At 38.2% G+C, this 241,695-nt stretch overlaps 10 protein-coding genes and 2 long non-coding RNA genes across 18 annotated transcripts; 10 read left to right on the plus strand and 2 right to left on the minus strand.

The window, feature by feature from the left end:
• Window positions 1–6,497: 6,497 nt before the first annotated feature.
• tmigd1 (transmembrane and immunoglobulin domain containing 1) lies at window positions 6,498–9,774 on the plus strand. Of its 2 annotated transcripts, none has more exons than XM_051876622.1 (6): window positions 6,498–6,659; window positions 7,028–7,107; window positions 7,249–7,533; window positions 8,495–8,779; window positions 8,902–9,005; window positions 9,164–9,774. In XM_051876622.1, the coding sequence occupies exons 2-6, from the start codon at window positions 7,050–7,052 to the stop codon at window positions 9,179–9,181; spliced, it is 750 nt and encodes a 249-aa protein (XP_051732582.1). In that variant the 5' UTR covers window positions 6,498–6,659; window positions 7,028–7,049; the 3' UTR covers window positions 9,182–9,774. The 2 variants fall into 2 exon arrangements, with proteins under 2 accessions (XP_051732582.1, XP_051732583.1); XM_051876623.1 differs by having other exon boundaries at window positions 6,510–6,659; window positions 7,033–7,107.
• A 266-nt stretch (window positions 9,775–10,040) lies between these two features.
• Window positions 10,041–19,421, plus strand: LOC127503172 (uncharacterized). Its single transcript, XR_007927033.1, has 5 exons — window positions 10,041–10,200; window positions 10,833–11,128; window positions 11,221–11,528; window positions 13,817–13,912; window positions 18,329–19,421. It is a non-coding gene; the product is annotated as an uncharacterized LOC127503172 (long non-coding RNA).
• Window positions 19,422–26,055: 6,634 nt separating this feature from the next.
• plrdgb (PITP-less RdgB-like protein) lies at window positions 26,056–128,621 on the minus strand. Of its 2 annotated transcripts, none has more exons than XR_007927028.1 (20): window positions 128,256–128,621; window positions 98,327–98,422; window positions 87,026–87,130; window positions 80,902–80,972; window positions 80,598–80,818; window positions 75,471–75,660; window positions 72,526–72,648; window positions 67,946–68,133; window positions 63,518–63,660; window positions 63,187–63,357; window positions 52,390–52,575; window positions 52,072–52,220; window positions 44,836–44,952; window positions 43,699–43,815; window positions 43,366–43,514; window positions 43,078–43,227; window positions 37,494–37,677; window positions 36,770–36,898; window positions 36,230–36,642; window positions 26,056–27,200 (listed from the first exon to the last, which is right to left on the minus strand). XR_007927028.1 is itself a non-coding variant. In XM_051876601.1 (20 exons), exons 1-19 carry the CDS (start codon window positions 128,272–128,274, stop codon window positions 36,289–36,291), a joined length of 2,862 nt encoding a protein of 953 aa, XP_051732561.1. In that variant the 5' UTR covers window positions 128,275–128,621; the 3' UTR covers window positions 26,056–27,200; window positions 36,262–36,288. The 2 variants fall into 2 exon arrangements, 1 of the variants encoding a protein (XP_051732561.1); XM_051876601.1 differs by having other exon boundaries at window positions 36,262–36,642.
• LOC127503173 (uncharacterized) lies at window positions 62,963–80,755 on the plus strand. Its single transcript, XR_007927034.1, has 4 exons — window positions 62,963–63,028; window positions 63,151–63,391; window positions 63,530–65,107; window positions 80,609–80,755. It is a non-coding gene; the product is annotated as an uncharacterized LOC127503173 (long non-coding RNA).
• An 11,046-nt stretch (window positions 128,622–139,667) lies between the features above and the next one.
• mrm3b (mitochondrial rRNA methyltransferase 3b) lies at window positions 139,668–143,104 on the minus strand. Its single transcript, XM_051876615.1, has 4 exons — window positions 142,669–143,104; window positions 141,717–141,961; window positions 141,431–141,598; window positions 139,668–140,352 (listed from the first exon to the last, which is right to left on the minus strand). The coding sequence occupies exons 1-4, from the start codon at window positions 143,088–143,090 to the stop codon at window positions 139,814–139,816; spliced, it is 1,374 nt and encodes a 457-aa protein (XP_051732575.1). The 5' UTR covers window positions 143,091–143,104; the 3' UTR covers window positions 139,668–139,813.
• Window positions 143,105–145,303: 2,199 nt separating this feature from the next.
• rskrb (ribosomal protein S6 kinase related b) lies at window positions 145,304–158,396 on the plus strand. Its single transcript, XM_051876617.1, has 12 exons — window positions 145,304–145,610; window positions 146,491–146,769; window positions 146,882–146,965; window positions 147,778–147,846; window positions 148,149–148,218; window positions 153,303–153,410; window positions 154,861–154,901; window positions 155,006–155,033; window positions 155,445–155,534; window positions 155,729–155,817; window positions 155,961–156,071; window positions 157,010–158,396. Exons 1-12 carry the CDS (start codon window positions 145,581–145,583, stop codon window positions 157,346–157,348), a joined length of 1,338 nt encoding a protein of 445 aa, XP_051732577.1. The 5' UTR covers window positions 145,304–145,580; the 3' UTR covers window positions 157,349–158,396.
• A 415-nt stretch (window positions 158,397–158,811) lies between these two features.
• aldocb (aldolase C, fructose-bisphosphate, b) lies at window positions 158,812–170,168 on the plus strand. The gene is made up of 9 exons (XM_051876619.1): window positions 158,812–158,968; window positions 164,320–164,453; window positions 164,641–164,852; window positions 166,040–166,094; window positions 166,182–166,342; window positions 167,623–167,706; window positions 167,821–167,995; window positions 168,203–168,402; window positions 169,181–170,168. The coding sequence occupies exons 2-9, from the start codon at window positions 164,342–164,344 to the stop codon at window positions 169,271–169,273; spliced, it is 1,092 nt and encodes a 363-aa protein (XP_051732579.1). The 5' UTR covers window positions 158,812–158,968; window positions 164,320–164,341; the 3' UTR covers window positions 169,274–170,168.
• Window positions 170,169–179,600: 9,432 nt separating this feature from the next.
• On the plus strand, window positions 179,601–186,099 carry pigs (phosphatidylinositol glycan anchor biosynthesis, class S; the record flags this gene model as incomplete). The annotated part of the gene is made up of 12 exons (XM_051878890.1): window positions 179,601–179,610; window positions 179,883–180,022; window positions 180,110–180,221; window positions 180,335–180,424; window positions 181,204–181,295; window positions 181,381–181,618; window positions 181,704–181,846; window positions 182,727–182,841; window positions 182,937–183,082; window positions 184,483–184,583; window positions 184,699–184,909; window positions 185,035–186,099. Coding segments are annotated over 12 exons (1,677 nt in total), but the record flags the coding sequence as incomplete, so codon positions are not given.
• A 637-nt stretch (window positions 186,100–186,736) lies between these two features.
• Window positions 186,737–195,085, plus strand: srsf1b (serine and arginine rich splicing factor 1b). 2 transcript variants are annotated; one of them, XR_007927032.1, is made up of 5 exons: window positions 186,737–187,178; window positions 187,607–187,785; window positions 192,428–192,600; window positions 192,933–193,744; window positions 194,423–195,085. XR_007927032.1 is itself a non-coding variant. In XM_051876624.1 (4 exons), exons 1-4 carry the CDS (start codon window positions 186,988–186,990, stop codon window positions 193,119–193,121), a joined length of 732 nt encoding a protein of 243 aa, XP_051732584.1. In that variant the 5' UTR covers window positions 186,737–186,987; the 3' UTR covers window positions 193,122–195,085. The 2 variants fall into 2 exon arrangements, 1 of the variants encoding a protein (XP_051732584.1); XM_051876624.1 differs by having other exon boundaries at window positions 192,933–195,085.
• Window positions 195,086–195,724: 639 nt separating this feature from the next.
• Window positions 195,725–201,101, plus strand: dynll2b (dynein, light chain, LC8-type 2b). Its single transcript, XM_051876628.1, has 3 exons — window positions 195,725–195,892; window positions 198,823–198,959; window positions 200,587–201,101. The coding sequence occupies exons 1-3, from the start codon at window positions 195,787–195,789 to the stop codon at window positions 200,722–200,724; spliced, it is 381 nt and encodes a 126-aa protein (XP_051732588.1). The 5' UTR covers window positions 195,725–195,786; the 3' UTR covers window positions 200,725–201,101.
• Window positions 201,102–202,943: 1,842 nt separating this feature from the next.
• On the plus strand, window positions 202,944–225,172 carry heatr6 (HEAT repeat containing 6). Of its 2 annotated transcripts, none has more exons than XM_051876594.1 (20): window positions 202,944–203,267; window positions 204,282–204,389; window positions 204,468–204,608; window positions 204,693–204,808; window positions 206,855–206,969; window positions 207,353–207,454; window positions 208,003–208,146; window positions 209,676–209,935; window positions 210,687–210,864; window positions 210,957–211,163; window positions 212,646–212,745; window positions 213,258–213,613; window positions 213,705–213,827; window positions 215,600–215,689; window positions 215,792–215,926; window positions 216,039–216,161; window positions 216,357–216,481; window positions 216,575–216,671; window positions 217,893–218,097; window positions 224,317–225,172. In XM_051876594.1, the coding sequence occupies exons 1-20, from the start codon at window positions 202,974–202,976 to the stop codon at window positions 224,937–224,939; spliced, it is 3,642 nt and encodes a 1,213-aa protein (XP_051732554.1). In that variant the 5' UTR covers window positions 202,944–202,973; the 3' UTR covers window positions 224,940–225,172. The 2 variants fall into 2 exon arrangements, with proteins under 2 accessions (XP_051732554.1, XP_051732556.1); XM_051876596.1 differs by having other exon boundaries at window positions 209,685–209,935.
• Window positions 225,173–230,954: 5,782 nt separating this feature from the next.
• hnf1bb (HNF1 homeobox Bb) lies at window positions 230,955–240,303 on the plus strand. Of its 3 annotated transcripts, none has more exons than XM_051876608.1 (9): window positions 230,955–231,467; window positions 232,821–233,020; window positions 233,832–234,108; window positions 234,557–234,777; window positions 236,095–236,240; window positions 236,639–236,768; window positions 238,913–239,062; window positions 239,150–239,265; window positions 239,583–240,303. In XM_051876608.1, exons 1-9 carry the CDS (start codon window positions 231,100–231,102, stop codon window positions 239,601–239,603), a joined length of 1,629 nt encoding a protein of 542 aa, XP_051732568.1. In that variant the 5' UTR covers window positions 230,955–231,099; the 3' UTR covers window positions 239,604–240,303. The 3 variants fall into 3 exon arrangements, with proteins under 3 accessions (XP_051732568.1, XP_051732570.1, XP_051732569.1); XM_051876610.1 differs by having other exon boundaries at window positions 233,904–234,108; XM_051876609.1 differs by having other exon boundaries at window positions 230,957–231,467; window positions 239,150–239,247.
• The last annotated feature ends 1,392 nt before the right edge of the window (window positions 240,304–241,695 follow it).

Raw genomic sequence — 241,695 nt, forward strand, 5'->3', positions numbered from 1 at the left:
CACCGAGCTCGCCACCCATTGTTCCGGCACTCCTCCACTAACTCAGCGTATTTTGCCCTTTTCCTCTCATTGGCCTCCTCGATACGGTCCTCCCAGGGTGCGGTGAGTTCCAGGAGAACGATCTGCTTGGAGGTCTCTGAAATGAGTAGCATGTTAGGCCGCAGTGTTGAGGTGGCGACAGCTTCTGGGAATTTCAGTTGCTTCCCCAGGTCAACTTTCAACTCCCAGTCTCGTGCTGTTGCTAGCAGGCCAGATGAGGTGGCCCTGGCAGCTAATGGTGGCTTCTCCCCAGCCCGGACGAAAGCAATGGTGTTCTTCACTGGGCGGAGGCGCTTACAGTGGCCAATTCCACAGCTGATGGTATTCGCTATAGCCTTCAGAACTTGGTCATGGCGTCAACGGTAGCGCCCCTCGCCCAGGGCCTTCGGACAGCAGCTGAGGATGTGCTCCAGGGTCCCCCTCTTTAGACAGAGGCTGCAGGCTGGTGACTCCACCAATCCCCAGCTGAACAGGTTGGATGGGCTTGGCAGTACATCGTAGACAGCCTGGATCAGGAACCGTATGCGATGGGGGTCTGCTTTCCACAGCTCTGCCCATGAGATTTTACAGTCCACTGCATGCTCCCATCTTGTCCAGGCTCCCTGCTGCCACATTCCAACCATCCTGCTGGCCCGCTCCTCCTCTACTGCTACCCGCACCTCTTGCTGCACCTGCACCTTGTTGTAGCAAGATGTTGTGCCACTACCCAGGCCAGCTCTTCCACGAGTCACTGCTCCTATCAGTGCCCTGTGCCTGTAGCCGTGACTCAGCCACATCCACCGCCTCTGCTGCCCTCCACTTCCGCCCTGTCCTCACCTCGATCCCAGCCTGGGAGACCTTCGGGTCTTGTGACTCTCTGTATTGCAGCACCTCCCTAGCACGGCCTACCTTGAACTCCTCATTCAGACTGCTGATGGGGAGCTTCAGCTTGTTGTTCTGGCCATACAGAGCAATGCTGCTCAGGCTTCGAGGTAGGCCCAGCCACTTCCGTAGAAACCTGCTGACTCTCCTCTCAAAGCCCTCGATGGTGGAGATTGGAACCTCGTAAATCAGGAGGGGCCAGAGAATCCGTGGGAGGATGCCGTGTTGGTAAATCCAGGCCTTGAACTTACCAGGTAGGCCTGACTTATCCACTACAGATAGCCAGCCTTCCAGTTCGAGGTTGGTTGCATGGATGGCTGCTGTATCTCTCAGGCTGCAGTCGAACACCTTTCCCAAGCTCTTCACTGGTTTCTCAGTGATTGATGGTATCTGGGTCGTGCCAAGTGTGAAGCGGAACTTGATGGTAACCTTTCCTTTCTTCAACACCAGAGATCTAGACTTTGCTGGCTTGAAGCACATACGAGCCCAGGTGATCATCTCTTCCAAGCCCTTCAGGATCCACCTGCCCCCTGGGACGTGTGGTGTTGTCACCGTCAGGTCATCCATAAAAGCCCTAATGGGCGGCTGGCGAATACCGGACTTGGTGAGGGGACCTCTGCACTGGACCTCTGCAGACTTTACCAGCATGTTCATGGCGAGTGCGAATAATATCACTGAAATTGTACATCCAGTAATGATACCCTTCTCAAGCCTATGCCAGTCTGATGTTATAGACCCCACAGAGACTCTCAGACTGAAACTGTCGTAGTAGTCCAGAATGAGGTCTCTAAACTTGCCTGGGATGTGGTGCCGGCGCAGGGCCTCCTCAACCAATTTGTGGGGCATGGATCCATAGGCGTTTGTGATGTCCAACCACAGCACCACCAGGTCCCCCTTATTCTCCCGGGCTTCCCTGATCAGCTGTGTGACCACGCCTGTGTGCTCCAGACACCCCGGCACCTTCGGGATCCCTCCTTTCTGAACAGAGGTGTCAATGTACGAGTTCCTCAGGAGGTAGTCGGTCAGCCGCCTAGCAACAATGCTGAAGAATATCTTTCCCTCAACACTGAGCAACGAGATGTTTCTGAACTGGTCGATGGTCTTTGACTCTTCCTCCTTTGGAATCCACACCCCTTCTGCAAACCGCCACTGCTGAGCAACCTTTCCCCTCCTCCATATGACCTTCAGGATCTTCCAGAGCCTGTGGAGTAGCTTCAGGCAGTTCTTATAAACCTTGTAAGGTACCCCACTAGGTCCTGGGGCTGAGCTTGCTCAGAACTAGGAAACTACAATCTCCTGACAGAGGTAGTAATACATATGGTGAAATGCTTCAATATATCACCTAAACCCTAGTTCTAGTCTAGGCCAGCTATAGCTGTGGGCCTATCTGACCACACAAAAGCATAGATCTGCCTGGGGCTAAAAACTCAGCCTCTTAAACTCTCAGTAGAGAGGAGGCAACTCTGAAAAACTCTAAAAACAAGAGCTCAGAGGAGCGAAGCTCAACCCAAGCCAAACAATGTCAGGCGGCCCCAAAGGCCAACGCTTAACATAGATCTATCTGAAGTAAAGAGTGCCAGTCTCGAATAGAAACTCTAGCTATGACCAGAGGAGAAAGCTACTCTACCATATGGTGGCTGTAAAGGTAGCCATATAACAAACACAAAGATAACCAACCTAATGGGAACTTCAGGGCCCTAAATTCCCCTTACTTTTTACACACCCAGGAAAAAATTATACAGGAAGACTAAGATCGACACATTATAATATAAAATAGACCAAGCTTACTCCCTGCGGCTCGAAGAACAAAGACTTACCATCATAGAAGGATGCAATCTATGGTTCTTTCAAGCCTGAAAGAGCCCCTTCACTATCAAGCCAGAAGGCGAGCCATCAGAAATATATTCATCATGGGCCCAGCCTTCAGCCTGAATGTAAGAAGCGCCTGGGACAAATTAACCATTACTCAGGAGGTGGAAGAAGAGAAGAGAGGGTAGATGTAACTACCCTCATGTAGAGGAAATCAATAACTAACGCTGCTGGCGTCTGCGATTGATCACCTCCCTCAAATCCTGCTTCTTCTTCCTGGAGTCCCGCCTTCTCTGGGACCTGCTCTGAGGAGGAGGAGGTGCCAGAAAGGCAACACTGGACTTCTGGCCTTGTCTCCGATCCTCGAATCGGGATGGACCAGGACCTCCTGTCTGTCTGGGCCCAGGATCAGATCTGAGCGGTATGCAGGTTTTAAACGCTGCAGAGCATGCCTTCGCCTCTCTGAACTTTCCCACCACCGCCTCGACGGAGGTACCAATAAGTTCAGAGGTCGAAACTGGCGCATCGAGAAGAAAGCCCTTTTCTTTCTCCCCGATGTCAGCCATGTTCAACCTTGGCCACCATTGCTACCATCGATCTTCCAAACGAGGCAGCATTCTGTTTAGTGGCCCGGAGAGCTAGATCTGTGGTGCGGCGCAGCTCTTCTACTGCCACAGGGGACAAACCCTGCCCCTGATCCAGATCCTTCAGCAGATCAGCCTGGTAAGCTTGTAACACTGCCATCGTGTGTAAAGCAGCACCAGCCTGACCCGCTGCTGCGTATGCCCTGCCATTCAAACTAGAAGTCATTTTAAGGGGCTTGGAAGGCAGGGCCAGAGCTTTCAGTGTCGGAGCCCGCCCTGTGACGAGATAGTTTGCAAACGTCTCATCAATAGGGGGCATCGAAACATACCCATGCTGGCTCAATCCCTCAACATCAGCGAAGCTAGCCTGCTGATGCCGGTGAATACAAGCCAAGTATGGGTTCTTCCATGCCTTCTCGATCTCAACATGTAGATCAGGAAGGAATGGAAGGCTCACGGGGGCTGTCGGGTTATGGCCAGAAAGGAACCGCTGGTCGAACCGTCCGCGTGCAGCCCCTTTCTTAACATGCTCCCAAGGCAGCTGCAGCCTGCCAGAAGCACGCTCCATAACCTCGAGCAGCTTCACATACACAGGGCAGGGAGGCTCTGAAGGCTCTGCTTCCTCTTCAACTGCCATCTCCTGCTCTTAACGCCAGAAGAGCACTCGCTGCTGGATCTGATGATGACAACGAGAGGACATCATCATCATCCAGCAGCTCACCCTCATCAGCCACTGGGGGTTGCGAGAGACTTACACCTCTCTCAAACTCCTCAATGAGCTCCATTATTTCAGCCGCTGCTCTGCCTCAGCACGGGCAGAATCAGAACCACCAGGCACAGATGCCGGCCCCTCTTCCCTCGAGAAGAGAGCCCCATTATTTCAGCCGCTGCTCTGCCTCAGCACGGGCGGAATCAGAACCACCAGGCACAGATGCCGGCCCCTCTTCCCTCGAGAAGAGGGCCAGACGAGAGCGGAGCGTCCTAATAGGCAGACGCTTACAGTTTACACAGACAGCGCCCTCGAGCACTGTAGTGCACGCTCTTCTCCCAGACAGAAAACGCACAGATTGTGTGTGTCATCGGGTGTCAAAAACCTGGGACATGGATCCACACACTTCCTGAAAGTTTGTTAGACATAGTAATATTCTTACCAGATTCGAAGAATCGCAATCAGACAAAACAGTCCCTGAAGACGAAAAGATACTGACTGCTTCTCTAGGCGCTCCTTTTATAATTCCGGGTCGTGTCTATGATGACATCATAGGCTGTCGCCGGCCAGTAGGATTGGTGGGATTTGATATTGCTTTCAGACACTGGTTCACGTGATGACGTTCCCCATATGCGTTTCAAACGCAGTGTAGAGTTCCCTTTCGAAAGAGAAGCAGGATTTAGGCAATGGACTACTGAAGACCGGAAAGACTTGGGAGAAAGAATTACGCAAGGATGGATCCTAGTTGGAAAGGCCTTAGAAAAAACAGCAACTACAATTATAGATGCAGGGCAAGGAGTGTTGACAACAGCAATGAGAGTGGTTAAATGGTGTTTTTTTTCTAGAAAGTGGTTAAGAGTGGTTAAATTTTCTTGAGAGTGGTTAAATTATTGATAATTGGTATGTACTAATTCAGCAGTTTATTGAATGATTCACTGTTTTTGAATAAATCGATTAAATCAATGACCCATTCATAAAAGTTGAATGAATGATAAATTGTAAGATGGATTTTGTTGATACTGATTTCATTTAATTGGCATAACAGCCCTATAGTGTATAGTGTCAAATAGTTTAATTAATTAAAAGATGATCAACAATATGTAATGTTACTTTTTATAAATAATTATAAGAGGGGTGCCCTTTTTCACTTGAGCACCTGTCCCCTAAAATGTCTGTGCATGGCCCTGATACACAATGTAAAAAATGAAATAAAAATAAATAAATAAATTGCTGCTTAAATATTTAATACAATCAGCTTGGCTGTACAAGTCATTTTAACTTAAATTAAACTAAACTGACTTAAAAAATGAGTTGAATCTTGTATAACTCTTTTTAAAAATGAAAATTGCCTAAATTATTTTGATGAGTTGCTGTCAAAACATGTTGTCATGACTTAGTGATCATATTTTTTAAAGTAGGGCCGCACTGAAAATCTGAAATTCTAAATCGAATTCAAAACTTAAGAATTATTTAGGAATCTGAACTATTTCTAGATAACTAATCAAATAAGCAAACTATTGACACTGATCATGTGACCATTTGTATACAAAGGGTCATATGTTCTTGATCAGTCTCAAATCACGATGAATAACTTGGTTTAACACAAGCTTGTAGACCTTGAGTGTTCCTGACATTTTTTTTTTTTTTCAATTAAAATTGTATTAATTAATTTGTATAATACATTACATATTTCATATATCCTGTATAATATATATATATATATATATATATATATATATATATATACAGGCCTAATCAAAAACACTGAAGACAAAAGGCTTGATTTTCATGGTTAAAATTCACATCTGAACCTGTGATATCTGTTAGTTTTAGTTACAATTTTACTGATCATTAACAAGTTTCAAGTTTCAAGTTTTTTATATTTATAAAGCACATTTAAAACAACCTTGGTTGACATCTCACTGTGGTCAAACTGAGCCCCCTGGTGGATAATAATCGAGACCACATCCTATATTATGTAAACAGCATAATACATCTTTTGTTTTAGAACCGGGGTGAAAACAAAGCTAAATGCATGTGTTCAATTTGCACTAGAAAACAGAACTGTTACATAATTTCATAATAACTATTAGTTCAATTTACTATTAGATCAAGATATGCCATTATATAGATAAACATAATAGTATAACAAGGTGACGTTATGCATATAACAATGTATTTGTATCAAATTTGTATAACTGTATCATTTTCCAGCTGCATAAGTGTATAATGTCATTGCCCTGCACCACAGTCACTGAACTCAGATATCATATATAAACACTAAAAGAATGCATGATTCATTTTGGGTTGGGACATGTATTTTTATATGTAATGTGTTTGGCATTGACATTTTATAGAACATCAAATTTCTCTTATCGCAAAAGTTTTTATGACTGTAAGACTATATCTTTATGAGATTTCTCTCTTTTCATCCTTGCTATTCCACCTGGAGAGATTGAGATGACACGTAAAAGCCATCCAGCCTATTTTTGCACAACACTAAAAGGTCTGTGACCGTGAGGGGAGGTGGTTTCAATTCCTGTTAAGTGCTGTAAAGGAACAGAATATAAACCACTGGTGTGAAGACACAGGCCTCTCCAGACCTCACGCAACCTTTGGATTTGGCATTTTCCAGAGAACCGTCACACATAGCTTTGGTGAGTAAGCAAACTCGAAAAGGGGCTCTGAATTTCTGAGAATCCAATTAAGATTTCATACATTCTGTTGATAAAATCAAGTGATTCAAGGTCTTTGGAACTGACTGGAATTGTTAAATAGTACACTTAAATTAAAATTTTGTCATAATGTCATTCCAAACATTTATAACTTTTTGTATCTATTGATATTCTGAAAAATGTCTTTTGTTTTTCTATACAATAAAAGTCAATGGGATCAAATGTTGTTTTGGATCCTACTAACATTGATAAGTTAATGCCATTTTCTAACAAAAATATGAATTCATTTGAAGAAAGTTTCCTAAAAACATTCCACAAATCATATCTTTTAACGTCTTTTTATCATTAAGGACAGCTGACACACTCACAAAGATGAAAGTATCGGTTAGTGTCGTTCTGCTCCTGCTTTGCTGTGTCAGTCGTATAAAAGGTAATCTATCACTGTACGAAGTCTGGTGCATTCAAACAGATCCAAATGCTAACTGTAACATATTGCACTTGAATAATTTGAATAAATTATGCCTGAACTAATTGCTTAATATTTAATTTTCTCTAAACATATTCTGACCAGCGGTCACCATTCAGTCATGTCCGGAGGCCACCGGGAGTTTGCTCCTGACAGAGGTTGAGAAAACCGTCACTCTAACTTGTACCACTGATGGAAGTATTGACCCATCCAACCAAGAACTGCAGTGGTTCCGCAATGGTGCCAGGGTGAATCTGGCAGAAGAAAACAGCATGTACCGGAGTAGTCTTTGTGTACAGCCTGTCACTAAACAGGACAACGGAGTCGTCTTTACCTGTCAGCTGAAGGGTGACGCAAGTGTGAACAGCTCAATCGAGTTTGACGTCCAGTGTAAGTTTAATGTTCAGAATACTTGAGCAAAGAGGAATCTTGAAGGCTGAACTGACAGGTTTGGAATCAGTTTCATTCCAGTTAAACTATTACAGAATTATCACCTTATTAAACTCATTAACCCCTGGTTTCACAGACAAGGCTTAAGCTAGTCTCAGACTAAAATGCATGTTTGAGCTGTTTTAACTGAAAGTAACTTATGTCAGTGCCATTGTTTTGTCTCAAGATGTACACCAGTAATGTTTTTATAAAAGCTACCTAAAAGCCCTAATTGAACTAAGGCCTAATCCTGGCTTAGGCTAAGTAACTCTTTTAATGTAGCCTACATCCAATTTTGACTCGGTTATTGTGTGTTAATTTGTAAACATTAAAACATCAGTTTCAATATTATAGCCACACGACGTAAACAACATGCGTGTTACATTACATGATTTTAGCGTTAAGAAAGTCACTAACCATTTCTGTGTAATGTTATATCTATTCCAATTTTTCTTCCAACCTGTAAAACCCTAAAACGACAAATCCTTAAAATGATGACAGTTTTATAGCTCAAAAAATAGGCTACCAGTTTTAACTGAAGAATTAATGTAAATGCTTTTATAACACTTCCACATATTTATAAAATTACCATTACCATTTTTTTATAAAATAACATGACCAAAAATCGACTCCATTTTACTTCCATTGTGCAAGTGGGGTTGGGCAAAATGAAATTAATAACATTATGCTGCAAATGCTGTCTATTGAGCTTAAGTTGTTTTGAATCTAGATTATTTCTTTAAATGAACTGGAATAGAATTGAGCCAAACTGATTAATATGCTGCTACAATTTGTAAGTGTCTATGGTTTTTTTTTATTTATTTATTTTTTTTTTTTTTATGCATGTTAGTAAAACAAAATAGTTAAGCTGATATTGTCAGGTATTGTTTCATTCTCAGATTTGATTGTCATTATATAACAGATCCTCCAGACCTTAATGACACTAAAGAAGTGTTTGTTGAGGAAACAAGTGATGTTGTTCTGTCCTGTGATGTACAAGCCAACCCTACTGTAACACTTGTTTGGAAAAAGGATGGTGTAGTTCTGGATCTGACCACAGGTAGTTACAAAACGACCAATAATGGCATTGCCGCTGAGTTGTCAATCCCAAAAGCTAATCGTGATGTACATCAAGGAACATACATCTGTGAGGTAACCTCACCCGTCTATGGAATTATAAACAGGACTTTTACAGTTATCGTTGAAGGTTTGTGATATTTTTTTATCCCTAATTTTTCTTTGACATTCTGCTTTACTTTTATAATTTATGTTCTTTCTTTTGTTGTTGTTGTTTTTTAATTTATGCTTCATTTTTTCCTTCTCCCTTAGATAAAGTGCTAAAGTTCCCTCTAGGACCCACGATTGCTGGATTGGTGGTGGTTTTATGCACAATTGTATTAGCACTCATCTCTAGGAGGGATAAAATAATTAAGGTATGTCAGCTTAATTTTGTTATCATCATGACTAATAAAATAAAGACAATAGCAATGCCTAATATAACAGTAGTCACAAATTACACAGATCTTTGAATCTAAAACCTTCTGAAACATCAGAGAAAAAAAAAAAAAGGCTTTGTCTTTTTGTGTCCTAGTGCTGCAAACGAAATTGAACATCTCCACATGGAATTTCATCTCAAGCAATCAAACCACAGCTATTTGAGACATTGAGCATTGAGGAGATCAGACTGGAATTCAAGTAGTCATTACTGTACTGGCAAATGGGACACCAGGATCGGACTAAATTAAAAATATCTTCTTTGTTTCCTGCCTAGCCTGTTTGTTTCTTTTGTATTATTAAATTATAAAGTGAAAAGATGTCTGTCAAACAACTCTTTATACTTGTGATTTTTTTTACTATCCCCATATTCTAATGTTGTTGAGCAAGTGCACTAAAAAGCATTAGGTCTCTGAGCCAGCAAAGTCACTACCACTCCTAGAACATTGATGGTTGTGTTTGCAGGAGATACAGTAAAATAAAGTCATTAAAGTGAATTGCAAGATATTTTACATTCTCAAGGACACAATATTTCTTGTGTAAATTGGCCCTGTTAAATGTTCCTAAAGTCATTAACCTTTAACCAAGCCAGAACATATACGATTATTGTAAGTATATTACCCTAATAAGATTTGGATACTTTCATTGTTTTTCTTTGTATGTTGTCATATTATATTCTGAGACAAATAAAAATGTAATTATATTTCAGATTTGTTGGACAATTTAGTTTGATTTTTTTTAGTTGACTAGATAAGCACGCACTTTAGAACGTTAAACAATAACTTAATGATCACAGCTGCATTTTAGACATTTCATAAGCTTCCTATAAACCGTTCGAGGTGGTTTATTCATTGATAAGCTTTGGTATTTATGGATTTAACAGTTTAAAAGTGGACTCCGTGAATATAGACAGTTTATCATAACAATACAAGAGTTCCAAAACAAAGAACTGCGGGTTACGTCACATTACGATTGCGACGTAACGGCATGTTCGGCAAATCAGTGTGGAGGAACTGGACCTAGTGGGCGGAGTCTGACTTCCACAGGGAGCGGTCCGCCAAATTCAAATAGCCACTTGAAACAAAGCAAAGGATAGATAGACTTCACCAAGCTCTGCGATTTGGGAAAATAAGGGTAAGTTTCCACTTTAAAGTCATAGTGAATGCAGTTTCACGTTATAGACCTATTTGTGGTTTAAGCATTTGTCTTTGCACGATTTTGCGTTGGATCGCTAACTTTTCAAATGATCTATGTTTTGCTCTTCTGCTCTATTCTTCTCTGCGTTACTAACATCTTGGAGAGTAATCGTTAGTTTCATTTTATTATCACCACGATTTACTATTGTATCATTACTAAGCTTGTTATTGGTTTATTTATCATTTCAAACAGAAAGGAAGCACTTCACATTGAACGCAACAGGTTTCCCACAGTCGTGGAAAACCTGGAAAAGTAATAGAGAATAAAATTGGTAAAAGTCACAGAAATGTATTAAGTGAATATTATTTGTTCTACACTGTGAAATTATAATAGTGCAAATTTTAACAGCAAAGAAAAAATGTTTTGTATAGAGTGAAAAACTATTTAACAGATTAGCTATTATGCAATGATACTGTTACTGTAAATGCTGAAAAATTAAAGAATTAGTTTATTGTTTACATATAAAGTCAATGTTCTATTTAACAAGACAACACGCACTTTTACCATAAAGTATTTTTAAAGTCATGTTTTTGCAAACAGTTTTTTTTTTTTTTTCCCATCTCCCTAAGATCTCATGATGACGTCCACTATTGTGAGCGGGGTCTGGAGGTCACATTCTGTCCTCGATGAGTCAGAGCCTGACAGCTCACCCGAAGCAGCACAGCAGTTTAAGAAGATGCGATCCTCCAGCTCGCTAAACTCACTGAGAATGTCTCTGCGCAAGCGGCTCCCCTTGAAACCAGTGCAGTCTAACGTCAACATCTCTGAGAACCCCACCTGGGAGTCACTACAGATGAACCAAAAAGCCAGTGTTGTCCGCAAAATGACCCGGAGTGCAAAAAACTCCATTGGAAACGTCTGTCAGGTGTGCTTCATGCAGATTAATTCAATCATTTGTTAGTTATTCATGTAAAACAAATGTTTATTTACCAACCCCCCCCCTAATTTTCTAATCAGAAACTTCAAAGGAGCAGACAGCCACGTCAGGAGTGTCTGGTCATGACACCACGTAGAACGTCAGATGGAGAGGAATGTGATTGCATTGGAACATCACAAACCCCAAAACGATCTGCTGTCCGCACTACCATCACCCCCAGGCAAACTCCAAGGTCAACCAGCAAGCGGACTCCTCGAGGGGCCTGTACCCTAGATGCCAGTGACTCTGCTGTTAGGACAGTGAAGACCAGGGGCACCAGGAGGCAGCTGGTGCGAATGGCTGCACTCAGAAGCCCTTTTGCATCACCCAACACAATGAACAGCAGGAGGTGAGACTTGCACAGCTGCACTCAGACATTGCATTTTGCTAATTTTAAATTGTCTAGTTTCCCCATGAAATCATTTGATGACAGCTTTTTTCTTCCTTGTGGTGACATTTCCTAGTGAAACAGGAAGTTGCGTGAGACATATTGAAAGGATCAACCTTTTTTTGGAAATTTTGGCAATTATGTCACTGATGTGAACTGTGATTTGGTACTTGCAGGTGGTATATTAGGGTGAAGGACATTCTCATTCTAGATAGCATTTGATTGGGCAGGAATCTGTGTAGTGCAGGATGAGTCATCAGTATTTTTGTTCTTTTTTTTCTAGAAGAGAATGACTGTTCAGAATGTCACACCACCATACTACTCCTGCTTTTACTGCAGTATTGTATGTATACTGTGCAGAGTATTAAAATTTGCTGCATGTATGGAATACCCAAACTACATTTGCCAAAATATGTTGTATAACATTAACAGCAGAGCTCACTGTGTAGAATACTGGATCCCACAATTCTCTTTTCTTTAATAATTATTATAATTAGATTAGACAGCCAAATATGTAATCTAATTATACACAGAATTGACATTTTATACAAAATTGAACAGAAATGCAAAATAACAGTAACTATTTCAAAGATGTTGGACGCTGGATTCAGTGTTATTTTGTTATCATTGATATACTTATAGTTCTTGTTATTCCTTGGAAATAGTTTTTTTTTTTTACTTTAATATTAGTTAAAGGATTAGTTCACTTTCAAATGAAAATTACCCCAAACTTTACTCACCCTAAAACTATCCTAGGTGTATATGACTTTCTTCTTTATGATGAACACAATCGGAGAAATATTAATAAATTTCATGACGCATCCGAGCTTTATAATGGCGGGGGTCACGAGTATGAGCTGAAGAAAGTGTCTCCATCCACATCCATCAATCATAAAGGCCTTCTGAAGAACACAACGCATTTGTGTAAAAAAAAACAAAAATCCATATAAAGTTATAAAGTAAAATATCTAGCTTCAGCCAGACTGCCTTCCGTATTCAAGTTACGAGGAAAGTGTAAACTGGTGTCGCGTCAGTTACACATTTTCCGTAAGTTGAATAGGGAAGGCGTAGGACATAGCGTAAGCTTTTTGAACTGCGAGAGTTTTACACCTTCTTTATAAGTAGAATAAAGAAGGCGGTCTGGCAGAAGCTAGATATTTTACTTCGTAACTTGTTAAATATGGATATTTTTTTTACACAAACGCATCGCTTCGCTTCAGAAGGCCTTTATTAACCCCCCGGAGCTGTGTGGAATATGTTTATGATGGATGGATGTGGATGGAGACACTTTCTTCAGCTCATACTCATTTGGTAATGCTTACTGCCATTATAAAGCTCGGATGTGTCAGGATATTTATTAATATTTCTTGTTCATCAGAAAAAAGAAAGTCATATACACCTAGGATGGCTTAAGGGGGAGTAAAGCTTGGGGTAATTTTAATTTGAAAGTGAACTAATCCTTTAAAGTTTTAGCAATTTTGTTGTGTGTTTTTGTCATTTTTATTCATTCTTTATATGTCTATATAGTTTTTACTGATTTTTATTCCAGTTTTAGTTATTTTAGAATATCGTTAAACTAAGTGAAAATGAGAAATGTTTCCACGGGAACTAGCTGCTTTTTATTTATTTATTTATTTTTATTTCAGTTTAAGTTTATTTTATTTCAAGTAACACAATTTTTTATGGTTTTAGTTCCAATTAGCTAACTAAAATAACCCTGAACTGGATATTTGCCATCATATTTGCCATCATCTGACACTCACTAAAAGTTTATTAAATTATTAGAGTTTTTAAAGATTAATTAAATGTAATCTTTGGCAAATTTCAAAATGAATATCTATTTTCATACTGTACATAATAATGTTTTGATGCCTGAATTCACTTATAGCATACTAAAAAAATTACTGATTTTAGTTCATTTAGTACTTCAACATAATAGTATTGAATTTTATCAGTTATTGTCCATAACATGAAAATAATTATCGGCCAGAATTTTAATATTGGTGCCTGTTTCTTCCTATACTGTGCAGTATTCAATAAGTAGTATGCTTATATTCTATTTCAAACATAGCCCATGCCTGTAGATTTTAAATTACCATGTCTGCTGACAGCTAATTTTGTCAACGCTTAGAAATACATTAGCATATAGATGACCTTAACACCACAAACATTAGGGATGACAAGAACAGTTTTGCAGATATGAACAGAACACATGACATCACATAATGGTCTTCTCCATCCCGTGACAGGCAGTTTGATGAGGATCTGGATTGTGTGTCCAAAGGCCTCCGGAGGCTAAAGCGTCTCTCTCAAGCCTTTGATGATGCGATTGGGAAAGATGATCGGTGAGTACAACAAATCCCAGTTCAATTCTCATTCTGTAAAAAAAGAGCAATGACTCCACTTTTGCTTTAATCTTCACCTTTTATCCGTTTTATTTCTGTCAGTTCTTGGGATAGGGTGAAAGGGTGCACTCACTCATGCATAATGTGGTCCCAGTTCCCACTCATGACATCTGGCTGTTTCCTGTTTGTAGTTTGGGAGGGTGGACCCCTTTTTTCCAACGGTTGACTAGACAGCAGCTGCTTTGTAACAAAACCTCCTTAAAAAGCCTTTATGTTGTGCTGCTTAAAAGTAGACAAGTCTTTACTGCAGTTAGAGGGGTTTGCTTTTGGGAATTGATGTCTGTTGCTGGAACAACTGTGTGATTTAATTGTTTTAATCTAAGGATTATTTTTCTAAGACATTTGGGTTGTTACAGTTGGACTTTTTGATGTTTTTTTTTTTTTTTTTTTCTCTGGGATGTGAGACAGACTGTTTTTATCATGCCTTGTTAGTGTTAATATCTTCCAGCCCTTCCTCCTTATCTGAGGGTCCCTGTTCCCACCCCTTTTTGAATTCCACGCATAACTTTCCTCCCGCCAAGATTTTCAAATGGCTCAAAAGTCTCATTCCTTGGTGGGCAGTCACTCTTAATCAATCCAGCTAAAGGGGTGATGATGGGATTTTTGGGCTGATTTAAATCTGCTATATTGCAGTCAACAAATTCAAGGCTTTCAGGCATGTTCACTTGTAATATTTTTCTGAATTAAGTCCATTTATAATTTCTCTCCTATTCTGCAAGCGACAGGTTCAGGGAGTGTCTTATGGATTAAAGCTAAGGTAAATGTTTTTTAAGTATCTTTCTGAAGTTTTGCTTGAAGCCATAATTGTGCAAAAATATGATATTTATTCCATTATGTATGTTTGTCCAGTCTTGGAAGTTAACTTTAGCTCTGATAGATGCAGTCAGTGCTACAGTAAAGCTTTTTTGTATTGCATTAGTTATTAACCTGCACCAAATAAGGACCTTTACTTTCTAATATAAAGCACTAAAAAGCATCTTAAAACACAATTTACAATGGCTGCTGCTTGTTTGCCCATTTCCTTCCTTTTTTATTTTATTTTTTTAACAATTATTTTACTACTATATTGTGATTAATTATGCCACTTGTACATTTTTGTAAATTTTAGCTTGTTTTATTTAAAAATAATTAGTGCTGTCAAATCGATTAATTGCAATTAATTGCATCTAACATAAAAGTTTATAAATATATATATATCATTAATTACTCACCCTCATGTCATTCCAAACCTGTAAGACTTTCGTTCATCTTCAGAACACAAATGAAGATCTTTTTGATGACAGAATGCTGTCAGATTTCCTTTTGTCTTTGCAACTGAAAATTTGAAGCTTCAAAAAGTTCATAAAAAGATTGGGAAACAAATTCATATGAAATGAGCGGTTTAGTCCACATTTTCTGATGAGAATCGATCGTTTCTTATGATGAACTGAATTTAATTAATTTAGGCTTTTACTCACATGTAAACATTGATCAGCGAACATAAACAGAAACTCAACCGAACCTGAATAACTAACGCACAAGAACAAACCTCTTCTGGAAGCTCAAACGTGCTGCGTAACACACGAGAATGAGCCTCATGCAGCACGTTTGAGCTTCCGGAAGAGGTTTGTTCTTGTGTGTAATTCAGGTTAGGTCTCAAAGGCAGTCTATGGAAATGGAAAAAAAATAAAAACAATCATAGTATCTCAATTATACTAAAATAACACACGCAAGCTATCAAAATAAGAATACTTTGAAAAGCTACATGTTCGACTGTAAACATGCTAGCAAAAGAGTCTTTTGTAACCAGTTAGCACAAAGGTCATAGGCTTAAGCCTAAAGTATACTGCAGTTTTTACGTGTACACTAGAGGATAAATAACTGTTTAAACTTAATTTTAAAGTTACACTATGTAACTTTTGACCCTCTAGCAGTTTAAAAAACAAAACTGCATGCATTTTGCAAAACACTATTATTTTGGTTGTGCTTTGGCTCTGCGTGACTGTGGATTAATGTGCTTATCCTACTGCTCATAAAACATTCACTAGGCTCAAGAGATATAACCAGTTTAGATGGAAAGGATTTCAAGCTGACTAGCTGCAGACATTACTGTAGCTATACCCATTAATAGACATGGTACTTCCTTGAAAATAAATTCCAGCAAAGCGCTACAACAAACATAATGAAATGAGCCTTCACAATAGATAATGCTTTACAATGAACTCTGTGAAGCCTGGGATACACTGCACGATTTTAGCAATCCTATAAGATTATTACTTTATCACACTGTGCGACATGGATCTACTAAACTTGGGTACGACATGCATGTAGACTGTACGATGATGACACCTGTTGACTCGTACGCTACGATGCAAGTTTCTATAGAAGAATAATACATCATCAGCATGCGCTTATTGTAAACCAAACACCATGTTGAATCACACTTTGGCAGTTGTAGATTTTATGTATGCTGAAAATAAAAAGGAAGTGGCGAAAGAAGGGAAAAGAGCTTGAGGTAAGCAGTTTTAAGTTTTAGCGCCGTCGCGTTGATTTCCTGTCACATTTTTATTGGCTGGTCAGTAGACGTAGGTCGTAGCAGCAAACACACTGTGCGTTGATCATGCTGAATTTCTGACACTGTCAGAAAATGATCGTAGGCTATCTTTGGTCGCAAGACCAGGAAAACGGCCGTCTTTGAGCCTCTCTCACTGTACGACATAGGACCACCGATTAAGAGCCATGATCACAGAAATCGGCACGATTGTTTCACGATGGCAATCTTTCGTCTGGAACAGCCAAAAATCGTGCAGTGTATCCCGGGCTTTAGAGAGCTACATATGGCAATTTATCTGTTCAATAAAATACCTTACTCACCTGTTGAGTAATAAAAACGCCATCTCCGCGTCGCTTTCACAGCATTTCAAATCACTCAGTTCTCGCCATCTCCAAAAAGTTAATCCAATGTTGATTCTCGTTTTAGCCCCACCCTCCGCCAAGACACGCGTCTTGAAGAAAACAGATGCCGTTTCGAGGGGGAGGGGAGGTTAACATTTTCGATTAAAGATTACAAGGGCATATAAATTTTAAGAAAATAATGTGCACGGATAAATCACTGCAACATTCTATAAAAAAAATAATTGCCTAATTTGATAAGTGAAAGATGTCTGTTTGCTAACTGAAAACATAAAGACAGGAAATGTTTTAATTTGATCATCTTTAGTATTGGAAATATAATGTGATGTGTATTTTAAAGTGCCCCTATTATGCTATTTTAAAGGTTCCCAGTTTTGTTTTGGAGGTCTCCTATAACAGGTTTACATGCATCAAAGTTCAAAAAACGCTTTAATTTTCTCATAATATACACTGCACATACGTACGCATACGTTAGCCAAGCAATAACGTCAATGACTGATGTAACATTAAAGTTTTATAAAACAAATCTTGCTCCATCCTTTATCATTACTCAGGGTAGTAAGAATGACAGACAATCTGCATTAATGGACACAATTTTAGGTAATAGTGGGCCACAGCTGATTAGCAGAAGTAAGACAGTAATAATGTGAGTTAGCCAGTTAGCCGGAGACATACACAATGTAAAACACAAAACTACGTATTTCAAACACCCGGTAGAAAATATATACATCAGTAATTAATCATACTTACAGGTTGTGATTCTGAGGAGCAAGTTGGTTCAAATAAAGTGGGTACTGCCCCATCTTTAATGGCATTTTGTAAATCTCATTTAGACCTCACAAAGATTTGAGAAGCAATCGTCAAAAGGTTAAACTGCTGTTGTATCGCTGTGGTAATTTTAACCACTGATTCTTCACATCGTCATCCTTTGGAAGTGTTTACAAAGAGAATTTGCTGCAGAGCAGAAAACAACGTCTCCTCGAGATGTATACACAACACGAACCAGCTACAGTGTTTGTGGGTCGGTCAGAGTAGACGTTGTCAGCGGGCAGCTAATGAAGAACATCGGCAGGCATTAGGCAAATGTGTTACTTAGTGATGTGTAGCCGTCACGGAAGTGGGATTCGAATTCCTAACGACTCGTTTAGGCTGTTCAGAGTCAATTCTTTCTTTTGAGTGACAATTACTTTATCGTGCGCTTTCGGCTTCACGACTTTGCAGATTGTTTACATTCACAGACAGCTACATTCCACATTGCATGAAAGGTAAAATGCGAAAAAGCATAATTGGGACACTTTAAAATACATTTTATTTAACATATTTTCAATAAAGTACACATGAAAAGTATAATTAAAATAGAATTATTTTGGAGAGGATGAGGGATAGAATCTCCAAACGCACCTTACTTCATCTCATAATTTACTCTATACAAAACTATAACCATTGATAATGATGTGCCTGCAGGGTCCAGGCCTTGGAGCACTACAAAGCGGTCATGAGCAAGGGCTACAGCTCCACCAAGATCAACATTTCCAGAGGACTGAACAGGGCTTCCATCCAAAAACAGACGCAGCGCATACAGCAGACTGTAAGCAGCTGGACTGATGTGGCCATGTCAAACATCCGCAACGCCACTTAAAAGAGGCAACTGTTTTCCTTATGCTATCAAACATGTATGTTGTCTTGTGTTTCTCAGTATATGCCAAAAGAGGCCTTGTCTAGTATTTAGAAGGGACACTTTTCTTATCTGTCTGTAGCTTTTAAGTGTTTAAAGGGCAACTGAATATACTGTATCACTATATGGGAACATTTGCATTTATAGTTGCTGATTTTCAGATTTATGTGCATGATTGTAATTCATGCACATTCATGGCTCAGCATGCATGACATACTGAAGCATTTAGTAATGTTAAACTATTTCTGCTGTGAAAAGCCACCAAAAGATGTGAATACTAAATGTAAGCATATTAAAATGTGTGGAGAGGTCAAGGAATTAGGAAAAAATGCTAAATGTTATTCACCAAAGACAAACCATATTCAGGTTTTTTGTGAAAATATCTAATACCACTACCGAACGCTAAACTGACATGGTCATATACTGTCTTGACTGTGGGAGATGTTACTAACATTACTATGTTTACTAACTGTTTTAACCTATTTAGTTGAAGTTTATTAACAGTATTTTACTACTTTGGTACTTAACTGAGTGTAATGCAAAGCATTAGTATTTGTGTATAGGGAGGATAAAATGCAAAGTATTCAATAATTTCACTATTTCATCAAGCAAATATCTTGCTATTGTTGATATTATGAAAGACACCATAATCAAAAATTGTACTCACAATATAGTGATCAATATGTAAACATTACCAAAGGAGAATAAGAGAATTCAAGTGTGATAATAAATTGTTTGAGTTTCAAAGTTGAGTTGTTTGAGTTTCAAAGTTGAAATGTTTACAGTTGTATCACTGCATTATGATTTGTTTAAAAAAAAAGGACATAAACAGCAGAATTGTTTGCTTTTTTTATATTTAATAAAAAATGTTTCCATAATTAATACATTTAAATGGTTTTTCTTTTTGCCATAATTTTGTAAGTATCAGTGGGATTTTTCTTCACATCTCTTAGCATGTAAAGGACTAAAAGCTGCAAAGTAGCTCAAAGTTCAGAGCAGTTCAGTCCTATTACTTGGATTTCCTTTATCTTGTGCTTTTTTGATTGACTAAAATGCACTGCAAAAATAACAGCGATCTAATGTGCTTTTAAAAATGCAGTCTGTCTCAGCACTGACCCATCAATTTAAAAATGCTGCTTTATGAGTCTATTTTAAGGATGGTAAATGTTTGAAGCTCCAGAGGGAGCAGCTGTAAAACCACCTGAAGGTTTTCAGCTCATTATAACAATTTTATCGTAAGCATTTTCAGTGATGGTATGCAAAGAATGAGTTTTGTCATCTCACTGTGTTGAGGGGAAGTTCAAGTTGCTTTCTAGAACAGCATTTTCAACATGGAATATGTTGAGTATATATATATACAGGAGACTGGAGGGAGACAAGGAACTGGAGACTGGAAACAGGGACGAGGTGGTAAGTAAGCTTCAGGTAAATGAAACTTGCAATGTTTAGATGCGGTTACCTCAACATGACAGAAAGTAGGCTACTAATTTGTTTCATTTAGTATTAGTTTTATTAGTTTTTTTTTTTTTTCTCCGAAATTAATTATTTTAATATATTAAAAGCACTAATATTTTTTAAAGTCTGTTTTATGTTAAAGGGGTCATATAATGGTACATGCACTTTTACAAGTTGATTGTACTGAAATGTGTGTTGGCAGTGCCTGTACACAACCATCCTATAATGATAAAAATCCATCCAGTGGGTTTTTTTTTTTCATCTCCTTATATGTTTTCCCCTGTCTCAAATCGAGCCGTCTGACCGCGTGACATCACACGGTCGGCCACCCCTCCCACGATTGTTAATTGACAGCAGCGTTTCAACACAGACCTGCCCTGAGCGAGCTGTCATCATAGTCCGCCATTGTTGATACGCTGGAGCAGAATGGCGTCTAAGCGATTGTGGTGTTCTGTTCTTGGGTGTAATAACGAACACAGCAGTCATTTTGATGTTCCTAAATCCGAACCGCTGAAGACGCAGTGGCTGAGTTTTGTTTTAGAAGGGAATATTCCCCCCGATCAACGTCAATGCTTTCATGTTTGCGCGAATCATTTCTCACCAGACTGCTTCATAAACGAGGGTCAGTACAGGTGCTGGTCATATAATTGGAATATCATCAAAAAGTTGATTTATTTCACTAATTCCATTCAAAAAGTGAAACTTGTATATTATATTCATTCATTACACACAGACTGATATATTTCAAATGTTTATTTCTTTTAATTTTGATGATTATAACTGACAACTAAGGAAAATCCCAAATTCAGTATCTCAGAAAATTAGAATATTGTGAAAAGGTTCAATATTGAAGAAACCTGGTGCCACACTCCAATCAGCTAATTAACTCAAAACACCTGCAAAGGCCTTTAAATGGTCTCTCAGTCTAGTTCTGTAGGCTACACAATCATGGGGAAGACTGCTGACTTGACAGTTGTCCAAAAGACGAACATTGACACCTTGCACAAGGAGGGCAAGACACAAAAGGTCATTGCAAAAGAGGCTGACTGTTCACAGAGCTCTGTGTCCAAGCACATTAATAGAGAGGCGAAGGGAAGGAAAAGATGTGGTAGAAAAAAGTGTACAAGCAATAGGGATAACCGCACCCTGGAGAGGATTGTGAAACAAAACCCATTCAAAAATGTGGGGGAGATTCACAAAGAGTGGACTGCAGCTGGAGCCAGTGCTTCAAGAACCACTACGCACAGACGTATGCAAGACATGGGTTTCAGCTGTCGCATTCCTTGTGTCAAGCCACTCTTGAACAACAGACAGCGTCAGAAGCGTCTCTCCTGGGCTAAAGACAAAAAGGACTGGACTGCTGCTGAGTGGTCCAAAGTTATGTTCTCTGATGAAAGTAAATTTTGCATTTCCTTTGGAAATCAGGGTCCCAGAGTCTGGAGGAAGAGAGGAGAGGCACACAATCCTCGTTGCTTGAGGTCCAGTGTAAAGTTTCCACAGTCAGTGATGGTTTGGGGTGCCATGTCAACTGCTGGTGTTGGTCCACTGTGTTTTCTGAGGTCCAAGGTCAACGCAGCCGTATACCAGGAAGTTTTAGTCATGCTTCCTGCTGCTGACCAACTTTATGGAGATGCAGATTTCATTTTCCAACAGGACTTGGCACCTGCACACAGTGCCAAAGCTACCAGTACCTGGTTTAAGGACCATGGTATCCCTGTTCTTAATTGGCCAGTAAACTCGCCTTAAGTTAACCCCGTAGAAAATCGATATGCCAGACCCAACAATGCAGAAGAGCTGAAGGCCACTATCAGAGCAACCTGGGCTCTTATAACACCTGAGCAGTGCCACAGACTGATCGACTCCATGCCACGCCGCATTGCTGCAGTAATTCAGGCAAAAGGAGCCCCAAGTATTGAGTGCTGTACATGCTCATACTTTTCATGTTCATACTTTTCAGTTTGCCAAGATTTCTAAAAATCCTTTCTTTGTATTGGTCTTAAGTAATATTCAAATTTTCTGAGATACTGAATTTGGGATTTTCCTTAGTTGTCAATTATAATCATCAAAATGAAAAGAAATAAACATTGGAAATATATCAGTCTGTGTAATGAATGAATATGATATACAAGTTTCACTTTTTGAATGGAATTAGTAAAATAAATCAACTTTTTGATGATCTTCTAATTATATGACCAGCACCTGTATAAAGCAGGTTTTGCTAAGAAGCTGCTCCTGAAAAAAGGATCGGCACCAACTATTCGTGTTCCTGCTGCACCTCCAGAAGAAGTGAGTGTAACATTTTATTAACCTTTATATTAATCTTTGCAAATCGCTTGCACGCTTCACGATGAATGCGGCTAAAGTTTACACTCAAGGGTACATTACGGCATGCTTTCTATGTACGACGTTCTCAATATAATTCATAATCCCACGTTTATAATGAACAACGCGTTATGGTTATTGTGTTATTACAAACCGTGTACGCAGGTGGTAAAGTTAACGTGGTAACACTACACTAAGCTTACTTTTGTAGATGGTTTATAACGGTGTCTGTTACTGATTAAGAAGTAATGTCAACAAAAAATAATCGTGTTGTAACAGTTATTACTGCATGAAGATGAATGGTAACACAATACCTGCAAAATACTGTTATATCCTGCAAGACTCCCGCTGCCATTCTTTCTCCAAAATATACCCTCACTCCACGTGTGTTGTCAAAACGCCCTACAGAACAGAGGGGCGGGGTGAGCAAAGCTCATTATCATTTAAAGACACATGCACTGAAATGGCTTGCTGAAAACAGAGCTGTTTTTGACCAGGTAAAATGAGTGTTTTCTTACAATACTAATGAGAATTTTTAATTGAAGTATATTACAAACTTTTCATTTAGACCCTAAAGAATCATATTAACTTGTACAAAAATGGCATTATATGACCCCTTTAAAAGAAAAACAGAAAAGTCCCCTGGAATCTGCTAACTTGTGTACCCCTGGTTGGGAATTGCTGGAACACTTTACAATAAGGTCTCATTTGTTAACATTAGTTAATGCATTAAAGGCACAATATGTAAGTTTTTATTATTATTATTATTATTATTATTATTATTATTAAAATATCCAAAAAAAAAAAAAAAACATTAGACCAATGTTATATATTTCGTTAACTTGTGTTACTTACCTTATCCCAAATATTTCCAACAATGTTAAAGTCCCCCTGAAATCAAAACTTAAGTTTTTTAGCTTTTAATATGAATATGTTAGCCTTAATGTGATGAATAAGCTGGTGTGTTCCAAAACAATGACAAAATTCGCATTTAGGAGATATAAGCATTCAAAACTTACAGTCTCTCACTTCTGCTAAAATGGATCACGGATTTTCATGACATCACATCGCAGTTCAGCTTCTCATCAAATCTTCTGTCCAATCAAATGCTCTCTAGAATCTAAAGTCTCGCCCCCTCCTACACTATCAACAGACAAGCTGCAGCTGAAATCGGTCATTTGTTCACACATTTACTAGTTTCTACAAGGTGAATGGCACATAGTGCACTATATAGAGAATAGGGAACGATTCAGACAGTGTAAATATGCTTTCCATTGACACGAATGAAGTCCGTTTTCGCATTAGTATAACGTGAACCGCTGCAGCGCAAGCACTGTCTGCTCTGGCCCAGGGACAAGTCTTCCTGTTTCAGTTGAAATCACGTCAACACATTGAAAAATGCTGCGCGTTCCAAGACACTTCAGCTGGCCTTTAAAATCCAAAGATATCAGCTATTTTAACCAGTGTAACGCCCCTGTCATTATGTCGCCTTTCAATTAAGTCATATCCGTGTTACTCTCATTTTACTTCCGTAGAAACACCAAAGATGCTTTAATATCTTATATGTTTTATTAGACAGGTGAGCAACTGTTTGCATACCTTTATCAACAGAAAACGAATCATTGTTTTATAGCTCAAAACGGTTACTCTTACTGTTGCAATATCTCATTTTCTTGATTTACCGTGAGTAACATGTTTGTACCCAAAAAGTAATTCAGACAACACTATTTTGTCAAGTGGCTAACGTTGCATAATCAGAAAGATCTTTATTTGTAATAACAGTGATACAGCATTTTTTCCACCATACGTTTTTAAACGAACTGCATGCCATTTAGCAACACAAGTCATCTAGCTTTTATTAATATGATATTCTAATATCGATCTAGCTTACTGCAGTTTGCAACAAGAGTCTCACACCAGTCACCAAGCTAACGCGCAGAGTAACGTTAACAACTTTCAACACACTCAAATGTATTTTTACCATGATTGTTTTGACCAAGTAAAACAGCGCTGCGTTACCCCACAATTTTCATTCATCAAGTGACCTGTATGAGTAGTAATTCAGCACTTGCGGCTGTTTCATTAGAATGAAATAAAATGTGAATTTATGTGATTAAACATAACTAAAAAATTTCAAGTTGAGGGAAGAAGGGGATAAACTTTAATCGTAACCTTAATCGTAACTTTAATTGTAAAACACATGCATAACAACAAAACGATTGGAGTGGCAGCGGACAACTTTTGTGTATATGCATGATAAAAACAGCAACATAAAACTCTCAGCCCCGTCCTGCTTCATACCACAGCAACACTAATAAAACTTTAATACATTAGCTCATCCATGAACACAATTTCTTCCTGACGGATTGCTTTCCATCAACTGTGGTGGTGAAGACAATACCTCCCATAATTCCACGTTCATTCACGCCATCATCAAGCAACGCCTTTGTTCTTGTTTTGAATAAGTGACCTCTAGTGTGGAAACTTACATACTGTTCCTTTAACTTACATGAACTAACAATGAGCAATATATTATTACAGTATTTATTAACCTTTGTTAATGTTAGTTGATAAAAATAGAGAATTTAAGAAATTTGAAAATGTAAAAAAAGTGTAATAGGACCCATTTAACAAATGAAACCTTATTGTAAAGTGTTACCAGAATTACTGTTCTAAAAACTGAAAAGTGAGATTAAAGGATTAGTCCACTTTCAAATAAAAATTTCCTGATAATTTACTCACCCCCATGTCATCCAAGATGTCCATGTCCTTCTTTCTTCAGTCGAAAAGAAATTAAGGTTTTTGATAAAAACATTCCAGGATTTTTCTCCTTCAATTGGCCCCAAATGGTTGAAGGTCAAAATTGCAGTTTCAGTGCAGCTTCAAAGGGCTTTAAACGATACCAGACGAGGAATAAGGGTCTTATCTAGCAAAACAATCTGTCTTTTTCTAAAAAAAAAAAAAAAAAAAAAATTATATACATTTTAACCATAGACGCTCATCTTGAACTAGCTCTCTTCATCTTCTCTTTTAGAATTCCGGCAATGTAGACGCTGCTAAGTGTATTACTGCCCTCCACAGGTCAAAGTTTGAAGTAAATTGTCATATACAATATGCTAGTGCAAATATATAACAATTAGTTCAAACTTTGACCTGTGGAGAGCAGTGATACACTTAGCAGGAATGCCGGAATTCTAATAGTGAAGATGAAGAAGAATGCTAGTTCAAGACAAGCGTCTATAGTTAAAACGTATATAATTTTTTTTAGAAAATGACAGATCGTTTTGCTAGATAAGACCCTTATTCCTCATCTGGTATCGTTTAAAGCCCTTTGAAGCTGCACTGAAACTGTAATTTTGACCTTCAACCATTTGGGGCCAATTGAAGGAGAAAAATCCTGGAATGTTTTTATCAAAAACCTTAATTTCTTTTCGACTGAAGAAAGAAGGACATGGACATCTTGGATGACATGGGGGTGAGTAAATTATCAGGAAATTTTTATTTGAAAGTGGACTAATCCTTTAATCTCACTTTTCAGTTTTTAGAACAGTAATTCTGGTAACACTTTACAATAAGGTTTCATTTGTTAAATGGGTCCTATTACACTTTTTTTACATTTTCAAATTTCTTAAATTTGGGGCCAATTGAAGTCCACTATAAGGAGAATAATCCTGGAATGTTTTCATCAAAAACCTTAATTTCTTTTCGACTGAAGAAAGAAGGACATGGACATCTTGGATGACATGGAGGTGAGTAAATTATCAGGAAATTTTTATTTGAAAGTGGACTAATCCTTTAATCTCAATTTTCAGTTTTTAGATCAATAATTCTGGTAACACTTTACAATAAGGTTTCATTTGTTAAGAATAAATTATCAGGAAATCTTTATTTGAAAGTGAACTAATCCTTTAGTGCTTTACGTTCTGAAATAAGTTGTCAACACATTTCAACAGATAAATACAGTTTTATAACATCCAATAACACTGTCTATGAAATACAATTATACAATTATATACAGTTTTGTGCAGTACAGCCAAATTCACAGAACAGATTCTCTCTGAAAAAGTCACAGATATCAAACCACAGCAGGACGTTTTAAAGACTCTGTCAGCACATGATCTATTAGAACATACTGCACCCTAGATGAACATTAGAACTATAGTCTTTACATAATGCATGAGTATAAAGCAACATTTTGACAAAAAGAATCTGGGTTCAGCAAAACATGCAGGCAGGAGTCCAAAAAACTATGTATAAAACATGGCATTTGGAATTCTCCTGGAGACATCCATTTTTCTTCTAAGCTCCTTTTACTTTACGGCTGATTAAAACACAAGAAAACAGAGGGGCTTCTGAGAAATGTGTGGGTCACCAAAGAGTCATAAAGAACACAATGCCTCAGGTTGCAGGACTGCTATAAATAGATGCGGTTCAGGTGCTCATGTGCATGGTTACCTTCACAAAGACCATTACAGGAGTCTGCAGAAAATATTCACCACACATAAAACAAGTCTCCCGGCAAAGCAGAAAACTCAATAAAAGATGACCCTGACACTACTTTCTATAGCTACTCTCTATCATACTTCTGTCCTTGTCTCAATTATGACACTTCCATGTTCCTCTTTCTTTCAGTCTTCTGTAAGTCACATGGGGTTTGTTAAAGTGTTCAGTGACCAATCTTCGCATCTGTTCTAGGGCTGTTTCTAACAGCATACATTTTAATGTTGCTTGTCTCAGTACGGTGGGATTGTTGTTTTGGAGAGAATTTCCTCACAGCTCACTCACAAAGCCGTTCTTGTCTACCATGGAGCCCATCTATAGTTGAGCAGTTCTGGTTTGAGATGAGATCTTGATGTGTTTGATAATTAAATTTGTCTGTATGTGCTGTGGATGGAGAAAACATGAGATTAGTAAGAGGTTGGAGAAATTTTCTAGTTTTAGATGGTCTAAAAGTCTTACCAGCTGAAGTCAATGCCCAAGCTGTTAAACCCTCTTAACTGTGGTAGAATCACTGTATAACACGCAGTAGCAATTTGGTGCATTAATATAGAATTCAATTTAAAATCAGCTGCTTTACAGTGGCTTTGAATGTAGCTAATCCAATCAGATTTTAGAGCCAGAATTATTCTTTTTATAATTCTTAATTCTGTATGTCTTTCAACTTGACTCCATAAGCTCCATATGGGATCTTTAAAAATATATCTAAATCAGAATAAACATTTGAATCATTTTAGGCATTTCAATCTCACAAGTCCAGTTTTTTTCTGTAGGCTATAACCAGTTATAAACACATTTTATTTATATCTATGGAATCTGCAGCTGCTGTTTCCAAAGAAACTAAATCTTGCATCCTCAGAGACAGAGGCATTGTGGAAAAGTTCAATATAAAAATGAATAATAATAATAAATAATTATAATAATAATAATAATAATAATAATAATAATAAATATGTTCAAATTGACCAAATATGGCATTTGAGAGTAAACAATTTCCAAAAATATATATTTGGAAAATAATTATTTTAGGAGACCGTAGCATTCAAAAATTTACAACCCCTGTTCATAATTCAAAGAGTAATTTATAATAATAAAAAAGACAAAGAGAAACTAAAATATGTAGGCCTAAATTTAAGATTTATGCATTTGAATGACATATAAAATTTCATTTGGCTTACACAGTTTTAACATAAACTAATAAACCTAATGTGATGCATATTTGTCAGCCATACATAAATGAAACGGGTAAGAAATAGATAAGATTTCTGCACTCAAAAATTGTGGCATTGACCATTATTAACTATTTGCATCTATTTGATTTTATTTTATTTAAATAATCATTTTCAAAATATATTTATTCAAATTGCTTAGAATCAGCATAAATCTGTTCATTTGAATTATATTTAGTTAAAAAGTATGAACAGTCAAAATATGGCTACGGTATAGTGGAACAATCAATATTCAGTGATGACAACTGATTAATACAGATTAATATTAGCACATAACTTGGTGTGAATAGTTTTGTATTGTAAATTGTCTATTAAAGGGTTAGTTCATCCAAAAATGAAAATTATGTCATTAATTACTCACCCTCATGTTGTTCCACACCTGCAAGACCTTTGTTCATCTTCGGAACACAATTTAGATATTTTTGATAAAATCCGATGGCTCAGTGAGGCCTGCATCGCCAGCAATAACGCTCCCTTTTTCAATGCCCATAAAGCTACTAAAAACATATTTAAAACAGTTCATGTGACTACAGTGGTTCAACCTTAATATTATAAAGCGACGAGAATACTTTTTGTGCACCAAAAATAACAAAATAGCGACTTTATTCCACAATATCTAGTCATGGGCGATTTCAAAACACTACTTCATGAAGCTTCAAAGCTTTACGAATCAGTTGTTTTGAATCAGTGGTTCAGAGCGCCAAAATCCCGTGATTTCAATAAACAAGGCTTCGTTTGTCATAAGTGTTTTGAAACTTCAATAGTTCACATGACTCTGGCAGTTTGATACGCGCCCCGAACCACTGATTCGAAACAAATGATTCGTTAAGCTTCGAAGCTTCATGAAGCAGTGTTTTGAAATCGCCCATCACTAGATATTGTTGAATAAAGTCGCTATTTTGTTATTTTTGGCACACAAAAAGTATTCTAGTTGCTTTATAATATTAAGGTCGAACCACTGTAGTCACATGAACTGTTTTAAAAAGGGAGTATTATTGTTGGTGATGCAGGCCTTACTGAGCCATCGGATTTTATCAAAAAATATCTTAATTTGTGTTCCGAAGATGAACGAAGGTTTTACGGGTGTGGAACGACATGAGGGTAAGTAATTAATGACATAATTTTCATTTTTGGGTGAACTAACCCTTTAATGGCCCATTATTAACACAAAGATCATTTATTTTCTTTACCCTTGTGTTATTCAGGGTCATTCAGAAAAGATTTGCACATCTATAACTGCCCCTGCTCAGAGCACTGGTTCAGAGCAGTTCTACCACAATTACTTGCTCCAATAGACTGTGAAAGAGTAACACAACTCAAACCTCAGCCAAGGGGAACATTATCTAACAGTGTCCATCACTCTTTCTAGAAGCCAATTAAGCCTCTCCCTAAAAGATCAAGACAGAGCTGTCAGTCACAGCTGACAATAAGGCAGCTGTTCCCCGGGCCTCTGGATTGTCGTGTACAGACACATGACAGAGAGTGGAGACCTGGGCGATTCAGAGCAACTCAAGTGCGTCACAGCAACCCAGATGGGAGGCAGTGGTCTTCTGTGAGCCAGTGAGCTGCTCTGGCTCTAAGCGATCCAATACAAATGAGGTCCTGTTTCCAAATGACAATCTGGAAACACTAAAGGAGTGTTTGTCAGTGCACTACATCAAATATCAGTGAATCTCTGCAGGTTTGTGAAATGAATGGAGATCTATATTGGAGCGCTTTCAAATCAATCACAAAACAGGTGTCTCCATGACAACAGCTGAGAAACATCTCTAGTGAATATGTCAGCATGTTGTCACTGCTAAACCATGTAGGGTATAAAGATGAGTTGCGCACAGCTTATGTCAGAGCCATTTGGGTAACACTTCAGTATGGGGAACACATATGCACTATTAACTAAAACTTTTGCCTCAGTAAACTCCTAATTACTGCTTATTAATAGTTGGTAAGGTAGTTGTTAAGTTTAGGTATTGGGTAGGATTAAGGAATGTAGAATATGGTTATAAGTACTAATAAACAGCCAATATCCTAGTAATATGCATGCTAATAAGCAACTATTTAATAGTGAGAATTGAACCCTAAAATAAAGTGTTACCTTTTAAAGTAATGTTAACTAGTGACAGTTAACTACTGACTATGTTATATAATGTGATACTGATCACAAATTAAATAACTGGGATCAGTAAAACAATCATATATTTTGCATTTGATCTTAATTTTTCCATGAGACGCAACCATTTAATCATCAAGTGTCAAATATTTTTCTACAACTAAGTAGACGATCCTGGAAATGAAATTGACCACATAGTCACAGTCTCTACAATGTCTATGATGATAAAGTTGTAGCCTCCCTCTCGAGTGTGAGACACTCATTTTGGAAGTTCTCTATCGCTGACAGACAGAGCTATTTCAGCCTGATTGAGTCCCTTCCCTAATCAAAGTAGAAGTGAATTCTCTCATCCATGATGCAGTAACATATACTGCAATTCAAATGTATTTTGTTACCCCCAAACTAGAAAAAAGAAGAGAAAATATCCCAAGATCTTGAGAGAACGGCTTTTATGTTGTGATCATGGCAAAAAAAGACAAAAAATAAATAAATAAAAATAATGCATGGCCGTCCTTCCATAGCCTACTTTTGGATTCATTTTAATCTAGTTCATTTGGCATCACATTCAAGAATAATCTTCATGTCACGATTGGTTTTGGGGTTTTTTTTGTGTTCATGTCTTTTATTTTTTATTCTTGCCCATTGTCATGGTTTCTGTTGTCATGTGATTTCCTTGTTCCTCATGTGATCTTGCCATGTGCTCCCCTTGTGAATGTGTCATGATGTCATTGGTTGATTTAGTCATGTTGTTTCTCAATTCTGTTTTGTGATTGGGTCATTACACTTGTTGGACTTCATGCGGCACCGCAAAGATCAGCTGCCGCCTGACAAAAGCAATGCATTCTGGTTAGAATATTTGTCCGACTGTGATCGGCACTGCAGCCGCCTTACAATCACATGTGCCATCAAAGTATCGCGAGAGCAAAACGAGACCAGCCATCTAGGTCAGGCGCTGCAGTTGCTCAAAATCGGCTGCGAAAGCTTTGATGACGACACACTTTATGCTCATTGGTCAGATTCTGTGATGACAAGGATGACGTATGTTGCATGTTTTTTCTTAGACAAGTTCCTGTATTTAACCAATCTTAATATTGAATATCTGATATTCAAAACATGTGAATTTCAATCACATCCACTTCTTCGGCTACAATCAACGCAAAAATCATGTGGTGTGCCATGAATGACGTTGGTTCAGCACACTACGGAAAGCATGAAGTGTTCGACCAGCTGTCTCTGTACTCCTCTCCTGCCTGCAACTGGCAGATTGAATAAGCCCAATGTCTTGATTGTTCACAGGTGTTCCTTGTTTGTCATTAGTCTCTCTGTATAAATATCCCTCATGTTTCATTGTTATCTTGTCTAGCTTTGAGTGTTTCCATGTCCCGACCGTCATGTCTGGAGTTATCCACGCCACAACTGCCACGCCAAGGCCTGTTCACATCATGCCTGCCAGGTTAGTACCTGTTCACGTCATGTCTGCCAAGCCAGAGCCTGTTTACGTCATGCCTGCCAAGCCAGAGCCTGTTCACGTCATATCTGCCAAGCCTGAGTTTGTTCACGTCATGTCTGCCAAGCCAGAGCCTGTTCACATCATGTCTGCCAAGCCAGAGCCTGTTCATGTCATGGCTGCCAAGCCTGAGTTTCTTCACTTCATGCCTGCCATGCCAGGGCCTGTTCATGTCATGCCTGCAAAGCCAGAGCTAGTTCACATAATGCCTGCCAGGTCAGTACCTGTTCACATCATGTCTGCCAAGCCAGAGCCTGTTTACGTCTTGCCTGCCAAGCCTGAGTTTCTTCACTTCATGCCTGCCATGCCAGGGCCTGTTCATATCATGCCTGCAAAGCCAGAGCCTGTTCACATCATGCCTGCCAGGCCAGGGCCTGTTCACATCATGCCTGCCAAGCCTGAGTTTCTTCACATCATGCCTACCATGCCAGAGTCACTAGCCAAGATGGCCGCTATGTCTTTATCTTTATTTAAGATGGCTGCCACGCCTGCGCCTTCTGCCAAGATGGTTGCCCTGCCTGAGCCCTCAGCTAAGATGGCCACCATGACAGAGTCTCCAACCCCAAGGTTTTCTTCAGAGTGTGCAGCACTGACAATTGTGGCCACGGCTATCTTGTGTGTGGGGGCCACACACACATCCACTCCAGCCCCTGACCAGCATCCAGTGACCACTCCAGCCCGTGAGCCTGCTCCAAAGCCTGATTCAGTCCATGAGTCTGCTTCCAAATCTGCTTCAGCACAAGAGTCTGTTCCCAAGCCTGATTCAAGGTCTGATTCAGTCCACGAGTATGCTTCAAGGATTGTTTCATCTCATCAGTCTGCTCCAGAGCCTGTTTCAAGTCTTGAGTTTCACATCTGCAATGATGCAACCACGGAGGTCGTTCCTGAGTTTCACGTCTGCCATGATAGGACCACGGAGACCGTTCCTGAGTTTCACATCAGCCATAATGCGACCATAGAGACCGTTTATGAGTTTCACATTATGGCTACCACTCAACAGTCTCTTCACGACATGGTCACCACGCCAGTGCCTCTCCATGTCATGGACACTATGCCAGAGTCAAGTCACGCCATGACAACTCATGTTTCCCCTAAATATTTTTTGGGGGGGACTTTGGGTATTAAGCTCCAGCGGATGCAGAGCTTGGCCCACCACTTCTCCATGATCCAGGCCTACCACTACTCCACGCTCCAGGCCCACCAATGCTTCACAGTCTGCCACTGCACCACGACCCATGTCTGCCACTGCACCATGGTCCAGGCCCACCACTGCTCCATGATCCAGGCCTACCACTGCTCCAAGGTCCAGGTCCACCAATGATCCACAGTCTGCCATTGCACCACGACCCATGTCTGCCACTGCACCACGATCCAGTCCTGCTGTTGTTGGCCCATGGTCTTGCCCACCGCTCCACGATGTCACGGTTGGTTTTGGGTTTTGTTTGCGTTCATGTCTTTTTGTATTCTTGCTCATTGTCATGATTTCTGTTGTCATGTGATTCCCTTGCTCATGTGATCTTGCCATGTGCTCCCCTTGTGAATGTGTCATGTTGTCATTGATTTAGTCATGTGGTTACTCAGTTCTGTTTTGTTATTGGGTCATTGTCTCAATTGTTCACAGGTGTTCCTTGTTTGTCACTAGTCCCTCTGTATAAATAGCCCATTGTCATGTTTCATTGTTCTCTTGTCTAGCTTTGATATTGTAACCCATTGTGTGGTGAGTTTCATGTTCTATGTTTTATGTCAAGCCAAGTCTATGTTTGGTATTTTGATTAAGTTTGGACTATTGAAAATAAACTGCACTTGGGTTCTGCAAATCTCCAGTGGATACACTTCAACTATTTTGGCTGTTTTTCTTTATTTATTTTCTAATCACTAATTTCATGTACATTAAAACTCTTTTCATTAAACACTAGTAAAACTCTGTTACTAGTGTGTGCTAGTGCTGTATGTCTTTAAATTGTCATTAAGTCAGATATTCCTAACTAATCAACTAGCAACCTAGTCAGTAGTTAACTGGTAACTCGTTAATTTGTAACTAGTTAATGGTTACACTACTAACCACTACACTGTAAACCCGAACAGTACTACTAACTTATAAAGATTGAGTCCGCTGCAATTAAAGTCTGTTAAATCATTGATAATTGATAATTTATTACATTTAACAATTACTTAAAACAACTACATTTTCTGAATGAGGAGTTTAGTTTTATTTTTGTGTAGCTCAACATTTTTGAGTAAACCCTTATACCTAAATTATTATTTTTAAGTTTACTGAACGATATAAAGTGGCGTCATCCATGTAACGTTGTTGCTGACGAAGAATCCGTTCAACTTTAAGCTGAATTGCAGCAGATTTCAACTTCCCAGCATGCTTTGTGTCACACTCTGTAAGGGAGAATAAATGTTGAAGTGTTTTTGCACAAGATTAATACAGGAGAAGATATTATTGTATTATTATAAGTTATTGTTTAATGTTCTATTATTTTGGTATTTAAATGTGTTTCTGTGATGTTGAAGTTTTATAGGGTTACCATCGTGGTGAAGAGTAGTGCCTGTGGTTAGGTCAGGAATGGGCTAAAAAACTTCAAGGGTATAAATAGTGCATGTTGATAAACAGTTCATGCAAGTAAATAGCAATAGTCTCTTTGATGATTACATTTGTGCATACTGGTGTGCTGTTGCTAACTAACACTTAACCATAAAGATTAGGTATTAGTTTATTCAATATTTCAATTAAATTTTAATTACCGAATTTGTGTAGTATAAAATATTTTTTTTTAAGTTATACTAAAATAATCTTTGAGTTGTTTTGAGTATTCTGAACTTACTGGGTTTTACAACCACTGCATCAAAATAACTGAAAAATAAGAACATTACATATGGTAAACAATAGTTTTAAGTACAGTGGGGGGGGGGGGGGGGGTTATTTTTTGTTTTTTTTGTTGAGGTAATCATGTCTACAATAATTTTAAGTACTCTGAACTTATCGGGTTTTACAGTGTAGTAACTACTAGTTCACAATATAATGAAAATGTACTTAAATAGTAAGAGAAGTTAACTAGTACTAGTAATAGATGCAATACTAGTTAATTTTTCATTAATATCACTTAACAATTTTTATAGTTAAAGGGTTAGTTCACCCAAAAATTAAATTTCTGTCATTAAGTACTCACCCTCATGTCGTCCCAAACCCGTAAGGCCTTCGTTCATCTTCGGAACACAAATTAAGATATTTTTGATGAAAATTTCTGAAAGTTTCTGAACTACACATTGGCAGCAACGTCAATAATACCTTTCTGGACCTCAAAAGGTGCAAAGACATTGTTAAAATAGTCAACGTGACTACAGTGGACTACTATGACTTTATTTAACAATTTTAACTGTTGTCATACGCAGTTGACGTAGTGAATGCAGTGCAGGCTTCTGAGTTCTACGTCCAAACGCCAACTCTGTGTGTCTCACATCACACGCATGCATCGTGCTGCTCACATGTACAGCTTCAACCAATACTGAGCCGGTGTTCAGAAGTAAACACGGAAGCTTGCACTGCATTCACTACGTCAACTGCGTATGACAACAGTTCAAATTGTTAAATAAAGTTGTTATTTTAGTTTTGTTTTTGCACACAAAAAGTATTCTCATCGCTTCATAACATAAAGGTTGAACCACTGTAGTCATGTTGACTATTTTTACAATGTCTTTAATACCTTTCTGGACCTCAAAAGGTGCAATGACGTTGCTGCCTATGTGTAGTTCAGAAACCCTCGGATTTCATCTTAATTTGTGTTCCGAAGATAAACAAAGGCCTTACGGGTTTGGGACAACAAGTAAGTACTTAATGACAGAAATTTCATTTTTGGGTAAACTAACCCTTTAATTAATATTGCTTGTTTTCTAATGGCTTATGCAATCAATATGTAATCATGTCATTCATATTCATCCAGATTTTGTAATGTAGTAAAAAAGACAAATTAGTTAAAAGTACTAAAGACAAATTAATACTCATTTAATTAAACATTAGTAAACTAGTAACTAGATAACTAACAAGTTTATCTTATTGTCACATGCAAAAATAATCATGTGCTGCTAATTTGATAAAGAATACAAATATTCCTAAGTAGTTAACAGATAACTTTGTTACTAATTTCTAGTGTGTGCCTGTGCTGTATTTAAATTATCATTGTTTGATATTCCTAACTAGTTAACTAGTAAGTAGTTCACAACTTAAAGACAATCTGGTTAACTAGTAAGAGATGTTAACTACTACTAGTACTACTAGTAGTTACTAGTTAATTAGTATCTTACTTGATTAGAACATTAATATCACGTATACTTAATTAGTAAATGACATCACTTAACTAGCATTATGCTTAACTAGTACATTAATTTCACTTGTTGTTACCTTGTGGCTAATGTAATCAATATGTAATACATATAATTCAGATGTTGTAATGTAATGTAGTATGATAAAAAGACTTGATTTTTGTAATCATGCAATCCAAAGCATATGTAATCCATTACCGCCCATCACGGATGGTCATGAAGTATAATGTGTTTAATGTGCGCTTACTGTATTAGATAGGATGTGGTTCCTCAACACACCTTTTCCACACAACTCATGGAGTTCCTTTATAGTACAACATCCTGTAATCTCCCTTCTTCTTCCTCCTCCTGTTCCTCTTGATCATCGGTCTGGATACGAATCTCTGGTCCATCTTTATGAGATTCAGGCTGGCTCTGAGCACGCTCAGGTTTGGGGGTGGAGACAGATGATGAGGGTGGAGACGGCTGCTGAACAGACATGGCTCGACGTAGCAGTGGAGTGCGCTTGCAGGACAGGAAGTCCGGGGATGGAGACAGGAAGTCTGTTTTGGATGAAAGGCCAAAAGATCCCTGACGAAGCACCATGCGGTTCTTTTTGGAGCGTGAGCCGTGCTCAAATTCAAGAGTGGAGAGGTGAGCTGCGTAGCCTTCACTCAAAAACTAAGACACATGAGAAAGAGACAAAGGGAAGAAAAATTGTTCATGAAGAGATACAGTACTGTTAATTAATATAACAGACTAAAGGGAAAACACCTTAACATGGTAAACTAAAGCAACTGAGCTTTACCTGGCACTGGTGCTGATGTTTCTTGGATGGCCTGCCCACAATGTATATCTGATTAGGTGCAAGTCCCAATGTGCTGTACACAGACATGTCCTTCATAGAGCCATATGCTGCACTGATCTTAATGTGACACTATGTGGAAACACAAATGTATATGGCATTTTTTAGTTTTGTTTTTACAGCCCAGTTACCTTATTTTCTGCACTCTTCCAGGTGTAATTTAATAGCGGTGCTATCTGAAAGTAATCCAGTAAAATAATTCATAAATGCAACTTTCATTTCCATTACTTCCAGCCCAACAAACAACTGAGGCATGCAAAAATATCAGGAGTTTTAAACATTGATTAATTAACTAAAAGTTTATGAGATGACAGGTAATTAATAAATGAATAGTTCAGCCATGAAACTCTATTCACGTTCTGATTGGTTGTTTAAATGTAATTTCCGCAGCCAATCAATTTCACATATCCATTACTACTTCCCTTTATAACCACTCATACACTAACTCTGTCGTCCACCAAGACCAAACCTATGTACATTCCATTTACATTAATAAAATTGTTTACAAACTATCCTGAGAGTTGTCATGACTGAAATGTTACAAAATGAAGCTAATCATTACTCCCCAATATGCTACTTGAAAAACAAATTCAAAACCTACAAAATCATCTTCTAATGTAACATGTTGTATAATATAAAAGTTCTGCTGCTATGTGTAGAGACAGACCTCTTTCACAAGACTCTTTAGAAAAATGGTTTTCTGACGTAAGGGGTCATGAACGAGTCCTTCCGAGAAGAAGACCATGCCCTGAGGGAAGTTGTGCTGAGAGAGCCAGGAAACCACCCTCTGCTTCTGCATGTCAGGACGGCCAGTAATGTAGATGATCAGATACCCAAGATCCTGCCAATGTCTAGAAAATAATCAAAACACATACAGTAGTTATACAGAGGCTAACAATGTCTATAGGGTACAATATAGGGCCTGAAACTTAATCAGTGAAAGGAGGTGCTTACCCTTCAGAAAATGTAATCTCTAAATAATAAAATATATACAATATAAATATATGCTCTATTTTATTTTCTAGTAATAAGAGGTTTGTGATTTTTGGTAATATTTTCTATAATTTAGGACATGACAAAATACAGACTGTAATTTCTTTTCAATAAACTTTTAATATCATTTTGAAAATGATACAATTGATTAAAAAAGTTAAAACACTACATCAGAATGGGTAACATTGTTGCAGAACTAAAATTATTACTCAGTAGGAGCTAACTAGTTTGGGGACAAACTTATATTTTTGTAAATTAAAGAAAAATATTTGTTTTATTCTACTCCTGTTGACTTGTCTTCTTGAGGGAAGAAAGTCTTATTCAATGAAGAATCTAGTGGCTCGTTTGCTGAGGCAATGCATAGATTATGGGTCCGCAAAAAAATATAGGTACAGGCAACACTTTATTTTAAGATGACGTAGTTACATTCTATTTACTCAAATAAGTAGTAATATTAATTAACTACATGTACTTACTATAGAGTTACGGTCAGGGTTAGGGTTTGGTTTAGGATTAGTTACTTGTAATTATGCAGAAAGTACTGTTTTTACTATAGTAAGTACATGTAGTAATGAGTAACTAAGTCACCTTAAAATAAAGTGTTACCAAAATATATAATGTGGAGGGAACTGAGCAGACGGGAGATTCCCTTTCTTTGTAGTTCCTATTATTGTGTGCAAACTAATTATGTGTGTTCGCAAAATATGATTTTATTATTCTTTTATTGAATATTGAAACTATTCTAATATGAATATTCCAACCTGATCTCATGGAAAAACATACTGTACCTGTGGAAACATTTTTGCAAAATGCAAAATACATACCAATACGTACATTTCACTGCAGTTTCCAAAAGAAATGAACACAAAAGGCAGTAAAACAGCAAGCAATTTTATTCGTTATGATTTTCCATGATTTGTAAACAAATATATTTTGGACATTGCATTACTTAACCAGCTCCACAAGTTTCGCTTTCTAACGTAACAAGCTTGCTCAGTAGCTCAGCTGGTACAGAATTGTACTTAGGCTGCAGAAGCTTTGGGTACGAATCCCATGAAACATGACTAACGATAAAAGAGCTCAAAGATGAGAGATCAAAAACAAGCAAAAATGGCATGATTACGAATGCTTTTTATGTCACATTTGCTTTTGTGAACACTATCGGGTAGGTTTAGGTGTAGTGCTGGTGGTATGTTATTTTAAAACGTAATGGAGCATTAAGCTTAGTGCCAATCACCAGACATTTCAAATCAGAACTGCGGTAAAACTTATAAAACCAAGGTAATAAAAACGTACCATATTCACGCTCTGTTTCGGAAAAAAAAAAACATGCTTTTAGCGCCACTCAGTGGACATTTCACATTGAAACTGTCATGAAACATACATGGCGCTACATATTTTCATTTTGCAAAAATGTTACCACAGGTACTTTTTTCTAATGAGCCTGGGCTGGAATATTCAGCCTTTGATCCAGACCTTGATTATTTGTCTGGTTGATCTTTGGCTGCATTTAATTTTGAGGAGTTAAATGATAAATACTTATTTGACTTTCAGAAGTTAGATGTCTGTATTAATATACTATATTCAGCCTTTCATCCAGACTATGTTATCTTGTCTGGTTGTTCTTTGGCTGCACTTAATTCTGAGGAATTAAATGGTGAAATAGCCATCTGGCTTTGAAAAGGCTAGATGTCTATTTAAGAGCTGAATGTCACTACTTGAGCCCCCCTCATAGAGACTGGGGGTCGAGGCGGCACTTGGCTCAGGAATTCAAGGGCTGACCCCTCCGCAAGGAAGTGGTTTACACCTTATCATATGGTGCCAATTTCTCCTCTGTGCCCTCAGAGAACCGTTCTTTATATACAGAGGGTTTTGGAGAAGTTTATTCTGTCTTCCCCTGTCGGCGAACAGTTTAATGGCACCGGGCATATTACTTCATCCACACTAGAGGTCAGTCTCGAGAGGCTGATATCTCTTTAGACCATTTGGCAGCAATTTCTGCCAATTTTGTCTCTGTGGATTTTGTAATTTAAAGAGGGCCTGATGCCAAGGTGCTCAGGCCTCTGAGGGCAGGCCCCTCCAGGGGGAATTGGCTCACACCTCATCATACGGTACCCACTTCTTCTCTGTGCCCTCAGGGGACCGTTCTGCCAACCTCTGGTGCTTTGGGGCATAGCGGTTTCCAGCGAGTTCAGGTCTCAGTGTCCGCCCGGAGACGTTGCAGCACTGGAAGACTCACCCTCTCAGAGGAGGACTCTAGAGAAGCCAGTTTAGGCTGTTCCCATCTGCTTCAGGGTGCCGAGCTGACTACATGAAATACACCAGAGACCAGTCTCGAGAGGCTGGTTCCCTTAGTAGACCATATGGCAGCATGGGAACTTCTGCCAAACGTGTCTTAGTGGGACAGAGAGGTACAGAATTCAGTTACAGATCTTCTGCTCCCCGGCTGAGTGTGAATCTCAGACATTGTCTCTCCTCGACGGCTCGCCAATGGAGTTTCCGGTAAGGAGGGACCTTCTGTCTCAGGCAGAGGGCTCAATCCTTCACCCCTGCCCAGAGTTATGGAAGCTGTGGGTTTGGCCTCTGAGGGGACCCAACTCATAGACTCAGGCCTCTCGAACTGAGGTTGTTGAGACCATATTTCACTACAGAGCTCCCTCCACCACAAACTGGCGGAAATCATCAGATGGATCCTGTTAACTGCCTGGTTGGTACAGTGCTGGAATTCCTGCATTGGCAGATTGGTCCTCTAAGGGCACCAAGGAGAAGCTGGCACCATATGATGAGGTGTGAACCACTTCCTTGCAGAAGGGCCAGCCTTTGAAGTCCTGAGCCAAGTGCCGCCTCAACCCCCAGTCTCTATGAGGGGGGGCTCGAGTAGTGACATTCATGGATCAATTCTCCACAGGGTTATCCCCCTCCACTCTAAAGGTTTACATGGGGGGCAAAGCTGCTTACCACACACCTGTGTGTGGTGTCATTGGGGAGAAACCTGTTTGTAACTTGTTTCCTCCATGGTGCGTCGGACCAGGAGAAGGAGTATGGCAGCTTCTAAAGCCTTATTATCAGGGGTATCCCTACAAGATGTCTGTGATGTGGTGGGCTGGTCCTCTCCACACACATTTGTGAGGTTTTACAACCTATACTTGGGCTCCACACCAGGGGCCCAGGTGCTGATGTCTTAGTTGTGCTTGCTATGATTTCACACAAGACAGGCAGTTATCAGTACGGCAGAGTGGGTATTGACCTCTCCATAGCGTTGTAACATCTGACGCAGCATGAGTTCCCTTAAAAAGGGAATGTCTCAGGCTACAACTGTGACCGTGGTTTCCTGAAAAGGGAATGAGAGGCTGCATCGCCCTGCCATACTTCCTGCATGCCTGTGATTGACTAACATTGTTTGGTTCGGGAGTGCTTTTTATGACATTACCCACCTATGACATTCTGTCATGCCATTGGACTGATTTCACGCATGCGTCACAGCACAATCATGTAGAGGCTTTCCCATAGTGTCATAACTTCCGACGCAGCAACTTATTCCTTTTTCAGGGAACCATGGTTACAGTCGTAAACTGGACGTATGTTTACATGCGCTAATTTCCATCAATCCAAATCAATCAAATTCAATTTCAGATGCTGAAAGTTATGTTTATATGAACCCTAAATTTTGAAATCTGATTCACATATTTGTGTACATGTGCATTACATGTGTACAAAACTTCAGTGCATATACAGCGTTCAGAACCAGAGATAACCAGTCGCTGTGATAATGTCACAGGACCTACTGTGTGTCACATGTCTGTCTGTTTTTCAGTATGTTCTTTTGTCACGTCTCCCTTTGTTCAGTTTCCCGCCACTTGTCTGTATCCATGGTTACCTTCATTAGTTCATTTGTACCAGCTGTCTTGTTAATTAGTCTTGTTTGCTCCTTTTTCCTTTGTATATAAGCACTCAGTTTCAGTTCAGTCTTCGTCCTGTATTGATTATGTTGATTATATTATGTGGTGTTTGCAGGTATTTTTTCCTGGTATTTCCCGTTTCTTGTTCCTAGTGTTCCATTAACCCTCTGGAGTCTGAGGCTGATTTGGGGCCCTGGAGAAGTTTTGACATGCCCTGACATTTGTGCTTTTTTCAGTTGTTCATAAACATATTAATGGAAAAGGTGTCATTACACTGTATTAAGCACGAACTAGGCTACCATAATATGTGAGCAACATGTATGTACGTTTGTATTTTTGAAGGAATAACGTTTATGCGTGGTTATTGAAAAAACAAAAAACTTAAATCACTGAAATAAGGCCAAAAAAACAAATATTAAATATTTGTTCACAAGACTTCTGGGTATTGGAGGTTGTAGACTAGAATTTTTGCTTCAAAATGATGTAAAAATTATCCTGCCAACTCGTTCATATAAAACAATATATTGTTTTAAATTTTGTAAGACACTTTTTGTCAAGACACACAGTATGCATGGAGGCGTGAATCTTCATGAATAATGCTGTGATTCACACCTGAGAAGACAAAGACCCGCATAATGACCCACATAATGAGCCCTTTCAGTCAGGTAGGCTATGTGAGAAAACCCTTTGATAACAGGATCATATCAGCTGTATTAACGTTAATATAATGTCCACTCTTGACAGAAAACATGATTTTTGTGATCTCATGCATGCACGTATTATTTCACATCATGTGAAGGAAATTTTGTATAGGCCTATCATAGTTTAAATTATAGTACCAGTCAAAAGATTGGACGCATTACTATTATAATGTTTTTAAAAGAAGTCTCATGCTCATCATGCTCTATATCAAAAATATAGAAAAAAAAACAGCAATACTGTGAAATATTATTACAATTTAAAATAATGGTTTTCTATTTTAATGTACTTTAAAATATAACGTATTTCTGTGATGCAGAGCGTCTGAACATTTATGTTACCTCTAAGGCATTTCATATAGGCTTTTAGCTTAAAAGCATGCACATTTGGAGAAATATTGATGGATTCTCATATGTTTATGTCAATTTTTTTTGTCAAGCAGTAAATGCTGTGGTCAGATTAGCAAAATATTGTGTGGGGGGAAAAGGGTATATTGTCTATTATCAATAGTGATGTATGAAACACAACTAGCTTTCTGGTGGTCAACACAGTGAATTCCTATAATGACTACATTTCGCACACAAGAAATTCACCAAACAACTGTAAATGTGGCCGCACATTAAGACTTATCTGAGTATTTGTCATCAGTCACACGTTTACCTGACCACATCCACAGCTCCAGGGCGGACTTTGGGATCACTGCCCATAAGGGAGACACTGGCAGCAAAGGAGCCATCAATACTAAACACTACACACTCCATTCCCCGTGGCAACACTGTGAGGAATGCTTCTGCACTCGTCTGATCACCTCTGTAAAGAAAAATATAGAGATACAACCAGCTGTGATATTCTTCCATTCTTTAAATAGTTTTGTAAAAACCCATTCCATGGTCTATATATAGATAGTAAGGTGATTCACAGTTTCATGATGAGAATGTGAATACTTACTTGACCACCATTTTGATAGGGTAAACACCCACCCCAAGTCTTTTATTATCAGGGATGGTGTAGGAAACGCGTCCGCTGCTGCTGGTCACCACAGTGTCAAACAGCACCCAACGGCCAGAGGCAGGCTGGGTCTTTAAAAACACATCCACCTGAGAAACAGACAGGAACTCATAAACACACATGAAAGATCATAATTTTAGATTCAATTGTTTTGTACGAAAGGCTGTTTTGTGTCAGCTATCCATTAGAATGGGAATCTAACATTGTTTTCTCCAAACCTCTTTGGTTTTGTAGCATTGGTCATGATGCTTGTTGTTATGACATCAACAATACCTTCTCTCCTGTTAGGGTCACCATGTCAAGAGGGCCATACATAAATCGCCCCACCAGCATCTGCGGACCATCCTCTGTCACGATGACATCATGAACTCTGTGATTTGCCGTTACATTCTGTTAATGAATAATAATATGATTCATGTTCATAAGCTTACTATTAAAATATGTTTCATTCCCAGTTAAGCTACCAGATGTTGTCTTTATGAAAGGATGTTAAATATTACTTCCATCAGAAAAGTTTTAATAATTCTCTAACAGAGTGATGCATTTGCAACTACATATATTGTGAGACTTAGTAACTCGCAGCTGCCTTGTACTTCACAGTCTTTCTAATTCTTTAGGGAATGCGGAAATACTTAACAAGAACTCTCAAAGGAATTCATGTTGACAGTATAATGTTTAACACCCAAAGTGGGTAAACATGGAAAAGGATCCATAAGCTACACTGGCAGGCTAAATATTGCAATACATGAGCATCAACATGATAAAACTTTAATTAGCATCAGTTATATAAAAACGCCTACATTTTGAGCCTGGTGAGTTTAAAATGTGCTTTTAAAATTTGATTGACATCAACAAGAATTTGATCTGTAAGTCACTTTCTTGTTTTTTATATATATAACATACACTAACATTCAAAAGTTTGGGGTCAGTAAGATTTGAATACTTTTCTTGCTATTTAAAATTAAAGCTTTTACTTTTACTATTAATCAAAGAAATCTGAAAAAAAAAAAAAAAAATCACAGTTTCCACATCAATATTAAGCAGAAAATATTTAATTATAAGAAATGTTTTCAAATGATCATGTGAAACTGAGTACTGGAGTAATGGCTGCTGAGAATTCAGCTTTGACATCACAGGAATAAATTACATTTTACAATATATTCAAATATAAAACAGTTATTTTAAATTGTAATAATATTTCACAATATTACTGTTTTTTTTTTCTGTATTTTTGAACAAATAAATGCAGCCTTGGTGAGCACAAGTGGCTTGCTTTAAAATGTTTAAAATTGTTATGGACCCCAACCTTATGAATGGTAATTTAATGGTTTTACAGTATTATAAAAACATCCACACTGTACAACATTGTTTCATCAAAAGTAATTGCATTTAATTTCTTGTGATATTAACCCGTAGTTTGACATGCGTCCGCCTGCGAAGCCACTTCTCACGGGGGCTGGATGGAGAGATGGGAATAGCGTCTGAACAATCAGCCTCCCCAGCCTTCAGACAGTCACACCGCATTACCTGACAAGGAAAGTGGCAGAAAAACTGCTGTAAATTTCCAGTCCTATGAATGGAAGTCTTTGTCTGAATGAATCTCAAATGTAGTAAGGGTCCGAATGTGTGCACATGAAAATGCTTCTATTTTATTTTATTTTTTTCTAACTGAATACAACATTTTTATGAAAATATTTTCTTTAAAAAAATTTTGTTTAAATGAAAAAAATTATATTTAAATTTAAATTAAATAAAATCAATTTAAATAAAAACAAAATGTTTATTTCCAGATTTAAACTAAAAAACATACACAGACCGTACTCTAAATTTTTCTTATAAAATGTTTAATAATAATTTGATTTAGTATATGCGTATGAGAACAAATTTTTGCATTTAATGTTAGTTCTTTCTTTGTTTACCTCTCTGTCTGTTTATTTGCTTCTTTCTACTACATAATTCTCAGTAACGTGTTGTTAAAACTGCTCCCATAAGTCTGTGTCCTCTCCGGCATGACATTAGACAACATTTGCTGAACACATTAAACTTAAAGAGCTGCAATTCTTTTTATCTTTTCACCGGATCAATGCACTTCTACAAGTTTCCAAATATAGTCACAGGATGACGCTTTTCGGCATTATTACATAGTCTGTGCTGTTTGGCCTTCTCTTTTTCACCCTGTTTGCTCAAAAGAAAGCTCATTGTTTGACACAGCATCTCTGTAATGATCGAGGACTGAGTCACTATAGTTCATTTGAGTCTTAACCAAGGATGTCTATAATAGCTGTAGAAATTTCCGTTATCCGTTAGCATTCCCATTCATCTCAATGGCAGTTGCTTGACTGGTGCTGCATTTCCTGAAAGAATGTGATTTGAATTCTGCCATATTTGCTCATGGGCATTAGGGCGTTAACCCTAGCAAAATATTACTAAAAAATACTTGTCTGATGATGAAGAGATAACTGCGTAGAATCATTTTCCGTGAAATATTTCAGTAATCACGTGTGTAGTTACAGCACTAACTAGGCCAGGTTAACCAGACTTTGAATCCTTGGTCTCAGCCAGTTTCAGAGTGATATAAAGATCTGATCCACTGTGCATTGGGCTCCCTTGTCTTGGAAACACTGGCTGTTCAAGGCTGACCTTCATATTTCAAGAACCAAGCTATAAAAATCCTTTTCTACTGTGTATTCTTAGTCTGACACTGTGCTGTATTTATTTACTGATTCTGTTCAAATCTGAGGAAGCCCTTGAGCCTTCAACACATAAAGAAGAACAGATGTCTTTTATGAAAATGTTTTCTAGTTCACAAGGGTGTAGTGATTGATTTGTTTGCAGGTAGCTACTAACAATACAAGTCTTGAACAAACTGTCTACAGCTGACCTTAAAGAAGCCAGGAACAACAGCCCTACTTCATTCAGTTTTGATTCCTATCTGCATTATTGTCTGATCCAATGGAAGAAATGGCTGAAATGTAGGTTTTTTAGTACTCTTTGTCATACTGCAAGGAAAAGCAGCAGTCATGCGAGAATAAAAAATCAAATCTATGGACAACACAGAAATTTTGGGACAACACAGCATTTATCTTGCCATCCATCAGAACTCCAGCTTGTATGCGCTGTATATAAAACCTTAAAGTAGCATTAAATTAAAATTCACCATATCTATTTTCTAAAAGCATTTTATTGTGAATTTTATTGAGAAATTGACCTGACTTAAGTTAAACCACAAAATGATACCCTACGAATGGCACTTCCAATCCAAAATTATCCTCAGATGACACCCTACTCTGACTACGTCGATAACCTCTCACGCCTAAGAATAGCCACTCTGACTACATCGGTAAATCCAGATACCTAAGACTAGTAAGACTAGTATTCTGACCGCATAAGATGCATAAGAATAATAGCTACTCTGACTATGTAGTCACTCTGAGTCGGACGACATCTTGAGCCCTATGAACACTATCACTTGGGAATAAGGTATCTAGTCTTCCATTTAAAGGCACAATATGTAAGGTTTTTGGATTAAAATATGCAAAAACCACTAGAACAGTGTTATATATTTTGTTGACTTGTGTACTTACATTATCCCAGATGTTTCCAAGAATGTTTAAATCCAGAGAAATAAGCAATTTTAACCAGGACACGGACCGTGTCCATGTGTCGCCTATCAGTGACGTCATACCTGAGTTACCCTCGATTTCCAGTTTTATTTTGAAGAAACCATGGAAACATCAGAGACGCTATAATATATTACATGTTTTATTAGACAAGGGAACAACTGTTTGGTTACATTTATAGACAGAAAACAAATTATTGTTATATAGCTCAACACGTTTAGTTTCATTGTTTGAATCATTGTTTGAATCTTATTTTCTTGAATATGTTTGTACCATACCTCAGAGAAAAACACTATTTTGTCAAGTGGCTAAGGCTAACATGGTACAATCAGATGCAGCTTTATTTTTAGTAACAGTAATACAGCATTTTCTATGTCATACAATATGTTTTAAAATTAATTGCATGCCATTTATCAACACAAGCCATCCAGCATTTATTAATATGATATTTTAATATCAATCTAATTTACTGCAGCGTGCAACAAGTGTCTCATAGCAGCCACCGCGTGAACGCTCAGAGTAAGGTTATAACATCATTTTCAACACACTCAAAAGTATCTAATATGATAAAACTGTGCTGCGTTACCCCACATACACTTGACTGGAAGAAGCAGAAGCAGCGACTGTGGCATAATAAAAGTTCCACTGCTCTTGAGCCGTGGGTCGTGCTCATCTCTCATTAGCAATCGGTCCAGCGGCCTAATTCAGCTCCAACATCACTCGGCCCTGCTCTGCTTCATACTACAGTAACGTTAATAATCTCATCCATGAACATAATTTCTTCCTGAGTCCAGTCCCGATCCTTTTTACCGGCTGTGAGGTGAAGACGACAACTCCCGAGATTCCGCACTCGAACATCAAGCTATGCCTTTGTTTTGAATAGGCGACCTCTAGCGGCGAAAATTTACATAGTGTGCCTTTAAACACTATCACATGGGGACTGAATAAAGAACTCTAGTGTTTAGCCTAACTAGACAGACTCCAGACAATGCCTTTGAAATGCTTTAATCACGGCCAGGAGGATCTCAGACCAATCTCAGAGACAATCCTCACGTAGTCTTAGCTTCAGATGTCATGCCTACGCTGAATATCTGATGCATATGGCACACTTAACTGGAAACAAGTTTTCTAAGTCGTCATCTGGTTGGTGGAATGCTACAGGATGTCCGGGAGAAGTGTGTCGCATTCTCTAACGGTCTGCCTGAAAAAAAAATGCTGTGACGCCAAACCCACTCGTGGAAGAAGAAAGCCGTCGTGTTAATAACTGTGACAGTAAGAGCTTACCAGGATCAACTAAACGCTGGATTTTCAAAAGTATGTGTAGTTTGCGGCTTCATTGTTCCAGTAAACTTGCACAACCTTCTTGAATTAATAATTTATTAATTGCATGCCGGTCTGTTATTGTAGGGACATCGACTTTACATTTTCATGCCCCTAAACATGACACGGAATAAATCTGTGATTGTTTGCATTACATGTCAGTCAAACGTCCTCTTGGGAGGTCCTTGGCCAATGAAAGCTGTAATAGAGTCCAGACCTTCTGCCGTCTGAAGGTCTGGCTAAGCGAGACTAATCCTCACGACAAAAATATTACAACAGTTTATATAGAATATACTATATATATTGGCACCTTGGAATTATAAGGTTCTATCTGCATTCTGAGCAGTTTTGAGATATTGAGCTTTTTGCATTCCGTTCGACTTTGTGTATAGTATGTATATATATACACACACACTATATTGGCAAAAGTATTGGGACACCCCTCCAAATCATTGAATTCAGGTGTTCCAATCACTTCCATGGCCACAGGTGTATAAAATCAAGCACCTAGGCATGCAGACTGCTTCTACAAACATTTGTGAAAGAATGGGTCACTCTCAGGAGCTCAGTGAATTCAAGCGTGGTACCGTGATAGGTTGTCCATTCGTGAAATTTCCTCACTACTAAATATTCCACGGTCAACTGTTAGTGGTATCATAACAAAGTGGAAGCAAGTGGGAACAACAGCATCTCAGCCACGAAGTGGTAGGCCACGTAAAATCACTGAGCAGGGTCAGCGCATGCTGAGGCGCACAGTGCACAGAAGTCGGCAACTTTCTGCAGAGTCAATAGCTACAGACCTCCAAACTTCGAGTGGCCTTCAGATTAGCTCAAGAACAGTGTGTAGAGAGCTTCATGGAATGGGTTTCCATGGCCGAGCAGCTGCATCCAAGCCTTACATCACCAAGTGCAATGCAAAGCATCGGATGCAGTGGTGTAAAGCATGCCGCCACTGGACTCTAGAGTGGAGTGACGAATCACGCTTCTCTGTCTGGCAATCCGATGGACAAGTCTGGGTTTGGCGGTTGCCAGGAGAACGGTACTTGCCTGACTGCATTGTGCCAAGTGTAAAGTTTGGTGGAGGGGGGATTATGGTGTAGGGTTGTTTTTCAGGGGTTGGGCTTGGTTCCTTAGTTCCAGTGAAAGGAACTCTTAATGCTTCAGCATACCAAGACATTTTGGACAATTTCATGCTCCCAACTTTGTGGGAACAGTTTGGGGATGGCCCCTTCCTGTTCCAACATGACTGCGCACCAGTGCACAAAGCAAGGTCCGTAAAGACATGGATGACCGAGTTTGGTGTGGAGGAACTTGACTGGCCTGCACAGAGTCCTGAACTCAACCCAATATAACACCTTTGGGATGGATTAGAGCGGAGACTGCGAGCCAGGCCTTCTCGCCAACATCACTGCCTGACCTCACAAATGCGCTTCTAGAAGAATGGTCAAAGGTTCCCATAAACACACTCCTAAACCTTGTGGAAAGCCTTCCCAGAAGAGTTGAAGCTGTTATAGCTGCAAAGGGTGGGCCAACTCCATATTAAACCCTACGGATTAAGAATGGGATGTCATTAAAGTTCATGCGCACGTAAAGGCAGGTGTCCCAAAACTTTTGACAATATAGTGTGTGTGTATATATATATATATATATATATAGCCTTGTCCATATGCATCCATTATTTTAACACACACTAATTTTGGCCTTGACTTTAGAGACATTTCTTTTCAAAAGCATATATGCATATATATATAATGTTAATCCTGCAAAAAAGTAATATTAGCTATGATTAATAAAAACATTTCCTTCACAATCTCTAACTTTTAAAGTTTAAAACAATTCATGACTGACAGGTGAGAAGGCTTTTACACTGTCCCAGATACATCACGATGAATTATGGTTTACACTACATACTGTATGCAATGTAGGCTGAATGTGGTTTTGGACCACATTTACACTTGTATTTCCTGCTGCCCACTTCAGATAACCCAAGATGGATGTTAATACTTGGTGTAAACAGAGACTTTTCTAGGGGTGACCCTGAATAGTCGACAATTCGATGCTTCGATAGGAGGAGCCTGATTCGACTACCAATCTCACAGTCGAATCTTCGCAGAGGTGTTAAGATGAGATATGGGGGTGCTCAATATCTCATTTTACATAGACTTACCGGTTCTCTCCCAATAGGTTAATATACAGCCTATTATGATAATGCTGTAAATAAAAATGTGAAAAGAAAGAAGCTTTTAAGAAATATTTTTAATGTGCGTGAATAAATCCAACCACCCCATGTGACATATTTAAGTTTCACTTTCCATGATCCATGACCGACAGAGGAGCATCTTGGCGGCAGGGATTAAATCTTTAACAATGTCTGGGATAAGAAAATTTAAAGTGTAGAATTGGATCACTTTGAAATGGTAAAAGATGATCCAAAAAAGTAAGATGTAAGTTGTGCCAACAGCTCATATCCTACCACTCAACAACGACAAACACTGAGCGCTTCTGCCGGCCACGGCAACAACGACAAACACTGAGCGCTTCTGCCGCGCTTCTGCCGGCCAACGTTAACGAGTTGACTAGTGCGCTATTTGAAAAGACTCAAACGGACACGGGCAGATCGCGTGAAAGTCTGGATTTTTTTCTCTCAATCAGGTAGGGTACAAGTGATTTCAAAACATTTCAGCCAGTTCTAATTTGATTTTTGGATGCTGTGAATGTTTAGCTAAAAAGACTGCCACTCCAGTTTAGCGTTTAAAGTCTCCTGCAGTTAAAAAGACAATTCTGGCTATACTTTTGTTATTTTAATAATTTCTTTAATTTTAATTTATTTACTGATCACTCTGGGTTTCTAATTTAGCTATTTGAGGCTTGTGTTTTGAATATATGTTCCCCTGCACTTTAAGCATTTTGCACTTGACTTGATTATGACTATTTCATTTTTATTAATTATTTTTATTTATTAGAAAGGTATATTCTGTTCTAATTTAATTCTGTAAATTAATTTTTGATTGCTTGCTCGCACAGGCAATTTAGCCGATTTAATTTGATTTGCCGACATGTGAAATGCATATCTATCTGCAGTGTGGCCTTTCTGCAGTTATTTATATATATATATTTTAAGGTTTATTGATCCAAAATGTTTTTAATCATTTTCTTCTATATCTTTGTGTGGTGTGCTGTACATCGTGGCTGTGAATGTTTATCCACATTGCCTTTCATTTGTTTAAAAAAGATAAAATCATTGTCAGTTTCATCTATCACTTGACAAGCAGTTTGGTCGCTTTATTAGAAAGTTGTTTCTCTGTGCTGTATGTGAGAGAAAATAAAAGTTGTCTTAAGCCATGGGTACAGGCCTTACCTCATTTTCCGCGTCCCGCTCCATCTCCTGCACAGTTGAGCGCGCGAGCCTGTCAAAGTAGCCAATACTCCTTTGGCCTTAAACGCGGAAAGAGTTTGTGCGCACTATCTAGTGGACTGTTGTTTTTCAAGCACCCCCTGCTCCCCCATATATGATTCGACTATCAGTCGAATATAGGCAATCTGATTCGAATCTGATTCGACTATGTAAATCCGTAGTCGGGGACACCCCTAGACTTTTTGTCTAGGGGTGTCCCCGACTGTGGTATTATTGTGGTATTATATGTTATATTATATGTTATACAACCCTTGTAGTAGAGCCAAGCACTGTCAGAAGAGGTGCACTTACCTGTCTAAGAATAAAAGCCACAGCATCTGTGGACTCCCAGTATGAAGTGTGGAACAGGTGAGGCAGTGCAATAGTGGGAAAGGTGGTGAGCACATCTGGACAGTATAGCACGTAATCTAACCGCTTCGACCCCCACCACCTACTACATACTAAGACAGAGAAAAGAGGGGATTTATGTTATACATGCCTGAACTACACACATATGTAGCCTATATCTTCTTAAACATCAAAGCCTCTGTTTCCTTGTGGTCATGAATAAAACATATGAACATCCTGAAAGCACCAGATTCAAGGACATGAAGTGCTCTTGAGACTCACTGTGTGAGATGCTAACAGGCTCGCTCGGGGCAGTTTTAGACCCTTCGGCGTCAGTGGCACAGTGGGCGAGTCTGAGTGGAACAACTCGATCGCTGCCCCTGCGAGACACACTTCCTCCACAGCACTGCTCTGTGGGTCCGTCTACAGATAAACTGCTGTCTGACAAGTGTCTGAGCATGGTGTCCACTTTGAGGAGAAATAAATAAAAGAAGACAACATAAAAATTACCCACAAATGTGAAAATTCAAAGAAAAACAGTACAAAATTCAATGACACATTAGAGTGTAAACAAAAGGACAAATATTTTATCTTAATTTCATCCTAAATATCTAGTTTCAAACACATGCCAGGATTTTAAAAATGTACTCTGTATTCACGTTGGTTTCATTTGATTAAAAAAAAAATAAAATTAAGATCCAATTTATTTACTTTAAAGGGATTTTTTTTTTTTTTTTTTTAAAGGGATAGTTCACCCAAAACTGAAAATTTGATGTTTATCTGCTTATCCAAGATGTAGGTGACTTTGTTTCTTCAGTAGAACACAAATGATGATTTTTAACTCCAACCGTTGCCATCTGTCAGTCGTATAATACATGTCAGTGGCAACACAATCTATAAGAGTCAAAAAAACATGCACAGACAAATCCAAATTAAACCTGCGGCTCGTGACGACACATTGATGTCCTAAGACACGAACCGATCGGTTTGTGCAAGAAACCGAACAGTATTTATATCATTTTTTACCTCTAAAACACCACTATGTCCAACTGCGTTGCGCATCCGGTTAGTGAGGTCTGAACGCGCTCTGACCACGGAAGTGACGTCTCGCACTCATTGAAGTATAAGCGCGAGACATCACATCCGTCATCAGAACGCGTTCAGACCACCCGCAAAAACCGATCGTTAAATAAAGCAAATACTAGTCTCGGTTACGTATGTAACCTTCGTTCCCTGAAGGAGGGAACAGAGACGTACGTCAGTAGTGACCGACGAATTGGGATATCGCTAGAGAGCCCTATCAGCTTCGAGTGAACTAAAACAAGCCAATGGAGTTGGCGTGCGATATTTGCATAATGCACACCGCCCCCGCCAGGTAGTATAAATAGGGGAGCAGATGCAATCGCACTCTGTTTTTCACTGAGGAGACAACCTAGTCTGCACTGCAGCAAGGGTACAGAAACTGTGGCGACGGGACGTACGTCTCCGTTCCCTCCTTCAGGGAACGAGGGTTACATATGTAACCGAGACGTTCCCTTTCAGTCAGTCACGTTCGACGTACGTCAGTAGTGACCGACGAATTGGGATCCCAAATAAAGCGCCACAGTTATGAACCCCTTCCAGTGCCCAGGGCAAGCTCTAGCCACCCAGCGCACCAATGGGACGGGGAAGTGGGCGAGCTTACGCCGAGAGAGTCTACTGCTGTTCCGAAATACCCACATTGCAAGCCGACACTAGAACGGGCTCTTCGCGTCTACCGGCTGCTGGAAGCGAGTACACGGGAAGATACCGGTTCTACACGAAGGCTATAGAATCTAGCGAACGTGTCGCCCAGCCCGCAGCTCTACAGATATCTGTCAGCGAGGCGCCGTGCGCCAGCACCCAGGAAGAGGCCACTCCTCTGGTGGAGTGGGCTCTCAACCCGAGCGGGCAAGGCACGCCCTGGGATTCACACGCCAGGGCGATGGCATCCACTATCCAGTGGGCCATCCTCTGCTTGGAGACAGCCTTTCCCTTCTGCTGGCCTCCGTAACAGACAAAGAGCTGATCTGAGGTCCTGAAACTTTGCGTTCTGTCCACGTACAGGCGCAGAGCGCGGATGGGACAGAGCAAAGCTAGGGCTGGGTCTGCCTCCTCCGAAGGCAGCGCTTGCAGGTTCACTACCTGATCTCTGAAGGGAGTGGTAGGAACCTTGGGCACGTATCCAGGCCGGGGTCTCAGGATAACGTGAGAGTCACTGGGCCTGATTTCCAGGCACGATTCGTCGACCGAAAATGCGTGCAGGTCTCCTACCCTCTTGAGCGAGGCCAATGCAACCATGGATGTACTGTCTTATGGGACAGTACTTTTAACTCGACTGATTGCAAAGGCTCGAAGGGATGACCCCAGAGAGATGTAAGAGATGTAAGAACCAGGGTGAGATCCCAAGAGGGTACAGAGGGAGGGCGAGGCGGATTTAGTCTCCTCGCCCCCCTCAGGAACCTGATGATCAGATCGTGCTTCCCCAGCGATTTACCATCAACTGCATAGTGATGTGCGGCAATAGCGGCAACATACACCTTGAGGGTGGAGGGAGACAGCCTTCGCTCCAGGCCCTCTTGCAGGAAGGAAAGCACAGATTTGACCGAACAAGATCAGGGGTCCTCTCGGTGAGGAGCACCATTCGACGAACAGGTTCCACTTCAACGCATAGAGGTTCCTCGTAGAAGGAGCTCTGGTGGAAGTGATAGTGTCTACGACCGCTTGCGGGAGATCACTCAGAACCTCCGCGTCCCGTCCAGGGACCACACATGGAGTTTCCACAGGTCGGGACACGGGTGCCAGAGGGGGTCCTTCCTCAGAGGAATGGGCCAGGGAGGTGCTGTCGCGAGGAGTGTGAGGTCCGAGAACCAGGTCCGAGTGGGCCAATATGGTACCACTAGCAAGATCTGCTCCTCGTCCTCCCTGACTTTGCACAGGAGCTGTGCGAGAAGGCTCACTGGAGGAAACGCATACTTGCGTAGGCCCCGGGGCCAGCTGAGTGCCAGGGCATCCGTGCCGAGCGTGCCGCCGGTCAGGGAATAGAACCACTGGCAGTGGGCAGTCTCCGGGGAGGCGAACAGATCTATCTGTGCCTCGCCGAAACGCTGCCAGATCAGCTGGACCACCTGGGGATGGAGTCTCAATTCGCCCGGAAGCGGAGCCTGCCGTGAGAGCTCGTCGGCTGCACGGTTGAGCACGCCTGGGACATGAATGGCACGAAGCGACCTCAGATGCTTCTGACTCCATAACAAGAGATGACGGGCGAGTTGCGACATGCGGCGGGAGCGTAGACCACCCTGATGGTTGATGTACGCAATGGCCGCAGTGCTGTCCAAACGGACCAGTACGTGCTTGTCTGTCAACAGCTCCTGGAAGCGGCCCAGTGCAAGACGTACTGCTAGTAACTCGAGGCAATTGATATGCCACTGTAGTTGAGGCCCCGTCCACAGACCCGACACTGCATGCTCATTGTACGTTGTACGTTGGAGCCAGTGTTGAAGCGGCCTCATATGAAGCAATCCGAGCGGCGTGACTGCGGATGCCATATGCCCCAGGAGCCTCTGAAAGAGTTTCAGTGGGGCTGCTGTCCTGCGCTTGAGCGTACTCAGGCAGTTCAACACTGACTGGACGCTCTCCTCGGTGAGGCACGCTGTCTGGGCGACCGAGTCCAGTTCCATACCGAGATAAGAGATCCTCTGCCCGGGGGCGAGTTTGCTCTTGTCCCAGCTGACCCAAAGACCCAACCGGCTGAGGTGAGCTAACACTATGTCCCTGTGTTCGCACAACTGCTCTCGCGAGCTGGCCAGGATGAGCCAGTCGTCGAGATAGTTGAGAATGCGAACGACCTGTTCCTTGAGCGGAACAATGGCCGCCTCCGCAACCTTCGTGAAGACGCGGGGTGACAGGGCCAGCCCGAAGGGTAGGACTTTGTACTGATATGCCCGACCCTCGAACGCAAACCGTAGAAAGGGTCTGTGACGAGGCAGAATCGAGACATGAAAGTACATGTCCTTCAGGTCGATCGCTGCAAACCAATGCTAGGGACGGATGCATTTGAAAATGCGCTTCTGCGTAAGCATCTTGAACGGCAGCCTGTGAAGGGACCGATTCAGGACACACAGATCCAGGATTGGCCGTAGCCCACCGCCCTTCTTGGGTACAATGAAGTAGGGGCTGTAGAACCCTGACTTCATATCGGCTGGAGGGACCGGCTCGATTGCATCCTTCGCCAGGAGGACAGCAAACTGCGAACTGAATCGCATAGCCGAGTCTGATAGTGCGAATGAGCCAGCGGGACGGGCTGGGGAGCGCTATCCAGGCTTCCAGACACAGAGCCAGTGAGACCAAAGGCACCACAGACATACCGGGGGTGGGGCAGCGAAGAAGAGTGCTGGGACCCAACTCGGCCGGCATAGCAGCCTGAAGTAGGGTCAGACTCTGCGAGGTGACAGTGTGTATGGGAGACGGCTGGGAGGCGGCCTCGACCATCACACTGGGACCTGCTGGCGAAGTGAGAGGGCACTGTGAGTGGCAAGGCGGGGCCTCGCACACTGACAGCTGCGCCCTCTTGTGACCCGGAGGATTGGGAAACTGCTCTTTTTGTGTAGAAGTGGGTACCGCTGGACTCTGGAGAGCCAGCGGCAGGACAGACAGAGACACAAATTCCCCCCGGCCCTCCTCCGGGGGTGGGAGAGATGCTGGAATCCTCTCCCGAAGAGCAGAAACCTTCCCCTCCAGGTTGCCCGTCTCAGGATCGCGTCTTCCTCGATCTCTTGCCACCTGGCTTGGCCTGAGCGGGCTGGGCGCCGCGTCCATGACCGGCTCCCTGCTGTTTGGCGGCTGTAGGCTGCTGCTTCTCCGACTTAGCAGGGGCGGAGGACGACGCAGGCGGGCGCCCTTGGCGACGAGCGGGCTGAGGCTGTGTGGCCGGCGGTTGGTTTAGGCAGCAGCAGACTGCCGGGGCAGGACATGTTTGATAGCCTCAGCCTGCTTCTGGGCGGCAGAGAACTGCTGGGCGAAGCTCTCTACCGTGTCGCCGAAAAGGCCGACCTGAGATACGGGGAGTCCAGGAACCGATATTTATCAGTTTCCCTCATATCAGCCAGGGTCAGCCATAGGTGGCGCTGCTGGACCACAAGTGTGGCGATCGCTTGACCAACAGAACGTGCCGTTACTTTCAGGTCAGTGGCGGCACGCAGCTCCCCAAGCAGCTGCTGGTCAAGACCTCCCTGGGGCATTTCCATCAACGCTTTTGCCTGATATACTTGCAAAAGGGCCATGGCATGCAGGGCGGAGGCAGCCTGTCCACAGGCTCTGTAAGCTTTCTCTGTCAGTCCTGACGAGAATTTACAGGCCCGGGATGAGAGACGCGGCCGCCCCAAGGTACCAATCATCAAGCCGAGACGGGCCGGGACACGGTGGAGGATTCCAGACGAGCCCGACCTTCTCGGCAGCCCGGGAAAGCATGGCCGTCACCCCAGGATCGGCCTCGGGCAACGCTACTGTCCCGGAGGGAGGTAACACAGCCGAGTCTTTATCTCTTGAGGACTCTTGCTCACCTTCCGATGCCGCGATCGACATACGGTCATCCGCGGGTGTGCCAAAGGAAACAGATGGCCACTCCGTTGAGGGACCAGCACGCTCCAACGGAAGCACCACCGGCTGCAGTAATGTAGAGGGGGCAGGGGCCCTGACCGTGATCCTCAGATCACCCTGCCTACACGCCAACGCACCGTCACCCCGGCCGAAGCCAGAGAAAACGGCGGAACGGGGCATAGGGGAGGGGACCCCCGCTCCCTGAGAACCAAGGAACGAGAGTCTCGATCTCAACAATGCAATAGTCATGTTCCCACAATGAGAACATGAGCTATCCACAAAAGCAGCTTCAGCGTGCTGAATGCCCAGGCACGTGATGCAGCGATTGTGACTGTCAGCGGGGACCAATGAGCGACCGCATCCAGTAACGCACAGACGAAATGAGATCTTGAAAAAGATGCAGGATTCATCTGTGAAGTTCTTTTAGAAGGGAAATGCTCAGCTCACTTGTGCTGAAGCACACAGGGAGTGTCACGATGTGGAGGAACCGGCCCAAATCGCAACAGACAAAAAGCTGGGAAGCTTGGGAAATTTTGCTGTAAAAACAGCAGTTGAGAGCTTATAGCTCAGGCTCCTTGGGAAGCTCGCGACCTCGCTGAAGTGCCTTGACACCAACACAAGACGCTGTCACTTCACAAAGGCTTGTAGTTACACTCTCAGTCTGAAAGCTGGAACACAAATGGTTGGCTCCAAAGCGAAAGACTGGCTCCCCTATTTATACTACCTGGCGGGGGCGGTGCGCATTATGCAAATATCGCACGCCAACTCCATTGGCTTGTTTTAGTTCACTCAAAGCTGATAGGGCTCTCTAGCGATATCCCAATTCGTCGGTCACAACTGACATACGTCAAACGTGACCGACTGAAAGGGAACTGACTACCGCAAACCTTAGCAATCCTGTTGCATAGTTCTTTTAAATACTCTCCTCCCATAAATTTTGCTTCTGAAAGTGAAACTCCTACAAATGCATATGTAATAAAGCTCTCTTCTTCGTGAGCATTTGAGTGTGCAGTTAGCCTAGAGTGCCATCTGCTGTTAAAAACTAAGCTCAGAAGCGATTCAAGAGAGAATCGCAATGCATTCAGAAAATCTCGGAATCGATCCACGAATCGAGATGAATCAATTTATTATCCCAGCCCTAAAAAAACTCATCTACACACCAGTCCGCTTTCACAGCCTTGTTGTGTTTATAATCTCACTCTTGCAAACTATTATAATGCAAACGTTCAGGGAAAAAATGTTTTTAAACAAAGGCTGAAAGAGTTGTCGGAAGCTTAGGGATGGTGACGTTGAGGTCATGCAACTGTGGTGTTGTTCGTTTATAGCCTATGCTTAGCTTCTGACTTATGCCGATTGTATTTATGCTTCAAAATTCAGTTGGGAACAAGGGTGGCATTAACTTCCGGGTTGGCCTACAAAAACATGTCACTCTGCATCACTCTATAAGGTCAGCCACAAGATAACTGTCCAGTAAATCTTTAGTAGCAATCAGTGTTTTTTTTCTTTTCTTTTTTTTCCTGCATGTTTCCACATGTTGGTCGCACCACATGTCTGATTTGGCAAACAAAAATGCTTTCAAATATTACTTAGTAAAGCGGTTTTGTGATTTAAATAAAGTAGAAGTAATAAGTAAAAATAATTATTAAAACAAAAGATTTCGGTAATCGATTTTGGCTTTTTTTTTCATCATCACGATATTAGGACAGCTGTATAACAATGACAATTAAATTTAATTCAAAAATTAATTTATGATAGAAGTGTATTCAAGTCAGTGTACGCAAGAAATGCCTTTTAATGTTTGTTTTTTTTCCCATTTCATTGATGCTTAAAAAATCCTGTTTCAGCATTTAGAAAGTTATTCTTCTGCAAGCAATTTATATGCCCTTGAAAGTAACCTAAATCAGGCTTTGTGAGGCAATGTTACATTTTCATGGTGCTTAAATGTATAATAATGGTGAGAAAGGATTTAATTTGATTTCTCCTGAAACCCAGCTGCTCCGTGAGTGTTTTCTCTCCTGGCATTCAGTAACTGCAATGCATTAGATGCTCTGTTCAGCTAGCTGTGACCTCAGCTTGGCTGCATAATGGCACTAATTGGAGCACATTTTCTGACACAGAGTGATTCTGACTAATACCACAGAATAATGATGATCTTAAAGAGCTCTAGTAGAGCATGTCATTAACAATGGCAAGGTTATTCGTTTCTAGATCACTGTTAAAAAGTATGCCTTGAGTGTACTGTAACTTTGGATAAAGGGTCTGCATAAAGTGTAAACTGATCAATGTGCTAAAATGACCATAACATGTCAGGTTTAAAAACTGCAAGTAAACTCTAAAATAAATCACAGAACATAGATTATCTTAATGAATTCAGAGACAATTTATATCAGGGGTTCTCAACTCTGGCTCTCCAGGTCCAATTTCCTGCAGAGTTTACTTCCAACCTTGATCAAACACACCTGAAAAAGCTAATGAAGAATTCAGAATTACTAGAAAGTTACATGCAGGTGAGTCTGATCAAGGTTAGAGCTAGAAAGCGGATCTCGAGGGCCAGAGTTGAGAACCCCTGATCTATATGAACAAAGTTTTTGGATTAAATGATCTCATTGTTTAACTAATGGGAAGTTTAAAATGCAGTACTCACCACTTCAATGTCTAATACAACTGCAATATTAGCAGTTTCTCTTGACTTACTATTTATATACGTTTTTTAAGTAAAATTAACCTATATACTATAAACTACTGACAACATTTCGTTTATGAGCATTTATGAGCAGAAAATGATAACTGAAAATAACAAATAGATCCCATGTTTCTAGTCCTTGAATACTGAAAAGAAAACAAGTTTATATTCATTTTTAAACAACACAATGCTAATGTTTAACTTAGGAAGAGTTAAATCAATATTTGGTGGAATAACCCTGATTTCCAATCACAGATTTCATGCATCTTGGCATGCTCTCTACCAGTCAGAGAGTTTTTAAGTCTGGAGTTTGGGCTGGCCATGACAGGGTCTTGATCTGGTGGTCCTCCATCGTTCTGTTGCCTCTGGCTTGCTTAGTCGGGACACCTAATATTCAACAATATTACTGATCTGCCTGCATTGACACCATTGTATGCGAACTGAACTGAGCTGGACAATGACATCAGTGTTTTCTGTTTCACTGATGATATCACTGTTTTGAGAGCTGCTGTATAGATAAATAAACTAAATTGATAACTAATAATTTTTACAATGGAAATGAATCAATACTGAACTAACTTAAGCTGGACAATGACACTATTTTCTTCTAGAGCTGCTATACAGCCAAAATTATGTTTCCTGCTATCACTCAAAAGCTGATTTGAAACCATCTGCAGAGTAAAAAGCGCTATATAAATAAAAGATGACTTGACTCCATCCACACCTTTATTGGCCTGGCTGTGTGAAATGGAGCAATGTCCTGCCGGAAAAACCAATCCTTCGAGTTGGGGAACATTGTCGAAGCAGAAGGAAGCAATTTTTCTTCCAGGATAACCTTGTACATGGCTTGAGTCATGCATCTGTCACGATCACTGTCTGTTCCTGGACTCCATTTCCCATAATCCTCCCTTCCAATCACATGCACACTCCACACCAATCACCAAGTGCCACACACACCTGCAAATCATTACCTGGACTATAAAGGACTTACACACACACCACCTCACCGCGAAGTCTTGATTTGCCCCGGTGATCACTTCTGAGCGTTTTCTTGTGGATTGTATTTCTGTTGCCATTGGACTGTTTATTGGACTGTGTTTGTTTGCCGCCTGCCCTGATCCTTGCCTGTTATTTGGACTGTGTTTGTTTGCCGCCTGCCCTGACCATTGCCTGTGACTTTACTCTGCTTGTCTGCCGCCTGCCTCGACCATTGCCTGTCCCTGTTTGTGTCTCTGCCTTTGCCCCTGTCTGCTTTGGTGTTTATCGTAATAAAGCTGCAAATGGATCCTCACGCATTCGACCCATCATTACAGCATCCTTCACAAAGACGCTCTAAATTACTATATTTTTGTTTGAAATTTTGAAGACAATGCCACTAGTTTATAGAATAAAACAAAAAATTTTACTCATCACATACAAATGAATAGTAAATCAAGAGAAACTGCTCATTAATTTTTTAATTAATTATAACTAACATTCCTTTTTCTTGCTGGATATACATTTATATGCTTTTGAGAACAAAATGTTCAAGCACTTGGCCATAGTGTAATAACGAAAGAAGAAACGAGTACTAGACAGCTATATTTAATCTCATGACTTGAGCAACAAGCTGAAGTAACCAAAAAGTCAAATTTGCTTTGCCCAGTAACAGAGAAGGGGGTTTACTGAATTGCACATATGAAGAACCAATCATATTAGAGAAAAATTATGTAATGAATCATGTTACCTTTGCCATGAACCTATTCTATATAAACTGTTGTAATCTTTTTGCTGGTGGTATTCTCTCTGAGATCCTCCCGGCGATGATTAAAGAATTTCAAAGGTATTGTCTGGAGTCTGCCTGTTTACTGCTGTGCAGCAGGCTAAACACTATAGTTCTTTATTCAATTCCCAAGTGATAGTGTTTAAATGGAACACTAGAGACCTTATTCCCAAGTGATAGTGTTCATAGGGAGAGAGACGTCATCCGACCAATCGTATGTGTCATCATGGGAGACGCCTAGTTTAACTTAAGTCAGGTGTGCATACTGTAGGGGAATATCTACCACATTTTGTAATGGCCTCTTAATTTTTTCTAGAGCTATATATATTCATAAGGTATCTGCATTTTTTCCCATTAGAATATGCATGCATAATTTACACAAAAAAGTCTTAGTCAGGGTTCATAACTTTAACAAAAATGAGGGCAACATTTGGTTGATTTTATTTATTTGGTTGAATTACTTTATTCAAATATGTCTTAAAGGTAGGGTAGGCAATTTGTTTTATAAACACTTTTTGTTATAGGGTTAGGGAGCGCTTTGTGTTTGAAACTCTCTTCACATCCTGATAGCAATCAATAACAGAAGTGGTCTAAATATTAAAACATGTACATATCTTCTGTGGAAGTCTCAGGACCAAAAAATGTTTGTCCAATCATTGCATTTAAAGCTGTTTTGTCTCATGACGCTTTGCAGAATCTGCTGTGTGAGTTCATGTCTTTTGGAGGAGGCGTGGCTTTGGAGAGCACTCTGAACGGAGGGTGGTATCTTATGTTTTTACTATTGCTAGCCACTCCAAAATTGCCTACCCTACCTTTAATTAATGTCTTAAAATATCAAATTGCCAAGTATTGCAAATCTGGTAAGTATTACAACTTAGATTAAGTTATCATAAATCTTTGTACATTGTTCTCTTTATTTACATGTTTAACTTTTTACAGACCTATTTACTTGATCTAAGGCTCATTTTATTCATTAATTCAGTGATGCGAGCTGGGGAACCTCAGAGAAAGCTCTTACCAATGAGAGTTGAGCGGCCATCACCCAGAGGGTACCGCTGGTAACGGGAAACAGGAAAAGGGGGCAGGTGGGTGAGAACTGGGTGCAGCAAAGGTTCCAGACGTGAGGCAGAGGGGTCCGAAGGGTAGAACATATTAAAAATCTGAGAACAAGCTGGCCGGAGCTGAGCCACTAATAAAGATGGAAGAGAGTAACCATTCATCAGGTAATTACTTTGAGCACAAAATGTAAAAAATCGCTATAAATCACATTTATTATTTGGGTAAAATGGAATATTTCTTTAAAAATTGACCATTTGAGTGTTTGCATGTGAAAAGGAAGCTGTTTTTACCATCAACGGCAGGTAACACAGTTCTTCTCATGGCTAGCACCAGACCCAGTGGGCATCCCAGCAGAAAGCAGTCTGACACTTCAAACTCAAAGCAGCCTGGATTGAGGGCCTGCCTGGAGCCACACTGATCATCCTGAGACAAACTGTGAGGCAACACTTAATTAATGATTAATCCGAATTAATGATTTAATTTTATGCTGATGTCATCATGTGCTCCCATGACCAGTCTGTTAAGACTTTAGAACCAAGCAAGATCTTTATCCTTGACACATTCCATTGCAAACATCCATTTCAGGATAATTTCTTTAACATGGAGGCTTTCTTTAGAACCTAAAAATCCAAACCAATTTATCTGAATCTTATCAATTACAAATCAATTACGTTCAACACAACATTTTGTTTGTTTGTTTGTTTGGCTCCCAACTGTTACTCTCATGACTGTGATATACTACAGTGATTTTTTTCTGCATTCTTTTTATTTCAGACAACAGTTTATCTGTAAACTGAACAATGCAACTGAATGAGTCATTAGCATTCAAAACATTCCAAGCATGCTTTGATACACTATCTAAGTGTATTTATACAATGCTGTAGAAAAATGTATGATCTGCATAAAACTGTCTCAATGTTTATTCTGTCTCATGTTTATTACTGGCTTATTCTTTTTTGAATTTTGTAACTTTTAAAAAAATAAATATGTAATATAATGAAGTGTTTCTATAAAAATGTAAATGAGACTTTTGACACAAGTCTTTGAAATGATTTCTGTGATTTTATTAAACAGGATGGAATGTTTTAAAGTGAGACAAACCAACTAAATCCACAAGAAAGAAAAAAAAATCAGAATTCATCATGTTTGTGCAGTTTTTCCATACATCAATTTCTGCAGAATTATTAAAATCATTAAAACCCTGGTATTTGCTAGTTAAAGGTGGGGTATGTATTTTTTCAACAACATTGTTTGAAAGTTAGTCGGGCTGACACCAACAACAAACGTCTAAACAATCAGCATTAGGGGCCGTATGACGGTCGAGGAGACAGAATGAGCAAGAGGGAAATTTGAAGAAGAAAAAAAAACAACGCAGAAAGAGAGATAATAAGACACAATACAAAACAGCTCAAAAGAATATCACTGGAATGAAGATTATGACTGGGCAAGCACTTTAGGACCAGTGTTAATATTAGAAAAGCTTTCCAGCCCTGGAGAGAGCTAAGCAGGAAGGCCTGAAAACAGACGTGGAGGCTGCTTTGATTCCGCTTTGATTTTCCATGTGAGTAAAATTGGGTTTGAGTGTCATTGATTGTCTGGGGCTGCTGTGCTGTTGGCGAATAACAACAAACACTTGTTTGTATTTACTCTTATAACGGATGTCTAAATATGGTCATGGGACACCGTTGTTTAAGCGGAACTAATTATGGTGGAAATGTTTTACCGGGAGCCATAAACAGACGCACATTGCACACAATAGACAAAGGGGTTTCACTTGTTGTCGCGATTAGCACACAACCGAAGCTAAAGGGAATGTGAAGCACAAATTGAAGAGTCCTGATGTTTTCTTTGAATCCTCCCTTCTCTATGCAGTTTATGAGGTATGTTTGTTTCTATTGTGAGTGAAGTGTGTTGCATTAAGGATCGATTGCATAATGTACAAATGTGTTTAATGTTTGTTGCTGTTAAATTACTTTACTCTAAATGTGATTGTATTTTTATGTAATGTGTGCTTGTTTTGTTTGTTTAATTAATTTGAGTAATAGCAGTTGGGATGGTATTTATAGTAATAACACTTGTGTTTTGTTAGTACAGTAGTTAAAGTTGAGTCATACAAGAAACAAGACGATTGTTTATAATTTCTTTATTTATTTATTTGTTTGTTTTCAGTTCTTACGTCTGGTGTTGTTTGACATCATCGTGTCTGTCATCCGTGTAAATGGTGAATGAGGAATTGATGTTTTGAATAAACCATCAGTCAGTTTAAAAGAACTTTTTCTTGTGTGTTACTGGAGGGAGCGACAACTCTTGTGTACTGTACGTTCATTTTTTGTGCTTCCTTGTCATTCGTTCATTGTGCTTTATTTTTTGTGAAGCATTTTGTTGCGCGTCAGCTGTGATAAACAGATATCCACTCTCGCATTGCATGTGTAACAGTGGCCAGATAGTGAGAGTTGAGCAGGTAATGGGTAAGCTTTGCTGAAAATGTACATACCCCACCTTTGAAGTATATTTCAAAAGACTAACAGGGTGGTAAGTGAAAGTGAAGACAAAGGAAACATCTTGGTTACTAATGTAACCCCCGTTCCCTGAAGGAGGGAATGGAAACATTATGTCAGAACGACTGACAAAATGGGATCTCGCCTGAGAGCCCAATCACCTTCAAGTATATACAAAACAAGCCAATGGACAGTGGCGGGTGAAATTTGCATCGCAAACCACACCCTGCAAAGTGGGTATGAATGGAAGTGTGCTGAACTCACCCATTCAAGTTTTGTGCTGAGGAGTTGAGACGGTGTCCCGGCCATTTCAGCGGTGGTACAGCAATTGTGGCGACGAGACGTAACATCTCCATTCCCTCCTTCAGGGAACAAGGGTTACATTCGTAACCCAGACGTTCCCTATCAGACTCCATGCAGTGTTCGCCAGGTGGGGAACTCACCTGTTTAGCAGATAAGCGCTCATATCCCATCCTAGGAGGGGGGTGGTGCAGCAAGCAAGACACTGAGTGGGTCCCCCTACATACTAGCTACTTGTAGCCAGTACACAGGAGGACACAAGCTCTACACGGAGATTGTAAAACCTGGCAAATGTGTTGGGTGTCACACAGCCCTGTCTGTCAGCAGTGCGCCGTGCACCAAGGCCCAGGGGACAACACTCCGAGTGGACTGAGCCCTCACCCCAAGGGGGCATGGCTGGTCTTGAGCCTGATACACCAAAACTATGCCATCAACTATCCAGTGGGCCAACCTCTTCTTGGAGACAGCCTTTCCCTTTTGCTGGCCTCTGTAACAGACAAAGAGCTGGTCTGAGGTCCTGAAGCTCTGGGTGCAGTCCATGTACAAACACAAAGCGCAAACGGGACAGAGCAGAGCAAGGGCTGGGTCTGCCTCCTCCGGGGGCAGCACTTGCAGGTTCACCACCTGATCCCTGAAGGGGGTGGTAGGAACCTTGGGCACATATCCAGGCTGGGGTCTCAGGATCATGTGAGAGTTGGCTGGCATGAATTCCAAGCATGATTCGTTGACCAATGCCTGCAGGTCCCCTACCCCCTTAACAGAAGTGAGCGCAGTCAGAAGCGTTGCCTTGAGAGACAGGAACTTAAGCTCCACCAACTGCAGCAGCTCAAAGGGCGCTCTCCAGAAGGCTGACAAGTCCAAGGAGAGGTCCCATGAGCACTGTCCAGCAGCACTGTAAGCCTTAGCAGCCAGAGCTGCTGTTATGTCACAGGTGCTGGGCGGGAGTTGGTGCTGGATGAGATGACCCCACCAGGTGGCTGTATGTTGCTGGCATGCACCGCAAATGCACACTCCACCTGGGGAATGAACCCGCCATGAACCCCCTGAACACTCAAGAATGCTGTCTCAGCATGCTTATGTCCAGGCATGTTAGACAGCAGTTGTGGCCATCAGATGAGGACAGAAAACGACCACATTCAGAAATGCACGGACAGAGAGGTGTCTTTAAAAAGACGCTTGCTGTTTGCTTGCTCTTTTAGGGAAAAAGCTCTTTTAGTGCTGAGGTGCACAGGGGAACAGTTGCTGTACAGCGTGCAGGACTGTTTTAATAAGCCTGCAGCACAAGTGCTCTTTTAGATGAACTGCAATGAACTGCAAATGCAGAGGAAAGCTTTTTCAGTAGCGTCCACCGCTGACATGCCGTCACACCAGCACTCTCCGGAAAGCTTCTTCCTAGTTCATTGTACACACTCAAAGAATGATTGCAGAGAAAAATTGTGAGAAATGCTCAGCTCCTAAGCGAAAACTTGAATGGGTGAGTTCAGCACGTTTTCATTCATACCCTCTTCGTGGGGTGTGGTTCGCGATGCAAATCTCACCCGCCAATGTCCATTGGCTTGTTTTCTTTACACTCGAAGGTGATTGGCCTCTCAGGTGAGATCCCAATTCATCAGTTGTACTGACGTAACGTTGAACATGACTGACTGATAGGGAACTAAAAATTCATTACCAATTACAAAAATATTTCTAAGAAAATGCTTTGCTTCAAGCATTTAATGAGACCTGAAAAAATATCTATAATTTTTCTGTAATATAATTGCCAATTTTTAAAATGTAGAAATGTTCCTTATATGCACTTCAGTTCATCTATGTTTACTCATAGACATATGATGGGGGTAGATTGCTTTTCAGTAAGCAGTAACTATTCTATAAAATGAAAAAACACATTTCAGTGAAGCAATGATCAAACCTAAATCTCACCTGCTGATAAAGACCTCACGCTGACCACTGGCCACGTCTGCATCACACGAGTCACTTTGCTTACGGATGAGTGGATGGCGGACTCCAGACAGCACATCACACGGGGTTGACACATCAATGTTGCTCTTACTCAGGCGCTTGCTGCCTCGGAGAGTGGGGCTCAGGGAGTTCACCGCACATGGCTTCTCCTGGAACATAAAGACAACCGTAACCAAGTTTACAAATGAAGACCTCTAGAATCACTATAGAGTCAAACAACCCTGCCAAACACAAAGTTATGATAAACTGTAAATGAAATACAGTGCAGCAGCAGTATAAACCCCATTAATTTTCTCCAAATTGAAACTGATTTTAACTAAATCCTATAAACCTTTCAAGATAGATCTACCATGAGCTCTGAGTTCATCAAGTGAGGATATATGCTTCTGTAGGGTGGGGGTGAATTTTATACCTTCACAAAATGAGCAGTTTCCTCTTTCCCTGTGTCATACATTCACTTATGGTGTTCGTGGCTCTCGTTTTCTCGGTGGTCACACACCAATACACAGCATCAGAACCTCAGTGTTGCGACACTTTCACCTTCCCACGTTCTGCTGCACCAGGGCTTGCACTCAGGTAAGTGGTCTGAACCACACCTCTGCCACTGCAGACTTTCGGGCCATGGTCGGTGTTCATTTTTGTCACGGGTTCTCAGGGACGCGAAGCCTTCCAACGTGATAGGCCTTGCTCCACCTCGCCACAGACTCTCCGCAATGGGTACTCTGACTATTGTCCCTTTAGTACTGTTCGTGCAGAGTCTGGGCGTGTGGCTAACGCTTCCCAATCTGTTATGTTGGCTGGCCAGGACATTCCGGCTCGGCTACGTGATTCAATTTGCCAGGCGCCCGCCCAGATACAACTGTGTTCTCTTCACCTCTGTGTGAGGCGAAGGCGCTGCTGTCCTGAGGCAGGAGATCGTGAACATTCTAACGAAGGATGCGACAGTCTGTCACACTGGCCAAGATGAAGAAGGGTTTTTACAGCCCTTACTTCACTGTACCAAAAAAGGGTGGTGGTTTGAGACAAATCCTAGAACTGAATATCATGATTGGTTTGTGGCGATAGACCTTAAGGAAGCATACTTTCATGTTTTGATCCTTCCTTGGTAACAGACCTTTTCTTTGGTTTGCCTTCAAAGGACAATCATACCAAGGTCCTCCCTTTTGGGCTGTCCCTGTCTCCTCTTGTCTTCACGAAGGTTGCGGAGACTGGTCTTGCTCCTTTAAGGGAGCAGGGCATTCGCATTCTCAACTTCCTCGATGACTGGCTTATTTAGCTCAGTCGCAGGAGTTGGTCTGCGAACACAGGGACTAGGTCCTTCGGCACCTAGCCCGACTGGGACTTTGGGTCAAATGGGAGAAGAGCAAGCTCTCCGCTGTGCAGAGCAACTCTTTTCTTGGTGTGGAGTTGGTCACCATGACTGTGCAGCTCTCTCTGGACCGCGCTCAGTCAATGCTGCATTGCTTAAACCTATTCAAGCACAAAACAGCGGTTCCACTGAAATACTTTCAGAGGCTCCTGGGGCATATGGCATCCGCAGCCGCAGTCACGCTGATCAGATTGTTACATATGAGAACGCTGCAGCATTGGCTTCAGACTCAAGTCCCAAGATAGGCATGGCACCACGGCACACATCGTGTGGCCATCACGTCGATCTGCTGCCACCTTTTCAGCCCTTGGTTGGACCTTGTGTTCCCCTAGGCCAAGTGTCCAGGCTTGTTATCACAACAGATGCCTCCAAGACAGGCTGGGGTGCCGTGTGCAACGATATGGAGTCAATTCGTCAAGGCACAGGTGGACCTCTTTGCCTCCCATTAATCCTCACATTGTGCTCTGTGGTACTCTCTGACCAAGGTACTCTCTGACCAAGTTGTGTCCAGTGCATGTTTTGCACATATACCTGGACTGCACACAGAGTTTCAGACGATCTGAACAGCTCTTTGTCTGCCTCAGAGGTCAGTAGAAGGGGAAGCCTGTCTCCAAATAGAGAATGGCCCACTGGATTGTGGATGCCATTCTCCGGGCGTATCAGGCCCAAGGTGTGCCGTGCCCACTTGGAGTGAGAGCTCACTCCATTCACGGTGTCATTGCCACTTCGGCTCTGGCACACAGGGCTTCGCTAGCAGACATATGTAGAGCTGTGGGCTGGGCTACACATAACACCTTCGTGAGATTCTATAATCTCCAAATGAAGTCAGTTTCATCTTGAGTTTTCAGTAATATCAGGTAAATCTCAACAAACTGGCTGGGTGTAGAGCTTGCATTAGCACCTTTCCACTCCCTAAGGTGATAACTTGCGCTCTTAGGTCTATTTCAGTTCCCCTGGGATGGTGAACCCTAGGCCACCTCTCTTCATCATTTTAGCACCTTCTGGTAGATGAGTTCGGCGGAGGAACACGTTACCAGTCCCATTACTCGTGAAGCTGCTCCTTTTCAGATGAGCCCTTGAAATGTGGCTCGTGCTCCATATGTAATGGTTCCCTTCAGTGACCCCATACAATTTTTCCACTGTTCAGTTTCCCTCTCGGCGAACCCAGTGTCTTTCCCTCGACAGAGCTAGCTCTGTCTCCAGTCACTGTGGGTTAGGTAGCCTCCCCCCTTGGTGGAGCCCACCACAGAGGCTTTTCCCTACGTAGCACTCCCCTCCTGTGAGTCTTTAGGATGTATTTCTACATGGGCACCTCCCCTTTGGGTAGGACGTGGTCTCCGTAGCTGTGCATCTCTAAGCTTACGCTTACTGCCTTAAAAGAATCAGAAGATGCCCTACAGCTGCAGTGACCTCTTGTGAGGTGAGTAATGCTCCTTGCAGGAGGCCTGAGGTCATTTACCCTGGGCACTGGAAGGTTACGAGTGAGCGTTGCTGCACTTGTCGTTGGCAGGCTTAGGCCTGCCCACATTTGCACCACACTTGCACCACACTATCTCGTGACACGGTACAGTTGTTGTGCCATTTAGTATAGGGACCCTATATGTTGGTTTCGACACACATCAGAAAGGAATGTATTGGTTACATATGGTAACCCTCATTCCCTGATGGAGGGAACACAACTCTGTACTGACCACTGAAGTGGCCGAGACGCTACCTCGGCTCCTCAGAACAAAACTAAAGTGCAGCTTGCATGCTGCCGGCCTTATATACCAGTATGAACGGGCGTGGCCTGGCATGCAAATTCTGCACGCCAGTTTCATTGGCCTTTTCTGATACTCTCAGTGGTGATTGGGGCTCTCAAGAGCAAATCCCATATGTCGGGACCGTTATGTCAAGGCAGAAATTGCTCGCAAAGTCTGCCAAAAGTGATCTCTTTCCTCAATCGCACCACCAACCTAGATCTCAATCTGTCTGTCTATAACTTCCCACACTCCTAAATTGATATGCGATATGGCGTTTCCTTGGTTACCCCTGTGCACAAAGCAGCACTGCACTTATTAATACTACATTTATAGCATTATACAGAGACAAGATTAAAAGAAAATACCATCTAAACTTTTGTGAAGTTCCCCTCAGAGATACACGAACAGTGAGCTTGATCTGCCTGGTACAGGATTTTCTCTGCTCTCCTCTTTGCATCAGTCTTCAGCGTGTCTCGTCTCTGGCTTCTGTTTATGGCCATTTACAGACTATTTCCACGCAAATGATGTTTTGGGAAATAATTGTAATGCAGTTTGTGCGCAAGTCCGGAACAAAGATCGGCCAAAAAAAAAAAAATTCACTATTTTTTTCATAGCATGTTCGATATATACAGTATACACTGTACAGCCCTGAAATAAACTGCAAGAGATCCTTGCCTCCACTCCAGCATTGTTACACCTGTATTGTTTTTGTTTTATTTTTCCCTCCAAATTTTAATTCATCTCAGAGCTGGTTGGTTTGGTTCATGACTTATAATTATTTGTTTGTTTGTTTGTTTTTTGCTGTAAAAGTAACTGTGTAATATGTTGGAGTTGTGGGATATTAACTCTTCGATCAAGCAACACTTAATAGCCACGTGTAACAGAGTGACTCATTGAGCCCTGTACTGTTTTTTTTTTTTTTTTTTTGCCTCCTTTCCACTGTTTCTAAGGCATCTGCTCATCAGCTGACGTGCCATGCGCTGTCCTTTTATCACACACTGGCACTGCACAGGTGATTGCACTTTTATTAAACCATCAGCACCAAGAACAGACAGATAGGGTCACTGGGTATCTGATAATACTGTTGCAAACAGTAGACAAGTAGACAAATTGGGGAAAAGTCTGGACAGAATGTAAAAATAATATGGTGTCACAATAACATGAAGGATGACACATTTATATTTCTGGGTGAACTAATCCTTAAAGACAGGGAGAGAGCTGAGGAGGAGACAAATGGGAACAGGAAAATGTCCTATGACATTTAGATATGAGAACAGACAAAAAAAGCTTTGAAGGGCAGAAATGTGAAGGATTCAGTTGAACAGACATGGATTTATGTCTAACAAAGACAAAATGACAGTCAACTTCAAACAGAAGTGAAAGGCAAGAGTTCAGGGTGGTTTTGTGTGTGTGCGCATGTTCATCTGTACCCTTAGACTCTCTGTACTGTTGTTCGTGCTGCCACCCTCAGGGCTTCTGTGTTGCTCATCACCACTGAAACACAAGGCGTCAAAACAAAGGACACCACCAACACAGTCTGCAACCAGGCACACCTGAAACAAGCATACAACACAGTATGTGCAAGAGACAGAAAACTTGTATTCCCATTTGAAGATTATTTGAGTTATATATTACATACAGAGTTCTTAAAGGGTTAGTTCACCCCAAAATGAAAATTCTGTCATCATTTACTCACCCTCATGTTGTTCCAAATCCATAAGACTTTCATTCATCTTCAGAAAACAAATGAAATCTGAAAGATTTCTGTACCTCCATTGAAGGTTTATTCACCCAAAATGCAAAACGTTCATAAAGAGATCGTAAAATAAATCCATATGAACAGCTTCATCCAAGTCTTCTGAAGAGACACAATCACTTTTTATGATGAACAGATTTAATTTAGGATTTTATTCACATATAATTACTACATTCACTATACTTTTTTAAACTGTCAGAGATTTGGGTGAATGGACTTTTCAATGAAATCTCTCAGATTTATGTTTATGTTTCAAAGATGAACAAAAGTCTAGTGGGTTTGGAATGACATGAGGGTGAGTAAATGATGACAGAATTTTTATTGTGGATCAGCTATCAATTTAATTTTGCTCATTGACATTTCATATAATTCCATAAAATCTTGAAAAAATAAATGTATAAGTAAACACTTAAAACTAAAATAATTTGTTTTAAATGCTACAATTTAATTTACACATCACAACATTATAATGCACGGTATGAAAACGGATATTAATTTTGAGATTTCCTGAAGATTAACTTTAAGTGAGTGTAAGGACCACAAATTGGCCCAACAACGGAATCCAAAGGTTTTCTGCGTGTAGGTCTTTTACTTGTGATTTTGCAAAGTTCACTTAATTCGTAATTAATTTGTTTCAATTTGACTCTAGCTCCCTGTTTAATCTGACTACAATTTCAGATCACTCTAAAATTTGAGAATATTATTAATTTTAGTTTTGTTACTAATTTAGATAATTGATTATTCTAGGATTCTCTTACTCTTCAATTATACGTTTATTAGGGACCCGATGTTGCATAGAGTCTCACGCCGGCCCGGTCGTGGATCTCACGGACACAAAATTGCCAGTTCTGATCTTGGACAGAGTGTGCAGGGTTAACTAATACCTTTAAGTCAGCAGATACATGCTTGCTCATAACAAAAAGTGCAGTTTTCTTAGTCACATTCATACAACTTGCTAAGTCAGTCATAGACAATAATCAAAAGGTCCAAGATGATGTGCCCCATGCTCCATTCATTTGTGGGCCTTCAGTTTGACCATCCTGGACAATATTTGTGGAAACACCAGACTCCACTTTAATCTACTAATCATAAATGATTTCAGAAGAATACAGAATTAAATATTTTTATATATTTTATATTTTATTTGCCAGGTGAAAATGTATCATGCCAGTTACGGTAACTCTTTAGTTTAGTGTCCAATTCTCACTATTAACTAGCTGCTTATTAGCATGCATATTACTAGGATATTGGCCGTTTATTATAATAAAGCACATATTAATGCCTTATTCTGTATAACAATATTCTACATCCCTTAATCCTACCCAAAACCTAAACTTAACAACTACCTTAATGACTATTAATACGCAGTAATTAAGAGTTTATTGAGGCAAAAGTCGCTATTAACTAACTATTAAAGTTAGTTAATAGTGGGAATTGGACCCTAATCTAAAGTGTGACTCCAACTACATAATAAACAACAAGAAGCCAATTAAGAAATTATAAATACACAACATCAATTGCTCAAAGGTAATACTTTTGTGAGAGTTCTGAGTGCGGGACTCAGGAGACTCAACACTGCACAGGGGTTTTCTGGCTACAGAACCCCAATGACTCTTTTGCCACTTTCCCTTCAATACCCAGACCAGAACAAAGCGGAGACATTTAAATGAAACCAAATATTAAAGGGAAAAAGCAATAGATTCACAAGATGCATTATATGTGGTATATAGACATTCTTAGGCTACGTTCACACTGTCAGTCCAAATCCGATTATTTGTGTATCCGATTGGAATCTGATCTAAATTATTGACTGTCCACATTGTGTATCGCAACTGTTCAGATTCAATTTGTGTGTCCCCATGCTGCTTCTTCGTTTTCCGGAATATCTGCATTGGTTTCTATGGCAATGACGTTGCGATACAAATGTTGTTTTATTTACAACATGACAATGTGCAGCCGCCGTGATGGACTACTGCGTTTTATGAGGCAGCAGCATAAACGAAGGAGGCTGGTATGTGTGGCTTTATTCTGTGCTGTCGTCTCCGTTGGTTTCAAAACATGTCTCCGTTATATTGTCATTTTCTGCTCGTCCAGCACTTTACAACAACACAACTTTGTTTCCGCAGTGACTTTCAGCATGTTTTCTATAACGGAGTCTGATGTTTACGTTTTACGTGGCGTGAGAAAGTCACAAAAACCATGCAAAATCCTATCAGAGCAGTCAGACTGAAACAGATTTCCAGTAATGCGGTTTGAATAGGATTTCAAACAACATATGAATGTAGCTCGAAAGGGATTTCATGTGATTTTTTGCTGTTCACACTTGCTAAATCTGATTTCAATCAGATATGCACAAAACTCGTATTTGGACTGACAGTATGAATGTAGCCTTAGTGAACTTTCAGCCTTTCAGGGTGAAAGGAAAAGGAGTGGGGAGAGGGGGGTTCAGGATGGGTGAGCAGAGAAGATTAGGCAAATGTGTTTATGTTCAGTCTTATGCGGAATTTTGGTCTTACATGAGTGTATACCAAAATGAGTCCAATCACATGTTGAACAATGCACACCAATACCAATAATACATAAAAAATAATAATAATGGCCAATAACCAATATGTTTACCTGTCCTGTGAAGCCCACACCCTCTGGGGACTGAAGAAAGTTTCGGTAAACCTGATTGGCCTGAGCAATGACTGCTGCTACAGCATTCTGGTAAAGAGGAGCAGCGATAGCAAGGATGGGAAGAGCGGCCAGCGGCAAATGATCCACACTGCTGGACACACAGGTTTCATCGTAGCTGTATGGATTCAAACTACAGGAAGACAAAAGCGAAAATTTGTTATAGGACAAAATTATGTTTGAATATCTAACCTGTCCACTGTGCACATTTTTTTGTATTGTGTCACTAAGGACGTTCTTTAGCACCCCTTTTGATTTTTTTTTTTTTTTTTTTTTTTGGCAAATCTCATTGTTTTAGACTGTATAATTTACAAACAAACTTCACAAACAAACTTTACAAAGTTTACAAACAAACATTACAAACAAATTTGCAATCAAACTTCACAAACAAGTTTTACAAACAAACTTTACAAAGTTCACAATCAAATTTTACAAACAAACTTCAAGAAACTTCAAAAAACAAACAATTGTCATTCATGTAGGAAATACTTGCACTACACTGGTCATAATGTATGGTTTTGATTCACTAACATCTCATAACAGTCATACGTTCAGGAATCGTTTACACTACACTGGAGTGTGTAGAATGGAGTTCAATTCACTAAAAAGAACTGGCTCATTTGTTCGGGAATTGATTGGTTGTATGTTTGTGATGGATAACACTTTATATCTTGTAACTGACTAAAAAACACTGATACAAGTAAATTGCAAAAATGTCAGAAAAGCTATAACTTGTTGGTCTTAATTTGTTTATAACAAATTAATTTGTTATAATTTGTAGCATATTTTGTTTGCAGATGCCACTTGATTTGATTTTTTTTATTATTTAATGCAATACAATTCATACTATTCAACAGTGGTTAAGGTGAATATATACAGGCTACTATTTGGGGCTGTTGTATATAGTTTTACTGTTGTTCAAAGCCTATACATCTTGTACATTGTCTGATGTTAATGTCATATTCAGATACCAAATGTTGCCTATTAATTTGATATGCAAATTTGATATGCAGACTGATTTAGATGTATTTTTTAGCTAAATGTGCTTTAAAGGATAGTTCAGAGGTAGAGATCAGGTCATCCCTTAGGAAACAGGAGTCTCTTTATCTGAAAGAGCTGAATGTCTAATTAGCATACTAAAGCTCCTCTATCTTTAATCAGGCCAGTTTCCTGTCACAGAATGTGGCGGTTTGATTAATAGCTTGGAGCTGTTAAAATGCTTTCAATGTTTTCCTTTTTGCCTACATCAACAGCGACAGTTATTCCTATGAGACAATGATGGAAGTTGTGTCTGTAATCAGACACAGCTAAACAGGTGACTTCTTCAAAATAGAGGGAACATATATTTGAATAAAGGAGAAAAAATCATGGGAAAATGTTGAATGTCTCGCGCATGATAATCGAGCCCTTTATATGAACAATGAGGCTTATTCTCTGTATATTTGATGACCAAAATTATTATAATTCTTGTCTGGATGTTTCCTTCAGCTCAGAAATGAAAACTATAGCAAGAGGCTACAAAGAAAATGTCCAAATGTCATCATGTAAAATTAATTGTGCTTTGACTGGGCATGTGGCCTTATGTGCTCCTGCTTCAGTGTTTCTGACAGAGACACGCGATTCTGACACATTTCAACCTCTCTGTATGATGTTTTATGAGGAGCTCTGGGTATTGCCTGGAGTGGGCCTGCTTTATTTCATCATTTAATGGAAGTAAATTAACCTTTGTGGTTTTCTGGGAACAACTGAACGTTTTACATAGAAATGGTAATTTTCCCCTAGGTTTTTTAAAGTCTTTAAAAGACATTTCATTTTCAAGTCTCTCTGATCTAAAATGTTCATGCTGGCAGCTTAGCATGACTCCAGAGGGCAGATCAATATGTTCATTTAAATGTCAGTTAGAGTTGAGAATATAATGTGAGAATTGAAATGGTCAGGTAAGAGCTTGCGATTCTAAAATCCTGGCATCTGACACAGTCAATAAAGGTTTATTGGTTCATGGATTGGGATGGGCATCTTAAGGAATTTAACAAACATGGTTCCATTAAATTCTATTTTGTAATTTTGAGTAAGAATTTGGGGGGAAAAAAGAAATGCAATTCCATTGCCAAACATTTTAATAGAAAATTCTGACAAATTCTTTTTACTTTTATAATATACTGACAAAATAAATAATGTGTATCTTTCTGCAAAGTATCATATGAACAGCCAGACTGCAAAAATATTAGTCTTAAGCTGTAAATGTTTGATTCACTTAAAAGAACCACTATTTGTTTGGGAATCTACAGTACAGTACTACAGGTTTTGATTGACTAAAAAGAACAGACTCATGAGAGTCACTTTTTCAAGAATCGGTTGGACTACAGTGGTCATTCTGCATGGATCTGATTCACTAAAAAGAACAAGCTCATTAGAGTAATTTGTATGTGATTTGGTAGGACTACACTGGCTGTGCTGTATGAGATAGATTCACTAAAAAGAGCCAGCTCATTAGAGTAATTTATTTGATAATTGGCTGGACTAAACTGGTCATGCTGTATAAGATCGATTCACTAAAAAGAATTGGCTCATTAAAGTAATTTGTTCTGGAATCATTTGGACTACACTGGTCATGCCACATGGTTAATTCACTAAAAAACTACCAGCTCTTTGTTTGGGAATCAGTTTGGACAACACTGGTCATGCTGTATGGTTTTTACTCACTAAGAAGGATCGTCTCATTAGAGTCATTTATTTGGGAATTGGTTTAAATGCACTCGTTATGTGTACGAGATCGATTCACTGAAAAGAACCAGCTCATTAGAGTCATTTGTTTAGGAATTGGTTGGACTACACTGGTCATGCTGTATGGTTTTGATTCACGAAGATGAACCGTCTCATTTGAGTCATTTGTTTTGGAATTGGTTCGACAACACTGGTCATGCTGTATGAGATTGATCCACTAAAAAGAGCTGGCTCATTAGTGTAATGCTCAGGTTCAATGACAAAGAAGAGGAAGATGAGGAAATATGCACACAAGGTTTAATAGAATCATCTAAAGCCAACATGCAAGACAGCGTGTAACCATTAATACGAACAGTACCGGAAATCGAACTGAACACAAGAAGGAACTTTACCTTAATGTAAATTCACAACCTTAATGTTATGAAGCGACGAGAATACTTTTTGTGAACGAAAAGATCAAAATAATGACTTTATTCAACAATATCTAGTGATGGGCGATTTCAAAACACAGCTTCATGAAGCTTCGAAGCTTTTCGAGTCTTTTGTTTCGAATCAGTGCTTCGGAGCACGTATCAAACTGCCAAAATCACGCCCCCCAGTGGTGAACCATTGAAATTTAGAAACGCGTTTACTGAAATCACGTGACTTTGGCAGTTTGATACATGCTCCGAACCACTGATTCGAAACAAAAGATTTGTAAAGCTTCAAAGCTTCATGAAGCGGTGTTTTAAAGTCGCCCATCACTAGATATTGTTGAATAAAGTCATTACTTTGTTTTTCTGGCACAAAAAGTATTCTCGTCACTTCATAACATTAAGGTTGAACCACTGTAGTCACATGAACTGTTTTAAATACATCTTTAGTAGCTTTCTGGGCATTGAAAGTGTTAATTGTCTTGCTGGCAATGCAGGCCTCACTGAGCCATCGGATTTTATGAAAAATATCTTAATTTGTGTTCCGAAGATGAACGAAGGTCTTACGGGTGTGGAACAACATGAGGGTGAGCAATTAATGACAGAATTTTCATTTTTGGGTGAACTAACCCTTTAAATACACAGTGATGATGAACTAAATGATGATCAGCTGGTGAATGATGAGCGGCGGGAAGCTAGAACAAAGAAACACATGTGATGAATGAAAACAAACAGAAAGTCCATAAGACAAACTGATCGTGATTGTGACAATTAGAGTAATTTGTTTGGGAATTGGTTGGACTACATTGGTTGTTCTGTATGGTTTTGATTCACCAAAAACAACCGTCTCATAAGAGTCATAAAAAAGCTACTGATATGACTGAAAACATCTCATGTGAGTGTACATGAATTTTAAACAATTTTCAAAAGTACTGTACATTTCTTTAGGTGTAAAGTTTTTTAAAAGGGTCATGAAACCCTAAAACACATTTTTTTAGATGTTAACAGATATGTACAGGTTGCACATCAATGTAAACAAGCACTCATTATGCTTATTATTAAGGGAAAAAAAATATTTTTTCGTTTTTCTGAGCCATTTCAGTTGAACCAAGATCGCAAAAAGTGAGGTATACGCGTTAATTCAGAGTGGTTATTGGCTGCCATAGCTGGAGATTATGCATCTACATCATCAGTTTCTGAGCTTTTCTCCACGTTATTTATGAAAATAAACTCTTTTGATCCAATCACTGTGCTGTATTATGCATGAGATTATGCATTAAATTCAAATGTCATGAAAGACTGTTTCAGCGTTTTGTTTACCTCTGCCAGTTCAACTTTGCGCTGTTGTCCTTTAGACACACGTGTTGTAAGTGTATGTTTCCTCAGTATAGTAACACAAAAGTGTTGTTTGCATTTTCCCCACAATGCAGTCAGAGCTGGAGTTTGACTACCAACACATGGAAAATATTTGGAGTTTGATGTCTTTATATTTTTAAAATGCATAAAAGTGCCCCCAACTCTGTTGTTTGAATGTTTATTCTCCGCTCGTATTTTAATACTCATTTGTTTGCATAATGAGTGTATTGTAGATCTTTGTTTTATTGGTTGTTGTCTCCTCTCTTCCCACCTTCTACACTCCCACTTTTCCACAGCTTTATACACCCTTTTCTTGAGTCTTTTTCAAATCTGAGGTGTGAATGACCAGTGCTAAAACGGGGTTTTATGACACTTTAAATGAGTAAAAATAAAAAGTAGACCCTATAATTTGTCAGGTGAAAGTTTGCAATTCTTAAGTCTTGACGCTGAAAACCCATACAAGGCTAAACTTTAACTGAGATAATAGTTACCGAGCTAGCATGAGTGTTTCAGCATGAACATAATCATTACAAAGTATTAGCATATTTGGCTTTACATTTTTGTTTCAACATCTTACTTTGAAACCAGGGAGAAGGCATCAGCACACACAGGCGGGCAGGGTACCAGTCTGACCAGCATGCTGTCTGCTGCTGCTTGGAAGTGCGCCCGAGCCACACGCTCCAACACGGACGCCAGAGTGGCAGCATCACCCGCCTTCCCTCCAGGGTCGCCACCTCCAGAATCCAAGATATGACCTCCATGAATCACCAGGATGAGTAATTGCGTCCTGCACTTCCTCTGCAGGAGGGTGAAAGAAATGAAATGAGTAAAAACTGAAAGAATAATTCAATGTGATTAGAAGTGGGATGATAAGGACTAACCTCCATGTCTTCCAAGCCATCCACACTGCTCTGTGGCGCGCATCGAGGGTGCCGCAGCCTGTACAGGCTCTCTAGTGGTCAATGAGAGACAGACAGAAATAGCGAGGGATAGAACTGACTTAATGGTGCTCTGCAGTGAGGCTGCAGTTTCCACCTCAAACCATCCATCTAATTGATGACTGATGGGACAGTCATACTTCTCTAAGAAGAACCTTGTTCTCTCTTCCCCAAATTAGCAAAGGTCTACTAGTTATTGCACTCTCAAACTCTTTATTTACACGCAAAGCTGCATACAATAGCATTGTGTATAAAGAAATAAAGAAGTACTTGTTTTCTTTATTATTATCATTAGCTTTTAGTGTACTTTATAGCTAATTTAAAACTATTTCTTTTTTTGACCATTGTGAAGGCTATTCAGGATTTAAGTAGAGAATAGTGCTTTTAAATGATGGAGAATGGTATGAAAAATGTATAATAATAAGCACAGAAAATAAACAAAATAAAATCAGCAATGTCCTAGTAAAACATTCAAAGTTTATTTAGGATTATATTATAATTTGGTTGATTCTTTAACTTGGGTTTGAAAAAAAAAAAAAAAGCATACATTTTTGCTTATCAATTTATGAAGTATTGTGTGAAATGTAGGGTAATTATTCTCTTTAATTGTCACTTCACATCTGTGGCTTTTAGAAACATTGTGTAATGTTGCAGGAAGGAGTAGTTAAGGTGATAATCTGTATGCGGCAGCATTTTATTTATAGAACCACAGGGCTAGACAGGTATAGGGGTAAATGAGGAACTAAACAAGACACAGGTCAACATAGAAAGCACAGCAAAATCCCCAGAGTTAAATCAACTCTGCTCAGAGAACATAAGTTCCCTCTCTACATAGAGTTAAAATAACACTGAAGCAGAGTTAAAGTTAATGAGATAATGTGCTGTTTGTGGAGTTGTTTAATCAGATCTTGAGAGATTTAATGTCTTTTATCTTCAGTTGAGTTCATCTTAGGTTGTGGCTGGAAGTCAGTTGTAGTTCTCTTTGTTTCTCTTCAGTGATTCTGCTTGTTAACAGCAGGTGTTCATCACTAATGCTCAATCATCACTTAATCACTTAATTATCTCATTAAATTTAACTCCGCTTCATTGTTACTTTAACACTATTTAGAGAGGGGTCATATGTACCCTAGGCAGAGTTGATTTAACTAGGGGATTTTGCTGTGAAAACAATTAGTACCTCAACAAACTCAAAAACAGAAGCAAAGAAATAGAAATAGCTTTCAAAATAAAAGTTTTAAATAGGTATGACACATTATTTCATAGATTCATAAAAGGTGGTATGGAATAAGAATAGCCCCTTTCACAATACAGTCTTTACTGGTAAATTCCCTGAAGTTACTGGGATTACTTTGTGAAAGGGGCTAATGATGATGTGCTATCCTAATGAAATATGCATATTACATATATTTTACATATATTTTAATTTATGAATTGAAATGATATTGTGTAAAATTTTATTTTATTCTTATTTTACATTGAATTGACCTTTTGTATCAAATGTTAATTTACAATATAAATATTCATATAAAATTTAAATTTGTGTATGAAAATACAAAAAATCTTAATTGTACAGTCCCACTTTTTACACATGCATAAAGCTATATTGCACATTGTTACTGTCATGTTTGGTTGCAAGGAAGGCAGACAAGGAAGATGAGTACAATCCGAAACGTATTTTAATATGTAAAGATACAACAGAACAGACAAGCAGGCAGCAACACTAACACATAGCATAGACGAGACTGAACGTGAGGGTACAACTTAAGTAGTGCACATAATGATAATGACAAGACACAGCTGACATATATAAACTAATAACGATGGTAACCGGGGAGACAGACGAGTGGCAGAAAACAGAACAAAGGAACATGTGACAGATACAAACAAACTGAAAGTCCAATCAAACTGAACATAATGGTGACAGTAATGTTACATAAAATTGGAATAAAAAAGCAAGTGTGTGCATTAAAAACATCCAGCATTTCAAGAAAATACACTACGTCACCATACTATAGTTTGCAATGTAAGTTCTCTCAATTTGTTTCCCACTAGTCCTTGCTGGTAAATGCCATAACTACAATCTGTTGGCAAAAGGCATCTTTCTCCACTGACAGACATTCAAATATATCTGTGTATTTTGATTAATTAAAAAATTGTTTTGATTTTAACTGAAAATCAGCACAAATATGCATTCTGTGTGGGCAGGTTCATAATAATGCTTGTCTTGTTAAACACTCTACTGAATTTATTTCTTGCAATAACTGAAGGAATATTTTCACCATCCTCATATGGAGGCAGTTTTCACACCACGATTAACCTACCTAAAAAATGTCCCTTCCGAGGACAATATTTCATTTGAACTGGTGCAGAACTGCAGGTAAATGGCCTTTTATAATTCTTTTAACTAATATTGTGATTGGCCCATTATTTAGCCTTTTTAAAGAGCACTAAAGGTTTTCTGTCAGAACTCAACTGCTCTTTGCCAGTCATTGTCAACCTCACAAGGAATCATAGCTCACACTGCAAGAGGCTGTGCCCTAACAGCTGCAGAATTATAACAGCAAGACAGTCTGCATCTGTTTGTGGCTCTGTGTGAGGCTAGGGAAAATGGGTATTAATGAATAATGCAAGAAACCTCCAGACAAACAGGAGAGGGAGAATAGAAAGAGACAAATAGGAGTTAGAAAGTATTTTCCCTTTAAAATCTGAATGGCACTCAAAACAACAATTCAGCAATTTACATTATCAAATCTTGTTCTGATTTAAATTAGAGTTTATATCCACAGAAATGGGAGTTGTTTGCCATTTCTTTATAGGTCTTTCCTTTGTTTGTAAACAATGTGAATGTGAAGTCTTTCCTTAAGCTCCAACTCCATCATTTCACTGAATAACACTATTAAAAACTCATGTCAGCTCACCACTGAAACTGTATGTGCACAAAGGCTGAAGAAAGCAGGAGAATCAGGGTTTTCAAATAACTCTAAAGGTTTAATAACAACTCAAAAGGTAGGCAAACACAACAGTGACAAGACAAAGAGTGAACAAATCAAGGAGTACTTATACAGGAACTAATGAGGGAACTAATGAGATAATTGATGAGAGGAGAGAGTGAGCAAGAGGGAGATTTGAAGAAAGACTGTAGAAAGAGAGAAGACTGAGAGACATTACAAAAGAGAAAAGTTCAGAGGAATATCACTGGAAAAACAAGGGTTATGTTAAGGCAAGAGCTTGAGGACCCGCGATAATATGGAGAGACCTAAGTGAGAAGGCCTGAAAACGGACGCCGAGGGTTTCTGCTCCATACATGAGTAACATTGGTTTTGTTATATTTCATAGAACCAAGATATGCTGTTGCTGTAATGTTAGCTATAGTAACAGGACAGTTTTGAGTGTCATTGTTTGCCTGGAGCTAGCGTGTTGTTGGTGACTAACAACAAACTCTTGCTTGTATATACTCGTGTGTACTATATGTTCATATTTTGTTCTTCCTTGTCATTCATTCGTCATCTTCACTTTATTTTTCACAAAGCATCATTTCACTTAGCTTCAGCTATGATAAAGAGACATCCACTCTTGCATTGAGAGTTGATTTCAAATATCAAGTGTTTCTCAGAAATTGTGTACTGCACCTTTAAGCTTCTCTATTTGAATTGGGAAAGACCAAAACTTATATAACTATTTATCAAAATTGGACAATTATATAATATATTATGTTTTTTAAGCTCAACTCACACCAAAATTAGAGAATATTTTTCAGACTGGTTCAGCCAATGCGCAGCCATGGTAATATTCAGGCCAAAGATTGTGAGTGAGATATTGCTTGTTTACAATAATTTAATATACAAGAAGGTTATGTTAACTAATTTACCCTTGAGACACAACATTGCTAGTTCCTTTACCTAGTTCTGCTCCACCAACGAATACAACAAAACCAAACCAAAATAGTGCTGCACGAGCAACATATCGTAGTGGTGTTTCATTCCTAAATGAATCAGTGTTTATGGATGAATCGGTTAAGTGAGTGATTCAAATGACTCACTCATAATGGTCACCACCTACTGGCGTCACTATGTAAACTGCAGAAATGCTGAATAAACTCTCCACCCCAATAGACTAACTACTGTTGCATAACAGAACATATAATTCAGCTAAACATAAATACAATATAAATAGCAAATTTAATATCAACACGAGTCAATAATCAAAGTAAACTTTACTCTAATTTGTGCATTTTTATCTGCTTGCTTGTGTGGTATATCATAAATTACAATCACTGTTCATTTGTAAAATTAGTTATAATTACATTTATTCTAGCTCTGGAGGACTCAGTTTAACTCTGTAGGAGATGATTTCACATTTATGATTTTACATTTTACCAGCAGTGATGGCCTGATGAAGACTACTGGAGATGTAAATTAACTTGTTTAATAAGAACAGTATAACAGCACTGGAGAAATCAGGATCAACACAACTGCCTGAGCACACACATAAATTCAGCAAGCATAATGAAGATATTAGATATTTTCCATCAGGGAAAACTACACAGATGGTTACTAAATGTCTGTGCTATTATGGGACTGTGGGGTATGCAAAAAGGGGGTTTGCAACATATCCAATGCATGGGCCAACACAAAGAGGTGTACCAAAATTTTGTCCATGTCACTGTATTGTGTCTGTGGGTTTAGTGGGTCTAAAGTTTGTGTCACAAAACCCTAAACAATTGGGTAGTTGTTGACATAATCAAGTCTCATTCTTTTTATTTTTCACAGTGATTCAGAGCACTTTTTTACATCTTGCACATCTCGTTCATTAGTGAGAGGTCACCAGTGTTTTCTTAAGCCTACTGTGCTCAGGTGTGTTTGAATTCACAGTTTAATTGAATGGAAATGTGGGTTTGTCATGCCAGAAGACTCAGCATGTATCCTATCTATTTACATTTTCTTTTAAACTGGAAATTCATAAATTGGGTCATGCTTAAATCCTCTGGTGTGGAAATAAATAAATAAATAAATAAATAAATAAATAAATAAATAAATAAATAAAAGGTTTAGTTAAGTGGTGGGATTCATCCCCTGCTCTCTTTAAATCTGAAATATGTTCCAGATTTCTTAACTGTGAAATGAAAACGGATAATTGTTAGTGGTAATCCTCTCTCGCTCTGTCTGTCTCCATCCTTTCTCTTTCACTTTATAATCTGTGACCTTACCATCATGAAAACCAAAATAACCAAATCCACATGATATTAAGTTTCTGCATTGCTCTAAGCCATCCATAAATCCCTGCACAAATAACAGACCTGTATGGACTGAGACCTTCTTCCACAAGCGAGAATAAAGATGAATCTCTCAAGACCCAGATTACGAAAAGGGTTTTCTCAAAACATACATCTCAACAAAACTAAAGCAAACACTGCTGATGGACTCATTTGTGGCTAAGAAACCTTGGATGGTCGCTTGATCATGCTGCCACATTTATGAGGTCTTATAGCTCTTTCAGTAGAACTGTTTCGCAGTCTGATGAAACATATTTTTCTTAAATGAGTGTCAAAAAGTGAGCTGCCTATATTTCTCCTCATTAAAAAGCTGTCGTGTGGCATTACAGAAACTCTAATTCTCCCATGCAGCATTAGGGTGCCTCTCTAAAGGGAGTTAAATGTGTGTGAGAGTTATATAGTGCTGTAGAGTCACTGTGTGTCCTGAAGTATTAATACGGCTTAGAGAAGCAAAACAGTGATTACGCTGCATCTGTAGCATTAGTCACTGTTGATTCTCCTTTCACTGAACTTCCCCACTTTAAGATAGATGCCAAACAAGCTGAGTACCATAGAAAACTGCTGTTTAGGGTAAACTAATTAGGGATGTGCAGCATTGAGATTATCCATGGTTTTCACAGCAATTTTGCTTGTCAGATGAAATTTATTAAAATGAATGTGCCGTTAAATCACATCATCAAGCAACTCCTGGTAAATTCAGCTTTACTTTGTTGATTAAAGTGATTATTATACCAACCTATTCATGATACAAAAACATGTAGGAGAAATGTCTTCAGGAGACCCTGGTGCTTTTACCTCTGGAGTGCTCCAGGTGTCCCAGTGTTTCAATCTGCTCCACCAGGTCATTGGAGTTCCACTGGCTCATTTCCAGGAGTAAGGCCGTCTTCCCCTCCATAACATCTGCGGATCAGCAGGACATAAGAAGCCATTCATTACAATGAAGGAAATTAGGTCTAAAGCTGGTAGCTTTTTTACAAATTAGTTTTTATTAAAGCATAAGTCACAAATCCAATGTTTTTACTCTTAATCAGTTTCAGCTGCTTTGGTATTAATGAAATTAACAACAGGTGCACTAGATGGGCAACAATGAGATGACCCCCAAAACAGGAATGGTTTTACAGGTGGAGGCCACTGACATTTTTTCCCTACTCATCTTTTCTGAATGTTTTTCACTAGTTTTGCATTTGGCTAGGGTCAGTGTCACTACTGGTAGCATGAGGCGATACCTGGACCCTACAGAGGTTGTGCAGGCAGTCCAACTCCTCCAGGATGGCACATCAATACGTGCCATTGCCAGAAGGTTTGCTGTGTCTCCCAGCACAGTCTCAAGAGCATGGAGGAGATTCCAGGAGACAGGCAGTTACTCTAGGAGAGCTGGACAGGGCCGTAGAAGGTCCTTAACCCATCAGCAGGACCGGTATCTGCTCCTTTGTGCAAGAAGGAACAGGATGAGCACTGCCAAAGCCCTACAAAATGACCTTCAGCAGGCCACTGGTGTGAATGTCTCTGACCAAACAATCAGAAACAGAGGGTGGCCTGAGGGCTCGACGTCCTCTAGTGTCCCATGTGCTCACTGCCCGGCACCGTGGAGCTCGATTGGCATTTGCCATTGAATACCAGAATTGGCAGGTCAGCCACTGGCGCCCTATGCTTTTCACAGATGAGAGCAGGTTCACCCTGAGCATGTGACAGACGTGAAAAGGTCTGGAGAAGCCGTAGGAGAACATTATGCTGCCTGTGACATCGTTCAGCATGACCAGTTTGGTGGTGGGTCAGTGATGGTCTGGGAAGGCATTTCCATGGAGGGACGCACAGACTTCTACAGGCTAGACAATGGCACCCTGACTGCCATTAGGTATCGGGATGAAATCCTTGGGCCCATTGTCAGACCCTACGCTGGTGCAGTGGGTCCTGGGTTCCTCCTGGTGCACGACAATGCCCGGCCTCATGTGGCGAGAGTATGCAGGCAGCTCCTAGAGGATGAAGGAATTGATACCATTGAATGGCCCCCACGCTCGCCTGACCTAAATCCAATAGAACACCTCTGGGACATTATGTTCCAGGTTGCACCTCAGACTGTCCAGGAGCTCAGTGATGCCCTGGTCCAGATCTGGGAGGAAATACCCCAGGACACCATCCGTCGTCTCATTAGGAGCATGCTCTGACGTTGTCAGGCATGCATACAAGCACATGGGGGTCATACAAACTACTGAGTCCCATTTTGAGTGTCTGCAGTGAAATTTCAGCAAAATGGACTGGCCTGCTGCATCATTTTTTCACTTTGATTTTCGGGGTGTCTTTGAATTCAGTCCTCTGTAGATTGATGATTTTCATTTCCATCAAACGATGTTGCATCCTTTCGTTCCTAACACATTACCCAGTCCATATCAGTATAGATATCCAGCATGATATTTTTCCCCAATGGGATCTGATGTGTTTTCAAAATGTTTCCTTTAGTTTTTTTTTAGCAGTGTATATATACACAAAAACTGTGAGGACTTTGCCTCCTCATTTCAGAACACGACTGCATGCCACTGATAGTTTCTGACCCTATTTTGTGTAAAGTACTTTAAGCTTCACATTTGAAAATAGCCATTCACACACACAGACTTCACTATAGGATTTTGCTTTCTGTAGCCATTTTTAGAAGTGTATAGGTCTAAAAAAAGACCAGAATTTTGTTTAAAATCATCCATTATACAAAAATAGGGGCTTCTTTTGTTAAATAAGGACTATTTCTAGGTCATGTCTTCATGAAGTGCCCTTAACATGGAGGTAAGAGAAAAATGCTCTTGAGGAATCATTTAAAAGAGGTTTGGTACAACACACAGAGACAAAAGGGCAAAAAATCCTTATGGAGCTAAAAATAGACTACTGAGATAGTGAGGAGCAGGCAGCAAAGAAGGAGAGGCTGTGGAATAAGATGATAAGAAACTAATGAAGATGGATCACTCTCTCCATGTTTTCCTCCGGTTGTAAATTAGCCAGTTTTTGAGGATGAACTCTGTCTCCTATAATAATCTGGGGGAAAAAAAAAATAAGTCTACAAACTTTATTTTGCTCATATAAGTCAGTCATTAGTATACCACTGAAGGCCATGGTGTCATTCTCTTACCATCTGCGACTACAGCATTAGCCAATTTCATAACAGCCAATTAGAGGATTATTCATGTTTGAATGAATATAAGATTTTGCTTCCAAGGCACCAAAATGTGCTGAAAAAGAGGGGATATGTGGAGTATATGGAATAAAATGCCACTGAAAACTAACTGCAATATGGAGCAATATGACCATGCTGATATTCAAATAATGATTATTTGAATGATTATTTTGATAATCAATTAATTAATTATCCATAAATTATTCCATTATCCACAAATTATTATTACAAAATTTTCATTTTAATTTAAAAATCCATCACTTTTAATCCACACATTCTGCCCAATGTTGTCATCCAAACAATGCGCACTCTTAGTTATATTACATTTATAGGCCTACTCCATTACAATAGTGCCTTTACACTTACACTCTACACTCTAAATTTAATAGCTTACAAGAAGTATTTGGCAAAAAATTTAGTCCGAATTATTGTGCACATGCGTGCCGGCACTTGTTCACTGAAGTCTGTGAAGTTTAGTGGACAATACTTACTTTCAGAACAAGGCTTGTATGCAAAATGGAATAATTGTGTGACTGTCTAATATTTACAGATAAGGATACAACTGTAAAATGTGAGTTATGTGCTGGGGAAATGCATTTAAAGCACAGGTATCCGTCAAAGCACCTGAAAGGACCAGACACGTTAAAATATATGCTTTTGTTTGAAGGGCTTAATGTTTGTTTGAAGCATTCCTTATATTTAGGAAAACTTCCCATAGCAGTGTTGTAGCGAATTAGATCAAAAGGGAAATATGAATAATTAATCATAACTCGTTATAATTATAAATATTTGAATCAGTTAATCGAATTAACTTGATGTAGCTGAATAAATATTACAATCAATTAATCTGTTCGGCCAGCGAACACTCAGTATTGATCGTCTATGAACTATTTAGAAAGGATATTTTCCGTGGCCCCAGAAAAATAACGCTTTCTTAGCGTGCAACTGTGATCGTAATCGTTATCGGTTTATAAGCAGATCAGAATCAACTCGCAAGAATGTGCACAAAGTTTTATTTAACTAAATCACGAACACATAGCTAGACTAAACACACACACAGACATACAATTCACATATACATAGGAAATGAGAGAGTGGAAATAAAATTAAACCATAGCATAACAGGGGAATGGAGCTATGAAAAGAGTCATTTAACAAGCTGGAAGAGCCATCAGTTTCTCGCTATAAAGCACCTTTGTTAACAAAGGGGTTAACAACTTAATACTAAGTCGCCGTTTAGTGTTCAAATGTACGATACTTGCAAATGCCTTAGCTGTTGAGGAACATCCGGATATGCAGTCTTGGAAGAAATTCTTGATGGTTCGGTCCGATGGTACTGAAGTTGTAATCAATATCTTCTCCACTGAATGAAGAAATGACGACGAACTTGCGCTGTTAATTTGACCCTGTTGTTGAGGAAGCTGCGCATGGCTTGAAGTGAGTGAGGCCTGTCGGCACGACAACGCCGGCGCAGCTGTCCGGGTGAGTTGACCAGCAATCAGTAGAATCAGCAAGATCAAAAGGCAGAAGACCAAAAGAGAGAGCGCAATCTGCGTGGGGGCTTTTTAACCTCTAGAGAAGTCACACCTTTGAGTTTTGGCTTGACCAATGAGAAAGGTGCAATTTCCAAGCGCAATTTTTTGTTTTAAAGTGGGCTCATTTGCATGAGAGGAGTGAGCTGGCAGTTTGTGTCCATTTATACTCTGATAAATATGACAAACATACAATGCATTCTATGAGATGGTGATGTCCACCAAAGTGTGAGTCATTAAACAAGGAGTAATTTGATATGAAACACCACCATTATGGAGTCTGCGTGGGTGAAGGGTTGGAAGAGGAAGAGTAACTTTTACAATTTTGTGTTTGATCGATTCAGATGCTACAGTGTACTCTGTTTTCTTCCAGAAGTGTTTTGTCCCTAAAAATGCTACTAGAAATACTACACACTTCTGTAAAGTTACGTGATGGCGAATGTCAGCACAACGTCTGGAATAGTTTAAAGCTAAGTGACAGCAATTTCTAAACAGTGGAGCATCCCAGTGCTGTTGGACTCTGTCAGCAGCAGCTCAGCCAATCAAATTCGAGGACCAGAACCAATGTTATGTATTGTTTCAGTGTTTTAATGTACAATTAATTAAGAAAGACTGAGCTGTAATGCACTGAGGCTGTGGGAAGAAGCATGGCTATTTAACCAGAAAAGCATCAGTAGAAATGCTCTTCCCTCCAGAAGAGTGTGTGGAAAAAGCCATTTCGAAGAAGGCAAGCCTACTTGAGTCAGATACAACATGCATATGGCTGAGTTTGTGAAGTCTGTGTTTAAAATGCAAGAAATAATTGGGCCTACATCATGATTTGTGGCATTAGTTATATTCAAAACCATGCAATTATGGACAACATACAGTCACCTATACATTTAGACTAACAAACATTGCAATATCTACGAAAAAAGGTTTTGTATGTTGCTACCATTTTCATACTGAACAATATTGCTGATTTGTCAAGGGTTTGTGAGTTCCCCACATGAATAAATTATATGGTTACTGTTACAGGATTATTTTTTCCCCTTTTTGCTTTCTTCTTCATTTTGTGTCCTTGAAAAAGAAAAAAAAGAGCTTAAATATCATTTTGTTGCAATGAAATATTTTTATGTTGCAGTATCTTCTCTAGACCTGGAACCCTTTTTTGACAAACAGTCATTTTAATAGGTAGTAAAATCTGTAGTTGCTATGACGAGATTATTTTTTAACATTTATTGAACAAACAAATCCATGTTGGCTACGGTTGTTAAATTTAAACTCAAATATAATTGTGTTGCCTTGAATTTAGTGTGAAGCTAAACACTGTATTCGTGTGAGGTCAAAAATCTCCTGCATCACATTGCTATGATATTTTTTACAGTGCATGTGTTTGCATCTTAATAAAGGACAAGGGAGGGATGTGGAAAGAAATAGATACAGAGAGATACAGATGGATAGACAGAAAAAAAAAATGGAGTGATGACGTGTAGGTGGGTACAAGGAGAAAATTAATGCAGAAAGGCCATAAGAATATTAGAGCATCACAAACCTGTTGCATAAAATAGAGAAGCTCTGTTATCATGTCAAGTCTTTTCTACAGATTTAGTCTTAAAAATTTGAAGGGTAGCTCAAGAACATTTTGCCAACAACTTGTTCAGAAAATCAATATTTTGAGAAAAATGACAGTCAAAACTACAGGCAAGAACGTCAAAAGAAAGGATGAGACAGAAAACAAAACAAGAAAAGGAAATGAGACAAGCTCTGGCAAGAAACTGAGAAAGCAAAACAAACCTCTGGACAGACACGCACTGAAGCAGCATACTAATGTGAAAATATAATGATATCAGGATTACTTTTGGCATGTTTTGTCATTCACTGAGTGCCAAATCATTAATTATGTATTTGACAAAAACAAACTGAATAATATGAAGTATCATTAGATGATTTTTTTCTTCAGTTATGATTTTCACATTCTGCGCCACGTTGTTTAAATAGCAAATGCATTTGTGCCCATTTGTGCGCCCATGGGCGTGCTGGTCTGAAAACGAGGTGTGTTCAGGCGTATTGTTGGCACGTTACTATTTTGAGGCAACTGAAATAGACAGTGCCATTGACCAACTGAAACCTGGTCTAAAGTCAATGGCGCAATATTTGTTTTGTTTTTTAAAGAGCGCGTTAGTAATATGCGCCTATATGCGGGTGCACAACGCGTGTACATTCTGCTTATTACACGCAGGGAAAAATTATTACACGCATGCCAAATATGAAAAATAAAAGGATTACAATGTAAAAGATTATTATTGTGTGCATAAAGATAAAAATGCTTTGGTGGAATCCTGCTTTTCCCGTAGATGGTCTGCTCGCGCGCTTAACCTCGTGCATGAGCAGTTCCGTTTCCTCATTAGAGAAGCGTTCAATTTTTCCGCTTTTCATGAGCACAACTGGCTTTTAAAGGGAATGGGAGATGAGACTCTGATTGGTTTATTGCACGTTACGCCCAAAACACACCCATTACTTATTAAGAGAATAGGGACAACCCTTTTAGACCATGTGCCGGGCGCGACCATTTTTCCCATCGTTAAACTAGCAAAAGTGGATAGGGCCCTTTGCATTTGACCACTTATCTACTCACATGATGGATTTCCTGTATTTGGCCCAAGAGTTCAAGTGGGCATGAAGACCACAACTGTATGTAGAACTTGTGAATACCTGATGGAAAACACTTACAACACAGTAGTGTAAAATTGCATGTTTTTTACTCACTTTGGGCCCTATCTTAACGATCTAAGCGCATGGTTTGAAGTGCACGGTGCAGGTGTCTTTAACCTCGTGCACGAGCAGACCATCTATGGGAAAAGCAGGATTCCACCAAAGCATTTTTATTTTTATGCACACAATAGTAATCTTTTACATTGTAATCCTTTTATTTTTAATATTTGGCATGTTTGTGTGCTGCTGCGCTTCCCTGTGTGTGTAATAAGTAAAATGTATGCGCGTTGTGCACCTGCATATAGGTGCATATCACTAAAGCGCTTTTTAAATAACAAAACAAAGGTGTGTTCAGGCGCATTGTTGGTGCGTCACTATTTTGAAGCAACTGAAATAGACTGCGCCATTGACTTTAGACCAGGTTTTTGTTGGTCAATGGTGCAGTCTATTTCAGTTGCCTCAAAATAGTGACGCACCAACAACGCGCCTGAACACCCCTCGTATTCAGACCAGAATGCCCATGGGCAAATGGTTACATTTGCTATTTAAACAACGTAGCACAAGACGTAAAAATGATAACTGCGTCAGGCTGAAACTAGCAAAAAACACTTGCATCATGCCTGGCATTGCATTGCGCTGGGTGTATGATAGGGCCCTTTGATTTTCAATACTTTGCACTTTAAAATTCACTTTTAAATGTCTGGCCTATAGGCCTATGTAAAAGACGACAAATTATTTAGTAATTGCGATGCTTCTAATTAAGTGATAAAAGTTGCAAATATTTTTTTTTAAAATCCACATACTTATCTTTACATCAATAAAATGTGCAACACTTTGTTTTACTACCAAAATATATATAATATCTAATTAATTTAAGTTAAAGTGTAAAGTTTTTCTCAACATCTCAGGCACACGAGTTCCTGAACATGAATGATGGGAACCTCTTAGCCAAAAATACCACTCTGATGCAGTATTAGAGATGGTGTGGATTTAGTGTGCCCACAAGTGTGGGTATTGGGGCAGGCCCATTTTGTTCAAACTGATTTTGTAAAGTGGATCAACCAATTCATTGTAAAAAATTTATTCTGACTGGTTAACCACAACCAAATCATTTAGTTAGTGAGTTTGAACCGGCTCATTGAAATTAATCATTACAATTTGTAAACAAATCATTCAAACTGGTTTTATGAAGCAGATCAACCATTTCACCATAAAGATCTGACTCAAAATAATAATTTGATTACAAATCAGTTATTCCATGAATAACAACTTAAATTTTCTTCTGTTTCTTACACAAAGCTCTCATCTTCAGAGGTCTTTTTAAAGTAGTGTACAATTCATGTGGACCACTTTTATGGTTCTTTTTTATACGTTTTGAAGCTGATAGTCTCCATTCATTGTAAGTGTATGGAAAATAGCAACTAGTACAGACCTCAAAACATCTTCTTTTATGTTCCACAGAAGAAATTAAGTCATGCAGGTTTGGAACGACATGATGGTGGTGAGTAAATATATTCTTTTGTGGGTAATCTAATCCTTCAACGTTCCTATCAAACACTACAATCACTGTTCTCTCAGCAAATTGGGCCCAAATCATGATCATACAGAGATGCAACTTGATTACTGACCGGGGAGCGGAAGCTAATTAGCATGCGATATCATCCTTATTTAACTTAATACCTGCTGGCAGCGTGCAGCACGGTCTGACAAGTGTTGCAGTAATAAATGGGCACAGCTTCAAGGGCTGTGTGCCCATAGGAGCCTATCTAGATAACAGAATGATGCAGCCCTTAACTGATGGGTTCATTAAATATTTGGGCCAACTTCCACATTAGCACCGGAATGCTGTAGGATGTGAAATCAAAAGCAGAAAAAAATACATGTATAACCTTCTACTCTATACAGATGTAAAAATGTAATGTATTACATTCTGCTGCTACTCAAGACAATACCGTGCGCATGAAATATTAAAATGGCTACCCTGTACGTGACCTTGTCATGTATTATTTCTATTCACAATCTTCAACTTGCTAAAATCAAAAAGAATGTGGAATGTGTAAAGTTATCCGAGGCTCCAAATGCTTCATATCCACAAACATTTTACATATGCTACGATTCTGAACTCCCCAACTGATTCTGTAGAGAGACTACAGCCATAATCACTCACAGGTACTCCACCGCCGGCAGCAATCTAGCCTAACACATGTAAGATAAGACATTGAAACGAACAAAATATTGCAGTGCCTTCAGTGCACTTCCAGACATATTACTACTGGGATTAACAAAAGAACCATTTGTCCATAAAAATTCACACAAACGCTACTTGAGAGTGCTCGATGCTTAAAAAAATACCACTGGGCAATTTGCACCTCATGAATAACTGAATTGAACCAATTATAATCCTGCTGGTTGCTACCCAACAGACACAACAAATGACATCAACATATGCAAGCGAGTCATTAATAAGTTGTCCGGCATTACTTCAGCATTTCGTTGTGAAATGGTTTTAAAGAACCTGAGGGAATATCTCTTATTTTTACAAATGGAAATCTGAGCCTGAATATCATGCTCAGATTTTTGCATAAGTACAACTGATTTAAATGTGTTTCACATTTGTTTGCCCTTGAGGACCGTAAAACACCAGTCTGCGTGTGTGTTGTTTGTGATATATTACTTTAGCCTTTTCTTTAACCTGTGTTGTGACTGGCTGTCAAGCCGAAGAAAGATGGCTATGGATCAGATGTCCCTAATTTCTTTGCAAATGAAATTCAGTTTCTAAAACCTCAGGTACTTCCACATGGTGATGCCATATCCATCTTATAATAAAGGACATGGAATTTAATGCATTAAAAATGCTATGTGAGTGACTCTCATTCCATTTATGTTTGAATTATGGTGTCTGTATACAGTTTTCATTTGAAGTCTGGCTCCTCCAGAATATCCCCTCTGTTCAATGTTTGTAAGTCACAGCCTTCAGAAATAGCTCGATAGTCTCTTCAGTCTAGTTTTGTTTGAGCTGTGTGCTGTCTTAATTCCATAAGGGATTTCAGCTACTTTTTAAGGGTATTTTGTGTACAATGCACACTTCAAACAAACCCTGCTGAATGCTCCAAATGCTGTTTGCACTTCACACACAGTTTATGATTTGCAGACATATTATTCAAATACACCAAAAGCTTTGAGTTTGAATGAAAATCCCTGTAATTCAACTGACTGACAGGTGATTTAAGTAGCTGTCTGGATTTTAATAGGCAAATACTTATCTATGGATGGATGATTATTACAGTGATTATTATTTTTCTAGCATGTTATATGTTTGGCAACAGTTCTTTTAACCCTAAAAGATGGAGTGTGTAGCTTTTCATTTCTTAAACAATCACGTATTAAGATGTATTGTGGCCATATTCCAGGATGACAATGTCAAGATTCATCAGGCTCAAATTGTGAAAGAATTGTTGGGAGGGCACATGAAGAATCATTTTCACACATGAATTGGCACTGACCTTAACCTCAGTGTAAGTAATGTGCTGGAGGAGACTTTACAGAGTGCTCACCTCTTGCATTGTCAATACAAGATCTTGACCAAAAAATGATGCACCTCTCAATGGAAATAAATGTTGTGATGTGGTGAGCACTCTGTAAAGTCTACTCCAGCACATCCCAAAGACTTTCAATGAAATTAAGGTCTGGACTCGGAGGTGCCAATTCATGTGTGAAAATGATTCTTCATGATCTCTGAACCATTCTTTCACAATTTTAACCCTGGTGAATCTTGACATTGTCATCCTGGAATATGGCCATGATGTGTCTTTCTACATGGTTGTTTAAGAAATGAAAAGCTACACACTCCATCTTTAAGGGTTAAAAGAACCATTGCCAAACATATAACTTGCTAGAAACATAATAATCACTGTAATAATGATCCATTCATAGATTCTTAAGTATTTGCATATTAAAAAAAAAAAAAACAGCAACTTTTTTTTTGGCAGGGCAGTGTATGTTTGAACCAGAAACTGATTCAGAAGAAGAAGAAGAGGAAGAGCAAATTATTCAGGGTTGTATACAAGTCAATGTATCAGAATGGTAATGCGTTTTGTGTATCGCTCTTTATAATTTCGGACACACAACAGCTATTGATACTGATACACATAACAGCTACATTATCAAACAGCTAATAATGTGATGCTAATGTTACACAAACCATGTTCCTTTTCACCATCTCAGAATCAGACAGCTGCCTTAACGCTTTGAACATCATAGAAAGTCAGTGGAGAAAGGCTATATTTCATCTTTCATAACATCGTAATATATATAATTCACCCGGTATATTGCGATATGTACCCATTTTTTTCTGTCTATTCTTAGAGGTGTTAACAGAGCAAGAAAGCATTTGCTGCAGGCAAAAGTCCTGACCCGCACGTTGTTTGTTTATGACAGCAGGAAACAGTGGACTGTCCATACCAGACTGTCTTTGGTACACTGCAGTTTTAAGGAAAAATCATTCAGCAATGGTGTTGACTGATGAATTTGCACATGGTTTGCTTTAAAGCATATTAAAAACACCACATAGACATATAAATAACATTAAAAACTTGACTTTCACCACAGGGGGTCTTTAAAATGCCTTCCAAGTGAGTTTTTAAAATTCAAGTCCTTGAAAGACCAGCACTTTCCACTAATAAATAACAATCAAGAACAAGATCAACTCACCCCTGGCATCAAAAAACTCCTCGTCAGAGCTTTCAACAGATTCCTGGGCAATGTTCTGGAGTCTCCAGTGGGAGGCGCTATGTTTTCGAGAGGGCACTAGAAAACAAAAGAGAGCAGCATTTACCACAAATCACAGAAACTGACAAACACTAGGGCTGCGTCTGAAAACTTAGGCAGCTGACTTGTTGCCTCGCTGCCTTATCAGGCAATGATTTTGCAGGCATCACTTGCACACAAAGAGACCTCACAAAACTGATTTTGGACAGACAGCAAAATAGAGTGAGCTTTAGTGATAAATAAGCAAATATTTAATTACTACAATAGTAATTTCTCTCTAGAATTGACATCAGAAGTGGAAAACGTTGGCCAAAAACTTACACACAAACTGACCACCAACCGTAACTTTTAGATGCCTTTATTTTTTAGCTCAACTGTCGTTAACGTCATTAATACACACCATAAGCATTAACGTGACCAGACACAGAAACTAAAACTGTGTCAATTAATATATTTATATGTCCCAGTGGTTGATTATCATTATACGTTTTTTAGTTCGCTTAACTAAAAGATTTCACCATTCTTCTTTTATGTTATATAAAGGTCACATAAAAAAAATAAATAAATAAAGCTATACCAGTTAGGGCATCATTTCCAAGCCATATTAACACTTTTGCTCCTAATAAAGTTAGTGTATTTGGTTACCAAGAAGACCACAGTGCCCATGAAGCACATTGAGATAAATGTGATGTGTGAAGAAAACTCTTCAAATATGAATTGTGAAAAATTTTGTCAAATTATGTGTGAAAATATGATTTAATTGTGTATTTAGGATACATAAAACACCAGCTATGAAATAAGACATAGCAAGACAAAAGAGTTTAAAATATCTTTAACTGATATAAAATCACAAAATTCTTCTGTGATGCATGTGTGTTGGACATTGTTAATGGACAAATGAAATAAACTAGTGAGAGTTTGAAAGGTGTGTTTTAAGAGTTTATTTTTAAGTTCCCAGGGCCAAAAGTCCTGACAGTTAAATGAACATCCGTTCATTAATAATATCAGTATATTATTAATACAGGCCTACTGTTATTAATGATTTCAAGTTAAAGGATTAGTTCACTTCATAATTAAAATTTCCTGATAATTTACTCACGCCCATGTCATCCAAGATGTTTATGTCTTTTTCTTTTGTTCAGTCAAAAAGAAATTAAGGTTTTGGAAAAAAACATTCCAGGATTTTTCTCCATATAGTGGACTTCAGTGGGGTACAACGGGTTCCAAATCGCAGTTTCAGTGCAGCTTCAAAAGTCTCTACATGATCCCAGCCGAGGAATAAGGGTCTTATCTAGCGAAATGATTGGTAATTTTATAAAAACATAAATAAAAAATCTATACTTTTTAACCACAAATGCTCATCTTGCACTGCTCTGCAATGTGCCACGCATTACGTAATCATGTTGGAAAGGTCACGCATGACGTAGGCGGAAGTACCGTGGTAGGGCGAAAAACTCCATCTCACTTCAAAATCATCTGACGTTGTTTTTTTTTTTTTTTTTTTTTTTGTAAAGGGCGTTTGACTTAGTCTTTGCACGTTCGCTTTGTAAATACTTGCTCGGTACTTCCACCCACTCTCCAATGTGATTATGTACTGCGTGGCGCATCACAAAGCTAGTGCAAGACAAGCATTTGTGGTTAAAAAGTATATATATATATATATATATATATATATATTTTTTTTTTTTTTTTTTTTTTTTAGAAAATTACAGACCATTTCACTATAAGACCTTTATTTCTCAACTGGGATCATGTAGAGCCCTTTGAAGCTGCAATGAAACTGCAATTTGGACCTTCAATCCGTTGTATCCTGTTGAAGTCCACTATATGGAGAAAAATTCTGGAATGTTTTCCTCAAAAACTATAATTTCCTTTCAACTGAAGAAAGAAAGACATAAACATCTTGTATAACATGGGGGTGAGTAAATTATCAGGACATTTTAATTCTGTAGTGAACTAATCCTTTAAGTGTTATTTCTGATTAACCCAATCCATGCTGTCCCACTTCTGCTTTTGCACAGCGGCAAAAAATGTGTCATTAAATTGTGTCTCCTGTCAATTAAGAGGAGCAATAAAGACCTCAGAAAACATTGGTGCATAGCCTGAAAAAAATATTCCCTCTGCTAAAGTTTCCCCTTGTAGCTGATACAGTTGCACAAAACCTCTCCCTCAGGGAGAACCACTTTAAAGCCAAGTGTGACTAATTAAAAAGGAATAGCACGCCTACGCTACTAGAGTTGCAAATAGCGAGAAAGGGATGGATTTTGCTGAGCACTGATAAGACTGCAAAGAACTTGCATTGTTCCTGAGTGCTTTGTAGATTTGGCACATTTTCTCTCTTTACAACTCAATCTGGTTGTCTCTATTTGAGACGTTAGCAGTGCTGTGAGATGACAGGAGACTCCATCTTGCACTCTCTCTTTAACAAAACATTTAAAGAATATATGTGAGGCATACAGGGCGCTTATGGATGAGTGAATAATCCAATCCTTAAACATTGGAAGAAAAAAAAAAAAAAAAACTTGTGAGGTCTTTATGTGGCTGTTATCAGGTCCAATTAATTGAATAAAAATGCACCCAGTCTAATATTTTAATAGACCTGGAATACATGTAAAAACCAATGTTAATGTGCAATCCAGTTGTGATTCCAGGGCTTCGACTACTGTTTTAAGTTAAAGTCCCCCTGAAAGTTTTTTAGCTTTTAGTATGAATATGTTAGCCTTAATGTTATGAATAAGCTGGTGTGTTCCAAAACAATGACAAAATTTGCATTTCGGAAATATAAGCATTCAAAACTTACAGTCTCACATCCGCTAAAATGGATCACGGATTTTCATGACATCACATCACACTTCAGCTTCTCATCAAATCTTCGGTCCAATCAAATGCTCTCTAGAATCTGAAGTCCCGCCTCCTCCTACACTCTTACAGACGCTGAAGCTGTGTCTGAAATCGGTCACTTGCTCACACATTTACTAGTTTCTACATGGTGAATGGCACATAGTGCACTATATAGAAAATAGGGAACTAGGAAACAGGTCTTACAGAGTCTAACGGCTCTGGCTGAGCTTTAACCTAAACGAAACGCTATGGGCTATTTTTTTTTAAAAAGGGGCGGGGCTGTTCAATATATCGCCCTGTCTTCCTGTTTCAGTTGAAATTACGTCAACACATTGAATAATGCTACGCGTTCCAACACTCTTCAGTGGGCCTTTAAATGCTGAGCAAAGAAATCTTAACTATTTTCTCTAAAATACTTACTTTCACTTCTTTCTTTCTTTTTCAAATGCAGCAAATTCAAGAAAATGAACAAAAAAGTTGGTCATGCTCACTTTTCTATACATTACTTAAAGGGATAGTTCAGCCAAAACTGACAATTCTGTCATCATTTCTTTTTTAGAACATAAAAGATGTTTTGAAGAACATTTAAAAAAAAAAAAAAAAAATTCCAAAACAACACTTGAACCCCTCTTCACATTTTCTGTATTTTCATTGAAATAACTGTTTCTTCTTGTTTTAATAATTTATGTACATTAGGGTTTTATGTTACATGTATTGTTGTTTGTTATGTTCCATGTATGTTTTGTATTGTATTTTGTTTCCTCCCTCATGTTATCTATCCATCGAGTTGTTTTAGGTGGATCTTATTGGACCGGAAGACCAGCAATCATCGTGATGTCATGACGCTCTGACGTCACGACCAGCGTTCTGCCAATCTGCGGGTTGCTGATTGTTTAAAGGGCTTTTGGCGGCGTTCCATCTGCAGTGAGCGTTTGGGCTTCGGACCTCACTCACCTTTGTCGAGCCAGAAGCACTCAGCCAATCTACGTGTCTTTGAGCCGTTCACTTAGTCTGTGGTTTACTGAGACAGTACTCTGTGAGTTGTTTGATGCATTCGTGTAATAGTGAATCTGATGAAGTTAGAGCGTGATACAAGTTTCACGTATTCATTGTATGTGCGCATTCGTATGCTGGTGTGAAGTTAACCACTTGATTCGGTCTTGATTGGGAAATAATGATCCCTTTGTTATGTACAGCCCTACTCGGTGTTAATCTCAACCTTCTTGACATTTGTAGTGAATGACGGCTCGATTTGTTAGTTAGTGATTTATGTTAGTTAGTGTGGGGGGTGTTCGCCTCCATTGTACTTTTGGTTATTTATGTAGTAAGTTTGGTTAAGGCGTCGTATACGCCGAAGTTTTCGGTTTTGTTTCTACATTTTATTTTTGGTAGTTAGTTTAGGGGTGTGGGCGCTAGTTAATGGGGTTTTGTTTTGATTATTTCTTTTGTTTGGCGACACCCTCGTTTCTTTTCTTTCTTTTGAGTTTGTTTCTCTTGTATTGTCCATTTGCCCACCCGTGTCAATAAAGATCGGGTTATTTTTGCAACCCTTGTTGTCTGGCCTGTTCTTCCTCACACCGCAACAGTTGCATCTCACCTAAATGTTGCGTTCATTCCATTTAACATCTGTAAACTCGTAACATGTTAAATAATGTTTATTGCATTACTTGTCGTGTGTTACCATGATGGTGTTTTGTGTTTGTGTGAATGACACTGTGCACCATTTATATATTAGTATTTACCGTTGTAAGAAACTGTAGTCTGCCTCAACCCAGATTCCACTCCAAAGTATACAAACCCGATTCCAAAAAAGTTGGGACACTGTACAAATTGTGAATAAAAAAGGAATGCAATGATGTGGAAGTTTCAAATTTCAATATTTTATTTAGAATACAACATAGATGACATATCAAATGTTTAAACTGAGAAAATGTATCATTTTAAAGGAAAAATATGTTGATTTTAAATTTCATGGCATCAACACATCTCAAAAAAGTTGGGACAAGGCCATGTTTACCACTGTGTGGCATCCCCTCTTTTTATAACAGTCTGCAAACGTCTGGGGACTGAGGAGACAAGTTGTTAAAGTTTAGGAATTGGAATGTTGTCCCATTCTTGTCTAATACAGGCTTCTAGTTGCTCAACTGTCTTAGGTCTTCTTTGTCGCATCTTCCTCTTTATGATGCGCCAAATGTTTTCTATGGGTGAAAGATCTGGACTGCAGGCTGGCCATTTCAGTACCCGGATCCTTCTTCTACGCAGCCATGATGTTGTAATTGATGCAGTATGTGGTCTGGCATCGTCATGTTGGAAAATGCAAGGTCTTCCCTGAAAGAGACGACGTCTGGATGGGAGCATATGTTGTTCTAGAACTTGGATATACCTTTCAGCATTGATGGTGCCTTTCCAGATGTGTAAGCTGCCCATGCCACACGCACTCATGCAACCCCATACCATCAGAGATGCAGGCTTCTGAACTGAGCGCTGATAACAACTTGGGTTGTCCTTGTCCTCTTTAGTCCGGATGACATGGCGTCCCAGTTTTCCAAAAAGAACTTCAAATTTTGATTCGTCTGACCACAGAACAGTTTTCCACTTTGCCACAGTCCATTTTAAATGAGCCTTGGCCCAGAGAAAATGCCTGTGCTTCTGGATCATGTTTAGATATGGCTTATTTTTTGACCTATAGAGTTTTAGCCGGCAACGGCGAATGGCACGGTGGATTGTTCACCGACAAAATTTTCTGGAAGTATTCCTGAGCCCATGTTGTGATTTCCATTACAGTAGCATTCCTGTATGTGATGCAGAGCCGTCTAAGGGCCCGAAGATCACGGGCATCCAGTATGGTTTTCCGGCCTTGACCCTTACGCACAGAGATTGTTCCAGATTCTCTGAATCTTTGGATGATATTATGCACTGTAGATGATGATAACTTCAAACTCTTTGCAATTTTTTCTCTGAGAAACTCCTTTCTGATATTGCTCCACTATTTTTCGCCGCAGCATTGGGGGAATTGGTGATCCTCTGCCCATCTTGACTTCTGAGATACACTGCCACTCTGAGAGGCTATTTTTATACCCAATCATGTTGCCAATTGACCTAATAAGTTGCAAATTGGTCCTCCAGCTGTTCCTTATATGTACATTTAACTTTTCCGGCCTCTTATTGCTACCTGTCCCAACTTTTTTGGAATGTGTAGCTCTCATGAAATCCAAAATGAGCCAATATTTGGCATGACATTTCAAAACGTCTCACTTTCAACATTTGATATGTTATCTATATTCTATTGTGAATAAAATATAAGTTTAAGAGATTTGTAAATTATTGCATTCCTTTTTTATTCACAATTTGTACAGTGTCCCAACTTTTTTGGAATCGGGTTTGTATTTTAGAATGAGCTCATCCCCAAAATGGCTTAATTATCATAGAGAATAAGAAAGTCAACTGGAATATTGTTTATGTACCATTTGGGTTGATCACATCCTGAGCAAATGGTCATCAATTGTAGAATGGGAATGGGTGTGGGAATGAGTGTGGGACACAGAGAACCATCTCAGAAAATGAGGTGTCACAACTTAATAACATACAGACCACAGCTGGTAAAACATGAGAAACTACATTTACATGAAGAGTGGTAACCTGTAAACAGGATAAAAGCCTGATGAACCCAAGGTGCTACATGTACTTTGCCACTGCTACACTGCAATAAACTTTTTCATCAAGATCTTCAACGTCCTCATCATTTTTCTTACACCGTCTTAGCTTGTGAAAAAGCTGCTTGTAATGAGCTTTGATTCATCATGTGACTTTCTCATCACCACCTGTTATTGGTGGTTTTCAGTGTATTACAAAGATACAAAACAGATATTAGTAGGTTGGTATGTTAACATTATATCAGTTAATGAAATACGTTTTTTTTTTTTTACTGTAAATTTAACTGTGAAGCGCTTGGTTCATTTGGTCCGGACCAAAAAAAAAAAAAAAAAGTCATTTAGTCCTGTGAAAGATTATGTGTATTTTCATTATCTTTAGTTAGATGCATTTACACTGTGACTGTGCCTCAGATGCAATCAACTCTGTGTCTGTAAAGGTGTGAACCAAATGGCCCATACAGATGTATGCCCCACAGAAACTGATGGGTGTGAATGACAAAGAAACAGCATTGCTCAGAGTAGATTGCAGGGTAGATCAATCTCTTGTGGGAGGTCCTAACAGTTTTTTATTGTTTGTAGCCCTTTTGTCTTCATGTATAAAGTTCTGTCCCACAGACAGAACTTTGGGTTAAGATCTTTTGAAGGCCGACACGTTGACATCGATGCTGAAGAACTGTGCTACACTACTACCTTCAATAAATTCTTCTCCCCACAAGAACTCTGGTCAAGCTTAGTTATTTTATGTATTAGAGAAATCTAATACATTGGCGAGCCACCCAAACGACTGCTCGACCAAATACAGCAAAATCTAACACCAGTTCCTCTTAGCATTCACATTGGCTTTTTTAACACTGAACCTAAAGATACCGAACTTAAAGTCATAGGGATATGTTCACAACCTGATTGGTAGGCTTTTATGAAGTATATTTCACAACAGAACTTACCGAACTTCCAAAACAATGCTGCATGCTGGGCTAAATGCGCTCGTTTATGTGCATAGCATAGCCTACATATGATGGTATTTTGACCAGCTACTGTAAGAACTCGTGAAGAGCTTATAAAATGTGTAAAGGATTCAAAACAGTGGCAAGAATCCCTCCCTTACACACACAAACTAAGATCTGCTGTGAGGTTCTGATGCCTGTACCCAACTGTGATGAGCAACATTGCAACTATGACAAGAAAAAACAGGTATGCTTGAGAATTCTGTCCTTTTTACGGTCGCATCTTGTGACATCATGTCTTGTTTTTGATTCATTTACATTTTTTTGGTCCATGTTGTGTTCATATTTCATTCGAATCGCACAAGGTTCGGATGGTACTATAGCATTCACACATATTCAAATTAACCGCACTAACAGGGCAATCCCACCAGAGTTCATTTTAGGGTGTGTTCACACTTGGTATGTTTGGTTTGATTAAAACAGTTCATTTGAATAACATAAGGTGGAACATAAGGTTTTAGGTTCGCTAAAAATGATCCTGCCCAATTAGATCCCACTGTAGTCTCAAAGCAGCCTGTTATGTGTTTTATATTGTTGAGAAGTGATAGGTTTAGGATAAGGGTGGGTTTAGGTGCTCAAAAATATCTATGAAAGTGCAAATATTTATAAAAATGTCTACTTTTACAAATGCATGTAAATATTTAAACGTGTCTTGCTCTGATGTATAAGGGAAACAACTGAAAGCAATAGAGTACCCTGCACATTTGCTAAAGGGGTACGCTGTGTGTTAAAAAGTGATGCCAAGGGGTCCTAACCAAGGGTCTATATGTGACGAGTTGGGCATAAGAATGTGTTGAATTAGCCCCAGTAAAGACAAACACATTTAGGGCCCATACTGGGGCTAATTCAAATTTATAATTCAGACCCATTCTTTTGTGTTCTGCAGAAAAAATAATGTCATGCAGGTTTGGAATGACATTAGGCTGAGTAAATGGCCTCACTTTCCTCCATCCAGTCTTTCTATCTCTTCAAATATTGACCCGTCCACTCTGAATTCCACCCTCTTATCAACACTTGATGTGAACCTCTGCCCTGTAGTCTCAAAGCAATCCTGTCACGTTTCTTCCAGCCTTTTGCTTTCTGACATCCTCTATTGTGACAGAACAAAACTACATGTGGGAAAAAACCAATTCGCCCAAAGTGCTACATCCTGAGCTGTGATTTTTTTTCCAGACAATTGAAGACATTGGCCTTCCATTACACAACACTTTCAATATCTTCAATCTGTGCAAACTGTTTTATGCCTTTTCATTCCATCTCTAGTCTTCTCCACCATTTACACTTACCACTGAGTATTTCATGACCCACTTTGAAAACAAAGTGGCCATCTGCAGCTCATTCTCATTCAGGTCTGACACAACCCACCACCTATAGTCTCATTAAGAACTTTACTGCTGACCTCAGTTGAAATGGTGTGCGATGAGAACATACTCAAACTCTTCACCAAGCACTGCACAACTACATGCCCCATTAATCCCCTCTCGTCTGGAAACTGTATTGAATTGTACATTTTTGGAGTTTTACAAAAATGTAGGTAGAGCAGTCATTTTATTCCAATAATGTTCAAAATGTCATTTCCATCACCATCTTTTCCACCACAGAATTCTATTAAACATAATATATCTTTTGACATTTGGAGAAAATGTTCGCAACTACATGCCCCTTTAATCTACTCTCCTCTTAGACATTTTCTGTAATTTTTTTTACCTTTCTTGTTTTCCACATATCATCATCTAGTGGAGATATCCCATCAGAATTAATATTGATCTATTAGGGGTGTAATGATATTCAAACCGAACTGAAAAACCACGATACACCACCCACGGTACGAACCGCGATACTCTCATGGAACACGTCCCGCCCCCTGTTGCCCCACCCAGCCCTGGCCCATTGGATCTACACAACGAATACAGCGTTGTAGCCTAACCACCATTAATCGCAATAAGCTCTGCGTTTTGTTACTTTCGATAAGAATCAAAGTGTCATCTTTCAAATTCTGTCAATTTAATCATGAAATTCAAATAATAAATGCCGTTTTGACTTTCTTTAATGTGACGTGACAGATCGTTCTTTGATGTGGCATGACAGATCTCTGTTTAGATGGCTCATTTTAGCGGCAGTGTGGAGTGGAAAGGAAACAAAACCCACAACGACACTGACCAAGCAAATAAATATAGTAAACAATAGGATAAAAATGACAAATTATTGTCATGGTTTTTGCCACAAAATACGTTTTATTGTATCTTGGAAGTGCATACTCTTTCCCGCTCTCTCTCTCTCTCTTTCAAACATACACACGTACTGTATAGTATGGACACACACTCGTACGGAAACATTTTACAGTAAAATAGTTTAGCAACTTAAAAGCTACATGACATTTCTCACCAGCAAGGTAATAACTGTGCAGTTCTTGAGGTACTTATAACTTATAGTTTCGCTATTAGTAGAGACACAACTGCCGTGAGAGACGCACAGACTCAGGTAGGCTAATTCACATATGCTTATTCTCTCTCTCTCTCTCTCTCTCTCTCTCTCTCTCTCTCTCTCAGCTGCATTAGTAACTGTATCAACTGTATTATTCTGCTATCAAGGCTGTTACTAGTTCTGAAATTATGTTTTGGAATTACTAATGGAGGCTTGGGATGAGATGCGTAGTCCCACACACAAGAGTGTTTTAAAGACAAAAACCTGACAAATGTCTTGAAATACAACATCGGAACAGTGTATTGGGGTGTGGTAACTGTAGTATAAGTGGAATAATTGACTCCAGGCCGTTGAATTCATAGAAAATTATGCACAGCCGAGGTGTAACGGTATTACCACCTTGGGTGTGCATTATTTTCTAAGAATTCAACGGCCCGTCGTCAATTATTCCTTACTTAACTTGTTAGTGATGTCTTGATGAGATGTATGTTTAAATAAATCTGTCATGAAAATGACAGCCACTGTGTAAATAATTACATTATATTTCAACAACTAATTGGAGTAAAAACAATTTTTTTAATTAGATTTAAAAGTTAATGCAAAAACTGTCTTATGTGCAGTTTACAATTTGCATACAATTTGTTATTTGAGTGTTGATTATTATATATAAAAATAAATAGCAACTGAATTTAGGCTAATAGTTTGGGCTCTGAACCTTTATTATTATAGTAATGTGCAAGTAAGTGCTCCCTATATAATTTACAGCATTAGCAGAGATTTTTTTTATCCTTAAGAAACTTTTAATTATAATTGAATTCATTTAAAGACAGAGACACAATTTGTTCAGTAAACTACTGTTTATTAAAAAAAGCAAGCTTAGTTCCTATAAGGATTCTGTGTTCAATGTACACTGTGTGGCTTATTAGATAATCAAGTTTGTACACAGCAAGAGTAAATTGCATCTTATATTGTACCTGTTTGGAAGTATTTTTTGTTAAGTTAGTTTGTAGCACACAATTGGCTGAGCACAAGGCATTTTCAAGACTGACATTTACATGGATTTATAATAAACATCTCATCTTCAGTGGTCTTGTGGTGACAAATTAATCATTTGTAATGTTCTACGCATCACATCATGCTGCCTGAACTATTGAATTGTGCTGAATAGCAGCACATCGTCGTCTGGGTCAGGTACTTTTTTGTATCTGATGCAATAATGTCTACTTATCACATGATGTTTAATGGTGACTGACTAAGCTTTTCTTCTTCCAAATGTTTCTAGCCAAATCTCTCTTATTGTTTGAAGGTCACAAAAGCTGCCTTCAGCCCAATTAAAACATTGTCGTCATCCTAGATGACCATCTCTCCTCTGTAGACCACATTACGACAGCAGCCTTGTCCTGCTGCATCAAGCTCGGCAAAACAAAGAAAACAACAATAACAGCAAGACGACAGCGACTATTTCCTCGTCAGCCTTACAGCATCTGCCATACATCCCCTCAAGCACATCCAAGCGTTTCCGCTATTTCTGTTTTCATCTTCTGGGAATTATTTTGCATGACACTTCAGATCAGGACTCCAGTGCACACTGGTCCAGAATGCTGTCAGTATATACTAGACCAGAACTGGTTCTGGTTGCCTAGATCCGGTTTTAATTATAAAAGAACAGATTATAATTATAAAAGGGTTTATACATGAAAATACATAGGTTCCTTTATGTTGTTGGAAGGGGGTCCCTCACAAGGAAATCATAGTATTTGGGGATGATGTTAGTAGAACCATCATGAGATTACCTGTACTTTATAACAGGCATTTCAATGGTGACCATTTTCCAACATTTTGGTAAGTCTGTGTCCCCTCAGTTTCCTGTTCTTAGCTGACAGAAGTTGAACCCAGCATGATCTTTTGCTGTTGTAGCCCATCCAATTCAAGGTTTGACATATTCAGTGTTTAAAGGTCTTCATATTCATAGCACTATTGTGGTGCATGTTTATGTCAGTTACTGTCGCCTTCCTGTCTGCTTGAACAAGTCTGGTCATTTTCCTCTGACCTCTCTCATTAATTTGGCCATTTACATCCAGAGAACTGCCGCTCAATAAATGTTTTTTTTTTTTCTGTTTTCTCACAATTTTCTCTAAACTTTGAGATCCTGAAACCCAACCTTTTGATCATATTTTATGCATTACTTACTGCCACCTTTACATTTATGCATTGGGCAGATACTTTTAGCCAAAATGATTTACATGGCATTCAAGTTCATGCATTTCCTGGGAATCGAACCCATAACCTTGGTGCTGCTATACAGTACTGTAACACTTTTATTTAGTTTTAGTTTAGTAATTTTACAAAGTTTGGTAAGAAAGTATCCACTAAGAGAGGAAAAATAAACCTTATGGTAGTCAACTACATTATTTTCAGCCCTAAAAGTCAACTTTTTACAAGTTGGCCATTTCGTATGAATCCATACAATTTGATTTAAACAAATGTGTATGATTTTTAAGAAAAAAAAATAACATGATGGTCCAACCCTTAGTGGGGCATAAGCAGATCATACGAAAATGTATGAATGAGATTGTACGAACTTATACGAATTTGCCACCAATTTGGCAAAACATAATAGTTATGAATTGCCATGAGAGTGTGCTGAAATAGTAGTTTGTGGCACTAGAATAATATAATAAATATTGGAGCCTAAATTTATATTCTTGACACATTCTTACCACAGCAATTGTATTTGTGATAATTACCTAAGCAATTATCTAACCTTTTGGAAATTAGACTATTGGGATTTTGATGTGGATAATAGTTCAATAAGTCTAGATTGCCATTTCTGTCTTTTAGAAACATTATACCCTTCCTACAGGCCGTTTGCTCCAGATGTGGCTTAATGAAGATTATGAGACCTTAATGAGAGGCTCATTGAGGTACATTCATTAAAGTGGTGGATTTCCAAAGGGGCCTCCATCCTGTCTGATGAGGAGTCATTTTCTTTGCTCCCACCTGATGTAATGTACTCGGTAAGGATGAGCAGAAGAAAGTATTAACTATAGTCCTTTAATCAAATGAAACACAATTATCCAGGAATCATAGGAGTAAACAGCGCAAGGCAGCGTAACAGCTTGTATAAATAAACACAAGACAATACCGGACGAGGAACAGAACAAAACTCAGAACTTAAATACTAAGAAGATCACAGCTGATCATTATAAATAACCATAGAAACAAATGTGACATAATCAGAAACCAAGGAAAACTAAACTAAACAGAGCAGGGAAACAGGAACTAAGGGTAACAAAACAAAACATCAAAATAAGAGTCCATAACTGTGACTGTACTCCCTCTCCCAGAAGGCGTGTCCTCACACCATAATTTGAGTGTGGAAGGAGGGTGCTTTGGAGGAGGGCGTGGACCTGGTGATGGACAGGGATGAGGAGGAGTCGGTGGAAAGAGACACCACGGTGGAACTGACGGCTGGAGGAGCCAGGGTGAAGCTTTGGCTAAATGCCCAGGTAGAACCCTGGGACAGACTGACGAAGTTGGAACCAGGGTGTGTGGAGAAACAGGTGCAGCAGAGAGGCCATTTGCAGGGAGACATCCATGGCCCGGAAGCCCAAGGTGGAGCTTTTGACTCATGCACTCTCTGAAAAAAAGGTATGGCGCTGTCTCTGGGGCAGTATAAGGTACAAAAGTGAAAAGGTACATCTTTGTACCTTACTTACCCCTAAATGGTACATATCAGTACCTTAAAGGTACATATTAGTTTTTTTAAAGTACATATTAGTACCTTTTTACTTTTGTACCTTAGGGTACTGCCTCATTGACAAACGATATACCTTTTTTCTGAGTGTGGGACCGAGGAGGGCTTGGCAGACCGGGGAGACAATGGAGGGGGTGATGACAATGTGGAAGCCGGAGGGAAGAATAAGCCTGGTAGAGCCGAAGGGGTGGAGGGTCGAGGCGCAGCCGGAGACTTGGAAGTCTGTAGTGGAGGCAGAGCGACAAATGACTGAGGCTGAGCCGGAGGGACGAGGGAGCCTGGAGGAGTCCTAAGGCTGATGGACTATGGCGGAGATGAGGGAACAGAAAGCCAAGCTGACAGGTCATGGTGAAGACATGGGCATGGAGGTACGAAGTGAAGCCAGGGACTCAACCTCATGCCAAGCTGGTGGTCGGGAAGCCACAGACGGAGCCGAAGAGCCATACGGGGTTAGCGGCGGGGGCAGATTAGAGGAGCAGGACGACACCAGTTGAGCTGATAAATCCAGGGGACTGGACATAACCAGTGGAAGAGATGTGACCAGAAAGTTGGGTAGGAACATCAGAAGAGGAAGGTCTCCGGACAGATCCAGAGCATCTAGACAGCCGGACGAGACCAGCAGAGAGGGCATTGCCTCGAGGGTGGGGACTCGGGAAGGAACTGGATCCATGGACCACAGATCTATGAGGCAATGGTCCGCTCCTGGCTTTGGGATGAGCTGGGCAATGCAGTTCAACTCCAAGACAACCCAGGTGGCAGGCTCAGGCTCATGATGTGTGGCAGACATGGCGCTGACAGGAATTCGGGTACTCCACCACCCAGGTGAAAAAAGTACACTTCCATAATGTACTTAAAGTGCTCTATTTTCGCACACTAATTTTGTACTTAATATACTACAAATTCTTCTTTAGTACTAGTAGCTAAGTGTACTCAACTGTGCTATTTTGAGAGACTGTGAATATGAACTAAAATGTGCTTTTAACATACTATATCTGTATTAAAAATGTATTTAGTTACCACTTGTAGTACACTTGAACCTGTATATGAAAAGAAAGTGTATGAAAGATACTGTAGGTTTAAGTGTACTACAAGTGGTAACTAAATACATTTTTTAATACAGAGATAGTATGTTAATAGCACATTTAAGTTCACATTTATGTTGTCTCAAAATAGCACAGTTGAGTACACTTAGATGTTCTTAAGATCATCTAAAGAAGTACTAAAGAAGAATTTGTGGTAGCACTTTAGAATACTGATCCTTCATTAATGAATAACTACACAGGAACAAATGAGTAATGCATTATTAACACTCTAGTAACTACTATTAACTAACAAGAAACTCTGATTAATGAACTAATAAGTAATAGTGCTCAGTTGAATGTGGTAGTTCACTATTAGCTAATCAGTAACTACTGTTTTTTCATACCTCCCAGAGAGCTACTAAGAACTACTATATACAGGCATAATTAACATGAATGATGCATAATGCATAATTAATTCTTAAGTAAAGGTAATGGTAACCCACTAGTAATGACTGAAGTTTTACCGAATACTTAAGAAGGAATTACTAATTATTTGGATCAGTATTCTAAAGTGAAAAACATAATAACTCTCTAATAACTACTGAAGTCATTGTAAACTTTTGAGGTTTTTGTACATTTTTGTACAGTAATTTCTTCTGATGTATTTGGTAACACTTAAGTAATTACTAGTGGGTTACCATGATCTTCACTTTAGAATACTGATCCAAATAAGTAGTAGTTCCTTTAGAATTATGTAGTAACTCTTGAGTTATTACTATCCAATACTTTACAAAAACCTCAAAAGTTTACAATGACTTCAGTAGTTACTAGAGAGTTATCACGTTTCTCACTTTAGAATACTGATCCAAATTTTTAGTAATTCCTTCTGAAGGATTTGGTAATACTTCAGTCATTACTAGTGGGTTACCATGATCTTCAGTTTAGAATTAATTATACATTATGCATTATTCACATTAATTATGAACCTGTATATAGTAGTTCTTAGTAGTTCTCTAGGAGGTATGAAAGAAAAGGTAGTTACTGATTAGCTAATAGTGAACTACCACATTCAACTGAGCACTATTACTTACTAATTCATTAATCAGAGTTTCTTGTTAGTTAATAGTAGTTACTAGAGTGTTAATAATGCATTACTCATTTATTCCTGTGTAGTTAATCATTAATGAAGGATCAGTATTCTAAAGTGTTACCGAATTTGTAGTATATTAAGTACAAAATTAGTGCACAAAAATAGAGTACTTTAAGTACATTATGGAAGTGTACATTTTTTCACCTGGGCAACGTCCTCAGCTCGAGGAGAATGAGATGCACTGCTGGTGAGTCCACCACTTAACTATACTCGTTTTGAGGGTCCAGTATTCTGTAATGTACTCAGCAAGAATGAGCAGAAGAAGGGATTAGCTATATTAGCTATAGTCCTTTAATCAAACTAAACTCAGGAATCACAGGAGTAAACGAAGGCAGTGTAACAAATAAACACAAGATATTACCGGATAAGGAACAGAACCAATATTAGGACTTAAGAAGATAACAATGAACTAAATAAGAAACAGCTGATAATTATAAGTAACCAAATGAAAACCAAAGCTAAACAGAGCAGGGAAACAGGAACTAAGGGAAACAAAATAGAACATCAAAATAAGAGTCCATAACATGACACCTAAAGCAGTACTACTAATTTATTATTTTTTGTCTTTGAGTTTAAAAATCTTTCAGTCCTTTCAATGTTATGTACATTGTATACTTTTTTTAATACAATTAAACATTTTTAGAGTTTTGAGATCATACACGATACACAACTTGTGCTGAATTCACTCTTTATCGCTGTAGTTTACATAATCAGTGAAAATTTTGAGCTCTCTAACTTGAGGAGCAATTACTTGCATGATCTTACCAATGTCAAGCAATCAAATCAGCTAATTGCATCTTTTTTGATTTAAAGATTTAATTAGTATTTTTTCGTGGTATACAAGCGGCACAGTTTTAATTGGAGCTTCTACTGCTGAAACATTATTATCTCACTTTACCTTATCTGCTCTCTTCCTCTTGTCTTATTAAAAAAGGTATTACAGTGTACAGTCTGATGTCTCTAAGCCCCTTTATACAAACACTCATTCCCCTTCCCCTGTGGGGTTATAATGAAGCTATTCATCTTCTGGTTTGTTTCTCGTAAATATACCCAGGAATAGATGCAAACATAAACAAAAGCCTGGATTTTAATAAGTCTGGGAGTTTTGGTGCTTGCAGCAATAATGTGTTTTCATACACTGGGTCTAAAAGTACAACAGAGACTGGGCTTCTAAAGTAAAGAACTACAGTTCCTCAAAGACTTTTGGCCGAGAGAGTATAAAAGACACGTCTTCAAAGCAGACGACTTCACAGAGCTGCAAACAGGGCTTTGAAAAGGTTTATTTTAATAGGTATTGATGGTTATATTGCATAACGTCTTTCATTCATTGGTTACGGTAGCGGCATCATGCAGAATAGAGCAACTAATAGAACAGCGACTCTTAACATCACAACAACTGTCAACGTTGCTAGAATATTAATAGTTTATGGAAACGCAGAGCTTTGATAACTGATCTCTCAATGAAGTGTTTATACTTTTCAGGGAATTTCATCTTGTCTGGATTGAAGAAAATCAAAAACAATTACATACTTTATTTAATGATTAATGATGTGCTTTTTGCTAAGTACCTCGGACACACCTGTGATTCATTTAATGGCTCTTTGATATACTTGCAGTTGCCTTGAAATCTTCACTGGCACAGACACGAGCTGAAAACTAAACTGCCTTTGAACACAGCCAATTTTAAAGACTAGGTTGAGGAAAGAGAATGTTAGGAATGCATTTCCTCTGCTAAATGATCATTCCATGCGTTAATTTGGATTACATTCCAGGGCGGATAAAAAGGTGAATGCTAAATTGATCTTTAGAATCAATAGTTATTTCACCAGCTTTGTCTGAAAACAAATGGAATTCAAAAATTGATTGGAATACATCTGAGCCTGTGCAATTAAACATAACCTTTCAAAGCAAATAGGAAAATTATTAATTCACACCTACCATTATCAAATACATAATTTACCTACCAACTCTCTACCACTTTTCTTTGATTTTGAGGAAAATATCAACTTTTTCTACAGGGAAGACAAGAAAATTATTTCTTTTCTGCAGAGCATGCAGATGGTCAAATAAAGTAAAATAATAATAATACTTTTGGTCAATTAAATGTGTCCATGCTGAATAAAAGTATGTATTTCTTTAAAAAAAAAAAAAAAACTGACCCTAAACTTTTGAATGGTAGTGTATTCAAATAACAACTTGTATTTTTGATAATTGATAACTATGTTTTTATGTCATGAAATACAAAGAAATTTCCATATAAAGAAAGTTTATTGTGATCCCTGGCTGTCAATCTAAACTTTATTTATTTATTTATTTTTATTAAAATTGTACATTAGGATTTGAAAGCCTGTCCTCTCATACTCTAAACGAAGACCTGAATGCAATAATTCTTATATTATATTGGACAGTTCCATTTTATTATCATTTTTCGCATATGTGTGTTATGTTTCTGTTTATATTTGTTATGTCTTAACTTGCCTAGGGCACCAAGTGAGCCAGCACTGCCAGTACCTCCTCTAACAAAATAGGTGCATGATACCCCTGCATCTGACCGTATTTAAAACTGACAGAACGTGAAAAGCATAGGTGTTGACAACAAGCTGTCATGGCAACTCAAGCAGAATTAAGGTTGATAATGTTGGAGAGAGGGCCGAACAATTGGTCACAACAAGTGTAAAATGAAAGGTCCATCTCTTCTCAAAAAACAATCACTCAAAGAACCGTGGGGAGGAGGGAGATTAGATTTCTATACAACATAAATCATCCCTAAACCTTGTCTTCTCACAAAATGCCTTATTTTGTATTCAGCTACAAGAAATGATGACAGAGTCTGTTGCCACAAAGCTGATAACTACATACAGTATATCAGGTAAAATAAGATCATTGTTTTTGAGATTTCTGGATTGGAATACATTAAGTGTGATTTTGCACTAACTGTCATTTATATATGAAAACAGGTTAATTTTGTGCGTTGAATGAATATCATATATGAAAGGTTTATTATACAATTCCATGTGACGCATCTAAATATATGCCTCACTGCATTTTTGAGTACAAACATGTCATCTATGATTTATCAGGATATAAAACGTGGTAATTCATTTCAGCATGTAGGCTAAAATATGACGCCTGAACAAATTGTGTTACAAAACCCCTAAATATACAAATAATGTGTGTGTGTGTGTGTGTGTGTGTGTGTGTGTGTGTGTGTGTGTGTGTGTGTGTGTGTGTGTTATTGTTGTTAAGGACTTTAGGGCAGCTCTGAAAGAATTAATCAAACAGTGGGCATGAATGAATCCATAATTAACCAGATAACATAATTTTAAAACATAAATTCATTAGAAAGTCATTTGGTATGTTTATTTTGTAGAAAGCTACATTTTTGTGTCACATTTTTCATATCATTAAGCCCACTAATGGATCCACTCTAGATGGATACCTGTGTTCAGATAAGCAGATGGTTTCACACCTGGCAAGGGTATCTTGCCACTTTTCAAATGAGGCTTGTAATCGGTGAGCAAGACCTCCGCACTTCACAAAATATCCAGCCAGACATATATTCAATACAGTAACACTTCCTTTGACTCTGAGTCCTGTGATGGCCATATTTGAACCTTCAACTTTATCTGACCTCCCTAGTGCTGTTCCGCTTTCTTTCCAGTCCTTTAACCGCCCTGATTCACATTTTTTTTCCCCCTTTTAAATCTCTTTTCTCAAGGACTCTCAGGAGCTCCTGCAGCAGAGGGCTTTTAGATACTTGAGGAAAACATTTTCCTGATACCCTTTGACCATGTAGCACAATCTACACTCTACCCCAATCCAATACTTCTGGAGAAAAAAAAAAAAAAAAACAGAGCAAAACCACCACAAAAAAAAGACTAGACAGAAAAAGGCAAAGTGACAGCGCATTTTGTAAAAACATGCTGTAGGCCTACATGTTTTACTCTCTGTGTTGATGTTACATAAATGAGTGTTGAAATAAATAAATAAATAAAAAACAACTGCTCATCCTGCCTGTTTTAATTAACAAACTTTCTTTTTTTTCCCCGGTGTTAATAAGAGACCCCTTAATTTGTTCCTACTTTTCCCCAGTTGAGGTGCTGGTTGCCTTAGTGATAAAATAAAGATTTATTAAATTATGTGCCAACATTAGCACTTGATAATAAAGGCATCAACCGCATCATAGTATTAGATTAAAAAGAATGTGCGTACAACGGGGAATAACAAGGTGACTGTGATTTTGCTTTTATTCAGCAGTTTGTTAAAAAAAACGTACATTTTAGACACAACATTTCCAGTTACTGTGTCTGTGTTTGCTGCTCCACCAACACAAGGAGTTCCAAACAAAGCCAAAGTTTAAGTGTTGCAACACACATCACTGTCACAGTCACGTCATGTTCTGTTTGTTTTGGTTTTCATTCTGTCACATGTGCTCCTTTGTTCTGTTTTCCCGCCACAATCAGTCACCATGGACACTGCATCCTAAAAGTGTGCGTACGCATAAAAGAAAATCGAAAATTTCCATATATCGAAATCACCATATATGGAGCTTACAATGCCTAGTTTTACTAGGAATTACTTCATCTGCATATCATTTCCATGCATATTCCCATCCACGTGACAGCATGTTTAACAGTACAAGACATCAGAAAAATATCACATTACATTGCTAAAAAATCATTCACTATCCTTGTCTTGTTTCAGAAAAAAATAAATCAAACTTGTAAAAAATACTGTTCAGAATATTTTCAGTTAAGATTTATTCTCATTCTTTTCCACTGTCCAAATAGTAATTTTAATTGTTTTAAATCAAATTTATGCAATTTTCACTATAAGGTAAACATAGCCTATATTTTAGGATGTTTATATATTTTTAATTGAAACATTGTAAATTATTGTATGACTCGGCGCGTCACTAACAAAACATTTTAAAAATAAAACATGCTTAACTTACTGTTTCCTTCAATATCTATCCCAAATACAATGACATTTTTCATGTAATATTGGGAAGACCATGAAATGGGTTATCTTTAGGCTACTGTCTTTCTGTGTATGACACCAACAGCACATCTGCGTTCAGCAGAGGTTGTAGTACAGTGTGAGTATAGCTACCCATTTGCTTAGACGAAGTGCACATCATTGATCATTATTCGTGAGTATTCGTGAAAGTGTTCAAAAGCAGCGCGCCTACTACAAATATTTATATTTAAATTAATATAAAAATGTTGTAACTTCTGGATAATGATTTCATGTAACTTCGGTGCTTAACTCAATTAAGGAGAGTGACATTTAATTTAAATGTGGAAATTGAAATATTTAAATGGAAAACAGAGTTTAAAATCATTCTGTTTACTTCATTACTTCACTCATTCCAGTGCGTACGCATGGTCTAGAGCTCCCGTATGGTGCACACATATTTACGCTAAGTTTATTTTTTATAAATCCCGATATGTGTGTGGAAAATTGAGTATGCACATTTTAGTGCCTTTTTTGTCGTTTATACATCAGACCCCAGGTGTTGTTTTGTTTCTGAATGATTGAGTGCTTTTGAGCAAATCGGTTGAGTACATGGTTCAATGATTCATTAATGAAGACCATTTAGTTCCTGAATGAATCACCTTTTTAAACAAATCAATTCAGTGTGTCAAATGACTCACCCTTAAACATAGCCACTTGTCACCAACTACTGGTGTAACCATGTAACCTGCAGAAATAGTCACTGAAAAATACCTACCACTATTGACAATCTGTCTAAAACAAGCAAGAACAGACAGAAGGAGCAGTGTTGGGGGTAATGCATTACAAGTAATGCAAGTTACGCATTAAGATTACTTTTTTCAAGTAACTAGTAAAGTAGCGCGTTTTAAATTTACAACAAAATATCTGAGTTACTTTTAAATTTGCATTTCCTTTCGCCTGAGGCTTATTCATTTCACTATTGGTGTGAAAGGGCCTTTACATTTGCCAAAAATAGATTTTTTTTGTTGTTGTTGTTGTTGTTGTTATTCAAAAAACAAACAAGCAAGCCCAGCCCAAATTAGAAAAAGTAATGCAAAAGTAACGTAACTCATTACTTTCCATAAAAAGTAACTAACGTAATTAGTTACTTTTTAAGGGAGTAACACAATATTGTAAGGCTTTACTTTTAAAAGTAACTTTCTCCAACACTAAAAAGGAGTGATACAAAAAGGTGAAAACTCTAAGTTGGACTGTATAAAATCACTCTTGGAACACTGCTTGATATATTTGAACTGTTGTAAATATTTCTACACTACTACAAACCCGATTCCAAAAAAGTTGGCACACTGTACAAATTGTGAATAAAAAAGGAATGCAATGATGTGGAAGTTTCAAATTTCAATATTTTATTCAGAATACAACATAGATGACATATCAAATGTTTAAACTGAGAAAATGTATCATTTTAAGGGAAAAATAAGTTGATTTTAAATTTCATGGCATCAACACATCTCAAAAAAGTTGGGACAAGGCCATGTTTACCACTGTGTGGCATCCCCTCTTCTTTTTATAACAGTCTGCAAACGTCTGGGGACTGAGGAGACAAGTTGCTCAAGTTTAGGAATTGGAATGTTGTCCCATTATTGTCTAATACAGGCTTCTAGTTGCTCAACTGTCTTAGGTCTTCTTTGTCGCATCTTCCTCTTTATGATGCGCCAAATGTTTTCTATGGGTGAAAGATCTGGACTGCAGGCTGGCCATTTCAGTACCCGGATCCTTCTTCTACGCAGCCATGACGTTGTAATTGATGCAGTATGTGGTCTGGCATTGTCATGTTGGAAAATGCAAGGTCTTCCCTGAAAGAGACGACGTCTGGATGGGAGCATATGTTGTTCTAGAACTTGGATATACCTTTCAGCATTGATGGTGCCTTTCCAGATGTGTAAGCTGCCCATGCCACACGCACTCATGCAACCCCATACCATCAGAGATACAGGCTTCTGAACTGAGCGCTGATAACAACTTGGGTTGTCCTTGTCCTCTTTAGTCCGGATGACATGGCGTCCCAGTTTTCCAAAAAGAACTTCAAATTTTGATTCGTCTGACCACAGAACAGTTTTCCACTTTGCCACAGTCCATTTTAAATGAGCCTTGGCCCAGAGAAAATGCCTGCACTTCTGGATCATGTTTAGATATGGCTTCTTTTTTGACCTATAGAGTTTTAGCCGGCAACGGCGAATGGCACGGTGGATTGTGTTCACCGACAATGTTTTCTGGAAGTATTCCTGAGCCCATGTTGTGATTTCCATTACAGTGGCATTCCTGTATGTGATGCAGTGCCGTCTAAGGGCCCGAAGATCACGACCATCCAGTATGGTTTTCCGCCCTTGACCCTTACGCACAGAGATTGTTCCAGATTCTCTGAATCTTTGGATGATATTATGCACTGTATATGATGTTAACTTCAAACTCTTTGCAATTTTTCTCTGAGAAACTCCTTTCTGATATTGCTCCACTATTTTTCACCGCAGCATTGGGGGAATTGGTGATCCTCTGCCCATCTTGACTTCTGAGAGACACTGCCACTCTGAGAGGCTCTTTTTATACCCAATCATGTTGCCAATTGACCTAATAAGTTGCAAATTGGTCCTCCAGCTGTTCCTTATATGTACATTTAACTTTTCCGGCCTCTTATTGCTACCTGTCCCAACTTTTTTGGAATGTGTAGCTCTCATGAAATCCAAAATGAGCCAATATTTGGCATGACATTTCAAAATGTCTCACTTTCAACATTTGATATGTTATCCATATTCTATTGTGAATAAAATATAAGTTTATGAGATTTGTAAATTATTGCATTCCTTTTTTATTCACAATTTGTACAGTGTCCCAACTTTTTTGGAATTAGGTTTGTAAACTGTCACACCTGTAACCAACACTACTACTACCTATTTTCCTTTTGACACCTCTTGTCTACAGTGGTCTAATAGTAATAGTAATAATAATTTATATGATAAATGTATTACCACAACTTACAATCAACAACTCATATCAGGTTGTCACAAGCTTCTCATGTTTCATCTTTATAGGCAGTTTTCATTCAGTCATTGGATTCCAAGAGTGTTTATTCAAGTTCTAACACACCTGTCCCTTCAAAATAACATTTCAAACTATGTTGACTCCATACTCCTGCCAAGTTTCTTTTTGTCTCAAGCTTTGATTGTGACTCTCAAGCATCTTTTGCTGTTCGTACTACAGGAGTTCCTCAAGGCTCGTTGTTGAGGCCTTTTATTTTTATTCCTTTGATGGTCAATACTTTTATTTCTCTCGCAGCTTCTAACCAAGACAGAATTCTTTAAATTATTTGAAAACCTGTCAACCATGGAACTATGACTTGAAGTAGTATCTTCCCTTTTTTTCTTTAATTCATACACACTAGTTGTTTTTCACCATATGCCGGCTTCAAGACGGAAGTCTATCTCACATTGAGCTGAAACACTAAAACTGAGTTCATTTCACTAGACATCTCCTTATTAAAATGCATCCTACAGAGCCAATGGCAGAATCTGTACTACAGAGAACAACTCTCCTCTACTGTTTGCATTTTTTTAACTATATTGACTTGTTTACACAGCTGGACAAGGGCAGTGCTTGACATTGAGACAACACTGCAAACTGAAATTTGTATTTCAGATGTGAGGACATGCCACTAAAACATTCAAAATATACTACAATACATCAGCAACTGACAAAAATTTGAGATATTTGGCATAAAATAATATTGTAATAGTAGAGAGATGTAGTCTGGCAGAATAAATGAACCAGAAAGGATGAATTTAGAAGAAATCCATTTTATCTCTGCAGTGTTTGACCTCTCAGTCTTGGACTATATATCTGTCACTTTCTCTCTTGCATTCAAGCTTTCTGTTTGTTTCTGCCACTGTTGTCTTCAGCTTTTTTATTTTTTTATTTTTGGCAGATGTGTCCTTGCTTTTATGTCTACCTGCTGTCTGCCACATGCAGTCCTGACACAATGGATCAGTCTCTGATCAGACAGATAGAAGTCTGGATGCGCTGCTTGTCTGGAACCTGCAGTGGACAGGGGTGACTAAATCTATATCACTATATCAGTAACACTCAGCCCTGCTGGCGCTCTGAGAAACCGGCTGCCACTGAGGGCTTCTCATAAACTGATGCCCTAAGGCTTCCACTAAGAACCAAGTAATCCTACAAAAAAAAAATAGACTTTTAACAGCCCATGCAGTGTACAGAATTTTGTGAGTTAAGGCTTTAAGAGAGGAAAGGCAAGAAACCATATCACACACACTCATAAGAAAGCATCAATCTATCAACTTTTTCCTTGTCATTCACACAGAATGCATTTTTGCATTCCACTGCACTGCTTTCCATAAGTACAAAGGCTCTAATGGAGTTGCGTTCACTTCTTGCGTCTTTTTGCAGAATAACAGTGCACTAAAAAGTCCACACAACAACTACCATGATAACGGCAGAGGGAACGAATCCATCGTACTTCACAGTGCATACTTATAATAAAAAGAACGTTGTCGTGCATTGGTCTGGACGCTATCGTGAATATTTTCTTAGCAATAGATGCTATTTACATTAAGTGCAAATAGCTGTAGATGCTATTTGCACTAAGCGGAAATAGCAATATATTTGTATTTACACTAAGTGAAAATAGCAATATATTCTATTTACACTAAGTGACAATAGCAGCATTTTCTAAGCGATATGCTATTTACACTAGGTGAAATTAGCGATAGATTCTATTTACACCACGTAAAAGTATCAGTTATTTTCAATAGGAGTAAACAGTAATTAGATGCTATCTATCCTTTATATTGGCAGATACTATTTGCACCTCAGTATTTTTGTACATTAACAGGATGCAATAATATCAGAGTGTGAATGATTATATTTTTTTAAATTATTAAATGGATGCTGCCTTTTTGGGAGAATAAAAACCCTCCCTACACCTTCCCCTAAACCTACCCAATAAACACTTTTAATATTATTAAACACTCATTCGCAGATTATTTCAAGTTTTGGAAAATTATTTTCATCTTTGTTGAAAATAAATGCAGGCTCGGCAAAAGGCGGATTCGAACTCGTGTCGATCGCATTAAAAGCCAGGTCTGCCAGCCTTACTCTCTACTGCTGCACCACTGAAGACACTGAAATCTGTGTGTCTTTCCTAAAACTTGAGTGGCCCAAACAGACATTATTGGGCAAAGCTAATTTAAATAGCATTTGCAAACAAGGGACACTATTTGCACTTAGTGTAAATAGACACTCCGGATCTTGTGTTTTTAAAATGTGGCATTGGCTGTTTGAGAATTTAATTTTAAATTTAAGGTGCATTCACGTCATGTTGTAAACACCGTGATTGTCATAATTACAAGATTCCAACTTGTAAAAAGCGTTCATGTCCTCGTAGAACTCATAATTTCAACTTGTAACCTGGGAATTTGTGACCACTGTACCACCTGACTGGAGCAGATTCATTTAGGCATTGATAGTGTTGGCACAGAAAGGCATAATTTCCAGTCCGAGGATGTGAACAGCTTTGAGTAGAACATCACGTTGTCATCTTGCAATCATGGTAATTACGACATGACGTGAACGTAGCATTAAATTTCACTCTGTTTCTCACACAAAACCAGCTTTAAAAGATTTGTAATGCATGAGTCAGTCATATTAACTTTTATGGTGGTATGGAGTGGTTAGGGTTATGAATTTAACAGACAGAAATGTTTTCTGTAATTCAAACGCCTGAAAGAACTTTTGTACGACCATTTTCCCAGTCTGTGCGACTACAAAATTGCAAAATTGTAATTTTACATGATGTGTTGCCATTTTCTTTTGCACATGGAAAATAACAAAGCCATTGACTCCAGAAGCGGACAAAACAGCATGACTTATTTACTTGCAGGACCCGCTGGACAGAGCAGGGCAGGCCGGTTTCGACCGCATGGCCCAGTCCAATTTGAACAGCGCTGTGTGAAACGTGTTGTGAGCTTGTACTGGAACCTCAAATGACTCTGTGCTTAAGTTGGTTCAAATCATATTAAACCTTACATTTACTGGTGAGGAAAAACATACTTATGGACTACCAAAAATTAGAAAGTTTATGTATATATGTCACCATAACCCAAAACATGCCATAAATTTACTGTAGTAACAATATTATTTTGGCAGAAATGTTGTATATTCATAGTAAATATCATTATATTCAGTACCATATCGGTATCTGCAAAGAGATGTTTTAAATTATTTCCCCTATTTTTCAGTTAGATTACCATTACCATCATCTAACACTCAAAGGTTGTTCTTTAAACAGTAAATATTTAATAAGAAAATCTCAAAGCATTTTCATACTGTACATTATAATGTGATCCCTATATTCACTTGAAGCATTTAAAATGAGTAATTTTATTTATATTTGTTTTTATTTTTAATAAAGAGAAAATAGGACAGAATTGTAATATTGGACATTTATTGGTTGTCAGCATAACATAAAATAATTATTGGCTTATATGACCTAGAATTTTATTATCAGTGCATCCTTATAGATTTTCATAAGACAAGTACAAAGCAGAATCAAGGGCTTTAAATCTGGACCCCATTAATTATGGAAAATAATATGTTTGGTTCTAATGATCATTAATTACAAGACAAGCCTTTGTTTGGCTTCAAAACTTCCAAACCATACAAGACACCATCCTCATATGGTATTCTGGAGCCCTGGATAATATCCAAAGTTTGCTGAGGCTTTGACAGAATCCTCAGAACTGAGGCTACAATGTCGCTGTAATGCCAGACTTTCCCCCATTGACTCTTTCTCCATTTATCTTTTAATCACATCACATTATCTTTGTGTCAGAGTCATTTACATGTTATTTTACCAACAATTACAACTAAACTACAACTAAAATATGCATAAACCATTTTTTTCTCTATGTATTAAGTGATATGGTATAACTGTGTGGATAGTAAAGTGAGAGTGAGGAAAAAAAGATGGACAAGTTGCTTTAACACCTGAAAATCAAGAAAAGATGTAAAGTAAACTTCAACTGTGAATATAAACTAAAATAAACTGTGAAGGTGTTTTACTTTCAGAAAGGTGGCTTTTGTTTTTCAGTATCACATTTCTGTCAATGCTTCTCCCACAAAACAGAACAAAAACATCAGACCGCACAGCTGTCCAATCCAGTGTCTGTGGCTGAGCCAGTGCCACCATAACCGGAGAAACAAGAGCATCACTCACAGGGCACAACGGTGCCTTTGTGTTTGTAATTACTGTATGTCTGATCAGACATGTACTGAGTGAGGCTCAATAAGACAGAGACACAGGTTAATTGAGGCTATTGAAACACATCAGATGAGATAGTGAGCGCTGTTTGATGTACTTGAAACATGCATCTTGAGACAAAGTATCGCATAGTTAGCTGACGGAAACTGGATTGAAATTTCCTTTTGCACTCTGCTGTCAACCAAATCAAACAACATTATATGATCTCAGAATGTCAGAAGCAATAATTGTCCCTAAATAGATCAAGATTTCCTCATTTTCTGTCATTAGTGTATTAGATGGATTATAAAATATGGTGTAGATGGGGCCACACACTTTTCTTTGTGAAATTATGGCCACACAAAGTTGGGTTTAATAGCATACTGTGCATGGTAGAATTTAATGAACGCATTTTCCTGGTAACCATGTTAACAGCGTTCTATTTATGTCATTGGATGGGTAAAAGTATAAAATGAGAAACAGCATGCAATGAACAAAAAGCATTGTCCATGTGACACATGATCTTTAAAAACACACATGCCTCACTATTGGGAAACTTTTTTTTGTGGAAGAATTTGAAAATATCCACAAATAAGTATTTGCACATTGTAAAAAGATTCTATTAATGTACAGTAAACAAAAAACAGGCAGATGACAAAAAATATTAATAGAATCAGACTCTTAAAATTTGCTTTGCTTAAAATATACTGATGACCAGAATAATACAGATGGTGCAATAAAGAAGGGCACATAATAAATACAGGTACACATAATTGTGCACACAAAGATGATGTAAAAATAAAGTATTAAAATATTTAAATAAAATATTATCAAATGTGATGCAGGAACCTCCTATCACTGTTTTTTACAGTACATTATAAGGTGATTTTAACAATACTTCAATGTAAAACTACATTTTTGTTGTTGTTGAATATAATTTGTCACCTTAAATTATTGGTAATTCATAATTTTCCATTAATTTTTCCATAAACCACCATTTCCACTCTATTTAATATTACATCTATTACAAGTAATATTACATCTATTTTCTTCTTAATATGACATTTTCCATACCATATATAGTATCTTTCTCACTGTAGCTTTTTTTTTTTCTTTTTTTTTTTTCTTCTTCTTTCTTTTACAGTGAATGTGTATTATTTAAAAAAGCCACTTATGATATGATGTAAATTATATTTAGGATGTAAATGCACAATGACAGTGTGGACTATGATTAAATTAAAAACAAACATGGGATTTCACTCATCACTCTCATAACAGACAGAACCCAACCACATACACCCATGATACATGAACATTTCAATGGATTCTCATAAACTTTTGAGAAGCTTATTTGGTAGCCTGTCTCCAAATGATAGCTAGACAGTGGGCGTGAGCAGATTCGCCGGAAACATGCACGTATCAAAAATAATGATGAAAGCATAGTCATATAAACTAATTCATTTCATTATAAAGAGTCCATAACCTGGATACATTTAGCTTTAATTAGAAATAGCCTAACCTAAATCATATTTACAAATAAACCACATGTGTAACATGTTTACAATAAATGAACACTTAATTTTGGCTCTTATTCACAGAGATCTCATAAATGCCCTGCTGTGTTCGTGAGTCAAAGAGCGCGTGCTGGCACGTCCATGACCGTCTGAGATGACATGCATTTCAACAGTAATTTTCTATCAGCGTCGTGGAGGCATTCGCACGAGAAGATGAATGAATGAGTCGAACTTACCTCGCGTCTCTTTTGCCATCCTGTCCCTCTTTGTAAGCGTGTGTGGTAGTTTTGAGTCAATTGCTTTTCTCAAACCGACTAACTGTCTACGTGTATTCTCTGAGACCACCTGCCTGCTCGCACAGGTGACCTAACATGAGTTACCAGCTACGCCAAATAGATGCCAATAAAGTGCAGTCCATTGTTCTTAACTGGACGCTTCAATCAGTCTCCGATGTCAGAATTAAATCTCCAGAATCGCGCCAAAAATGATACGGCTGAAAACTACTATGACGCATCAATCGGAAAGTAGCCTATCCTGTCACACGAACGCATCTCTGACGAGGGTACACGAGCCTCGCACTATGACGAGCATCATGAATGATGCTGTCTGGGAAGGTATCTGCCGTATATGTGCGTGTATGTTCACTGTGCATGTTATTATTAACACAGGGGAAACAGTCCGCACGGATTCCAGGATGCTCATGGCAGTTAATTATGAATCAGTTAAAGGTTTCATAAGTTCCCTAAAATCATCTCACGAAACCCCCAGCGTCTCATGCCAGCTGTATGGAATCTAATTAGACTAACTGGGAACACATACGAATAGAATTGTTAAAATAATCTATTACACAAACGTGCAAATTATGCCATGATTTTCAGGAGGGACCCAAACGTTAGTTATCTAAATGTTAAACCCTAACGTTTTTGTAATATGTAAACTTAATGAATCTATAATAAATAGGCCTATAGCTATATATATTAATGAGACATACAAGGCAAACATTTGACATCATTGATTTCTAACCTGGCACAACATTTCTTTAAGAAAGTCATACGAGTTTGAAACAACAATAGGATGAGAAAATTATGAAAAAATTACATTTTTCAGAACTTTCCCTTTTAGGTTTACGTGATAAGACATTTTAAATATAGTTGCTCAAACACATTTCATATTCTTCCATGTTCTTGGGTTTCTGAAGAACTAAGTGGCTCTTTTAGCACTATTTTCCAGCACATAGATGGACAGCAGTGGCACAACAAGAGAGAAAATGCAAGAAAAAACTCCATGGCAACAGTAGTTCCACAAATGCCTCTCGCCAGTGTGAAATACTGACATAAACAGGTCAGTTTTGGTGCTTTGGGGAAATACGCAGCATGTCAAATGTAGGACAAATCTAAATTAACCCCAGCTAAGCGTTGATATGAATAATAATTGATGCTTGTGTTCCAAGAAGGCAGCAGTTACACCTGCCTTGTCAAGTATGTGTAAATGATGAAGCTAAGTACTACCTGAGTATCTGTTTCGAACTCACAGCTGCAGTTTTTCTTGGTGAGCTGCTGTAAATCTATAATCTTATAATCCCAAGTAAACTAACAGTATTTTCACTAAATCGAGTCCCTTGAAAGTCTTGTGAAACCTTGCATCCAGACCTGCATGCTGCCATGACTTCTTCTATTGTATTATCGATGAGCAATAAAAGCAAAAACTTTTTACAGCTGGGTTGCAGAACGGATTATAACTTTGTGCTTTGCTGTTATGGTTATTTCTAGTGGGTAATTTTTTCATGCTGTCAAGGTAAATGTGAGTATCTGGGCCATCTTCCCTCCTGTGCAACAGCCAATTTGAATGGGGAGGTTTGGTTGAAAGAGTTTTAACAGCCAGCGGGTCAGATGATGGTGTTTCATCTGCTTCTGTGAGTCAGCCAGGCTGAAATTTCAAAAATGAGTTTTTATCACATAAAGTGACCAACCTTCAATTGTATTCTTACGTTCAGCATTCTCATTAATTCATCTGATCTGCTCCTGCTTTTCCACTCTCTGATTTGCCACCGTTTGTAACACAATTGTCTATTGACTCTATTGAGCTGCTGTAAAGCCAGAAAATACTGTATGAAATAATAATCAGAAAATTCAATTGTCTTGAAATCAGCTGTATATATATATATATATATATATATATATATACTATATTGCCAAAAGTATTGGGACACCCCTCCAAATCATTAAATTCAGGTGTTCCAAACACTTCCATGGCAACAGGTATATAAAATCAAGCACCTAGGCATGCAGACTGCTTCTACAAACATTTGTAAAAGAATGGATCGCTCTCAGGAGCTCAGTGACTTCAAGCGTGGTACTATGATAGGTTGCCACCTGTGCAATAAGTCCATTCGTGAAATTTCCTCACTACTAAATATTCCACGGTCAACTGTTAGTGTTATCATAATAAAGTGGAAGCAATTGGGAACAGCAATTCAGCCACAAAGTGGTAGGCCACGTAAAATCACAGAGCGGGGTCAGCGCATGTTGAGGCGCACAGTGCGCAGAAGTCGCCAACTTTCTGCAGAGTCAATAGCTACCGACCTCCAAACTTCATATGGCCTTCAGATTAGCTCAAAAACAGTGCGTAGAAAGCTTCATGGAATGGGTTTCCATGGCCGAGCAGCTGCATCCAAGCCTTACATCACCAAGTGCTATGCAAAGCGTCAGATGTAGTGGTGTAAAACACGCCGCCACTGGACTCTAGAGCAGTGGAGAAGTGTTTTCTGGAGTGACGACTCACACTTCTCTGTCTGGCAATCCGATGGACGAGTCTAGGTTTGGCAGTTGCCAGGAGAACGGTACTTGCCTGACTGCATTGTGCCAAGTGTAAAGTTTGGTGGAGGGGGGATTATGGTGTGAGGTTGTTTTTCAGGGGTTGGGGTTGGCCCCTTAGTTCTAGTGTAAGGAACTCTTAATGCTTCAGCATACCAAGACATTTTGGACAATTTCATGCTCCCAACTTTGTGGGAACAGTTTGGGAATGGCCCTTTCCTGTTCCAACATGACTGCGCACCAGCGCACAAAGCAAGGTCCATAAAGACATGGATGAGCGAGTTTGGTGTGGAGGAACTTGACTGGCCTGCACAGAGTCCTGACCTCAACCTGATAGAACACCTTTGGGATGAATTAGAGCGGAGACTGCGAGCCAGGCCTTCTCGCCAACATCACTGTCTGACCTCACAAATGTGCTTCTAGAAGAATGGTCAAAAATTCCCATAAACACACTCCTAAACCTTGTGGAAAACCTTCCCAGAAGAGTTGAGGCTGTTATAGCTGCAAAGGGTGGGCCAACTCCATATTAAACCCCTACGGATTAAAATATTGCACGTAAAAATAGTGCACGTAAAGGCAGGCATCCCAAAACATTTGGCAATATAGTGTATATATATATATATATATGTACACACACACACACACACACCATGGAGCAGAAGCCATGTAATAAATAGATTGTTTACAATCTTCAGGAAATTATTGGTCATGTTAATGATGTCAAGGCTATCAAGTATGAAACTTTTGGCTCAACTGATGGTATAGTATGAGCTTGGATGGGACTATATGTTTGTAGTGACACAAAAATTATATACTTCACTATTGGTTGCGAATTGAATCCTGATTCTTGTCTTCCTCCCTCACATGCATGTGAGAAACAGGAGAAGTTGACAAAGGCAATCGAGTTGCCTAATCCTCAATGGAAAAGACACTCAAGAATGATATATTCTTTATTTATTATTTCTATGTTCTTTATTCTTTACACTCCTAAAAGCAGGGCTAGTGTAAGTATTGTGAGCCTCAGGATGTTACTGGGAGTTGTTTTCTTTCTCTCAACATGCACTAACCACTTGTTAATGGTTCAGAGAATATGCATAATCAAATGGATCATCCTGTTCCTTGTGGCAACAAGAATTTTAAAATATTTATTCTGAAAGACACCCATAAACACATACATGTCCATACACTCACACAGTCCTGAATTATTTGTAAAGGAAGTGTTGCCTAGTATTAAGCTCTAACATTTATATCACTGTACTTTAAAACTGAAAAGCTCAAATTGCTGCTTTTGCAAGGTTGCAGACTTTTATATAGATGCATATGCCTATACATTTCTCATACACAAAATCCTATTTAATATGACATTCATCAAATAATCAGTTCAATATTGTTTAGAAGACTGGTTAATTTAATACATGAATCATCTCACTGTTTCAGGAGGCGTTGTGCCCCTCTCCATTGCCATAGTCTGGAAACAGAAGCCTGCAATGTCTTTTAATCATCCTCATTTTCACACCCAGTTTGTTTCTCCATATACCACTTATCAGTGCCAATTTAGATAAATATCACAAATCAACAGTGAAGGTATTGGTTGCTGAAACAAATTTCCAACCTTCAGCCAAGTAGCAGAACCCACTCGATTTAAAAAAAAACCGAAGACACAACTCTTTCATAAAAAAAATTATATATATATATATATATAGTTTTTGTATTATTAGATTATTTTATTATACATTTTATCATTGTTTTATTATTTTTTTTTAAATATAGCTTATTTCTACATATTTATTTATTTTTATAGTTTGTATAAAATATATACATTTGTAAAAATGTAAAATCTGCACTCATCATTCTGTTTCCATGCAATTTTCAAAAGGCGACTGAAGATATGCCTAGTTTGCAGGCACTTGAATATTAATATATTATTATAGTTTTCCTAGAGCCACCAGGTGGCAATGGCACCGTAGTGCCAATCAAGTGCTATATTTGCTCATTTGCAAGATGGTTTAGGCGTCTGCTAGATGATTAAATGTAAATGTACATGAGGTAAGCATATAAATCTGCAGGTCAAGTGTCTGTAGTTTTCTGCAATCCTATTTCAGAAGAAGCTCTTTTTAGGACTTAGCACACTTGTTTTACCTAACAAGTCCCTTAATGGTTCTAATCAGTCCCTATGGTCCTCACAAGAGAATGTGTTGACTGATGCAAGGGATAAAAAAATAGGAACAAGTCTCAGGTGAGTGACCCATTGTCAACAGATTTCGGGACACAGCAAAACACCACTGCAGGTGAATAGTGAGTAATTAAGAAAGATGAATTAGAAAGAGATAAGAGATAAAACCCTTGTCAATATCAAGCCCTGACGGGAGAAGATAAAAAGTCCCTGAGGGGCCTGTTAAGTGAATAGGGTTCAGCATGTATGTAGGTACAATTAAACCACAGCCCACTGCGAGAGAATTGCCACAATGATGACATCAAAAGCTTCACCGCTCTCTCTCTTTCTCTATCACTCTGTTGCTATTTATAGACTCTCATCAGCACTGGATGGAAGGTAGTGTGGCTGCTTCCCTCCCAGTATTTTCTCTCCATGGCCACATATGAATAGTCTGTCACAATGTCCATTTCTGCTCCTCACATTTTCTATTACATTGAAATTCAATTTTTAGAGGTTGAATGGCTGTCAGTTGGCGTAGGCTGATGTGCTAGTTAATGTGGGCTAGTCAAACTATGTCTTTAGGCAATCACAACATGCATTAAAATATTCTCTTTACAGAAGAATATTAGGTAACACTTTAGAATAACTCACGCTATGAAGCATTAGTTAAGCATTAGTAAATAGTCAGTTCATCATTTATAAAGCATTAATAGACATTAGTAAGCAGTTTATAAATACACCTATAAATGCTTTGTTCTTGATTTATAAGCATATCTATAATGTGTTTAATAAATGTATTTTCATACTTTATTAATGATCAATTTATCATTTCTAAATTAAGTATTACATTATTTACAAACCAGTTCTTTAGTTGTCGTCAGTGGTTCATAAGATCATTTATGAAGTGCAAGTAAATTATTAATAAACAATTTAAATGTACATTTATGCATCTTCTTATTTAGACATATAGTAATAGTTACTCCATGTGTTAATAAATGCTTTATTAACACATATTTCTACTGCAATTCATGATTAATTCAGGTAGTTATAAAACATTTAGTAGTTGTCAGTTAACTATTTTTGTGAGCTCATCTAAAGTGAGGACTATTCATGCCTCATAAAGCTTTTATAAAGGAGATTTAAGAGATACAGAACATAGAAATATTTATTTCAAGGGGAAAAAATGAATCTTTATGATAGGTAACTTGATTAGAAGTAAACCTCTGCAATTTCAAAGAAAATAAAAATCCCTGTACTCCAGAAAACATAACTGTGCAGTAAAATGAAACTAAGCTTTTGCAATCTGATATAAAAAATAAATTTCTGTAAAGTGTAAACATTGCTGAATAAAAATTTAACAGTGCCAACACTGGATTACAAGAGTGCCAAAATACAATAATAATGTAATAAAATATTTCATAGTGTCAAAACTACCTCAGTACTAACTTTAAAATATTAGAGAACAGCAGCGCAGAAGATCACTGAGCCTTTAAATCTCCTTTGTAAAAGCTTTACGAGGCATGAACAGTCCTCACTTTAGATGAGCTCACAAAAATAGTTAACTGACCACTTCTAAATGTTTTATAACTACCTGAATTAATCATGAATTACAGTAGGAATATGTATTAATAAAGCATTTATTAACACACGGAGTAACTATTACTATAGGTCTAAATAATAAGATGTATAAATGTACGTTTAAATAGTTTATTAATCATTTACTTACATTTCCTAAATTATCTTATTAACCACTGACAACTCCCAAATAACTGGTTTGTAAATAATGTAATACTTAATTTAGAAATGATAAATTGTTCATTAATAAAGTATGAAAATACAATTATTAAACACATTATAGATATGCTTATAAATCAAGAACAAAGCATTTATAGGTGTATTTATAAACTGCTTAATAATGTCTATTAATGCTTTATAAATGATGAATTGACTGTTTACTAGTGCTTAACTAATTCTTCATAGTGTGCAGTTATTATAAAGTGTTACCGAATATTACAATAAACCTCATGTTTATTTAAGGAAAACCAAATGAATTTTTAATTCTGACAGATTTCTAACGCCTCTGGTCAAAAACTGATTCAACCTCCGATATGTGAAATTCATTTTGTTAAATTAGATTGTAGCACGTGAGTACACGCTAATCCTATTGGCCAACGGCAGTCTGATGACATCACATTGAGCGCCCAAGCATACAAGAGGGTGCCTGCAGTACAGGTCATCAGCTTTGTTGTCTTCAGGAAGCCGCTTTGTTTATGTGTGTGTGGAGATAAGAGCTCTGTTCTTGCTTGATTTTCTCTTAGAATCGAGCATCTGAATGGAGTGCGTTCGGCTTCAAAGGTTTGCACGTTTAAATGTGTATGTGCGCAGACATTTGATCTTTTTTACAAAGTGATATCACCAAATTAACTGTCTGGTCCGCATAACACAGAAAAATTAGTCGTGTCCATGGATCTATGTGAACTGGAATCATTTTGATAATGTTTTATCTATACATAGGGAACGGAAAGGGAAGGAGGCCTTCACAGAGGATGGGTTAGTTGACACAAGAGAGTTGAGACAGATGTTTCCATTAATCCACCTCCTTTGCTGCCACGCAGAGCCTTTCAATCCTCCCAGATGTCCACATTGAGGTGTTAAGATAATGGAGGAATCTGTATTGGAATAGTGTCTCCCACGCTATGTGAGGAGCGAAACGTGAGGATGCCCCAGGTTGATGAGTTGCTTGTGAGCTATCTATCCCCTGGCGCTGCATCCTCTTTGAAGGCACCTGCCTTGCCAAGGGGAGTAGAGCGAGTGCGTTCGGCTCAAGAGAGCTGAATCCACTCTGCTCTCACTTGGCTCTTTTCTTGCTTGGTTCGACTGCTAGGTGTAGTGCTATGGACTTAGCTGAGGCTATGTCTATAGTCTCCCCTGGTAGCCCTGCTCACACTGGTCTAATGCAAGCGTCCCTGTTTCATGAACAGTGAAGCATGGAGGCTTCAGGGCTTTTTCCTAGCACATATAATACTGAGCTTTCTAGGGAGCAAGGCTGTAGTATCACAGGATGCATCATAATTGGTTGCTGATGTATTTAGGTTACTCTGGGTAGAGGCCCATTGAGTGCTTAAGCCTGACAAGATTGTGCTTGGTGACCTTCACAGCGCACAGACAGGCATTGGTCAGCATGGTGTAAGGGGTATTAACGTCCCCATAGCATCAGTAACTGACGCCGCATTGGGGTTACATACGTAACCCTAAGATGATTTTCACGTGAGAGAGAAAGATTTCCCCACAATCCCTAAGCAGTTTTCGCAACGGGTTCAAGTTGGTTGCAACATTTTAAGGCACAATATGTAGAATTTTTGGATTAAAATATCCAAAAACCACTAGAACAGTGTTATATATTTTGTGGACTTATGTACGTACATTATCCCAAGAATGTTTAAATCCAGAGAAATTAGCAATTTTTTAACCAGGACATGGACGAGCCCAACTGTCCGTGCATCACCTATCAGTGACGTCATACCCGTGTTGCCCTCGAACTGTTTGGTTACATTTATAGACAGAAAACAAATTATTGTTATATAGCTCAACACGGTTAGTCTATTGTTTAAATCTAATTTTCTTAATTTTCTGCGAGTACCATGCTTTTACCATGCATATTTTGTCAAGTAGCTAACATATCATAATCAGATGCAGCCTTATTTTTAGTAACAGTATAATACAGCATTTTCTCCATCATACAATACATTTGTATTTAATTGCATGCCATTTATCAGCACAAGCCATCCAGCATTTATTAATACGATATTCTAAAATCGATCTAGCTTACTGCAGTGTGCAGCAAGTGTCTCACAGTGTTTGCTCGGCAGAAACACACTTAAATGTAACTAATATGATAAAACAGTGCTGCGTTACCTCATACGCTTGACCGGAAGAAGCGGAAGCGGCAACTGTAGCATAATAAAAGTTCCTCTGCTTTCGAGCCGTGTGTCGTGATTGTCTCTCATTAGCAATCACTCCAGCAGCCTCGTTCAGCTACCACAGAACTCGGCCCCGCTCTTCATATTACAGTAACATTAATAATCTCATTCATGAACATGATTTCTGCCCGAGTCCCGTCCCAATTCTTTTCCACTGGCTGTGAGGTAAAGATGACATCTCCCAAGATTCCACGCTCAAACTCGCCGTCATCAAGCTACGCCTTTGTTTTGAATAGGTGACCTCTAGCGGTGAAAATTCTACGTACTGTGCCTTTAATAGTATGTTTTTACTCCAAACTCACTTCATAACGTCAGATGAGTGTTTGAAATAACATGCTTCTGTGAGATGATGTGTTTTTTCACACAGAAAAAGGCACACAACATATTATTTCAAAATATTCTAGAAAGTGATAAAAGCTATGTCGATCAGCACTGCATTATAAATATATATTTTTTTATCATGAAAACACCCAAAAAGGCTTGAAAAATTCAGATAAACCATATATTGTCGTAGATGTGTTAGTATATTTTATAGTATAGTTTATTGTAGTATATTGTTATTATTCATGTTTACTCAAAGCGTTTCAATCTTATGTTTATTCAACTACAGCGATAGTATGATGCACAGAGATTTCCTGAAACGACATCCGTTATCTTACCACTGTGGGGCATATTTGGAGTTTCTGCTTGGGAGCGCCCTGTGGCTTTCAGGTGGAGCAGGATTTTCTAATGATCACAGAGCCGTGCTTCACTGACAAGATGTGCATAAAAAAAAATAAAAAAAATCGCAGCCTTTTCCAAATCGCTGGACAATTTCATTTCGATTAATCCTGCAGCCGTACTTTCAAACCAAGTAGCAAACCGCATGACCTAGCGAAATCTACATGGGGAACTTTTTTGCTCTCCTGCAAAACCGATTGTGCAGATTCCTACTGAAATGACTGGATTTTGTCTGCAAAATTTCACAGAGCAACAGTAATGTGACCACACCATTCATCTTGTTGCTGATTTAACACTGTCTCTCATGACACTTTGCAGAATCTGCTGTGTGCATTCATGTTTTGAAAGAGGTGTAGCTTTGGAGAGCGCTCTCAAAGCACATAACATTACTATAATAATGAAGGTAAAAAACTTACAGAGCTGTTGTACCACCTGACTGCTGCAGATTCATTTCGGCATTGATAGTGTTGACATAGAAACTCATAAATCTGAGTCTGAGGACATGAACAGCTCCGGTTATACAATGTCACTGGTTGCCATCTTGTAATTACGGTTATGACATGGGTGAACTCAGTATAAGCTCCTTGTTTTGGTTCAGGAGGAACTGTAAAAGGTGGCTGCTGTTTGCCTACCCTACCTTTAAAAGTGTTGAATGGTGTAGTTATCAAACTATAATAAGCATTCAACAGTATTGTCACCCAAAAGATTGGGTAAAGCTTAAGTTTTAGTAGTCATATAGAACAGTACTATGAATAGAGCTGAAACAGGGAGTGCAGCTGAGCCTAAATTACGTAATCAATTCCTCTATTGATCACTGTGCCTGGTTTCCATTGTTGATTGAGGTCATTCACATGTAATACGTTCATATTTTCTCTGTCCTGGCAAGGCTGGCATCCTTTATGGAAAATGAGAGTGGAAAAGCATGTGTAATGGACAGGACAGTACTACTTATTCATTTATGGATGGATCAGCCACAATTACAGCTTAGATGACACATAATTACCTTGTAATGAATTCCTCTTTCCCTTCTAATCAACAGCTGGGTCCTCATTCCACTTCATCAGGCAGCACTGATCATCATATTCTCACATGCACATTGACACTTGATCATGAATGGGCAATCATTGCTCTCAGTCAGCTTTGTTTTATGCACACTAAACAGCCAGCTTGATGACCAAAGACACATAGTGTCCTTTACATAAAAGCACTAAAATGTATCATGACACATCACATCAAATCAAAGTTTGTATGCAGAATAGTGAACACAGTTAAGTACGCACCATGTTTTAGACTCAAAATACAGTACACTTGCAGCCTCTAGTGGCTTTATTCTGCAAGTACTCAGAAAGACCTCATTATTTCTCACCTTTATAAAGATACAGACAAGTCTTTTAAATTTAATAACCTGAAGTATTTCAGTTGTCAAATGTCATGTAATATTACGGTTTATATTTCCATACAAAAAAATAACTGTAAGATACAATTCCATAAGATGTCCTGAGATTACAAATTTTAGCAGGCACCTAAATAATGTAACGGTTGCCGAGAATTGCATCTGCTGTTTGGAGAAGCACAGGGAAAGGAGGACTCTGCTGATTAAAATGCAGCATGTCTGCATAAATAATACATGCAGACACAGAGAGCATGCTAAAGTCTAACTTCTCACTGAGAGAATGCAGAATGTGCACTCGATATGAAGAAACTTTCTGAGAAAGTTCATTTGGTAAAAATTTTTAAAGTATATACGATTTTTGAACCGAATCCAGCTCAGTTAAATATCTGGCTGAGGAAGAATGCCTGTGGTACAAGCATTCATTCAAGTGGATTTGTGTTAATTATATTACATTATATTTATATTTAATATTACTTGTTTCATTCTTAATAGTATTTTTGTTAGTTATGCTATACTTATTTACATATCTGATAAATCAAGGAAATCTTTCAAAAAAACTTTTTTTAAATGAATGAATGAAATCCTAATCAGAATAAAGACTTTAATTTTCATACAAATATTTAAATATCACACACAGAAAAGCATACTGGATGCATTCATATTACATAACGATTATGTAAGAATTGCACGGCATTGGCATCGACATCTTTATTTTATGACGCTGTGGTCTCTGTCAAATTCTTATCTTCTCAGCCAGAGACAGCAGCTGCTTCCTTCCTTCAAAGAGCAAAATACTTGCAGCCATGGCAGAGTTCAGGCTGTCCACACCATGTACCATGGGGATCAGTAATCTCCGTCCTCCAGTCCTCTCAGCCAATCGCAAAGCCTCCCGGCTCAGACCGTGCGTTTCTCCACCAATTATGAGGCATGTGTGCCTAGCAACCCAGTCAATGTAATAATACTGAGTCTCTAAGGATTTGCAACTATCATAATCCTCAAAACCACACAAATCCCCATCCTCATATTCCACCTTCTTTGGGTGCTGATGGCCTCTGACCCAACCGTAATCAGACGGCTTTTTTAGTCTTTGAGGGGTTACAGTATGGTTATCTTCAGTCATGGTGGTGCTGCAGTTGTCGGCTACGTGAATGGTTGCTGTTTTGGGCAGGTGACTTGGAATCTCATTCCATGTTAGGCTTGGGATTATTGGGAGATGGAAATGAGCGCCCATGGCTGCCCTAAGAACTTTGGGCTCCCAAACATCCACACATCCTGAATTACAAACAAAACAAATAATTAAAAAAAAAAAAAAACAATTTCAAGTTCCAATTTTTAATGTTATCACTGGAAAATACAATATAATATGTAATATGAAAAAGTACTTGTAGTATATATATATATATATATATATATATACACATATATATACACACACACACACACACACACACACACAGTCAAACCAAAAATTATTCAGACATTTTTTATATATTTTTACTAGTGGGTGCAGGACACTATAGTTCATTTATGTAAGTAAGGATAGCAAAATAAAGTAAACTGTGACATATTATACCCAAAAATTCTTCATACAGTGGACTAGCAGTAAAATTGATAAAAATTTGGAACCAAAAAATATTCAAACATTTTGACCTGACCATGTTTTGCTTAATTGTTATCTGACATAATTAAGATTAATTTTTTCCGACACAGTTTAACTCTGAAATCTGAAGTCATATTTTATTACATTACATTTTTTATTAAACTATAGTGAATAAACTGTATTAATGAATGAAATGTTCAAGGTATCTGAATAAAATTTGGTTTGACTGTGTGTGTATATATATATATATATATATATATATATATATATATATATATATATATACACACATATACACACACACACACTGTTCAAAAGTTTGGGATCGGTAAGATTTTTTTAATAAAAGTCACCAAGGCTGCATTTATTTAATCCAAAATACAGTAAAAACTGTAATACTGTGAAATATTGTTACAATTTAAAATAACTTTCTATTTGAATATATTTTAAAATTTCATTTATTCCTGTGATGACAAAGCTGAAAGATATTACTCCAGTCTTCAGTGTCACATGATCCTTCCAATGCTGAACACAGTTGTGTACAATTTTTTTTATTCATCTGAAATAGAAATCTTGAAATAGAAATCCCCCCCCCAGTTAATTTTTCCTCTTGGGCAACCAATTTATATTATATAAGGAATACTTTATGTTAACTGTCCATTAAAGAAATCACTCCAAGAGTAACCCTTTAATTCTTTGGAAGAGAAAAGTTTCAAATAAATTGAGACAGAGAAAGAGCTTTGCTGGTACCTTTGGTCAGCAGTACACTATGGCACCCTGCAGCAGCGGCGGAGCGTAACACTGCGCCCAGGTTTCCTGGGTCCCTCACGTTGTCACAAATCAATGTCAGAGGCACAGGTTTGCCATACTTTTCTTCTGAGAATGTTAAATGGGAAGCCTCAGGCCGTTTGAATATGGCTGCAATTAGAGAATGTCATGTCACGCATGGCTTCTGCAAAACATCCTTCAAATTAAGGTGCTGCTGTATGAGCAAGACAATTTCATTTGTATTGATAATGAAGTTACATCTTCTTACCAATTATGTCTTGTGAGGTGTCAAGATCAGACCAGACTTTAGGATCTCCTATCCTAAATTTCACAATGCTGGTATTTCTGAGTTTATCCGATGGAAGCTCCCGCAATGCATCCACAGAACTGAAATAAACAGTTTGTGCTATAGCCCCTGCATCCAGAGCACTGCATACGAGACGCTTTCCCTCCAAAACAACTTTACCTTGCTGCTCACGAAGCTTCTTAGATCGAGCTATGTTGACCAACTTCCTGCAGATAAAATGAAGATTAAATGCAACATTATTTGTAGTAACTAGGGGGACTATAGCACTTACAGCACATTTGTTGCATAAAAACTAGTTACTAGTATTAGTATATAGTCTTTTTTTTATTAACGAAATTAGTATTATAACATAAAAACAGGCACCAATATCGGTAACTCCAAAGATGTGATTAAACAACAACAAAGATGCCAAATACAGATTCAAAGTACTTTACCATAGATTTTTTTTCATTTTTCATAAGTGACATTTATGAATAAAGAATTTTCCATTCAGAATGATAAAGTTTACAAAATTGTCAATACTTTTGTCTTCATGCGCATAATAACAAATAGTTTATTTAATGCTATCTTTAAATTAGTTTTTGCAGAAAAAGTAAAAAACAAAACATTTTTTCCAAAATGTCTGCACAATTTAACATTTACAAATCAAGTAATATAAAGAATCCTCAATATTTAGTAACAGTCATTTGCATGACAAAACAGCTTCTTATTTCAGGAGTCTTAATTTAATGTGAATATAGGCCTATGATTGTAGGCTAATGATATTTCTCAAAATTGCTGCCCATTCTCTGTCTTAAACTTTTAATTAGCAAAAAACATAATAAGTGCACTTAACATTAGACTGATTTTCTTTGTACTCTCAGGCATTGCTAGTAACAAATATCAGTAAAGTCTGATAAAGAGTATCACTTACATCAAACATTTGTCGCCAGGCTGGGATTTCTCATACAGCAAACCATCAACTTCTCCGAAACGGGAGACTATGGTGGATTGAGCAGAGACATAGCGGTCTTCGTTAATTACCTTTTCCCGACGTAATTGTGAGAACTGAACTGAATGCGAGTTGATATCACTTTGGCTGACATTTGTAGCAATGTCGGGTCGTTGAATGCTTGCTTTTTCAGGGTTTCTGAAAATGTTGTCTTTTAATGAATGTTCATTGGTTTGACTGACGACTTGTTTCGAATTTTCTATCGGCTCATTCACTGAGATTAAACCAGATACGCATCTGCGTCTACGCACATATCTTTTGATATTTACGGCATTACATCGCAATGTCAAAGCTGCTTGAAACATAGGGCACAATAATCTCATGCTTGTGATGCGCGTCGCCATTTTGACAACTGAATTTCCGGGATGCGAATTTACAAATTATATGGCGACTACTATGGCGAAGACTGGACTCTTAAAGGGATAGTTCACCCAAAAATGAAAATTCTGTCATCATTTACTCCCCCTCAAGTAGTTCCAAACCTTTATAAATTTCTTTGTTCTGCTGTAAACAAAGGAAGATATTAGGAAGAATGTTTGTAACTAAGCAGATCTCACCCCCCATTGACTACCATAGTATTTATTTTCCTACTATGGTAGTCAATGGGGGGTGAGATCTGTTTGGTTACAAACATTCTTCAAAATATCTTCTTTTGTGTTCAACAGAAAAAAGAAATTCATACAGGTTTGGAACAACTTCAGGGGGAGTAAATTATGACAGAATTTTCATTTTTGGGTGAACTATCCCTTTAATATTAATGAGTCACGCATTTGTCCCAGAAAGATTGCCAGCCAATTTCAGCATTTACCTAATTAATATTCATGAGCCATGAGTTAGCCAGGTCTAATTAATATTCATAAAATTTCAACTAGTTGGCAAAATTTCCTTTAATAAAATATTCTGAAATATCTTGTAATAGAAATGTTTTGCTTCATGACATTGCCACAAAACTTTAATTTAATTTAAATTTTAACTTTAGAGTGGAGTAACTTTAACCTTAATTCCATGCAGTGAAAAATGCAAATAATAATAATAATAAATTAGATGTTTTATTTAAAAAAATAAATGCTTTATTCGTATCACAAATTATAATAAAACATTTTTTCAAAATATTTGAATATTTTTATCTAAAATATTCATATACTCATGTTTTAGTGGTTATCATTTAAAGAAAGACTGAAATAAAATATCAAGAGTAAATCAAAGTTAAAACAGCATGCTATATATACAGGCCTTAATTACTATTTTAGAATAACATAACATATACAGGGCATTGAGGGGCAAAATTGTGAAAACTTAGCTATTTAATATTTTCTCTCTGTTTTTCTCTATGAAAAGCCTCACCTGGTCTGTGGTCTAAAATGGGCCACATATGGTTGCCCTTTGTAGAAGAATGATTTCAGCATTGCTTTCAGCATCATCATTCATGCATTATGGGCAATTGCGCAGCTACTGTTATAATCTATTATTCTGAAGACATTTGACGTGTATATGTGCATGTATGCGTATTTATGAACAAGAAAAACAGACAGAGAGATGAGTTAAAGCTAAACTGTATTGAGAAGCATGTTTATTATTTGCCAAAGTAGCCTACCAAAAACTGTGCAGGTATGACTTAAGTCTAGAACAAATAAATTATGTGGTCACTGATCTGTACTTTTATAGAATATTATGTGATATATGTACACTTTTTTCTTTTTTTTTTTCTTTTCTTTCTTTTTTTTTTTGTAAATTGTATTGTCTTTTAATTGTAGTGTACTGCTCTACTTTTTGTATAACATCAATATATTCAAGACAAAATATATAGTCAATAGATCTAAGTCTAATCAATGAATTAGAAATAATGTTAAAAAATATTGAAGGTTCATAGACAACATGTTTTCATAAACTCATACCAACTGTCCAGTCATACCAACAACACAGTGAGATAATCCAATCCCTTGTGTTATGCAATCACTGATGCTGAACAGAACAGATCAGGGGCCACAGAACGTCAAACACTAAATAAAAAAATAATAAAACTGACAATAATAATGCAAATACAATAATTCAGAACCATGGGGGGTTATTATAGTTATCTAATATTAAAACCAAAAAAAAAAAAAAAAAAAATGTTTTCTTGAAATTAAATTAACTGAAATAAAATAAAATATTTAAAAATATATATTTATTCGAAATATTAATAAAATCTATTTAAATTGTCCCCAACCACAAAGAAACACATTTCAACATTTGTATTGAGATTTACTGCACAATTTGTAAAATAAGAGAGACATAAAAATATGCAGTGCTGTGGCTCCCCAGAAACAAGATTAAAAAAAATAATAATAAATCAACTAGTAGCCTATGAGTTAATGCAATAACAACACAGTCATGTAACTGTAAATTAACTGGAAGCATGATCCTATAGTGCTTAATGTTTAATAGCGTCATGTTTCATAATTGGATGTAACTAGGCGTTAATAATTCAGCCCGGACAGCTCCTGATACTATTTTGAGAGGGTGCTCGAGTGGGCGTGGTGTAACAACTCAGCAAGAAATCTGATTGGGTGACCGCAACGTGGGAGGATGTGCAATATTCGTCGACGCTATCGGAGATTATCTTGTTTTTGTCGCCATATATGTCAGACCGATAACGCTTTGATGGAAAATTAGTTCGATTTTATAGTTCAGTGTGAGACACAATGTAAAAGCGTTTGTCCTGTCCATACTTGAGCGATTAGAGCCGCAGATAGGTAGTGCTCTGTCACTCATTGTCACTGAAACTACAGGCGACAACATGGATGAACACTATGTAAGATTCAACTAATGTTTCACGCAGAGCGACAAATGTGATGGGTGCCGATGCTAGCAAAAACAGCCAGGTTAGTCTTTATATTATTTTCTTAGTATGGGGGGTGAAAAAAGTTACTTTGGCGAAACCATGTGTTTAGGATGGCTGTTCACTGTGCATTACTTTAATGTTTGATCTCCAGTTGTAAAAGTAATAAGCGGTGCATATGTTTATTTTAAAAGCTAATAGGGCAATTTAGGTCACTTAACTGGAAAAGGAAAAAAAAAAAAAAAAAAAAAAAACCATTATACTGATAAGTATGTTATATAAAAGTATTTTATGTATTATATTTATTTTTATGCAACTATAAGGTCTTATGAAGCTGCAGAACATTTTCTTGAGTTTGAAACATTTATTTACCTACTGTAATGACCAGTAAATTGTGTTCATGTTTGAACTGTTTTCTGCAAGCACAATAATTCCATGAGTCATTTCTGTGGATTTGGACTGAAAGCAAAGCCAAAGAACAAGCTGTGGCATTGTAATATGATTAACATCCTTTAATTAATGTGAAATTTTAAAGTGATTCCTTAACTATGGGCACTTTTTGGGCACTTTTTGCTTGATATATATATATATATATATCGTACACACACACACACTAAAATCATTTTGAAGAAATTTTTCCATATTTATTCATCCATAATTGACTGGTGTAGGGACATGGCGAACCAGTTCATTTTAACCAATAAATATTCATAAAATAACCAATTATTTTCTCCTAGTACATTTATCTCCTAGTGCTTTTTTTTTTTTGGTTATTATTTAAAATAAAAGACGTTGATCTATAATGAAGGCTGGGATTGCAAAGGGTCCATAGATACAGAAACACCCATGAGCATTTTAAAAAATAGGTCATCGCTGGAATATGAGTAACCATGTAATGATTATTTAATGACATTCATTCACAGCAGTACACAGGGTCGAAGGAGCAATCACAAATATCCAGATGGAGGGGATTTCTCTCTGCTGTGGGTATTTCTATCCCAGCTGGGCTCTGCAGAATCAACCCATTACGAATCGGATCACATAGAATGATTTGTGACAAAGAGCCATCCATTCCTGAGCACCTGGTCTCCTCATTACCGGGCCCTGAGAAACTCCGTATGGAATGGAGTTTGCCAAGCTTTATCAACATGTTTCTTCCTGAATTCCCTAATCGCAATGTCCCAGGACATGAACATTTTCAGGTGAGAGATGCCAAGGGTAAAAGGTGAAAATAAGCTCACTCATTAGTTAACAGTTTCTTATTTATTTTATATATGTTTTTCACAGTATTTTATCTCATCGTCCAACCTCTAGGTCCTGGGTTACATAGCGAAAGGATCTTTTGGTCCCATTTTAAAGGTTAAGGATAAGTCGAAGCAAAAGACCTACGCAGTTAAGGTAAAAACTTTGTCTATAAGCCAATCAAATATTTGCACACACCTACTGATTGTTTTACACATTTTAAAAAATATATAAATATAACAGACAGTTACACAAAAAAATGTTAAACAAATCAAAACTATCTTATATTTGAGGTTATTTCCAGTTGCCTTTTGGTTTATTAAAATGTAAAGACCATTCAAAAATTTTGGGGTCGATAACATTTTTTTAAAATGTCTGTTTTTGAAAGAAGTCTCTTATGCTGCATCAAGGCTGCATTATTTGATTAACAGTAATATTGTAAAATATTATTACAATTTAAAACTTTTTATTTATTTTAATAAATAAAATGTAATTTATTTCTGATGGCAAAGCTGAATTTTCAGCATCACTACTCCAGTCTTCAGTGTCATGTGATCCTTCAGAATCATTCTAATATGATAATTTGATGCTCAAGAAACATTTCTAACATTTCATCAACATTTTTAACATTATTATCGATGTTGAAAACAGTTTTTGCTGCTTAATATTTTGTGGAAACCATGATCCACTTTTTCGGGATTCTTTGATGATGTTAAAAAGAACAGCATTTATTTAAAATAGAAATAATTTGCAACATTATAAATGTCTTTACTGTCACTTTTGATCAATTTAATGTTTTTTAAATGTGTATTTAAAAAAACTTACTGAACTCAAACTTTTGAACTTTTGTATATGAACTGGTCCTCGTCTTCATGAGGAAGAAAAAACAGCCTGTCATAGTAACACAGTAATGTTAATTTACCATTGTGAATTAATTTTATATATTTTTTTTTTTTTGTCTAATATAGGTCATTCCAAAATCTGAGATTTTGCGCTTGGGAGTTTTGGAGCAGTCTAAGGAGGAAGTAATAGTCCAGGTGAGCCTCACTTGAGGTCCTCACTTTTCTATGATGTCTACATTTTTATCAGGTCTAATGGTCTGTGTCATCTTTTACAGGCACTGATTTCTAGTTTATGTCATAAGAACTATGGAGATTGAGGTGGTTTGTGTTTTAGTAGCAACAGAGAGGGAACACATGCAAATTCTCTAAAAGAAAGCTAGGATGAACATTAGCAGGTTTCTTTATCAACCTGGTACATGAAGAGGTCGAGTTCAAAACCCACAGAGGTTTGTGACTCACTGTGCCTGTGCTCTTGTCGTCAAACTGTTGCCTTGCAGCGTCAGGTCCGCCACCCTTTTGTCCACGACCTTCAGGACTGCTGGCAGACCCAGCGGCACATCTACATTAGTGAGTGAATCAGAACACACCCCTGCCCCAACTGTCCTCCTGCCTTTCCCACCACTAAATCAGTCTTCCTTCACACAAAGTGCCATGTGGCCCTGTACCCACAAAGACACGAAAATCTCCCTGGAACTCCCACAAACTATCATTCCACTTCAAATCTGTGAGCAGCTGTGAAGAGGATATATAATCTGAAATTATACATATTTGATGATTAAAAGTATTAATTTCTTTCCAAAAAGACTCCAGTCTTTTGAACATTAGTGAATGGTCTGTGTTAAAAAGTTTACAGGCGTTATATTGTAGAATTGATGTGCCTAATAATTATTAATATTAAATTAACTAAAAGTGAAGCGTGTAAAATGCTTGTTGTCAAACACCACCTCCCGCCCGCCATAATTTGGCCAAACGGGTAGTTCCACCCCACACTCAAGCAATTGGTTAAGCAAATGTTGCTGTGTCGGGATGCTCAAAAACCAAACTGGGCTGCGTTTCCTGTAAAACAACGTAACTCGCTGTTTAACTGTAGTACGATGCATCGTTGAAGAAATCGTTCAACCACGCTGGTTAATGATGTCACGCAGGTGGTGGATAATAACTTCTTTTAATTAATTTGTTTGAGATTAATTCATGTCAGATTTTTTGTTATAAATTACAAACATGGCATATGAGGAATAATTATTTTTTTCTCTGTTGTGCTTTAATTCCACGTTCAATGATAGGCTCATTCTTATGTACCAGAACACATATGCACATGCGCACTGTTCAAAAACAGCTCTTTAAATCTCTTGACAAACTAAAAGATGTAATTTTAAATAGTATATATTCTAAATGAAAGATATAGATTGTACTGAATGTCAGCTTGCTTATTTTGCGTAAGATAAGGATTTATTAAGTCCACATGTCATGCAAAAAAGAAACTATGCTTCTAACCACAACTCAAGAGCTGTGTTTCCAACCACACAACATTGCGAATGTTAGTTGGAACTATGGTTTCGGCAAACACCGACTCGTTGAACTATGCTGACAATGACGGAACTTGCCACCATTGTTGGCTAATGAAGCTTTTGGGAAACACACCCCAGAACAATGTTTTGGAAGCGCCCAGAGCAACTTTATTTCAACATTTGGAATAGCTGACCTATAGTTGTCTCAACATACTATGCTGGAGGAGAATGTGTTAAATATAGCATACACACTTCACAGTTCAATTACATTTCTTACTCTGATTTTGTCTGGCACACTGTCTACAAAGTATGAGACTGAGAACTACCCAAACCCAGTAGAATGAATGCAGTTCATGTTGTATAGAATATGGGTCCTATCCATGTTGTGGATTTCATGATGGTTTTAATGTTTAGATATACTGCACAGTCATCCATAGGTTTATAATCCTGTTCTGGAGACCCATTGTCTTACTAGTTCTAACCTGTCCTAACTAGTTCTAGTTCAAATAGTCCTAAGTAGTTATTATATAGTGCTAGCACGTAAAGACTGTTATTTCTGAATTAGATAAGTTTGTTTAGACAGGCCATAAGCCTAGCCAGAATGCTTGAATTCTAGAACAGGGGTTCTCAACTCTGGCCCTCCAGGTTCAATTTCCTGCAGAGTTTAGCTCCCACCTTGATCAGACTGACCTGCATGTAACTTTCTAGTAATTCTGAAGACCCTGATTAGCTTGTTCAGGTGTGTTTGTTCAAGGTTGGAGCTAAACTCTGCAGGAAAGTGGACCTGGAGGGCCAGAGTTGAGAACACCTGTTCTAGAAGTTGGAATGTTTAATGCTACCTTCATATGCTATCAGAACTTCCCACTTTTGAAGTCATGATTACAAGCTTGTTGTGTTCAAGTGCTATGTTGTTTGGAGAAATAGGAAAAATGTATTAAAGATAATAATATATATATATATATATATATATATATATATATATATATATATATATTATTATTATTATTATTATTATTATATATTTTTTTAAATACTATTTTTTTTTTATTGCATTTTCATCAACACTTACACAACAATGTACATCACATATCTGTAACAACACAAAAAAACAAAAACAAAACAAATAAGCAAACACCGGGGCTCATTCTACATGAAAAGTGCAATAGCACAAACCAACATTGGGTAATACAGTATGTACTTTGGGAGTCAGAATTAACAGTACATTGCATATAATAACCACAAATATATGCAATATAATAAGTAGGGTTAATATGCCCATTTAAGGATATTTTCATATGAATATAATACCTAATTATTAGGCATTTTGTTCCTCCATTAAATTGTTAATATCCCTGTGTTAATATAAATAAATAAATAATAAAAAGGGACTCTAGACCCTCTTAAATTTGTCTTCTTTACCCTTAATAATATAGGTTATCTTTTCCATTGCAATGCATGAAGATATTTCTCTTAACCATCGGGTTATAGTAAGCCTTTCTGTCTTTTTCCAGTAAATGGCAATGAGCCTTTTGCCATGTAGTATACACATGTCTATCAATACTTGAGTATCCTTCTTAATATTCCAATTAGCTGGATGAATACCAAGAATAAAAAATCCAGGATCCAGTGCCATATCATATTATTAATTTCTTTCCAAAACTCTTTAATTCTATCACATTCCCATATACATTAAATTAATGTGCCTTTTTCACTGTTAAATTTAAAAGAAGTATCTGGTATGTTGCTATAAATTTTATTTAATTTTACCGGAGTTATATAAGTACGCATAAGCCAATTGTACTGTAACAGTTGTAGTCTGCTGTTAACGGTCTGTGTTTGGGCCTTTACACATTTTTGCTCCCATTTTTCCTTATCTATCTTCAATTCAAGGTCTTGTTCCCACATGGCTAATCTGGATGCAGATGACTCCTGAGAACCTAATAATAGCATATTGTATAAAAGAGATATGTGTCCTCCACCTTGGCTTGATTTAGATATATATTTCTCCAGATTAGTTAGTTCTGGTTCATCAAGTCCTTGTCCCCGGGCAGTACGTATGAAATTCCTAATTTGCAAATATTTATAATAATGTTTTTTTGATTTAATGTTTTTGAAATTGTCAGTAATATCAGCAAATGACATTAGAACACCATCTTTGTATAGGTCTTTAACTTTCCACACACCGTTCTCAGCCCAAAGTCGAAAGCCTAAATCCTTTCGACCAGGTATAAAATTATCATTCCCCCATATTGGGCTAAATACTGATAAAGACTCTTTTTCCTTTAAATAAATTCGTACTTTCCCCCAGACATTTATCATGTTCTGTACTATTGGATTAAATGATACACTCTAAAAAAAAAAAAAAGTGCTATATAGCACTAAAAGTGATTCTTGGCTTGTAAACTCATAATCACTTTTGGTGCCAAGTAGCACTATATCTTAAAAGGTGCCATATTGCATTTTATTTCTTCAACAAAAATGGTGCTAAACAGGTTAGGGTTAGGGTTCTTTGGCTCGTAAAGAACCTTTAAAGGGGCTTAACAGGTTCTTTGTATGGCAGTGGTGCTATATAGCACCTTAACCACCCCAAAGAACCACTGAAGAACTATACAGGGGCTTAACAGGTTCTGTATACAGTAGGGGTGCTATATAGCACCTCAGTCATCCCAAAGAACCGGTGAAGAACCACTAAAGTACCAAGATTTGGTGCTATACAGCACTTAAAGTGGTTCCCCTATGATTACGAGCCAAAGAACCACTTTTAGTACTATATAGCATCGTTTTTTTATTGCACTCAAATTTTTCTGTAACATTTTAGTATTGGCTGAATAAAGATAATCTTAGATTTTACAAATTAATTTTCTATTTCTATCCATTTATTAGGAGCGCTTGCCGAAAAATGAAACTTTATCGCCCTTAACTGGGATGTATTAAAGATATTTAATTTTGAAAAAAATGTAGCTTCCCATTCATTGACAACCATATAAACATTAACTGGTCTATAGTCAGCTTCCTGACGATTCTGGAATTTCGGTCAAGTACAGGCCGTTTTCACTGTGTATAAAACATAAAATATGCTTCAAATGGTTATTCATATATGTAAATATGCACTACTTTAATGACAAGACAAGGCAATGTAGCTGTTGTGGACAAAACTAATAAAGAATACCAGTCACAGCAGCATTTGTTCTTTCCTCCGCCATGTTTAAAGTTTATGGTTGGGAACTTTGGTATCAACATTATCCCCAAGCTTCCTAGTGGTACATAGACTTGAGAGGGCATTCATGTCCAATTTTTAACTAGGAAACTCGTATTAACGGTAATTCCGATAGCATGTTGAAGACACCTCAAACCAAACCTCAAGTCCTGTTTCCCCAGTGTTTGATTTCCCAGTGATCCTGACTGCATTTGTGAAAGTGAATTTCCTTCTTCTACTTTGATGTTCAGTTCACCCCTTGAATGCTTTCTCCTAGCTAAAGCTATGATGAACTTGTCACTTCCTTACCACCACTTGATTACCACCTGAATCCTTCATTCATAGCCTGCACTGTTTTGCTTCTTTTTTACTGACACTTTATTAAGTGTAGATCACTATTGGGATTTGTTTATGTCACCGGGATCTTTAAGCTTAAGATCCTGTTTAATAACACAGATGGCAGTTTCACAGACAAGGCTTAAGCCTAGTCCTAGACTAAAATGCATGTTTGAGCTGTCTTAACTGAAAGCAGCTTGTGCTGACAAATCTTAAACTATGTCAGTGCAATTGTTTTTGTCTGAAGTAAACACCAGTAATTTTTTTTTTTTTTTTCCTAAGGCATATTTATAAAAGCTACTTAAATGTCTTAATTTAACTAAGGCCTAATCCTGACTTAATCTAAGCCCTCTCTGTGAAACCAGGCCAGAATGTTCTGTACTTCGTCTAAACCATGATGTTTCACCAGTCAGTGGTCTGGATGAGGGCCTAACTGTTAGAAACAGACTGATGTATTATGAATCTGGTCATCTCCCAAAGTGACAGATGTTTTCTCTGCGTTCACTTGCCCTTTCTATCAGTTGGATGTTTGTGTTTATGTTTATCTCTGTTTGGGATTTGTACATTCAGGCACTCTTTATATGATTTGATTCTGTTTATTCCCTCTCTAGTGTGTGATTACTGCAGCACGGGAGACTTGTACACATACTGGGTGATGATTGGTCAGTTCGGAGAGGATGTAGTAAAAGTGTTTGCTGCTGAATTGGGTTCTGCCTTAGGTAAGCACTGAGGATGTGTCTCTTACGCTCATCTAGGCTGCTTAGTGTAACATGATATTTTAGAAATTATTCTAATATGCTGATTCGGTGCTCAAAAAACATTTATTTTTATCAATGTTGAAAGCAGTTGCACTGGTTGGTTAATATTTTTGTGGAAATGGTGATACATTTTTGTTCAGGATTCTTTGAAACCACATGTATTTGAAATAGAAATCTTTTGTAACATTATATATGTCTCGACTGTTACTTTTGATCATTTTAGTTTTTTGTTCTTGCAGAATAAAAATATTAATTTCTTGTTAAAAAAAAAAATCTTACTGAACCCCAAGCTTTTGAACAGTGGTGTATATTACAGGGTTTCTGCAGGTCTAGAACTATATCTTTATCTAAAATTCTAAAAATCATTCTAAATGTAAAAGAATAGCAGAGTCTACACCACAACTATAAATATGATGGCACAGAGAAATCTTACAGTTTGAATCACTTTCAGAACTATTTTTTGAGCTGTTCAAGGATAAAAACAATGACAGCCAATCAGAATCCACCAAACTTTAAAGGGGTAGTTCACCCAAAAAGAAAAATTCTGTAATCATTTACTCACCCTCAAGTTGTTCCAAACCCGTATGAATTTCTTTCTCTTGCTGAACACAAAAGAAGATATTTTGAAGAATGCGGGTAACCAAACAGTTGATGGGCCCCATTGACTTGTATAGACAGTGTTTTTTCTGACATTCTTCAAAATATCTTCTTTTGTGTTCAGCAGGAAAGAGAAATTCATACAGGTTAGTTATTGTCCCTGGTGTGAACGGGCATTTAAAAAGGTCTTAAAAAGTCTTAATTCACCCTTACACAAATTAAGGCCTTAAACAGAAATTAAGGCCTTAAGCAGAAAGTCTTAAATTCATGAAGTCATGGAATTAAATGTTGCATGCATTGCAAAAAAATGAATATCTTCCTCATCTTCAGTATTTTTGTCCTGTTCTCTAACACAAATATCTAAACATCTTTGGTACATTTACTTGAGATGCAAATGTAAAATGAAGTAATGAAAAATGTAACAAAATTAAGTAAATTTATGATTAAAACAAGAACATGTCAATGAGTTAACAAAACTTCCCTATAAATGAAGTTGATTTTTCAGTAGAAGATATTTCCATATTCTAGTGGTTGGGAGCAGAGCGATTTTTATTTGTAAAATAAGTTAATAAGTAACAGATATCTGTTTCTCCCTAGACAATTACATTTGGAGAACATCCAAATCTTCAATTTATTCCTGAAATTACTTGGTCTTGAAAAGGTCTTAAAAATGTCTTACATTTACCTTCATAAAACCTGCAGAACCCCTGCATATTATATCAGTTTTTACTTAAAAATCCTGTTAAAAAAACTTGGCAAATACAGTTATAAATGCTTATCACAATAATTGTGTTGTACCATCTCTGTTTTATAGGGTTCCTTCATGACTGTGCAATCATCCATCGTGATGTGAAGGTATGCACTGTTTTATGTAATGATGTAATGATAATAAATATGATCCCTAAAATGTCTAAACCCCAAAAATGTCTTAAAAACATTCACTGTTATATTTTTAACAGATGGAAAATGTCCTTCTAACAGATCAGGGTAAGGCAGTCTGTGTTCTTTAGTCCCTCCAGTGGAGGGCAGTGTGCGTCTGCTTTTTTCATGCAAACATGGAATGTTCCAGAACATCCAGGCTTCACCCTTCCAACTAGGCCTAGAGTATTTACAAAAATATGACATTGTGATAGCAATACAATATTAACAAATAATCCAGTTCACAACATTTCTATTGTAATATTTCAATTATTTCAATATGTGTTCATTAAAATGCTAAAGATAAATTTGACATCAAAGAACATATATATATATATAATATGTGATAATAATAAAAATATGATAGTAATAATAATTATAATTAATAGTCTTCTACAATAATAATCTTAAATGAAATGATCGATAATAAACTTTCAGTGTTGTAAATGTGAGGGTCTTATTACTTATATCTTATTACAGGCCACCTACGACTGGCTGACTTCGGTTTGTCCCGGCGTCTTGAGCGTGGAGGAAGGGCATTCACTATTTGTGGAACAATTCAATACATGGGTAAATCTATAATAAAACAAGAAATGAAAACAAAGAATTACTTTGAATTATATGTGAAATAATGTACATAAATAGTCACTTGAAAATGCTAAATGACTCATTAAATAATATTTATGACTGAGCAAATGAAAAGATGTTTATGTCTAGCTATGTGTGGAATGTAAGCAAGATTCTTATGAAATCTGTCTCTTCAGCTCCTGAAGTCCTTAGCGGTGGTCCCTACAACCACACTGCTGATTGGTGGTCTCTCGGTATCCTCCTCTTTGCACTGGCCACTGGAAAGGTGAGGAAAAATGCACATATAATTGAAAAAACATCTTGTGTTTTTCTGCTCATTGTGGGGGAAATGATACGTTTGCGTGTGTCTGATGTGTCTTTTCTGCCAAGTCATTCTAAACTCCCCCTCCCCCTCCATGCTTGTCTCAGTTTCCCGTATCTCCAGAACCGGATCACTGTAGCATGCTGAGGAAGGTACGCAGCTTCCCTTATGAGATGCCACGAAATTTCTCTCCTCCATTTGCTCTGCTGCTTACAGAGGTGAGACTTGGACACCTGATGGGTGCTTTATTGGGCAAAATGTTCAAAGTAGTATCAATTTTGTCTGTGAAATTCCCTAAAAATAGACACAAATTAGATCATTAAAAAATAGTTTAAAAAATAAAGGGATACTCCACCCATAATATCCTGAAAATTCTGTCTTGTTCCAAACCTGTATGACTTTTTTCTTCTGCGGAACCAAATAACATTAAAGCCCATTGACTTCCATTGTATGGACCAAAAAACACAGAGACATTTCTCAAATTAGCTTCTTTTATGTTCCGCACAAGATCGTACAGATTTGAAACAACATGAGGGTGAGTAAATGATGATAGACATTTTCCTTTTTGAATCAACCATCCATATAAAATGGAGAGCTTAGATCATTTGGGTCATTTAATTCAGAGAATTTGATGAGTTCATACTAAAAGCTTGTAAGTTTTACTATTTTAGTCTTTTTACCTCGCAGATTCTTTGTAAGAATCTATGAAATTTCGTAGCAGTTTCTGAGGAAAAATTGTTTCAAAGTAAATCCTACACCTTTTTTTCAGTGTACTAATAACATTTTCTCAGGAGATACATCTGAGAAGCAGGAAATCCATTTGCTCTCCATTTAAAGGGTTAGTTTAACCAAAATGTTGTCATTAATTCACTCTCATGTCCTTCCAAACCCGTAAGACCTTCGTTCATCTTCAGAACACAAATTAAGATATTTTTGATGAAATCCGAGAACTCTCTGAGTCCTCCATAGACAGCAAATTAATTACCACTTTCAAGGCCCAGAAAGGTAGAAAAGACATCGTTAAATTAGTCCACGTGACTGCAGTGGTTCAACCTTAATTTTATGAAGCGACGAATTAAATTACTGTCTATGGAGGAGTCGGAGAGCTCTGGTATTTCATCAAAAATATAATCTGAACCCATTTTACTCTCCTCAGCTTCTTTGTAAGACTCCAGCACGTCGCCTTCGGACACTGGAACGCTTCAAGCGCCAAACCTTTTTCCACGGCACGTCATTTGATTCCCAACTGCTCCAAAAGACCCCCATGGAGCTGATCCTGGAGCTGAAGAACCGGCCTGACCGCCTTGCCAAAGCCCGTCGAGGCCTGACCCTGGAGCCCTTCGCAAACTTTGACTGCGACTTTCTCTTAACCTCACCATGCACACCCACAGTTCCAGACCTTTCCCCAACTCTAGCCAACATGGAGCGGGTCGAAGCGCTCATGCAAAGCCATGTACCTCAGGACGATGCTTCCCAAAGAGAAGTGTTTGTTTAACTTTTTAAGCCAGTTTTGTCTGGGGGTTCAAAAATCACACACTTTAGGGTGTGTTTACACTTGACAGGTTTGGTTAAATTAAAATGAACTCTGGTGCGATTGCTCTGTTAGTGCGGTAAAAATACTATCATATGTACGCACATACAACGAGCGCATTTAGCCCAGCACATAGCATTGTTATGGATGTTTGGTAAGTTCCATCACAAAATATACATCATTAAAGTTGTTTTTTGTTTTTTGTATCTTAGGTTTATTATTAAAAATGACAGTGTGAAAGCTAAGCAAACCAGGACTAAACGTATCATTTTCACTTTTTGGTTTGGACCAAAAGAACCTAGAGAACCAAACTACAAGTGTGAATACACCCATAGAAGCATGTGGGGGAAGGTGAAAACCTTAATAGTTGGTTGTTCTTCCATGAAGGATTATTGTTAAGTGTATTTCATTTTTATTGAAACACTCTAGCTCTTACATTGAATTCCTTACCTTTTGTTGAGACATTTAGTGAAATGTGGTTCATAGTTCCTCATATCCTTTGACGTTATTTGACTATTTTGTCTTTATTAATAAGCCAGCACTGCATTTTCTTTCAACAAACATACCATAAATTCACTTCTTCTGATGTTTTGAAAGCTATGCAAACCCTCAGGGATATGCTTTAATGCTAAAAGGACCAAATCATCACTCATTTCCTAACTATTAAACCTAAGCCTTGTGAAAAAGCATTGTTCATTGGAAAATAGTAAAACCCCAAAAGTGGCCATCTATACTTTTATATGAAATAATATGCTTAGCACTGTTCATTTTATTTGCATAATGCACTTGGGACTGAATGGGAAAGGAACTTTGGTTATGTGTTATACTAATTTTCGCATTGGCTTTATTGTTCCTATTGTTATTTTATCCACTGCTGTGGGCCTGGTTGGATCAGTGCCCATGTATGCATGAATAACCTTGTCTTCCTGAGATGACAGTTCTTGTTTTACGCCCAGAATGCCTGACACCAGTGATCCTTTATTAAATACTAAGCAAAGAAAAAGGGAAATAATGTAGTAAAATGTTTTTTTCATGCAGTATTGTAATTGATGGCGTATGTGGTCATTTTTGAAACTCCACCCACTGGGGGACACAGTCCTGCAGTGCCAGCCATTGCTATTATTGAGCTACCATAAGATCTTTGTAAACATTTTTTTTTTAACATATAACCATTGATTTATTGATTTGTATCTAATATCCACAGTGGATATTGCATATATAATTAATGGACAAATTTTGTGTAAGAAAAAAATTGTTGTATGCAAATGTTCTCATTTTTTTCTTTCTTTTTACATTGACTAACTAGCGAGTTATTCTATGGCATTTTTCGTTTGTTTTTTTAAAAGCCTACGTGCTCGTACAACACACCTCAAGCAAAGAGATATACCGATGTGATGTTGACGCTAACGGTGACGTGCGAGGTCACTTTAAAGGATCATGAATATTAACTATTATTACAATAAGGTCGTGACTAATGCCACGCCTCTATGTGGGTTGCTTTTTCTAAGCGGTCACGTTGCGTTGCGGCATTGAAACTGGAGGCTGCCGACAGCAAGGTATCTTTTGCATCACTCTCCTAAGCAGGTAAGTGATTAAATTCTTTATTTAATATACATATAATTATAGTGACACTGTAACTTTCTTAAATGACATTTATTCGTTTTGTATATAAGATTATTTTAGATGTTGAATATAATTTTGTTAATTCCTTCTAAATTGTATTTAAAACATATATATGTGTGTTTAAATTTGCTATTTTTTAAAAAGTGCAGCGTTTATTTGCTTTGATGTCAGAAGGTAATGCGTATCATCCGACAGGTGGTTCTCATTTCCTTATCAAAGGCCTTCTCCATCATGGTACAATGACCAATACGTTAAGTAGTGTTTATAGCAGATACGTCGAACATATAAAAGCCGTCTCATTAATTTTGGTGTGAAATGATCATTTTTTTACTCAAAAAGCAACTATATAAAGAGACAAACATCATCATGTCGACATTCCTGACATTCAAAGTCACCCTGAGCACGGGTGATGACACCATCATCATCTCTCTTCCGTATATTTAGTAGTGGAGCTAACTGACAAACCGAATGCATTTTAAACAGTTTTTATTTCACAGCATACGCAAATAAAAGCATCATATTCGTGTGTAGGTCTATACAGCATCACAGATGAGGCTGATGTCTGCTGAAGGGAGTGTGGCAGATCTGCACGTAGGCATTTCCTACATCAGTGTAGCTTAGCCTAGCGGAGATGAGCTAACGTGATGAAAATTGCGTTTCCTAGTGTCCTTCAGATTTAACACACATCCTCACAAACATCCCATGATCTCGAAAGCGCTATTAAAGTAGTGTGCATATAATTTAGATTCTGTCAAATATATCCTTCACTCAAAATGTTCCCCTCGGTCGCTTTAACATCCCTTCTACGCTGCTACCGACGCGAGTAGAACGCTCGCATCGCGTTGCGTCACGGTGCAGAAGTTTTGTAATGAATCACGCGAGCTGTGTTCTCATCCTGTCGCGTGTCGTGTATACGTGCTGAAGATGGTGTCTCTCCTCTCTGAGACACCGCAGGTACATGTGGCTCAAGGTTAAACGAATTAAGCTGATGATGAAGACTAAGCTTAGGATACGGTTCTCTAAACAATGGCCTTTGACTCTTAATTTTTTTTCTTTTATGTAATTTCTTTTGCATGACCACTGAATTTCTCCATACATAATTCATCTTTTTAAAGATAAGTTTGATGTGCATCATGCATGTGATATGTTTCTAGGTCAGTTGACACAATCACATCATATAATTTATTTTCTCCATTCAGAAAGTGGTTTTGACAAATCAGTGTTTTTTTTTTTTGTTTTTTTTTATTTATAACAAATAGTTTGGTAGTCAAATTAATGTAAAGAACTACACTACCCATAATCCTGAAGTGAGATCCACCAATCAGAGAAGTCAGTGCTGCTATGGAAACTGAAATAGATTTCAAAAGAACTCTGCAGAAACGGTTCCTATTTATGGAATATTTCTGTATTTATTATAAATCATTTATTAGTGTACTTTTTTTTTTTTTTTTTTTTTTTTTTTATAAATTCATGTGCCCTCGTAATTTTTAATCAAAATAACTTCCCCACAAAATGACCTGTCACTTATATGAGATGGGTTAATAGAAACCACAACCATCCAATCAATTCCAGATGGATAAAATCAAGTCCCACCCTATTATTTTCCCCCAAAAGCAGTTTACATCACAATAGTGGAAAAAAAAACTATTGTAACATCTATTTCATGCTGACTTTAAAATATATTGTTTTTATACATATTGCCAATAGTTTTTCTTCTTCTGCCAATCATACATATACATTTTTTTTTGCTTTAGTTCAAATTCTGTAATGTCATGATTCATCTCGGAGCTGTCTGGTTTGTTTCATTGAAATCCCTATTGAGAAAACTAATGGGAAAGATACATACAGAACCAAGGTAGCTGAAAAATGCAAGTGTGGGTATCTGCAGCTTGGAGCAATGGGCATGACGAAAGGTCTTTTCAGTTGGTCGCAAAGGCTTTCTGTTAGGTTGTGGGGTGGGGTTAGGGGTTAGTTTTTGTTGAAGCATTTCACCTTTCGGCACGCTCATTACTCCGACCTGCAGATATCCCTGTCTCGAAAAATGAGCAGTCACTGTTGCGCATGATGCAGTGCAGAGAACCTGAGCTTGTCAAAGGCATATAGACTGACACGATCAGTTGTCACTTATGCCTCAAGCATTTCTTTGAGAAGCATCTTCTGCAAGGCCACACACAGTCCCTATAAACATTTGTTTGAAAAAAAACAAAAACAAAAAAAAAACATTTATAGTTAGATCTGAAGCACCAGAAATGTTTAGCTTTGTATGTGCATTAGTAAAAGGGGTCAGCAACAGTCAGAAGGGGTTGTTCTTCACAGCCATTACTGATTATAGACCGGTTAGCTCCTCCATCCTGCTATTTTTAGCTTGTATACTCAAGCATTATAGCAGATTGATGCCTTGTAGACGGTAATTTGATCCACTTTGTGATGTTTAAAAACAGTTAAAAATTAATACTCTAAATAAATGATTTAGAAGTAGTGTCTAATAAACAGTGTCATTGTGACTCAAATATATTCACTTACATTAGAAACACTTATGATGCTTTGTTAATGGCAAGCTAATGTGGATTTCTATAGCACCTTTATCTCAAAGCACTTAACAAAAATTAAAATGCCAAATCAAAACATCAAGAATACAATATAAAATAACAATTACAAAGTAATCGCATAAAAGCTACCCTATAAAAGTGAGTTTTAGGAGAAGATTTAAAAACAGTAAAAGATCTAATATAGATCTAACTCCATCCTATTCACATTAGTTTATGTAGGACTCTGATAATATTAAATATAAATAACAATAAATGAAATAAAAAATAAGTGACAATTAATTAATTAATATATAAATATTTAATTATAAAATAATCAATATTGAATTAATTAAATGTAATTATTTGTTAACATATAATTGAAACATTGACCTCTTGAAGTACAGTTTGCATCTTGGAAACATAAGGTTTAGTACACAAAGATTATTCCATGCTTTATGTGACCGCAGTTGTGTTGTAAGCAAAGGGCAGATGAAGGTCACTTTGAATTAGGACCAGTGGACACCTCTTCATCATGGGTCACTGACTGGTCATACATCAAAATGACCTCTGTTTGCCCTTTGCTCACAACACAATGCCAATGACAGTCTGGCCTTTAGCATTAGCATTGCTCAAACTAAAGCTAGTCAGTAAAGACTCCCATCTTACTGAGGGAAGAAGTGGAATGGCAAAAGCGTGTTGTAACACATCCCTCGCAGAGCTCAAAAGATTTGACATTGTGTTATGAATGAGGTGAATGGCAGCCATAGGCTGTGTTTTCCAGTGGAAACTTCTATTGTTCAACAAAACCGATTTGATGGATTCATTCACAGCTTCAGGGACATGTGCTTCCCTGTCATTTCAGTAATACTGTGATAAATCATCTGCTAGCACAGTAGTATAATACAGCAGTAGCTGAGATGCTAGATGTAGAGGAACAACAACCAGCTTGAAACCAATAACTGATTTTAGTCTCTCATTAAAACCCACATTCATTAATTTCAGTAACATCTCAATTAAGGACAAGATGTGAAAGGTTTCTCATTTTCCATGGGTTTTGTGTATGAACTGGTGTGTTTAGGGCCACAGTGCATCCAACTGTGATTTACATCTACACAGACCAGCCAGTTTGTGCCGGTTTTGGTTCATTCCATTCAGCACAGAGATAGGGGAGCACTCAACCAGGAAATCAGTACAGACATAGAAAGACATTTAGACAAGCAGTGAACTGCGCAGTCAATATGAAATATGAGTCATATATGGTAAAATCTGACTGAAAGTAAGAAAAAACCCTTGTGAAAAAGAAGTGCACAATTTTTTTTTTTTTTTATCTGTACTTGTAGTGTATCTTAAATCAGAATTATATTTTTAAAAACTACTTGCAGATAGTATAATATTAATTTAACAAAAGTCCACTTTTATCACAGTTTCTAAACATGCATTGTAAAGTACATTATAATCTATTGTTTTAATAATCTTTTGTCATGCTTTAAACAGGTCATGACATGGATTTTTATTATTATTATTATTATTATTATTATTATTATTTTAATATGTTCCTTCATTTATAATCTTAATAATTAACTTCTTTTCCACAAAGGAAATAAACAGTGCCCTTTAAATGAAATGCTGTGTCAATCAAGCTCTCTAAAAAACGATAGATAGACACTGTCGCAGACAGCGGGGCATGTCTAATGGGGATTGACAGCAGAGATTAGAGGAGTGTGATTGCATAACAGCAGTAGAAAATGCTCTGCTGGCTTTAGCCTGCATTATGCAATTCAGCCTCTCTCTGAAGAGCTGTGAGGGAGAGTGGGTAGGAATATTAACCAAACCCTTTTAAATACCCTAAATAACAGTTTTGTTTATTCATAGCCAGCAGTTAGGTGTTTCCAGGAGACGGATTGTTGTTCCTTGTGTGACTCTTCGGGTAAAAAGACTGCCGGGAGTACTGCCAGCCAGTTTCCCATTCGAGTCATGGTCTGACTCCTTAAATTAAGAGTGATAGTGTTGCTGTCTACAGCTACATATAATCATATAAGCATACTAACATGTATAATGGTATAATGTTACAAAATAATTCCATTGCAAATAAATGCTGTTCTTTTGAACCTTCTATTCTAAAAAAAAAAAAAAAAAAAAATGTATCACAGTTTCCAAAAAAATATTAAGCAGCACAACTGTTTTCAACATCTATAATAAATGTTTCTTGAGCAGCAAATCCACATATTAGAATGAATTCTGAAGGGTCATGTGAAATTGAAGACTGGAGTAATGATGCTGGAAATTCAGCTTTGCATGACCGGAATAAATTACATTTTAAAATATATAAACTTATTTTAAATCGTAATAATATTTCACATTATTACTGTTTTAACTGATATTTGATTTTAATGACCCTTCAAGTTCGATTAAATATGAGGAGAAATATTCATAATCATAATCAGTTATTAATATTTTGTTGGTTGTCACTTGCTTTTGTATGTGTTCATAATTTCATAAATTCTTGTATGACAGCCTGGCCAAAAATTATGTCCGCACAATTTGGCATGTTTTATTGCATTATCACAAATAAAACAATTGACTCCAAGCACAACAACATAATATGATTACAAAATCTTTAACAAATTTTTAATAATATTTAAATAAAGGGTAAGGATGTCAATTTTCCTAGGCTGGACATGACTTTTGGCCACTATGACAGACAGACAGACAGACAGATATGTACCAATGTGTGAAGTTGCTGGTGAGATGGGTAAAATGACAGTTGTGTCTCCTCTGTTGCAGGTCACTTTGAGCCGCAGACATCATGACGCACCAGTACCCCGCACTCACAACTGAGCAGAAGAAGGAGCTGCAGGACATCGCTCAGCGTATTGTAGCTCCTGGGAAGGGCATCCTTGCTGCAGATGAGTCCACAGGTGAGTGAGGGTTGCACCGTAGATGAATATAACACATTCAGTATGATCATTTACTCCCCTGTCATGTTGACATTTGACGTTCTGTCATTATTTGGAAAACAAGACCTGCTGCAAACAGTGACTGAAACACTCACATCTGCTTTCTGCCAGTCCCTCTAACACAATATTTATGTCTGCATCTCTACAGGTAGTATGGCAAAGCGCCTGAACCCAATCGGCGTTGAGAACACAGAGGAGAACCGTCGTCTTTATCGCCAGATCCTTTTCTCTGCTGACGAGCGCATTGACAAGTGCATTGGTGGTGTTATCTTCTTCCACGAGACCCTCTACCAGAACGCTGATGATGGCACATGCTTTGCCAAAATGATCAAGGACAGGGGCATCGTTGTGGGAATCAAGGTACAAGAATGATCACACCGGTGTGATATAGAACGTTCAGTGCGTCACATGATCAACTACTAAATTCAAAAGTGCTTTCTTGCTTTGGCTGGTGCTGAGCCAGAGATGGACACGCTTGTATATCAACTATTCAATGATTTCAACCATGTCATGTTTATTTTAGGTATTTATTTTAGATTTATTTTAGGACATTTAGATACACAAGCTACTAGCAAAAAAAAAAAAAAAAACATTTATAGTTTGTAAAATACACACTGATTCCCATGGAAGTGGCAATAATAATCCTATAACACTTTACAATAAGGTTCATTAGTTAACATTAGTTAACTACATTAGTTAACATGAACTAATAATGAACTGCACTTCTACAGCATTTATTAATCTTTGTTAATGTTAATTTCAACATTTACTACATTATTAAAATCAAGAGTTATATTTGATAACGTTAGTTAATGTACTGTGAAGTAACTTGAACAAACTATGAACAGCTGTATTTTTATTAACTAACGTTAACAAAGATTAACAAATACAGTAGCAAATGTAATGCTCATGGTTAGTTCATGTTAGTTAATACATCAATGTTAATAAATGAACCTTATTGTAAAGTGTTACCAATAATCCTTCGTTATAATTTGACAATGTTTTATTCATATCAGATATGCATTGTGTAGGTAACTATAAAGTTTACTCTATTCGTCTCCCAGTTCACCGGCCACTTACTTTCATGTATTTCAGAATAAGTGGATGAATTTACGTGATCTAAATCCAATTGCAGTGCCCATCGAGTGTTATAGATCAACTAACATGATCATTATATGTTTAAATGACAAAACGCATGTACTTACACATATTTGAGAATTGCAATATCAGATGATATAGTTGATAAATAGTATGGTATAGTAAACAAGTTTGAATATTTTGAATAAAAAGGAAAAACGAAATAAAAGTGATCTGTCATACAGTACTACTAAGGTGATGCATTCTAAAATAACGGTTGTGTGTGAATATACATTTGAAATATTCTTCCAAATTATACTTGTATCATTGCTTTGTATGCATAGTTTATTGGTGAATAAAGCATAGTTTCAACATTTTACTTTAAGTTATTAAAAATTAAATTCAGGATTTCATTATTAGCAATTCTGCCATGATAGTTTGATCCTAAAGCAGGTTGTCCTCTTTTTCAGGTTGACAAAGGTGTTGTCCCTCTGGCAGGAACAAACGGAGAGACCACAACACAGGGTAAGCTTACAGTCAATGCTATTTTATTTGTTAAAAAATATGGCAGTTATGATGTTTTGTTAATGGGATACCTGTTTGTCTGTTAAGGGCTTGATGGCTTGTCAGAACGCTGTGCTCAGTATAAGAAAGACGGAGCGGACTTTGCCAAGTGGCGCTGCGTGCTGAAGATCAGTGATACCACTCCCTCAGAGTTAGCCATCATGGAGAACGCTAATGTCCTGGCTCGCTATGCCAGCATCTGCCAGCAGGTGAGCTCCTTAAGTCTTGGCCAGCTTTGTGTTGATCTTAAAGCAGTGTTGTTATTGTTAACTAAACTTATAACTTAAAGGGTTAGTTCACCCAAAAATGAAAATTCTGTCATTTTCTCACCCACGTCGTTCCAAACCCGTAAGACGTTTGTTCATATTCGGAACACAAATGAAGATATTTTTAATGAAATCTGAGAGGTTTCTGCCGCTCCATTGACAGTCTACGCAACTACCACTTTGATGCGTCAAAACGTTAACGAAGAGAGTGTAAAACTAATCCATATGGATTAAGTGGTTTAGTCCAAATTTTCTGAAGAGACAGTCCTTTTATATGATGAACAGACTGAATTTAGGCTTTTATTCACATAAACAGAAGCTCAACTGTACTTGCTTGACACATGAGAACAAACCTCACTGGATCTTACAGAAGCTCAAACGTGCTGCGTAACCCTATGTGCATAACGCATGAGAATGAACCTAAGTGGTTCTTGCGGAACCTTAAACGTGCTGTGTAACACAAGAATGAACCTTACTGGTTCTCGCATGTCAAACATGCTTGGGCTTCTGTTAACCATAACTGATGTGTGCATTAATGAATGTTTATATGTGAATAAAAGCCTAAACTAAATCTGTTCAGCATATGAAGTGATCATGACTCTTTAGAAAATTTGGACTGCTCACTTCATATGGATTCGTTTTGCGGTCTCTTTATGAACTTTTTGAAGCATCAAAGTGGCAGTTGCGTAGACTGTCAATGGAGGGACAGAAATCTCTCAGATTTCATTAAAATATATTTTGAACTAAGCCTTTAAAAATCGTTATCTGAATCATTAATTGAAATATAGCTGAAAAATTAAGATATAAATATTTTTATTTAAAAATAAACCTCAACTAAAAAATGTTTCCTTGGTAATTAACTGAAATAAAATAAGCTGAAGTACAATAATGACTAAAACTGAAATAAAAATAAATTAAAGCTAAATGGAGAAATCAGAAAAACCAAAAACTTATAATAATATTATTACTAAGTACAATTTTTAGTTTAAGTTTAACTAAAAATATAAAAATAAGTTAATAAATAAAAATATGAATAAATACTATAATAATATATAAAAAACTAAAATAACACTGAAAACAAGAAATCCAAGTCATAAAAGTCTTGATGTATATTTAATATTTTGTTGGAGCTAATGAATGGATATGAGAGAGATAGTCAATGGAGTGTCATATTTTTTGTTGTTGTTATGTAATATTGCCCCCTTTTTTTTTTTTTTTTCCAGAATGGCATTGTGCCCATTGTGGAGCCAGAGATTTTACCGGATGGTGACCATGACTTGAAGCGCTGCCAGTATGTTACAGAGAAGGTACATAAAAAGTAAAATCAAATGATATCATTCAAACTAGATTTGCATTAATGGGTTAATACATGTTGTATGGCTACAATTACTTAACTTTTCTTAATTACCATTTATCTCCAGGTCCTTGCTGCCTGCTACAAGGCCCTGTCTGACCATCATGTCTATCTGGAGGGAACTCTTCTGAAACCCAACATGGTGACAGCTGGTCACTCCTGCCCCACCAAATACAACAGTCAGGAAATTGCCATGGCAACAGTGACAGCCTTGCGCCGCACCGTTCCCCCTGCAGTAACAGGTGAGTCTATAGAGAAACTATCAGCTGTTTGATTCACTGGTTTGAGGCCCAAAGAATGAGGTGGCTGGTTATTTAAGAATGTGAAGAGCGCAATAATGTAGTTATTTCTCGAAACATCATGTTTTAAAGTGTGAGCAGTACAGTATGTGATGAGATCACAGCCCTTTCTGAAAATTTGCATAATCCGTTTTGAAATTCCTCTGGCAGGTGTGACTTTCCTCTCTGGAGGTCAGAGTGAGGAGGAGGCATCCGTCAACCTGAATGCCATCAACAACTGCCCTCTGGCAAAACCCTGGGCCCTCACCTTCTCTTATGGACGTGCCCTGCAGGCCTCTGCCCTGGCTGCCTGGCGTGGAGTCAAGGACAATGAGAAGGCCGCCACAGAGGCGTTCATCCAGCGTGCTGAGGTCAGTTATTCAAATCATTTCCTCATTAAGGTGCGGTTACATTAGCAAAATTTCACAGGCAAATAAGATCCATTATCTATTGTCAGTAGCAGTTTTCTGTTGGTCATTGTGGCAAAACTGCATGACCAACTTGAATCTGTGGGGAAATATTTCACTCGCATGCAAAATTCCTGATTGCTTGGATTCCTATTGAAATAACTGATTTTTCATTAGTAAATATGGTCACACTTTTATGCAAATTAATTTTATCTACATGCAAAGCATTTTTTTATGAATTCTGAAATTTTATACTCAATTCTATAAAATAATCGTAATATTTATATTATGATTTTTTTTATATAATATATATATATATATATATATATATATATAAGATTGTTAATCTCTGCGGAAGGAAAAAATATTTTGTGTTCTATACAAGCGAACTCAAGGTTTCTCAGGGGAACGCAAAACATTTGATGATCTGACCACATCAACGAACATGTATTTTGAAGTTTAGTTTGTCCATTGTGAAAATCAGTTTGAATGAAAGTGTCATGCTTCCAGTCTGCGTTGCTTCACCGCATGTGCAATTTGCTGCTACTAAATCTGTGAGCGAACCTTATCTGTGGCGAACTGTAATAAATCCAAACATGAATCTCAGCCATATTGTTTGCAGTCATGGTTGATGGATAATTAAGGCTTTGAAAACAATTACTGTTTCTATAAATTATTTGTTATTTTCTATATAAATTGCTGATTCAGGTAGCATAAACTGACTTTTGTGAACTTTCCTCAGGCTAATGGATTGGCTGCTCAGGGCAAGTACGTCTCCAGTGGAACCGATGGAGCAGCAGGACAGTCCCTTTATGTGGCCAATCATGCCTACTGAACATCCTGCACCCCAACGTTCCAGCTTCCGCCAGCCAATAGTATAGTGCACAGCTGCTAATCTTCCTGTCACCAACCAATCACAGGCCTGCGCTGTCTTCTGTACTTTAGGGTTGTCATTGCAATGTCTTATAATGTATCTATTTAAAATGTATTAAACTTTAGAAACAGAACGGTACGCAGGAGATTTATTTTTATTTTTGAAGAGTTCTAGGCATGGTTTCATGCTAAAAAAGGAAACAGTATTTTTTTGTGGCCCGTTAGCAAATGGATGTACATGTATGTCAGCTGTTTGTTTTTATTATTCCAATTTAAGTCATTCCAATTCAGGCACTAGCCACTCGAGTTGACTTGTCACATTCCTTTCAGTGCAGTATGGCCTCATCGGTCCTCATAATGATGTGTGGATGATGTGAGTACTGGAGTTCAGATCAGTGTATCCCAGCAGGGGCAGCTTATCATATAGGAATTGAAACAGAGTAATATAAAATTGCTAGTTAACATGATTAACTTCAGACTCTGAGGAATATTATTTTGTGTTGTGTTCACATATAATATTAATTCGTTGTCTGGGCTGTGTGACTTTTCAAGAAAGTTGATATAAAATACTAACAATATTAGTTTGAAAACAAGAACAGTTATTTTAAAATTCCGCTCTGTGTTGTGTGCTTGAGTGTATCATGCTCTCCCTCTCCTCCACATATTTGTGACAGTGCTACATGAATAATAAACTTCTGTTGGTTGTAAACGGCGGAGCAGACCAAACTCTGGAGCTTCTGGGGAGGGAAACACTCACTGCTCTGTTGACAAAATGTGATATTGTGATTTGATGTTGTTCTCTAAGCACTTTGTGTGTCAGGTAGTAAAATCTAAAATAAAAATACTGTAAAACCCTAGATCCTGTTTGTCATTATTATGCAGGTATTTCATACACCATAGCTTACATTTACACATTACATGAAACATTACATGAATATGGTGCATTCTGGAGTTCCATCATTGTTTTAAAGCATTAGAGGCATAAATCCAATGTTTTTGTGTTGTGAGACCTATTAGATGTGTTTGATTAATTTTCTGTTATATATAATATTTTAATCTAGCATGAAAAGTAGCTGTTTTAAACATATCAAGTGAAGGGAAGTGATGTGATGTGTAGCCAAGTATGGTGTCCCATACTTGGAATTTGTGCTCTGCATTTCACCCATCCAAGTGCGCGCACACAGTAGTGAACACACACACACACACCCGGAGCAGTGGGCAGCCATTTTTGCTGCGGCACCCAGGGAGTGATTGGGGGTTTGGTGCCTTGCTCAAGGGCACCTCAGTTGGGTAATCAGAGTGGAAGAGAGCGCTGTTCATTCACTCCCCCCACCTACATTTCCTGCTGCTACTGAGATTCGAACCCGCACCTTTGGGTTACAAGTACAACTCTCTAACCCAGTGGTTCCCAAACCTGTCCTGGAGGACCCCCAGCACTGCACATTTTGGATGTCTCTCTCTCATCTTACACACCTGATTCAACTCATCAGCTCATTAGTAGAGACTGCAAGACCTGAAGTAGGAGTGTCAAATAAGGGCGACATACAAAATGTCCAGTGCTGGGGTTCTTCAGGACAGGTTTGGGAACCACTGCTCTAACCATTAGGACACAACTGTCCCGAAAAATCAAATGTACGTATCCTCCCCATTAAAACTGTGATTTCCCAACTTCTCAACTATATCTAACACAGTGGTGTAACTTTGTTTTAAAAAGTGGGTGGGACAGGAGTGTGTGTATGTGTGAGTGTGTGTGTGTGTGTATTGGGGGTGGGGGGGTGATCATGTTTAATGTGATAGTTTATTCTTACATCTACTATATCTACAATACAATATAATGTTAGTCCCGAGATTCTTAATAAATTAATAAATACATAGATCCTTTGCCTTTAAATTCATGTTTTTATAATTTGTGGAATTGTTAAATTCCAAAGCCTTAAAGGTGCAGTAAGTGATATCTGAGAAATGCTGTTGAAAGTGGATTGAACCGAGTACCACAGCACACTTGTAGCCAATCAGCAGTAGGGGGCGTGTCCACTCATGAGCAAGAGGGAGATTTGAAGAAAGACTGTAGAAAGAGAGATGGCTGAGAGACATTACAAAAGAGAAAAGGTCAGAGGAATATCACTGGGAAAAGAAGGGTTATGATCAGGCAAGAGCTTTAGAACTCTTTAGTTAATATTAGAGAAGCTTTCCAGCGCTGTAGAGACCCTAGAAAAAGGACATAGAGGTTGTGTTGTTTCTGCTCCATACGTGAGTAACGTCTCGGTTACATAGGTAACCCTCGTTCCCTGAAGGAGGGAACAGAGACGTACATCGGACAGAACGACAGGAATCTCGCTAGAGAGGCCAATTGACGGCTGTAGACCACCTTGACGGTTGATGTACGCAACGGTCGCAGTGTTGTCCATGCGGACCAGCACATGCTTGCCCTGTAATGGCCCTTTCAGGCGGCCCAGGGCAAGGCGTACTTCTAGCAACTCGAGGCAGTTGATGAGCCAATGCAGTTGGGTGCCCGTCCACACCCCTGATACTGCATGCCCGTTGTATGTGGCACCCCAGTCGGTGGCAGAGGCATCTGTGAACACCACAGCATGCCGGGACACCTGCTCTAGGGGCACTCCTGCCTGAAGAGGTCCGACCACGGGCTGAAGGCTTGGCGGCATTCCGGAGTGATTGCCACCCGGAACGTGCCGCGTTGCCACGCCCATCTCAGGACTCGGCCGTGAAGCCAGTGCTTAAGCGGTCTCATATGAAGCAAACCGAGCGGGGTTACTGCCACTGCGGCTGCCATATGCCCCAGGAGCCTCTGAAAGAATTTCAGTGGGACCGCCACTGTCGCTACAAACCAATATTGGGGACATTGCAAAAAATGCGTTTCTGCATGAGCATTTTGAACGGTAGCTTGTGGAGGCTCCGATTCAAAACACGCAGGTCCAAGATCGGTCATAACCCACAGCTTTTCCTGGGTACAATGAAATAGGGACTGTAGAACCCTGACCTCATAGCGGCTGGAGGGACTGGCTCTATTGCGTCCTTCGCCAGTAGGACCGCGATCTCCGCACGCAAGACATGGGCATGAACTTGGGGGGACGCCGGGCGAACTGAATCGCATAGCCGAGCCTGACGGTCCGAATGAGCCAGCGAGACGGACTGGGGAGCGCTAACCAAGCTCGCAGAGACTGTACAAGCAGGATCAAAGGAACCGTAGGCGTACCCGCAGTGGGGCAGCGAGGTGGAACACAGGGACGCAGCTCGGGAGGCTCTCTTAGCGAGGCGGCCCGTAGCAGGGTCTGAGTGTGCTGCGCAACACTTACCTGGTTCCACGGTCAGGCAGGGGGTGCAGGAGAGGCTTTGGCTGCCTTCTCAAACTGCACACTGCTGCCCTCTGGCGAAGGAAGAGGGGGATGAGAGTGGAGAGGTTCTTGCCCTCCCACTACTCTCCGAGCCCTCTTCGGACCCGGAGATGAAGGAAGCTGCTCTTTTTTGGAAAATTTGGGTACCGAACAGAAACAAAATGAAACAAAGGATTCACCTGGCCTTCCTCCGGGGGAAGGAGTGGTGCGGTCACCATCTCCTGAAGAGCAGTCCCAACCATCTCCGGGTCACCTGTCCTAGGGCCTCTTGCTCTTGGCTTTACCACCCTTCTTGGCGGGGGCCTGGACGGGCTGGGCGGGGGCAGCCGCAGGGGGGCCGCAGGGGGGTGGGGCAGCCACAGGGGGGCGCCCTCGGTGACGAGCATGCTGAGGTGCTGCCGGTGGCGGATGGGTGGACGCAGCAGCTGACCGCCGCGGCAGGATGTGACTGATGGCCTCAGACTGCTTCTGTACAGCCGAGAACTGCTGGGCAAAGTTCTCGACCGCGTCGCCGAAGAGGCCGGTCTGGGACACAGGGGAATTAAGGAACCTGACTTTGTCGGTATCCCTCATGTCGGCCAGACACAGCCAGAGATGGCCTTCCTGGACCACCATAGTGGACATCGCACGACCCACTGACCGCGCCGTAACCTTCGTCGCACGAAGCGCGAGGTCCATCGTGGCACGAAGTTCCTGCAGAACTTGTGGATCATGACCATCTTTGTGCAGGTCCTTCAGTGCCTTGGCCTGATGAACCTGCAATAACGTCATAGTGTGTAAGGCGGAAGCGGCTTCCCCGCAGGCCTGGTAAGCCCTCCGGTAAGATCCGACGAGTGCTTACAGGCCCGTGAAGGGAGAGACGGCTCCCCCCGCCAGGTGGAGTTAGGGCACAGTTGCATAGCAACGGCCCGTTCCACAGGGGGTATGCACGTATAAGCCTTTGCCATACCGCCATCAAGGGTGGTGAGGGAGGAGGACCCACCGGAACGGTTTCGGGCAGTAAAAGGTGCCGTCCACGTACCGGTGAGTTCTTCATGCACCTCCGGGAAGAAAGGAGATACCAATCGTCCAACCACGAGGGCTCGGGACATGGTGGAGGGTTCCACATGAGCCCGACCCTGTTGGCGGCCCCAGAAAGCATAGCCATCATCTCCGGATCTGAATCGGGCACTGTCACCATTCCCGAAGGAGGCAACCGCGCTGACTCGTCATCTCCAAAAAAAATCTGGCTCACCCTCCGATGCAGCTATCGACATCCGGTCATCGGGGGGAGCTCCGAAGGATACGGATGGTGCACACCTTTGAGATGGCCCACCGTGCTCCCCCGGCAGCTCTACTGGCTGCAGAGTGCAGGAGGAGTGAGGGTTCCTAGGGGGTTGGTTCCCCGAAGGAAGCGCGCTCACTGTAATCCTCAGATCACCAGTGCCGCTACCCGAAGCAACCCTCTAAGGAGGATTGGAACGAGGCAGCGGCGCTGGGACTCCGCCCCTTTGCAGGAACTGGAGTCTCGATCGCAACTCCGAGATCTTCCCACAATGGGTACATGACTCATCCACGAACGCTGCCTCAGCGTGCTTTAAGCCCAGACACGTGATGCAGCAATCATGACCATCCCTCGGTGCCAGGTAATGACTGCATCCAGAAACACACAAGTAGAATGTCATCTTTAAAAAGACGCAAGCTCTACTTGTGTAAGCTCTTTCAGGGACTTGCTCTTTAAAAGTGCTGAAGCACGCAGGGGAACGGCCGCGGCAACACAGACAGGGATTGTGTGCAGCTTGTTGTGTGCTCTCCTCTCTTTGAAGACGCTGCTCTTACCAGCGCTCAAAAGCGCACCATTACCGGTCGTGAAAACAGCCTTTACAGCTGGGAACAGCTTTGCTCAAATAAAGCAAAAAAGAAAAATAATCAAAAGAAAGAGAGGACTCGACCCCGCTGCTATGCTGTCCGCCCGCACTGAGAAGAAGAGCAGTATGAAGAGCTGGACTCGTCTAGAAGACTTGCAGAAACACAGACACATATGTTCGGCTCCGAAGCGAAAAGCTGAAGATGCAACGCACCTGCTGCTCATTAAATACCCGCGCTGCGAGGCGAGCAGCTGATGCATATGATTGCATGCCAATGTGCATTGGCTTGTTTACTTACACTCGAAGCAGATTGGCCTCTCTAGCGAGATTCCTATTCGTCGGTCTGTCCGACGTACGTCGAATGTGACCGACTGAATGGGAACATTTGTTTTCCAAGATACACTGCCCGGCCAAAAAAAAAAGTTGCTCTTTGTATTTTAATAGGCAAATACTTAAGAATCTATGAATGGATCATTATTACAGTGATTATTATGTTTCTAGCATGTTTTATGTTTGGCAACAATTCTTTTAACCCTTAAAGGTGGAGTGTGTAGCTTTTCCTTTCTTAAACAACCATGTAGGAAGACACATCATGGCCATATTCCAGGATGACAATGTCAAGATTCACCAGGGTTAAAATTGTGAAAGAATGGTTCAGAGAGCATGAAGAATCATTTTCACACATGAATTGGCACCTCTGAGTCCAGACCTTAATTTCATTGAAAGTCGGGATGTGCTGGAGTAGACTTTACAGAGTGCTCACCTCTTGCATTGTCAATACAAGATCTTGACCAAAAATTCATGCACCTCTTGATGGAAATAACATCAAAACATTTATTTCCATCGAGAGGTCCATAATTTTTTGGTCAAGATCTTGTATTGACAATGCAAGAGGTGAGCACTCTGTAAAGTCTCCTCCAGCACATCCCAAAAACTTACACTGAGGTTAAGGTAAGTGCCAATTCATGTGTGAAAATGATTCCTCATGCTCCCTCCCAACAATACTTTCACAATTTGAGCCTGAAGCCCCGGGTATACTACACCCCGTCCGCATGCAGCCCACATTTCGAGACCGCGCGGAAGGTGCACGTGCAACAGCGCATGCGCAAGCAGGACAGAAGAGTCCACTAGGTGGCAATACGCACAGTACTGAGCACAATGTGCAGTCGTCGAAGAAGAGTGTGTAAAGAGCAATTCAAAAACAAGACGAGTAAAATCAGAAGCATGCCTTCTCCATCGTTTTTGATCTCTGTTCTCTTGGTGTATCTTCTGAACTATGTTGCAATGGTGGATGCACTATTTTTCTTCTCCGATCCTGCCCAGCGAATGTCCCGTTGATGACACAATGTCTGGTAAAGAGTATAGAAAAAAATTGTACTACGCATGTGTCAAACTCAGTCATCCGCGCGCATCCGTGGTTTAGTATACTTTGAAAGATGCGTGGACGCGACCGCGTGCGAGACGCGTCCGGGCACGGAAAGTGAAGTATACCTGGGGCTTTATGAACCTTGACATTCTCATCCTGGAATATGGCCATGATACATCTTACTACATGGTTGTTTAAGAAATGAAAAGCTACACACTCCATCAATTAAGGTTAAAAGAACCGTTGCCAAACATATAACATGCTAGAAACATAATAATCGCTGTAATAATGATCCATCCATAGTATTTGCCTATTAAAATCCAAACAGCGATTTTTTTTTTTTTTGGCCAGGCAGTGTATGTAACAGGACAGCTGGCGACTAACAACCAACTCTTGCTTGAATATATGCAATGAAGGGATGAGCGTGTTTATTTGGGTTGAATTTAAATATCAACAGTGTTTCTCAGAAATCGCTTACTGCACCTTTAATTCATCATAACCCTTAAGCTAACTGAGTACATTTAATGAATTCACAGTTTATTCTGATTGACACCCCTTCAATTATATAGGCATTTAATTAAGATGGATTTCCTTGATTGTGATTCTGTTATTTGATTTAAAAGAAATTTAGGAACTAATGTAATTAAAATAGAGGGGCAAATTACCATTTGCCATCCATCGGAAAAGTGAAGTCAATCACGGAAAGTTTTAAAGTTTTATTTTATTCATCTAAAGTTGATTTTATTTCCAGTAATGAATTTGTTTTTCCATACATTATACCTAATGCGTCTACCTCAATACCGTAATATTTCAGTTCGAATCGGCACATGACAGCGCAGAAAAGTTAAACAGTTAATAACTTAAATAATCTGTTAAACATTGTTTGTTTGTTTCATTAGTAAAATGGGCTTTTTCGTTTGGTCTTGACTTGGAGCACTCTGCTACTAACCGGTTTGCTGACGCATTGGTGATACTGAAAGCTGATTGGCCTGATGGTTATACGGAAAAGGGTCAATTAAATTCATCTTTATAATGATGTGCGTTTTATCCTCCCTTGTGCCTTTTTGCATGCATTTTGGACAGAAGCAATGACTATGGGATACAGTTCCTCAACAACCGTCCATACCGGCGTGATCCTCAATACGATCCTCAATTGGATGGAACTGGAATAAATACTTTTAATGTTGCGATCTTATTGGACTTATGATAGCAACCTGAATTGTAACAAAGCACTGTTGGCCAGAGGAGAACTGGCCCCCCGACTAAGCCTGGTTTCTCCCAAGGTTTTTTTCTCCATTTTAACACCAATTTGCCACTTGTCTGCCACCTGATGTCACCTGATGGAGTTTGGGTTCCTTGCCGCTGTCGCCTCTGGCTTGCTTAGTTGGGGACACTTGACATTTGACTTGACATTTGATATTCAACAGTGCTTTGATCTGCCTGCATTGACACTATTCTTTAAGAGCTGCTGTGCAGCCAAATAATGTACCAGTTATCACTGTAAAGCTGCTTTGACACAATCTACATTGTAAAAAGCGCTATATAAATAAAGGTGACTTGACTTGACTATGGGATCCATTAGAAGTGTACACTTTTGCTCACTTTTGAATAGGCTTAATGAAGATTTTGTACACGAATAGTTCCACGGATTATAATAATAATAAGAATAACTGTTCAGAAAGAATAAATCTCATATGTATTAAAGAAAACGTCAAAAATAAGTTTGTAACTATTCAATAAATGTGTTCAGATTCGATGTGCGCTCGCGCGCTCTGCTCACACACGCGACTTCAGGTGTGCGTACATATAAGTGATTAAAATTTCAGTTGCTATAGCGATGAGTGTTATGAATTCTGACTGCATATATATACACACTCGAACTGATCGCTATCTATTGGTTGAGACAAGGCGAATTCAGAGACTTTTGCAGAGTATTTTCTGTGCGAATCTTGTGATTTTGAAGCTGTTCGGAGGATTTGGGGAATCACCAGTCATTATTTCTCCAACATTATTTTAAACAGTATTGTTTTCCTTATTTTGTAATTCTGCTCAGTGCCACTAGTGTCACAGAAACTACATACTTCACTTTAAAGTAAATATAACGAACATTCTATGTTATATAATCATGTTTTAGATGCTGTTTTCATAGATGCCAAGTCACATGGTCATGACTAACCAGCTTTCTCCTCATTAAATTTTTTACAGAATGCAGTGAACTGATTAGCCAGTGCCTAACCCAGGATCCAACTAAACAGTCGACGTTAGAACAGATGTTACAACATATATGGATTAGAAATGATCTACTGTAGAGAGGTTCAGGAGATTCATTCGATCATTGATTTCAGGTGTGAGGAAGTGTAACAGACAGAGTAGGATTTATTATCGTTTGTCTTTAATTCTGGATTATTTGTAGTGAAATTTTCAAATTTGTGTTCATTGTAGTGTTCTTGTTATAGTCCAGTCAAGTCACCTTCAATTATATAGCGCTTTATACAATACAGATTGTTTCAAAGCGGCTTCACGGTAATAAACAGGAAAATAACAGAATCAGTGATGCAAACAGAATTCAGTTCTGTTGTAAATCCGCTCTCAAAAAATCATTCATGAGTTAACTTGTTCATTTAATCTTCGTATTTGATAGGAAATAACACACTTGCTGTCCTTGGTTGGAGGGCTTGAGCTTGAGACTTGACCCGAAGCCTGAAGTCCAACGCCAACCTGACAGGGAGCTCAAGCTGCCACACCAGAGAGCTCAGAGCCTGTCCTCGTCTGAACAAGAACATGAGAGACTGCAAGACTGAAATGAAAGTCATCATAGCCACATTTGCTTTGTTTTAAAAGTAATTTTTGCTTTGTTTTTAAACTAATCTTTATTTATATAGCACCTTATATATGACCACTCTGTATATATGTGACCCCTTTAAATAAATGCTTTCAATGAATACAAAAGAAATGCTTTTAAACAGTCTCGGCCTATGAGAAACCTTTGAAGTGAAAAGGCAAAGACCTGACATGAAACTCTAGATGAAACTCTAGATGGTGAGAGGTTCTGACTTGAAACTCTAGATGGTGCAGGCTGATCTGCTTGTAATCACATCATTCTCTTTAGGGCACAGCTAGTTCCTGCTGTATCAGTAGACAATGAGTTTGTATACTCAACCTTCGAATACTTTGTTAGCATTTGCTGAAGTTGCAGCGTGCTTTCAGAAACCTTCCATCTTTCCCAGCTCCACCTGTATTAACTGAAATTAATACAGTCTTGAAAACCAACGGTGAATATAACTAGGCTACAGTAGATCGTATTCTCCTGGGACCCAGGAATAAATTATTTTTTTTTTTATCGACCCTGGCAAAAAGTGGTGGGGATGTCCCACCCGCAAATCATGCATATGATCTAACAACTAAAATCATAAAACATACGTTTTACTTAGTCTTTTGAATTGATATGGAATTAATTGTAGTAAAACGTTTTTAACTATTTACCGTTAATTACCAAAAATATACTTAGTATTATGTATTAATATTTAACCCACGTTTTATGAATGACATAAATATTATTAATATACACGGAAGCAGACCGGAAGAAAAAAAATATTCAGGGAAAGCAAGCGAGTGACAGTAAACCCGCCCCCTTTAACTCTGATTGGAGGCCTCTATGCCTTCCGGATAGAATCGACCAATCGCGGGTCTTACGGTAGTCATTTCACACAGCAATGGCAGCCCTTGCAGCTTGGTGAGTCTTGTGCATTAATTCAAAACGACTTCCTTATTTTGCTTTTTGTTTTAGTGTTCACGTATTTTTCTTACGAATTTGCATTTACGAGTAAATGATACTAAAGCCAAATGTTAGCGTCTCGGTTATGTTAAGCTCTGGTTAATGTTGAAATGTCAGTGTTGGGTCACACTATGTTTTTGCAAATGTATATGGCATGCCTGTTTTTAACAGTTTGAATATGTAGTCCCTATTTAGAATCATTCCCTAATATTTTCCTTTGTTTATACCAGAAAAGCAGCGAGGGCGATATGCTGCTCTTGCCATCGCTGCAGTGGTCATTGTTGTGGGCATCCCACTATGGTGGAAGACCACACAGACCTACCGCGCCTGGCTGCCTTACTCTGAGATCAGCGAACTCGACACCCTCCAGGTAACAGGCACTGCATCCTTCTTCAAGTCAGAATCATGTTTTTGTGATTATAATTTCAGAAATTAAACATTATCTTGTGTTTGACAGCTCCAGCTAAGTGTTGATATCGAGGTGGTCTTCTCTCGGGGAACACTGACCCCAGAACAGCAGAAAAAGGTTCCACTCAGTCATGTCAATGAAAAGGAGCACCAAATTGATGGTAAGTGACCTATTTCTGAAACGTTTGAAAGCTTCATCATAAAACAAACAATAAAACTGAATAGAACTGAGATTCTGATATCCAAAACACATTTTTTACCTGCTCATCTCCAGCTAAAACAGGTTTGCGGTACAAATATGAAACCAGATATCGCACTGCCACTATAATGGAGGAAGACGCCTTGAATCAGCCCACTGCTGCAGGTTGAGTGGATTTATTGTTGCTAGTAATTTCTCTGGGGTATACACATAAATACTTTTTTTATGGGGGTTCATCAGCATTTTGGACAGATTGTTTTTGAAAATTTACAGTGTTTAACGTTTGATAAAGGTAAAAAAGCATGCACTTTATTATTATTATTATAATTATTATTATTATTATTTTAAGATTTATTTTTGGCATTGTTGCCTTTATTCAGACAGTACAGTTAGAGAGAGTACTGGAAGCAAAGTAGGGGGTGGTGGTATTTTAAATCAGTTATTTGATTTAATTATGTATTAATACCAGTTTATTAGGATATATTGACATTTTATATATATTTTTTTTTTTAAAATGTTGGAGCCCTTATTTTGTTTCAGCAGCTTTGTCAGCTTGAAATGTACCAAGCACAATTTTCTCTCACTATTCCTTATTTCTAACACACACTCACCGTATTCGGCGTGGTCATGCGGATGTCAGAGCAGAAAGGAAAGCTGCTGCTCTCCATGCTTTTCCGTCATCTCCAGTCTTGTTCATATGTAAATTGTGTGAGCTTATTTTGTCCATTAGATTGAAAGATCTGAAAAAAAAAAAAACATACATTTACCCACACATAGATTGAAGAAATCAAGACAGAAGTTGTTGAAAGTGGACAAAAGAGATGGATTAAAACACCAGGTGTAAACAAGGATGTGTCTCCCTCGTTTACTTGTGATCTGATTGGTTTGTTTGTCTATTGGTACAATCACTTAAATTTCTATCCCATTTACTTCTCCCTTCATAGAGGCAGATCTATCCCTACACATGCTCACTGAAAGTTCTTGTGGGTCTGTGGTTGTGTATGTGATTCCTGAGTCCTCCACTCTATTACCAAAGGTAAAATTCAGAGCATTTACATGTTTATTCACAGAATACCTAAACTGAATCACCTTCAAAGCTCATTCTGGCCTTTTACTTTCAGGATGTGAAAGTGTACGTGGGGCAACGGCGCACTGCGTTGCTACGTACTGCTCCTTTTAAAAGTTCGTGGAGTCTGAAGGAAGTCCTGTCAAATCTGGACCTGCAAGTGGAGCAGATAGTGAGCACCATGTCCTTCAGTCACCAGGATATTGTAGCTGCTCTGAGCGACCGTGTCCGCATGACTAAAGTGACTAAGGAGAGTATGGCAGACAGCATGAGGGCCATCAAATCCAGTCCAGGTGAGTATTCGCTCTCATTTTAGCTTGTTTTCTCAATAGCATATACACATTTAAAGCTTTATAATCTCGTTTCGTCTTCTCTTAGGTTACGAGATTACATTCAGTCTGCTCAACCCAGACCCAAAGTCGCACAGTCTTCACTGGGATATCGAGGGTGCCCTTCATAGCTACATTCAGCCTTTATTGGACAAACTTGCCCCTATAGCCAACTTTTCAGTGGACTCTCAGGTACCTAAGAGCAAGCAGATTGTAGTTTGGTTGGACCCTAACAAATGGGACTGGGTGATATGACAGTTAGGGTTAGGGACGGTGTACCTCCAACCCATAGAGAATTTGCTGTACTGTTTATATCACAACGAATTTATTTGTGCAGCTATTAGAGCTGCCTTGTGTTTTTACGCATGAGAACAATGAATAAACATAGAGTAATGCAAAATATATAGAGCAGAGGATGTTTACAACAGCTTCAAGACTCATCCAGTCATCATTTAGAGTCAGTAATAAGCATATTGGAATGATTTCTGAAGGATCATGTGACACTGAAGACTGGAGTAATGATGCTGAAAATTCAGCTTTACCATCACAGGAATAAATTACATTTTAAAATTAAAATGGAAAACCATTACCAGTATTTGAAATTGTAATAATATTTCAGAATATTTGTGTTTTACTGTATTTTTGATCAAATAAATGTAGCCTTGGTGAGCAGAAGATACTTCTTTCAACAATATTAAATAATCTTAATTATTTGACCACATTTTTCAAATATTTCACATTTTGCACTGATGCCAGATTTCTCATTATAATAGAAATAAGGTAAAGAAAATTAAATGCAATAAAATAAAAATAAAAAGAACAAAATATTCAACTAAAATGAATTACATTTTGTTTAATTTAATTTAAATTTGTTTACATTTAATGAAAAAAGCTGTTACCTGTGGTTATATAATACATTAAAAAATTCCATTGAGTTTCTAGCAAAAATAATTGCCATGATATATACCTTGTATATTATCACAATAATTTATTGTAATTTGTGATTATAATGTTTTTGACATACTGCCTACCACAAACTCTCAGCTGCTATTTGTATATTTATTCTTTTCAGATTCTATATTATGCGGTTCTGGGTGTGAACCCTCGTTTTGACAACAGTGTGTCAGCCTATACACTCAGTGCAGACAGTCTGTCACATGTTATCAACCCCGTTGAGGCCAGACTAGGTGAGATTTGATTTTTAATTAATGAGAAATGTTTTTTAATGAACAGTTTTTATGCTTGTTTACATTTACACAAATTGTTATTGTTTTTCATGCAGGTTCCAATGCTGCTTCCTCTAACCCTGTCTTGAACTTCCTGCTGTATGTGCCAGATGCCCACCACTCTCCTCTCTTCATCAGAGACCATAGCAAACGGAAGGTCCCTTCGAATGCCTTCCACAGCCCTCGTTGGGGTGGCATCATGGTACTGTCCAGATGTATTCAAGGGGCCATGAAATGCGTTTTTATATGCTTATGTTTCTGGAGGTTAGCTTATGAAGTTAGCAATTTTTTGCATCAAAATAGTTCAAATATTTGTTTAAAAAAACTGTTAACACAACTTTACTGTCAACAAAACTGTCACAACCACTGTATTTCAAGGGTACATGTGAGACATGTGTCTTTATTCTTGTGATAGCCAGCGCTGTAATAGCCGTATAGAGTCAGATTAAAATGAACCAATGCAACCACATTGATTCCCATTTCACAGCAGTATCACTCTCGTGATTGATGAAAAGACTTTAGTTGTTTAGAGCACATGCTTTACCTTGATTTACATAGGCATATTAAGGGCCGTGTAGAGGAAAATTGTAACGTCACGAATTAGGCCATTTCAAACCTTGACGTTTCAGAAAGGTACAGAGTAAAAACCCACAACACTTAAATAATCCAATAAACATTCATTAAACAACAGAAGATGTAACATAAAACCCTCATCTACATTAGGGTTTTACAACAATACAAATTTGGAGTGTCACCCAGGGAATTCTGGGAATGTCACTTTATATTTTTTGACTAAATTATACATTGATTTGTTCTTTTTTTTTTTCTTCTAAAAACTGTAAAAATTAACAGAATTTTACTGTAAAATTACATAAAATATTTGGTTAGAGCTTTTATAGTTTTTCTCTGTATAAAGTACGGGAACTTACTGTTAACAGTTTTTTTTTTTTTTTTTTTTTTTTTCCCCAATATTTTTTAGTTAAAATTGCACTCATTTTTTTTACAGTGTAGAAAACAAAAAATGGGAAGTTATCTTTGAGGTATGAAACTTGTAGTATGTTTTAACTGTAGAGAAACCTCTTACACTTCTGACATTTTGATTTTCTATTTCATGAACCATTTAAAGTCTGCATGAAACGTAAGTTGCAATAGTCTTTTCTTCCCTAATGTGACAAGTGAATGGGTGAATATACGAGTGAAACGGCTTCTCGAACAAGAAAAATGTAGAGCGGGACTTGATTTTGTCAATGGAGAATTGATTGGATGGTTGTGGTTTGCTATTGGTCGATTTCGATGTGAGTGACAGGTTGCCCTGCCCTCATGCCAATAAACACATCAACAGAGAAGAGAAGTTGTTGCAAAAGGGAGGGGAAGCTATTTTGATTAAAGATGAGAGCGCATGATTTAAAAAAAAAAAAATGATGTGCACAAATAAATCTTATATAATAAACTGCAATATTTCATTAAAAAAACAAATAGTCAATTTTGATTTCATGGTGACTTTAAACATTGTGTTCTTTTTGCATTGTTGCAAATGTGCTAGATTTGGCAAACAGGCCTATATTTCAGGGTTGATCTTCTTTCTGTCATCTCCGTCCCTAGGTATACAATGTAAATGAAATGTACGGACCTGAAGCTGAACGTCCTGTTGATATTACCATTAATATGTCTAAAGTGATGGGTGTGTTCTTAGCACAGTTACGGTTAGTACTTGACCATTTGACTTTCACAAATTGAAGTTAAAATGCCTGGTTTGCCAGGTGAAACTATTTCATTTCACTTTCTTTATCATTTCTCTCTGTCCCTCGCCGTTTTTAGGCTCATGCTGGGAGTGCAGCATTCTCGTCCTCCCACAGGCTTCATGCTTCAGAGTCCAGGCAGTGCTGGACTGGCTGATTGGGAGCTGGACCGACTCCTGTGGAGCCGCAGTGTGGAGAACATCGCCACCGCCAGCACCACCATCACTTCGCTGGCTCAGCTCCTCGACCAGATTGGAAACATCGTCATCAATGACAACATTGCACAGCAGGTGGGAGGTCCAGATGTTCATAGTTCTTCACATAGTTAAATCATTCGTTTTGCCATTCGCTGTAACGTTTTGTCCTGTACAGTAGGAATTGTAAAATATGCAATTTAGCTGTTATTTCTGCACAGGTTTCCAGTGCCGTGTCGTCGCTCCAGTCTGCTGTCGCCGAGTTAGAGGCTGGGAACTTGGCTTTTGCGCTCCAGTACAGCAGGGAGGCAATTTTGGCTTCAGAGAGGGCCTTTTTCGACCCCTCTCTTTTGCATCTTCTCTATTTTCCAGACGATCAGAAATTTGCCATTTACATTCCTCTTTTTCTACCCATGTGTGTACCTATTGTACTCTCACTACTGAAAATTGTGAGTGAAACTAAGCAAAGGCGAGCAGATAAACAAGCCAAAAGTGACTGAGAAACCATGGCTTTTTTGATATATACACATACTAATGGCTGCACTTGTGTAGCATGTTTAAAAACACACTGAGTCATTAAAAGATAATGTGTGTGTGTGTGTGGTGTATATGAAGACTTCAAATGCAAAAGCCTCTAAGTGCCATCTGAAATTTTCATTTTTATCAAGCTCCTATGTTTAGTTTCAGTAATTTCACTTTAATGGCAATCAGTAAGTCCTTTTCATTGCCATTAAAGTGAAATAACTGAATATAAACATAAGAGCTTGATAAAAATTATCATTTTAGAAGAAAATTTCAGATGGCACTTAGAGGTTTTTGCAATGGAACTTTTCATATTTAATTCTTATTTATTAGACCAACTGTCTAGCAGTCATCGACTGAAAAAAAAAAAATGAAATCTGGATTATATGTTAATTTCTGCTTAAATTTACAAAGGTTGCAAAGGTGTACTGAACAATGAATGGATGACATGATTGATTCTGTCTGAGAGGAATTTGTTTTTATATTTCTGTGCACATTATGTGTTTGCAATCCATGTCTTGTTTTAACACTGTAACACTGGGTCATGATCTCAGTTTGTGAGGGTTTATTTGGCATATTCTGGTTTTGTTTTTCAAGTGGTTCATCTTCTTTGGGGTAACGGTCATAACAAAAGTAAATTATATTTGTTTATATGCTTTTATTTAATAACATATAAGAATTGTTCAGAGTAAGAATGATTGAGTTGATGGGCGTGTTAGTGAGAAGAGCAGAATAAAGTTCAAACTGATTCTCTTTAAAACAAATTCTCTTTCTACAAAATATAACTCTTGATTAATTTGGTTGAATGAGCAAATTAATTAATTAATTAATTAATTACAAAACAAGTACATATTTATTCTCTGGAAGCTGGGCTAAATGAGTAAGCATTGTTACTGTTCTTGATATGGGTCAGACCCTCAGTTAGCTCTCAGATTCCAAATACAGACAATGCCTGTAACAGATACTAGAATATATACACTGATTTTAAGAAAACTACGATTTTCAATTCATTGTATAATACAAAAAGAGGGATTGTAAATCCACCCCCTTCAAACTAAATACATGATTAACTTTTAAAAGAATAAATTAATAAAAATTACATTAAAATAATTGATCGAACAGGACAATACTATAGTGAGTAGAATTTTTTTTTAACTTAATAGAAACTAAATATTTTCCAAAATAACGTTAAATTGTTATTATATAGTTAAGTACACAATTTAAATGAGGCTAAATTGGGTCTTTTTACATGAAAATATATATCTGCCTTTTAAATTTTAGGATTAGGGTCCCTCGCTTAAGGACGATCATATTTGGTGGTCTGTGGCATCTAAAATACAGGTTTATAAACTCGGATAACATTGATACTGGTATACAAATTGTGAAAATAATTTGCTGCCGCAGTACTGCCAAACGCGTATCCTTCCGCGCGGCGTCGCCCATCAGCGCAGTCGCGAGCGTGTGCTGGGGGAGGAAAAGGACGGCGCCATATTGTGAGGGATCTTATTGTTTTTTTTTTATTTGAAAAATAATTGTTTTGAAGCTAATTTGTAGCCTTAGTTAGAGAACGCATATAGATTCAGCAGCGCTGACGGATTTCTTTTATAATCACCTAACGGACAAATTATCAACGTCGTAACTTCTGCCTAAAAATGTCTGGCGGTGTAATTCGAGGGCCTGCAGGGAACAACGACTGTCGGATTTACGTGGGTAATTTACCCCCCGATATTCGCACCAAGGACGTAGAGGATGTGTTTTATAAATACGGAGCCATTCGGGATATCGACCTTAAAAACAGAAGAGGAGGTCCACCGTTTGCATTCGTGGAGTTCGAGGACCCAAGGTAAACACGCAAACCCAGCTTGGCCTGAATCTGTCAACTGGCTATGAATTTGTCAACATCTTTACAAGATGGTACTATCTATAACACATTTAATGGCTTAAATACGTATTTATATGCAAATACTGGATTTCTAAATTAAGTACTTTTATATAAAGCGCGCGAACTTGTCAGTCAGGTCATAACACGGAAGTAGATAAGTTTAAGTAACATATTTATATCAGCAAAACTAGAATTCTCAGAATTATGCAAAACTCTCAAGTATGCAGTGTAATTTAATATAAATGGTCAGAATTTTGCTTGAAATACCACTTTCAACTTTGCCAGCCTGTTTTGATCATGTGAGTATTTCTGCGTAGACTCAGACGATATTCTTGCGTGTGAACCATGAGGATTATAACTTTTCTGGTCACTGATTATTTTTTCTGTAGAGATGCAGAGGACGCTGTATATGGACGAGATGGCTATGACTATGACGGCTATCGTCTTCGAGTGGAGTTCCCAAGAAGTGGCAGGGGAGGTGGGAGAGGTGGAGGTGGTGGTGTTGGAGCTCCCAGAGGCAGATATGGCCCTCCATCCAGGCGTTCGGAGTACAGGGTCATAGTGTCAGGTGAGGGAATGGGCAGTATCACATCTTTGTCATACAACATAGGGTGCTTTCACACTTGGTCTAAACTTGAGTTTAATTGTTTGCACCCTCTGGACTTCACATTGTATTTATTTATTTTTTTAAATTTATTTCAAACCATGGTACATCAGCGGCAGTTTTTTTTACCCTTGTTACTAGGTGACGATGAAGGAAAACGTGGCAATATGCTCGCATCACTTTTATACTTTGGTTTTTAAACTACATATTTTGTTTCCAAAGCTTCAACAACACATAATGGAACTTGCGTCTTATCTGCCATGCATGTACTGCAAATGTTATAAAGAACAAAAATTAGATATAAATTCTCTTTGCTTGCAGTGCGTCAGTCCCGCTTGTCAGGAAAGTGAATGAGAGAACACACAGGTTTACAAAATCATATTTCAAGTCATCGATAGTGGTTTACTTCCACGGTTTAGTATGATTATGTTCGTATCAGCAGCAAATCGTACAGGAGTTCACATGAACTGTTCCAGACCACCTTTTAAAAGCAGACTCTGGTACAGTTCAGAAAACAGTGCTAGTGTTCAATTGAAATATTGCCAAGATCATTTTTTTTCTGTTTGGCTGATAAGTGCCGGACTTTTCTTTTGACAGCCAAGATTTACGTGAACTCCCATTCTCCGTCTTAGTTTAACAGTTCTGTGTAATAATTGAAAGACATATGCTTTTTCATATACTGTGGGCATTCAGCAAACATGCATTTTAAACAAATCTTTGAAACATATGAAGGGTTAGTTCACTCAAAAATGAAAATTCTGTCATTAATTACTCACCCTCATGTCGTTCCAAACCTGTAAGACCTTTGTTCATCTTCAGAACACAAAGGTGGCACTGTTGGCCAGAGGAGAACTGGCACCCCGACTAAGCCTGGTTTCTCCCAAGGTTTTTTTCTCCATTTTAACACCAATTTGCCACTTGTCTGCCACCTAATGTCACCTGATGGAGTTTGGGTTCCTTGCCGCTGTCGCCTCTGGCTTGCTTAGTTGGGGACACTTGACTTGACATTTGATATTGCCTGCATTGACACTATTCTTTAAGAGCTGCTGTGCAGCCAAACAATGTACCAGTTATCAATGTAAAGCTGCTTTGACACAATCTACATTGTAAAAAGCGCTATATAAATAAAGGTGACTTGACTTGACTTGACAAATGAAGATATTTCTGAAGAAAATCCGAGAGGTATCCCACTGCTCCATAGACAGCATCTAACTATTACTTTCAAGGTCCAGAAAGGTACTAAAGACATTGTTAAAATAGTCCATGTGTAGTCCCAGTGTCTGCAGTGGCTCAACATTAATTTTATAAAGAGACGAGAATACTTTTGTGCGCAAAAACAAAATGAAAATAACAACTTTATTCAACGATTTCTTCTTCTGTGTCATTCTCCTACGCTGTTTACGTTGCAGCGCTTCCAGGTTCTACATCAGAACGCCGGCTCAGTATTGGCCGATGCTGTTTACATGAGCAGCACGACGCATGCGTGTGATGCTGACGCAAGAGCTGTCCAATAATGAGTCTACATTCTGACGTATAACCAGGAAGCGCTGAATGTAAACGGCATAGGAGAATAAAGTCGTTATTTTGTTTTGTTTTTGCGCACAAAATGTATTCTTGACTCTTCATAAAATTAAGGTTGAACCAGTGCAGTCACGTGGACTATTTTAACGATATACCTGGACCTTGAAAGTGGTAGTTAAATTGCTGTCTGTGGAGGAGTCAAGAGAGCTCTTGGATTTCATCAAAAATATCTTAATTTGTTTTCCTAAGATGAAGGGTTTGGAATGACATGAGGGTGAGTAATTAATGACAGAATTTTCAATTTTGGGTGTACTAACCCTTTAATGCCAAGAACTTTACAAACCTCTATGAATCAAGCTGATAGATCTTCTTGTGTGCATAGCCTGTATAAAATGTGTGTACTCTGTGCGTGATGGTCCGTTTGTGTCAAGGGTCCAAGACGTGTGAATTGGATACAAACAGGAGGGTTCGGCTGTCACTGGAGATGCAAAAGAGCAAGCAACTTTAAATCCTTAATTTCAAACTATGCTGTGCTACATCCAGTTTGCTGCTATATCATATTTACTGTGTACTGTATTTAAAATCAGCATTACCTGATCTTTGAGTAAATACGAGGATTCCCAATGCACACAGACTTACCAGATTACTGTACTTTTGCTTACAGTGTTTACTAGGGCTGGGTATTGACACAAATTTCACGATTCAATTCGATTTTGATTCACAAGCTTTTGATTCGATTTAGATTTGATACCAATTAATTTGGATATAAATCAGGTACAGTACATGGTAAATTTTCCTCAAGGAAAAAAATCTAATTTAAACTATACAGTCAGTTGGTACTACATTACTATAATATTAAAGGTTAAAATTAACTGATTAACACTTGACACTTAAATTACACACAAGGAAGTTTTTAAAATAATAAAGTTATAAATACTAACTGTATAATTACATAATTATGTTTCTGCTCCAATTTGTCTTTTGAAATGTAAACACAAATGGTGGCTGTCATAACAACTGACAGATTTATTTAAACATGCATTAAATATATAAGAGAATATATATATATATATATATATATATATATATTAAAAAAAAAAAAAAAAAAAAACGGTTATATGGTGCAAAATTCTCCCCTAGAGTTTATTTTTCTGGCTGACTAACGAGATTATGATCACTGAATGAGTCACTTTTGAAGTGAATGTAACGTTATGTGACATGTTTACAAGGTGTTTTATTGACGTCTTTCTGTGGTTGAAACACTGATTGAGCAACTACATATATGATACAGATTTCGGTAAGTTGTACTGTATCTTTCAATATACCTTCTAATGTTCATTCATGTTTATTTCGTGCTGTAACTAGTAGTAAAGCTGAAGAGACGATCCGTTCATGTACGCTCTACGCTGCCGCTTTGCTTGAACTGAGGTGCTGCAGCGATGTGTGACTCGCATTAAAGAGCGCCAAAACGGTATTTATTGTCTGAATTTCATTATAAAGTGAAATCTAAGACTTAGTTTCATATCAAAAGTAACAGCACAAAGCTTATTGTGATTTATTGGATGGGAGGTGTGCAATGTTCTGTTCATTCATCAACTGAAAACTGCATAGACTAAAAGATTTTTTGGGGGGATTTAAGAATCCATATCATTTCATAAAAAATTTGAATCAAATAAAATTTAAATAAATGATTTTTTTTTTTTTTTTTTTTTTTTTATATAAATACCCAGCCCTAGTGTTCACTATATGTTTTTCCAGCATACATTTATTTGTGAAAAATACTATAAGATTACAGAATCTAGAAGTTGCTATCTATAGTATATATTTGTTTTTTACAGATTTATCAAGTTCATTTTTTCAAATTGACTCATTTTCAAATTATTTATTTGGATTAAATATTATGTAAAATAATATAAATGTAGTTGCAGAAATTGGCTACTATCTTTAATAGTGCAACATCACATAGGTCTATATTAGCTTTATATAATTTTTCTAAGGCTAGGTTCAGACTGTCAGTCCAAGTCCAATTTTCGTGCATATCCGATCTGATAAGATTTATCAAGTGTGAACAGCCAGAAATCGCATGAAATATTATTTTTACAAATCCGTTTCGAGCTACATATTTAAATTGCATTTCTGGAAATCCATTTCAGTTTGATCGCTCTGATCGGATTTCGTGTGGTTTGTGTGACTCTCGCGCATCAGACATTATAGGAAACATGCTGAAAATTGCTGCAGAAACAAGGTTGTGTTGTTGCAAAGTGCCAGATAAGCAGAACATGACAGTATAACGGAGACATGTTTTGAGACTGGCGGAGACGACAGTGCTGAATAAAGCATACCAGCCTCCCTTGTTTCTGCCGCTGCCTCCTAAGATGCAGTAGTCCAGGGTGGCGGCTACACAATGTCATGTTGTAAATAAAACATCTGTATTGCAAACCCCTCCATGTTGCTGTTGTTGTTTCTGGTTAATACCTACCAATGCAATGTCATTGCCATAGAAACCACTGCAGATATTTCAGAAAAAGAAAGGGCGGTGTGGACACACAAATTGGATCTGAAAAGTTGCGATACACAATGTGGACGTCAATTTTTGATCAAATTCCAATCGGATACACAAATAATCAGATTTGGACTGACAGTGTGAACGTAGCCGAAGATATTGGAATAGGTCAAAAATCCATATTGGTCAACCACTAAATGGCACTCACATCCAAAGCCCGAAACACACCAAGCTGGCGCCGACGAGACTGTGGGGTTGGCTCACGTCGGCAGCGTCTGGGAACAAAGTTGCCCTTGCCAACTTCAGCCACGGTGCGGAACACACTGAGAAAACTTAGTCGGCCGACGAACAAAAACTGGCCGATGGCCGACCATCGGCTTAGTGTGTTCCGGGCTCAAAAAGAACAGAACTATACAGTCAAACAAATGGGAACAAGAATTTCCTGTCCTACTCCTTCCTTGAACTGGTTTATTCTAAACGATTCACTTTTATTACTGGAGTCAGTTACTTGTGTAATGATTCTTGTGCTGTTCATGAAAAGACCTACTTATTTAATGGTAATGATTGTCTTTTTTTCCCCAGGACTTCCTCCTAGTGGCAGCTGGCAGGACCTTAAGGATCACATGCGTGAAGCAGGTGATGTATGTTATGCTGACGTTTTCCGAGATGGCACCGGCGTTGTGGAGTTTGTGCGCAAAGAAGACATGACCTACGCCGTTCGAAAGCTGGATAACACTAAGTTCCGGTCACATGAGGTAGGTGTGAGTTTGTAAACACAGACCGCCATTGGAAAGGACAGGACAGGACAGGACAGGGCATAGCTTAAGGATTTGGGAACATCAAGGTAAGCTTGATGTCAGAGACCCATGATGGAGCCACATGGACTAGGAGGATCCATGGAATGGATCTTTTGAATGTAAGTGATTTTGTCAGTGGGCCACATATAGAGGGAACTGTAATTTGATGTAGTGCCAAATCGCCAAAAAAAACTAAATCTGTTTTAGATTCGCCAAGTGAGCCATGAATTAGGAGTAACCTGACATTTAGTAGTTCTTCGTTAGAAAGTGTCCTGTTATGTTTTTCTCAGGGGGAGACGGCTTACATTCGCGTAAAGGTGGATGGCCCGCGCAGCCCCAGTTATGGGCGCTCGCGCTCTCGCAGCCGCAGCAGGAGTCGCAGCAGGAGCAACAGCCGCAGTCGCAGCTACTCTCCACGCCGCAGCCGAGGATCGCCACGTTACTCGCCCCGCCACAGCCGCTCCCGTTCCCGCACCTAAACATCCACATTCCAGCTAGTCGGCTGGCCACAATCATATACACCCTGTGTCGCCCTCTATTGGACCCACTGTTGTACTTCATTGCTCTCTTGACTTGTTTCGTCTCTCCATTTTCCCCAGTTTGCTATCTCTCATCTTTGGTTTGTTAGTTTTTTTTGTTTTTTGTTTTATTACTTGACTGTCATTTTGCTAATGACAGCTAAATGTAGCTAAGTGGATGTTCCCCTTTCCTTCCTCCCCTGTCAATCCTTTTTTGTTGTTGTCTCCTATCCCATGACCCTGTTGTTTGTTTGTCTTGCATTCCCATTTTAACTGGATCTTCATACTCATCCCTTGTACTATATTTGACACAAGGGAAATGTTGAAATGCTTTAAAATAGTTGTATGTGGGATGGATTAATTGCTACTGTTTTATTTTGTTAACAATGCTTCATTACTGGCTTTTTCTGGGATGGGATTATTTTGTTGGAAAACTGTTCTACTTTTACCTTTTCATGTCTTTCTATAGACAACAGAAGAGCAGGATTAAAGAAAGCTTTGGAATAAAGGATTTTGAAGCACAGTTCATTCATATTAGGATATTTGGAGGAGGAGGAGCAGGCATTTCATTTAAGGAGGCAATGGTATGACGGCAAGCGGCTTTAGTCACCTTCAAAAAAGGCAGTTGTTGTTTTCAGACTTCCAGTACTCTGGATTGTCTTAGTTCAGTAACACATTAGTTTTGCTTTGCCATTCTTCCTCTCTTCACAACACTCCCCTTCCCCATTTAATTTACCTTTTCTCACTGGTCATTGCTGCTAAGCATGCATGTGTACTGTCTGGATGTTGCAATGCTTGTGCGTACATTAAGACAGCATTTTTTTTTTTTTTTTTTTTTGGGTGTTTCTTTTTAAAATCCAAAAACATTTTTGCCTGTTGTCCAAAATGTGCTGGGATTTGGCCACTATTGATCTCCCATGTAGACTTATCACTAGACAAGATAAAGGCTTGCCATGTGCAGTTGTTCTCATGTAAACTGTGTATTTGTCAAGAAAAAGTGTCTGTTTTTCTTTAGGTTAGTTTTGCTTGTTTTTCCAATTAAATAAGCACAATTTAATGTGTTTAGGAGGTGCTTTACATTTCTTCCGGAGCATATCATAGTCTGGTATCCTTTTTGTCATTTACACACACAAAAAATAAAAAAACCGAAAAAATAAAAAACAAATACCGCTCCTATGATCAATTTAAATGATAGAACCTCTTTATTTAGCTGTGATTCTAACTTGTTACCTCCCTCTTTTTGATTTTGCTGGTATTTAAAGGTTTGGATTGGAGGAGGGGCTCACTGTGTCCCGATCCTTGGAGCCGGATCATTGGATCAGTTCAGGATCAGGAGCAGGATTAGGCTTAGGATAAGGATGGATACATACATGGAGCGGGATCAATTTACCGGGAGCGGGAACCATAGGAGAGGATCCCAACCCCAGCCCCGCATCCCCCCACCAAACCACAGTTAAAGGATACTTGACGTCGTAATTGGCTTCTCTAGAACCAAATTAATTTTTTTTTCTTTTTCCGTGGAGCCCAAATGATGCGCGCAGAAGGGATCCAGGTGCCTCTTTTGTTTTTGTGAGATGAGTTTTTTGGTTAAAAAGGAGCAGAGCAAGGAACCAGAAGGCTGGATCAGTTGCTTTGGATGGATTCGGCATGAGGATCGTGGTAAATAGAGGGTAATTAGTGGGAGGGTGGGATAATAGGCACATTTTGAGGGGGATGCTGTAGTTTATTTAGGGTTTCAAAAAAATACTTTTCAAATAACATTTGTTGGCATTTGCTGTGTTGGCAGTGGTGTTTCTTTGCCCCCACAATTGGCTACTTTATATTTCTAGATTGTAGTGTGTTGTTTTTTCTCTCTCTCTCTCTCTCTCCCTCTCTCTCTCTTTCTTTCACCCTTCTTTAAATAAAGATTGAATGTTCAATTAAAATGTTTTCTTTGCTTTATTTTTTTTTTTTTTCTAGAAATCAATAACTTACTGATGAGTAGAGTGTACAAATATATGTAGTGTCTATGAAACACAACACACAGTAGATTGAGGTAATTTATATAGATGATTAAGTCCCTCCTTTGTCAATAAATTAGATGAATACAATTCTTAGTGGACCAATAAGGGTTTTTTAATGGTATTACTAAGCTAAAGAGCAGGATGACAGCTGATAATATCCAATGACTGATATATCAGTATATCTCAGTAGTTTGCCATAAAGCAGATCATTTTTGAAATGTGTCTTCACATGTAGCTGTAGATTATGTGAACTCAGAAGAAATTATATTGTCCTTGGTTAATTCCAAATATTAACAGTACACAATATTTAAGGTAGGGAAGATCACTTAGTATCCACTAAGTTGCATAAAAACTTGACCTCTCATTTAGTGTGGTAGGTAAATCCATTAATACCTCACAGGAATCAATACCTTTGGCCTCAGGATGTGGGATTCTGAGTCCAGACGGGCCCTGGTGCATTGTGGGATGAAATAAAATGCGGGCAGTGGGAAGCTAGTGGAAAACGCTCGTAACACGCGGGGAGAGGCACTACGCGAACCAATCGGAGAGCCGGTGCAGTGCGGTGGGCGGGTCACCTCGGGTTTCGTGACGCGAAGTTGCATGTGAGTTACGAGCACAGCCGCATGGGTAGAGTTACGACTGACATAGTGGTTAGTGAAGTCAAGCTTGAACACAGCGGCTCAAAAAAGCCTGAGCTAAACTATTCCAGTGTACAAGCATCAAAAGAGGGTGAGCAGTGTGGATTTATTTACTATGCATGCATCCGGAGTGTTTGACCATATAGTAGCTTGTGAGAAAAATAATGTATTTAAATATTTAGATGCATGTGGGGAAGTTTAGTAATCAGTGCTGTATTCAGATGAAGCATCATGGACGCAGCACGAGCAGCTACTTGTACTTCGCAGCAAATCTATTAGGCGTTCACAATTTAAATCATTATTATTGTTGGATGCGGAGTTCGTAGACGTTTTTGAGAAGACATATTCTGCGCATATGTTTTTTATAGAGAATAATTAGGGCGGTGGCGTGAAGTGAAAGTTACAAGTGCTCGGCGTCTGGAGAGAAATGTTACGTAATTCTGCCAATCATGAGAGAGCATTGAAAGCAGATGCTGAGGACATCGCCACCGTATGGCTTTAATGGACTCATCTGTGGACACCAGTCCAGCCAAAGGCTGTTTTATGGCAGCACTTAGGTGAAAGTTACTCCATTTTGCCTTGTAAAAATAGACACGTTTTGCAACAAATAGTTACATCAGACTTTTGTGATTACCTCTCCATGACCTTATCAAAGGCAGACACCTGTGCTGTGAATTATTAATTGTGCTTTGCAGCATAATTTACTCTAACTTTAATTCTTCCCAATAAAATTTAAATCTTAACTCATGCTGTTTGTTACTTATGCAACTGCTTGGGACATTCAGCCTTTGTATATTATCGTTTTAATTGCCCGATAATCGGTTTGGCGATATTTTTACACATATTTCACACTTTTCTGCTTTGGTTATCAGATGCCAACAAAGTTTCAAAATCTCATTACAAATCTTTGTTTAGAAACATTATGTGTCATTGTTGAATTAGCATGTCAATAATAATAACCATTATTATTGGTATTATTATACAAATATTAATATACAGATTGGTTTTGTTTTTTAGTTAAGCAGAATTATAACAAATTTTAAAATTATACATATGTTACTTGACACTTAAATGGGCAGATTTTTTCAAACACGCCTCCCATGTGCCATTGGCCAGTCAGTCGAGTAAATAGTCCCACCCCAAACTTGTGTGATTGGCTGAGCCACTTTTGATAGTAACATGTTGTTTAAACTGTTCCGGGAAATTAACCTACAAATGGATTTGACGGTATGTTTACACAACAACAATGTACTAAAAGCTGGCAAGTTTTTCCTTTGTTTTTTCATGTACAGAGACAACAGCATTGTCAAAACGATCATTGTGCATGTGGATCTGCGAAAACGACTAAAAACACTGTAGTATACTGCCAGGCCAGTAGTTGATGCCACTCTAAACATGTAATACGCATGTGTATGACGTAATGGTTTTCAGAAATTTGCGGTTTTGTCATTTACATGGGGACGTGCACTTTAAAACCTGGTTTCAAAAGTTAGCATTTTCAGGCCCCCAAAACGCTGTTGTAGTGTAAATGAATGGCCCAAAAAAAAAAAAAACACATAGCCCTACCTCAAACTTATGCAAACTTATGCAATTGGTTGAGCCACTTCAGCTTCATGAGTAATAAAAACATTATCGTCGATCTCTAATTCTATATGCCAGTTTACTGAATGCAAATGATTTGAAATATCTGATGTAGATGACCTCTCTCTGTTGCATATGCATTAGTTCTTGGTTTAGTTTCATTTCAGTAAATCGAGCTGGATAAAGATCTATGCTTTCTCATACGTCCTTCTCACTGAATGGATTTCATCAACCTTCTCCCTCTCCTGGGCCCAACATTAAGTGCCTGAGAGTCTTTTGCAGAGGGAGCTGATTGAGGTGGCCTCCTTTTTGTTAAATCATGACTGCACGTTTTCATTTTTAGTAGATGCACTAGTTCCTTAATAAGCTGATTGGAAAGATAGATGACTCCGTAAACTCAGACAGGTCCCAGAGCAGACCGTTTACATCTGTATTTGCCATTAAAGAACTGATAAGCAATTATAGTGATTCAGGCCCATTTTTCTTTATTTGTAAGTGAAGGCTTTGTGCGACTATTTCAAATTTTTGAAGTTGCTGTCTTGGCCAAGAATAAAGAAACAGAGCGTTTGATGTAAGTGAACGAGGGTGGGTTTTTACAGAATGTTATGAGCTTTGAGAAATTTATTTATTATTATTATTTTGAGATTTCCAGTTTGTCTACACAGGTAATCCAGTTTGTCCTTGTCAACAAAAATACTTGCCTTTCCATGATTTTAAAATGAGAAACACAATCCTTAAAAAAGTGAAGTAATTTTTCTAATAAAATACTTTCTCATTACAACATAATACACAGTCAACTATAATATAATTGAACTGTTAAATAACATCCTTCTGTTGTATTTGATCATTATTTTATATTGTTATCATTATGAGCACAAGTTTGTTTGTGTGTCTAATTAACTTAATGCATGACGTTAACACAATAATATACAGTAATATACAGCAATAATACGTAATGTGCTTAACATTACGTATTATTGCTGCATATTACTGCCATATGAACATTATGATTCACTCATCAGAATAACAGAATACTTCCTAATTGTAACATTTGAAAAAAGCATTGTCTGTAAAGTTGCTTTGAAAGAATATATATTTTGTAATACTCAACTTGAATAAATAAACTTGAACTATAAGTAAGCCATTGATTTGTTGACATCCTGAAGCAGCAGCATTGGCTCCATCAATGGTGTAAGTTGAGGGGTGGGACTATCTGTTTATCTGACTAATGGCAGGTGGGGGAGTGTTTCTGGAAACCCCTTTTTTTTTTTTTTTTTTTTTTTTTCTTTTCTCAATTCTGTTTGATGATAGTAGTGGCATCATTAAACGAGAAAGTTTTCTAATTCAGCTTCATGATCCAGGTGCTTCCTTGTTATTCTGACTTTAATAGCAGATGGTCATTGAATCTCCTTTGTGTTTTCTCTTTCTTCATATTCACAGCCATCATGACTGACAGGAAGGCAGTAATAAAGAACGCTGATATGTCTGAGGACATGCAGCAGGATGCAGTGGATTGTGCCACACAGGCCATGGAGAAGTACAATATTGAGAAAGACATCGCTGCATATATCAAAAAGGTCATCCACAGAACGTTTATGATTGACACTTTTTTTACAGACTTCATCAACAATTTTGAGATATCATTTCTTATTGTGTCTTGCTTCTTAGAAATATTCAGTAAAGCAGTAAATATTCAGATTTGTCATTGTTTGATCTCAAATGAATTTTTATAAATTTTTATTCATTAATATTCCAACAAAAGTTAAACTAGCTAATGCACTTCAATACTTTGAAGCTAATGTTCAGCTAAATGTTTAATTGCCCCTTATGCTAAAATGTATTATGTAAAATTAAATTTTAATGACAAGTGTATGTACATTATTAATGATTATTTTAATGGCTTTGCAATATAAGCACCATAAAGTATGTAAATACATTAATATGGTACTATAAATGTTGTTTTAGGCCAAGCTTAAAGGGATAGTAAATTTTCATTTTTGGATGAAATATCCTTTAAAATGCACCAAGGGGTCCTTGGTCTGAGAAGTTTGAAGACCCCTGCAGTCCTTCTAGAACAGAGGAACAAAAAAAATTTGCCACAACAATATTTGAAGGCCCCCTTCATTCACAGTTTTTACCCAATAAAATATTTTAGAGCTTGGCATAACTAGAAAGATAACCACATAATAAGAAATATCTTATATCTAGTTTTTAGTTAGTTCTAGTTTTAGGTTAGTTCACCCAAAAAGCATTAATTACTCACCCTCATGTCATTCCACACCCGTAAGACCTTCGTTCATCTTCGGAACACAAATTAATATATTTTTTATAAAATCCGATGGCTTAGTGAGGCCTCCAATGACAGCAAGATAATTGACACTTTCAATGCCCAGAAAGCTACTAAAGACCGTTTACTTTAAAACCATTCATGTGACTACAGTGGTTTAACCTTAATGTTATGAAGCAACAAGAATAATTTTTGTGTGCCAAAAAAACAAAATAATGACTGTATTCAACAATATCTCAGGAAAAACACTGCTTCATTAAGCTTCGAAGCTTTATGAATCTTTTGTTTCGAATCAGTGGTTCGGAGTGTGTATCAAACTGCCAAAGTCACGTGAACCATTGAAATTTCTAAACGTTTCGAAACACTTATGACGTAACGAAGCCTCGATTACTGAAATCACGTGACTTTGGCAGTTTGATACAGGCTCCGAACCACTGATTCGAAACAAAAGGTTCGTAAAGCTTCGAAGCTTCATGAAGCAGTGTTTTGAAATCGCCCTTCACTAGATATTGTTGAATAGTCGTTATTTTTTTTTATTTTTTTTTGGTGCACAAAAAGTATTCTCGTTGCTTCATAACATTAAGGTTGAACCACTGTAGTCACATGAACTGTTTTAGTCACATTTTCTGGGCATTTAAAAGTGTTAATTATCTTGCTGTCAATGGAGGCCTCACTGAGCCATTGGATTTTATCAAAAATATCTTAATTTGTGTTCCGAAGATGAACGAAGGTCTTACGGGTGTGGAATGACATGAGGGTGAGTAATTAATGACAGAATTTTAATTTTTGTCTTTAAGTAATCTTAGAGCCCCCTTTTGCAAGTTTGTTGGGGCCCTGTGGTTGAGAACCACTGTTCTAGAATATTGAATACTGTTGGTCTTACTAAAGCATACATAACTGTTCTTGCTTTTCAACAGGAGTTTGATAAGAAGTATAATCCAACATGGCATTGTATTGTGGGACGGAACTTTGGCAGTTACGTGACGCATGAAACGAAGCATTTCATCTACTTTTACTTGGGTCAAGTGGCCATTCTACTCTTCAAATCGGGCTGAGAGGAAATCTGTCGTTCGTGAAAGTTGGACATCAACTCCAAACCTGGACTGTGATGCACTGATGGCTTGAGCCACACTCAGACTACACACACACGCACACACACACACACACACACACACACACGCTTTCATTCTCTCCCACATACACACATGAATTTAGCTATAGAGGCTGTGCATAAATGCATGGACCGTGTATATTATTTAATTTGTATATGTTGCAATACAGTAACCTTTTTTGCTTTCTGTAGTTGCACGAGATGACGCAACAACATGATTTTTGTTAGTTTTTTCCAAGTCCAAATTTGTTTTGCACTGAAGTTGTACAAAATGCTTTGACCGTTGCCTTTAAAGTATATTAAAGAATGATATGTCATACATATTTTGGGTAAGTGATTTTTAATTTATTTTGTAGATACAAACACAGAATTGTCTTAATTTGGTTTCTAGTTAATACCTATTATATTAAAACCGCTATGTCATACATATTTTGGGTAAGTGATTTTTATTTATTTCTGTAGATCCAAACACAGGATTGTTTGCATTCGGTTTCTAGTTAATGGCTGTTCCTAACCACAGTTATTTTATGTAAAATTTACCCCACATCCTTTTTTTTTTGCATCATAATGTAACATGATCAATTGTCCGATGAAGTGCAGCTCAAGAATTTAACAAACTTCATTATCTCAGCAGACAAGGGCACTTGCTGCATGCATTTTTGCTGAGGTAGTGAGTATTCAGGTTGAGTTCAATTACTAATGAGCAGACCTGTCTGGAAACAAGGGGCCATTAATGGGATACAGTACCTCTCGAATTTCGAGGACACACATTTACTAAAGGCTTTGCTGCTTTTATGCCTTTTTTATGCCCCTCTTATGAAAGTATATATTTAAACATGTCAGTGGTCCCCCTCACAATCCCTTTGTCATGACACAAAAGCTCTCCTGGGTGAGTGGCAGTCCCACTCTAAATATTTTATACAGTGATGAGTGAAGTCTTCTGTAGCTCTGCCTATTGAAGATAATGCGCTGTGTACATGGCCAGACATGTACATGTACACCTCCTTGTTTGTCACTTCAAATGTACCGATGTAGCCAATCTGAGGAGAGACGTGAAGAGTTCTACAACATAAATGACACGCTGTCACACTCATAAATCGAATGCTGCCATTCTAAAAACCCATAGAAAATTCCTGAGGGAACCCATTTTGGCACTACCATATAACTGTATATTACTATTATAATGTCAGGTTTTGACAAGCAGCAAGTTGGAGCAGGATATATTGAAAAGGTCTGTCTTTTAAGTTGCTTTTTGCTTTCATTTTTCCCAAAGGCTTTTTAAAAAGTTTGTTTTGGAGTTATAAGCCTTGAACCCACTCAACCAATTATGAGGTCAATCACAACATTACAAACTTTGATTTGAATTAAAAAAGTATTTGAAAATCTGACAAAATACAAAGGTACAAGATTCTGTACTTAAAGGCTTTAATGAGGGAAAGAACTACAATCCCATTAAGCATTGTGAATGACAATATTGTTTTTTTTTCTTCTTCATGGGAGGGGGTAGGGCTAAAGTGTTCTTTTTCTTCTTTCTTTTTTTTGGCGCCATTCCCAGATTGGTGGAGATTTCTCTGTAGAATCACAGGTAATGTTGTTTTCACCAGGAGTTCCACTTCAATTACACACAATTGTTTTAAAATAAGTTGAAATAATGATGGCTGATGGTTAACAACCTCGTAGCTCATAGGCCTGTCTTTAATGGTTTGTAATGTATTATTAAAAATAGTTCCAATATGGAGAAAAGAGTTTTCCTTATGGACACTGTTCTTGCACTTAATTGGACAAAAATTTGAGATGCCAAATAACAAGACAAAGCAAAATAAAAAAAAAAAAAACTAAATAAACTACATGTTACTGTCACTGTGTTCAGATGAATCTGCCTCTGACCTGCTTTGCAAACGAGTTGTATGCAGTTTATATTGTAACATTTATATACATACATACTATATGCTACCTTTTTGCCACACGATGTAGAGCATACAAAATAAATTTAGTATGTATGACTGACTGGTAAATTACCTGAGAGATAATATTAGGTAGCTATAGCTAACCAGCATAGATGGTATGGAAAGTTAATAGGAACAGTTTGGAATGAATTTAAAAAGACTTTTAATTTAAAAACGATAACTTCCGGTTGACCGCGGATGTGGTTCATGGTTACCATAGTAAAGCCGCTATTGTGACCCCATAAAGATGGCCGGTAAGGTAACGTCTTATGATTCGGATTTAAGTTTTTCTTCTAATCGCAAAATACAAGGATTTCAGTCCGCCTCGCTCGATACATCAAGGTTTGTCCCTCTATCAAAGGCACAGCATGAGCTCGACGGATCCGCGCAGGCACAGGATCAGATCAGTCGCTGCTCAAATAAACTCAGATCTCTGAGACCGTCTGACAGCGCGACTCTGAAAACTGAACTTAATTTACTGTTCGACCAGCTCATCTCAGAAAACTACAGCAGCAGCAACCATGACAGCATTCATCCAGAGGTATGATCAGATTTATGCTGTTTTTCTTAATGCTGTCAAGCTCAGACAAGCTATTAGTCTCCCAAAACATTGCAAGTCACCTACCTAGACAACATGTCTGGGCATCGCAGATATGCTGCCTAGGTATACAGCTTTTGAGACAGAACCTTTGTAAATTATTATTCCAAAATGTATTTTTATACAACAAACGACGCAAAAACTTTTGATAGCTGTGATGTCAAAGCTGAATTTTCGGCATCATTACTCCAGTCTTCAGTGTCACGTGAATGAACTTTTAGAATCATTTTAATATGCTGATTTGATGCTCAGTTATTAATTAATAATGGTTATTATTAACAGTGCTCAAAACAGTTTTTGGCTGCTTAATAACATTATAAATGTATTTACTGCCGCTTTTGATCAATTTAATGCATCCTATCTGAATAAAAAAATATTCATTTCTTTAAAAAAAAAAAAAAAACAATTATTTACACTACCATTAAGTTTGGGGTATCATAAAACATTAAGCAGCACAACTGTTTTCAACATTGATAATAATGAATGTTTCTTGAGCAGCAACTCAGCATATTAGATTACTCCAGAACTGAAGACTGGAGTAATGATGCTGAAAATTCATCTTTGACATCACATGAATAAATTACATTTTTATATATATTAAAATACAAAACTGTTATTTTAAATTGTAGTCATTTTTCACAATATTACTGTTTTACTGTGTTTTTAACAAAAATAAATGCAGCCTTGGTAAGCATAACAGACTTCTTTCAAAAACATTAAAAAATCGTAATTATTCAAAACTTTTGACCGGTACATGTATATTTGAACATGTACATATACATATTTCCATGCATCAAATAACTGAAAATGTATTATAATAATAAAAATAAACATGTACAAAAAATTTGGTAATTCCTACAATTTCCAGTAATCTCAATTAGTCTGTGAGAGGGCATAATTCACTGGTAGTGGTTGTCCAGTATGGCTTTTTAAATGACCACCTGTCATCTTTCATAGGTTGTGTGTGAGATGCTTATGCAAGCAAGCCATCTGGTTCCTCTCAGCCAAGAGCATCTCATCATCAAACTGTGCCAATTGATTCATCAACTTCTAAACCAGCTACAGGTACTTACACTAGGCCATGTATGGCTTCCTATTAGGAGGCATAATCTTCTGAAAAATATCCTGTGTTACTACTTACAGATAATAGTGGATGAGCATACGCTTGATGTTTTGGTGTCGTACTGTTCACGTGCTCTGCGCACATGCAGCTCATGGACTCACCCGGAAGTGTTGCTTGCCCTCTCGTCACTGGTCTATGGCAATGGATCCAAATGTCAGCGGGTAGGAGTGACAAAACTGGCAACTCTCACTTATTTTTTAATGATGTTTATAATCTAATTGTCTTAATTTTGGAATCCTCTCCAGCATCTTCCAGAGCTCCTTGGATTGAGTGGTATTCTGGTGAGCTATGGTGACCCCGGTCAGCCTGACATAGAGTTGCGCCGTTCTGCTGTGCATTGCATAGCTAATCTGTGTCTCAGGTGAGGCATGTCAAGTGTCTTGGGAATGAAATCATGTCATGAATCAAGCCTTCATAACTGGCTGCTGTTTAATGTCCATTTAAAATGTAGTAGAAGTTTAACTAAAGGCTGGAATACACCACACAACTTTTTTGCCCCGATTTACAGTCTGAATGAGTCGACGCAAGTTGCCGAAAGTCAGAGCCAGTCTGCAGATTTTAGGCAGTTGGAGTTGACAGATTTAACTGAAAATTGTGTAGTGTATCACACAAACTTAATTTTTTTAGTTTCAGACTATGATTCCCTCCAGGCGGAGGAGATTAAACGTGTTTGATATTTTCATCTGATTTAAGAACATCACTATTTTACTTTGGTGAACATAAGAGACTTTTTACAAAAACATAAAAAAAAAATCCAAACTTCTGAATGGTAAACTTGAAAGTCTGGTAGTGTGTGTGTGATCCTCAGTCGGCAAGTGTATGATCCCCAGTTTTTCTCTTTAACCATTTATGAAGTCGACAAGTGTATGATGCCTAGTGCTTTTAAAATCTGTTTAGATTTTATTTGTGTAGTTTGTTCTGGCCTTAAGTTACATTAGTATTGTGTTCCTATTGCCATTTTTTTGTTTCATATTAGTATTTGTTCCTAAATACACTATCACAATATATGCACTGTCTTTAACCTTTCATTTGTAAGAAAATGTAAATAAATACTCTATTCGGATTAAGGTGTAAAGGAAGGGTTAACGGTGTAATCATAGATGTAATGACAGAAATTAATTATAGTTGTAATTACTTGCAGTTATTAAATAGCTTGTTGTAAAAACATATGTACACAATAAGTGCATTGTATCAAAAAGTAATTTATGTTAGTACATTTGGGACAAATGGGACTGTATTTTCTTTGAATAAATAAACATAAAATATTAAAAATTATAATATTTATTTTTACAAATAAATATTTATGATGGTAATTTTTTTAGATTTGCTATTCATAAGATCACATTTAACATTTAGTTTAAATTATACAGTTTAAATTATTTAATATTTATATTTAGTTTTTACAGATTAACTTTGAGTGTTAGACGATGGCAATCTTAATGTAAAAACAGATTAAATGAGCATTCACAATTAAATATTAAAGGGTTAGTTCACCCCAAAATGAAAATTCTGTCATTAATTGCTCACCCTCATGTCGTTCCAAACTCTTAAGACTTTCGTTCATCTTCAGAACACAAATGAAGATCTTTTTGCTGAAATCTAAGAGATGTCTGTTCCTCCATTGACTGCCTTTGCAACGAACACTTTGATGCTTTCCAAAGTTCATAAAGAGATTGTAAAAGTAATCCATATGAATTGAGTGGTTTAGTCCAAATTTTCTGAAGAGACTCGATCGCTTTTTATGATGAACAGATTTAATTTAGGCTTTTACTCACATGTAAACATTGATCAGTGAATACAAGCAAAAGCTCAACCTAACCTGAATAACGCACAAGAACAAATCTCTTCCGGAAGATCAAACGTGCTGCTTAACCGTTCTCGGAACTGACATCTCTCAGATTTCATCAAAAGGTCTTCATTTGTGTTCTGAAGATGAACGAAAGTCTTACGAGTTTGGAACGACATGAGGGTGAGTAGTTAATGACATAATTTTCATTTTGGGGTGACCTAACATTTTAAATATTAGCCGATATCAATAAATCAAAAATAAATAAAAAAAATCCAAATATCAGCTGATAACTCATATGATACCAATATATCATGCATCCATTTGTTTCATTTTTTTCAACAATCTATTAATATTGACTATTAATACAATTTCTAAAAGCAGAGAGACTCTTCAGCAGAGTTAAGGTCTGTTACCTCCAAGAACGATAACTGTATTAGCGTCCACACCAACTGACAATCACGTTCTGTTTGCTATAAGCACACTCTGCAGTTCTGTCATCTGCCACTTTAAATGCTTGAGCTCTTTAAAGTCGGAGCAAATTCTTATTGCCTGTCAGTGTTTTCATTGTTCATCAGCTGGGGGGAAAAATAATTCTGAAAGTATTTGTTTGTGTACTAGTGTTCCTGGTCAGCCATATTTAGAGGAGCCATATAAAGGTATATGCTATGGAATCCTCCTACGGACACTGCAGTCCCCCAAAACGCCTGATGTGGAGGACATTGTCTTCTGTACAGTCAGTACTGCATGTTTTCTGATGCTGCTAGAACTCAAGTTGCGGTCACATTAGCCAAATTTAGGCAAAATCCTATTTCTGTTGTCAATAGTGGAACAATGTGTAAAGCAAAACTCGCACTGAAGTCAAACCATATAGCTTTCTGCTGGTCAATCAGGTAAATTCATGTGACCAACTTGAATGTGTGTAAAATCTTCGTGGGAAAATTTTTCGCCCTCACGCAAAACTTTCGATCACATGGGTTCCTATTGAATTTACAGGATTTTGTGTTTCCAAATTTCGCAGAGCAACAGTAAATGTGACCGCACTTTCACTCAAACTAATTTTGGTTGCTGTAGTCTTGTTTGTGTACTATAAAAACGTTTCCATTTCTTCTGTTTCAGTTATTGCAGAGCGCTCTGAAGGGTATGCAGTATTTTCTCAATGGTGGAAAATGGAAAGCCATTCCAAACCAGGATCTGGGCACCTTATTGGCTGTGCTCAAAGTATGCTTAGTATTCTGTTCATGTTTTAAAGGGTTAGTTCACCCAAAAATGAAAATAATGTCATTTATTACTCACCCTCATGTCGTTTAACACCCGTAAGGCCTTCGTTCATCTTCGGAACACAAATTAAGATATTTTTGATAAAATCCGATGGTTCAGTGAGGCCTCCATTGACAGCAAGATAATTAACACTTTTAAAAACCCAGAAAATGTGACTAAAACAGTTCATGTGACTACAGTGGTTCAACCTTAATATTATGAAACAACGAGAATACTTTTTGTGCACCAAAAAAAACAAGGCCTCACTGAGCCATCGGATTTAATCAAAAATATCTTAATTTGTGTTCCGAAGATGAATGAAGGCCTTACGGGTGTGGAACGACATGAGGGTGAGTAATAAATGACATTATTTTCATTTTTGGGTGAACTAACCCTTTAATGTGTAGATTTACAGATTGGTAATACAGTTCAAAAAGGGAGCTGAATTGATAATTGCAGGGAAGCTAATTGTATTATAACTGTTAATTGTCTCATTGTGTCCTTGGCAGAGATTCATGTTCTACGGGCTGCCAGGAATAAGTGTGGAAATGCCACAGGTGTTATACCCAGCTCCTCTCCCTCAGTACGAGACTATTTCCACTGCAAAACCTGAACCTTCACAAGACTCAACTGTGCAGAAGAAAAATGCCGGGGTAAGTGGCAAGAACATTCATGCACATGTGTCAGAAATACAAGTATAAAGAAGGGATTCACCGATATGAAAATGTTGGCCTCTAAATCTAAATCCAAAGGTTGATTATAAGTTTTTTGAGAGCCTGATTACAAAAACAAAAGGCTCACCATTAGAAGCCATGTCCCAAGCACTTCAACATAAATCAAACATATACAGTACAGTAGCCTATAGTGAACCAGTGTAAGATTTCCTAACTTTTTAAATTTTACACTCCTATGGCCAACTTTCTATCAAAATGTATTGCCTTACAAAGAAATAAAATAATGCCTAAATAATGCAAACGAGTCATTGGACAACACGTATAAAGAATCAAAATGCATGTGCCATGGATAGATAAAATGGAATAGCCGAATAGCCGGCGTTTGGACGTAAACACGGAAGCGCAGAACTGTGTCAACTGTGCACGAGACTGACAAGATAGAGAAGAAATTGTTGAATATAGTCTTTATTTTTGTTTTGTTTTTGGCACAAAAAGTATTCTCGTCGCTTCATATTATTAAGGTTGAACCACTGTAGTCACGTTGACTATTTTAACAATGTTTTTAGTACTTTTCTGGACCTTGAATGACGGTAATTACATTGCTTTCTATTGGGGATAAAAAAAAAAAAACTCTTGGATTTTATCAAAAATTTCTTAATTTGTGTTCCGAAGATGAGGTCTTACGGGTTTGGAATGACATGAGGATGAGTACTTAATGACAGAAATTTCATTTTTGGGTGAACTAATCCTTTAATCGGATATTAATGCAACATGAACATAATATTACAACTTATATCTGCACAAAATGACGCAAATGCACAAGTGTAGTTACTAAGTTACATGCTAGTCAGAATTTGTAACTCCTGTTGTGGATGCGCTTTTTCCACACTACACTAAACCCAAAGAATTCACAGCGCTTTATTACAATAGTGTGTTCTCATTATAGTGTTATGTATATGACAGTCCCAATCATAGTTATTAATGTTGTGCATTGCTGTTTCAGCTGCATGCGCTGAAGCTAAAGGTGATTACCGGTAAACTGAAGTGCTTATCTACCGCGTTAATTAACTTAACCAAAGCATATACACAAAATAAACATAATATTGCAACTTACAATAGCACAAAAGGCTGTGAATGCACAAGCGAACTTGACTGCTAATCATGAAGGTGTAACTCCATTGTGGATGTGGATCTCGTAACAACGTGCTAAAACACGGGCGCACAAAGAATTCACAACATTCTTTTACAGTAATGTTCTCATAACGTTATGTAGCCTATATGACAGACTTATGCAGCACATTGCTCTTAACTGTATTTTCCTTTTCAAAGTGATTTCAATCATATTTTGAGCTATTTAAATCTGAAGTGTCTCAGCTGGAGGAAATGATATATAGCTTTATAGCCATAAGCTATATTGCTTTAATATCTCTAGTGTGAAGGTTATTGTAAAATCAAGACTGTAACTGTATGATCTCCCAGAGGACAAAAAAACTATAATTCTACTTTAGTCCCAACAGAACAAGAAGCGTAAGTCTCGCGGGAAAGGAAAGAAATCTGGAGCCGAGGGAAAGAGGGATGCAGAGGAAGGAGAGGGTGACGATGTCTCTGGGCCTCTTAAAACTGCGGGAGGTGGAGTAGATCAGAGTGGTTGGTCATTTGGCTCACAGTCCGTTACAGGAGTGACTCCACAGCTCTACCCTTCCTGGAAGAAAGGAAGCTCTGACTCTGAATTCTCCGACCCTGAGGGAGGAATGCAATCTAAACTCAGGTATGACTCTCAGACCACTAATGCCAGGAAATTTTTCTGACATTATTAGGTCAAATAAAACATTGACAGGTGGTAAATGGCCTAGAAAAAGAAACACAAATGTATAAATATGCATGTATTTTTTTTTTTTACGTGTTATGTAGAGATTGAATGTTTTTTAAAAACACTGATACTGAATGTGTATGTGATTAAGTGTCCAATAACAGATATGCTGATTTTACTTGTTTAATTTGTATGTTTATTGTATAATTATTATTATTTAAAATAGGCAATAATTAAATAACAATGAACATGTTTTTAATTATTGTTAGATATTAATTAATAATTCACATTAATTATCATATTACATCATTATTACTATTAATTATCATTATTATATTCACTTTTTTGCCTTCATTAATTGTCCATTAACGGAATCTGTATTTTTGCTCTGACACAACTGTAATAGTAATTGTGTAACTAAATAGTAATTACAACAATAAAGACCTATGCATTATGAATATTTTTTATTATTATTATGCAATTGTATATTGTACAATAAATTACCATTTTATTATTATTAATTAAAATGGGCCATTTAACAACAATAAATCACAATCCATATTTTTTTAACTAATGTTTAATAATTCACAGTAATTGTAATCAATATCCTTATCATTAATTATTGTTATTATAAATGAATTTGAGACATGATGGCACGTTTTTGACATGGATATAAATTTATATTTGTATTGGTCACTCTCTCGTCTAGGTTGTATCAAGCACGTGTGCGGCAGAGTGCGCTTCAGTGCTTCCTGGCTGTGGTCAAGTGTGTTGAGAAAAGAATCCTCTATGGCTACTGGTCTTCCTTTGTTCCAGATGCTCCTGGGATTGGAGGCCCTCCTCCTCTTACCCTCCTGACCATAGCCCTGAAGGACCCCTCCCCAAAGGTAAAACACAAGTCCACTGTTGCCCATTTAGTTTCTGACATCAGATAAATGTAGCATATGTGGCTTTTGACATACTCCATTTGCACTCCTAGGTGCGAGCAGGCTCTCTGCAGGTTCTGTCTGCTCTTCTAGAAGGTTCTCGACAGTTCCTCTCAACCGCTGAAGACACCAGTGCGCCCCGCCAAGCATTCACTCCTTTCTCGGCCACTTTAGCTGCCAGTGTCAGAGAGCTGCACCGCAGCTTGCTGCTAGCGCTCGTAGCGGAGTCCTCCTGCCAGACCCTCACACAGGTCTTAAAGGTAATAGAAAACACACTCATGCCAGTGTTGTTATTATTAGCTACAACTAAAACAATTAACCATGTACAGACTGACTTACGAAATAGCAGTTTGGAAATGTAACAGTTTATTGAAACTTCAGATAAAATATTTTTAAAAAATCTTAAATCTATTTTTGTAAGGCTCTTATAGTATGATATAGGAAAATATGGAGCTCATACTCGAGGAGGAAAAAAATACCTCTTATTATTCAGAGGCCCAAAATGAACAGAAATATGCCATTTGCTGCAGTTGTTGGTATTTATTCAGCCAAAAAGAAAGATGAAATTCTGCTAGCTTGTCTTTACAACAGTATAGCAGATTACTTATATAATACGCATATAAATATCAGTTGTCATTCTATATCTCCCAATAATAGTAAGATTAGTAAGATTATATTTAAATGCTTAGTTTTATGATCAAAGTTTTTATTGTGGGGGCAATACATATAATGCAGGGCAAACGATTGAGAGATGTACAAATAAACTTTCCTCAAAAGCCTGATTGTATCATATTTGAAACTCACATTTTAACATGATTTTTCTGAAAAATTATGTATGGATATCCTCAAGTAAACCTATGTTGTGTCAGTCCAGTGAATGTTCATCTTGAAACATTATTAACAATATAAAAGTGGCTTTTACATTTACTTTATAACAATCAGAAAAGATTTCACAGGAAAAAGACACAACCTGAAGATGAACAGTTTTAAAATGATACTAAAAGTTCTTTTACTTGCTAAAAAAGTATAATCTACCATCAGATGACAGAAGGTTGTGTATAATAGGTTTTTCAGCAAAGTTTGATTGTTGAAAATTCAGAGGCCTTCAAAATTTGCTCATCAAATGATACAGTAGACTTTAAAGGGCTTAAATTATTTTTTAGTGATTAAAATAAAGCTGAAATAAATAAAATAACATTATTAAATGAAAAACTAATTTCGTTAGTTGTATCATATTTCATATTTAAGTTAAGTTTAAGTTGAAGTACTAAAATTACTAAAGCTAAAAATAAATTAAAGCTATATAGAAATATAAAAAAATAAAAATAAAAAAAAAAGCTTACAAAGCACATAACAAAATTGCTAAAAATTAAACTAAAATGAAAGCTGAAAATAAATAAATCAAAATATTAATAAATACTATAATACTATATAAATAATACGAAAATAACAATAACTCGCATACAAAACCATATAAAGTGCTTGACCTTTTCTCAGAACTTAGTTTAGCCATTATGCAATTACCAATTGCTCCTAAAGTCATTTGGCACAGATCAACTACATCTGTGGTTACTCTGCTAAAACATCACAACTATATCATAACTATGAGCATGTTCCAAATACAAAAAATATTCCATTGGAGGAATATAAGGTGGTTTGGTCAGTATTTGCTGTTTTTCTAAGGTATTTGCAAGAGATTTTCCCCCCAAAGAGTTGAACACGGTGTGTGTTTTGTCTTCCAGTGCCTTGCACACCTGGTGTCCAACGTGCCCTATAACCGTCTAAGACCAGGCCTACTGAGCCCATTGTGGAAACAGATCCGTCCATATATACGCCACAGAGGTACTGTTACAAGGTATTCCAGTTGTACTATTAAAGACTTAGTTCACCCAAATTTTTAATGAAACCTGAAAGGTTTCTGTGCCTCCATTGAAAGTCCAGGTAAGCAAAACTGAGAAGATCCAAAAAGGTCATAAAGTTGTCGTAAAATGAATCCACATGAATCAAGTGGTTTAATCCAAGTCTTGTGAAAAGATACAGTCGCTTAATTTAGGCCTTTATTCACATATAAACATAGAAGGCACTTGATGCACACACAAGCTTCAGTGATTACCATATGTTATTTGCTCTATGTATGTGTGTTTTGGTTACCTGGAAAATATTTAAAAAAAGAAAAAAAAAAAGAAGAAGAATTTGTTTCGAAGTCTTTTGGGTTGACGACATGAGGGTGAGTAAATTATGACAACATTTTAAGGTGAACTATCTCTTTAAATCTGTCCAGATGTTCAGTGCTTTCCCTGATAATTGCTAAAAATCCAGCCAATTCACAATCTCGTCTCTTCTTCCCATGTTAGATGTGAATGTCCGCGTGTCCTGTCTCACCCTCTTCGGTGCATTAGTCTCAACACAAGCCCCCCTCCCAGAGATCCAGCTCCTCCTCCAGCAGCCCGGATCCACATCTGCCCTCAACACCCCCGGCATCAGGACCCCGCAGGAGCTCTCTCACAACTGGAGACAACCTGCTCGGAGAGACGAAGATGCCTCGTCTCCTGGAGATGTTGAGGGGGGACCGGAGGGGCCATGCTGGCTGTTGCAGCTGTGCATGAGTCTGGTCACGCAGCCTCGTGAGGAACCGTACTCTGATAGTGATGCCGGGGGGTCTAGCGGAGCATCACTGGAACCTTCACCTGTTCGACTTGAAGCCCTGCAGGTGAGTGGTCTGTTTGTGAAGATGTTTAAAGCCACAGCATTTGTGCTTCTTGACATGTTTGTCTTTAATTGTTTGCTGTGGTTTATTTCAGGTTTTGGCTCATCTGGTTAAGGGTTACTTCTCATTGGCTCAGACGTCTCTATTGGAGTTGGGGCAACTCAGTGCTCGCTGTCTTGCAGAGCAAGAGCCATCTGTGCAACTTCATGGCGCTAAAGTACTAGATCTTTGTCTTTGTCATTTCCTGTCTCAAAAGTGGTGCTTACTAAGGCAAACATCACTATTATTATTGCTCATGTTTGGATTTTGTTCAAGTTCCTAACCTTAAAGGCCTGTTCACACCAACAGGAATGTTTGATGTAAAATTTGGGCCGGTTTTTGCGTGCAATTTGTCTTTTCAGACCAATGCATAAAAATGGCAAACAGACTAAATGAAAATGCATATTCACAGCATTTCACAAGGACAGCATTGTGCAACTAAATTCTATTTCGGACACCCTTATGTATCAGTTTTGGATTCTTCGTCTGGTATTCAGCGCTGCTTAGTAAAATGCTCTGTGCACCACCATGTTGTAGTTTAATGTAACAGCAGCGGCTCAGAGCATGTGACCAAAAGCTCGACTTAGATTGGCCAGGTTTTTTTGCAGCGCGATAGAAAAGAGATTTCCGCAAAAAATCCATCGCATTGATGGCATGTAAATGTTTGTGTCGGTCTGCTCTGCACACTTCAAATTAAAATGTTTATCACACTGAATTTTTACACCAGACATTTGTCTCAGTGAAAACATTTCGGCCAGTAACTTGTCCTGAACCATTCATTCTATATGAATGAAACCTCAAATTGTATGACTTTAAAGCCATTGACACTGAGGATGATAACTATAACTTAACAATATACAATTACTATAAAGTTTTCATACTCATTTTAATTCTATGAGAATAGCAGAGGCCACACCACAACTAATAACAATAACAACACAGAGATACAACGATATCTTGGGAATCACTTTCAGAACATTTTATTTTCCAGCTGATAAATATATAAATAATAACAGCCATTGGGTTGGGATGTGACCTGTCTTATTTCACCTAGGGTACTAACTAAGCCAGAATCGCTACTCTATCCAACTGCAGAGCCGCAGTGCCGATGAATGAAAAAGAAGGCAGGGTCTCGAGTGTGACACGCTGAAAAAGCTGTGAGATGCGGTGCAACAATCAAAGATGTCCATCTAGCGCATATTTACATAGAAAAAGTATTAAAAAGCAGCGGAGCTTACTAAAAAAAAGCGTGGAGTAATCATGTCATCTCCATAAGAACCTTATGATTGGCCCAAAGCAGACTTATTACGTCAGCGCATTCGCACTTCGCACGTGTTCATAACAGTATTCTTCATTCTGTTCACACACAGCATCATACCGGTAATTTACTGGTAATGTTACAACTTCTCATAATGGTAAATTGCCAGAACTGATTTACCAGTAATTTTGGTCCTGTTTACACATGATCACTTAACTGTAATTTACCGCTGATTTACCAGTAAACACTGTATGTGTGATAGCAGCTTATATTAGCATCCACATCAGCAAACAATAACATTGCTTATCCACTGCTCTGAAAGTGATTCCAATGATATCGTTCCTCTGTCGTTGTATTATAGTTGTGGTGTGGAATTAGCTTTTCTCATAGTATTGGAATGATTATTAAATTTTATAGTTATCGTCCACAAACATGGGCGGAAAAACCCATATACTTGCATTGATGGAATGAACTGACCCCAGTCTAGAAATCAGAATATCATAGAAACCTGTGGGTGGGCTCTCTTTTACTTGGGCCAGTGAAAGGTGTTTTTTATCAACCACTCACAAAATCCTAGCATCATAGCGTTGACTTTAGCATGGACAAGGGCCTCTCATATTTTCTTGAACTGTTAATTTAGTTTTTTCTTTTTCTTTCTTCATCTATTTTAACATTTCTGTTCCTTTCCCAAGCTTCTGGAAGAACTGGGAACAGGCATTATCCAGCAGTACAGAGCTGATGCCAGCACTCCACAAAGTGCCAAACGTTTGCCCGTCTGCCAGGTAAAAAAAAAAAAAAAAAAACAGCGTATGTGTTGTGGTATAAAACAACTGATTTCAAAGGTGATCATGTTAAATGTAATTCTGGTCTTTTTTCCATTTCAGGTGGTTCAGTTCTGGTCAGAGGTCTTGAGTGGTCCACTGATAAGTGCCTTACAGAACGAACAGCATCCCACCCTACAGACCAGTGCGTGTGACACCCTCTCCTCCATCTTGCCACAGGCTTTCAGCCAGCTGCCTGTGAGTGTGTTTGACCTCTTTGAGTTTCCAGGTGCTCAGGAAGTCATTTTATCGAATGTAGAGTTGAGTTATAAAATGTGTTTGTGATATTAGTATATATCAATATCTACAGGATAAGACACAAGTGCTGTGTATCACAATACTGCTGGGACTGACGTACAGCGAGAACTCTCTGGTGAAGGCGGCAGCAGTAAGAGCTCTAGGTGTCTACATCCTCTTTCCCTGCCTGAGAGAGGTACAGGATCAGCCTTCTCATATAATGAAAGAGCTTCACTTCTCATGTTTAGTTATTTATTTATTTATTCATTAATGTAATAAAGTTTAACTGTAAGTAAATCCACCTTCATCCAACTAGAAAAATAGTGCCCATCTCAAAAGGATGTTTGATTTAACTTGACTAACTTTACTATATATTTTTTGACGACCACAGGATGTGATGTTTGTGGCAGACACGGCTAATGCCATCCTCACCGCTCTGGATGACCGCTCACCAAACGTCCGTGCAAAGGCTGCCTGGTCTCTCGGCAACCTCACCGACACGCTCATTGTCAACATGTGAGAGCGGCTAATAACCACATCTGTGTTTATGTGTTTGCTACATAAAACTTGCAGACTGATGGTTTTCATTTGCTCATCTGTCGTTCTCAGGCAGTCAGTGGGGCTGGAGTTTCAGGAGGAGTTCTCTGATATGCTGCTGCTGAACATGTTGAGATCTGCCACTAAAGCTTCAGGAGATAAAGACAGGGTGGGTACTTTTTTTTTTTTTTTCTTTTTTTTTTTTTTTTTAATTAGTGATGCCAAAAGTCTTTTACATGTACTTAATGTTTTCACAACATCTTCAGAAGTTTTCTAAAGCGGTTCCTTTAAACTTTCTACAAGTATCAAGGTGGAGTAAATGTTTGCAACTGTGCTAAATGATACAAACATTTAAGATTTTGGGACTAGGAATGCCTGATATATACTGGTTTTGGGGAGAGAGACATTTGTTAAAATATGTTTTATTAGGGCAGATAATATCTCAAAACCCCTCACATTTAAGGGAAAAAATGTTACAACATTCTGCATCTTGAATGTTATCAAATTAAAAATGTCAAAAAGATACAGCCACTCAAGCAGCATTTCAGCATTTCTTCTTCTCCTTCTTTTTATGTTTTTTTTTTTTTTTTTTTACAAAGTTCAAAATATTAGCATTTATATGAAATATAAATCTTTTGTGACATTATAAATGTCTTTACTGTCACTTTTGATCAATTTAATGCGTCCTTGCTGAATAAAATAATTAATTTCTTTCAAAAAAAAAAAATCTTACCCAAACTTTTCAATGGTAATGCATATTTATATATAGTTTAAACAGCTTGGCTATTGTTGTTGCTTTTAGTGTAGAAAACTTTCAGAAGAGTAGGTTTACTACAGTTTAACTACATTAAATTATGTCTAGCTTTTAGCTTTCCATTTCAGTGTTTTTTTTTTTTTTTTTTTTTTTTTTTTTTTTTGTCATTTTATCAGTTGATACAGGATATTTGTTGTTTGATTTTTATTGACATTTAACTGGACATTTCTGTCTATTCAAGATTAGTTAAAACCTGATTTAACCCATTAAAGAGCACCATTTATTGAAGACTGCTTGCTCTGTAATAATGCTGTCCCTTTAAGAGTTGCTTTGTAAATGTAAATCTGTGCTTTCATGCATAAAGATGCATAAAAGAGTTTAAATTCATCACTTGAAAAACCTTTACTTTGAAATGTGTAACAAAAACATTTCAGTTCTTAATTTCTATTCTAATACTCAATTATCCATCTATGGTGTTATCAGCCATAACATTTAGATATTAGCTTATCAGTAACATTTTGAATATTGCTGCATCCTCATTAAGGGCAGAATCAAAAGCCATCTTTTCATAATGTACCATAGAGTAATGCTGTAAGTAGAATAACTCCAAGAAGATAAGGGTTTCCTGTGTTGCAGGTAAAGAGCAATGCTGTCCGTGCCCTCGGAAATCTGCTTCACTTCCTGCAGCCGGTGCACTTGGGAAAGCCTGTGTTTGAGCAGCCTCTGCAGGAGGCCATGAGGGCACTGATCGATACAGTCAGAGGAGATGCTACCATGAAAGTGCGCTGGAACGCCTGCTATGCACTGGGCAATACCTTTAGAAATCGCAGCCTGCCTCTAGGTGAGTAAACACAAAAAACACTTTTTGCATGATTAGTGGTGTTTGCTAAGGCAGAAATCACTATTATTATTGCTTATTCTTGGGTTAGGGCTTTTGGCAAATCTCTAATCCTGAATATAAAACTTCTGTATAACTCATGTGTCATATTTGTGCTGTGGAGATGAATGATATCTCCACAGAATGTATTCACATATAAGTCATTTGGCATGTTGAGGAGAGGTGTTGTGAAATTTCAGGATGCATAATTTAAAATAAAAAAAAATGTCAGGGTGATATAAGTGTCCTGATATAATGAAAAAAAAAAAAAAAAAAAAAAAACATTTAAACGAATTATATTCATGAGAGGAAAGCATTAAGTTAACTCGTTCACTGCTTATTAATATTTGAAAAACTTTTGTCCACCTAGTTAAAAAGGTTTTTTGTTACAACTCCCTATTGTGAAATTAATAATTCATAATATCTGTTAAAAGGAGCTTTTGCCTTAAAAAATATACATAAATATGTTTTATTGAAAATAATGATGAAGATATGCACACTCACATGTTTACCATGTTAATAACAAGGAAATTGTGGTATTGCTTTTTATTTGGTTACCTCACATGACATTGAATTAGTTCATTGAGTTAAAACTTTTTTTGAAAATGGTATAAAAGTTCTTCTAAGCATTTCTAAGAACTCAGTGCATGTGTTTTAAACTAACTTTGAAAAAATACAGCTCATTTTTTATTGTAGCCACTCTTAAGCCCAAAGTATATTTTTGGTTTTTGCGTGTACGCAAGGGTGTGCATTAGAGCTGCACAATTAATCGTTTCAAACACCCATCTGATCATATTCATAAATGACAGCGATTCAGCTATGTCTGTTAAACCTTTGACAAGTACAATCATAGCAGAACATTAAAATCCTTGTTTGGACTGCCTCTGATCCAGAGAGCACAGTTGTCATGTATAGGTATGATTGTGACAGTCTTTTCAACCACAGTATTATGTGATACAATAATTCAAATGATCACAGAAGTACTGGGATAAAAGTTTATAGTTCGGATTCAAGCACTGATGTCTATAGTAGCAATTAAAATAGAGCAAATAACTTTTTGAAAGTAACTTGAAGCTTCGAATAAAGATTGTATCAATTACATAGTTACACCAGTAGTGTATTTGTCATTGAATCTTTCATTCAAGAGATTTGTTCAAAAACACTGATTTATCCAGTAATGAAGCAAGTGAAGTCTTTATGAATGAGTCATTGAATCATTCATTCAAACCATTTTTTTAAAATAATTCATTCAAATTAATTAGATATTTTTAAATAGACTGCGGCAATTAACTTTTATGTCTATTCAGAATCGTGGGAGAATTGTGATCTCTATTTTAAACAAAAAATCATGATTCTCAATTTATCCAGAATCCTGCAGCTCTAGTATGCATAAACTGTGCGTGGTGTAAGTTTTTTTCCAAAGCATAGTACCTGCGTATTGTTCACCAATTTTCTAACTGCGCATACTCTGTTCTGCTTAGCTCACGCATGCTCCTTGAATTTTTTTTGCACTAATTAGTTGGTTCACAAGGTGGCAACTCTGGCCTGGGCTGTTGTTTCATTGTACAAAAATAAATGGAGAGACAGATCAACAAAAACAAACTAATGGAGACAGCAATAACAATAGAAGCCCACATTGAGCACTTGTGTGAGGAGGTTACGCACAACTCTAGTTTAAAGGAGTGCAAAAAAAAAATTATATCTTTCATAATTTCTGGAGAGAAATAACGCAGAAACTGGAAAAAACTGAGATGAAACTTTATAGCGTGCCCTTTCGAATTAAGTAAACTTTTAAAGGTTAGGCGTTCAACTGTACTTGTACACTAAGTGTTTGTGTCAAAACTTAAGTATATTATGGGCTTTATTTGTTATTCACCATTTAGAGATCAGAATATCATAGAGACTTGAGGGGTGGGTTCATTTAGCCAAATAAGTAACCACATAACATTGAGCTACTGCATTGTTCATGCTATGTCATAATTACCATAATTACGAGATGACAACCCGTGACGTTCTACTCAGAGCTGTTGCAACATATTCTCACTCCTAACTCATTCCCATGCTTGGTCAGGACTCCTCTGCGTCACTTTTTAACACACAGTGTACCCCTTTAGCATCATTTTTCAATGCAGGGTGAGCTTAGCAGGGTACTCCATTGCTTTCAATGAGAAACCTTTGGCATCATACAGACATGATGGACATGGGAATTTTATCGTCATGATGAAATTATATATTGGGTTATAATTTTGCCATTATGTTGAAGTGTGATTTTTACATTTTAATCAGCCAGCATAAATTTATTACATTTATTGCAGATACAACTACAGACACAATTTATTCAAAAAGTACAAATATTCCAAGTGTTCCGAGGCCGACCGGTTGATTCGTGTGAAGAACAGACCCAAAAGCAATCACCGTGTCCATCTGCTGTAGATGCCTGTGCACACATTCAAAAATAGCTGCCCGAAGAAGCTTTGATTGTGAAATGGCATTGGCTCTCGTGTGTCTCGTGACCAAAGACGTTTCCGGTTTTCGTTTTCATTCCTTGAACCGGTTCAGAGCCCTGGTATGCAGTCACTCTTTCCATTCACCTCTTCACAAGGGAATCTTCTATTCAAACTGGTATACATGGCGCATTGCAGCCATCTCTCTCCCCTCTCTAAAGCACAGATAAGTGCAGAAAGCTCCCCTGGGTGCTTCAGCAATAAAGGAACAGATTCCCCTAAAAGAGCAAACAAAGACAGAGAGTGTCTTTTTAAAGCTTGCCTTTCCCACCTGTGTGTTTCTGGGTGCAGTCAATATTTCTTGTCCTCGGGCGACCACAATCTCTGCCTTTCGTGTTAGGGTCAGGCCCATGCGGAGCCAGCATTCGTGGATTGTTCATGTTCTTATTGCGAGAACATGGCCATGGCAACGGTGCAGTCGCAACGCTGTTTTCTGGCTAGGGAGAGTCACTTCAGTAGCGCTCTGTCTTTGTCCTTCTGTTATGCACAAGGTTGCGGCGGCAATCTCTGAGGGCAACATGAGGACAATGATGGGAGCATGTCTGCTGGGCTCCCACCCTCAGGTGTGGCAGTTCAGTTTAGTCAAAAGGCTGGAGTGTAATCTTCCGCCCTGTCCTGAGCGGTCGCAGCTGGATGGTTGGTATAGCGCCCGGCTCCAGTGCCTTTCTTCCCGGAAGTGAATGAAGAGCTGACAAAGTCATGGAGGGAATTTTTACTGCCCGGTCCCACTTCACAAGCTCTTCCACCTTCACTACCCTTGACAGTGCGGCAGCCAGGGGGTACGCGTAGATTCCACAGGTGAAGTGTGCAATTGTGGTGCATTTATGCCCGCAAGACGAGGCTACCTGACGGAATTGTCCCAGACTCCTGTCCGGGGCATTTAAGTTTACTACGTCTCTAATGGCAAAGGCTTGCAGTGCTGCTGGGCAGGCTGCCTCCACCCTGCATGCCATAGCCAGCCTGCAGGCCAAGGCATTAAAAGATCTGCATGAGGGTAGTTCTGAGCTGGGTCTACAAGCGATGATGGTTGAGGCGCGACCTCTCAGCCAGGCAATATCCATCATGGTTGTCCATGAACGACATCTCTGACTCAACCTTGCTGTTGAAGACTTTGCCCAGCAGTTCTTGGCAGTTAAGCAGACATACATCTTACGCTCCGTCTGCTCATCGCCATAGGTGTCCACCTGCAGCAGCCACGCCAGATCCATTGTTGTCTGAGCCCATAGCCCGGCCACAGTATCAAGCTTTCCACAGGAGAGTGACGCCGCCCATTTGTCAGGCGAGCACAGAGAACCCGAGGCAGTGTCTAGACCGCTCCTCCCCCTGATGGAGAGCCGGGAGGAGGATCCTTTGTTTCTTTTGATTTTGCCATCTGAGATGTAACTGTACCAAAAGGGGAAAGGAGCAGCTTCCCTTTTCTCTGGGTCACATAGTTCGCAGTCTGAACATTTTAGACGCTAGTACGCCAACTCATGTTCAGTTCAACACACAAATCCTCACCCGTCACAGGTTGATTCCAGTCGGGGTATATGGAGCAAGGTAGGTAACCCACAGGCATGACCACAGGGTTGGGACGTGATACTTCCTGAAGTGGTGGCCAACGCTCCACCCGCCGCAGGTACGTCAAGAATGTTTTACCCGTGTCACTCGCACGGAGCTTGGAAGCGTGGTTAATGCTCCCCAACCCGTCACACTGGCTCTTCAGAACAGTCAAACTCAGCTATGCGATTCAGTTCGCTAGGCACCCGCCCAGGGTCAGCAGTATCCTCTTTGCCTTGGTGGTGGGCAAAGACACCTCTGTCCTGTGTGCTGAGATTGCAAACCCTTTGGTGAAGGATGTAGTAGAGCCTGTCCCTCCAGCTGAGATGAAGGAGGGGTTTTGCAGCACTTACTTCATCGTACCAAAGAAAGGCGGTGGGCTACGACCAGTCCTAGACCTGTGAGTTTTGAATTGGGACTTCACAGGCTCCCTTTCAAGATGTTAACACAGAAGCACATTTTGACGTGTTTGCAAGGCATGTGCCGATCCGATACTATATAAATTCTGTATCGGCTACGATACTGCCAGACGAGACCGATCCAAATCCGATATTGTGTGTAAACTATTCTGGGTTATTGTTAAGCCCCACAAAAAGCACAAAAACATTATAAAGCACCATAAAGTTTTCGTGCACTACATTCCAAGTCTTCTGAAACCATTGCATAGTTTAATGTGAGGTACAGATGGATATTTAAGTCCATAAATTCAAGTTCACGTAAATGCTTCCCTCTGCTGCGGCTGTCTGTCATTCTCCATTCAGCATTCAAACTGCGTGTCACATTCAGTTACAACAGTCAACGCTATGAAACTCTCTCCAAGATGATTCAATGTTCCTTTTATTATACTGGATCTGTGGATAAAGGCCTATGGTCTATAGGTCAGCCTGTGTACTTCGAGCTTAGTGCTCCATATGTTGTGATTCCCTGTAATCCCATATGATGTATCCTCCACGGTACAGAGGGGCAATTGTGGCCTAATGCTTAGAGAGTCAGACTGGTAACCCCAAAGTTGCGGGTTTGATTCTCAATACTGGCAGGAAATGGTCTCCATAGTGCTCTTCCTCCTAAGTAGGAGAAAGAGCACTACGGAGACCATTTCCTGCCAATAGTCCTTCGTACCACGCAGCTTACGTGGGGCGTTGGGTAGGTTACGACGTTGTGAGTTTACTTATTACCCAGCATGCAGTAGCTTGCCGAGACCTCATGACACGGTTCAGCTGTCGTGGCATTTTCCTTGGGAAATCCCTAGTGTCAGTCATCGACACCATATCTCGGTTACTGTTGTAACTCCGTTCCCTGATAGAGGGAATGAGACGTGGTGCCCCTACTGCCACAACGCTGAGCTGTCCGCTGAAATGGTCTTCTCGGCACAAACCTGAATGAGTGGAGCAAGCCACCTCCTTTTATACCCGTACGTGGGAGGAGTGGCATGCAAATTCCACTTGCCAATTTTCATTGACCTTTTGAGAAAGTATCAGAGGTGTTTGGGGCTCCCAAGTGTGACCCCCTAGTGTTAGTCATCGACACCACATCTTTTTCCCTCCCTCAGGGAACTGAGGTTACAACAGTAACCGAGAAGTTATTTGTAATACTTTTACTGTTTGTTTGGTTTTTTTGGGTCAGTTTTTGCAATAAATACCTGTGACTGTACTTTTTTGCCTGTTATGTGTTTTATATTGTTGAGAAATGGGTAGGTTTAAGGTAGGAGTGGGGTTAGGTGCTCCAAAATATGAAAGTATAAACATTTATGAAATCATTTCTATTTTTAAAAATGTAAATAATTAAATGTCTTGATCTGATGCATAAGGCAAACAACTGAAAGCAATAGAGTACCCTGCACAATGAAAAATGATGCTAAAGAAGAACCCTGTGTTTAAAAAAAAATAATGCTGAGGAGTCCCGACCAAGCATCAATATGTGACGAGTTTGGGGTGAGAAAGTGTTGGCTCTTCACCTCCTCAGACTCAAAATTGCATGTTTCTATAGCAACACTATCAACGCCATAATGAATCTTTAGCGGTCACATGGTACACGTCTGAGTTTACAAGTGCTCACATCCTTGTACAACTCGCAATTACAAGAATTACGGTACTTCTGGCATGGTGTGAACGCACCTTAACACACACCACTTTACTTGCAGGTTCTGCTGTCTGGTCTAAGGAAGCTTACTCTGCCCTGTCCTATGTCGTGACTTCCTGCAAGAACTTCAAAGTACGCATCAAATCTGCTGCTGCACTTTCTGTTCCCTCAACACGAGATTGCTACGGTGATGTTCACCAGTTTGCCGAGGTGTGGCAAGCTTTGGCTCAGGCCCTTGAACACAGTGAAGATACAGAGGACTTCCTTGAGTATCGATACTGTGCTAGTTTACGCTCACAGCTCTGCCGTGCTCTCCTGCACCTCCTGTCCATGTGCCTGCCTGATGACCTTCCAGCACTGAGGTCATCACTGAGTGACCAATCCAGGCCAGTACTACAGGGCTTCCTGGTTCGTTACCTTGGCGATAAAGGCGTGGCTTTGGTTGCTGGGGTTGACGGTCCTGCAGGGGAGGAGGCGGGGGATTATGCTGCGCCTGAAGATGGGTTGATGGTGCTCAACGAGACACTGACCAGGCTGAAGGGACTGCTAGGAGAGAACGTGTTGGACAGCGGTGAGGATCTGAAGACTGTGGTGAATTTCCTTGAGGATGTAGTGAGGAACTTTGAGGAGATGAAAGAATCAGACAGCAAAGATTCCTCCCTTATGCTCAGCACATCACCATAGTGAAAGTAAAAATACAGACTTGTCAACTAATGAAGCCGTATGGATTGACTGTCTGACATTATAACCACCTTTAGATTTTATTCAAAATGTATATATTAAAAAATATATTTCAAAGTATCAAAATAATTCCTGTTAAATCTCAAGTCTTAAAGGGTTAGTTCACCCAAAATTAAAAATTCTGTCATTAATTACTCACCCTCATGTCATTACAAACCCGTAAGACCTTTGTTCATCTTCAGAACACAAATTAAGATATTTTTGATGAAATCTGAGAGGTATCTGACTCCTCCATATAGAATTTTAACCACCACTTTCAAGTTCCAGAAAGCTTCTAAAGACATTGCTAAAGTAGTCCACATGACTGCAGTGGTTCAACCTTAATTTTATGAAGCGATGAGAATACTTTTTGTGCACAAAAATAAAACAAAAATAATGACTTTATTATTTATGTAGGAGAATGACACAGAAGAGAAGATATTGTTGAATGAAGTCGTTATTTTTGTTTTGTTTTTGCGCACAAAAAGTATTCTTGTCGCTTCATAACATTAAGGTTGAACTACTGCAGTCACGTGGACTATTTTAACGATGTCTTTAGTACCTTTCTAGACCTTGAAAGTGGTAGTTAAATTGCTGTCTATGGAGGTGTCAGATACCTCTCGAATTTCATCAAAAATATCTTAATTTGTGTTCTGAAGATGAACACAGGTCTTACGGGTTTGGAACCACATGAGGGTGAGTAATTAATGACAGAATTTATATTTTTTGGGTGAACTAACCCTTTAAAACTAATTTCACTTGAGTGATTTGACGTAAATAAAAACATGCTTGCAGTATGAGTAAACAAATAAAACAGTTCTTACTTGTAAACTCAAATGTTTCTTTTTTCAAGTTCTCTGTTAAAACATGATATGAAATATTAACTTCATCATTTAACTTCATCAAAGGAGATCATCATTTTGAATCATGATGGTAAGGATGTGTGCACAGAATATGAAGTTACTAAAAAAATAGTTTCGATGTACGTGTTTGTTTTTGCGTTTTTATAAAAAGTCTCCTTTAGAGTTAGTTTATTTTTGTTATTACTGTATATCGGACTAATGCAGATATTCAGTTAGTAAAATACTGTAACTGTACATGCATATTGCATTTTTAAAAAACATTTCAGACATTTGTTGCACATATCCCACTGTAGCAAATTTGCAACAATTTTTAATTGTTTAAATAATATGCAGTTAGGAATCATGTGGTTATAAATCATGATTACTCAACAATTTCTTTCAAAGTAATTTACAGTCAGTATAGTTACTGTCCCTTGAGGCAACTTTTACTTAGTCTTCATTTATACACCTATAATTGAGAAGAACTGGTCTTACTATAACTTCCATTCCTAGGTCAGTCTTTCTTGGGATTGAATCAGTAACTGGTATTAGCAGCCATTAGCTTAATCATTAGGTTACCACTACATCTCATTATTATTTTATAAACAGAGTATATGGACAGTTTCTAGCTGTCAAACGTTATTGGAGCATGTTCATATTGAATGTGATGAACTACACCTGTAAACTTGTGGAGAACTGACTTATTTGTATTCAACTGGTGATTTTTAATAAATACATTAACAGGTGGGGACATTTTGTCCCTACAAAATGTCCCCACAAAGATGGCAATATCTGAAATCTTTGTCCTTGTGGGGACATTTTGGTCCCCATGAGGCAAACAGCTTTTAAATCACACTAAATGATTTTTTTTTTTTATATATATATATATATATATATAAAAATGCAGAAAGTTTTCTGTGATGGGTAGGTTTAGGGGTAGGGGATAGAATATATAGTTTGTACAGTATAAAAATCATTATGTCACAACACCTAATTGCCAGGAAGATTTGAAATCTTTTGCATTTTAAAATATGTCCAATAACATATTCTGAATAATAATTATTGGATAGTGTGTGTATATATAAGAATCTGTTTATATTGTAGAAGTAACTGTAAATGTCTTGAATGGCAAGAGCAATGACAGCACCTAAAAAGCTGTAACAGAATTAGCTGTGAGTTTTAGTTTGACCTGGTACCTTGATTGACTTTGGCCCTCTGTGGCCTTGGGGTCACTGAGGCATGAGAGAGAAAAGCAGCAGGAGGAGTGCAATCAGGATGAAGAAGAGGGCAAAACGTGTGATTCCTGTGAAGAGCGGAGCAAGCGAGCATGAGGTTCAGCGGGGCAGAGTCCACTCATCTCTAACGGGGGGAGGAATGGGGGGGGTGGAATGCTGATTCAGGCACGTCTGTTCCTGAGCGCTCACCCTCATCCCCCTCTTCCCACTGGGGGTCCCGAAAGATGAGGGACAATTAAGATCTATATAAAGCACAATAAAACCTTTTTGGAAGGGTTGAATGAGTCTCTCCAAAAGTCTAATGGATGTTAAAGTAAATAATTTAAATATTTATTGTAAGTATGGTACGTTTTAAAATCTTATGTAAAAAACAAAAAAACACTAGAAATACTACATGTTTACTTGCTTTTATATGCTTTTGTATATATACATGTTGCGTAGGAAGATAGATGTTAACATGATGTTTGTGTTGGTTGAAAGATTTGCAGTGCGTTAAGCAATACCTGATTAACCCGAGTAACCATTTAGCTAAATGACTGTATGGGAAGGGTGAGTGATGGCTCTCCAACAGAGAGTAATAAGTGAAAGACAGAAAAAGCAGTAGGACATATTGTGATGTTGAATCCCTGCTGAAATTAAAAGGAATTTACTTTGCTGTAGATTTAGAGTACTGTGCCAGCGTCACATGCTCTGCCTGTATTTATTCTCCTTCTTACATTTACGGTGCCCATTTCTTCAGATTTTGACCCAATCGTGAGGAGCCATCAAAGTCTTCTTCTGAACGTTGTATCCATAAAAAGATCATGAATTCTTTACTGTGTTGTAAAACCGCAGTACAGCATCATAGCTGTGGACTGATATGTGTTACAACGCTGTTAATTGTTCTGCCTGTGCAATTTACATGAAATGTCAAGTGATTTTTGCACACACTCAGTGGGGGTCAAAAGTTTGTAGAAAAAGTAGATAATAAAAAAAGCCTTTATTATAATCATGTAAATGTTCGTTGATTTTACTTTTAATGTTGATAAAACTGGCTTTTACAAGCAAAAAGTGGAAAATTCTTGGAAATTCTCAATGTCTGAAAACTAGACAATCATCTTAATGTTGTTTTTAAAAAGCTGCTTCTAATTATAGGGATAAAAAATTTACTAGTCATCTATCTAATTTTTTTTGTCTGTCATCTATCTATCTATCTATCTATCTATCTATCTATCTATCTATCTGACACCTGACTATCATCTTTCTGTCTATCTATCATCTTTCTGTCTGTCTGTCACTATCTATCTATCTATCTATCTATCTATCTATCTATCTATCTATCTATCATTTTTTTTCTGTCTTTCTATCTGTCTGTCATCTATATTTATCTGTCTATCATCTTTCTATCTATCTATCATCTTTCTGTCTGTCTGTCACCTATCTGTCTCTGACACCTGTCTATCTATCTATCTATCTATCTATCTATCTATCTATCTATCTATCTATCTATCATTTTTCTGTCTGTCTTTCTATATATGTCTGTCTGTCACCTATCTATCTGTCACCTGTCTATCTATCTATCTATCTGTCTGCCTGTAGGTAGATAGACAGACAGACAGAAAGATGATAGATGGATAGACAGGCAGACAGACAGACAGACAGATAGACAGATAGATAGATAGATAGATAGATAGACAGACAGACAGAATCTTTTAGATTGTGGAGTCAAGAATCTATAAAGAAGGCCTTGGTATATTGTGTGAATAGAAGATTTCTCTAAGGGGGATTTTTAAATCAGCGGGGGCTTCAGAGCTGCGGTCCGTTCTGGGAGAGTAGCTCCACTCACACTCCTTATTTCCTCTGCGACCAATCTCATTTGCTCCTCTGCCTCCTTAAAGGAAATGAGTGTGATATCTTTCAGTCACTTTAATTTTGACAAATGCTCAGAGCTTGCGGTCAGTTGTAGTTTACCGCACTACTCAATCAATAATATATAATTAGCCAAAATTTCTGATCATTTCTCGCACCTTGAACATGGAAACAAAAAAAAAACAAAAAAAGAAATGATGGTATAGCTTTAATAAAAACCATCTGCATTTTAAAGTAGTTTGTAATCCTTTAATTTGTAATTCATCCTATAATATTGTGCAAAAGATATAGGAAAATGTGTTGTGTGTATATATTCACACACCTAGGCTGTTTTATAACACAATCATAATCATGCGCATCATCATGAAAAGGAAGCTCATGAAGGTTAGATTACTGTGGTTAATGTCTAACAGGGTGATCAACGAAGTCTTTATATGTTGTAACACCTGTGGACACAGTTCTGTCACTGCAAACACAGACAATAAATGCCTCGAGACCTCACCTATCTCACAAAACACCAGCTCTGAACACCAGCTCTTACAGAAATAAACTTCTCTCCGTGTGTATGTGTGTGTGTGTGTGTACTTGTGTTTGTGTCCTTTTGAGTCCAAGTCAAGGTCCAGCTTACTGACCGGAACTCATCTTTCTGGTCACTAATTCCCCAGCTTACCCATCATGTCTAAAATGTGTGTGTGTGTGTGTGTGTGTGTGTGTGTAAGTATAAAAGTTTTACTAATTGCACCATTTTAAGCTTATTTTAGCCATACTTATAAAAGTAAAATATATCTGTAAATGTCTCACTGAGATCAAATATTTATGAATGGATGCTTATCAATCGACTCTAATATCTCTGGGTTCAAACTGCAGGCAAATTAGCCATATTTAGGGCTTTGATAGGGAGACAGCAGAGCCTTTGATAGTGTCAAGGAACAACATACAAAACCTCCTGGTCAGAAGAGAAAAAAACTAACAAATTATTCATCCGATACAGTCACACTCCACTGCAGCTTTCACAACAGAAGTAGTTTCACATCCTGGAAAAAAATATGTAATTTCTGTAAGTTTGTTATTAACTGCTGTTAATGATTGAGAAATGACCAGTCCCAAAATGTGTGAGAAAGGTTGAAATGCAGAATGCATTAAAATTCTGTTACAGCAGCAGATTTGATCCTGTGAATTACTCACATTGTGGTCTAAGATTTTAAATTTCATAATGATTTCTTTTTATGTAGCATTTTGATTCATCTATTTATGAAAAAAAAAAAAAAAAAAAACACAAATGCTGATTTTTCACTGACATTTACTGTGGACGTACACCTTATCACGGATCAACATTTTTGCTCATTAAAAAGTCACATTTTGCTTTTCAGAATCAAATAAATGAGAAAATGATTAATAACTAGCCTACATTACAAAGAATGAGGGGTCTACGAATGATGAAAAATGTGGTGGGGTCTATGAGTTATGATTATCTCTCATAAAATGAACGCATTATAGGAACATAACAAAAACTAACCAATAATAACAAATATAACGATTAATCAATTATCTTTTTTTTTTTTTTTTCAGAGGGGGGTGCCGTCTTTTATTCTGGAGAAAACTCAATGCTGGATTGTTTTATTGTTTAAAATATGGCCAAACCCAACGGTTGGGTTTAAAATTTAATTAGAAAATTTAAACCAGCGGTTGGGTTTGTCCATATTTGACCCAAACATGATTTGAAATAACCCAGCAATGAGTTCTTCACTTGAGAATAAAATTACAATTACCTATTACATGTTTATAATGCAGTATTTTTTATTTATTGTGTTTAAAGCTTTTATTTAAATCTTTTTAATTTATAATCTAAATGAACTGTGTAACACTGTATGATGTAGTTTCGCCTATACAAAAGTAGACTTATACAGAAAGTTACCCCAAAGGTAGCCAATCAAATTCCTCATTTATATTAGCGTATTCATAAACTAGTAAACATCATTTGCATAAGGTGCAACAGCCAATGACCATAAAGTCAGCTCCGCCCACCAGGAACGTGGAACTACTTCCTTCAGCAGGTGCGCTCGTGCACTGGACAACTGCAAAACTTTGCGTTGAGACACTTTAGTCTCATGTGCTTCCGTCCTCAAAAACTCACCCTTCGTTTCAGTTAATTTCACACTATTTACCGAGGCCGCGAGGATTTTCAACGAGACCGGATTGATGTTTACCGACATGGTGTCCAAGTTGACATCGCTTCAGCAGGAGCTCCTGAGCGCCTTGTTGGACTCGGGGGTCACTAAGGATGTGCTGGTCCAGGCGCTGGAGGATTTATGTCCGTGTCCCGCCGAATTCGGAATAAAAATGGAAAAACCCTTGTCCCCAGCTAGCAACGGCGGCAGCGACTCCAATGATTCAAAGCCGGTGTTTCTGACTCTGACCAGCGCGCAGGGTAAAGGCGGCAAACTGTCCGGTGATGAAGGCTCGGATGACGGGGATGACTTCGACACGCCGCCGATCTTGCGGGAGCTGCAGTCTCTCAACACTGAGGAGGCGGCGGAGCAGCGCGCGGAGGTGGAGCGCATGTTATCGTGAGTTATTCAGATACAGATACTTGACTTTTCATTTTATTAACTAAATGGCACCTTATTAAAATAGGCTATTATATGCAAATAATAAAAAAATAAAAAAATGCAACACGTCACGTTACAATGTAGGCCTACATGTTAGTTTAATTTTAATCGCATAAGAACAGTGCGCAATAATGAGCAGCTATATAAAATAACCGTGTGCCTGTAGTAATTCTTCTAATTTCTCAGTAGAAACTTGTTTAATTTTATCCTATTTAATTTATTTATTTTGTTTTATCTATAAAAAAAAAATACTTTTGCTTGCCCATTTTTTTTATAAACTGATCTGACGAAACCAATAGGATACCAAAATTATTGTGATGCAGATATTTTTTTTTTTCTTATTTCAGTATTATTTTAACATTGTTTTAATAACTTAATTATGCAGCTTTAGGCAAAAAATCGAATACATTTGAAATTTAGGCAAAAAATCTAAATGTTCCTGTGTAAAAGTAGGCTATATAGAAGACAATATAGATATTGACGTAAAGTCAAAACGAAACCACGTGTAGTTGTTATTAATTTATTTCTATAAATCATCAACAGAAAGATACACAATGTCGTATGAATAGAGGGAAAAGATATCTAGTTATTCATTGTCCAAAGTTATAGTCTTAAATCAACATTCTTGAGCACACTCTAATGTGAGGGGTTATTTCCCCAAACAAACATGAGCGGATCCGTCAGACATTTTCATTTTTTGTTTAAACATACTGAACCGTTCACAAGTGTTTTACTTGTTATATGCTGAGTGCTGGTCAAATTTATTTCACAGGAGACAAATAACAGAATTATTAAGGTAGGCTAATGTGGCATGGTATTGACGTAGCCTATAGAATTAGAGGCATTTCAAATTATATGCAAACAATGGCAGGTCCTATTATAGCATTATTAATTATTTCTTATTTTATTGTATGACTATATCCAGTTCTCATACCGTTATTATACAGTTATTAATCCCACATAATCAACTCAGTTTGGATAGAAGGGGAAATTCTTTTTTGGAAATTACAATTCGTTTTTTTAAACTTCGAGACTAATACTAATTAGAAAACATTAATTGTTTTTATTATGTCTGAGTTACTTTTGAAATATTTTTGCATGCTGTTTTTATTTTTTAAATTAATATTAAATGTTATTCCATGTCAGGTAGTTTAGGCTATATTTTAGACTGTAGTCTTTTTTTATATTTGGGCTTTTCAAAACAAAAAGGCATAATTGTACACAACCTAAAATATTAAAACATAAACACATAACAATAATGCAAAGTTAGTACTTCTGATTGCTCATATCAGTGGGTCGTGTCGTTGTCAGTGAGGACCCGTGGCGCGTCGCGCGCACTGTGAAAGGATACATGCAGCAGCACAATATTCCTCAGCGCGAGGTGGTGGACGTGACGGGTCTCAATCAGTCTCACCTGTCGCAGCACCTGAATAAAGGCACACCGATGAAGACGGCCAAACGAGCCGCGCTTTACACCTGGTATGTCCAGAAACAGCGCGAAATCGACAGACGTAAGTCAGCATCTGTATAACGTTCAAATCTTTATCTTCTCCAAATATGTAGACTTTGTTTTGTTGCCCTTTGGACACTTTTTAAGTCATGCTTAAAAATAAATAAATCTCTTTGCATTATAGATCAAAACATACAAGTGAAATTTATTTTTAAGCTCTTTTTATTTTATAAGCTATATTTTATTTTTTATTTTTTTTGTTTGCCTCTGGTATTGATGTTTTTATATAAAACAATTATTATATTATATTACATATTATATACTTGTAAAACGTATTTTAGCCTATTGTTTTTTATATACTGCATTTTATTACATTACATACAATATAGACTGTCTATTACAAATTACACCACATTTATTTAAATCTATATAAAAATTCTCTTTTGGGAATGTTTGTATTTTTTTATATACTCTTGTTTCTCAGACTTTGTTGTTCAGATAATTTAGAAGATAATTTATTCATAGGTTTGTAGACTGCATAATGTTGTTCTTTGCTAGCCTACATTTATGAAGTCATTTTTGACAGTCATCATATTTTAAGAAACAAGTAGTTTGCGCCAATTTGTATGGAAGTACATATAGGCCTATATATATATATATATACACACACACACACACACACACACACACATATATATATATATATATATATATATATATGTACAAACTCCGTTCTGTAAGCCCAATACTTGGATCTATTACTATTACCGTACTCAAAATAGCATCTTCATTATGGGCCTCCCCATCCAAGCACTATCTATGATGATTCTGCCTTACTCTGCCCCAATCGTGTCCCCCTCTTATTTCCGCAGAGTTCGACCGTGTTCAGGGCTCTGACCCCAGTGACTCAGGCAGTCAGGATCAGGTCCTGTTTTTTTTCCCAGAATTCAATCATACCGGACACTGTTCGGGCGCTGCGGGAGGTTCTGGAGGACCAGTCGGAGATGAGGGGGAGCCGGGTTCTAAGAGGATGAGACGAAACCGTTTCAAATGGGGTCCGGCATCTCAAGAAATACTGTATCAGGCTTATGAACGGCAGAAGAACCCCAGCAAAGAAGAGAGGGAGGCGCTGGTGGAGGAATGCAACAGGTAATGTTCTCTCTCCATCTGTACTGTTGTCCGTTTCAGTGAAATTATAACATGAACAACTGCATCTACAGACACAGTTATTAATATTAGTTTTAACCCTAACATGTATTATATTATTTTTATATGTATTATCTATTTTTATGTTTTGCATTTTATTATATTACATAAAATATATACTGTGTCTTTTTAAAGTACTGACACTTTTTGTAAATGATTTTATTTTTATATTCTCTTGTTTCTCAGATTTTGGTTGGGTAACTAATTATTTATTTATATTTATTTTTATTTATACTTTAAAACACAGTGGCACATTAGTTTTAGTTTTATTATACATATGTTAAATTACATCTCATTAATTACATTTGTTTTTTATTTTTTTCTGACAGTATAAGATATACATTTATTTGAACACATTTTATCTATTAGTTATTTTTCATGTTGTTTTCAGGGCAGAGTGTGTGCAGAGAGGTGTGTCGCCCTCGAAAGCTCATGGACTTGGATCTAACCTGGTCACGGAGGTTCGTGTGTACAACTGGTTTGCTAACCGGCGTAAGGAGGAAGCCTTCAGACAGAAGCTGGCCATGGACACATATCCACCCCACAGCATGAACCCCCTGTTGTCCCATGTGTCATCACATACCCAGCACCATCATGGTACCTCAGATTCAAGTAAGATCTCACTGCTGTGCATGCAATAATCACACAAAAAACACAATCACAGACTCTGTTTACACCTGGTATTAACGTCTGTCTCAGGTAATCCGATGTCATGCAAACCACGTTATTTTAATATGATTTATATACTATCATAGTTTTTATTAACATTTTGAATTTGGTTTTATTTTTATATTGTCATTTTTATTATTATTATTTTTAAAATTACTGTTTAGGTTTAATTTATTTTTTATTTCAGTTTTAATTTTTGTTCAGTTTTTGTTTTTATTTATTCCAGTAAGTCATTTCAGTGCTTCAACTTAAACTTATATCAGTTAGTTTCCAACACAGCATTTCAGATTTTTTAATCTAATATTTACATTTTATTTTATTTTATTTTATTTCAATGAACACAGATGTTTTTAATAGTTTTAGTTAATGATAATAACCCTAGTTTACGGCTGTATTTAAGCGTTATGAGTGTTAATATCAAGGTGTAAACAGGGTTCACATATGCAGTAAAAGTGTACGTGTTTCATTGGAATTCTTTCATCCCATTGGTGTGTGAACAAAACACACAGCCACACCCGCAGACACATGTGAGATAAAGGGACGTAAAATCTTTAGGGTCAAACCAGGGTCAAGTCAAGGTTCGAGCTTTTTGTCTGGGAGGGTGTGTAACACAAATTTGCTCCCTCAGAAGATCGATAGCTTGTTGGAAAAAAAAAAAAAAAGTATTTTAAACCCAGAAAGATCATGCAGGATCTTAAAACGATCATATAATAAAATCAAAAATGCTTCAGCTTAACTTTTGGCAACTACAAAAGGACGCTTTTCCGTTGAAAAGCTATAAACTGTCAGCCTGTGAAATGGACCGAATTCCGCAGAATGTTTACAAATGGATTAATATTACGTCAAGAGAGTGAGTCAGAGAACAGCGTGTTTGCTCAACCTGTGTGTTCTGCTTCAGTCACTGACCTCCAACTGTTCAAAAGCTCTTTGATTGTATTTGTTTGCCCGGAGCAAGAAAATGCACAACATTTAGCATAATCAGATTTCAGGTATGTTTATGAGAATGCATATAAGGAATAGACAGCCTCATAAAGGCCTTTCAGTGTTTGGACCGCAGACTCTTATCATTTTAGCTGCATTTACAACTACACAATGAGGTCAAATAAAGATAGACAGAATCAGGTCAGTATGTGTCCACTAGCAGGTTTCTCTGTTTCTCACCATTTTCGGAGTGACAAAACAACAAATCGCACATTTTTGTTGTCAAAGCATTAACTGTGGACAACATTACAGATGTGTTTCTTGTGTTTTTCGATCTAGAACTCAGGTACAGTCAACAAGGAACAAGTGAGGTCACTTCCTCCACAACCATCAGTCACCATGGTAGCAGCCAATCAGTATTGCAGCAGGTGTCTCCGGGTAGTCTGGACCCCTGCCATGGCTTGTTATCGCCGGATGCCAAAATGGTAAAGGAAAAACTGTCACGACGTGCACGCTTTGACAAGTACGGGTCTACCAGCCCTTTTTTCAACCTGAACTCCCATGTAGTCGCAGAGATCAATGTACATTTTACAGACATGATTGATAAAGTCGCCTTTATTTGAAAACTGACTCAACTAGGTCAAAGAGAGCATTGATCTAGCATGTGCAGACAGTATGTTTAACACCGCAACCCTGCCTTTATTCACTTTTATTGCCGGTGTGAATTGGTCCCCCCCAATAAACATTTGTTATGTTATGTTAGCGTGCTCTCACAGTCCGAAAACACCGCTTTTCACCAGAGGAAAGGAACCACGTCCTTACTTGCAAAGTGTTTGTGTACCTTATATGTATTTACATTGTGTGTGTGTGTATGTGTGTTCAGATCTCGGTCTCTGGTGGAGTCTTGCCTCCTGTGAGCACTTTGACCAACATTCATAGTCTGTCTCAGTCGTCTCATCATCATCATCATCATCAGCAAGCACAGAGCCTCATTATGAGCCTGGCCGCTCAAAGTGAGTGTATCACCATTTTATTTCCTCCTCCTCCTTCTTCATATCTTACATCAGTGGTTCTTAAACCACTGATGTACGTACTGTACACTGTAAAAAATGTCCTATTAAATTTATGGTAAAAACTGCAGCCGTGGTTGCCAGAAAATAATACAGTGACTATGTTTCAGGTATTTCTTGATGGCATAATGGTGCCTGTATATATTCTTTTTTCCATTGTAATTATGCAGTAATTCGTAGTTTGTCTTGCAAAAAACACAAATAGACTGTATATTACAGTAAAATTACCTATAATGATAATATATATATATATATATATATATATATATATATAATATAAAATACTATTATGTGTTTCTGATATGATGAAAGGTGGTATTTGGCCTGAAAAGTTTAAGAACCACTAACGTACACTGTCATTCATTTTTTCTTATTAGTTATCAAATGGAATTTCAAAAATAATTAAAGGTTCTCCAAACACTCCCTCCTCCTTCCATTGTTCAGACAAACAGATAGCCACACCCCCAAACTCACATCACTGGTTGAGACACTGTTGCCGTGCAGTACTGGTCGAGATTCTTAAACAGAGCAATGTTTTGATAACAGGAGCAACAGTCTGATTAAGCTCTAGTTTCAGATATAGTTAGATCTTATAAACATGTTTATAGCTAGCTACTGAGTGATGACACATCTGGTTTAAAGACACAGATGTTTAAAGGTCACTCTATCGCCCTCTTGAGTACTGGAGTGTCTGACCACCACAGTAATACAAGAACATTTTATGCTTAGGTCAAGTGAGTTTGTATTTGCACACTTGCCTAAGCCAGTAAACGTACATCAGCCAATAATAACAGAGTTCATTTACTGGTTCATTTACAAGCCTTAAAGAAACAATAGCAAAATCATCCTGTTAAATTCTAAGGATTAAAGATTCAAGTCATCATGTAAAACTAAAATGTGACTGTTCTGGTGCAAAAAAAGAACATAAATGGGCTCAAAATTTTGAAAAAGTGTAGGATGTGGCCCCTTTAATTCTTTTTTTTTATTGCGGCGTAACATAAATTATTGCAGAAACATTAGAGAATGTAAATTTTAATTTTCAATTTTCATTTTAATGTTAGTTTAGTACTAACATTTTAGTAATTTAGTTGTGTATTTTTTCCAGTTGATTTTTTTTTTGTCTATATAGTTTTTATACATTTTTAATTCAGTAATAGGTTTAGTTTTTTTTAGTACATTAAGACAAACTAAATAAAAATAAGAAAAAATGAAAACATTAAATTTCAGGGTTTTTTAAACTTATTTTTGTTAATGTTTATTATATTTCAAGTAAGAAAAATGTTTTTTTTTTTTTTTTTTTTATGATTTTAGTTTTAGTTAACTGTAATAACCCTGGTGTGTGTGTGTGTGTATGTGTGCAGGTTTATATTACTTTGTGGTAGTCCCCATGGGGGAAATGGATTAATAAACATACTAAATGGTGTTTTTTTGAAAATGTAAAAATGCTGAAAGTTTTTTGTGATGGGTAGTTTTAGGGGTTCCCTACAAGGATAGTGAACCAGACGTGTGTGTGTGTGTGCGCGCGCACGTTTTTGTAACATATCAGCACACAAATTTGTATAATGACATGGGTATGACATAGGTATTACAAGGTTGAAAAATGTCCCCATTTTTCAAAAGGCTTATAAATCATACAGAATGAGTTTTTTTGAGAAAGTAAAAATGTGCACAATTTTCTCTGATGGGTAGGTTTAGGAGTAGGGGTAGTGTAGGGGGATAGAAAATACGGTTTGTACAGTATAAAAACCATTACGCCTATGGAATGTCCCCACAATTCACAAAAACAAACATATGTGTGTGTGTGTGTGTGTGTGTGTGTGTGTGTGTGTGTGTGTGTGTGTGTGTGTGTCCACAAGGACAGCAATACCAGTAAATTTTTACCTCATGGGGACATTTTTTGGTCCCAATGAGAAAAAAAGCTTATAAATCATACTAAATGAAGTTTTGAAAATGTGTGTGTGATTTAAATAATACATACAGTTTAGTATAAAGGATTATTATTATTTTAATTCTTTTCATTTTCAAATCTTTCAGAACATTTTGACCAATAAGTTATGGCTTTGACATGGTTTTTAACATTTTGCCAGGTCTGGCATCTCCTCAGTCTCAGAGCGTGCCAGTCATCAACAGCGTGTCTGGACTCACCACCCTGCAGCCCATGCAGTTCCCACAGAACACCAGCCTGACGCAGCTGACCACAGCTCACCTCTCCCAGCAGCCCTTCACACAGTCGCACAGTAATTACCAGTGCTTATTAATGCAGAACATATTGTGATCCTGAACAACACTGTGCAAAAAACTCACATTTCGCCTGTCTTTTTCAGTGTACTCTCCCAAACAAGAAGCTGCCCAGTTTTCCCATCCATCTCGATATACGACCATGGACACCAGCACCATCACACACCTGGGCTCCAGCAAGCAGGTCAAACTTCAGTTTCTGGTACTTTTTATCCACCTTATTTTAAACATAAGAGCGAGTGCAGCCATTTGTAACTTGAATGTGTGAGGATTTTTTTTTACTTATTATTGTATACATAAACACTGGTTTGTGCATTTTATTATTTTTCTAGCTATTTACTTATAGCAGCTAATGGATCTGAAGTCTCGCACATTCACATAAAATAGCTTACTTCCGCATTGCAAAATAAGGTGGATACATTTTTATAAAGTGGTCAATGTTGCTATTTCTCTCTGTACATAAACTGTGCATATATTGTGTTCATGATGGATAATCAATACTCTCTGTTGTCACTGCAGTGTCCATTGCAGGCCTGGTGAACAAACGCACCGAAGCGAGAACTTCCTTGGCAGCTTAGCAACAGCAGTCCGTGACCTCTGCGTTTCTCAGTTACGTTGGTAACCTGTCAGCATGGAGAAACAATAGGAGCAGCACTGCCTCTGGATTCTGCAAAAAAATGAAGAATAATGATTGATATATTACAGCTTTAAGCCATAATGGATGACAGAACAAACTGGCGGAACTTGCTAAGACGATTGAATACTGAGCCGAAGCTTTCACACCCATCGGTTTTAGGTGATGAAACCTTCAATGATGCTGTACATACGATTTAATGAGGAAATATGGTTTGTTATAAAACACAAGGTCAACTTTTCAGGCAAAGCAACAACAATGACAACAAAAATAGTCGATCACAGATGAGATTTTGTTTTCCACACGTATGTTTGAGATTTGAAATGTATCCCATATTCTGAAAGAAAATCATCACATTATTGTGTAAATTCACATTTTTCACAACATCAAAGTGGTCTTTCCATTTCAATGCATGGACTTGCACATAAAAGAGATCCCAAAAGATGCTACAAATATAATTGCTTCTCAGGGATTGATTTCACACTACTCCATAATATTATGAGAATGTGTATAACTGCCTAAAGGCTTTTTTATATAAGTTTTTGAATCACCTCAATCATATTTATATTTGTTTAAATCGATGAATAATACATTTTTTGAAGAATACCTCCTGGCTTTAGTGCTCATTTTTATTAGTTTAAGACAATTATGATATGTTTATTTCTTTGAGAAAGAATTTGCCATAGCAGAAAGTAGGGCCACACTTTGCATAGAAAATGTGTTCACACACACTAATGGAAACTCAGAGGTGTGAAGGAGGGGTGGAGACAGAGATGGGCAATAAAAGGGTGTGTATTTGTTTTCCATGCCCCATTAGGTCTATTTCCCTTGTTGTCTCACTGGTCAAAGGGCATTCAAGTATCATCTGAGTTCACTTTTAGGAAGTGAACAGGTGAAGCCATTTCCTTTCCTCTTCTCACATGACTTCTCTAGCATGTGATTACAGTTTTTTTCCATGGAAACTAAACTACTTAACACAGTACCCTGGGGATTCATTTCTTAGTGAAGCAAGTGCATGACTGCAAAAAGTTTCAGTGTATCAGTTTTTGACACTGAAGAAAACAAGTACTGATTTATTACTGAACCTGGCAGTGGTTCTGAATATTTACAAAGTCCAGTTCAGGTTCAGAAAATAAATAATAGGAAAATATGCAAAAATTAAATGTATTCATTTTGTTTAGTATTATACAGTATTGGGTCACTCCTTGTGCAAAGTGAAGATAAAGAAATGTTAATTGAGCAGTAAATCATTCTAAAGGATCATGTGACACTGAAGACTATATATATATATATATATATATATATATATATACAACAATCAGGCATAACATTATGACCACCTTCCTAATCTTGTGGCCTCCATGGATCGGACTTGTTTGTTCAGCACATCCCACAGATGCTTGATTGGATTGAGATCTGGGGAATTTGGAGGCCAAGTCAACACCTCAAACTCATTGCTGTGCTCCTCAATCAATTCCTGAACCATTTTTGCTTTGTGGCAGGGTGCATTATCCTGCTGAAAGAGGCCACAGCCACCAGGGAATACTGTTTCCATGAAAGGCTGTACATGGTCTGCAACAATGCTTAGGTAGGTGGTACATGTCAAAGTAACAGCCACATGGCAGAACCCAAGGTTTCCCAGCAGAACATTGCCCAAAGCATCACACTGCCTCCGCCGGCTTGCCTTCTTCCCATAGTGCATCCTGGTGCCATGTGTTCCCCAGGAAAGCGACTTACATCCACATGATGTAAAAGAAAATGTGATTCATCAGACCAGTCCACCTTCTTCCATTGCTCCGTGGTCCAGTTCTGATGCACGTGCCCACTGTTGGCCCTTTCGGCGGTGGACAGGGGTCAGCATGAGCACCCTGACTGGTCTGCGGCTATGCAGCCCCTGACCCCTTTCTATCAGAACCAGCATTAACTTCTTGAGCAATTCAAGCTACAGTAGCTCGTCTGTTGGATCTGACCACATGGGTCAGCCTTTGCTCCCCACGT

This window comes from Ctenopharyngodon idella, chromosome 21 (genome assembly GCF_019924925.1).
Source record: "Ctenopharyngodon idella isolate HZGC_01 chromosome 21, HZGC01, whole genome shotgun sequence".
NCBI classification, from domain to species: Eukaryota; Metazoa; Chordata; class Actinopteri; order Cypriniformes; family Xenocyprididae; genus Ctenopharyngodon; species Ctenopharyngodon idella.

Bases quoted from the DNA above. Each gene is read 5' to 3' on its own strand.
- tmigd1 (XM_051876622.1), top strand. From the start codon at position 7,050: ATGAAAGTATCGGTTAGTGTCGTTCTGCTCCTGCTTTGCTGTGTCAGT. The intron at 7,108-7,248 runs GTAATCTATCAC...TATTCTGACCAG, and splicing joins CTGTGTCAGTCGTATAAAAG to CGGTCACCATTCAGTCATGT. The intron at 7,534-8,494 runs GTAAGTTTAATG...ATTATATAACAG, and splicing joins AATCGAGTTTGACGTCCAGT to ATCCTCCAGACCTTAATGAC.
- plrdgb (XM_051876601.1), bottom strand. The intron at 37,678-43,077 runs GTAAACGTGTGA...ATTATTTTCTAG, and splicing joins GGAGCTGTGGATGTGGTCAG to ACATTGGCAGGATCTTGGGT. The intron at 36,643-36,769 runs GTAAAGCTCAGT...CATGTGTCTTAG, and splicing joins AACATCAGCACCAGTGCCAG to TTTTTGAGTGAAGGCTACGC.
- mrm3b (XM_051876615.1), bottom strand. From the start codon at position 143,090: ATGGCGACGCGCATCACAAGCATGAGATTATTGTGCCCTATGTTTCAA. The intron at 141,599-141,716 runs GTAAGAAGATGT...CTCTAATTGCAG, and splicing joins CACCTCACAAGACATAATTG to CCATATTCAAACGGCCTGAG. The intron at 140,353-141,430 runs GTACCAGCAAAG...TTTGTAATTCAG, and splicing joins TAGTGTACTGCTGACCAAAG to GATGTGTGGATGTTTGGGAG.
- rskrb (XM_051876617.1), top strand. From the start codon at position 145,581: ATGGGTGCCGATGCTAGCAAAAACAGCCAG. The intron at 145,611-146,490 runs GTTAGTCTTTAT...ATTCATTCACAG, and splicing joins ATGCTAGCAAAAACAGCCAG to CAGTACACAGGGTCGAAGGA. The intron at 146,770-146,881 runs GTGAGAGATGCC...TCCAACCTCTAG, and splicing joins CAGGACATGAACATTTTCAG to GTCCTGGGTTACATAGCGAA.
- aldocb (XM_051876619.1), top strand. From the start codon at position 164,342: ATGACGCACCAGTACCCCGCACTCACAACTGAGCAGAAGAAGGAGCTG. The intron at 166,095-166,181 runs GTAAGCTTACAG...TTGTCTGTTAAG, and splicing joins CGGAGAGACCACAACACAGG to GGCTTGATGGCTTGTCAGAA. The intron at 167,996-168,202 runs GTGAGTCTATAG...TTCCTCTGGCAG, and splicing joins CGTTCCCCCTGCAGTAACAG to GTGTGACTTTCCTCTCTGGA.
- srsf1b (XM_051876624.1), top strand. From the start codon at position 186,988: ATGTCTGGCGGTGTAATTCGAGGGCCTGCAGGGAACAACGACTGTCGG. The intron at 187,179-187,606 runs GTAAACACGCAA...TTTTTTCTGTAG, and splicing joins GTGGAGTTCGAGGACCCAAG to AGATGCAGAGGACGCTGTAT. The intron at 192,601-192,932 runs GTAGGTGTGAGT...TGTTTTTCTCAG, and splicing joins CTAAGTTCCGGTCACATGAG to GGGGAGACGGCTTACATTCG.
- dynll2b (XM_051876628.1), top strand. From the start codon at position 195,787: ATGGGTAGAGTTACGACTGACATAGTGGTTAGTGAAGTCAAGCTTGAA. The intron at 195,893-198,822 runs GTGAGCAGTGTG...TCATATTCACAG, and splicing joins TGTACAAGCATCAAAAGAGG to CCATCATGACTGACAGGAAG. The intron at 198,960-200,586 runs GTCATCCACAGA...GCTTTTCAACAG, and splicing joins TCGCTGCATATATCAAAAAG to GAGTTTGATAAGAAGTATAA.
- heatr6 (XM_051876594.1), top strand. From the start codon at position 202,974: ATGGCCGGTAAGGTAACGTCTTATGATTCGGATTTAAGTTTTTCTTCT. The intron at 204,609-204,692 runs GTAGGAGTGACA...AATCCTCTCCAG, and splicing joins ATGGATCCAAATGTCAGCGG to CATCTTCCAGAGCTCCTTGG. The intron at 211,164-212,645 runs GTAATAGAAAAC...TTTGTCTTCCAG, and splicing joins CCCTCACACAGGTCTTAAAG to TGCCTTGCACACCTGGTGTC.
- hnf1bb (XM_051876608.1), top strand. From the start codon at position 231,100: ATGTTTACCGACATGGTGTCCAAGTTGACATCGCTTCAGCAGGAGCTC. The intron at 233,021-233,831 runs GTAAGTCAGCAT...TTATTTCCGCAG, and splicing joins ACAGCGCGAAATCGACAGAC to AGTTCGACCGTGTTCAGGGC. The intron at 239,266-239,582 runs GTACTTTTTATC...TTGTCACTGCAG, and splicing joins AGGTCAAACTTCAGTTTCTG to TGTCCATTGCAGGCCTGGTG.